This window comes from Salmo salar, chromosome 10 (genome assembly GCF_965601325.2).
Source record: "Salmo salar chromosome 10, fSalSal1, whole genome shotgun sequence".
NCBI classification, from domain to species: domain Eukaryota; kingdom Metazoa; phylum Chordata; class Actinopteri; order Salmoniformes; family Salmonidae; genus Salmo; species Salmo salar.
This window is the reverse complement of record NC_138300.1, coordinates 66,195,646-66,484,003: the sequence shown is the minus strand read 5'-3', so window position 1 is coordinate 66,484,003 and position 288,358 is coordinate 66,195,646. Positions and strand designations below refer to the sequence as shown.

At 42.1% G+C, this 288,358-nt stretch overlaps 2 protein-coding genes and 1 long non-coding RNA gene across 6 annotated transcripts in view; 1 reads left to right on the top strand and 2 right to left on the bottom strand.

Moving 5' to 3' along the window:
• mrpl23 (mitochondrial ribosomal protein L23) overlaps nt 1-14,695 on the bottom strand; it is a 127,855-nt gene extending 113,160 nt beyond the window's left edge. The window contains exons 1-2 of the mRNA XM_045688025.2: nt 14,575-14,695; nt 222-344 (exon numbers count right to left, since the gene is read on the bottom strand). Of these exons, the coding sequence (XP_045543981.1) occupies nt 222-344; nt 14,575-14,591 (140 nt within the window). The 5' untranslated portion in view covers nt 14,592-14,695. The remainder of the gene's footprint in view (nt 1-221; nt 345-14,574) is intronic.
• A 37,451-nt stretch (nt 14,696-52,146) lies between these two features.
• Nucleotides 52,147-217,757, top strand: osbpl5 (oxysterol binding protein-like 5). Of its 4 annotated transcripts, XM_082957121.1 has the most exons (24): nt 52,167-52,413; nt 71,050-71,267; nt 76,105-76,166; nt 110,814-110,978; nt 111,707-111,780; nt 123,250-123,330; nt 123,940-124,041; nt 124,180-124,383; nt 125,476-125,560; nt 125,783-125,945; nt 151,416-151,611; nt 151,953-152,137; nt 152,375-152,456; nt 154,948-155,046; nt 203,236-203,332; nt 203,521-203,619; nt 208,637-208,734; nt 211,262-211,351; nt 211,869-212,005; nt 212,105-212,284; nt 212,637-212,772; nt 213,023-213,137; nt 213,572-213,674; nt 215,509-217,757. In XM_082957121.1, the coding sequence occupies exons 4-24, from the start codon at nt 110,837-110,839 to the stop codon at nt 215,642-215,644; spliced, it is 2,604 nt and encodes an 867-aa protein (XP_082813247.1). In that variant the 5' UTR covers nt 52,167-52,413; nt 71,050-71,267; nt 76,105-76,166; nt 110,814-110,836; the 3' UTR covers nt 215,645-217,757. The 4 variants fall into 4 exon arrangements, with proteins under 4 accessions (XP_013979334.3, XP_082813247.1, XP_013979332.3 ...); XM_014123857.3 differs by lacking the exon at nt 71,050-71,267; XM_082957122.1 differs by lacking the exon at nt 76,105-76,166.
• A 404-nt stretch (nt 217,758-218,161) lies between these two features.
• LOC106560705 (uncharacterized) lies at nt 218,162-219,071 on the bottom strand. The gene is made up of 2 exons (XR_001318651.3): nt 218,957-219,071; nt 218,162-218,766 (listed from the first exon to the last, which is right to left on the bottom strand). It is a non-coding gene; the product is annotated as an uncharacterized LOC106560705 (long non-coding RNA).
• Between the last annotated feature and the right edge of the window lie 69,287 nt (nt 219,072-288,358).

Genomic DNA, 288,358 nt, shown 5'->3' with positions numbered 1-288,358 from the left:
AGAAATACAGTGAAGATTCTTACACACCCATCTAATGCTTTTAAATCTATGAGGGGACGGGGAACATGTACACTAAGTAAAAGGAGGGGAAATGGAATTGGGTTCTGAGCTGGGGTCCGATTATCAACCATTCTCCCCCTCAGTGTGCCCTCATTCATTTGGACACAAATTTAATTTACAACTCACAGTGCTGTTACAGGTCATTAAAAAAACAGACTTACTCCATGGGGATTCTGAACTGCACTGTGTCCTGAGGCTGCTCCTTCCCTGGTCGGACCAGAGTCAGGGAGAATGGCGGCCGGAAGATCCTCAGTTGGGGGTTCCCGATCTGGTACAGTGGGTATCTGTATGGAAAACAGGAGAGTGGGTTGAAGGAGAGCCCAAGCACACTTTCCAGGGTCAGTTTCCCAGACCCCTACTCCTGGACTAAAAGGTATGCCCAATATAGATAATCAATGGAAAGTGTTTTTAGTCTAAGAACAGTTTTAATAATCTGGCTCCAGGAAACTGGTCCATACAATCAATGCTTATTTTACCCTTTTTTTGTGGCTATAGCAATGCTTTTGGCCAACACAGTCTTCTTCTGAACATAACAGATTAACAGTGAGAGTAGAAAGTGAGCAGGTGCAGTCAGTACAATATAGGGAAGGGGACTAATGTCATTGGACCCATGTCATTGGGGTGCATTTCAATAGTCCTGGGCCTCCCCTCTTCTCCAGTCCTAGGTGCTGGACCGGTTGGAAATGTGTCAAGGAGTCTCTAGCTTTCGAGTTAAAGAAAGTCTGTTCAATCAATTTGCTAATATCAAATATTTTTTACCACAAGTAATTTTAACTAGTCAACTGTCCCTTAGCCCGACTACCCATCTAAATTAAACTAGCTTTTCTTCTCCACAGTTAATCTGGGTTTGCTGCTCGAAGCACGTCTCTGAAGCCTCTGAGCTGGAGGAGCATGTATCAAGCCTGCTATAGGACTCATTGCGGCTAGCCTAAAGATTCCGACCTTACAGTCGACGTAAATACACGTTGTGCCATCTGCTGATGTAAGTAAAAAGGGCTTTATAAACACATTTGATTGATTGATTTTCCCTCATGATATCAGCAGGTTACAGGAAGTTGAATTTAAGACTTTAAGACCTTTTATTGCACTCACAATAGCACCTTTGGCAGCGATTACAACCTCAAGTCTTATTTGGCATGATGCTACAAGCTTGGCACCCCTGTATCTGGGGAGTTTCTCCCATTCTTCTCTGCAGATCCTCTCAAGCACTGTCAGGTTGGATGGGGGGTGTCACAGCACAGCTATTTTCAGGTCTCTCCAGAGATGTTCGATCTGGTTCAAGTCCGGGATCTGGCTGGGCCACTCAAGGACATTCAGAGACTTGTCCCAAAGCCACTCGTACATTGTCTTGGCTGTGTGCTTAGGTGAACCTTCGCCCCAGTCTGAGGTCATGAGTGCTCTGGAGCAGGTTTTCATCAAGGATAACTCAGTATTTTGCGCCGTTCATCTTTCTAGATCCTGACTAGTCTCCCAGTCCCTTCTGCTGAAAAACATCCCGACAGCATGATGCTGCCACCACCAGCCACGGGAGTGTCTTCTGTCTGGCCACTACCACCAATGCCTGATTGGTGGAGTGCTGCAGAGATGGTTGTCCTTCTGGAAAGTTCTCCCATCTCCACAGAGGAACTCCAGAGCTCTGTCAGAGTGACAATCGGGTTCTGGGTCACCTCACTGACCAAGGCCCTTCTCCCCCGTTTGCTCAGTTTGGTCGGGCGGCCAGCTTTAGAAAGAGCCTTGGTCGTTCCAAATTTCTTCCATTTAAGAATGATATAGGTCTCTGCGTTCTTGGGGACCTTCAATGATGCAGAATTTTTTTTGTACCATTCACCAGATCTGTCCCACAGAGCTCTACGGACATTTCCTTCAACCACATGGCTTGGGTTTTGCTCTGACATGCACTGTCAACTGTGGGACCTTATATAGACAGGTGTGTGCCTTTCCAAATCATGTCCAATCAATTGAATTTACCCTAGGTGGACTCAAGAATGATCAATGGAAACAGGATGCACCTGAGCTCAATTTTGAGTCTCATAGCAAAGGGTGCATTCAAATTGCTATCAATAAAATACAATTGTGTTCTTTGTCCGTAGCTCATGCCTGCCCATAGCATAACCCCACCACCAATATTCACAACATTGACATCAGTAAACCGCTCGCCCACACGACGCCATACATGCCTTCTGCCATCTTCCCGGTACAGTTGAAACCAGAATTCATCCATGAAAATCCCGCTTCTCCAGCATGCCAGTGGCCATATAAGGTGAACATTTTCCCACTGAAAGCGATTATGACGTCGAACTGCAGTCAGGTCAAAACCCTGGTGAGGATGACAAGCATGCAGATGAGCTTCCCTGAGACAGGTTCTGACAGTTTGGGCAGAAATTCTTTGGTTGTGCAAACCAGTTTCATCAGCTGTCCGGGTGACTGGTCTCAAACAATCCTGCAGGTGAAGAAGCCGGATGTGGAGGTCTTGGGTTGGCATGGTTACATGTGTTCTGAGACCGATTGGAAGTACTGCCAAATTCTCTAAAACGATGTTGGAGGCGGCTTATTGTAAAGAAATAAACATTCAATTCTCTGGCAACAGCTCTGGAGGACAGTCCTGCAGTAAGCATTCCAATTACACACGCCCTCAAAACCTGAGACATCTGTAGTATTGTGTTGTGTGAAAAAAGTGCACATTTTAGAGTGGCATTTTATTGTCCCCAACACAAGCTGCACCTGTGTAATGATCATGCTGTTTAAAATCAGCTTACTGGTATGCCACTAGGGTTGCAAAGGGTCGGAAATTTTCCATGGGAGGTTAAGCCTGGGAATTTGGGGAATTTCGCTTAAAATTCATTTTTTTTTTAAAACAGTGAAGCTTTTTTGTGGGATACACATAAGGCCATTCTAGGTCTTGTGGCATATTTTGGTTAAACTATCCCCAATTCAATGGAATTGCAACCCTCAGCATGCACAGTGCATTCTTCTATCACATGTGCAGTGCACTCTTCCATCAAATGTACAGATGATTCTCAAGATCTTGCACACTAATGAGTTATTGAGCCCACACTACTACACTGTCTGAGCCAAGGACTACATGCTTTCTGGTAAGTTGTGATTACCTTACAGTGAAATGCTTACTTACAAGCCCTTAACCAACAATGCCGTTTTAAGAAAATACCAATACTAGTTGGGGTGAATACATTTTCTAGGACATACATGATTTTTTTTAAACTAGTAAATATTAGCCTACAGAAAAGTGTGGTCAAAACATTTCTAACTTGTTAAAAATTTCTGCTAGTTGGGTTTTAGCTTGTGGGTTTAGCTTGCTTGAGCCTGCTAACTGAGGAGTGTTAATTCACCTGTTTCCATACGTTTCATTTTAAAACATTTCTCACAAAGGAGTTGTTTAATCTAACTGCTTAACGATTTATTTGTACATGGAATTGTATTTGGGTTTTTTTTTTACTCATTTTTTCCCTAATCTTTACAGGAAAATGCCACGAGCACTATCTGATGTGTGGAGACATTTCACTGCAGCTAATGTAGAAGGAAAAGCTGTGTACATTTGCAAATACTGTGCCAAATCATATGTGAAGAATGCAACAAAGATGCAGAATCATCTGGCCAAGTGCATAAAGTACCCTCAGAACAAGCAACCCCTGACAAAAGTCCCTCTACTTCTATTTGAGGTGAAAATTATGAATCAGACACCTTATCGATAGCAACAGCTCATGGTCCTCCTGGAATCAGAAGTTTGTTTGACTCAATGGAGGAATGTAGTCAGAGAAATGCTAATGAATGTCTGCTTGAGCTGTGTATGCAACTGGTTCACCTCTGATGCTCACCCGCAATGTGTATTGGAAGAGATTTCTGAATGTTCTTCGCCCAGCATACACCCCTCCAACCAGACATGCATCATCTACTAATTTGCTGGATGCAGAGTTCAACAGAGTTCAAGTGAAAGTCAAGTAAATCATAGAGAAAGCAGACTGTATTGCAATCATCTCTGATGGGTGGTCGAATGTTCGTGGGCAAGGAATAATTAACTACATCATCTACACCCCTCAACCAGTATTCTACAAGAGCACAGACAAGGGACAACAGACACACCGGTCTCTACATTGCAGATGAGCTGAAGGCAGTCATCAATTACCTTGGACCACAGAAGGTATTTTGCACTGGTGACAGAATATGATGCAAACATGAAGGCTGCTTGGTCTAAAGTTGAGTCCTACCCTTACGTCACACCCATTGGCTGTGCTGCTCATGCATTGAATCTGCTCCTCAAGGACATCATGGCACTGAAAACAATGGATACACTCTACAAGAGAGCCAAGGAAATGGTTAGGTATGTGAAGGGTCATCAAGTTATAGCAGCAATCTACCTCACCAAGCAAAGTGAGAAGAATAAGACCACCACATTAAAGCTGCCCAGCAACACCCATTGGGGTCGTGTTGTCATCATGTTTGACAGTCTCCTGGAGGGGAAGGAGTCTCCTCAAGAAATGGCCATATCAGTCTGCCAATATGGACAGCCCCATCAAGAGGTTCCTCCTGGATGATGTATTTTGGGAGATTTTATTATGATTTTATCCAGTAAGCCTCCCTTTGTAGTAGTAGGATCTCGATGTTAACTCCTCTCCTAGGTAGAGCAACATGCTCAATGCCTGTGTATTTGAGGGAGGAGTTGGAACGGTTAAATTCTACAACATTGAAGTCAACCATTCAATCTCCTCCCTCAAATATGAAATTATGTGAAATTGAATGAAACAAATGTATGTTGATGCTAATATGATGTACAATATACCATTATGTTTGTATATGATAACAATAGCATAATATATTTCATATGCAATATACTAACAGTTTCACTAATACACTTTAATTAACTTAATCATTATGATACACCTCAGTATTGTCATTGGTTGCACTAATTGCTCTGTTTGTCTCCATAACCTGGTTCTAGTATTCATGACATTACCCTGAGGAAGGCACAGTGATGCCGAAACGTTGGTAAATACACATTCAATTGCTGGGAGTTTATAAATGGTGTGTGCGACATTCTTTATTTTGATAGTTTTTAGCCCATATGATATGGTAAAAAAACACAGCAAACAAAGAAACAACCCTTTTTCAGGACCCTGTCCTTCAAAGATAATTTGTAAAAATACAAATAGCTTCACAGATCGTCATTATAAAGGGTTTAAACACCGTTTCCCATGCTTGTTCAATGAACCATAAGCAATTAATGAACATGCACCTGTGAAACGGTCGTTAAAACTAACAGCTTACAGACAGCAGGCAATTAAGGTCACAGTTATGAAAAATTAGGACACTAAAGAGGCCTTTCTACTGACTCTGAAAAAAAAAAAAAAAAGCCCAGGGTCCCTGCTCATCTGTGTGAACGTGCCTTAGGCATGCTGCAAGGAGGCATGAGGACTGCAGATGTGACCAGGGCAATACATTGCCATGTCCGTACTGTGAGAGGCCTAAGACAGCACTACAGGGAGACAGGACGGACAGCTTATCGTCCTTGCAGTGGCAGACCACGTGTAACAACACCTGCACAGGATCGGTACATCCGAACATCACACCTGCGAGACAGGTACAGGATGGCAACAACTGCCTGAGTTACACCAGGAACGCACAATCCCTCCATCAGTGCTCAGACTGTCCGCAATAGGCTGAGAGAGGCTGGACTGAGGGCTTGTTGGCCTGTTGTAAGGCAGGTCCTCACCAGACATCACCGGCAACAACGTCGCCTATGGGCACAAACCCACCGTCGCTGGACCAGACAGGACTGGCAAAAAGTACTCTTCACTGACGAGTCGCGGTTTTGCCTCACCAAGGGTGATTCGTGTTTATCGTCGAAGGAATGAGCGTTACACCGAGGCCTGTACTCTGGAGCGGGATGGATTTGGAGGAACAGGGTCAGTCATGGTCTGGGGCGGTGTGTCACAGCATCATCAGACTGCGCTTGTTGTCATTGCAGGCAATCTCAACGCTGTGCGTTACAGGGAAGACATCATCCTCCCTCATGTGGCACCCTTCCTGCAGGCTCATCCTGACATGACCCTCCAGCATGACAATGCCACCATCCATACCGCTCATCCTGTGCTGGATTTCCTGCAAGACAGGAATGTCAGTGTTCTGCCATGGCCAGCGAAGAGCCCGGATCTCAATCCCATTGAACACGTCTGGGACCTGTTGGATCAGAGGGTGAGGGCTAGGGCCATTCCCCCCAGAAATGTCCGGGAACTTGCAGGTGCCTTGGTGGAAGAGTGGGGTAACATCTCACAGCAAGAACTAGCAAATCTGATGCAGTCCATGAGGAGGAGATGCACTGCAGTACTTAATGCAGCTGGTGGCCACACCAGATACTGACTGTTACTTTTGATTTTGACCCCCCCTTTGTTTAGGGACACATTATTCCATTTCTGTTAGTCTGTGGATCTTGTTCAGTTTATGTCTCAGTTGTTGAATCTTATGTTCATACAAATATTTACACATGTTAAGTTTGCTTAAAATAAACACAGTTGACAGTGAGAGGACGTTTATTTTTTTGATGAGTTTATATCCAGTGCAAAAAACATCTACATTTAAATGGTATTAATATTAATTCCCATATATTCCCACTGAAGGTTTCTACCTCTGAATATTCCCTAAAATGTGCAACCCTATATGCCACACCTGTCAGGTGGATGGATTACCTTGGAAAAGAAGAAATGCTCACTAACAGCGATGTAAACCAATTTGTGCACAACATTTGAAAGAAATACAGTTTTAGTACACATTGAAAAAATTGGGGATCATTTATTTCAGCTCATGAAACATGGTACCAACACTTTACATGTTGCGTTTATATTTTTGTTCAGTGTAGCCAACTAGCCATTTAATTTGCGCTCGCACTCAAAACACAATTTCAACAGCAGAATTATAGTCCGTGTACAAAACATTAGGAAAACATTCCTAATATTGAGTTGCAGCCCCTTTCGCCCTCAAAACAGCCTCAATTCGTCGAGGCATGAACTCTACAAGGTGTCGAAAGTGTTCCACAGGGATGCTGGCCCATGTTGACTCAAGTTGGCTGGATGTCCTTTGGGTGGTGGACCATTCTTGATAGACATGGGAAACGGTTTATCGTTGCAGTTCTTGATACACTAACTGGTGCACCTGGCACTTAATACCACACTCAGTTCAAAGGCACTTAGATCTTTTGTCATGCCCATTCACCCTCTGAATGGCACACACACACAATCCATGTCTCAATTGTCTCAAGGCTTAAAAATCTTTATTTAACCTGTCTCCCCCTATTCATCTACACTGATTGAAGTGGATTTAACAAGTGAGATCAATAAGGGATCATATCTTTCACCTGGTCAGGCTGTCATGAAAAGAGCAGGTGTTCCTTATGTTTTAAATACTCAGGGTATCTGAGAAATACTTAATTACCAACGTAGCTGCACCCAATAATAACAAAGTCAATATCAGCATGTGAAGTAGATGGTTAGAATAAAATCACCTAAACAAAACGGCACTATCAATTTAGGAGTCTACAATCTCACCATGGTCAACCTGCAGATCGATGTGCCTCGCAGAGTGGAGTCTGACATTCGCAACGGCACCATGTAATGCACCCTGGACTGAAGAGGCAGACACAAAGGAGAAATGTGGTGGGCCCTCTTAAATTACACATTTCTAGAGGTAGGAATATCACAAAAATATGATCAACGGTTTATCTGAGAGAAGAAAATCTCTCGCATTAGGACATCGCCAGTATTGAAATCTGACATGTATGATGGACGTTGTCGCAATCTCCTCGAGCGTGGTTTTGATGACAAGCTATATTGAATACATTTCGCTGGTCAAAGGGTCGTGAAGCGTTCATATAGACGTTAACCTGTTGGGTCTAGGGGGCAGCATTTGCACGTCTGGATAAAAAAAATGTACCCGATTTAATCTGGTTACTAATCCTACCCAGTAACTAGAATATGCATATACTTATTATATATGGATAGAAAACACTCTAAAGTTTCCAAAACTGTTTGAATGGTGTCTGTGAGTATAACAGAACTCATTTGGCAGGCAAAACCCTGAGACATTTTCTGACAGGAAGTGGATACCTGATGTGTTGTATTGACTTTAAACCTATCCCATTGAAAAACACAGGGGTTTAGGAATATTTTGGCACTTCCTATTGCTTCCACTAGATGTCACCAGCCTTTACAAAGTGTTTTGAGTCTTCTGGAGGGAGATCTGACCGAACAAGAGCCATGGAACGGTGATGTCCCATTAGACACCTGGCGCGCTACTTCATGTTGGGTACCCTCGTTCCAATACGTTATAAAAGGCTATGCATTCGTCCACCTTGAATATTATTCATGTTCTGGTTAAAAAAGGCCCTAATGATTTATGCTATACAACGTTTGACATGTTTGAACGAACGGAAATATATTTTTTCCCCTCGTTCATGACGAGAAGTCCGGCTGGCTTACATCATGTGCTAACGAGACGGAGATTTTTGGACATAAATGATGAGCTTTTTTGAACAAAACTACATTCGTTATGGACCTGTGATACCTGGAAGTGACATCTGATGAAGAGAATCAAAGGTAATGGATTATTTACATAGTATTTTCGATTTTAGATCTCCCCAACATGACGTCTAGTCTGTATCGCAACGCGTATTTTTCTGGGCACAGTGCTCAGATTATTGCAAAGTGTGATTTCCCAGTAAGGTTATTTTTAAATCTGGCAAGTTGATTGCGTTCAAAAGATGTAAATCTATAATTCTTTAAATGACAATATAATATTTTACCAATGTTTTCTAATTTTAATTATTTAATTTGTGACGCTGACTTGACTGCCGGTTATTGGAGGGAAACGATTTCCTCAACATCAATGCCATAGTAAAACGCTGTTTTTGTATATAAATATGAACTTGATAGAACTAAAAATGCATGCATTGTCTAACATAATGTCCTAGGAGTGTCATCTGATGGAGATTGTAAAAGGTTAGTGTATCATTTTAGCTGGTTTTATGGTTTTGGTGACCCTGTCTTTGACTTGACAAAACATTACACACAACTCTTGTAAATGTACTGTCCTAACATACTCTAAATTTATGCTTTCGCCGTAAAACCTTTTTGAAATCGTAAAACGTGGTTAGATTAAGGAGATGTTTATCTTTCAAATGGTGTAACATAGTTGTATTTTTGAAAAATTTGAATTTTGACATTTATTTGGATTCAAATTTGCCGCTCTTGAAATGCACCTGCTGTTGATGGAGTGCACCACAGGTGGCACGCTAGCGTCCCACCTAGCCCCAAGAGGTTAAGTGGAACCAATAATATTGATTCAGGTAGGAAAAAGAATAATAATAAAAATTAAAATAATAATACAATTTGGAGTTGCAAGGTTTTCATCCAACAGCGACAGTATAATAATATAAATCTATGTAACTGAAGTGATTTGGTAAAATGTAAGTTACTTTCTTCAGAAATTACTTGAGTAAGAATACAGCCCACAGTAGCGCATTAATACCCACCTATGGGGAGCGGGAGTGAGAGTCAGACGCGAAACAGGGAAGATACTTTCATTGCAGGAAGCAGGTTAATGCACATTACTTTTAACCAAATAATGGTTTTTGGAACAAAAACATCTGCAGAAACATTGTGTACCCTAATCACCAAAATTATCGACATTAGCAAAATTGCTTCGGTATGAGGGCAATGTCGGTAATTGTCAGTATCATTCCAGCTAAAGTTATTGTTTATCAAATTGTATAGGCTTATTAGGCTACTTTACTCTCTATCTTCAACGGCCCATGTATTGTATAACATAATGTCCTAGGGTTGTCATCTGATGAAGATCATCAAAGGTTAGTGCTACATTTAGCTGTGGTTTGGGTTTATGTGACATTATATGCTAGCTTAAAAAATGGGTGTCTGATTATTTCTGGCTGGGTACTCTGCTGACATAATCTAATGTTTTGCTTTCGTTGTAAAGCCTTTTTGAAATCGGACAGTGTGGTTAGATTAACGAGAGTCTTATCTTTAAAATGGTGTAAAATAGTCATATTTTTGAAAAATTGAAGGTTTTGCATTTCTAAGGTATTTGAAAAACGCGCCACGGGATTACACTGGCTGTTGACTAGCCCATAGAGGTTAAAGAAGCAATAAAACTGGCCTTCTTTAGACTAGTTGAGTATATGGAGCATCAGCATTTGTGGGTTCGATTGCAGGCTCAAAATGGACAGAAACAAATAACTTTCTTCTGAAACTCGTCAGTCTTTTCTTGTTCTGAGAAATGAAGGCTATTCCATGGTAGAAAATGCCAAGAAACGGAAGATCTCGTAGAACACTGTGCACTACTCCCTTCACAGAACAGTGCAAACTGTCTCTAACCAGAATAGAATGAGGAGTGGGAGGCCCCGGTGCACAACTTAGCAAGAGGACAAGTACATTAGTGTCTAGTTTGAGAAACAGACGCCTCACAAGTCCTCAACTGGCAGCCTCATTAAATAGTACCCGCAAAAACACCAGTCTCAACATCAACAGCGAAGAGGCGACTCCGGGATGCTGGCCTTCTAGGCAGAGTTCCTCTGTCCAGTGTCTGTGTTCTTTTTCCCATCTTAATCTTTTATTTTTATTGGCCAGTCTGAGATATGGCTTTTTCTTTGCAACTCTGCCTAGAAGGCCAGCATCCCGGAATTGCCCCTACACTGTTGACGTTGACACTGGTATTTTGTGGGTACAATTTAATGAAGCTGCCAGTTGAGGACTTGTGAGCCATCTGTTTCTCATTATTCATTTTGAACTGGACTGTGTGTTTACAGGCAGGAGCAACAGCTCGACGTTAGATCATTAGAACACATTCGCCAAAAGCCAAAAAATACACCTGAATTGATTTCTGCAAATATGTAAATACCACTTGAGTCCTCCTATATTTGGGAACTTCATGGTCCTATTTATCAAACAACCATGAAAAAGCTAGGCTCTCTCTCCCTCAGTCGCCTATGCACATCAACAAGATCAACAACTAATGCTAGCCAGAAACGAGATGCGCTAAAATCTAACGAGGGAACATTATTAGATTAACACAATCAAACTTTTTCAGCTATTTGGACGTGAAAATTGCACTGAAGAATTATGGGGAATAGTAGCCTGCTGGTCTTAGTTGCCTGCTGCCTGCCCATTTGATCGATGTCAAATACATTTGATTGACAACTAAGACATACACTCAATATGGACTACAGCCATTCAAGTTCAGAATAGCTAGCAAGCAAAGTGATTCACATTTCTTGCTAGCTAAACAAATGTTGCCTGCAGCTCTAGCTGTAGCCACCAAAAACAATGACATGACATCCTCCCAGCAACTAGCTAGCAAATGCTTGTTTTCAGCTTGCTAAAAAAAAGAGCTACATAAATAGGATACGCTAGCCCAGAGTTGTCAAACTCAATCAGTGCACAGGGGCCACATTGAAAAAATTACAAATTTGCAGGCCAAACATAGATGCATGCTTTTTTTGTAAAAAGGCATAGGCTGCGACACAAACTGCCATTGTATTATTTGAAAAAGATGACCCTTTATAATATCCACTTATGTACATAGGATGCTCTATATAAAATGTTAAAACAAAAGAGATACAGTGCATTTGGAAAATATTCAGACCCCTTGACTATTACAACTAAACAGAAATACCATATTTACACAGTATTCAGACCCTTTGCGATGAGACTCGAAACTGAGATCAGGTGCATCCTGTTTCCATTCATCATCCTTGAGATGTTTCTACAACTTGATTGGAGTCTACCCGTGGTAAGTTAAATTGATTGGATATGATTTGGAAAGGCACACACCTGTCTATATAAGGTCCCACAGTTGACAGTGTATGTCAGAGCAAAAAACCATGCCATAAGGTCGAAGGAATTGTCCGTAGAGCTCCGAGGCAGGATTGTGTCGAGGCACAGATCTGGGAAAGGGTAGAAAAAAATGTCTGCAGCATTGAAGGTCAACAAAAACACAGTGGCCACCGTCATTCTTAAATGGAAGAAGTTTGGAACCACCAAGACTCTTCATAGAATTGGCCGCCCAGCCAAACTTGAGCAATTGGGGGAGAAGCGCCTGGTCAGGAAGGTGACTAAGAACCCGATGATCACTCTGACAGAGCTCCAGAGTTCCTCTGTGGAGATGGGAGAATCTTCCAGAAGGACAACCATCTCTGCAGCACTCCACCAATCAGGCCTTTATGATAGAGTGGCCAGTAAAAGGCACATGACAGCCCACTTGGAGTTTGCTTGAGACCAAGATTGAACTCTTTGGCCTGAATGCCAAGCGTCACATCTGGAGGAAACCCAGCACCATCCCTACGGTGAAGCACTAGAGTGGCAGCATCATGCTGTGGGGATGTTTTTCAGCGGCAGAAACTGGGATCGAAGGAAAGATGAACGGAGCAAAGCACAGAGAGAACCTTGATGAAAACCTGCTCCAGAGTGCTCACGACCTCACACTGAGGCGAAGGTTCACCTTCCAACAGGACAACGCGGGAGTGGATTCGGGACAAGTCTCTGAATGTCCTTGAGTGGCCCAGCCAGAGCCCGGACTTGAACCTGATTGAACATCTCTGAAGAGACCTGAAAATAGCTGTGCAGCAACGCCCCCCATCAAACCTGACAGAGATTGAAAGGATCTGCAGAGAACCTCCTCAAATACAGGTGTGCCAAGCTTGTAGCATCATAGCCAAGAAGACTCAAGGCTGTAATCGCTGCCAATGAAGCTTCAACAAAGCACAGAGTAAAAAGTCTGAATACTTGTGTAAATGTTATTTCAGTTAGTTATTTCTAAAACCTGTTTTTGCTTTGTCATTATGGGTAGATTGAGGGGGAAAAACTATTTAATTCAATTTTAGAATAAGGCTGTAACATAATAAAATGTGGAAAAACTCATGAGGTCTGAATACTTTCCCAATGCACTGTATACTTGCTTGTGACTTGTAGTGCAGCACATCATGGGCGATATGGTAGCTGGCCAAAATGAATTGACAACACAAATCATTGCACGGGCCAAATAGAAAAGTACGGCATCATGCCCTGAGCACAGACAGAACAATGAGACAGACATTTCACCGGATATATAAATGTGAAGCACTCGCTTAGCGTTTCCACTCACTATCAAACATGGTACCGAGAAGAAGCCCACTGGCAGGCAGCATGAGAAGATGGAACAAGATGGATTTTGCTGACATTTTCTCAACAATGAAACTTTTGATCTCAATACAGTTTACTGTTCCCAAAACTAGAATCTGTTATGAACAGAGTGGACTAAGTTTTGTAGACTTTACCTTTTGCAAAAGTGTATTTGTATATATATTTGTTTTATTGTGTTGTTTATGCGTGCAAAGGCAAATTGAGTCATTGCACACGAGCACTTCTGAAGAGGCGTTCCCTAAAGGAAATATGCAGAAGTGCTAGAACGGGCCAATAGGATCTCGCTAGCACGTGCTTGGCTCTGCCCACCTCCTTACTTGTTCTGCCCACTTTGACTAATTTCTTCCCATTGGAAACGAGGGGCTGTGATCTATCTTGGTTTAGTGACACAAATCTTTGCCTTGAGTTTAACACGTGCGCTAGCCACGTTATGACAGACTTGTGATCATTGCACTTGCTAGTTTGATTGTATTGACATTCCCAGCCTTAGTTACAGTCGTCCGTTTTTGAAACAGTGCATCCCGAATGGGTGGTGCTGCAAACAATGTACCAGGCCATCTCTGATACAACCTGAGAACAATATTTTTTGGACTGCCAAGAAATGTATTGGTGAAATATGAATCATGCATTGAACAGCATCCATCTATTCTGCCAACAACGCCTTACTGTACATTTCTATTTAAAATGTAAACTTTCTTTAACTAGGTAAGTCAGTTAAGAACAAATTCGTATTTACAATGACGCCTTACCGGGGAACAGTGGGTTAACTGCCTTGTTCAGGGGCAGAACAACACATGTTTACCGTGTCAGCTCGGGGATTCAAACCAGGAACACTTCGGATACTGGCCCAACGCTTTAATCTCTAGACTACCTGCCGCACATCATGGATTTTTTTGTCAAACATTATTTATTTTTTAAAACCTCTTAAAGTTGGTTTTGTAGCATAAACTGGGAATTTGATACTATTGACTGACATGATTGTCTTAATATACGCAAAGCAGTTAACGCTGTCAGTTCCACATTAACTCGTGGAGTTGAGGTTAATCAGGTAAGCAACTAACTAGCTAAATAATATAGTTAGCTGGAAAGATGGCTTTCTTGATCTACAGAAAACTAAACTAACGTTACTTGCCTCTGTCTATGGTCTTTTTACAACAATAACTGGCGATTTGGCTAGCTATGGTATTAGATACCTTTACAGTTACGGCAGCTAACTAACTAGCCTACATCAAAAGATAACGTTTGCTACGTGAGCAGACTGATTTTTCTGAAGGCGACTTGAAGCACAGTGGCATTATATGTAATAACTGCAACTTACATTAATCTTCTTGCCATGGTTGTAGCCCCGTGTTTTGATAAATAAACTGGCTGTGTGTGTTATATTTTCAAGGACTTCCAACCAGCTTCTCCACAGCGACAATAAAACAAGTACTTCCGGGTCACGGAATATCGAAAACGTTCAGAGTAAAAGTCCCCCACTTAAAAGTAGAATAGTGTAATTAACCTGTATTTATTCATGATCTATACAGTACCAGTCAAAAGTTTGGACACACCTACTCATTCAAGAGTTTTTCTTTATTTTACTATTTTCTACATTTAAGATTAATAGTGAAGACGTAAGCACTATAGCCTGCAGAGTTCTGTCCTGCTATCCAGGTCTGTACCCAAACAATTTGAACTTCTACTTTTAAAAATCCACCTCTCTAAAAACAAGTCTCTCACTATTGCAACCTGCTATAGACCCCCCTCGGCCCCTAGCTGTGCTCTGGACACCATATGTGAACTGATTGCCCCCCATCTATCTTCAGAGCTCGTGCTACTAGGTGACCTAAACTGGGACATGCTTAACACCCCAGCCATCCTACAATCCAACTTGATGCCCTCAATCTCACACAAATTATTAATGAACCCACCAGGTACAACCCCAAAGCCGCAAACACTGGCACCCTCATAGATATCATCCTAACCAACGTGCCCTCTAAATACACCTCTGCTGTTTTCAACCAAGATCTCAGCGATCACTGCCTCATTGCCTGCACCCGTAATGGGCCAGCGGTCAAACGACCTCCACTCATCACTGTCAAACGCTCCCTGAAACATTTCAACGAGCAAGCCTTTCTAATCGACCTGGCCCTGGTATCCTGGAAGGATATTGACCTCATCCCGTCAGTAGAGGATGCCTGGTTATTTTTTTTTAAATGCCTTCCTCACCATCTTAAATAAGCATGCCCCTTTCAAGAAATTTAGAACCAGGAACAGATATAGCCCTTGGTTCTCCCCAGACCTGACTGCCCTAAACCAACACAAAAATATCCTGTGGCGTTCTGCATTAGCAACGAACTGCCCCCGCGATATGCAACTTTTCAGGGAAGTTAGAAACCAATACACACAGGCAGTTAGAAACGCCAAGGCTAGCTTTTTCAAACAGACATTTTCTTCCTGCAACTCAAACTCTAAAATGTTCTGGGACATTGTAAAGTCCATGGAGAATAAGAACACCTCCTCCCAACTGCCCACTGCACTGAGGATAGGAAACTCTGTCACCACCGATAAGCCCACTATAATTGAGAATTTCAATAAGCATTTTTCTACGGCTGGCCATGCTTTCCACCTGGCTACCCCTACTGTATTCAACAGCACTGCACCCCCCACAGCTACTCGCCCAAGCCTCCCCCATTTCTCCTTCTCCCAAATCCATTCAGCTGATGTTCTGAAAGAGCTGCAAAATCTGGACCCCTACAAATCAGCTGGGCTTGACAATCTGGACCCTTTCTTTCTAAAATTATCTGCCGAAATTATTGCAACCCATATTACTAGCCTGTTCAACCTCTCTTTCGTGTCGTCTGAGATTCCCATAGATTGGAAAGCAGCTGCTGTCATCCCCCTCTTCAAAGGAGGTGACACTCTTGACCCAAATTGCTTCAGACCTATATCCATCCTACCCTGCCTTTCTAAGGTCTTCGAAAGCCAAGTCAACAAACAGATTACCGACCATTTCGAATCCCACCGCACCCTCTCCCCTATGCAATCTGGTTTCAGAGCTGGTCATGGGTGCACCTCAGCCACGCTCAAGGTCCTAAACGACATCGTAACTGCCATCGATAAGAAACAATACTGTGCTGCCGTATTCATTGACCTGGCCAAAGCTTTTGACTCTGTTAATCACCACATCCTCATCGGCAGACTCAGTAGCCTTGGTTTCTCAAACGATTGCATCGCCTGGTTCACCAACTACTTCTCTGATAGAGTTCAGTGTGTCAAATCGGAGGGCCTGCTGTCCGGACCTCTGGCAGTCTCTATGGGGGTACCACAGGGTTCAATTCTTGGGCCAACTCTTTTATCTGTATACATCAATGATGTCGCTCTTGCTGCTGGTGAATCTCTGATTCACCTCTACGCAGACGACACCATTCTGTATACTTCTGGCCCTTCTTTGGACACTGTGTTAACAACCCTCCAGACGAGCTTCAATGCCATACAACTCTCCTTCTGTGGTCTCAAACTGCTCCTAAATACAAAACTAAATGCATGCTCTTCAACCGATCGCTGCCTGCACCTGCCCGCCTGTCCAGCATCACTTCTCTGGACGGTTCTGACTTAGAATTTGTGGACAACTACAAATACCTAGGTGTCTGGTTAGACTGTAAAGTCTCCTTCCAGACTCACATCAAACATCTCCAATCCAAAGTTAAATCTAGAATTGGCTTCCTATTTCGCAACAAAGCATCCTTCACAAATGCTGCCAAACATACCCTCGTAAAACTGACCATCCTACCAATCCTCGACTTCGGCGATGTCATTTACAAAATAGCCTCCAATACCCTACTCAACAAGCTGGATGCAGTCTATCACAGTGCCATCCGTTTTGTCACCAAAGCCCCATATACTACCCACCACTGCGACCTGTACACTCTCGTTGGCTGGCCTTCGCTTCATAATCGTCGCCAAACACATTGGCTTCAGGTCATCTACAAGACCCTGCTAGGTAAAGTCCCACCTTATCTCCGCTCACTGGTCACCATAGCAGCACCCACCTGTAGCACGCGCTCCAGCAGGTATATCTCTCTGGACACCCCTAAAGCCAATTCCTCCTTTGGTCGTCTCTCCTTCCAGTTCTCTGCTGCCAATGACTGGAACGAACTACAAAAATCTCTGAAACTGGAAACACTTATCTCCCTCACTAGCTTTAAGCACCAGCTGTCAGAGCAGCTCACAGATCACTGCACCTGTACATAGCCCATCTATAATTTTGCCCAAACTACTACCTCTTCCCCTACTGTATTTATTTATTTTATTTATTTTGCTCCTTTGCACCATATTATTTATATTTTAACTTTGAACTTTCTTCAAATAACAAATCAACCACTCCAGTGTTTTACTTGCTATACTGTATTTACTCTGCCACCATGGCCTTTTTTGCCTTTACCTCCCTTATCTCACATCATTTGCTCACATTGTATATAGTCTTATTTTTCTACTGTGTCATTGATTGTATGTTGTTTTACTCCATGTGTAACTCTGTGTTTTTGTATGTTGTCGAACTGCTTTGCTTTATCTTGGCCAGGTCGCAATTGTAAATGAGAACTTGTTCTCAACTTGCCTACCTGGTTAAATAAAGGTGAAATAAAATAAATAAATAAATAAATAAACTATGAAATAACACATATGGAATCATGTAGAAACCAAAAAAATGCAAAACAAATCAAAATATACACTGCTCAAAAAAATAAAGGGAACACCTAAACAACACATCCTAGATCTGAATGAAATAAATAATCTTATTAACTACTTTTTTCTTTACATAGTTGAATGTGCTGACAACAAAATCACACAAAAATAATCTATGGAAATCCAATTTATCAACCCATGGAGGTCTGGATTTGGAGTCACACTCAAAATTAAAGTGGAAAACCACACTACAGGCTGATCCAACTTTGATGTAATGTCCTTAAAACAAGTCAAAATGAGGCTCAGTAGTGTGTGTGGCCTCCACGTGCCTGTATGACCTCCCTACAACGCCTGGGCATGCTCCTGATGAGGTGGCGGATGGTCTCCTGAGGGATCTCCTCCCAGACCTGGACTAAAGCATCCGCCAACTCCTGGACAGTCTGTGGTGCAACGTGGCGTTGGTGGATGGAGCGAGACATGATGTCCCAGATGTGCTCAATTGGATTCAGGTCTGGGGAACGGGCGGGCCAGTCCATAGCATCAATGCCTTCCTCTTGCAGGAACTGCTGACACACTCCAGCCAAATGAGGTCTAGCATTGTCTTGCATTAGGAGGAATCCAGGGCCAACCGCACCAGCATATGGTCTCACAAGGGGTCTGAGGATCTCATCTCGGTACCCAATGGCAGTCAGGCTACCTCTGGCGAGCACATGGAGGGCGGTCCTGCTGCTGGGTTGTTGCCCTCCTACGGGCCTCCTCCACGTCTCTTGATGTACTGGCCTGTCTCCTGGTAGCGCCTCCATGCTCTGGACACTACGCTGACAGACACAGCAAACCTTCTTGCCACAGCTCGCATTGATGTGCCATCCTGGATGAGCTGCACTACCTGAGCCACTTGTGTGGGTTGTAGACTCCGTCTCATGCTACCACTAGAGTGAAAGCACCGCCAGCATTCAAAAGTGACCAAAACATCAGCCAGGAAGCATAGGAACTGAGAAGTGGTCTGTGGTCATCCACCTGCAGAACCACTCCTTTATTGGGGGTGTCTTGCTTATTGCCAATAATTTCCACCTCTTGTCTATTCCATTTGCACAACAGCATGTGAAATTTATTCTCAATCAGTGTTGCTTCCTAAGTGGACAGTTTGATTTCACAGAAGTGTGATTGACTTGGAGTTACATTGTGTTGTTTAAGTGTTCCCTTTATTTTTTTTAGCAGTATATTTTATATTTGAGATTCTTCAAAGTAGCCACTCTTATATTGATGATAGCTTTGCATACGCATGGCAGTCTATCAACCAGCTTCATGAGGTGGTAACCTGGAATGCATTTCAGTTAACAGGTGTGCCATGTTAACCTGTTAGGGATAGGGGGCAGTATTTTCACGGCCGGATAGAAAACGTACCCGATTTAATCTGGTTACTACTCCTGCCCAGAAACTAGAATATTTATATAATTAGTAGATTTGGATAGAAAACACTCTAAAGTTTCTAAAACTGTTTGAAAGGTGTCTGTGAGTATAACAGAACTCATATGGCAGGCCAAAACCTGAGAAGATTCTATACAGGAAGTGCCCTGTCTGACCATTTCTTGTCCTTCTGTAGCCTCTCTATCAAAAATACAGCATCTCTGCTGTAACGTGACATTTTCTAAGGCTTCCATTGGCTCTAGGAAGGCGCTAGAAAGTGGAATGATAGCTCTGCAGTCTCTGGGCGAAAAACAGAAGGGGTTTTTGTGAGTGGTCCTTCTGAGGACAATGACACTGGTGCGCGCATGCACGAGACGACTCCATTTTTTACTTTCACTGTTTGAACGAATACAACGTCTCCCGGTTGGAATATTATCGCTATTTTACGAGAAAAATCGCATAAAAATGTATTTTAAACAGCGTTTGACATGCTTCGAAGTACGGTAATGGAATATTTTGATTTTTTTTTGTCACGAAACACGCCGGCGCGTCACCCTTCGGATTGTTACCTGAACGCACGAACAAAACGGAGCTATTTCAATATAGCTATGGATTATTTCGAACCAAAATAACATTTGTTGTTGAAGTAGAAGTCCTGGGAGTGCATTCTGACGAAGAACAGCAAAGGTAATCCAATTTTTCTTATACTAATTCTGAGGGCCAAACTTGGTGGGTGTCAAAGTAGCTAGCCGTGAAGGCCGGGCTATGTACTCAGAATATTGCAAAATGTGCATTCACCGAAAAGCTATTTTAAAATCGGACACCGCGATTGCATAAAGGAGTTCTGTATCTATAATTCTTAAAATAATTGTTATGTTTTTTGTCAACGTTTATCGTGAGTAATTTAGTAAATTCACCGGAAGTTTGCGGTGGGTTTGCTAGTTCTGAGCATCACATGCTAATGTAAAAAGCTGTTTTTTGATATAAATATGAACTTGATTGAACAAAACATGCATGTATTGTATAACATAATGTCCTAGGGTTGTCATCTGATGAAGATCATCAAAGGTTAGTGCTGCATTTAGCTGTGGTTTTGGTTTTTGTGACATATATGCTTGCTTTGAAAATGGCTGTGTGATTATTTTTGGAGGGTACTCTCCTGACATAATCTAATGTTTTGCTTTCGCTGTGAAGCCTTTTTGAAATCGGACAGTGTGGCTAGATTAACGAGAGTCTTATCTTTAAAATGGTGTAAAATAGTCATATGTTTTAGGTGTTTGTATTTCGCGCCATGCTATACTATTGGATATTGGTGAGGCGTTCCCTAACAGGTTTAAGACATGAAGGTCAGTCAATGGCAGAAAATGTCTAAAACTTTGAAAGTTTCTTCAAGTGCTGTCACAAAAACCATCAAGCGCTATGATGAAACTGGGTCTCATGAGGACCACCACAGGAAAGGAAGACCCAGAATTACCTCTGCTGCAGAGGACAAGTTCATTAGAGTTACCAGCCTCAGAAATTGCAGCCCAAATAAATGCTTCACAGAGTTCAAGTAATAGACACATCTCAGAATCAACTGTTGAGAGGAGACTGCATGAATCTGGTCTTCATGGTCGAATTGCTGCAAAGAAACCACTACTAAAGGACACCAAAAAGAAGAAGATACTTTCTTGGGCCAAGAAACACAAGCAATGGACATTAGACTGGTGTTAATCTGCCCTTTGGTCTGATTTGAGATTTTTGGTTCCAACCACCGTGTCTTTGTGAGACGCAGAGTAGGTGAACGGATGATCTCCGCATGTGTGGTTCCCACCGTGAAGCATGGAGGAGGAGGTATGATGGTGTGGGAGTGTTTTGCTGGTGACACTGTCTGTGATTAATTTAGAATTCAAGACACACTTAACCAGAATGGCTACCACAGCATTCTGCAGCGATACGCCATCCCATCTGGTTTGCACTTAGTGGGACTATCATTTGTTTTTCAACAAGACAATGACCCAACACACCTCCAGGCTGTGTAAGGGCTATTTGACGAAGAAGCAGTGATGAAGTGCTGCATCAGACGACCTGGCCTCCACAATCACCCGACCTCAACCCAGTAGAGATGGTTTGGGATGAGTTGGACCACAGATTCCTTCAAGACTGTTGGAAAAGCATTCCAGGTGAAGCTGGTTGAGTGAATGCCAAGTGTGTGCAAAGCTGTCATCAAAGCAAAGGGTGTTTACTTTGAAGAATGTCAAATATAAAATATATTTTGATTTGTTGAACAGTTTTTTGGGCTACTACATGATTCCATGTGTTATTTAATAGTTTTAATGTCTTCACTAGAAAATAGTAAAAATAAAGAAAAACCCTTGAATGAGTAAGTGTTATTTATACACACATTCACCACCATTCCAAAAGTTTGGGGAAACGTACAACTGTCCTTATTTTTGAAAGAAAAACAGACTAGAAGGCCAGCATCCCGGAGTCGCCTATTCACTGTAGATGTTGAGACTGGTGTTTTGCGGGTACTATTTAATGAAGCTGCCAGTTGAGGACTAGACACTCTAATGTACTTGTCCTCTTGCTCAGTTGTGCATCTGGGCCTCCCACTCCTCTTTCTATTCTGGTTAGAGACAGTTTGCGCTGTTCTGTGAAGGGAGTAGTACACAGCATTGTACAAGATCTTCAGTTTCTTGGCAATTTCTCACTTGGAATAGTATTCATGTCTCAGAACAAGAATAGACTGACGAGTTTCAGAAGAAAGGTTTTTGTTTCTGGCCTTTTGAGCCTGTAATCGAACCCACAAATGCTGATCCCCTTTTTCCTACAAACATAACGATGGCTATTATGGCCAAACAGTTATATTTTTGTTTCATCAGACCAGAGGACATTTCGCCAAAAAGTACAATCTTTGTCCCCATGGAGTCGTCTCGTGCATGCGCGCACCAGTGTCATTGTCCTCAGAAGGACCACTCACAAAATCCCCTTCTGTTTTTCGCCCAGAGACTGCAGAGCTATCATTCCACTTTCTGGCGCCTTCCTAGAGCCAATGGAAGCCTTGGTGGTTTTGGAGCAGTGGTTTCTTCCTTGCTGAGCGGCCTTTCAGGTTATGTTGATATAGGACTCGTTTTACTGTGGATATAGATACTTTTGTACCTGTTTCCTCCAGCATCTTCACAAGGTCCTTTGCTGTTGTTCTGGGATTGATTTGCACTTTTCACACCAAAGTACGTTCATCTCTAGGAGACAGAACGCATCTCCTTCCTGAGCGGTATGATGGCTGCGTGGTCCCATGGTGTTTATACTTGCATACTATTGTTTGTAAAGATGAACGTGGTACCTTCAGGCGTTTGGAAATTGCTCCCAAGGATGAACCAGACTTGTGAAGGTCAACCATTTTTTTTCTGAGGTGTTGGCTGATTTCTTTTGATTTTCTCATGATGTCAGGCAAAGAGGCACTGAGTAACGCACGCCAAGGATAGGGGGCACTACAGCGAATTTTGAAAAAAATATGTGCCCATTTTAAATGGCCTCCTACTCAAACTCAGAAGCTAGGATATGCATATAATTAGTAGATGTGGATAGAAAACACCCTAAAGTTTCTAAAACTGTTTGAATGGTGTCTGTGAGTATAACAGAACTCATATGGCAGTCAAAACCCCGAGACAGATCCTAACAGGAAGTGGAAATCTGATTTGTGGACTCACCTTCAACACTTTGCCTATAAAACACACCGTGAGTTAGGATTCATTGAGCACTTCCTAAGGCTTCCACTAGATGTTACCAGTCTTTACAAAGTGGTTTGAGTCTTCTATGGTACAAACTGATCCAAAGAGAGGCTTTGGAACTTGGTCACAGGGGGAAGGCCATTACCAATATGACGTGGGTGCCCCTGGCTGCCCTCCCCTTTCGAAACGTTTAGTAAGACAATGCAATCGTCCCCCTTGTATATTATTGAAGCTCTGGTTGAAAAAGGCCCTAAAGATTTATGTTATACAACGTTTGAACGAACTTAAATATATATTTTTTTGCACATTCGTGACGACAAGTCCCGCGCGAACATAGCATCCCCTTTTATTGCAAAGTGTGATTTCCCAGTAAAGTTATTTTTAAATCTGGCAATGCGGGTGCATTCACGAGATGTTAATCTATAATTCTTAAAATGACAATATTACATTTTAAAAATGTTTTCGAATAGTAATTTAGTAAATTGTAGCGCTGAACCACCGGATGCATTTGAGGGAAAATATTTTCTCAACGTCACGCGCCGATGTAAAATGCTGTTTTTATATATAAATATGAACTTTATCGAACAAAAGAATGCATGTATTGTGTAACATGATGTCCTAGGAGTGTCATCTGATGAAGATTGTCAAAGGTTAGTGCTGCATTTAGCTGTGTTTTGGTTATTTGTGACGCATGTGGTTGGTCGGAACATGGCGATGTGGCTACTTTGACGATGTACTCCTCTAACATAATGTAATGTTTTGCTTTTGCTGTAAAGCTTTTTTGAAATCGGACAACGTGGTTCGATTCAGGAGAGGTGTATCTATAAAACGATATAAAATAGTCCTATATTTGAGAAGAAAAAAAATATTACATTTTGTTATGGTTCGGTTATGAATATGGCGATATGATTTTTCGCTGGATGTTGATCCCGCATGCGGGACGAGCGCTTTAAGAGGTTTTAAGGTAGGCCTTAGTAATACATCCACAAGTAGACTCAAATGATGTCAATTAGCTACCAGAAGCTTCTAAAGCCATGACATCATTTTCTGGAAATTTCCAAGCTGTTTAAAGGCACAGTCAACTTAGTGTATGTAAACTTCTGACCCACTGGAATTGTGATACATTGAATTATAAGTGAAATAATCTGTCTGTAAACAATTGTTGGAAAAGTACTTGTGTCATGCACAAAGTAGATGTCCTAACCAACTTGCCAAAACTATAGTTTGTTAACAAGAAATTTGTGGAGTGGTTGAACAACGAGTTTTAATGACTCCAACCTAAGTGTATGTAAACTTCTGACTTCAACTGTAAGTAGACATTCCAGCTACAATAGTAATTTACAATGTCTACACTGTATTTAGATAAATTTGATGTTATTTTAATGGACAAAAAAAAGGCTTTTCTTTCAAAAACAAGGACATTTGTAGGTGACCCCAAACTTTTAAACGGTTGTGTGTATATATATTGTGGTATCCCAGGAGGTCTACCCTGGGGGATGGTAATAGAGGGGAGGTACGTGAGGCGACGTTGGCTCCCTCTTCAGGGAATACGGTAGCTGGGCACCCCGACACGGACAGCTCTAAGTGGAGGTAATTAGAGGAAAGTGCCAACCAGCTGTGGAGGTCAAATAAAAGGAGCATGGTGGCACTCTGCAAAATCACCACCTTCCGGAGACACCTGAAACCCCACCTCTTTAAGGAATACCTAGCATAGGATAAAGTAATCCTTCTAACCCCCCCCCCCCCCCCCCTTAAAACATTTAGATGCACTATTGTAAAGTGGTTGTTCCACTGGATATCATAAGGTGAATGCACCAATTTGTAAGTCGCTCTGGATAAGAGCGTCTGCCAAATGACTTAAATGTAAATGAGAACGGAGAGAGACCGACACCCAGCCAAAGTAGAGAAGGACCGAGCCAAACCTAAGTGATTTTCTTTGTTATGTTTATTTTCTGTCTTAGTAAAGTTGTTTTTGCGGACTAAAGCCTCCCTGTCTCTGTGTCAATCTCTGCACGCTCAACCCAACACCCCATGGTTTACCACATATGGTGGAGAATTCGGGCAGCTCAGTAGCTTTGGGTGCCGTGGGGTCGAGCGTACGGAGATTACCACGGAGGAGCTGGTGGCTCAGTTCATCCTCAGCCAGCGGAAGCAACAGGCTCTCCAGGAGCAACCAGTGGAGGAGCAGCACCAACAAAACTGCAGACTGGTAGCAGAGGTAGCCCAGTTGATGGTTGGGAGGGCTCAGGAGTCTGGCCTGAATTAGTTCCTGGTTCAGTTAAGGGAGGAAGATGACGTGGAGTCATATTTGTGCACTTTCGAGAGGACGGCCCAGAGGGAAGGATGGCCCAAGCCCAAGTGGGCCAGCCTGTTGGCACCCTACCTCTCTGGGAAGGCCCACTTTGATTTGAACACTGACCAGGCCGCAAATTATGAGAGACTCAAACAAGAGATACTGAGCCGTTATGGGTTCAATCTCGCACGCCGTGCACAACTGGTCCATGACTGGGCCTTTGACCCCACCCTCTCCCCCCGTGCTCAGATGAGCGACCTGGTGCGCCTGACCAAGGGCTGGCTACTGATGGAAGTACCGTCCCGCCCGATGCTCGACAAGCTCGTCCTGGATAAATACCTTCAGGCCCGGCCATACGAGATGAAGACGGTGAGCATGCAGAACCCCCAGAGCCTGGAGGAATTGCTGACCGTGGTGGATATTCACCAGAACACGCAGGACCTGCTGAGAGGGGCCCGAGCGGAGAGAGGAGACCCGGTGAGGGGGACGAACAACACAGAGAGGCGAGGAGCTGATGGGGGCCCGGACGGAACCAGCCGAGGCTGTGACGTTGGAGGGTGACCCAAACTGACGACATCGGCAGCTGCGGGACCCAGATCAGAGACGCTGCTATGGGTGAGGTGAGCCAGGGCATCTCGTATGGAGCTGTCCCAGCCGGGAAGAGACCATGCCCACCGCATACCCCAGCTCTGGGGTAACCCGGATGGTGAGTTACGTCACCTGTTGGGCGCATACCGAGACGGCCCCTCCGATAGTTCTTGTACGAATCGATGGCATCGACACCAGTGCGCTGCTGGACTCTGGCAGCATGGTGACCCTGGCCCACCCGCAGTGGCTCACACGAGAGGGGAAGGAGGAACCGGGGGACGAGGAGGTGACAGTGTCCTGTGTACACCGGGACACAAAGAGGTACCCAACGGTGCCAGTGAGGATAACCACCCCCAAGGGAGAGTGCCAGATGCGCATGGGAGCTGTTCCTAACCTACCCGTGTCTAGTCTCCTTGGTCGAGACTGCCCTCTCTTCCAGGCCCTGTGGAGGAGGGACCTGGGGAGACGAGCACGGGAGGTAGGAAGAAAAGGAAAAAGGACGGTGGCCTGTGCAACCCAACCTCGACACGAGAGGTGTCCACTGGGCCCGAGTCGGACCTGGAGGACGGAGACGACCCCGCTTCGGCAAATGAGCCACCATGCGAGGAAGACCTCAGGCTCCCCTTTATGGAGGTGGAGGCCCTAGATGGACCTCCCGACATGGGAATCCTCACGGGTCAGTTCGGGATGGCCCAGTTAGAAGACCCCAATCTCCAGAACGCTAGGGGCCAGGTGATTGCGGTGGATGCGATGACCATTTATTGTATCAGGTAGTAAAGCATAATGGGGAGACAAAATACTTGTTACTCATACCCAGCCAGTATGTTAGGACTGTGTTGCAGCTTGCCCACTGCCACCTGCTTGGGGCGCACCTGGGGATGGAGAAAACCAGGGAGCGGATCGGGAACCGGTTCCACTGGCTCAGAGTCCGGGGGGGGGGGGGGTTGACCAGGTAGAAATCATTGCCCACTGTTAAGTTATTTTATAACACTGCACTCATCCATCAAAATGTCTCACAGTAAAGTGTAACTTGTGTGTTTGCTTGTTTACGTCTCTGTCTCCTACCCTGTTCCCTGTTCTCCAGGACCTAGGAATTCTGCCCAACACCCAGACGTGGATCCACCTGATGTCCTCCATTACCAACCACCCTACAATTTTTCATTACATCATCTACAGCTACTGTTGTCATTATCTGCCAAGGAAGTTTTCTTGCTCTATCATACTGGGCACATGATATATGAAATAAACAGATGAACTAAAAACACTAGCACTGCAAACACTCAGAGAAAAGAGAACAGCAGTGCCTGGACTTTGCAGTCTCCCTCTTCAAGTCCCCGTTCTGAGACTGGCTGCCTGTTGAGAACAAGTGACAGGCAGAATTCCACACACCAGAATTCAGTATTTTAGTCTATGACTGCCATGTGCGTGCACAAAAATGATCAAAGTTTATGTATTAAAATCTTAAATATTGCCAGGTTGGTTTTCACAGCTGTTTCACAAGGTGTTAATTATTGTAAGTTGTAAGGTATCCTTTGATGGTATTTATTTGTTCCACATTATTCATTGTTGTATACTAGGACCTACATGTACAATAGATACATATATGAGCTATGCGAGATATAATTTTTTTTATCATAATAGAGGACTAGTGAAATGATATTATTTCAGTGTAGGGAAGGGCAGTTTGAAATAAAAACATGACAGCCAGACAAGCCAGTGTACGAGTCAAAGGGATTTGCATATGAATGGAGTTGATATTAGCTGACTTTGTGATCTGTAAGGTAAGTAACTTTAATGTGTCAAGCAGATTACATGTTTTCTTTGCCATTTCCGAAACGTAGCAACTTTTAAGACATGGACTTCATGTTGTAATGTTAACAAGGTACCCAAAAGTAATCTGAATTAATATTTTCATTTTATTAGCTAAACAAAACGTATTTAAACAGCAAAATTGTCACGGAAATCAGCCTTGTTTGCATAGCGATGATGAAAAGAAAGTAACTTAGGCTGTAATGATCACCAAAATTCAAATCATTAGGTCATCACACCTTTGACATAGCAACGGACGCTAATAGTTTATCGAATCCTGTTGTGACGTAGAGTGGGACACTATTTGGCCGAGGGACATTATTTGGCATGACAGGTCGGCCCATGCCAAATCTTTTCAGCCTCCTGAGGGGGAAGAGGCGTTGTTGTGCCCTCTTCACAACTGGGTTGGTGTGTGTGAAATATAGATGATAGATCTTTAGTGATGTGGACACTGAGGAACTTGAAGCTCTCGACCCGCTCCGCTACAGCCCTGTCGAAGTGAATGCGGCCGTGCTCTGCTCTCTGTTTCCTGTAGTCCACGATTAGCTTGTTTGTCTTGTTGAGGGAGAGGTTGTTGTTCTGGCCCCCACTGCCAGGTCTCTGACCTCCTCCTCATAGGCTGTCTCATCGTCGTCGATGATCATGCCTACCATGTCATGTTGTCTGACAACTTAATGATGGTGTTGGAGTCGTGTGCGGCCACACAGTTGTGAGTGAACAGGGTGTACAGGAGCGGATTAAGAAGGCAACCCTGAGGGGCCACCGTGTTGAGGGTCAGAGTGGCGGATGTGTTGTTGCCTACCCTCACCAACTGGCGGTGACAGATCAAGAAGTCCAGGATCCAATTGCACAGGCCACACAAACGCTTCACACCGCGTGGCCGCTGCCACTCTAACCTGGTGGTCCCAGTGAGCACGACCCACGTGGAGTTCCAGGTCTCCGGCAGCCTCTGGAACTGCCGGTCTGCAGCCAACAAGGCAGAGTTCATCTCAGCCTATGCTACCCTCCAGTCCCTCGACTTCTTGGCGCTGACGGAAACATGGATTACTACAGATAACACTGCTACTCCTACTGCTCTCTCCTCGTCTGACCACGTGTTCTCGCATACCCCGAGAGCATCTGGTCAGCGGGGTGGTGGCACTGGAATCCTCATCTCTCCCAAATGTACATTCTCTCTTTCTCCCCTGACCCATCTGTCTATCTCCTCATTTCAATTCCATGCTGTCACAGTCAGTAGCCCATTCAAGCTTAACATCCTTATCATTTATCGCCCTCCAGGTTCCCTTGGAGAGTTCATCAATGAGCTTGACGCCTTGATAAGTTCCTTTCCTGAGGATGGCTCACCCCTACGTCTACCTTTGACTAATTTCTCTCTGCCTCCTTCTTTCCACGACTCTCCTCTTTGGCCTCACCCTCTCACCGTCCCCCCTACTCACAAGGCAGGCAATACGCTTGACCTCATCTTTACGAGATGCTGTTCTTCTACTAATCTCACTGCAACTCCCCTCCAAGTCTCCGACCACTACCTTGTATCCTTTTCCCTCTCGCTCTCCTCCAACACTACTCACTCTGCCCCTAAAGTGGTTGTTCCACTGGATATCATAAGGTGAATGCACCAATTTGTAAGTCGCTCTGGATAAGAGCGTCTGCTAAATGACTTAAATGTAAATGTAAATGTATTGCACCGTTGCAACCTTCGCTCTCTCTCTCCTGCTACTCTCTGCTCTTCCATCCTATCATCTCTTCCCTCTGCTCAACCCTTCTCCAACCAATCTCCTGATTCTGCTTCCTCAACCCTCCTCTCCTCCCTTTCTGCATCCTTTGACTCTCTATGTCCCCTATCCTCCCGGCCGGCTCGGTCCTCCCCTCCTGCTCCGTGGCTTGACGACTCATTGCGAGCTCACAGAACAGGGCTCCGGGCAGCCGAGCGGAAATGGAGGAAAACTAGCCTCCCTGTGGACCTGGCATCTTTTCACTCCCTCCTCTCTACATTTTCTTCCTTTGTTTCTGCTGCTAAAGCCACTTTCTACCACTCTAAATTCCAAGCATCTGCCTCTAACCCTAGGAAGCTCTTTGCCACCTTCTCCTCCCTCCTGAATCCTCCTCCCACTCCCCCCTCCTACCATTCTGAGGATGACTTCGTCAACCATTTTGAAAAGAAGGTTGACGACATTCGATCCTGTTTGTTAAGTCAAACGACACCGATGGTCCTGCTCATGTTGCCCTACCCTATGCTTTAACCTCTTTCTCGCCTCTCTCTCCATATTAAATCTTGCGACTTGTGATGGCCGGCCGCCCAACAACCTGCCCGCTTGACCCTATCCCCTCCTCTCTTCTCCAGACCATTTCCGGAGACCTTGTCACCTCGCTCATCAACTCATCCTTGGCCGCCGGCGACGTCCCTTCCATCTTCAAGAGAGCGATAGTTGCACCCCTTCTCAAAAAACCTACACTCGATCCCTCCGATGTCAACAACTACAGACCAGTATCCCTTCTTTCTTTTCTCTTCAAAACTCTTGAGGGTGCCGTCCTTGGCCAGCTCTCTTGCTATCTCTCTCAGAATGACCTTCTTGATCCAAATCAGTCAGGTTTCAAGACTGGCCATTCAACTGAGACCGCTCTTCTCTATGTCACGGAGGCTCTCCACACTGCTAAAGCTAACTCTCTCTCCTCTGTTCTCATCCTTCTAGACCTATCTGCTGCCTTTGATACTGTGAACCATCAGATCCTCCTCTCCACCCTCTCCGAGTTGGGCATCTCCGGCGAGGCTCACTCTTGAATTGCGTCCTACCTGACAGGTCGCCCCTACCAGGTAGCGTGGCGAGAATCCGTCTCCGCACCATGTGCTCTCACCACTGGTGTCCCCCAGGGCTCAGTTCGAGGCCCTCTCCTATTCTCGTTATACACCAAGTCACTTGGCTCTGTCATATCCTCACATGGTCTCTCCTATCATTGCTACGCAGACGACACACAATTCATCTTCTCCTTTCCCCCTTCTGATAACCAGGTGGCGAATCGCATCTCTGCATGTCTGGCAGACATATCAGTGTGGATGACGGATCACCACCTGAAGCTGAACCTCGGCAAGACGGAGCTGCTCTTCCTCCCAGGGAAGGACTGCCCGTTCCATGATCTCGCCATCACGGTTGACAACTCCATTGTGTCCTCCTCCCAGAGTGCTAAGAGCCTTGGCGTGACCCTGGACAATACCCTGTCGTTCTCAGCTAACATCAAGGCGGTGACCCGATCCTGTAGGTTCATGCTCTACAACATTCGCAGAGTACGACCCTGCCTCACACAGGAAGCGGCGCAGGTCCTAATCCAGGCACTTGTCATCTCCCGTCTGGATTACTGCAACTCGCTGCTGGCGGGGCTCCCTGCCTGTGCCATTAAACCCTTACAACTCATCCAGAACGCCGCAGCCCGTCTGGTGTTCAACCTTCCCAAGTTCTCGCACGTCACCCCGCTCCTCCGCACACTCCACTGGCTTCCAGTTGAAGCTCGCATCTGCTACAAGACCATGGTGCTTGCCTACGGAGCTGTGAGGGGAATGGCACCTCCGTACCTTCAGGCTCTGATCAGTCCCTACACCCAAAGAAGGGCACTGTATTCATCCACCTCTGGCCTGCTCGCCTCCCTACCTCTGCGGAAGCACAGTTCCCGCTCAGCCCAGTCAAAACTGTTCGCTGCTCTGGCACCCCAATGGTGGAACAAGCTCCCTCACGACGCCAGGACAGCGGAGTCAATCACCACCTTCCGGAGACACCTGAAACCCCACCTCTTTAAGGAATACCTGGGATAGGATAAAGTAATCCTTCTCGCCCCTAGTTGAACACATGACATGCTGGTAGAAATTAGGTAAAACAGATTTCAGTTTTCCTGCATTAGAATCATCGGCCAAAAGGAGCCCTGCCTCTGGATGACTATTTTCTTGTTTGCTCATGGCCCTATACAGCTCCTTGAGTGTGGTCTTTGTGCCAGCATCGGTTTTTGGTGGTAAATAGACAGCTATGAAAAATATAGATGAAAAGTCTCTCGGTAAATAGTATGGTCTACAGCTTATCATTAAGTATTCTAACTCAGGTGAGCAGAACCTCGAGACTTCCTTAATATTAGAGGTTGCGCACCAGCGGTTGTTAACAAAGAGATACGCACCTCCTCCCTTGATCTTACCCGACGCTGTCCCGTTGACAGGATAGTCTCGAACGGAGTTCATCCAGTTTATTATCCAGTGATTGTACGTTCTCCAATAGAATGGAGGGTAGAGGCGGTGTATGTCCTCGTCAACGTAGATTAGTGTTATAGGTGCAACAGTGTGTGAGGATGGCCTGAAAATCTCAGATTAAAACCCCATCAAAATATGTTGATGTATGTCAATTTTGTGTATACAGCACACTTCTGGCAAAACTGAATTCAGTTTATCCTACAGGTTTTCTTTCATTTTCTGCAATGTTGCAAACTAGCATAAGGAACAACTCTCTGAAAAATGTGTCCTACCCAGTCAAAAACAGTGACAACCATAACACGTAGCACCAACGTGCATGTGGAGGGAGGGTTGTTGAAATGTAACATCCCATCAAAATCTTGCCGCTGGGACCCAGTAGACCATTCAAACTGTTTTTGCACTACAAAATTCTGCAAACCTCCAAGGAGGTGTGACAGCGATGTGATTTTAGAGGTATGGCAACCCAAGATTACATATTGTCTTATAGAGCGAGAACTATTCTAGGTGCCAAAGTAAAAGTGGGGGGGGTTGTAGAATATGTATGGTGTTATTTCATGGGGGACTGAGGTCTATATACCCAGCAACACTTTCTATTCAATCCACTTCTTTGGTCCACATGCAATACATCAGGGGTACTCCAGTACTATTTGAGAAGGTCTGGTCACACAAATTTCCTAGGTGGCAAAGGTCCGGATGGAGAATGTAATTTATCGACGTAGTAACAAACCCCGCATCGCAACCCATGCGACCTCAAACTGTTCACACCTCTCTTGTTGGCAGAGAGAAAATGTGCAGTTTTAAAGCTAATTTCCTGCAATTCTACACATTTTGCATGGGGCAGAGATTTGTTTTGCTGTTTTAAAGCTAATTTCCTGCAATTATATGCATTCTTCAATGTATTGTGTGTTTATATGATACCAGGAGTCGAAGCCTGACTGCTATTGACCCCGTTCTGGGTCCGGATCCAGTCCGCGGTCCACCAGTTAAGTATGTAGGCAATACACTATAGGCCCATGAATTACATATTGGCTTATAGAGAGAAAAAATGGGGGGGAAATGAAATAAATGTTTGAATTATCATGCTATTTCAATGGCAATACATTACGTTATGCAGCATAATGAAAATGTGATTTCCAATTTTGGGAGGAAGTTGCCAAAACTTTGCAATGGCCAATTGGAAAACACATTGTCACTAAACGTAGTGTCAAAAATCTTAGGAATATGTGGGACAAGAATTCAAAGGAAACATTCAAGGTCTTAATTAGATTGAGGAACAGGTTGAGTTGACCAACCCTTTGAGCCCGTCAACCATATGTAATAAGATAGGAGATGACGACCAAAGCAAATCAAACTTTATTAGTCACATGCACCAAATACAACAAGTGTAGACTTTACCGTGAAATGTAAATTGTCCGGTGGCGATTTTTATGAATTGTTCAGCAGTCTAATGAGTTGGGGTTAGAAGCTGTTTAGGAGCCTTTTGGTCCTAGACTTGGCGATCCGGTACCGGACATCATAAACTTAAGTCAGTGCAACAAAGTCAAAAACAATAAACTAATTGATACATCAATCAAACAGAGTGGGGAGGAGAAATGCAGTGAATCTTAAATATGGTGAAGAATGGGTAACACAGCACAAGAAACCCAAAGCACTCTTTTGTTTCTGTAAATCATCAAATAACAGTAAATGAGCAATGCTAGCATGTGATATCTGTGCAAAGAGGTGTCAGTTTGATTGTGTTGGCCTATCTCCAGATAGTCAAACGGATGAAGAATCTGCTACATTTCTATGCAACTCAGAATCATGTCGAGTTCAAGTACAGCCATTGCATAATGTATTTAGTCTTAAAGGGGACTGTGATACATTCTATTGCTAGTGACAACATGGTGAAATTGAACAAAATGGTAGAGGAAATATGTAAATGAGCACAAAACCTATTGCCTGTGGAGAGTTTAAAGGAGGGAATGTCAACTGCTCAAAGTCCCTCATATTGCCAACTTAATATGCAAAATATACATACTTTTGGGGATAAAGAACCTGCTTCTTATCTTCATCCTGACGTAGCCAATAGTTGATATGATGCAGTGTCAGGGGTGCAGCCCCATCAAGTCGTAGACACCCATGATATTGGGAATGAATACTACCAGTTAGAGACAGATAGTTGTGGTAGACGTTTATCAGATGAGGAAATTGTAAGCTCTATGAAAACTGAATCAGCAGCATGTAACTGGAGAGGTTGACATCGAAATAAGCCAGGATACACTGAAGTGTGTTTTGTAAGGTTGAGGCAAATTTTGGAGGGTTCAGGTTTACCACTAAACCAGGTCTACAGACCCTAATGAGTAATTCCCAGTGGTGTAAAGTACTTAAGTTAAAATACTTTAAAGTATTTAAGTCATTTTTGGGGTATCTGTACTTTACATTACTATTTATATTTTTTACAACTTTTACTTTTACTTCACTACATTTCTAAAGAAAAGCATGCACTGTTTCCTCCATACATTTTCCCTGACACCCAAAAGTACTCATTACCTTTAGAATGCTTAGCAGGACAGGAAAATGTTCCAATTCACACACTTATCAAGAGAACATCCCTGGTCATCCCGTATACTGCCCCTGATCTGGCGGACTCACGAAACACTAATGCTTTGTTTGTAAATTATGAGTGTTGGAGTGTGCCCCTGGCTATCCATGAATAAAAAAATAAAATGGGGCCATCTGGTTTGCTTAATATAAGGAATTTAAAATTATTTATACTTTTACTCTTGATACTTAAGTATATTTTAGTAATTACATTTACTTTGATACTTAAGTACAGTATATTTAAAACCAAATACTTTTAGACTTTTACTCAAGTAGTATTTTACTAGGTGACTTTCACTTTTACTTTAGTCATTTTCTATGAAGGTATCTTTACTTTTACTAAAGTATGACAATTGGGTACTATTTCCACCACTGCTAATCCCAACTCCGCTTTTACTTCGACACATAGAAAATGGTTTTCTCTATAAACCAATATATAATTTATAGGCCAATATTGTATTGCATTGCAGTCAATGGAGTTGGTGGAGTACAAAGTGCTGCTGGGTATTTAGACCACAGTACCCCATGAAATAACACCACATATAGACTCTGTATAATATATGGTGGAGCACATTGAGAAATGGTTGGAGCTTAAGTAAATTAATGTTAAAAAAACATACCATATTCTACAGCCCCTACTGATCTACCACTAAAGTAGTACTTTTCTTTAGTTACGTAATTTTTACATTATGCACTATGCTAAGCTGCAAAAATGTTTTATTTATTTTCATACACATAGCGTTTTACCGCAGACTTTTATTTTGAAGGCAAACTCGGAAAACCGAAAGTCTTAATGCTGCTACCATGACGCAATTGTTTTTGCCGTGACGCTAATCGACACATGCTTTTGCTCCCGTCAGTGCTAGACAGACTCTTTGGGACAGTTCCTAACCTAAACTTAACCCTTACATAACCCATTTTTACGTTTCAACTTCAATGGAGTAGGACGTCTAAACTTAACCCTTAAATAACCCATTTTTACATTTCAACTTCAATGAAGTGGGGACGTCCCAAGGATTCAGAATAGCACAGACCCTCCTTCATCTAGCACACGTGTGGAACACTTCCAGGGATACAGCTGCGCAATGCGCATGTGCTTAACCTTAAACCTAACCTTAACCACACTGCTAACCTTATTCTTAACCTTGAATTAAAATCAAAAAGCTCATTTTTGTTTTCATGAATTTTTACAATATAGCCAATGGTGACTTTGTGGTTGTGCTATCTAGTGGAAACCTTGTAGAAGTCTGTGGTCAGAGAGGAAAAGGCAAAGTGCGAGGTTTTACTCCACCCACAACCTGTCCACAAAAATCCTACTTGAGACTTATTTGATTGAATAGAAGTTTCGTAATGGTTAGATTGTTAAGAACATACTGATATAAGTGGACGCACGTGACATTTCAGCGTTGTGCCTGTTGTCAAAGAGATAGATAGGACTCATCATGGATATAGAAAGAGTAGTAATCGATCACATTTTATTTAAATAGCCCTTCTTACATCAGCTGATATATCGAAGTGCTGTACAGAAACCCAGCCTAAAACCCCAAACAGCAAGCAATGCAGGTGTAGACGCACGTTGGCTAGGAAAAACTCCCTAGAAAGGCCAAAACCTAGGAAGAAACCTAGAGAGGAACCAGGCTATGAGGGGTGGCCAGTCCTCTTTTGGCTGTGCCGGGAGGAGGTGATGTAATTAAGTATTTTTGCAGGCACTAACTCCGCCATGGTTCGTTGCAGGGCTGGTGTTATGTGGGGGCCTTAGGGGGCCCACCTTACCGTACCTCTTTGCCCGTCCAAATAAAATATAGAAATATTGATTATTTATTTGACCAAGACGCTCGCCCACAGAAAGATGCACCAATCTCAGATAAAGCATCCGAGTCTCAGTATGTGTAGACCATGTATCTGATGCTGTCTGGACCAAAATAGTATGGCATGTCATACCACTGTATTTCTGGCCAGACAGCATCAGATACATTGGGTACATATAGTTTCGCTCACTCAGATGCTATCTCAGGTGAGAGAGTTTCAGCTGAGAGGAAGGGGCAAAGCGAGAGGGCTCACTCTCGCCAAAATCTGTCTATAATAAGTCCAATTCGTTTCTATGTGCATATATGTAGACCTAACCTTGTCACCTGCCTTCCCGCCTTTGGGACGACGCCTATTTACATTTACATTTAAGTCATTTAGCAGACGCTCTTATCCAGAGCGACTTACCTATTGTTAGGATGGAAACATGCTCACCTCGTCATTATATACAGGATCTCTGGTTTCAGCCTCTTGTGAATTGGAAAGGAAAGTTGGCGCTGATTTACATGGCATTTACATTTTAGTCTTTTATCAGACGCTCTTATACAGAGCGACTTGCAGTATTGAGTGCATGCATTTTCATACTTTTTTTAACGTACAGTGCACTGTTAGGATGCTGGCTTCCCCTAAAGTAAATTTATGTTTTGCCCAAATTATATAATTACTCCTGTCTAAATAAAACATTCAAAATACTTCACCAGAGAGCATGACTTTCCACAGAGAAAGATAGGGCGTGTTTCTCTCCAGAATGCATGCACTCAGCCTTCCAGAATGCACTCAGCTGTTTCATTCTATGAATTGCTTGCCCTTTGATAGTTTATTTTTGATCAATTCCTCATTATATATGTCACCAGTAGGCCTAGTAAAGGTGCTTGCAATCCCCCGTCATTTGGTTACATCAATATCTGTTAATGCATGTATTAATTACAGTCATTTACCTGGCCTGCTGCGTGCAAATGCTCACTCGGATACTGAGCCCTCTCATCCTTGAAGCATCCTCTGAAGCCTCCTCCTGCTGTTCAAAGACCATTCACTGGCATTTTCTACAAGAACTTTGCCTCCAGAAATAAAAGCTTCTCCAAAGTGGGTGTGACACCTACTCCCATTGCATGCTGCACTACTGCTTGGATTCCACCAGGCGATCTGTTCACCGACTGCCCTGGCATGTCTCCCCTGTCTGGTACAGGTACCTCCACCACACTCACCCCTCTCTCCCGAGCTTTCGCTAGTCTCCAGCACTCACGAACTGTTGGGACTAGGGACTCTGAACTTACAATGCCTAGCCTCAAATCGTTATATATTTTCTTGTTTTCTTGTGCATTTTGCTATTTGCCTCATGACTCCTACATACTTTGTTGACTATAAACTTTCTTTACCCATCCGTGGGACAGACTATGTTTGTTCCCACACTCGGGACTCTGACTCTCTATTGGTTACACAGATTTTTGGCCTCCCATCCTATTCTAACAACTTTTGCCGGCTTTGTATTCATGTTACCTGATGAAATTACTGTGCAATATGATGTTGTTGCCATCTGTTGCACATTCAGATGTCATAAATCAGCACTGCAGAGCTCTCCCTGTCCTGTGCCGTGCCTTGATTGTATTACCGTTGATGATATCTGGAAATGTGCATGTTCACCCTGGCCCATCTACTGTTGCTAGCCCCAATTCTGACTTGTGCTCTGATATCTGCTTCACTGATTTCTGCTCTCGTAAAAGCCTGGGTTTTCTGCACGTTAACACTAGAAGCTTATTAAGTAAAATGGATCAAATGAAAGTGTGGGTTCACAGCTCCAATCCAGATGTGTTGGTCATTACTGAGATGTGGTAAAGAAAGAATGTTTTGAATACTGATGTTAACCTTTCTGGTTATAGCCTTTTTCGGCAAGACAGATCTTCCAAAGGTGGGGGAGTGGAAATCTTTACCAAGGATCACCTTCAGTGCTCGATTGTCTCCACCAAGTCTGTCCCCAAACAATTTAATTTTCTGGTTTTAAGCATTAAACTTTCAAATAGTTATTTGTTGACTGTTTCTGGGTGCTATCGTCCTCCAACAGCACAGGCCTGTACCCTACCTGCCCTAAGCTCTCTCCTGGCCCCTTACACTAAGTGTGCATTTGTCCTGCTAGGTGACCTAAACTGGGACATGCTTAAACCACCTGTCCAAGTCCTAAAGCAATGGGACTCCCTAAATCTTTCTCAGATTATCACCAATCCCACAAGGAATGACTCCAAACACCCAGAAAAGGCTACTCTCCTCGATGTTATCCTCACAAATAATCCTGATAGGTATCAGTCTGGTGTTTTCTGTAATGACCTTAGTGATCACTGTTTTACAGCCTGTGTTCATAATGGCTGCTCAGTGAAACGACCTGTCCTGATTTGTCATAGACGCTTGCTAAAAAACTTTAATGAGCAAGCCTTCCTTCATGAACTGGCCTCTGTGAAATGGTATAGAATCAGCTCGATCCCCTCTGTCGAAGACGCTTGGACCTTATTTTTTGATATTTTCTGTGGTATTGCTAACAAACACGCCCCCGTAAAGATGATTCAGATACCATCCTACCATGCTAGATTACGGAGATGTAATTTATAGATCGGCAGGTAAGGGTGCTCTCGAGCGACTAGATGTTCTTTACCATTTGGCCATTAGATTTGCCACCAATCCTCCTAAAAGGACACATCACTGCACTCTATACTCCTCTGTAAACTGGTCATCTCCGTATACCTGTCGCAAGACCCATTGGTTGATGCTTATTTATAAAGCCCTCTTAGGCCTCACTCCACCCTATCTGAGATATCTACTGCAGCCCTCATCCTCCACATACAACACCTGTTCTGCCAGTCACATTCTGTTAAAGGTCCCCAAAGCACACACATCCCTGGGTCGCTCCTCTTTTCAGTTCGTTGCAGCCAGCGACTGGAACGAGCTTCAACAAACAATCAAACTGGACAGTTTTATCTCTTTATTCAAAGACTCCATCATGGACACTCTTACTGACAGTTGTGGATGCTTTGCGTGATGTATTGTTGTCTTTACCTTCTTGACCTTTGTGCTGTTGTCTGTGCCCAATAATGTTTGTACCATGTTTTGTGCTGCTACCATGTTGTGTCGCTACCATGCTATGTTGTCATGTTGTGTTGCTACCATGCTGTGTTTTCATGTGTTGCTGCCTTGCTATGTTGTTGTCTTAGGTCTCTCTTTATGTACTGTTGTGTTGTGTTGTCTCTTGTTGTGATGTGTGTTTTGTCCTATTTATATTGTATTTATTTATTTTAATCCCAGGCCCCCGTCCCCGCAGGAGGCCTTTTGACTTTTGTAGGCCATCATTGTAAATAAGAATTTGTTCTTAACTGACTTGCCTAGTTAAATAAAGGTTACATTAAAAATAAAAAAATGTAGGAAAGTGCCCATTTGGCAATGTCTGATTGTCTTAATTTCACATGTCAACCACTAACAAGCTGAGCTTCTCAGTATTGTTTTCTTCAACTCACACATTGTTCACAAAGTCTGTTTTTTTAACATCCATTGCGAATGATAGTTTCTCAATATTTGAAAAATCTTTCCAGCACTCCCCGGCTCGATAATTACCAAGCCTCGGTGTGAAAGAGCAAAGTATCATGATCTGATTATCCCATATATCCAGTGGAAACTTAAAAACAGCTGTCTGAATAGTCTAGTTGATACAATATTGCAAGTTCACTAGCTACAGTTTCTGGCCAGACACAGTTGATGATTTGATCAAATGTTGCACTTCACCAGCAATATCTCTAGTCAAAGGGATTAATATGATTAAAATAACCAACATTTTCTTCAGGATATTTTCTACTGTTTTTATTTGTTGGCTTTAGGCATATGTATTTTACTTAGTTGATGATGGAAGTTATAGCTTTACTGCTGCATTGGCCTATAGGCCAAGCTTCCTGCCATCCAGGACCTCTATACCAGGCGGTGTCAGAGGAAGGCCCTAAAAATTGTCAGACTCCAGCCACCCTAGTCATAGACTGTTCTCTCTGCTACCACACGGCAAGTAGTACCGGAGCGCCAAGTCTAGGTACAAAACGCTTCTTAACAGCTTCTACCCCCAAGCCATAAAACTCCTGAACAGCTAATCAAACGGCTACCCAGACCCCTATTTTATGCTGCTGCTACTCTTTGTTTATTATCTATGCATGGTCACTTTAACTCTACCTACATATAGATATTACCTCAATTACGTCGACTAACCAGTGCCCCCACACATTGACTCTGTACTTGTACCCCTGTATATACATTAGACTCGTTATTGTTATTTTACTGCTGCTGTTTAATTATTTGTAACTTTTTTTTAAAATGTTCTACTTATCTATTTTTTACTTCACACATTTTTCTTCTTAACTCCTTCAAGCATTGTTGGTTAAACCTCTTAGGGATCCCTTAACGCTCCAATTCCGTTAGAGGGATAGATTTGACAACATCCGGTGAAATTGCAGAGCGCTAAATTCAAACTACAGAAATATAAACATTAAACATTCACGAAAATATAAGTGTAATACATCAAAATAAAGCTTAACTTCTTGTTAATCCAGCCGCTGTGTCAGATTTCAAAAAGGCTTTACGGTGAAAGCACACCATACAAAAACATGAAAATCATTTTTCAACCAGGCAGGTGCGACACAAAAGTCAGAAATAACAATATAATAAATGCCTTACCTTTGAAGATCTTCATCTTTTTGCAATCCCAAATGTCTCAGTGACACAATGAATGGTCGTTTTGTTTGATAAATTCCTTTATATCCCCAAAATGTCAATTTATTTGGCGCGTTTGATTCAGAAATACACTTGCCCAACATGACTATAAAAGTATCTGATAAGTTACCTGTAAACTTGGTCCAAACATTTCAAACAATGTTTCTAATCCAACCTCAGCTACCCTAAAATGTAAATAATTGATAAAATTTAAGACGGGATAAACAGTTTCCAATACCGAAGAAAAACAACACGGAGTGCGCTCTTGTTCACACGCACCAAAAGACTAGAGACCTTCTGAGTGACATAGAAAGAATAGGACTACTTCTTAATTTCTCAAAAAAAACATCAAACAATTTCTAAAGACTGTTGACATCTAGTGGAAGCCATAGGAACTGCAATCTGGGCCCTAATAAATCAGGTTTTCCATAGAAAACCATTGGAAAACACAATGACCTCAAAATAAAATTCCCTGGATGGATTGTGCTCGGGGTTTCGCCTGCCAAATCAGTTCTGTTATACTCACAGACATTATTTTAAATGTTTTAGAAACTTTAGAGTGTTTTATATCCAATACTACCATGCATATGCATATCCTAGCTCCTGGGCCTGAGTAACAGGCAGTTTACTTTGGGCATGCTTTTCATCCGGACGTCAAAATACTGCCCCCTATCCCGAAGAAGTTTTAGTTAAGGGCTTAATCTGCCTTCCAAATTAAAACAAATAAAATGTTTTGAATATATATATATTTTATGGAAGAGAGATGTTGTATGTTTCTGGACAATGCACCATGCTGCCTTGTTGACAACATGACCGAGCAGTGCAGATTACAGTTCGATTTATGAAGGGCGCTCCTCCCTTACAGATTTTGCCCATTTATGTCATACATAAAAATAAAAATATAATATGAATAAAATAAAGAAGATGACAGATCACATATCATCATACATAAAAAATGGGATTATACTGTTGTTGGATTCGACATTTTGAACATTGAGATATTAAAGACATGATAGATCAAATGCATAGTATATTAAGGAGTGAGATCTGTAGAAAGACAGAGTGGCTTTGGAATGTGTTGGTGGACGGGAGAAGAGCACCGTGTTGATACAGGAAAGACAGATGGACATCTGTGGATTAGGTAAGGTCAGGAGGTGAGGTCAGATCCCCTTAAGGGAGTAATAAGGGTTTGGTATCCTGTTACCCTTTTTCTGATGAACCATAAGATGTAAGGATTGGAGAGAAGGAGGAGTGTCTTAAGTGGGATGTATATAACTGTGATGTTGAGAAATGTTTTGCTGTCTGAATACAGCTGTACAGAACCTTTGGGAAGAATTAAACTTGGTTAAAGCTTATCTAGTGTCCGTGAGTTATTTACTTTGAAACATAAGAAACTAACACTGTATAGTACATATACTTTTCTGTTACTAAAACTTTAACAGCACTATAAATTCATGTGTAGGCTTGAAATCTTAAAAAAATACATTTATGTACATACAGTGCCTTCGGACAGTATTCAGACCCCTTGACTTTTTCTGTTTTGTTATTTATAGCCTTATTCTAAAATGGATTAAACAAAGAAAAAACCACAGCAATCTAGACACAATACCCAATAATGACAAAGCAAAACAGGTTTTTCAATTTTTACAAAAAATAGATACGTTATTTACATACAGTTGAAGTCGGAAGTTTACATACACCTTAGCCAAATACATTTCAGCTCAGTTTTTCACAATTCCTGACATTTAATCCTAGTAAAAAATCAATGTCTTAGGTCAGTTAGGATCAACACTTTATTTTAAGAATGTGAAATTTCAGAATAAAAGTAGAGAGAAGGATTTATTTCAGATTTTATTTCTTTCATCACATTCCCAGTGGGTCAGAAGTTTACATGCACTCAATTTAGTATTTGGTAGCATTGCCTTTAAATTGTTTAACTTGGGTCGAATGTTTCTGTCACGGGTGTCGTAGGAAGGAGCGGACCAAAGTGCAGCGTGTGTGTCGTTCCACATTTTTTATTGAACTGTGAAACTATGCAATACATACACAATAAACTGAATGAACAAAAACAACAAACCGCGACGCAGAGTAGAAACATACACTAACTCAAAACCAATCAACCAGGTGGAAAAAACACCTACTTAAGTATGATCTCCAATTAGAGACAACGAGGACCTCTAATTGGAGATCATCCAAAACAAACCCAACATAGAAATACAAAACTAGAACATAACAACATACAAAAACTAAACTAGAAAATCCCCCTGTCACGCCCTGACCTACTCTACCATAGAAAATAACAGCTTTCCATGGTCAGGACGTGACAGTTTCGGGTAGCCTTCCACAAGCTTCCCACAATAAGTTGGGTGAATTTTGGCCCATTCCTCCTGACAGAGCTGGTGTAACTGAGTCAGGTTGGTAGGCCTCCTTGCTCGCACACGCTTTTTCAGTTCTGCCCACAAATTGTCTATAGGATTGAGGTCAGGGCTTTGTGATGGCCACTCCAATACCTTAACTTTGTTGTCCTTAAGCCATTTTCCCACAACTTTGGAAGTATGCTTGGGGTCATTGTCCATTTGGAAGACCCATTTGTGACCAAGATTTAACTTCCTGACTGATGTCTTGAGATGTTGCTTCAATATATCCACATAATTTTCCTGCCTCGTGAAGTGAAGTGCACCAGTCCCTCCTACAGTAAAGCACCCCCACAACATGATGCTGCCACCCCCATGCTTCACGGTTGGGATGGTGTTCTTCGGTTTGCAAGCCTCCCCCTTTTACCTCCAAACATAATGATGGTCATTATGGCCAAACAGTTCTAGTTTTGTTTCATCAGACCAGAGGACATTTCTCCAAAAAGTACAAACTTTGTCCCCATGTGCTGTTGCAAAACGTAGTCTGGCTATTTTATGGCGGTTTTGGAGCAGTGGCTTTTTCCTTGCTGAGCGGCCTTTCAGGTAATGTCGACATAGGACTCGTTTTACTGTGGATATAGATACTTTTGAACCTGTTTCCTCCAGCATCTTCACAAGGTCCTTTGCTGTTGTTCTGGGATTGATTTGCACTTTTCACACCAAAGTACGTTCATCTCTAGGAGACAGAATGTGTCTCCTTCCTGAGCGGTATGACGGCTATGTGGTCCATTGGTGTTTGTACTTGCGTACTATTGTTTGTAAAGATGAACGTGGTACCTTCAGGCGTTTGGAAATTGCTCCCAAGGATGAACCAGACTTGTGGAGGTCTTCAACGTTTTATTCTGAGGTGTTGGCTGATTTTTTTTTATTTTCCCATGATGTCAAGCAAAGAGGCACTGAGTTGTAAGGTAGGCCATGAAATACATCCACAGGTACACCTCCAATTGACTCAAATGATGTCAATTAGCCTATCAGAAGCTTCTAAAGCCATGACATAAGTTTCTGGAATTTTCCAAGCTGTTTAAAGCACAGTCAACTTAGTGTATGTAAACTTCTGACCCACTGGAATTGTGATACAGTGAATTATAAGTGAAATAATCTGTCTGTAAACAATTTTACTTTACTTGTGTCACGCATAAAGTAGATGTCCTAACTGACTTTCCAAAACTACAGTTTGTTAATAAGAAATTTGTAGTGTTTGAAAAACGAGTTTTAATGACTCCAACCTATGTAAACTTCCGACTTCAACTGTACATCTCTCTAGGACACGTTGAACCATTTCCCGGTTTAACCGCTAGAATTTATGATTTTATGGGTCATGACACATACTGTGGTACTCTATCTAACAACGCACTGTGACATTGGTCAGCCAAAAGTGTGTTAGATACCACCCATAGACATTAGATTGACACCCACTCATTACAATATTGGAGAAAGAAATACAGAAAGAAAGAAATTAAGAAATATATAAATGAATTAAAGTTGGAATAATTAGATAATACATACAATAGCAGTCAAAAGTTTGGACACACCTACTCATTCAAGAGTTGTTCTTTATTTGTACTATTTTCTACATTGTAGAACAGTACTGAAGACATTAAAACAATGAAATAACACATGGAATCATGTAGTAACCAAAAAGGTGTTGAACAAATCAAAATATATTTTATGCCTTGATGACAGCTTTGCACACACTTGGCATTCTCTCAACCAGCTTCAACAGGAATGCTTTTCCAAGAGTCTTGAAGGAGTTCCTACATATACTGAGCACTTGTTGGCTGCTTTTCCTTCACTCTGTGGTCCAACTCATCCCAAACCATCTCAATTGGGTTGAGGTCGGGTGACTGTGGAGGCCAGGTCATCTGATGCAGCACTCCATCACTCTGCTTCTTCATCAAATAGCCCTTACACAGCCTGGAGGTGTGTTGGATAATTGTCCTTTTGGGAAAAAAACGATAGGTTCACTAAGCGCAAACCAGATGGGATGGCGTATTGCTGCAGACTGCTGTCGTAGTCATGCTGGTTAAGTGTGCCTTGAATTCTAAATAAATCAGTGTCACCAGCAAAGCACCCCCACACCATCACACCTCCTCCTCCTCCATGCTTCATGGTGGGAACTACACATGCAGAGATCATACGTTCATCTACACTGCGTCTCACAAAGACACAGCAGCTGGAACCAAAAATCTCCAAAATCAGACCGAAGGACATATTTCCACCAGTCTAATGTCCATTGCCCGTGTTTCTTGGCCCAAGCAAGGCTCTTCTTATTGGTGTCCTTCAGTAGTGGTTTCTTTGCAGCAATTCGACCATGAAGACCTGATTCATGCAGTCTCCTCTGAACAGTTGATGTTGAGATGTGTCTGTTCCTTGAACTCTGTGAAGCATTTATTTGGGCTGCAATTTCTGAGGCTTGTAAGTCTAATGAACTTATCCTCTGCAGCAGAGATAACTCTTGGTCTTACTTTCATGTGGCGGTCTTCATGAAAGCCAGTTTCATCATAGCCCTTGATGTTTTTTGCAACTGCACTTGAAAAAACTTTCAAAGTTCTTGAAAGGTTTCACATTGACTGACCTTCATGTCTTAAAGTAATGATGGACTGTCATTTTTCTTTGCTTATTTGAGCTATTCTTGCCATAATATTGGCTTGGTCTTTCACCAAATAGGGCTATCTTCTGCATACCACCCATACCTTGTCACAACACAACTGATTGGCTCAAACGAACCTCTTCAGGATCGGTGGGTCCCCCACAGGACGGTTGAGCTAACATAGGCAAATGTGATTAGCATGAGGTTGTAGGTACAATAACATTTCCCAGGACATAGACATATCTGATATTGGCAGAAAGCTTAAATTCTTGTTAACTTAACTGCACTGTCCAATTTACAGTAGCTATTACAGTGTAAGAAGACCATGCTACTGTTTGAGGAGCGTGCACAGTTAAGAACTTGAAAATGTATTAATAAACCAATTAGGCAACCAACTTGGGCAGTCTTGATACAACATTTTTAACAAAAATGCAATAGTTCATTGGATCAGTCTAAAACTTTGCACATACACTGCTGCCATCTAGTGGCAAATCTAAATTGCACCTGGGCTGGAATAATACATTGTGGCCTTTCTCTTGCATTTCAAAGATGATGGTACGTTATCTTTTACCATATCTAATGTGTTGTATTCTTCTCCATTAATTTCACATTTCCACAATCTTCAAAGTTGTTCCTTTCAAATGGTATGAATAATATGCAATTCCTTGCTTCAGGTCCTGAGCTACAGGCAGTTAGATTTGGGTATGTCATTTTAGGCGAAAATTGAATAAAGGGGCGGATCCTTAATAAAGAAGGAAAGAAATTCCACAAATTAACTTTTAAGGCGGCACACCTGTTAATTGAAATGCATTCCAGGTGACTACCTCATGAAGCTGGCTGAGAGAATGCCAAGAGTGTGCAAAGATGTAATCAAGTCGAAGGGTGGCTACTTTGAAAATATATTTTGATTTGTGTAACACTTTTTTGGTTACTACATTTTTTTTTCTCCCACCTTTATTTAACCAGGTAGGCAAGTTGAGAACAAGTTCTCATTTACAATTGCGACCTGGCCAAGATAAAGCAAATCAGTTTGACACATACAACAACACAGAGTTACACATGGAGTAAAACAAACCTACAGTCAATAATATAGTAGAAAAATAAGTCTATATACAAAGTGAGCAAATGAGGTGAGATAAGGGAGGTAAAGGCAAAAAAGGACATGGTGGCAAAGTAAAACACTGGAATGGTAGATTTGCAGTGGAAGAAAATGCAAAGTAGAAATAATGGGGTGCAAAGGAGAAAAATAAATAAATACAGTAGGGGAAGAGGTAGTTGTTTGGGCTAAATTATAGATGGGCTATGTACAGGTGCAGTAATCTGTGAGCTGCTCTGACAGCTGGTGCTTAAAGCTAGTGAGGGAGATAAGTGTTTCCAGTTTTAGAGATTTTTGTAGTTCATTCCAGTCATTGGCAGCAGACAACTGGAAGGAGAGGCGGCCGAAGGAGGAATTGGCTTTGGGGGTGACCAGAGAGATATACCTGCTGGAGCGCGTGCTACAGGTGGGTGCTGCTATGGTGACCAGCGAGCTGAGATAAGGGGGAACTTTACCTAGCAGGGTCTTGTAGATGACCTGGAGCCAGTGGGTTTGGCGACGAGTATGAAGCGAGGGCCAGCCAACGAGAGCATACAGGTCGCAGTGGTGGGTAGTATATGGGAGTTTGGTGACAAAACGGATGGCACTGTGATAGACTGCATCCAATTTATTGAGTAGGGTATTGGAGGCTATTGTGTAAATGACGTCGCCGAAGTCGAGGATCGGTAGGATGGTCAGTTTTACGAGGGTATGTTTGGCAGCATGAGTGAAAGATGCTTTGTTGCAAAATAGGAAGCCAATTCTAGATTTAATTTTGGATTGGAGATGTTTGATGTGAGTCTGGAAGGAGAGTTTACAGTCTAACCAGACACCTAGGTATTTGTAGTTGTCCACATATTCTAAGTCAGAACCGTCCAGAGTAGTGATGCTGGACGGGCGGGCAGGTGCAGGCAGCGATCGATTGAAGAGCATGCATTTAGTTTTACTTGCATTTAAGAGCAGTTGGAGGCCACGGAAGGAGAGTTGTATGGCATTGAAGCTCGTCTGGAGGGTAGTTAACACACTGTCCAAAGAAGGGCCAGAAGTATACAGAACGGTGTCGTCTGCGTAGAGGTGGATCAGAGACTCACCAGCAGCACGAGCGACATCATTGATAAATACAGAGAAAAGAGTAGGCCCAAGAATTGAACAATGTGGCACCCCCATAGAGACTGCCAGAGACCCGGACAACAGGCCCTCAGATTTGACACACTGAACTCTATCAGAGAAGTAGTTGGTGAACCAGGTGAGGCAATCATTTGAGAAACCAAGGCTATTGAGTCTGCCGATGAGGATGTGATGATTGACAGAGTCGAAAGCCTTGGCCAGGTCAATGAATACGGCTGCACAGTATTTTTTCTTATCGATGGCGGTTAAGATATCGTTTAGGACTTTGAGTGTGGCTGAGGTGCACCCATGACCAGCTCTGAAACCAGATTGCATAGTGGAGAAGGTGCGGTGGGATTCGAAATGGTTGGTAATCTGTTTGTTGACTTGGCTTTCGAAGACTTTAGAAAGGCAGGGTAGGATAGATATAGGTCTGTAGCAGTTTGGGTCAAGAGTGTCCCCCCCTTTGAAGAGGGGGATGACCGCAGCTGCTTTCCAATCTTTGGGAATCTCAGACAACACGAAAGAGAGGTTGAGCAGGCTAGTAATAGGGGTTGCAACAATTTTGGCAGATCATTTGATAAAGGGTCCAGATTGTCTAGCCCGGCTGATTTGTAGGGGTCCAGATTTTGCAGCTCTTTCAGAACATCAGCTGACTGGATTTGGGAGAAGGAGAAATGGGGAAGGCTTGGGCGAGTTGCTGTCAGGGGTGCATTGCTGTTGACCGGGGTAGGGGTAGCCAGGTGGAAAGCATGGCCAGCCGTCGAAAAATGCTTATTGAAATTCTCAATTATAGTGGATTTATCGGTGATGACAGAGTTTCCTATCCTCAGTGCAGTGGGCAGCTGGGAGGAGGTGTTCTTATTTTCCAAGGACTGTACAGTGTCCCAGAACTTTTTTGAGTTTGTGTTGCAGGAAGTAAATTTCTGCTTGAAAAAGCTAGCCTTTGCTTTTCTAACTGCCTGTGTATATTGGTTTCTAACTTCCCTGAAAAGTTGCATTTCACGGGGGCTGTTCGATGCTAATGCAGAACGCCACAGGATGTTTTTGTGTTGGTTAAGGGCAGTCAGGTCTGGAGAGAACCCAGGGCTATATCTGTTCCTGGTTCTAAATTTCTTGAATGGGGCATGCTTATTTAAGATGGTGAGGAAGGCATTTTTTTAAATAACCAGGCATCCTCTACTGCTCTAGAGCACCGGATGCTGGAGTGAGTAGTCGTGCTGTACTTCGCTCCGTGGGTAGTATTACATTTCATTACATTACATGACAACGGAACGATTTGATTAGTGTAATGTTAGCTAGCTAGCTACATATTTGTCTTTGCATCAAAGATAAAGGTGTAGCTAAAGGTGTAGGTGTAGCTTTGAGAAACTAACTTTGAGAAACTAACAAGGTTAGCTAGCCAGCTGTATTCGCAGTACTGTGGAAACTAAATACATTACAACGGAACGATTTGATTATTGTAATGTTAGCTAGCTTCATAGTTGTCTCTGTATCAAAGATAAAAGATAAAGGTAAACGCAGCCACTGCTAGCTAGCCAAGTCTACCAGTACTGTATCATTTTTATTCAATAAGATTTTTGCAACGTAAGCTTAACTTTCTGAACTTTCAAGTTGTGTAGTCCACTTGTGTAGCTAGCAGGACTGACTGTGTTAGCTAGCCAACGTTTAATTACTTCTGCGTTACGAAAGGAACTAGAAACAGACACGAATGATCCATTGGTAGTTTGTTGTAACCAAGTATTGGTGCTAACCGTGTGTTATTGGATGCTAGCATGCTAGTTAGCTATAGCATCATAGGACACGGTGCACTGGGTGGGTTTCACAGAAGAATACTGTACCACGTTATCTAGCTGAATAAACTAAGTTTGAGCCTATTCCTGGAAACATTGAACCACTGTGGTTTACATCAATTATAATTTCTAAAGTGGAAGTTGGAAAAGTTATATTTGAGTGTTTCAGTGAATGGTTAGTGAGGGAGGCCCTGCTCTCTCGCTTCCCCAGTTGTTTAGTTAATTTTCATTCCAATCTCCTTTGCATTAGCGTAGCCTCTCCTGTAGCCTGTCAACCATGTGTCTGTCTATCCCTGTTCTCTCCTCTCTGCACAGGCCACACAAACGCTTCACACTGCATGGCCGCTGCCACTCTAACCCGGTGGTCCCAGTGCGCACGACCCACGTGGAATTCCAGGTCTCCGGCAGCCTCTGGAACTGCCGGTCTGCGGCCAACAAGGCAGAGTTAATCTCAGCCTATGCTACCCTCCAGTCACTCGACTTCTTGGCGCTCACGGAAACATGGATTACCACAGAAAATACTGCTACTCCTACTGCTCTCTCCTCGTCTGACCACGTGTTCTCGCATATCCCGAGAGCATCTGGCCACCATGTGGTCCCCCCTACCACATGGTACCCCACTAATCTACAGACGGAAACGCACAAGGTGGCTAAAAACAGACCTCCCATCTTCTGCCAGCTTGCTACCTATGGCCCGGCTAGCTGTCTGAATTTCACTGGGCCCTTATGATCACTCAGCTAAGCATGCCTCTCCTTAATGGGTAGCAAGTTGGCAGAAGATGGTCTGTTTTTAGCCACCTCGTGCATTTCCGTTGGTAGATTAGTGGGGTTCCGTGTGGTAGAGGGGACCAATCTAATTGGCAAAAATAGTTATAGTGGCCCAAGAAAATTGTCCGATAGACCGATTCAGACAGCAGCCGATAAGACAGCTAACGATTAGCGGGCTGCAGATGGGCGTTCAGGTTACGTCGCGACGGAGGGGCTAGTTGGCTAACTCCCTCGGGCAGATAACGTCGGTAGTCCAGTCATGAAGGCCAGATGGGGCTCCGCATCGACTGTAAAACAGGTCCGGATAGGTGATTGTAGCCCAGGAGTGGCTGATGGAACTCTTCAGCTGGCTAGCTCCGGAATAATTGATGTTAGGTCCAGGACCGACGTTAGTCAATAGTTACTCGGATAGCAGCTAGCTAGCTGCAAGATCCAGGTGTAAATGTCCAGAGCTTGCGGTAGAAATCTGGGTATATGGAGAGAAAATAGGCCCGGTATGCTCTGGTCTGAATCGCCTTGTACAAAACTGGCGATAGCTTTTCGAGCTAAGAGATAGCTGATGACCGCCAACCATGGTTAGCTGAATTCTAACATTAGCTAGTAAACTGGCTAACTTCTGGCTAGCTTCTGTTGTGGATTTCAGATTTGAGGTAAATAAGCCTTTTTTTTCTTTAATTGGTGAGGCGGGTTGCAGGAGAGTGTTTTGAAGTTGTGTTTTGAAGTTGTGTTTTTAGATATATATATATCCATATGTGTATAAAATATCCATATGTGTATTTCATCATTTTGATGTCTTCACTATTAGAGAAAATAGTAAAAATGAAGAAAAACCCTTGAATGAGTAGGTGTGTCCAAACTTTTGACTGTTACTGCAGATAACGAAATACATACAGATATGTAGAGAACACATCCATTTTAGTCAGTATTTTTGTATTTCCTTGTTCATTTATTTAATTATGCATGGATTTATTTATTTTTTAATCTATTTATGTATGTATTTATTGATTTCAAATAATGGCAGGTTTGGTCCTCCATAAAGGGGACGTATCGTTCAATGCAAGTCGTCACGCAACGTAGCAAACGTTGAACTGAACAGGGTTGCGTTCAGGACGACAAAACAGTGTGCAACTTTTAACTCAACGGAAGCGGTATTGTTCCTAACTGACTGGCTTAGCTAAGTAAATAATAAAAATAACAGTATGTTCAAGAACATACAATAAGAACGTTTTGGCGAAACGTGTAGTTCGGCACATCGTTCCACAACGTAACAAAAATGAAATCGAGATGAACCGGTCACACCCATATTGATGATCAGGCCACACCCACCAAACCGGAGCGAAGTAACATACCTCAAAGGTTGTTGAAGAACGGTGCGCACCTTTTTGGGAAACTTGTCGTTCAGTACAAACCGTCACGTAACGTAGCAAACGTTGAAGTGAACTGAACTAACCCATGAACCACTTCTCTCTGCCATTGCAGTCATATCAACATACAGGAAAATGCGATGAGAAGTCGTGCTGGTGTACCGGTATCCGACTTTGAATGCCAAGTGTGAGAAATCGAATTGCGTGATCGGTGGCGTAACAGGTATGGCTCGTTTCTTTACGATGTTTATTTCAGAAAAATCAACATTTGCAGCACATGTCGTTTTTCTCCCAGTAGCTAGCTGTTACATTTGCTAGCTTATCAAGCTAAGGTTACGCCACATTTTTAAGGGAGTAGCTATATATCTAAGGTCCACGGCACTTCAAAGGGTGCTGAAATAGTTTCAACATGTAACGTTAGCTAGGTAGTTAACGTTAAACTAGCTAACATCTTAGTTACGCTAACGTAGCTAGCTAAGTAGCTAGCTAACATTGTTAACAGCAGATTTACAAGTAGCTGCCAAAATAAAGGAAACACCAACATAACGTGTCTTAAATAGGGTGTTGGGCCACCACGAGCCAGAACAGCTTCAAGGCACCTTGGAATAGATTATACAAGTGTCTGAATCTCTATTGGAGGGATCCGATACATTCCTTAATTGGTGATTTGTTGATGTGATGGTGTTATAAAATGCTGTCTCAGCTCTTGTTCCAGAATCTTCACAAGTGTTCAATTGGGTTGAGATCAGGTGACCGAGACGGCCATGGTATATGGTTTACGTCGTTCATGTTCATCAAACCAGTCAGTGACCTGTGGACGGGGGCATTGTCATCCTATAGGGGCAGAACTATGGTAGCCAAAATATGGCATGCCCAGCATTTTTATACATGACCCTTAGCATGATGGAATGGTTAATTGCTTAATACACGTAGGATCCACACCTGTGTGGAAGCACCTGCTTTCAATATACTTTGTCCCCCTTATTTCCTCAGGCGTTTCCGTTATGTTTGCAGCTAACTGTATATTGAAGATATTAGCTAGTTAACTAAATTAGCTACATGGGGATTCAAGTCAAAATAAATGCTAGCTGGCTACAGGGGTTGTGTAATTTATTTTGTGAGAACTAATGTTACTGTCCCCACTACAACAAAAATACATGGAATTAAATACATGTAATTTTGTCCTTAACATTTTTTAAGTACTGTAGAATTCAATTCTATCGAAGTATTCAGACCCCCTTGACTTATCACATTTTGTTACTTTTAGAATAAGGGTCAAAATGGATATAAACAATGCATTCCTCATCAATTTACACACAATATCCAATAATGACAAAGTGAAAACAGATTAGTGGACAACGAATTAGAAACATACCTTATTTGCATAAATATTCAGACCATTTGCTATGAGACTCAAAATTGAGCTCAGGTTCATCCTGTTTCCATTGATCATCCTTGAGATGTTTCTACAACTTGATTGGAGTTCACCTGTGGTAAATTAAATTGATTGGGCATAATTTGGAAAGGCACACACCTGTCTATATAATGTCCCACAGTTGACAGTGCATGTCAGAGCAAAAACTAAGCCTTGAGGTCAAAGGAATTGTCCGTAGAGCTCCGCGACAGGATTGTGTCAAGGCACAGATCTGGGGAAGTGTACCAAAACAGTCCTCCAGCATTGAAGGTCTCCCAAGAACATATTGGCCTCCATTGTTCTTAAATTAAAGAAGTTTGGAACCACCAAGACTCTTCCTAGAGCTGTCCCCCTGGCCAAACTGAGAAGGGCCTTAGTCAGGGAGGTGACCAAGAACCCGATGTTTACTATGACAGAGCTATAGAGTTCCTCTGTGGAGATGAGAGAACCTTCCAGAAGGACAACCATCTCTGCAGCCCTCTGCCAATCAGGACTTTATGGTAGAGTGGCCAGATGGAAGTAAAAGACACTCCTCAGTAAAAGGCACATGACAGCCCGCTTGGAGTTTGCCAAAAGGCACGTAAGGCCTCTTAGACTATGAGAAACTAGATTCTCTGGTCTGATGAAACTAGGTTTGAACTCTTTGGCCTAAATGCCAAGCATCACATCTGTAGGAAATCTGGCACCATCCCTATTGTGAAACTTGGTGGCAGCGTCATGCTGTGGGGATGTTTTTCAGCTGCAGGGACTGGGAGACTAGTCAAGATCGAAGGAAAGATGAATAGAGCAAAGTACAGAGAGATGAGAGGTTGACCGATTTTATGATTTATCAACGCCGATACCGATTAATCGGACGATTTTTAGAAATGTATTTGGAATAATGACAATTACAACAATACTGAATGAACACTCATTTTAACTTAAAATAATACATCAATAAAATCAATTTAGCCTCAAATAAATAATGAAACATGTTATATTTGGTTTAAATAATGCAAAAACAAAGTGTTGGAGAAGAAAAAGTAAAAGTGCAATATGTGCCATGTAAAAAAGCTAACGTTTAAGTGCCTTGCTCAGAACATGGGAACATATGAAAGCTGGTGGTTCCTTTTCACATGAGTCTTCAATATTCCCAGGTAAGAAGTTTTAGGTTGTAGTTATTATAGGAATTATAGGACTATTTCTCTCTATACGATTTGTATTTCATATACCTTTGACTATTGGATGTTCTTATAGGCACTTTAGTATTGCCAGTGTAACAGTATAGCTTCCGTCCCTCTCCTTGCTCCTACCTGGGCTCAGACCAGGAACACATCGACAACAGCCACCCTCGAAGCAGCATTACCCATGCATTGCAAGGGAAAAAACTACTCCAAGTCTCAGAGCGAGTGACGTTTGAAACACTATTAGCGCGCACCCGCTAAGCTGCTAGCCATTTCACCTAGGTTACACCAGCCTAATCTTGGGAGTTGACAGGCTTGAAGTCATAAACAGCGCAATGCATTGCGAAAGCTGCTGGCAAAACGCAGTGAAGTGCTGTTTGAATGAATGCTTACGAACCTGCTGGTGCCTACCACCGTTCAGTCAGACTGCTCTATCAAATCATAGACGTAATTATAAAATAATAAACACACAGAAATACGAACCTTAGGCCATTAATATGGTCAAATCCGGAAACTATCATCTCGAAAACAAAACGTTTTTTTTTTCTTTCAGTGAAATACGGAACCGGTCCGTATTTTATGTAACGGGTGGCATCCCTAAGTCTAAACATTCCTGTTACGTTGCACAACCTTCAATGGTATGTCATAATTACGTAAAATTCTGGCAAATTAGTTAGCAACAAGCCAGGCAATGAACGCAAGAGCAGTGACACAATTTCATGTTAGCAGGCAATATTAACTAAATATGCAGGTTTAAAAATATATACTTGTGTATTGATTTTAAAGAAAGGCATTGATGTTTATGGTTAGATTCATTGGTGCAACAACAGTGCTTTTTTCGCAAATGCGCTTGTTAAATCACCCGTTTGTCGAAGTAGGCTGTGATTCAATGAAAATTAACAGGCACCGCATCGATTATATGCAACGCAGGACACGCTAGATAAACTAGTAATATCATCAACCATGTGTAGTTAACTTGTGATTATGTTAAGATTGATTAGTTTTTTATAAGATAAGTTTAATGCTAGCTAGCAACTTACCTTGGCTTCTTGCTGCCCTCGCGTAACAGGTAGTCAGCCTGCCATGCAGGCTCCTCGTGGAGTGCAATGTAAGGCAGGCGGTTAGAGCGTTGGACTAGTAACCAGAAGGTTGCAAAAACGAATCCCCCCTGAACAAGGCAGTTAACCCCCGTTCCTAGGCCGTCATTGAAAATAAGAATGTGTTCTTAATCTGACTTGCCTAGGTAAATAAAGCTGTAAAAAAAATGGTTTGAGAACCTGAAATCGGCCCTAATTAATCTGCCATTCCGATTAATCGGTCGACCTCTAAGAGAGATCCTTGATGAAAACCTGCTACAGAGCGATCAGGACCTCAGACTGGGGTGTACTTCCCAGTACATCACTGGGGCCAAGCTTCCTGACTCTGTTGAATGGTGTCTGTGAGTATAACAGAACTCATATGGCAGGCCAAAACCTGAGAAGATTCTAAACAGGAAGTGCCCTCTCTGACCATTTCTTGGCCTTCTATATCCTCTTTATCGAAAACAGAGGATCTCTGCTGTAACGTGACATTTTCTAAGACTCCCATAGGCTCTCAGAGAGCCCATAGGCCCATAGGCTCTCAGAAGGCGCCAGAACGTTGAATGATGACTCTGCAGTGATGACTCTGCAGTCCCTGGCTGAAAAACAGTAGCGCATTTGGATAGTGGTCGATCTGAGAACAATGAAACGGGTGTGCGCTTGCACGTGAAGAGTCCATTTTACATTTTCAGTCTTTGAACGAAAACAACGTCGCCCGGTCGGAATATTATCGCTATTTTACGAGACAAATCGCATAACAATTGATTTTAAACAGCGTTTGACATGCTTCGAAGTACAGTAATGGACTATTTTGAAATGTTTTGTCACGATACGCGCCGGCGCGTTACCCTTCGAATGGTGTCTTGAACGCAAGAACAAACGCAGCTATTTGGATACAACTATGGATTATTTGGAACCAAACCAACATTTGTTGTTGAAGTAGAAGTCCTGGGAGTGTATTCTGACGAAGAACAGCAAAGGTAATCAAATTTTTCTTATAGTAAATCTGAGTTTGGTGAGTGCCAAACTTGGTGGGTGTCAAAATAGCTAGCCATGATGGATGGGCTATCTACTCAGAATATTGCAAAATGTGCTTTCACCGAAAAGCTATTTTAAAATCGGACATAGCGATTGCATAAAGGAGTTCTGTATCTATAGTTCTTAAAATAATTGTTATGTTTTTTGTGAACGTTTATCGTGAGTAATTTAGTAAATTCACCGGAAGTTTCGGTGGGTATGCTAGTTCTGAACGTCACATGCTAATGTAAAAAGCTGGTTTTTGATATAAATATGAACTTGATTGAACAAAACATGCATGTATTGTATAACATAATGTCCTAGGGTTGTCATCTGATGAAGATCATGAAAGGTTAGTGCTACATTTAGCTGTGGTTTGGGTTTATGTGACATTATATGCTAGCTTGAAAAATGGGTGTCTGATTATTTCTGGCTGGGTACTCTGCTGACATAATCTAATGTTTTGCTTTCGTTGTAAAGCCTTTTTGAAATCGGACAGTGTGGTTATATTAACGAGAGTCTTATCTTTAAAATGGTGTAAAATAGTCATATTTTTGAAAAATTGAAGCAATAGCATATCTAAGGATTTGAATAACGCGCCACAGGATTCAACTGGCTGTTGAGTAGGTGGGACGCAAGCGTCCCACCTAGCCCATAGAAGTTAAGAAAAATGTGTTAAGGGCTTGTTAGTTAGCATTTGACTGTAAGGTGAAATACCTGTTGTATTGTGACAAATACACTTTGATTTGATTAGTGGTGGCTATTCAGCAGCCTGGTGGTCTGTGGGTAGAAGCTGCTGGCCAGTCTCAGTTTTTGCCATGATGCTCCTGTACTGCCCGAGTCTGAGTGATTGCAGCGGGGAGAACAGGGCATGGCTTGGGTGGAAGGGGGTCCCTGATGATCTTTTTGTCCTTCCTGCGACACTTGTTGTAGATGGGGTGTTCAGCTGCATGCATCTCCCTTTGAAGAGCCTTGCGGTCCGCGGGGGTGTAGTTGCCGTACCAGGCTGTGATGCAGCCCGACAGTATGCTCTCGTTGGTTCTGCTGTGGAACGCATACAAAGCTCTCCCTCGCAAATCTGATCATAACTATATCCTCATGATTTGCTTACAAGCGAAATCTCAAACAGGAAGTACCTATGACATGCTCAAAAGAGAAATGGCCCAATGAAGCAGATGCTAAGCTACATGACTGTTTTGCTATCACAGACTGGAATATGTTCTGGGATTCATCCCATGACATTGAGGAGTTTACCACATCATTCACCGGCTTCATTAATAAGTGCATTGATGAAGCAGTGACCGTACGTACATATCCCAACCAGAAGCCATGAATTACAGGCAACATCCTCACTGAGCTAAAGGCTAGAGCTGCCGCAATCAAGGAGCGGGACTCTAACCCGGAAGCTTATAAGAAATCCAGCTATGACCTCCGATGAACCATCAAACTGGCAAAGCGTCAATACAGAACTAAGATTGAGTCCTACTACAATGGCTCTGATGCTCATCGGATGTGGCAGGGCTTGCAAACTATCGCGGATTACAAAGGTAAACCCTTCTGAAATCTGCCCAGAGGCGCATGCCTACCAGACGAGATCAATGCCTTCTATGCTCGCCTTGAGGCAAGGAACACTGAACCATGCGTGAGGACACCTGCCGTTCCAGATGACTGTATGATCACGCTCTCTGTAGCCGGTGTGTCTAAGACCTTTTTTTAAATAGGTCAACATTCACAAGACTGATTACCAAGACACATACTTGGAGCATGCGCAGGCAAGTGTCTTCAACCTGTCCCTGACCGTGTGTGTAATACATGTTTCAAGCAAACCACCATGGTCCCTGTGCCCAAGAACGCCAAGGTAAACCGTCTAAATGACTACCTCCCCCTAGCACTCACATCTGTAGCCATGAAGTGCTTTGAAAGGCTGGTCATGGCTCACATCAACACCATTATCCCAGAAACTCTAGACCCACTCCAATTTGCGTACCGCCCCAACAGATCCACAGATGATGCAATCTCTATTGCACGCAACACTGCCCTTTCTAGAGGTCGACCGATTAATTGGAATGGCCGATTTTAATTAGGGCCGATTTCAAGTTGGGCCGATTTCAAGTTTTCATAACAATCGGTAATCGGTATTTTTGGCCACCGATTTGCCTATTTAAAAAAAAAAATGTATATAAAAAAAGAATACTTTTTTACACCTTTATTTAACTAGTCAAGTCAGATTAAGAACACATTCTTATGTACAATGACGGCCTAGAAACGGGGGTTAGGGTTAACCCTAACCCTAACCCTTGTTCAGGGGGGATTTGTTTTTGCAACCTTCGGTTACCAGTCCAACGCTCTAACCACCTGCCTTACATTGCACTCCACAAGGATTAACAGGCTGACTACCTGTTACGCGAGGGCAGCAAGAAGCAAAGGTAAGTTGCTAGCTAGCATTAGATTTATAAAAAAACTATCAATCTTAACATAATCACTAGTTAACTACACATGGTTGATGATATTACTAGTTTATCTAACGTGTCCTGCATTGCATATAATCGATGCGGTGCCTGTTAATTTTCATTGAATCACAGCCTACTTCGACAAACGGGTGTTGATTTTAACAAGCGCATTTGCGAAAAAAGTACTGTCGTTGCACCAATGTACCTAACCATAAACATCAATGCCTAACAGGAATATTTTGACTTAGGCACCCGTTAGATAAAATACGGAACGGTTCCGTATGTCACTGAAAAAAAAAAACTTTTATTTTCGAGATGATCGTTTCCGGATTCGACCATATTAATGACCCAAGGCTCGTATTTCTGTGTGTTTGTTATATTATAATTAAGTCTATGATTTGATAGAATAGTCTGACTGAGCGGTGGTAGGCAGCAGCAGGCTCGTAAGCATTCATTCAAACAGCCCTTCGCTGTGCTTCAAGCATTGCGCTGTTTATGACTTCGACCTGGGTGGGTATAATTTGTGGAACGTTCCAACGGGAATCTATTCCAAAAACTTCATAAATAACAAGGTTTCCAAAAAACAACGCATACAAAGTTGTATAGCGGCAGAATAAGATACCGGGTAGGGAGTGGTCTATTTCATAGCGTTTTTCACTCATCACGTTTATTCCAAAAAATGTTTGTCCTCACATGTCTGTTTGCCTATGGACAAACGTTAAGAATAAGCTACGTGGTGAGTTGATGCCTATTCGGCAGCTAGTTAGCTAAGTTTGTATGCGTTGCTACTTTGTATGCGTTGTTGGTTGGCAACCTTTTACTTTACGTTTTTTGGAACAGATTCCTGTTGGAACGTTCCACAAATTATACCCACCCCTTCAAGCCTATCAACACCCAAGATTAGTCTGGTGTAACCTATGTGAAATGGCTAGCTAGTTAGCCGGTGCACGCTAATAGCGTTTCAAACGTCACTCGCCCTGAGACTTGGAGTAGTTTTTTTCCCCTTCCTCTGCATGGGTAACGCTGCTTCGAGGGTGGCTGTTGTCGATGTGTTCCTGGTTTGAGCCCAGGTAGGAGCGAGGAGAGGGACGGAAGCTATACTGTTACACTGGCAATACTAAAGTGCCTATAAGAACATCCAATAGTCAAAGGTATATGAAATACAAATCATATATAGAGAGAAATAGTCATATAATTCCTATAATAACTACAACCTAAAACTTCTTACCTGGGAATATTGAAGACTCATGTTAAAAGGAACCACTAGCTTTCATATGTTCCCATGTTCTGAGCAAGGCACTTAAACATTAGCTTTCTTACATGGCACATATTGCACTTTTACTTTCTTCTCCAACACTTTGTTTTGCATTATTTAAACCAAATTGAACATGTTTCATTATTTATTTAAGGCTAAATAGATTTTATTGATGTATTATATTAAGTTAAAATAAGTGTTCATTCAGTATTGTTGTAATTGTCGTCATTATAAAAAAAGAAGAAAAATAATCGTCCGATGCATCTGCTTTTTTGGTCCCCCAATAATTGGTATCGGCGTTGAAAAATCATAATCGGTCTACCTCTAGCCCTTTCCCACCTGGACAAAAGGAACACCTATGTGAGAATGCCATTTATTGACCACAGCTCAGTGTTCAACACCATAGTGCCCCCAGTTGGTAAGGGTAGGTAACAACACATCCTCCACGCTGATCCCCAACACGGGGGCCCTTCAGGGGTGTGTGCTCAGTCCCCTCCTGTACTCCCTGTTCATCTTGACTGCATGGCCAGGCACGACTCCAACACCATCTAGTTTGCCGATGACACAACAGTAGTGGACCTGAACACCGACAATGAGACGGCCTATAGGGAGGAGATCAGAGACCTGGTCGTGTGGCGCCAGGACAACAACCTCTCCCTCAACGTGATCAAGACAAAGGAGATGATTGTGGACTACAGGAAAAGGACAGAGCGCGCCCCCATTCTCATCGATTGGGCTACAGTGGAGCAGGTTGAGAGCTTCAAGTTCTTTGGTGTCCACATCACCAACAAACTATCATGGTCCAAGCACACCAAGACAGTCGTGAATAGGGCACGTCAAAGCCTATTCCCCCTCAGGAGACTGAAAAGATTTGGCATGGGTCCTCAGATCCTCAAAAGGTTCTACAGCTGCACCATCGAGAGCATCCTGGCTGGTTGCATCACTGCCTGGTATGGCAACTTCTCTGCCTCCTACCGCAAGGCACTGCAGAAGGCTTCTTGTCAGCTTCTACCCCCCCAAGCCATAAGACTCCTGAACATCTAATCAAAGGGCTACCAAGACCCCTCTTTTACGCTGCTGCTGGTCTGTTCATTATCTATTCACAGTCACTTTAGTTCTACCTGAATGTACATATTACCTTGCCTAACCAGTGCCCCCACAAATTGACTTTGTATCGGTACCCCCTGTATATAGTCTTGCTATTGTTTATTTTACTGCTGCTGTTTAATTATTTCTTACTTTGATTTTAATTTTTTTTTTACTTCTTAAAGCATTGTTGGGTAAGGGCTTGTAAGTAAGTAAGCATTTGACTGTAAGGCCTACACCTGTTCGGCACATGTGACAAATACAATTTGATTTGAGTCCCTGCCGCTGAAAAACATCCCCACAGCATGATGCTGCCACCACCATGCTTCACCTTAGGGATGGTGCCAGGTTTGTTCCATATGTGATGCTTTCCATTCAGGCCGAAGAGTTCAATCTTGGTATCATCAAATCAGAGAATCTTGTTTCTCATGTTCTGAGATGCTTTCGGTGCCTTTTGGCTAACTTCAAGTGGGCTTTCATGTGCCTTTTACTGAGGAGTGGCTTCCGTCTGGCCACTCTACCATGAATGCCTGATCGGTGGAGTTCTGCAGAAATGGTTGTCCTTCTGGAAGGTTCTCCCATCTCTATAGAGGAACTCTGGAGCTCTGTCAGTGACCATTGTGTTCTTGGTTACCTCCCTGACCAAGGCCCTTCTCCCCCGATTGCTCAGTTTGGTCAGGCAGCCAGCTCTAGGAAGAGTCTTGGTGGTTCCAAACTTCTTCCATTTAAGAATGATGGAGGCCACTGTGTTCTTGGAGACCTTCAATGCTGAAGACATTTTTTTGGTACCCTTCCCCAGATTTGTACCTCGACACAATCCTGTCTCGGAGCTCTATGGATTATTCCTTCGACCTCATGGCTTGGTTTTTGCTCTGACATGCATTGTCAACTGTGGGGCCTTATATAGACATGTATGTGTCTTTCTAAATCATGTCCAATCAATTGGAGGAAAACATTTTTTGTTTTTGTCAATTTTAGAATAAGGCTGTAACGCAACAATGTGGGAAAAGTCAGTGGGTCTGAATACTTCTCGAATGCACTGGAACTCTCTTGGACAAGGTGACTTTTACCAATATATTTGGCTCTATTTACTCTGATTTGAAAATGCTACTTATCATCAAAGTAGACATCATGCAAAACTACAAATCTCTGCAAGCACCTGCACGTCATCTCTAGCTGGCACCTTTGCTAACAGGTATAGTGTCTTAAAACTTGCCCAAGACACTTCACTGAATTGTCCATTTAAATAAATGTAGACAATTTGTTAATTACTACATTTTGCTAACGTTAATTAATCCAGAGATGCTTACCTTTGCCTCGATTCATCAGTATTTTGTGGGTAAATACAGCCGACTATATTGATAATTATACCTTGTCCTAGAGAGAGTTACACGGTTATCAAAATGGCACGCCAGGGTGAGTGTACACGAAACAAGTGTTTCTAAAATCCCCTAAGGTGAAAAATGAATGGTGTAGAATGATTGGAACCATTTCCCTGTTTGACCGCTAGGTTTTATGGGTATTATGACTCATATTGTGGTGCTTTTATAGGAGGAGAGGAAAGGGGTGGAGGAGAATAACTTTCTCACGGTGGTGTTTCTGAAATCGATATCTCCCGACCTTTTCACTCAAACCTCAGAAGCTTGGCATTCCAGCTGGATTTAACCCTCAATGGCTTTCAACTTTACAAAGATAGACACCTTTTATTTTTACAATAGGTTAAATATTCATTAATTTAAATCATGTGAGAATGTTTAGCTGAAATGCCAGTACCTGGTTCACTGCAATATTTGGTTCTATTCGAGCACCTCATCCGGTGCATGTAGGCCTGTCCTTTTAGTGACCATGTCATTTCTCCAGACCATGCGTTGCCTGTTCTCTCTCTTGGCAACATGTTGTATGCTGTACTAATCTCTTGGTTTAGCAGTTTTGCCAGTTTGTGTTTGAGCGGATATATGTGGAGGGAAATGGGTCGTTGTCGTCATTTGACACACTGTCACCATTTACAGATTTTAAGCATTGGTGGGAAGTGTCAGGGAATATTATGAAAGTGATTATGAAAGAGTCAAGGTTTTAGGCCAATTCTGTCATGGTTTGTCCACTGTTTTTCCACATTGAGCAATCTGAAGGTAGCCTATTTGTATTATTTTCTGAGTAGTAGAGAGTAGTGTTGTCTCACACTACCAGCATTTGGACATCGATACCAGGTTTAATATAGTGACACTTGATACCAAAACAATAACAGGGCAGAAAAAGAAAGCGTCGAGACAGACTGGGATGTTAATTTATTAAAAACATCGCAATTTTTACAAAATAGAAACCATTCTAAATCCACAGCAATGCTTAAACCACATCAGGGGACCACTTTGGAGGTCTGAGAAAAGTCGAAGACATTTAGATTTGAGTGTAGCTGTTTAATTCAAGTGCACACGCATTGTTTTGGTTAGCAGTGTTTCTGTAGTGTACAGTTGAAGTTGGAAGTTTACATATACTTAGGCTGGAGTCATTAAAACTCATTTTTCAACCACTACACATTTCTTGTTAACAAACTATAGTTTTGGCAAGTCAGGAAAGACATCTACTTTGTGCATGACACAAGTAATTTTTCCAACAATTGTTTACAGACAGATTATTTCATTTATAATTCACTGTATCACAATTCCAGTGGGTCAGAAGTTTACATGCACTAAGTTGACTGTGCCTTGATGTTATGGCTTTAGAAGCTTCTGATAGGCTAATTGACATCATTTGAGTCAATTGGAGGTGTACCTGTGGATGTATTTCAAGGCCTACCTTCAAACTCAGTGCCTCTTTGCTTGACATCATGGGAAAATCAAACAAAATCAGCCAAGACCTCAGAAAAAATTGTAGACCTCCACAAGTCTGGTTTATCCTTGGGAACAATTTCCAAACGCCTGAAGGTACCACGTTCATCTGTACAAACAATAGTAAGCAAGTGTAAACACCATGGGACCACGCAGCCGTCATACCGCTCAGGAAGGAGACGCGTTCTGTCTCCTAGAGATGAACGTACTTTGGTGTGAAAAGTGCAAATCAATCCCAGAAAAACAGCAAAGGACCTTGTGAAGATGCTGGAGGAAACAGGTACAAAAGTATCTATAGCCACAGTAAAACGAGTCCTATATCGACATAACCTGAAAGGACGCTCAGCAAGGAAGAAGCCACTGCTCCAAAACTGCCATAAAGCCAGACTACGGTTTGCAACTGCACATGGGGACAAAGATTGTACTTTTTGGAGAAATGTCCTCTGGTCTGATGAAACAAAAATAGAACTGTTTGGCCATAATGACCATCGTTATGTTCGGAGGAAAAAGGGGGACGCTTGCAAGCCGAAGAACACCATCCCAACCGTGAAGCACGGGGGTGGCAGCATCATGTTATGGGAGTGCTTTGCTGCGGGAGGGACTGGTGCACTTCACAAAATAGATGGCATCATGAGGAAGGGAAATTGTGGATATGTTGAAGTGAAATCTATAGACATCAGTCAGGAAGTTAAAGTTTGGTTGAAAATGGGTCTTCCAAATGGACAATGACCCCAAGCATACTTCCAAAGTTGTGGGAAAATGGCTTAAGGACAACAAAGTCAAGGTATTGGAGTGGCTATCACAAGCCCTGACCTCAATCCCATAAAAAAAATTGTGGGCAGAACTGAAGAAGCGTGTGTGAGCAAGGAGGCCTACAAACCTGACTCAGTTACACCAGCTCTGTCAGGAGGAATGGGCCAAAATTCACCCAACTTATTGTGGGAAGCTTGTGGAAGGCTACCCGAAATGACGTTTGACCATTACATCTAGACGTTCCGCTAGCGGAACACCACTCCAATATCCAATGATAAGGCGTGGCGCGAAATACAAACTCCTCAAATCCGAAAACTTCAATTTTTCAAACATATGACTATTTTACACCATTTTAAAGACAAGACTCCCCTTTATCTAACCACACTGTCCGATTTCAAAAAGGCTTTACAACGAAAGCAAAACATTAGATTATGTCAGCAGAGTACCCAGCCAGAAATAATCAGACACCCATTTTTCAAGCTAGCATATAATGTCACAAAAACCAAAACCACAGCTAAATGCAGCACTAACCTTTGATCTTCATCAGATGACACTCTTATGACATTATGTTATACAATACATGCATGTTTTGTTCAATCAAGTACATATTTATATCAAAAACCAATTTTTTACATTAGCATGTGACTTTCAGAACTAGCATTCCCACCGAACACTTCCGGTGAATTTACTAAATTACTCACGATAAACGTTGATAAAAAACATAACAATTATTTTAAGAATTATAGATACAGAACTCCTTTATGCAATCGCTATGTCCGATTTTAAAATAGCTTTTCGGTGAAAGCACATTTTGCAATATTCTGAGTAGATGGCTCGCCATCACGGGCTAGCTAATTTGACACCCACCAAGTTTGGTACTCACCAAACTCAGATTTACTATAAGTAAAATTGGATTACCTTTGCTGTTCTTCGTCAGAATGCACTCCCAGGACTTCTACTTCAACAACAAATGTTGGTTTGGTTCCAAATAATCCATAGTTATATCCAAATAGCGGCGTTTTGTTCGTGCGTTCAAGACACTATCCGAAGGGTAACGAAGGGCGACGCGTGGACGCGTATCGTGACAAAAAAAATTCAAAATATTCCATTACCGTACTTCGAAGCATGTCATACGCTGTTTAAAATCAATTTTTATGCGATTTTTCTCGTAAAATGGCGATAATATTCCGACCGGGAGTCGTTGTTTTCGTTCAAAGACTGAAAAAGTAAAATGTACTCTTCACGTGCAAGCGCCCGTTTCATTGTTCTCAGATCGACCACTTACCAAATGCACTACTGTTTTTCAGACAGTAACTGCAGAGTCATCATTCAACATTCTGGCGCCTTCTGAGAGCCTATGGGAGCCTTAGAAAGTGTCACGTTACAGCAGAGATCCTTTGTTTTGGATAGAGATGACAAAGAAGGCCAAGAAATGGTCAGACAGGGTACTTCCTGTACAGAATCTTCTCAGGTTTTGGCCTGCCAAATGAGTTCTGTTATACTCAGACACCATTCAAACAGTTTTAGAAACTTTGGAGTGTTTTCTATCCAAAGCTACTAATTATATGCATATTCTAGTTTCTGGGCAGGAGTAATAACCAGATTAAATCGGGTAAGTTTTTTTTTTTAATCCGGCCGTGAAAATACTGCCCCCTATCCATAACAAGTTAAACAATTTCAAGGCAATTCTACCAAATACTAATTGAGTGCATGTAAACTTCTTACCCACTGGGAATGTGACAGTAAATAAAAGCTGAAATAAATGTTCTTTACTATTATTCTGACATTTCACGTTCTTAAAATAAAGTGGTGATCCTAACTGACCTAAAACAGGGAATTTTTACTCTGATTAAATGTCAGGAATGGTGAGAAACTGAGTTTAAATGTATTTTGCTAAGGTGTATGTAAACTTCCTGCTTCACCTGTAGATGTGATGGACTTTTTTAAAGCCAATGGCCACTGGATTGATGCAAACGCTCCTGATTCTGCAGGTGCGGTAGGCATAACTAGAAAGTAGCCTAACTTTTTAATTGAGACAGTTTTTAGGAAAGCCTTTCCGTTCATCCGAATATGGTTATAAATAGCATCGCTAACGGTGGACATGCATGCACACACCACACAGATGGAGCATTCCCATGCCATTGCCTCTTCAGAAAGTTTCAGGGAATCACTGATGCATTCTGTTCATGTCTTATGATAGACAATTAATTTGCCCAAGTTTAAGTTCAATACATTTAGTTAATTTCCAGACGTGAGACACATTTGATAGACAAACCAAAAGTTACAATTTTAATATTGAACCATTTTTCATGTTGTAGTATCGAAAAGTACTGAAGTTTCAGTCTAACGTGCAACCCTATGTGGAGAGGGTGTGTGGGTTTCAGAGGTGACACAGAACAGGAACAGCGGAAAGTGCCAGTCAGTGGTGGGTCAGATTACCTAAAGGAGAACTTGTGACACCTGCTTGCACTTTTGCCCGTATTAGGGAGACCTCTGGTTTCAGCATGTGACTGGTCCACTGGGAAGTCCCCAATCACCTGACTACAGCCATTATAGACGGGTGGAGGATGTGAACTTTAGAGGTCGACCGATTATGATTTTTCAACGCAGATACCGATTATTGAAGGACCATAAAAGCCGATACCGATTAATCGGGCAACTTTTTTTGTATTTTATTTGTAATTTTTTCAAATCTTTAAAAAAATCTTTGTTTACATTTTTTAAATATTTTTTAAATATTTGTAATAATAACAATTACAACAATACTGAATGAACAATGATCACTTTTATTTTAACTTAATATAATACATCAATAAAGTCAATTTAGTCTCAAATAAATAATAAAACATGTTCAATTTGGTTTAGATATTGCAAAAACACAGTGCTGGAGAAGAAAGTAAAAGTGCAATATGTGCCATGTAAAAAAGCTAATGTTTAAGTTCCTTGCTCAGAACATGAGAATATATGAAAGCTGGTGGTTCCTTTTAACATGAGTCTTCAATATTCCCAGGTACGAAGTTTTAGGTTGTAGTTATTATAGGATTATTTCGCTCTATACCATTTGTATTTTATATACCTTTGACTGTTGGATGTTCTAATAGGTACTTTAGTATTGCCAGCCTAATCTCGGGAGTTGGTAGGCTTGAAGTCATAAACAGTGCAATGCTTTTATGCATTGTGAAGAGCTGCTGGCAAACGCAGGAAAGTGCTGTTTGAATGAATGCTTACGAGCCTGCTGCTGCCTACCTACCACTGCTCATTCACACTGCTCTATTAAATCATAGACTTAATTATAATATAATAAAAACACAGAAATATGAGCCTTATGTCATTAATATGGTCAAATCCGTTTATCCTTTCAGTGAAATACGGAACCGTTCCGTATTTTATCTAACGGGTGGCATCCATAAGTCTAAATTACTTTGCACAACCTTCAATGCTAGGTCATAATTACGTAAAATTCTGGCAAATTAGTTCGCGAAGAGCCTTGTGGCCCAAACTGTTGCATATTCCCTGACTCTGCGTGCAATGAACGCAAGAGAAGTGACACAATTTCCCTAGTTTAATATTGCCTGCTAACATGAATTTCTTTGAACTAAATATGCAGGTTTAAAAATATATACATCTTTGTATTAATTTTAAGAAAGGCATCGATGTTTATGGATGTGTACGTTCGTGCAGCGATTGTGCTTTTTTTCGCAAATGCACTTTTGTTAAATCATCCCCCGTTTGGCGAAGTTGGCTGTCTTTGTTAGGAAGAAATAGTCTTCACACAGTTCGTAACGAGCCAGGCGGCCCAAACTGCTGCATATACCCTAACTCTGTTGCACAGAATGCAAGACAAGTGACACAATTTCCCTAGTTAAAAGAAATTCATGTTTGCAGGCAATATTAACTAAATATGCAGGTTTAAAAATACATACTTGTGTATTGATTAAGAAAGACGTTGATGTTTATGGTTAGGTACACATTGGTGCAACGACAGTGCTTTTTTTCGCGAATGTGCTTGTTAAATCACCCGTTTGGCGAAATAGCCTGTGATTTAATTATAAATTACAGGCACCCCAACGATTATATGCAACTCAGGACAAACTAGATAAAATAGTAATATCTTCAACCATGTGTAGTTAACTAATGATTATGTTAAGATAGAGTTTTTTTTATAGGATACATTTAATGCTAGCTAGCACCTTACCTTGGCTCCTTTCTGCACTCGCATAATAGGTAGTCAGCCTGCCACGCAGTCTCCTCGTGGAGTGCAATGTAATCGGCCACGATCGGTGCCCAAAAATGCAGATTACCGATTTGTTATGAAAACTTGGCCGATTAATCGGTCGACTTCTAGTGAACATTATGTCATCGATCCGTTATTTTCTATTATTATTGATCTGAACTGCAGACACAGTTCACCATGATGGACCAATTGAACCCATGACCACTGTAATACCACAAGGTGATCTCTTAAACCATAGATGCAGGCTCATATCATCAATATTGGCAAAAGATCACACGCACAGTTGATCTCAATTGACCGATTGTCCCGTCCTAGAATTGTGGGCATTTGATTGACTTGCTGACTAACCAACTTCAGCTTTCTGGAGGATGGCAACTGTTGCTAACCAAGCTTGTGTCTGTCACCAAGACAAGCTCTCATTTCAAATGCATGGGAGCCTATGACAACAATAAATGGTTAAAATGGTTCAATCATTAAACAGTGGATTTGGGGTACTTCCAAAATGAATTCCTGAAATACAAAACCTGTTAATGTAATAATATTTTCCATTTGAAGCGATACAGGTAGCCTAGTGGTTAAGAGCATTGGGCCAGTAACTGAGAGGTTGCTGGTTCGAATCCCCGAGCAGACTAGGTGAAAAATCTGTCTGTACCCTTGAGCAAGGCACTTAACCCTTATTGCTCCTGTAAGTCACTCTGGATAAGAGCATCTGCTAAATGACAAATGTAATGTACAGTACCAGTCAAAAGTTGGTTAATCAGCCAGCAAGTGCTCAGCATATGCGGGAAGTCCTTCAAGACTGTTGGAAAAGCAGGTGAAGCTGAGAGAATGCCAAGAGTGTAAAAAGCTGTCAAGGCAAAGGGTGGCTACTTTGAAGAATCTTAAATAGTGTTAAATCAAAATATATTGTACATTTTTAAGATTGTTCAAAGTAGCTACCCTTTGCCTTGATGACAGCTTTGCACACTCTTGGCATTCTCTCAATCAGCTTCATGAGGTAGTCACCTGGAATTAATTTCAATTAACAGGTGTGCCTTGTTAATTTGTGGTATACAGAAAATAGCCCTATTTGGTAAAAGACCAAGTCCACAGGAAAGGAAGACCCAGTTACCTCTGCTGTAGAGGATAAGTTCATTAGAGTTACCAGCCTCAGAAATTGCAGCCCAAATAAATGCTTCACAGAGTTCAAGTAAGACACATCGCAACATCAACTGTTCAGAGGAGACTGCGTGAATCAGGCCTTCATTGTCAAATTGCTGCAAAGAAACCACTACTAAAGGACACCAATAAGAAGAGACTTGCTTGGGCCAAGAAACTAGACTGGTGGAAATTTGTCGTTTGGTCTGGAGTCCAAATTGGAGATGTCTTTGTGAGACGCGGTGTGGGTGAACGGATGATCTCCGCATGTGTATTTCCCACCTTAAATCATGGAGGAGATGGTGTGGGGGTGCTTTGCTGGTGACACTGTTGATTTATTTACAATTCAAGGCACACTTAACCAGCATGGCTACCACAGCATTCTGCAGCAATACACCATCCCATCTGGTTTGCGTTTAGTGGGACTATCCTTTGTTTTTCAACAGGACGTTGACCCAACACACCTCTAAGCTGTTTAAGGGCTATTTGACCAAGATCGAGAGTGATGGAGTGCTGCATCAGATGACCTGGCCTCCACAATCACCCAACCTCAACCCAGTTCAGATGGTTTGGGATGAGTTGGACCACAGAGTGGAGGAAAAGCAGCCAACAAGTGCTCAGCATATATGTGAACTCCTTCAAGACTGTTGGAAAAGCATTCCAGGTGAAGTTGGTTGAGAGAGTGCCTAGTGTGCAAAGCTGTCATCAAGGCAAAGGGTGGCTACTTTGAACAATCTAAAATCTAAAATATATTTTGATTTGTTTAACACTTTTAGTTACTACATAATTCCATATGTGTTATTTCATAGTTTTGGTGTCTTCACTATAATTCTACAATGTAGAAAATAGTAAAAATTAAGAAAAACCCTTGAATGAGTATTTGTTCTAAAACTGGTAGTGTATTTTGGAGTAGGATGTCCTTTAGAAAATATGTATTCACCAGAAGTAACCTCAGTCGTTCTACCAAAAAAAAGCTATTGGAAACAATGCATTCCAACTGAAATAAAGTTGGCTATTTACAAGTTTGGCACACCTATATTTGGAAAGTACCTCCCATTTCTTCTCTGCAGATACTCTCAAGCTCTGTCATGTTGGATGGGGAGCGTCGCTGCACAGCTATTTTCAGGTCTCTCCAGAGATGTTTGATAGGGTTCAAGTCCGGGCTCTGGCTGGGCCACTCAAGGACATTCAGACTTGTCCCGAAGCCACTTCTGCGTTGTCTTGGCTGTGTGCTTCGGGTGTTTGACCTGTTGGAAGGTGACCCTTCGCCCCAGTCTTAGGTCCTGAGCACACTGGAGCAGGTTTTTTCTCTACTTTTCTCTGATCCTATCAAGGATCTCTCTGTACTTTGCTCTGCTCATCTTTCTCTCGATCCTGACTAGTCTCCCAGTCCCTGTCGCTGAAAAGTATCCCCACAGCATGATGCTGCCACCACCATGCTTCACCGTAGGGATGGTGCCAAGCTTCCTCCAGACGTGACGCTTGGCGTTCAGGCCAAAGGGTTCAATCTTGGTTTCATCAGAGCAGAGAATCTTATTTCTCATGGTGTGAGAGTCTTTAGGTGCCTTTTGGCTAACTCCAAGCTGACTGTCATGTGCCTTTTTACTGAGGAGTGGCTTCCGTCTGGCCACTCTACCATAAATGCCTGATTGGTGGAGTGCTTCAGGCCCTCTCAAAATTAGTTTAATTAAAATAACTTGTCCTTCATCAGTGAAATACCACAAGGTCAATGTTTGTTTATAATCCTTTTCAAAATTATAAGCCTTTTCAAAACTACTGATTAAAGGTCATCTCCCTTTTTAGAACCAACTTCACTTGTTTTAAAAATGACCTATGTGGCATCGATAAGAGACCGAAAACTATCATCTAGTGTCACTCTGACTACAGTGTGAATCTGATAACTTTGTTCATAAAGTCAATATTGTCCAAAACAATTTTGAGTTTTGTACAAGAGTTTGTCATGACTTACTGGTAGGTTGGGTATGGATTACGATCATGCCCAGTGCCCGCTAACACTTGAGAAGCAGCTGGGCTGATTGTGCTCTATCCAATCATCGCAGCCAGAACCTCTAGACAGTGAGACAGACCTGCCCATTACGCAGCGTCAGACTTGTTTTCATAAGAGAATACAAAAATAAAACGAACACTCAGGAAACTACAGACAATACCCCATAATGACAAAGAAAAAACAGGTTTAGAAATTCTTGTAAATGTATTAAACATGAAACGAATACCTTATTTACATAAATATTCAGGGACTCTGCTATGAGACTCAAAATTAAGCTCAGATGCATCCTGTTTCCATTGATCATCCTTGATGTTTCTACAACTTGATTGGAGTCCACCTGTGGCAAATTCAATTGATTGGACATGATTTGGAAAGGCGCACACACACACCTGTCTATATAATGTCCCACAGTTGACAGTGCATGTCAGCGCAAAAACCAAGCCATGAGGTCGAAGGAATTATCCGTAGAGCTCTGAGACAGAATTGTGTCAAGGCACAGATCTGGGAAGGGTACCAAAACATGTCTGCAACATTTAAGGTCCACAAGAACACAGTGGCCTCCATCATTCTTAAAGGGAAGAAGTTTGGAACCTCCTAGAGCTGGCCACTTGGCTAAACTGAGCAATCGGGGGAGAAGGGCCTTGGTAAGGGAGGTGACCAAAAACCTGATGGTCACTCTGACAGAGCTCCAGAGTTCCTCTGTGGAGATGGGAGAACCTTCCATAAGGACAACCATCTCTGCAGCACTCCGCCAATTAGGCCTTTATGATAGTGGCCAGACGGAAGCCACTCCTCAGTAAAAGGCACATGACATCCCTTTTGGGTTTGCCAAAAGGCATCTAAAGGACTCTGACAATCTGTGGTCTGATTAAACCAAGATTGAACTCTTTGAACTGAATGCCAACTGTCACATCTGGAGGAAATCTGGCACTATCGCTAAGGTGAAGCATGGTGGTGGCAGCATCATGCTGTGTGGATGTTTTTCAGGGCAGGGACTGGGAGACTTGTCAGGATCAAGTCAAAAATGTATAGAGCAAAGTATAGAGAGATCCTTGATGAAAACCTGCTCCAGAGCACTCAGGACCTCAGACTGGGGTCCATTCACTTTCCAACAGGCCAATGACCCTAAGCACACAGCCAAGACAACGCAGGAGTGACTTCGGGTCAAGTCTCTGAATGTCCTTGAGTGGCCTAGCCACAGTTACGGTTCCCATCCAACCTGATGGAGCTTGAGAGGATCTGCAGAGAAGAATTGGAGAAACTCCCCAAATACAGGTGTGCCAAACCTGTAGCGTCATACTGAAGAATACTCGAGGCTGTAATCGCTACCAAAGGTGCTTCAACAAAGTACTGAGTAAAGGGTCTGAATACTTATGTAAATGTGATTATTTTTTTAAATATTTTTTCTTTGCTTAAATTTCCAAAAAACTGTTTTTGCTTCGTCATTATGGGGTATTGTGTTTAGATTGATGAAAGACAGATTAATTTATGTTTTTTAGAATAAGGCTGTAATGTAACGTGGAAAAATTTAAGGGGTCTGAATACTTTCCGAATGCACTTTAACCACCAACGCTTGATAAATATTGCATAAACAATTGTAAAGCATGAATTGCATGAAGAAATAATAATGGAAATATATCCATGTAAAACATAACAACAATAGTTATTTGTTTAGTGATGCACGATATATCGGTGAACGTATCGGAATCTGCCGAAATTTGCTAAAAATGCCAACATCGGGATCGGCCCGATGTCTAGTTTAACACTGATTTCAAAGCTACCGTGCATACCTATATAACGTAGGTACATGACATAATGACGCTACGTCAAATTTTGCGCTACACGTGCAACACATCATTCCTAACCTAGCCCACAATGTCTGCTGTGTGGATCGAGTAGTCAACAAGTCGAGCAGTCATTTGAAAGAGTAAGAAAATTTAGGCGACAACTCGAGACAAGGCGAAATCCATTAATGCCAAGATAATGGAATTTATTGCCGTTGACAATCAACCGTTCTCTGTTGTGGGTGATGTTGGCTTTCGCCAACTGGTCGAGCACCAGTACACATGTTGACCTACCGGAGTTACACAGTAATAGCGTCACATGACATACTATGGAACGGCGTTTGGGTCTTTGCGTGTCAAAAAAGATACACGTCAAATAACACTATTTGACGCTTTAAATAAGCTTTTAATTTGACACGTCAAATAAGTTCTATTATAGAATGTTGTGTGTTCTGTATTTGCACGTGCAAGCCAAGCGCCACCACTACTATCAGTAGCACTGTCAAAGCTGTACAAAAAAGTCTCTGCAAACACCGACCACGAACGATGTGTTTACAATCCCGCGATGGTAATAAAGCATTATTTGTTCAACCGCAACTTCTGGGGTAGCTAGCTAGCTTTAGCGTGGTACCTAGCTAGCACCAATTCAACCAGCCTGAAAACAACGACCAGTAGAAACTGCTGTCATTTTCATTATTCTTAGCAATGATTTAGGAATCCTTGTGCGTAAGTATTAGCTAGGTAGCCACTTGTTGTTCGCCTATTGAAATTGAACTTCAGTTCATGAAAGTAAATAGTTAGCCAGCTACTTAACCCTGTTGACCAAAGCTAAAGTTATAAGCAGCCAGCTAGCTTCATCTGGCTAGTGACGCTCGCCGGACCGGGTTATGTTTTGTGAAGCTAGCCACAATAAGGATTACGCACAATAGTGGAATTTGCGGTTTTCCTTCAAAATAAAAGTACCTATTTGAAAGTGATGCAGAATGTTACAATTGGTGGAATCATGCCATATTTAGATTAGATAATGTTAAACAATATTGGAATGTGAAGCATTGGAATGTGAAGCAATGAAATGGGGTATCAGTCTACTCGGTGACACCCACAGAACACAACTGTGAAGAGTTTACCCAAATATTAGCGTTGTAGCTCTTATCGCAGGACTGTGACTGTGTGAAATCACCTCCCCGGTCAGCCTATTGTGTGTTGACATTCATATTGCACTGCATAGCTTTACCTAAGGATTGGGGATCAATGAAATGGGGGTATCATTATACTCAATACCCAATGCTTTATTATAGACAGAAATATTGATCAGTATTCCACATTTCTAGAATCCTTTTATTTCAGCTCATGAAACATGGGACCAACACTTAACAATTATTCCTGCCAAAACATGGACTAACCTATTTCAGTGGACTATTTCAAGGTTTCTTCATTCAGAATAAAAGGCTGCTGAGGCATTTGGACCAGTCAAATCAGACGTGCTGTATCTGTACTGTGGTTTTCATCACTAACAGGGTAAACGGGAAGCTTGATCTACCCAGGGAGACATACATGCTTCCTGTTTCTGCTCTTTCAGGACAACTGGGTGGGGCTTAGGAGTTGGTTTTGTGATATGGAGGGTGTGTGTCTGTGGGAGGGACGTGCAGCCTCTGCCTGTGATTCATAAGGCGCATGTGATTCAGAATTAAACTTCTCTCTCTCCCAAGGTAAGGCAGACTGTTCTTACGTAGGCTTCTGGATGTGGTATCCTGTGCAGATCAGGTGAAAGGTAAGCTGAGCTCACTGCTACAATCAGTCTGTGTGTTAGCTAGCAGTAGTGAGAATGTAGCTTTTGTGCCACACACACGTACACACCTGTTTACCTGGTATAAACTAGTGGGAGTGTGGTGTTGCATAACAGAGCTAGTTTCTGGGCCAAGCTGATGGCAGCAAAACTCTTGTTTCAGTATGGCACGCATGTTTTATGAGGGTGAGTCATGTTTGAGCGCAGGCAGAAATTGGAAGTGGGGCATGTCCCAAAAGGTGCATAGTGCATTTTATTCTCTTTAAATGCCGCAACTTTTTTAATGGTCTTTTGCCGCATTTCATATAGGCCTAAAGTGTTTTACCTATTGTCATTTGTAGCCAAAATGTAAATCATTAAACCTAAATCAGTAAACCTTCACCTAACCTATTGATTTGGCTTAGTTATTCTCTCCTGAGGAGGACATTGCCACATGAGTGAACTGACTGCAGGTCAGGTGTGTCCTCTGAAATAAAGCAGGGAACCGCTGAAGACTGAACTAGGATCCTCAGGCGAGGGTGTGTCTGAGGTTGAAGGGAGTAGATGTTTGGGAGGTTGTTCTGGGACAGATGGTTATAATGATACCCCAGGCTGCTATAGAAAGCACAGTAACACAGTTTGCCTGCAGGAAACGTTTACATTTTATACATAAGAAAAACCCTATAATGAAAAGGTGATTTAGACGTTTTTGTATTCTCTCATTAGCACAGTGGATGTTTAGGTTGTGGGCTTTCCTGGTCGTTTCCTAGTTGTCATCGTGATCCACGTTGAGTATGTGAACAAACCGCTGTGGGAATATTCAGCTGTTATTGGGATTGAGATGCGTATTTGTTCTGTTTTTTAAGTCCAACATTTATTTAGCAAGTCGCAAACTCTGAAATAGTTGATGTTAACAGATTAAAATCTCCAGCTCCGAATTATATTCACAAGGCAATGTGTGGCACTTATAAATAATGCATAGAAATAACACAACCTATTCCACAAATAGATATACAAGAGACTAATTAAGCAGTAATGGCAAGCTCTATGTCCTAACACACAAAGACAGAATGTTGGACAGGCTGAAATGGTAGGTAAGTAGTCATGTAGCAAGCGATTCGCCCTCTCTTATCAGGCAGGAGGCATGTTTACATTCTGCCTCTCCCATGTTTGTCTTGGCGAGTGAAAGTCCTGCCAACGGTTATGAGATTTAACTGTATATTTCACGTCAACTAGGCCTAGTCTACGCTTAGAACACTTATGCACAGCTGAGATTATTCTGAGACAGCTGGGTCCTGTCCAAAAACTACCGCTGCACCATCAAGAACGTCCTGACCCGTTGCATCACGGCCTGGTACGGGTATATCGCCATCCACCACCGTAAGGCCCTTCAGCGGGTGGTGAAGACGACCCAGTACATCAGTGGGACCGTGCTAACATTCATCCAGGACATATACTCAAAGCTGTGTCTGAGGATGACCTGCAGCATCATCAAGGACCCCAGCCACAAGCTGTTCACTCCCTTACCGTTGGGAAGTCTGTATCGAAGCATGAGTTCTGATACCAACAGGCTCCGAGACCACTTTTTTATCAACAAGCAATCAGACTGCTGAACACTTGAACTGGACTGATCACAAGCCCTGATTCTCTGCCCCTTAGCTTGTGCGTGCATGCACACACACACACACACACACACACACACACACACACACACACACACACACACACACACACACACACACACACACACACACCACACACACACACTCATGCTACTCACACGTCACAACTGCTGCTATCAGACTGTTATTATGATAGCTAAATTCTGCAAATCTTAACACTTGTCCCCCTTTCCCAAAACGTGTAAATATTGGACTATAAATTGTGCCTTCCTGTTTTATACTTTTGCAAAAAGGTTTATTCTACCGAGTCATTTACTTTATATTCGTATTATTTTATTATTTCTTGTTGCATTGTTTAACAAAGTGTTGATTTGTCTCTTGTGTATGTAGTGATGAGTACTCAATACTCCCTATAAGTATGTTTAAGGTCTGAGTGAACTCTCAAATCTCTAAATGATTTACCCATATGTATAACTGCTAAAAGATACCTTATTTTAAAGTGTCAATCCACTGATCATTAACAAATGCGTTACCAACATTTATAACTCCTGAAAATATACTTTTGGTAATGTAGTGTATGTGGACACCTCGTCGAACATCTCATTCCAAAGTCATGGGCATTAATATAGAGTTGATCCCCCTTTGCTGCTATAACAGCCTCCACTCTTCTGGGAAGGCTTTCCACTAGATGTTGGAACATTGCTGCAGGGACTTGCTTCCATTCAGTCACAAAGAGCATTAGTGAGGTCGGGCACTGAGGTTGGGTGATTAGGCCTGGCTCTCAGTCGGCACTCCAATTCCTCCCAAAGGTGTTTGATGGGGTTGAGGTCAGGGCTCTGTTCCGGCCAGTCAAGTTCTTCCACACCAATCTCGACAAACCATTTCTATATGGCCCTCGCTTTGTGCATGGGGCATTGTCATGCTGAAACAGCAAACGGCCTTCCCCCAAAAAGTTGAAAGCACAGAATTGTCTACAATGTCATTGTATGCTCAAGATTTCCCTTCACTGGAACTAAGGGGCCAAGCCCAAAACCATAAAAAAAGCCCCAGACTATTATTCATCCTCCAACAAACTTTACAGTTGGCACTATGCATTTGGGCAGGTAGCATTCTCCTGGGACCTGCAAAACCCAGATTTGTCCGTCGGACTGCTAGATGGTGAAGCGTGATTCATCACTCCAGAGAACGCGTTTCCGCTGCTCCAGAGTTCAGAATTCTTAACTAGCAAAATTCACCCAACTTATTGTGGGAAGCTTGTGGAAGGCTACCCGAAATGTTTGACAAGTTAAACAATTTAATGGCAATGCTACCAAATACTAATTGAGTGCATGTTAGCTTCTGACCCACTGGGAATGTGATGAAACAAAATAAAAGCTGAAATAAATAATTCTCTCCACTATTATTCTGACATTTCACATTCTTAAAATAAGGTGGTGATCCTAACTGACCTAAGACAGGGAATTTCTACTAGGATTAAATGTCAGGAATTGTGAAAAACTGAGTTTAAATGTATTTGGCTAAGGTGTATGTTAACTTCCGACTTCAACTGTACATGTAGTTATTAAAGTGACCGTGCATAGATGGTGACAACAGAGAGTAGCAGCAGTGTAAAATAGGGGGGGTGCAAATAGTCTAGGTAACCCTATGATTATATGTTCAGGAGTCTTGTGGCTTGGGGGTAGAAGCTGTTTAGAAGCCTCTTGGACATAGACTTAGCGCTCTGCTACCGCTTTCCGTGCGGTAGCAGAGAGAACAGTCTTTGAACATTTTTGGGGCCTTCCTCTGACACCGCCTGGTATAGCGGTCCTGGATGGCAGGAAGCTTGGCCCCAGTGATGTACTGGGCCATTTGCACTGCCATCTGTAGTGCCTTGCGGTTGGATCCCAGGCAGTTGCCATATCAGGCATTGATGCATCCAGTCAGGATGCTCTCGATGGTGCAGCTGTAGATCTTTTGAAGGATCTGAGGACCTATACCAAATCTTTTCAGTCTCCTGAGGGGGAATAGGTTTTGTCGTGCCCTCTTCACGACTGTCTTGGTGTGCTTGGAACAAGGAACTTGAAGATTTCATCCTGCTCCACTGTAGCCCCGTCCTGTGGTCCACAATAATTTCCATTGTCTTCATCACGTTGAGGGAGAGTTTGTTGTCCTGGCACCACACGGCCAGGTCTCTGACCCCCTCTCTATAAGCTATCTCATCATTGTCGGTGGTCAGGCCTACCACTGTTGTCAATGGCAAACTTAATGATGGTGTTGGAGTCGTGCCTGGCCGTGCAGTCAATGAACAGGGAGTACAGGAGGGGAATGAGCATGCACCCCTGAGGGGCCCCTGTGTTGAGGATCAGCGTTGTCGATGTGTTGTTACCTACCCTTACACCCTGGGGGCGGCCCGTCAGGAAGTCCAGGATCCAGTTGCAGAGGGAGGTGTTTAGTCCCAGGGTCCTTAGCTTAGTGATGTGCTTTGAGGGCACTATGGTGTTGAACGCTGAGCTGTAGTCAATGAATAGCATTAACACATAGGTGTTCCTTTTGTCCAGGTGGCAAAGGGCAGTGTGGCGTGCAATAGAGATTGCATCATCTGTGGATCTGTTGGTGGGGTATGCATATTGGCGTGGGTCTAGGGTTTCTGGGATAATGGTGTTGATGTGAGCCATGACCAGCCTTTCAAAGCAGTTCATGGCTACAGATGTGAGTGCTACGGGTTGGTAGTCATTTAGGCAGGTTACCTTAGTGTTCTTTGGCACAGGCACTATGGTGGCCTGCTTAAAACTTGTTGGTATTACAGATTCGGACAGGGAGAGGTTGAAAATGTCAGTGAAGACACTTGCCAGTTGGTCAGAGCATGCTCGCAGTACACATCCTAGTAATCCGTCTGGCCCCGTGGCCTTGTGAATGTTGACCTGTTTAAAGGTTTTCCTCACATCGACTGCAGAGAGCGTGATCACAGTCTTCCGGAACAGCTGGTGCTCTCATGCATGTTTCATCCGAGGAGCGTCAAAGTCGGGTGTAGTACGATTTGATCTTAGTCCTGTATTGATGCTTTCTTATAAACTTCTGGGTTAGAGTCCCGCTCCTTGAAAGCGGCAGCTCAAGCCTTTAGCTCAGTGCAGATGTTGCCTGTAATCCATGGCTTCTGGTTGGGGTATATACGTACTGTCAATTTGGGGACGATGTCATCGATACACTTATTGATGAATCCAATGACTGAATGTGGTGTACTCCAACGGAGGGAGGAATCCTGGAACATATTCCAGTCTGTGCTTGCAAAACTGTCCTGTAGCTTAGCATCTGCTTTGTCTAACCACTATTTTTTATTGAACTAGTCACTGGTGCTTCCTGTTTTAATTTTAGCTTGTAAGCAGGTATCAGGAGAATAGAATTATGGTCATATTTGCCAAATGGAGGGCGAGGGAGAGCTGTGTGTGTGTGTGTGTGTGGCGTAAATGTGGTCTGGAGTCTTTTAAATTTTATTCCCTCTGGTTGCACATTTAACATGTTGATGGAAGTTTGATATAACGATTTAAGTTTCCCTGCGTTAAAGTCCCTGGCTACTAGGAGTGCTGCCTCTGGGTGAGCGTTTTCTTGTTTACTTATGGCGGAATACAGCTCATTCAATGCTGTCTTAGTGCCGGCCTCTGACTGGTGGTATGTAAACAGCTACGAAAAATACAGAAACTCTCTAGGTAGTGTGGTCTACAGCTTATCATGAGATACTCTACCTCAGGTGAATAATAGCTCGAGACTTCCTTAGATATTGTGCACCAGCTGCTATTTACAAAAATACATAGTCAGCCGCCCCTTGTCTTACCAGATGCCGCTGTTCTATCATGCCGGCACAGCGTATAACCAGCCAGCTGTATGTTGATAGTGTCGTTGTCCAGCCACGACCTCATGATTCATAAGATATTACAGTTTTGAATGTCCCGTTGGTAGTTTAATCTTCCCGCATAGGTCATCTATTTTATTCTCCAAAGATTGCACGTTTGCTAGCAGAATGGAAGGAAGTGGAGGTTTATTCGATCAGCTACGAATTCTCTGAAGGCAGCCCTTCCTCTGGGCCCTTTTTCTCTGCTTCTTCTTCACGCAAATCACGGGGATCTGGGCCTATAAACATTATGTCCATTCAGAAACACATCAGTATATCATTCGTGTTGGGCTCGTCAGACTCGTTAAAGGAGAAAAAGGATTCTGCCAGTTTGTGGTGAGGAATCGCAGTCCAGAAGTTATTTTTTTTCGGTCATGGCGGCAACATTATGTACAAAGTTAAAATATTTTACAAACAACACAAATAAATGAATTAAAAAACGCAATCGGTTGGGGACATGTAGAACGTCAGCCTTCTTCTCCGACGCCATTGTTAGTCAATGCTCGCTTTGTGACTGTCCTATCAATAAATCACAAGAAGATGCATATTGTTAATTACTGTGGGGAAGGCTATACAGACCTTTTCTGACTTCCGAATTGACATTTTTAAATGAAAAGAAGCCTATTTAATATTTTAAATGAAAGAAGTAGTCTCCTGACAATGAGTTTGTTTTCTGCTATTTAGCCGACTGCTGGCGCTTATTGAAAACACGACTCCAGTCATGCAGGGTGCTCTAGAATGTTATGTTAACTTTCATTTTCTGGGGGTGACCTCCTTAGTGACTCTGGCTTCCTACTGAAATGCTCTCTGGTGGGGTGTCCCTGCTGCTCTGAGATACACACAGTCATGCTACCTCTCTCAGGGCCTCTTTCTGGCTATGAATTATGTCCGCTTCAAAGTGGTGTAGGAGGCAAGGTCTATGATATTATTGTGATCTTTAAGGAAAACAAATGTGTAAAAGTTAACGACAAGATAACACAATTATTGTCTGTAGTGACGCCTCTAGCACTGAGATGCAGTGGCTTACACCGCTGCGCCACTCGTGACCTTGTATACATTTCTATAAGTAGATAGACCCTGTATAAATGTAATGCACCAGTTAAGAATTTGGCTTAAATTATTTGACTCTGTCATAACTCCAATCCTTCTATATGGCAGCAAAATTTGGTGTCCCTTTTACAATCATGGGATAAAAGCCCCACTGAAATTTTACACCTGGAATTTTTGGGGTGTGCACAGAAATGCACCAATCCTAGCCTGTATGGCAGAATTTGGGAGATTCCCTCTAGCACTCCAAATTGGAAAAAAAGAGCCACCAAATTCAACATGCAACAATTTCAACAATTATACTGAGTTACAGTTCATATAAGGAAGTCAGTCAATTGACATGAATTCATAATGCTCTAATGTATAGATTTCACATGACTGGGCAGAGGCACAGCCATGGGTGGGCCTGGCAGGGCAACCAATCAGAATGAGTTTTTCCCCACAAAAGGGCTTTATTACAGTCAGAAATACTCCTCAGTTTCATCAGCTGTCCGAGTGGCAGGTCTCAGACCATCCCGCAGGTGAAGAAGCCAGATGTGGAGGTCCTGGGCTGGCGTGGTTACACGTGGTCTGCGGTTGTGAGGCCGGTTGGACGTACTGCCAAGTTCTCTAAAACGATGTTGGAGGCAGCTTATGGTAAAGAAATGAAGATTAAGTTCTCTGACAACCGCTTTGGTGGACATTCCTGCAGACAGCATACCAATTGCATGCTCCCTCAACTTGAGACATCTGTGGCATTGTGTTGTGACATAACTGCACATTTTAGTGGCCCTTTTCCCCCAGCACAAGGTGCACCTTTGTAATGTAATGTTCGTGCTGTTTAATCAGCTTCTTGATATGCCACACCTGTCAGGTGGATGGATTATCTTGACAAAGGAAAAATGCTCACAAGCAGGGATGTTAACAAATTTGTTCGCAAAATCTGAGAGAAATAAGCTTTTTGTTCGTTATGAACATTTGTGGGCCCTTTTTTTAAAATTTAGGCTCATGAAACATGTGACCAACACTTTACACTTTGTTTATTTTTGTTCAGTATATCAATTTTGCCATAGTGTGTAGAGAAATGTTTGCAGTTTTTAACATGATCTCTGAGTGAGGGGAAAAAATTGATGGTGGCCCCCTTGGTGGGTAATTCGACCAAGATTACTACACGTTTTTAGACAGCTGGCTGCTAGACTAATTTACAAATCTAAAAAAATGTTAGCTGATACGACTTACTGAGTGTCTGTTAGTGACTGACATAATAAGAAATAAACTACTGATGAACAACCAAATTTAGAAATAGCAATTTGTTTTCACTATTCCTAACTCTCAAATTGGTTTAGAGGGAGTCCTTTTTTTCACCTCTAAACTGCAGAGATTCACTTCCAGGCACTTTTTTTTGTTTTCATTTGAACCATTTTTCGTCAGTATCTAGGTTTCCATCCAGTTGGTGACAGATTTTCATGCTAATATTCAAAAATCTGCATAATTTAAATTAGTATTCCTACCGGTGGTGTGTTTCCACAAAACTGACTTGTTGCGGATAAAAATCAGTGCGGGATGACACAGTGCACAATATATACTTTTTTTGCTTAAGTTTTCATGTACTGAATAAAAAAAATCTGAAGTTCAATGTGTTTCCAACGCATTCAACTCTTCAGATAGTTTTGTCACAAAAAACTGTTAAGTTAAATAGCAAATGTGCCAACTCTGGTCTTGGAACATGCTCTCTAGCCAACAGCTCACAGATGCAGTACCGGTCAAAAGTTTGGACACACCTACTCATTCAAGGGTTTTTCTTTATTTTTTACTATTTTCTACATTGTAGAATAATAGTGAAGACATCAAAGCTATGAAATAACACACATGGAATCATGTAGCAACCATTTATATTTGAGAGTCTTCAAAGTAGCCACCCTTTGCCTTGATGACAGCTTTGAACACGCTTGGCATTCTCTCAAACAGCTTCATGAGGTAGTCACTTGGAATGCATTTCAATTAACAGGTGTGCCTTGTTAAAAGTTAATTTGTGGCTCAAATGGATTAAGGAAAGAAATTCCAATCAGTTGTTGTGACAAGGTAGGGGTGGTATACAAAAACCAAGTCCATAATATGGAAAGAGCAGCTCAAATAAGCAAGAGAAACGACAGTCCATTACTTTTAAGACATGAAGGTCAGTAAATCCGGAAAATGTCAAGAACTTTTAAAGTTTCTTCAAGTGCAGTCGCAAAAACCATCAAGGTCTATGATGAAACTGGCTCTCATGAGGACTGCCACAGGAAAGGAAGACCCAGAGTTACTTCTGCTTGCAGAGGTAAGTTCATTAGAGTTACCAGCCTCAGAAATTGCAGCCCAAATAAATGCTTCACAGAGTTCAAGTAACAGACACATCTCAACATCAACTGTTCAGAGGAGACTGCAGGAATCAGGCCTTCATGGTCAAATTGCTGCAAAGAAACCACTACTAAAGGACACCAATAAGAAGAAGTGACTTGCTTGGGCCAAGAAACACAAGCAATGGACATTAGACTGGTGGAAATCTGCCCTTTTGGTCTGGAGTCCAAGTTTGCGATTTTGGTTTCCAACCGCCGTGTCTCACAAAGACTGGTGACACTGTGATTTATTTAGAATTGAAGGCACACTTAACCAGCATGGCTACCACAGCATTCTGCAGATATACGCCATCCCATCTGGTTTGAGCTTAGTCCCACTATCATTTGTTTTTCAAAAGGACAGTAACTCCACACACCTCGTCTGTGTAAGGGCTATTTGACCAAGAAGGAAAGTGATGGAGTGCTGCATCAGATGACCTGGCCTCCACAATCACCTGACCTCAACCCAATTGAGATGATTTGGGATGAGTTGGACCGCAGAGTGAAGGAAAAGCAGTCAACAAGTGCTCAGCATATGTGGGAACTCCTTCAAGACTGTTTAGAAAAGCATTCCAGATGAAGCTGGTTTAGAGAATGCCAAGAGTGTGCAAAGCTGTCATCAAGGCAAAGGGTGACTATTTTATATAAAATATATTTTGATTTGTTTAACAGTATTTTTTTAAACATTTTCTCTACATGATTTCTTTTTTCTTTTTTCCTACATGATTTCATATGTTTTAGCAGCTTTGATGTCTTCACTATTATTCTACTATGTAGATCAATAAAACCCCTTGAATGAGTAGGTGTGTCGAACCTTTGACTGGTACTGTTCATGATGAGATTATTATGGTTAAGAGCGAGAGTGTTTGTTTTTCAAGCATTGATTCTCATTTCATCAGAATAAGACCATGGTTTTTTATTGGAAAGGCGCATCAAGATCACGTGCACTTTCCTTTTGACCTAGATAAGTATCACCAAATTTCAGAACTATCTTGCCTTTTTTAAGAAGTTTTTTAAACTTCAAATGACAGTATATTGTTAATGTGCAGGTCTGTTTCAGACCTGGACATGGCACCGTTTCAGCAGCTACGCTTGTCTTAAATTATGTGTTAAATTGCTTCGATCATAGGAATCACTGTGCTGCCATATTTATAGACCTATCCAAGGCCTTTGATTCTGTCAACCATGCATTTTTTTACATTTACATTATCCATATTATCCATACATTTACATTATCCATTTACATTATCCATAAGTTGCTCTTATCCAGAGCGACTTACAGTAGTGAATGCATACATTTCATTTTCATTTCATGCATTTTTTTTTTTTTTTTTTTTGTACTGCCCCCCCCGTGGGAATCGAACCCACAACCCTGGCGTTGCACACACCATGCTCTACCAACTGAGCCACAGGGAAGGCCATCCTCTACTCAATGAAAGGTTGTCTGAAATGGGTCTCGACCAGGTGTCTTGCAAGTGGTTTGGGAACTATTAGTCAGACAGGGCACTGTTATATATTACTAAAGGTGTCCCTCAGGTCAATTTTTATTCACTATTCACGCTTCACTATTTATTGGTCTATTTGCAAAAAACCTGTAACGGTCATCTGTATGCAGATGACAGCGTTATGTACGCTATGGCCCTACTGCTGACCAGGCTATGTTAACTGCTGCAATCTGATTTTGTTTCCTTGCAGCAAGCCCTTGTTTAACAATTGGTACGTCATGCGGGGGAAAAACATTAAGTATACTCTATATACAAAAGTATGTGGACACCCCTTCAAATGTAGTGGTTTCGACTATTTCAGCTACACACGTTGCTGACAGGTGTATAAAGTCGAGCACACAGCCATGCAATCTCCATAGACAAACATTGGCTTTAGAAAAATGGCCTTACTGAAGAGCTCAGTGACTTTCAACGTGGCACCATCATAGGATGCCACCTTTCCAACAAGTCAGTTTGTCCAATTTATGCCCTGCTAGAGCTGCCCCAGTCAACTGTAAGTGCAGTTAAGTGGAAACATCTAGGAGCAACAATGGCTCAGCCGCAATGTGGTAGGCCACAAGCACACAGAACAGCACTGCCGAGTGCTGAAGCACGTAGTGCGTAAAAAATTGTCTATCCTTGGTTGCAACACTCACTACTGAGTTCCAAACTGCCTCTGGAAGCAACGTCAGCACAATAACTGTTTGTTGGGAGCTTCATGAAATTGGTTTCCATGGCCGAGCAGCCACACACAAACTTAAGATCACCATGTGCAATGCCAAGTGTCGGCTGGAGTGGTGTAAAGCTCTTAACACTACAGCATACAATGACATTCTAGACTATTCTGTGCTTCCAACTTTGTGGCCCATTCCTGTTTCAGCATGACAATACCTCCGTGCACAAAGCGAGGTCCATACAGAAATGGTTTGTCAATATCGGTGTGGAAGAACTTGACTGGCATGTACAGAGCCCTGACCTCAACTCCATCAAACACCTTTGGGATGAATTGGAACGCCGACTGCAAAGCCTGGCCTAATCGCCCAACATCAGTTGCCGACCTCATTAATGCTCTTGTGGCTGAATGGCAGCAAGTCCCCGCAGCAATGTTCCAACATCTAGTGGAAAGCCTTGCCAGAAGAGTGGAGGCTGTTATAGCATCAAAGGGACCAATTCCATATTTAATGATTTTTGACTAGTAGACGTTCACATACTTTTGGTCATGTAGTGTATGTTTTTTGAAAATTCTCGTAGAAATATTTCAGATTGTTATCACATTATTATTATACATATTTGTTGTACTTTTTACCCCTTTTTCTCCCCAATTTTGTGATATCCAAATGGTAGTTAGTCTTGTCCCATCGCTGCAACTCCCGTCCTGACTCGGGAGAGGCGAAGATCGAGATCCAAAACACGACCCCGCCAAGCCACTTAACCTGGAAGCCAGCCACACCAATGTGTCGGAGGAGACACCGTACAGCTGGCGACCGAAGCCAGTGTGCATGCGCCCGGCATCCCTGCCGACATCCCTGCCGCCCTAACCCGGACGACGCTGGGCCAATTCACATCTTAGGCACTGCATTTGACCTATAACCTTGACGTCGAGTCATTTTAGACTATGCTACTTCTAGATCTGATATGGGTGTGAAATACAGTCGGTCAATGCTGGGTTCTACTTAATGTTAAATGTCTAACGTGTGGGGAGTTGAAGAGGCCTATTTACAGAGCAAAAACCGAAAGCTCTCTTTTGAAAGCGCTCTTTTAATGAGTGGAATGCTAAAATGTTAATTCAGTCAAGGGCGCATTTTTATAGTTTGGTTTGAGAGAGGGGCTTTTTGTGTGTCCGTCCATGCGTGCGTTTGTGTTTTGATCTGATATCTCTCGAACGGCTACATGAAAACCAGTCAGTCCAATTCCCTCAGTGGTCTCTAAACGGGTGACAACCGCAATTAGTGAAATGGAGACCTTCCTGGTGACAGTCCTTGTCTTGGGCATGGTAAAGAAGAACTCCCGTTAGATAATACTGGAGCACAGATCTTATGTTTGCAGCTTCCTTCTTTGTCACCCTCTTTTCCCAAGACCGCTGCCCAGTTCTAATGCGATGCCAGCATTTCATCAACAACGCTACTGCCAACCTAAATGACCCGTTATACAAAATAAGAAATGTTCTTACCAGCCTAACATCAGCATTTGATCAGGTCTTTGTGCCATACAAGGAAAGGAAAGGGGGATGCCTAGTCAGTTGTACAACAGAATGCCTTCATACTGAAATGTGTCTTCTGCATTTAATCCAACCCCTCTGAATCCGAGAGGTGCGGGGGGGCTACCTCAATCGACCTATGCGTTGATGATTCCTTGATGTTATGGAAGGTTAGGCTGGGGTTAACTACATTATCAAAAGTATGTGGACACCAGCTCGTCGAACACCTCATTCCAAAATCATGGGCATAAGAAAAATGGCGTTGTTCCCCCTTTGCTGCTATAACAGCCTCTACTCTTTTGGGAAGTCTTTCCATAAGATGTTGGAACATTGCTGTGGGGACTTCCATTCAGCCACAAGAGCATTAGTGAGGTCGGGCACTGATGTTGCGCGATCAGGCCTGGCTCGCAGTCTGCGTTCCAATTCATCACAAAGGTGTTCAATGGGGTTTAGGTCAGGGGTCTGCAGGCCAGTCAAGTTCTTCCACACCAATCTCGACAAACCATTTCTGTATGAACGGCTCTTGTGCTGACGTTGCTTCAAGAGGCAGTTTGGAACTCGGTAGTGAGTTTTGCAACCTAGGACAGGCGTGCTTCCCGTTCTTTGAGCTTGTGTGGCCTACCACTTCGCGGCTGAGCTGTTGTTACTGCTAGACATTGCCACTTCACAATAACAGCACTTAGTTGACCGTGGCAGCTCTAGCAAGGCATACATTTGATGAACTGACTTGTTTAGAAAGGTGGCATCCTATGACGGCACCAGGTTAAGTCTCTGAGCTCTTCAGTAAGGCCATTCTACTGCCAATATGTGTCTATGGAGATTGCATGGCTGTGTACTCGATTTTATACACTGGTCAGCAACAGGTGTGGTTGAAATGGCAAAATCCACTATTTTGAAGGTGTGTCCACTACCATTAAAAAGTTTGGACACACCTACTCATTCAAGGGTTTTTCTTAATTTTTACTATTTTCTACATTGTAGAATAATAGTGAAGAAATCAAAACTATGAAATAACACATGGAATTATGTAGTAACTAAAAAAAGTGTTAAACAAATGAAGATATATTTTAGATTCTTCAAAGTAGCAATCCTTTGCCTTGACATCTTTGCACACTCTTGGCACTCTCTCAACCAGCTTCACCTGGAATGCTTTTCCAACAGTCTTGAAGGAGTTCCCACATATGCTGAGCACTTGTTGGCTGCTTTTCCTTCGCTCTGCGGTCCAACTCATTCCAAACCATCTGAACTGGGTTGAGGTCGGGTGATTGTGGAGGCCAGGTCATCTGATGCAGCACTCCATCACTCTCGATCTTGGTCAAATAGCCCTTAAACAGCTTAGAGATTTGTTGGGTCAACGTCCTGTTGAAAAACAAAGGATAGTCCCACTAAACGCAAACCAGATGGGATGGTGTATTGCTGCAGAATGCTGTGGTAGACATGCTGGTTAAGTGTGCCTTGAATTCTAAATAAATCCCTGACAGTGTCACCAGCAAAGCACAATCACACTTTCTCCATGCTTCACGGTGGGAACCACACGTGCGGAGATCATCTGTTCACCTACTCTGCGTCTCACAAAGACACAGCGGTTGGAACCAAGAATCTCACATTTTGACTCATCAGACCAAAGGACAGATTTCCACTGGTCTAATGTCCATTGTTCGTGCTTCTTGGCCCAAGCAAGTCTCCTCTTCTTATTGGTGTCCTTTAGTAGTGGTTTCTTTGCAGCAATCGACCTTGAAGGCCTGATTCAAGGAGTCTCCTCTGATCAGTTGATGTTGAGATGTGCCCGTTACTTCAACTGTGAATAATTTATTTGTGCTGCAATTTCTGAGGCTGGTAACTCCAATAAACTTATCCTCTGCAGCAGAGAGAACTCTGGGTCTTCCTTTCCTGTTGCAGTCCTCATGAGAGCCAGTTTCATCATAGCGCTTGATGGTTTTTGCGACTGCTCCGTATCTTAATGCAATGACTTAAAGCAATGATGGACTGTCGTTTCTCTTTCCTTGTTTGGCTTTTTTTGCCATAATATGGACTTGGTCTTTTACCAAATAGGGCTGTCTTCTGTATACCACTCCTACCTTGTCACAACATACCTGATTGGCTCAAATGCAATAAAAAGGAAAGAAATTCCACAAATGAACTTTTAACAAGGCACACCTGTTAATTGAAATGCATTCCATGAAGTTGGTTGAGATAATGCCAAGAGTGTGCAAAGCTGTCATCAAGGCAAAGGGTGGCTACTTTGAAGAATCAAAGAATCTCAAATCTAAAACATATTTTGATTTTGTTTTAAACTTTTTTTTGTTTAATACATGATTCCATGTGCTATTTCATAGTTTTGACGTCTTCACTATTCTTCTACAATGTAGAAAATAGTAAAAATAAAGAAAAACCCTTGAATGAGTAGGCGTGTCCAAACGTTTGACTGATACTGTATATAATCGGTATCTATATATTATTTGTTGTTTGAAATTGGCAGCAGCACTACAGAACCATCGCTACACATTAGACTGCACGTTCCTCACTTGCTAGATCTGCAAATAAAAGGGAAATTACACAAAATTATCAATTTGTTAGTTTTCTTCCAGACAAGAAATTGGTGATATGATTTAAGCATTGACATCGAATTTTCTTTTTTTTGAGCAATTGTAATACAACTGAGAACACCATTTCGGAAAATATAAAACATAATTTGGGATAAAATCACATTTTATATGGCTCCCTTCAGAGTTGTTTATTAACCATCATAAAGGGAAGAGTTGCAGGGGAGAGGAGAAAATAAGAATGTGCCTATTTGAAAGCTGTAATTTTTGGGGGGATTGTTACACGTAACTTTTTAAGTAGCTCTCATGCAGAAATGGATGTTGATCTAAAATAGTATCCAGACCTATTAGTTTATAAATTAGTATCCAGACATTTATTCTATCCTTCAGCTCTAAATTTTAGTCTAGTACTAATGTAGGCCTACTACTGTGCTTAGCCTTCACCGGCCCCTTTTGAAGTGTTTAGTCCTGCTGGAGTAAGCGCATAATTTGGCATCTCTAGAATATCCCTTATGTTGCTATACTGGCAAGATAATTGTAGAATACAGGAAACTGCAGAGCATAATTCTATATTGCCTTTAAAATCAAACCTTTATGGGCTTACTGTTGGCCTTTGTCATGATGACGTGTTTGTGTGTGTGTGTGTGTGTGTGTAGTGGTGGGCAACCCCAGACAACTGATCCCAGGCCAGATTTGTCATTATGCACTGTGCAGACCAGTTTGGGTTAAATGTGGGAGTGGAGACATCTGAAAGCAGCTTTTACAAGCAGACATGATGATTCTGAAGCCATTTAATCATGGATAATGCCTTAAGAATACCCCATCTTGCGTAGTTGTGTCAAATTACAAATTGTGGGGCTGCGCAAGTACGCACAACTGCATTTTTTGTTGCGTACTTGCATTTGGCTTTAGACACATTGTAGCTGATAAACAACCCAACTTCTTTTTTCTTAGACAATAACTGTCCCGTCCCGGTGTGTCCCATGACAGTCATTGAGGTGGCTGAGTTCAGGTTGTGACAGCTTGAAGCCATCAGATGACCACCCACACAAAGGGCTGAACTTGCACTCTTCATCATCCTGACCCAATTAGGCTACTCACTCACTTTCCCCTAGCAGCAGTTTAAAACATTCATGAGTGTGTCTTGTTTTTGTTGAACAGCCGTATTTATCTGGACCTGTAAGTAGATCCTCACTATCTGCCTTAAGTGAGGTTTAGTGTGGGAGGTAGTGTTTCATGGAGGTTCTCGTGGTCACAGGTCAGTGTGTTTTTTTTTCTCTATGTAGGCTTGCTATCCTCCCTCAGCTCAAACTGCAGACGATTTTCTACTAGTGTGTGTGTGTGTGTGTGTGTGTGTGTGTGTGTGTGTGGAAAGCGCTTTCCATAGTCTCAAAATACTTCCTCTTCCGGTCTCTTTTTTTTTGGGGGGGGGGGGGGGGGGCAGTTGCCTATTAACACAGGACAGGACTATTGAAAGCCAAGCCCCTGATGGGCTTTGTGAAATGACACACTGGTTCTGCTCCTTGAAACGGAACGCAGCACTAAAGTACCCATTTCAAATAGTTAAGCTGCTACCCTTGCTGTTTTTCTATGAAATTAGCATTATTACGATGCTCTTAGAGTCCATCATGCAATTCCATTGCAGCTACATTATGTTGGCACCATAGAATTACATTGATTTTATTTCTATGGTTACCTTTTACCTCCTTGCTCAAACTCTCATTCTGTTTTGGTAGGTCTATATGGCTCTTTCAGAGAAGGCATGTGTGTCAGACGAAGAGAGGTCAGCTCTCTGAAGAGCTAGGCTATAACCTGCCATGTTCTCCCCACAGCACACCCTTCACACACAAGTCTAATCAGCCACAAGCTCAAAACTCCTCCTGCAGCTTGCCAGTGGCTGCTCCTCCACCACTCATTATTCTCTTATTTTTAGCTTGGGAGGTTTTCAGATCAGGAAAAACATTGGTTGTCATGATATAACGGTAGCTGTATAGGAATTGCGGAGTGGGAGAGATTCTCATTTACTCAGCCGTAATGCATAATTCAAACTGCCATGAAACAGCTCAAATTAGCTGACGTTCATTTTTTTCCATTTTTTTTTTTTTTATAGTTGTAACTTTTCTCCCAGGAGTGCAAGAGGTATATCGTAATGGAGGGGAATGGCATTTACAGCTAGGCTACATTCAGAGTAGGGTAAACTGACAATGCTACGGGCTATCTGTTGTGTGGACTGACTGGGGTTCATTCTTCTACCATGTGAGTACTAGTTTTAAATTCGTCTGCTTATTTTTCCCCATGAGCTCCCCATTTTCTGTTAGGATTTTTTGTTATTGGAGAATGCCATACGGTTGGGCACGTATCCCCAGCCACTGTGAAGATGATATGCAAAGCATGGCATGCATCTGTTTGAATGCACAAAACGTTCATCCAGGCCTGGGTATGTAGCCACTCCGTTTATTGGGATGATGATGATTATAATCGCTGGCTCTAGAAGGACGTGTTCACCCTCTCATTAACACTTTGAGACAATGGAGGCAGCTATAGGAACTGTCACTCATTCGTAGGGCTGTGTCATTTTCCCTCCATCACTATTGTCTGTGGAGGTTCTTATGACCTCTACAGTGTGCTTCCTTTCTCCTTCAAGCCTTAAAATGAAGCCTAAGTCACCTAGAAACTATCTTTGACACAACAGTCCCAAACAGTATTTTGGTGAATCTCCTTATCCATCATGCCCCTTGCTACACTTGAGCCGGCTCTCTGTCTGTGGCCATGTGCCCTTCATCTAGTCTCCCTGTACACTCCTTCCTCCCATCCCCCACCCATACATCAGTCCCTTTTCTTCCCAGCATTAGTAATCCCTGTGTTTATTTAGATATTTTCTTTGTGGTGTGCTTTTGTGTCAGTCTTCGGGAGACCCCAGCAGCCACTGACTAGCCTACAGGTTTGTTTCGTACCGTCTTGAATTTAGAGCGCACAAGCAGCAGACGTCTTTCACAAGGAATTGTGCACAGGCCTAGTTGTGGCCCAGTTTTATTGGTAAAGGCAGGAAAAAACACTGATAGTGCTACGTAGGAAAAGGGAGTGGGTACTTCGCCTCTCAGTCATAAAAGGAAGTTAAGCAAAGTGGAAAAAAAACATGTCATGAAATTATTGTTTGCTTATGCCTTTGCTGCATGTGCCTTTTTAATAAGGTCAGTCAAGAAACGAACTACTTGTGTGTCTACCCTGCACGGTGACTGGCGTCCAGGAGACATGGCTCACTTAGCAGTGCAAAATGAAGGAACAGACTGCATTATAGGTTAGGCCTTTCTAACCCAGGGTCACTGATGTTCCTGTGTTCGGCAGACACTCTGAATGACGTCTCTGAGGAGGAGCCTGTTTGCGTGCGTGTGCTGTAGGTTCACCGAGGCGTCGGGTTTGACGTGTCAACCACACTAGTGTAATTCTGAACGAAACTAAAGTACTGTATACTGTACTGTGACTGTCCTTGATTCTCAGAGGGGGACGGCCGGGAGCTGAAGACGGATGGAAAGGAAGTGTGAGAGAAGTAAAGCTTGCCAGTTAAATGAGCAGCAGAAGTGACACCATACACTTCAAAGTCATGGCTGCAGGCTCAAAGTGGAATAATAGCGTGACTCACATTTTAGCGAACGGGCACAGCTGTTCTGACAGCGACTGTAATAGACTCCTGGACTGAAGTCTTTCTAAAAGACCCACTGTGCTGTTTTTTTTCTTTCTCTCACAGCTTTGCTGGAGCGGCCTCTGAAAAAAGGCCTCCGTCCCGCAACCTTTCACCATTCCTGGATCCCTCCTTGGCATTGTAAAACACCCGATGCTCTATCAGTAGCTCATATTCTACATTTTCTGGTTATTGTAAACCAGATGTAAAAAAAAAAAAGATTATATCCAAGTGTTTATCAAAGCTAGCTGGCCAACTGATTGACTCTCTGTAAAGTCCCTGGCTGTGGTTCAGCATGGAACATGTTTGGCAGGGCCCAGTGCCACAGGCTCAGCCTCAGTCACTCATTACTGAGCCTGTCCCTGGCCTACACATGGACACACAGCCTCCCGGCCTAGAGCATACCTGCAGATAGATCTAGACACCCTAGACCTGCTATGCATTACTGCAGCTCTATAATGCATTACTGCAGTCTGCAGCTCTACATAACAATGCGTGCATTTGATGGCATTTCACTGCTGAAGTCGGAGTAGGCTATTGCAGTTATGCTGGTCATGTCCTACTGTTCAGTTGACTATTGGTAAGTACACAAAGGATAAGTGTAGTAGCCAATTCAAATGCATTCCTCTTTCTTGAGCTATACACTGACTTTGTTAACATTCACGACCGTCTCAAGCCATGTACGGGAGTCAATACTGCACTAAATGACAGTATTGATGATAGGATTTTACTCAGTCGAAGTTGGAGCATTTCAGTCATGCGGGTCAAAATGAAAAGTCTACATGGCATTCTTTTGTCTGTAGGTCCTTTCAGGTTTCATATTTCATGCCATGTTTACCAAAGGCAGTCAGTAATACATCAGTTTCACCACAGGTAGACAGAAAACAAGTGTATATACAGTGCATTTGGGAAGTATTCAGACCTCTTAAATTTTCTACATTTTGTTACGTTAAAGCCTTATTCTAAAATTGATAATTCTTTTTTTCTCCTCATCTACAGACATATCCCCATAAGGACAAAGCAAAAACAGGTGTATAAAAATTGTTGCTAATTTATAAATATAAATGATATCACATTTACATAAGTATTCAGACCCTTTACTCAGTACTTTGTTGAAGCACCTTTGGCAGCGATTACAGCATCGAGTCTTCTTGTGTATGATGCTACAAGCTTGGCACACTTGTATTTGGGGAGTTTCTTCCATTCTTCTCTGCAGATCTTCTCAAGCTCTGTCAGGTTGGATGGGGAGCAGTGCTGCACAGCTATTTTCAGACCTCTCCAGAGAGGCTGAGCCAATCAGGGACATTCAGAGACTCGTCCCAAAGCCACTCATGCATTGTTTTGGCTGTGTGCTTAGGGTCATTGTCATTACATTACATTTAAGTCATTTAGCAGATGCTCTTATCCAGAGCGACTTACAAATTGGCGCATTCACCTTATGATATCCAGTGGAACAACCACTTTACAATAGTGCATCTAAATCTTTTAAGGGGGGGGGGGGGGGTTAGAAGGATTACTTTATCCTATCCTAGGTATTCCTTAAAGAGGTGGGGTTTCAGGTGTCTCCGGAAGGTGGTGATTGACTCCGCTGTCCTGGCGTCGTGAGGGAGCTTGTTCCACCATTGGGGTGCCAGAGCAGCGAACAGTTTTGACTGGGCTGAGCGAGAACTGTACTTCCTCAGAGGTAGGGAGGCGAGCAGGCCAGAGGTGGATGAACGCAGTGCCCTTGTTTGGGTGTAGGGCCTGATCAGAGCCTGAAGGTACGGAGGTGCCGTTCCCCTCACAGCTTCGTAGGCAAGCACCATGGTCTTGTAGCGGATGCGAGCTTCAACTGGAAGCCAGTGGAGAGAGCGGAGGAGCGGGGTGACGTGAGAGAACTTGGGAAGGTTGAACACCAGACGGGCTGCGGCGTTCTGGATGAGTTGTAGGGGTTTAACCTGTTGGGTCTAGGGGGCAGCATTTGCACGTCTGGATAAAAAAAATGTACCCGATTTAATCTGGTTACTAATCCTACCCAGTAACTAGAATATGCATATACTTATTATATATGGATAGAAAACACTCTAAAGTTTCCAAAACTGTTTGAATGGTGTCTGTGAGTATAACAGAACTCATTTGGCAGGCAAAACCCTGAGACATTTTCTGACAGGAAGTGGATACCTGATGTGTTGTATTGAGTTTAAACCTCTCCCATTGAAAAACACAGGGGTTTAGGAATATTTTGGCACTTCCTATTGCTTCCACTAGATGTCACCAGCCTTTACAAAGTGTTTTGAGTCTTCTGGAGGGAGATCTGACCGAACAAGAGCCATGGAACGGTGATGTCCCATTAGACACCTGGCGCGCTACTTCATGTTGGGTACCCTCGTTCCAATACGTTATAAAAGGCTATGCATTCGTCCACCTTGAATATTATTCATGTTCTGGTTAAAAAAGGCCCTAATGATTTATGCTATACAACGTTTGACATGTTTGAACGAACGGAAATATATTTTTTCCCCTCGTTCATGACGAGAAGTCCGGCTGGCTTACATCATGTGCTAACGAGACGGAGATTTTTGGACATAAATGATGAGCTTTTTTGAACAAAACTACATTCGTTATGGACCTGTGATACCTGGAAGTGACATCTGATGAAGAGAATCAAAGGTAATGGATTATTTACATAGTATTTTCGATTTTAGATCTCCCCAACATGACGTCTAGTCTGTATCGCAACGCGTATTTTTCTGGGCACAGTGCTCAGATTATTGCAAAGTGTGATTTCCCAGTAAGGTTATTTTTAAATCTGGCAAGTTGATTGCGTTCAAAAGATGTAAATCTATAATTCTTTAAATGACAATATAATATTTTACCAATGTTTTCTAATTTTAATTATTTAATTTCTGACGCTGACTTGACTGCCGGTTATTGGAGGGAAACGATTTCCTCAACATCAATGCCATAGTAAAACGCTGTTTTTGTATATAAATATGAACTTGATAGAACTAAAAATGCATGCATTGTCTAACATAATGTCCTAGGAGTGTCATCTGATGGAGATTGTAAAAGGTTAGTGTATCATTTTAGCTGGTTTTATGGTTTTGGTGACCCTGTCTTTGACTTGACAAAACATTACACACAACTCTTGTAAATGTACTGTCCTAACATACTCTAAATTTATGCTTTCGCCGTAAAACCTTTTTGAAATCGTAAAACGTGGTTAGATTAAGGAGATGTTTATCTTTCAAATGGTGTAACATAGTTGTATTTTTGAAAAATTTGAATTTTGACATTTATTTGGATTCAAATTTGCCGCTCTTGAAATGCACCTGCTGTTGATGGAGTGCACCACAGGTGGCACGCTAGCGTCCCACCTAGCCCCAAGAGGTTAATGGCACAGGCAGGGAGCCCAGCCAACAGCGAGTTGCAGTAATCCAGACGGGAGATGACAAGTGCCTGGATTAGGACCTGCGCCGCTTCCTGTGTGAGGCAGGGTCGTACTCTGCGAATGTTGTAGAGCATGAACCTACAGGATCGGGTCACCGCCTTGATGTTAGTTGAGAACGACAGGGTGTTGTCCAGGGTCACGCCAAGGTTCTTAGCACTCTGGGAGGAGGACACAATGGAGTTGTCAACCGTGATGGCGAGATCATGGAACGGGCACTCCTTCCCTGGGAGGAAGAGCAGCTCCGTCTTGCCGAGGTTCAGCTTGAGGTGGTGATCCGTCATCCACACTGATATGTCTGCCAGACATGCAGAGATGCGGTTCGCCACCTGGTTATCAGAAGGGGGAAAGGAGCAGATTAATTGTGTGTCGTCTGCATAGCAATGATAGGAGAGACCATGTGACAGAGCCAAGTGACTTGGTGTATAGCGAGAATAGGAGAGGGCCTAGAACAGAGCCCTGGGGGACACCAGTGGTGAGAGCACGTGGTGCGGAGACAGATTCTCGCCACGCCACCTGGTAGGAGCGACCTGTCAGGTTGGACGCAATCCAAGCGTGGGCCGCGCCGGAGATGCCCAACTCGGAGAGGGTGGAGAGGAGGATCTGATGGTTCACAGTGTCAAAGGCAGCCGATAGGTCTAGAAGGATGAGAGCAGAGGAGAGAGAGTTAGCTTTAGCAGTGCGGAGCGCCTCCGTGACACAGAGAAGAGCAGTCTCAGTTGAATGACCAGTCTTGAAACCTGACTGATTTGGATCAAGAAGGTCATTCTGAGAGATAGCAGGAGAGCTGGCCAAGGACGGCACGTTCAAGAGTTTTGGAGAGAAAAGAAAGAAGGGATACTGGTCTGTAGTTGTTGACATCGGAGGGATCGAGTGTAGGTTTTTTCAGAAGGGGTGCAACTCTCACTCTCTTGAAGACGGAAGGGACGTAGCCAGCGGTCAAGGATGAGTTGATGAGCGAGGTGAGGTAAGGGAGAAGGTCTCCGGAAATGGTCTGGAGAAGAGAGGAGGGGATGGGGTCAAGCGGGCAGGTGGTTGGGCGGCCGGCCGTCACAAGACGCGAGATTTCATCTGGAGAGAGAGGGGAGAAAGAGGTCAAAGCACAGGGTAGGGCAGTGTGAGCAGGACCAGCGGTGTCGTTTGACTTAGCAAACGAGGATCGGATGTCGTCGACCTTCTTTTCAAAATGGTTGACGAAGTCATCCGCAGAGAGGGAGGAGGGGGGGGGGGGGAGATTCAGGAGGGAGGAGAAGGTGGCAAAAAGCTTCCTAGGGTTAGAGGCAGATGCTTGGAATTTAGAGTGGTAGAAAGTGGCTTTAGCAGCAGAGACAGAAGAGGAAAATGTAGAGAGGAGGGAGTGAAAGGATGCCAGGTCCGCAGGGAGGCGAGTTTTCCTCCATTTCCGCTCGGCTGCCCGGAGCCCTGTTCTGTGAGCTCGCAATGAGTCGTCGAGCCACGGAGCAGGAGGGGAGGACCGAGCCGGCCTGGAGGATAGGGGACATAGAGAGTCAAAGGATGCAGAAAGGGAGGAGAGGAGGGTTGAGGAGGCAGAATCAGGAGATAGGTTGGAGAAGGTTTGAGCAGAGGGAAGAGATGATAGGATGGAAGAGGAGAGAGTAGCGGGGGAGAGAGAGCGAAGGTTGGGATGGCGCAATACCATCTGAGTAGGGGCAGAGTGAGAAGTGTTGGATGAGAGCGAGAGGGAAAGGGATACAAGGTAGTGGTACGAGACTTGGAGGGGTGTTGCAATGAGATTAGTAGAAAAACAGCATCTAGTAAAGATGAGGTCAAGCGTATTGCCTGCCTTGTGAGTAGGGGGGGAAGGTGAGAGGGTGAGGTCAAAAGAGGAGAGGAGTGGAAAGAAGGAGGCAGAGAGGAATGAGTCAAAGGTAGACGTGGGGAGGTTAGTCACCCAGAACTGTGAGAGGTGAGCCATCCTCAGGAAAGGAACTTATCAAGGCGTCAAGCTCATTGATGAACTCTCCAAGGGAACCTGGAGGGCGATAAATGATAAGGATGTTAAGCTTGAAAGGGCTGGTAACTGTGACAGCATGGAATTCAAAGGAGGCGATAGACAGATGGGTCAGGGGAGAAAAAGAGAATGTCCACTTCGGAGAGATGAGGATCCCAGTGCCACCACCCCGCTGACCAGAAGCTCTCGGGGTGTGCGAGAACACGTGGGCAGACGAGGAGAGAGCAGTAGGAGTAGCAGTGTTATCTGTAGTAATCCATGTTTCCGTCAGTGCCAAGAAGTCGAGGGACTGGAGGGTAGCATAGGCTGAGATGAACTCTGCCTTGTTGGCTGCAGACCGGCAGTTCCAGAGGCTGCCGGAGACCTTTAACTCCACGTGGGTCGTGCGCGCTGGGACCACCACGTTAGAGTGGCAGCGGCCACGCGGTGTGAAGCGTTTGTATGGCCTGTGCAGAGAGGAGAGAACAGGGATAGACAGACACATAGTTGACAGGCTACATAAGAGGCTACGCTAATGCAAAGGAGATTGGAATGACAAGTGGACTACACGTCTCGAATGTTCAGAAAGTTAAGCTTACGTTGCAAAAATCTTATTGACTAAAATGATTAAAATTATACAGTACTGCTGGCTGGTGAAGTAGGCTAGCTAGCAGTGGCTGCGTTGTTGACTTTGTTTGAAAGTGTAGCTGGCTAGGTAACCTCGATAGTTTCAGTACTACACCTTATCATGATACAAAGGCAACTATGTAGCTAGCTAACATAACACTAATGAAGACGTTCCTTTGTAATGTATTTAGTTTCTGTTGGAAGGTGAGCCTTCGCCCCAGTCTGAGGTCTGGAGCAGGTTTTCATCAAGAATCTCTCTATACTTTGCTCCTTTCATCTTTCCCTCGATCCTGACTAGTCTTCCAGTCTCTGCCTCTGAAAAACATCCCCTCTACATGATGCTGCCACCACCATGCTTCACCGTAAGGATGGTGCCAGGTTTCCTCCAGACGTGACGCTTGGCATTCAGGCCAAAGAGATCAATCTTGGTTTCATCCGACCAGAGAATCTTGTTTCTCATGGTCTGAGGTCCTTTTGGTGTCTTTTTGGCAAACTCCAAGCGGGCTGTCATGTGCCTTTTGACTGAGTGGCTTTCGTCTGGCCACTCTACCATAGAGGCCTGATTGGTGGAGTGGTGCAGAGATGGTTGTCCTTCTGGAAGGCACTGTCAGAGTGACCATCGGGTTCTTGGTCACCTCCCTGACCAAGCCCCTTCTCCCCCGATTGCTCAGTTTGGCTGGGTTGGGCAGCCAGCTCTAGGAAGAGTATTGGTGGTTCCAAACTTCTTACATTTAAGGAAGGTGGAGGCCACTGTTCTTGGGGACCTTCAATGCTGCAGACATTTTTTTTGGTACCCTTCCCCAGATCTGTGCCTCGACACAATCCTGTCTTGGAGAATTCCTTCAACCTAATGGCTTGGTTTTTGCTCTGACATGCACTGTCAACTGTGGGACCTTAGATAGACATGTGTGTGCCTTTCCAAATCATGTCCAATCAATGTCATTTACCACAGGTTTACTCCAAGTTGAAGAAACATCAAGGATGATAAATGGAAACAGGATGCAACTGAGCTCAATTTCGAGTCTCCTAGCGCAGGTACTGAATACATATGTAAATAAGGTATCTGTTTTTTATTTTGATATTGTGTGTAGATTGAGATTTTTAAATTTTTTATCCATTTTAGAATAAGGCTGTAACGTAGCTGTGGAAAAAGTCAAGGGGTCTGAATACTTTCCGAGTGCACTGTAAGTATGTTTTAAAAATGCATACTTCCTCTAGCTCATTGCAAAGTGGTTTGTGAAGCGCTGATGGAGCCTTCCTTCCGTTGCCTATTGCTGCGTTCATTTGCTAGTCAGAACTAGGAATCTCTGAATTTTTCGATTCGCTAACTGGTTGTAGTTATACATGTGCCACATTCAATCAGTTGGCAAGTTGAACATTTCAGAGTTTCGTAGTTCTGACTAGCACGTGAACGTGGCATATGCGTTTACTGTTTGAGATGCTGTAGCATCAGCTCTCGTGCTGTCTGGCACGTTGACCGCTCAAAGGCTCTGTATCTATATGCTGTAAATGAGATGCATAACTAATATAATGGACATGTACCAATATGTGACAAACCATTTTTTGTAAAAAACAAACTCAAGAAAGATAGATTGGGACAGACATTCCCATTCTGCCAAATTAGTCTAGTCCAGTCCCGGGAGTCGTGTCCCTGTACGGCCTTGTCTTCATCAGGACTGAGTGGAGTCGTGTCCCTGTACGGCCTCGTCTTCATCAGGACTGAGTGGAGCTTAGAATATAGCAGCCTCTCTAGTGATTGTGATTGTTGTCCTCAGCTAGCTTGCCCACTCAGGCACTGACAGAGGGCTCTGCTCCAGTGGCCTCTTACTGTTCCCCATGAGAGCTCCCCAAAATACCCCTGATCAGTCACACACACACACACACACACACACACACACACCCCCCCCCCCCCCAACCAGCATCTAGAATAGCCCATGCACCCCACCACCCCTTTCCCAGCCAGCCAGCGTTTCAAATAGAAATGCACAGTTCGTGCTCTAGCTCCTGCTAAGCACTCTCAGTATAACATAGAGCTGTCATTCTGCAGCCGGAAGCACACGTACACATATGACATTCTCTCTTTCTTAAAATAGACCTGGCTAAACCACCCTATTGTGACTAGTTAGCTAAACCACCCTATCCCCTATAAAGTACACTGCTTTTGACCAGGGTTCATAGGCCCCTGGTAAAAACGGACTATGTAGGGAATACGGTGCAATTTGGGATGCAATCAGTAATTGATCCCATCTCCTTTTTATAGTCCTCTGAAATGCTATACAGCTGCATACATCTTTGGGAGAGGTTTATGTAGGCCAGGGGTGTCAAATATATGGCCTGCGGCTTTGACAAGAAACATTTTCAAAATTAGTGAGAAATCGATAGTTACATATCTCAATATTATGGACAATGTTATATCAATACTTTGACTCCAAATACCACATTTATTTCCCTAGGTAGCTTTAGCTAGCGCTAGTCGGCTGTACCTGCTCTAAAACTCAGGTATTTTTTTATCCTATATGTTGTTCTCCATCTTCTTTTTAAATAGTGAGCCAACATGCTTTCACCACTTACAACTAGTTTTGTAAATGAGTGAATCATGCTCTCTTGTCTCTCTGCAGCAGACATATTGTGAGCAATATCTTTTGGGACATTAAATTGCAATAAGATCGCAGTATCGAATCGCAATACATATATCATGTTGAGAATCGCAATACATGTCGTATCGGCGCCTAACTATCGTGAGGTCCCTGACAATTCCCAGTCTTAGTAGAAATGATAATGGACCTACATTCATACTGTTTCTTGACTGTGTCCAGCACACTAATAATCATTGAAATGAAAGCTAGGCAGTCAGGGAGCATCGAATATTCCCAAAACGATGGATAGAGGACAACTTTTTAGCACATTTTGACAGTGATGGAAATATGAACAATTTTCAGTGCGGCCTTCCGGACCTCCGTTGAAGACTGAATGCGGCCCCGGGGCCGAAATGAGTTTGACACCCCTGATGTAGGCCAATCTCTTCTCTGCTTCTACTACCTTCTGTTATAGGAAGAGCCAGCATCTCCTAACCCCTCTCCTGAATAGTTCCATATTCTGCAAATGTAATATGCATTTGTTTCTCTTAGCTCTCCATATCGTGTGTGTGGTGTCTTTTGAGATGGGCTATTTGTTGTGTGGGGATGCACATGCATGCATCGCATTTACATTTGAGTTGTTTAGCAGACACTTATCAAGAGTGATTTAGTTAATTCATCTGAAGATGGTTGGGTAAGGCAACTTGCATGACGACGGAAGCTGAATTCTTCTGATGTTCTATGTTCGCTGAATACTGCACTTCAGTCTGAGACTGCCATCGTTGGAAGTCGTTTGTGGTGATCTGAAAATGGGACTATCAGAACAGTTAGAATGTGTTTGCGTTCTAGAAATCGTCGGGTAGATACTCGGATCCAGACTCATTGCAGAGGAAAAAACTAACGTCCGTGGGCGTGGCGTAGCATTTGGCCGGAGCTAGGAGTTTGGGTAGCCAGGCTATGAAATGTAACCAAGATGCATGATGCAGAAAGCCACTAAAATAAAGTATCTGTCAAACCTGGGCTTTAGCCTGCCTGAATGGTAGATGGGCAGATTTTGCACCAGGCAAGCTCAATCAAGCCCAGCTAAAGTATTTGAAATCATTTCAAATAGTATTTGAACCCAGTCTGGTTTGTATGTGTGAGGATGTGACTGCAGCCCAACCAATGCAGTATGTAGGTCATCTGGCCAGCCAGAAATCCTGATGTCGGAGGAATGAGGGGAGGTGAGAGAGGGGGAGGATGGATGGAGAGGGAGAGAGAGAGAGAAAATCAAGAGGACCTTAATCTGTGCCATCATGTAGAAACAGCTGGCTCACCATTCAATCTTATCATCTCCCTCTCAAAACTCGAACACACACACACATTGCAGAGCCACATGCTTGAGCTGCTAGTCATCTGTCGTATGTCATCAGGGTGTGCCAGACGGTACTTTCCCTAACAGCGGTGTGGTGTTGTGATGGTCATAGGACTGACAGACAGCGGGGACAATATGTCAGGGGATCAGCTGCTTTTTAAATGTTTATTTAACCATTTAACTAGGCAAGTCAGTAAAGAACAAATTCTTATTTTACAATGACGGCCTACCACGGCGAAACCCTCCCCTAACCCGGACGACTCTGGGCCAATTGTGCGCCGCCCTGTGGGACTCCCGATCACGGCCGGTTGTGATACAGCCCGGGATCGAGCCAGGGTCTGTAGTGAGGCCTCTAGCACTGAGATGCAGTGCCTTAGACCGCTACGCCACTCGGGAGTTAAAGGAAGTGCCCAACATGGGGCACGAACCTACGACACTGAGATTAAGAGTCTCATGCTCTACCGACTCGCCAATCTCAACTGTTTTTGTATTTTGGGGTTTATCCTACCAGACCACTCAAAATTGTGTGGACAATAGAGCCTATTTGAAGTCATTCATAATTTCACATTTGTTGCAAAATTCCCTATATAGTGCCCTATGGGTCAAAAGTAGTGCACTATATAGGAAGTAGGGTGCCATTAGGAACATAGCCATTGCCATCATAGTCCTGCTAGTGGTGTGTGCCGTTTGGGAGCCGTTGAATAACCTAGCTGATTCATCTAGGCTACATTCACTATGATCAGGGCATGGCCCACACCAGTAGTGGTTGCTTGCTTTAGCCTATAATAATGAATCATATATTTCATTGTCACACACCGGATATGCGCAATGAAATGTGTTGTTTTACAGGGTCAGCCATAGTAGTACAGCGCCCCTGGAGCAAATTAGGGTGAAGTGCCTTGCTCAAATAAACATCAAAGATTTTTCACCTTGACCTACTACTATGTGTGATTGTAGTGTTTTTGTAGAAAAGTAAAGGGGCAATCTGCAGTTGCTACATACATTTTTGGACTTACACATTAACGATATGTACCCACTAATTATTGAGGAATATCACTTATAAATGCCTCATGAGTTTAGCTCAACTGTCGTAACCCATCAGAACCCCAAATATACGCTTGTTTACGTATACGCAGTGTTTGTGAACAATGTAAAATGGAGGCCACTGTGTTCTTGGGGACCTTCAATGCTGCAGAAATGTTTTGGTACCTTTCCCCAGATCTGCCTCGACACAATCCTGTCTCAGAGCTCTACAGACAATTCCTTCGACATCATGGCTTGTTTTTTTTGTTCTGACATGCACTGTCAACTGTGGGACCTTATATAGACAGGTGTGTGCCTTTCCAAATAATGTTCAATCAATTGAATTTACCACAGGTGTTTCTACAACTTGGAGTCCATCTCAAGGATGATCAATGGAAACAGGATGTACCTGAGCTCAATTTCGAGTCTCATAGCAAAGGGTCTGAATACTTATGTCAATAAGGTATTTCTGTAGTTTTCTTTGTAATACATTTGCAAAAATATCTACAAACCTATTTTCACTTAGTCATTGAGTGTTGCGTGTAGATTGAAAAAAATATTCCATTTAGATTAAGGCTGTAACAGAACAAAATGTGGAAAAAGTTAAGGGGTCTGAATACTTTCCAAATACAATGAAGTTGTTATTGTCTAGAAACCTACAGTCCACTTAGCTAAGGTAGTGACCTCAGACTGATGGTGGTAGCTAGCTAACTTACCTGCAGCAGTTTCAAGCTAGCTAATGTCTTTTTGTTTAATCAACTATCAATCAGATGGATAGCTTAGCAAATATAGCTTTTCCATTTCTCTTCGCATGTAAAGCTGCCTGATACATTAATAGCAACTGGCAAGCTGTATCATAAGTCAGAAGCCAGCTAGCAATTCCAAGTTCTTGACTTTTTTTTTTTTTTTTTTTTACCAACAAAAGTCATGTACACTTAGAAAAGAGACTATTACCTTCAAGCAGATCATTTTAGTTTTATTCTAGGACTCCAAGCCTAAGAGTAATAGCTACTTGTTTGTAGAACCGGTGTCTTCACCAGATGTCATCCCCATTCAGCTCCACAGTCTTCACCTGAACGAGTGTCACAGGCAAAATCATAGGCTGCGTCATGTACTTGAGGGGGCGTTGTGTGAGAAATTACAGATTTGTAAATGTTTTATTGCCATCTACAAGGGGTGTATATTCGATTTATATTGGCTAATTTAAACTTGAAACATGGCCTTTCAATGTCTGCTTTTTAAAATTTTTACCCATCTACCAATAGGTACCCTTCTTTGAGGGATTGGAAAACCTCCCTGGTCTTTGTGGGTGAATCTGTGTTAGAAATTCACTGCTCGACTGCGGGACCTTACAGATAATTGTTTCTGTGGGGTTCAGAGATGATTTAGCCATTTCAAAAATCATGTTAAACTGTTATTGCACACAGAGTGATTCCATGCAACTTATTATTTGACTTGTTCAGCAAAATTGTACTCCTGAACTTATTTAGGCTTGCCATAACAAAGGGGTTGAATACTTATTGAGTCTAAACATTTTAGCTTTTCATTTCTAATTAATTTGTAAAAATGTCTCAAAACAATTACACTTTGATATTATGGGGTATTTAAAGTCAGGCTGTAACACAACAAAATGTGGAAAAAGTCCAGGGGTGTGAATACTTTCTGAAGGCGCTGTATGTATAGATTGCATTTGGATTACTGTTACAATGCAATTTGGGTTGTTAATTGGATTCGTTATGCCATTTTTTTATTTTTTTTATTATTAATGTACGTGTTTGACATTTTACTACATTGTTTGGAGCAAGTAACATAAGCATTTCGCTGCCCCCACTATAACATCTGCTAAACTGTGTACGTGACCAGTAAACTTTGATGTGATTGGCTGATTGTTACCGTGTCGAAACAATGGATCATATGACTCGCAATGTCGAACTGTAGCTATGCATTCTAAGAATAGTTCAGTCTCTCCTCTCCCCTCCTATTTGACACTATTGATAGTTGACGACGAGCCCGTCTCCCACGTGTCCTCCTTCCTCTGTCCCTCCGATTGTGAGCAGTGTGAGTATTACTGGTACGGTTGGAACATGATGCCTAACGGTGCCTATTCCAAACTACTTGGACGTTTAATTGTCTGTTCCTTCCTGTGGCGGAGGTCCAGTTGTCTCTCCTTCGCTGCAGTCGTCTCCGTTACACACCCAGGCAGACTAGAGTTACTGCAGCAAAAGGCCAGACGCTGTCCCCTCACACTCAAGACATATACAAGCTAATACACAACCTATAACTCAGCGCACGTATAACGCAACATGGGCTAAGTGACTATGCAAGAGTGCATGTCATCGTCAGTACTCACTGCCTCCTCTCTCTCCTGTTCATCTAACGCTACTCTTGAGGGTAGAGGGTAGTCTTACTGTGGTGAAGAAACCCCTGTGATGTTATTCAAACACCTTCAGTCGTGTGTGTGTGTAAAAGGTTTTTGCAGGACCCAGGCCTTAACCAAACCGTTGCTGCACTAATCGTGGGTCTGGGATTGGGAGATGTGTGCTCATTTACTGTTTTCTGCCCCCGGAGGGGAGTGTGTGTGTGTGTGTGTGAGAGAGCTGGGATTGGTCGGTATAGTATCTCCCCCCCCCACTGTAGCATGAGCTTGTATAATCCCCCTTAGCGAGGAAAAGCAGACGGACACAGCCACGAAACACACCCAAACAATAATTCCCCTGCCCTCCAACTGTTTTTGCCTGTCGAGATTGGGTCTGCCAAAAGGTCTCGGCGTCTGGGCTGGCATGGGAAGTGGGTCTGTCCTCTCTGTCTGACGTTGGCCTGCCGCCGTGTCTGTGGGCTGTTGTGTAACAATGGAAATAGCAGGCTCTCTGCTGCGGCTCTGCAACCCACCCTACACACTCTCTCTCTTACTCTCTCTCGCTCTCTCCTCTGTCACATACACACACTGCAGCAGCAGCAGGAGACTATTTATAGACCAACCCAGCTAGGGGAAATTTGGGGAAGGCTAAATTCTCCCACTCTTTCATTTGCTCTCCCTGTCCCTCTCTCGCTGTCCCTCTCCTCTTCCTCACGTCGTTCTCTCTCTATACCTCTTCCTCATATCTTTCTCTCCTCTTCCTCACGTCTTTCTCTCTCCCCTCTGCCTCACACACACTAAAACACATTAATTTATATGCTAAGGTTTGAACAGCAAAAAAGCAGTTGTGTGATGGTCTAGCTCAAAAGCTGTGTAGTCAGGCAGTTGCACCATATCTACATTATAGATCACATTTCTACTCTGAATGTGTTGTAGCTGTGGTCTTTTGATGTATCTTTTCTCAACAACTGTGCTCTCATTCAGAGAGAGAGAGACCGGAGCGAGAGAGACCGAGAAAGTGCGGGACGTGAGGGGGCAGAGAGGAAGTGCAGATAGGGGATGGGTGTGTGAGTGGATTGAGAGATTAAGTGGTAGAGGGCACCTTTTCTTTGAGAAAGAGGAAAAAGAGAGAGCCATGACCGGCTTGAGTTGTAGGCCTCCAGCGAGCCTAGGCCTATATATATATATATATATATATATATGTATATGTGTGTGTATATATATGTGTATGTGTGTATGTATATGACTCATCGTGGAACGCCACATGGAGGAAGAAAGAAGAGCAGCAGGGAGGGGCTGGAGAGGGTGAGCTCGTGTCTGTCCCATTGTGCTCTCTATACTTCCCTTTCGATGTTCACAGCAAATCAAGGCTAAGGCGGAAGCAATACCACTACACTGCCCAAGCCTAGCTGACCTATCCAGACCTTTCAGATCTGAAAACATTGAATGTTTAGGGCCAAGGGGAAGTGGTAGGGAGTGGAGTGATAGAGGGAGTAGTACGTTGTTTCATTCATTATCAATACACGTACAGACCTCACTATCCCTAGGGATGCAACTGCTGCTCCTACATAACATCACGTTTACATTTGAGTAATTTAGCAGCCGCTCTTATCCAGAGCGAATTACAGAAGCAATTAGGGTTAAGTGCCATCGACAGATTTTTCACCTTGTTGGCTCGGTGATTCGAACCAGCAACCTTTCGCTCTTAAGTGCTAGGCTACCTGCCGCCCCTACGTCACAGTTAAAGCCAAACAAAGGAGTGAGTAGTGTCATTTATTGACCAACCCTCTTTGGGCGTTAAGGGTCAGACCCTGGGCCAGTTGACTCTGTGTGTTGTGTAGGCTGAGGTCTGCCTTTCCTCTCTAAACATGGTGAGCCTGGTGACTGTCATGCTCTGTGTGGAGTGGCGATGATGTCAGCGAATCGGTGACGGAGAGCCTGCCTGTCACAGACTGGCAATTGTATAGATGGTCGGTCGCATAGACTGGCATTGTGATACGGCCACATTGTGTGGACAGGCTGACGTAGCATAGCTGAGTCGAGCACGGTTCTCTGAAAGTCCAAAACGGCGAGGTGGGAGGAACCATCATGAGGTAGCGAGAGAAACTGTAGAAATAGATATGAAAGAGACTAAAAGACAGAAGAGCACTACATGTGAAAGCTCACTTTTTAAAATATGAAACAGGGCTGAAGGTGATGTTTTGGGTATCAGTTTGTCTGGACAGCACACAAACGCACAACTGAAAATGAGACTTACTTAACACATTTTCACCGCACTGGAACACTCGTCTTCGTGTTACCCCTGCTCAGTAGTCTAGTCGTATTTTGAAAATGTTGTACTCGTGTAGTGGTTTCAAAAATTACCAACCTTTAGTCGAGTATTTGATCGAAATCTAATGGTCTGGATTACTCTTCATGCGGTGCTTTACTATTTTTCACCATTTTAGTATTTACTACTTTTAGTATTTACAACATACTAGGCTGTTTTTGTAATCTGGATTGGGCAGAGTGAGTAACAAGTCTCTCTCCTCTCTCCACTCCCCCCCAGAGGAAGAGTAGGCAGCAGACAGGATGAAGGAGGAGAACTTGTTTCATCGGAGGATGTCTCTGTCTCCCAACGCCACCTCTCCCTCCCCTCCTAAGATCGACCACCGCTCTCTGACCCGCAACATGTCTTACGGAGGAGAAAGCGAGCTTTTCCCGCTCAGCCCAGGTAAGGCTGGTGTGTTTTCACTAGTAACCAAACTGATGCAAACTCACCAAAACGGGGAGGAACTACCTAATCTTGTTTGCCACGTTTGTACACTAATGAATACACCCCTTGATATATACTCCACCAGACGTTTCCATAACCACCTTGTGACTTCACCACGCACCGCACAGAGATTTTAATGCCTGCACTAGGTTATTTTACATTTACATTTTTAGTCATTTAGCAGACGCTCTTATCCAGAGCGACTTACAGTAGTGAATACATTTCATTAAAAAAATGTTTTCCCCGTACTGGTCCACCGTGGGAATCAAACCCACAACCCTGGCGTTGCAAACACCATGCTCTACCAACTGAGCCACACGGGACCGCGGTTATACCTTTACACTAGCGCCAGGGACGTATTGTTAAGAAGAATGTTTGGTGAAGTATAAACCCTAGGGGTCACCTTTCAGTCCCAGCAGGTTACCACTAGAAATGACTGTAAACGAGTCTATCCAGGGATTGACATTAAGCTCTTCCAGACTTTTGCCTGTCTGGCAAGCCGAGAGCATTTTTTACTTTCATAAACATTTTAAGTTACTTGCCCAGTTTTTTGGGGAATGACATTTAGAGCATGCACAAATTGCAGTTGGCTGTCCGAATGCCTGCCTGTTTACCACACATGATCTGTCTGTCTGCTCTCTCTAATCTGCTCTGTCTGTCTGATTGTGTATGTGTCCTGTTTGCAGGTATGGAGTCAGAAGGGAATGGTGTGTCCATGATGAGTGACGAGATCAGCCCCGCCCAGTCGCCTAGCAGCAAGGTAAGAAGACCGCTTCTGATTGGACCTCTGTGTAACAATATCAGGTGGGTTTCCCGATATTGATGGATCTTTAGGATGAGTGATCAGTTTCCCCAAACCACCTTGTTAATCACATCACATGCTTTCTGTTCTGGGATCAGCCTCCTCTACCCAAGTGTCAATCTTTTTTTATTTTATTTGTATTTATTTTTTCTCCCCTGCTTCGTGATATCCAATTGGTAGTTGCAGTCTTGTCCCATTGCTCCAACTCCCCTACGAATCTTAATATGACTATACAATGGAGAACCTGGACCAGTTCTGAAAAACTGCTTTGTCATATGCCAATATTGAGGCGCTCGCTTTTAATGTGTTCAAAACAAAATATAAACACAACATGCAACAATTTCCAAGATTTTACTGAGTTACAGTTCATATAAGGTAACCAGTCAATTTATATAAATTCATTAAGCCCTAATCTATGGATTTCACATGACTGGGAATACAGATATGCATTTGTTGTTCACAGATACCTTAAAAAAGGTAGGGTTGTTTAACGGAAAACCGCTCAGTATCTCGTGTGACCATTCACCTCATGCAGGGCGACACAACTCCTTTCACATAGAGTTGATCTGGCTGTTGATTGTGGCCTGTGGAATGTTGTCCCACTGCTCTTCAATGGCTGTTCCAGAGCATCCCAAATTAGTGCAATGGGTGACATTTCTGAGTACAGATCCTTGCGACATGGGACCGTGCATTATCATGCTAAAACATGAGGGGATGGCGGCAGATGAATGGAACTGCACGGTATCTCTGTACATTCAAATTGCCATCAATAAAATGCAATTGTGTTTGTTGTCCGTAGCTTATGCCTGCTCATACCATAACCCAATTGCCACCATGGGCACTCGGCTCACAACATTGACATCAACAAATTCCTCGCCCACACAACGCCATACATGTGGTACTGCCAAATTCTGTAAAACGACGTTGGAGGCGGCTTATGGTAGAGAAATTAACATTACATTTTCTGGCAACAGCTCTGGTGGACATTCCTGCAGTCAGCATGCTAATTGTATTCTCCCTCTGTGGCATTGTGTTGTCACAAAACTGCACATTTTAGAGCAGCATTCTATTGTCCCCAGGAAAAGGAGCACCTGTATAATGATCATTCTGTTTAATCAGCTTCTTGTTATGCCACAACTGTCAGGTGGATGGATTATCTTGGCAAAGGAGAAATGCTCATTTACAGGGATGTAAACAAATTTGTGCGCAACATTTTAGAGAATCAAGCGTACGGAACATTTCTGGGATCTTTTATTTCAGCTTTTCAAACATGGGACCAACACTTTACATGTTGCGTTTATATTTTTGTTCAGTGTACAGTAGATGCAAAGCTTTTCATGAACCTCAGCACACAAGTTTGTTTAGACAATTTAGAAATAGGCCTACATACAATGTTTTAAAATAAATATTATGTTATTAGAATTCCCGATTTATAATCGCCATGCTTGTCTCAGAAAGTGACTCATTTTATTAAGGGCTATTCATTGTTTAGTCTAACTAATGTAGGTGGCATTCGCTGGTTCTTGGCTATATCCATCATGCATTGCATCAGCACAAAACACAGCACTTATTCCGAGTGTTTCTTTTCTGTGATGACTCATCAATGATAGCAGTTCCCGTGGATCATTAAGCGTTTCCAGCAGCACTGTGGCCAAGTTAAGGTCATGTCCTCTCCCATTTCCCCCGACACACACACACACACACACACACACACACACACACACACACACACACACACACACACACACACACACACACACACACACACACACACACAGATCTGTGTATGGAGTGATTCTGAACTACATTGAATATCTATGGGGCTTTGACCTATCTCCCACCCAACACCCCTCGTAACGCCAGAGACAATAGCGGACTCAACACAACACAGTCACACACAGCTCTCTTCCGAACACTCTAAAACACTCCTGAGTGCCACTGTGTGAAGGCTCACTTCAGAAATGCAGTGTGGATGTGATTCATGCATAAACATCAGACATAGTCAGGTCCAATAGGGGTTAAAATGATTGCCGCTACTTTTTTCAAAACCTTGCCATAACGCTGATCCTATTTCTACAATGTTTTATGAGATTGGAGAACACATTGGGTGGGATCTTAGGCCGTTGTTCCATACAGAATCTTTCCAGATCCTTGATATCCATCGTCTGGTCTTATGGACTGCCCTCTTCCATTCAAACCACAGGTTTTCAATGGGGTTCAAGTCTGGAGACTGATATAGGCATTGTGTTAGGCAAATGTTGATTTTTGTGGTCAATTAACCATTTCTTTGTGGATTTTGATGTATGCTTGGGGTTATTGTGGTGCTGGAAGATGCACTTGCTGCCAAGTTTCCGCCACATGGCAGAGGCAACCAGGTTTTTGTCTTGAAGTAACTGGCCAGTGTTTCCAGATTTTATGAAATATGACCTACGATGAATTAAAATGAGTGAAATAGTTTAACTTCCAAAAAATGGTAATGGTAATTGTTTTAAGTAGCTTTACCATTTCCTCATAGAACAGGACGTCATGTTGGCTCACTGGCTGAGCTGGCCAATCAGCGGTCTACTCTATTTTTAATGACCGGTATACAGTGCATTAAAGTATTCAGACCCCTTGACTTTTTCCACATTTTGTTACGTTACAGCCTTACTCTAAAAATGATTACATTCTTTTTCCCCCCTCAATCTACACACAATATCCCATAATGACGAAGAAAAAACGTTTTTTTAGAAGTTTTTGCAAATGTATATACAGTACCAGTCAAACATTTTGACACACCTACTCATTCAAGGGTCTTTCTTTGTTTTACTATTTTCTACATTTGTAGAATAATAGTGAAGACATCAAAACTATGAAATAACACATATGGAATCATGTAGTAACCAAAAAAGTGAGATTCTTATAAGTAGCCACCCTTTGCCTTGATGAGCTTTGCACACTCTTGGCATTCTCTCAACCAGCTTCATGAGGAATGGCTTTCCAACAGTCTTAAAGGATTTCCCTCATACACTACCGTTCAAAAGTTTGGGTTCACTTAGAAATGTCCTTGTTTTTGAAAGAAAATGACATTTTTATCCATTAAAATAACATCAAATTGATCAGAAATAGTGTAGACATTGTTAATTTTGTACATGCCTATTGTAGCTGGAAACAGCAGATTTTTTATTTATTTTTATGGAATATCTACATGGGCGTACAGAGGCCCATTATCAGCAACCATCACTCTCGTGTTCAAATGGTGCGTTGTTAGCTAATCTAAGTTTATAATTTTAAAAGGCTAAATGATCATTAGAAAACCCTTTTGCAATTATGTTAGCACAGCTGAAAACTTATGCTGATTAAAAAAGCAATAAAACTGGCCTTCTTTAGACTAGTTGAGTATGGCCAGAAATGGCCAGAAACAAAGGACTTTCTTCTGAAACTCGTCAGTCTATTCTTGTTCTGAGAAACAAAGGCTGTTCCATGTGAGAAATTGCCAAGAAACTGAAGATCTCATACAACGCTGTGTACTACTCCCTTCACAGAACAGCGCAAACTGTCTCTAACCAGAATAGAAAGAGGAGTGGGAGGCCCTGGTGCACAACTGAGCAAAAAAACAAGGACATTTCTACGTGACCCCAAACTTTTGAACGGTAGTGAGTTGGACCACATATTGAAGGAAAAGCAGCCAACAAGTACTCGGCATATGTGGGAACTCCTTCAAGACTGTTAGAAAAGCATTCCAGGTGAAGCTGGTTAAGAGAATGCCAAGAGTGTGCAAAGCTGTCAAGGCAAAGGCTACTTTGAAGAATCTCAAAAATACAATATATTTTGATTTGTTGAACACTTTTTGCTTACTACATGATTCCATATGTGTTATTTCATAGTTTTGAAGTCTTCACTATTGTACAATTCTACCTGTATTTGGGCAATGCCAGGTTTCTTCCAGACGTGACTCTTGGCATTCGGGCCAAAGAGTTCAATCTTGGTTTCATCAGACCAGAGAATCTTCTTGATCATGGTCTGAGAGTCCTTTCGGTGCCTTTTGGCAAACTCCAAGCGGGCTGTCATGTGCCTTTTACTAAGGAGTGGCTTCTGTCTGGCCACTCTACCATAATGGTCTGATTTGGCGGATTGCTGCAGAGATGGTTGTCCTTCTGGAGTTCTGTAAGAGTGACCATCACCTCCCTGACCAAGGCCCTTCTCCCCCGATTGCTCAGTTTGGCCAGGCAGCCATTTCTAGAAAAAGTCATTTTAGAATGGAGGCCACTGTGTTCTTGGGGACCTTCAATGCTGCAGACATTTTTTTGGTACCCTTCCCCCAGATCTGTGCCTCGACACAATCCTGTCTCTGAGCTCTGTGAACAATTCCTTCGACCTCGTGGCTTGTTTTTTGCTCTGACATTTACACTCAACTGTGGGACCTTATATAAACAGGTGTGTGCCTTTCCAAATCATGTCCAATCAATGTAATTTACCACAGGTGGACTCCAATCAAGTTGTAGAAACATCTCAGGGTTGATCAATGGAAACAGGATGAATCTGAGCTCAATTTCTAGTCTCATAGCAAAGGGTCTGAATACTTATGTAAATCAGGTATTTCTGTTCTTAATTTTTATAAATTGTAAACATTTCCAATAACCTGTTTTCGCTTTGTCATGGGGTATTGTGTGTAGGTTGATGCAGAACATTTTTTTTATGTAATACATTTTCGTATAAGGCTGTAACGTAACAAAATGTGGTAAAAGTCAATGGGTCTAAAGACTTTCGAATGCACTGTATTTCAACACAGGACAGTTACTTCAAACCAAAAATCCTGGTTGCCTGGATCTTCCAGCAAGACAATAACTCCAAGGACAAAATCCACAAAGAAATGGTTCATTGATCACAAAATCAACATTTTTCAATGGTCATCTCATTCTCCAGACTTGAATCCCAGTCCATAAGCACAGACAAAGGATATCAATGATCTGGGAAATGTATGGTGGAATGATCTAAGATCGTATGTTTTCCAATCTCATAAAATCTTTTGGAAAAAGGCTCAACGTCATTATTCTTGTGAAGTTATGTATTAAAACAGGGGTGCCAATAATTCTTTGACAATCTCTTTCAACAACATTTGCTTAACAATTCACATAATAAGTTGCATGGAATCACTTTGTGTGCAATAATAGTGTTTAACATTTTTGAATTAATACCTAATCTCTGTACTTCACACATTTAATTATCTCTAAGGTCACTCAGTCGAGCAGTGAATTTCAAACACCGATTCAACCACAAAGACCAGTGAGGTTTTCCAATGCCTCACAAATGAGAGCACTTATTGGTGGATGCATAAACAAAATGTTGAATATCCCTTTGGGCATGGTGAAGTTATTTATTACACATTGATGGTGTATCAGTACACCCAGTCACTACAAACTCAGTTGCCAGAGAGGTAGGAAGCCACTCAGCGATTTCACCATAAGGCCAATGGTGACTTTAAACCAGGTACAGAGTTAATGACTGTGATAGGAAAAACTGAGGATGGATCAACAACATTCTACTTACTCCACAATACTAATCAAATTGATAGAGTTAAAAGAAGGCCTGTACAGAATAAAAAATATTCCAAAACATGCATCCTGTTTGCAGCAACTTACTAAAGTAATACTGCAAAAAATGTGGCAAAGCAATTCACTTAATTTTTTAATACAAAGTGTTGTGTTTGGGGCAAATCCAATACAACATTACTGAGTACCACTCTCCATATTTTCTAGCATGGTGGTGGCAGCATCATGTTATGGGTATGCTTGTAATTATGAAGGAATGGAGCTAATCACAGGCAAAATCCTAGAAGAAAACCTGGTTGTCTGCTTTCCATCAGACACTGCGATACGAATTCACCTTTCAGCAGGACAATAACCAAAAATGCAAGGCCAAATCTATTGAGTTGCTTACCAAGAAGACCGTGAATGTAACTGAATGGCCAAGTTAAAGTTTTGACTTAAAAAATGAAAATGGTTGTTTAGCAATGATCACCAACAAATTTGACAAAGCTTGAAGATTTTTTTTTAAGAATAATGGGAAAATCTTGGTCAATCCAGGTGTGTAAAGCTTTCAGAGACTTACCCAGAAAGACTCTGCTGTAATGACAGTTAAATCCATTTTAATCCCACGTTGTAACACAACGTAATGTTGAAAAAGTCAAGGGGCGTTAATACTTTGAAGGCACTGTATGACATCCCAAATGGCACCCTATTACCAACATGGTGCTCTACTTTTGACCAGAGCCCTATGGTTATATTGCTGTGTGGTAAAACTCAACATGCAGGCCAGTACAGTAGAGCATTTTCCTATTGATCAGTGTCAGGAGTAGATTGGTCTATGTACTCACACTACACTAAGACTACACTGCACTCCTGTTTCAGACAGAACCAAAGGTCCAGTGCCTTCCACTTATATTGGCACCCTTGGTAAATATGAGCAAAACGGGCTATAAAAGAAATGCATTTGCTGTTTATCCTCTTGGTCTTTCACTCAAAATATTCACAAAAAATCTCATCTTTAATTTAAGTAATATGATTGAAAAAAATAAATGTGAAATAAATTAAATAAAAAAAATTCTCCAAAACATGTGTGCCACAATTATTGGCACCCCTAGAAATTCTTATGAGAAAAATCTGAAGTATATTCCCATTCATATTTTACATTTTTTAAGTTCACCTGAGTGTTTAGGAATACTTAAGTGGTAAGCCATGACTTCCTGTTTCACTGGGGTATAAATATGACGTGACATACAGGCCAAGTTCCCATGGTCAACCATTACTATGGGAAAGACCTGAGAATACAGTAATGATGTGCGACAAAAGGTTGTTGAGCTGCGCAAATCAGGAAATGGCTATGAGAAAATAGCTCAACGGTTGAAAAATGCCTATTTTCACTGTCAGGACAATAATTAAAAAGTTTAAAGCAACTGGTGATGTTAACAATCGGCCTGGAAGAGGACGTGTGTCCTATGTTGACCTCACACACAGTGAGGAAGATCGTTCAAGTGGTCAAAACAACTCCAAGGATCACAGCTGGAGAATTGCAGATGTTATTTGGGTCTTGGGGTCAGAAAGTCTCCAACTATAATCAAACGCCACCTACAGTGGGGAGAACAAGTATTTGATACACTGCCGATTTTGCAGGTTTTCCTACTTACAAAGCATGTAGAGGTCTGTAATTTTTATCATGGGTACACTTCAACTGTGAGAGACGGAATCTAAAACAAAAATCCAGAAAATCACATTGTATGATTTTTAAGTAATTAATTTGCATTTTATTGCATGACATAAGTATTTGATCACCTACCAACCAGTAAGAATTCCAGCTCTCACAGACCTGTTAGTTTTTCTTTAAGAAGCCCTCCTGTTCTCTACCTGTATTAACTGCACCTGTTTTGAACTCGTTACCTGTATAAAAGACACCTGTCCACACACTCAATCAAACAGACTCCAACCTCTCCACAATGGCCAAGACCAGAGAGCTGTGTAAGGACATCAGGGATAAAATTGTAGACCTGCACAAGGCTGGGATGGGCTACAGGACAATAGGCAAGCAGCTTGGTGAGAAGGCAACAACTGTTGGCGCAATTATTAGAAAATGGAAGAAGTTCAAGATGACGTCAATCACCCTCGGTCTGGGGCTCCATGCAAGATCTCACCTCGTGGGGCATCAATGATCATGAGGAAGGTGAGGGATCAGCCCAGAACTACACGGCAGGACCTGGTCAATGACCTGAAGAGAGCTGGGACCACAGTCTCAAAGAAAACCATTAGTAACACATTACGCCGTCATGGATTAAAATCCTGCAGCGCACGCAAGGTCCCCCTGCTCAAGCCAGCGCATGTCTAGGCCCGTCTGAAGTTAGCCAATGACCATCTGGATGATCCAGAGGAGTTATGGGAGAAGGTCATGTGGTCTGATGAGACAGAAAAAGAACTTTTTGGTCTAAACTCCACTCGCTGTGTTTGGAGGAAGAAGAAGGATGAGTACAACCCCAAGAACACCATCCCAACCGTGAAGCATGGAGGTGGAAACATCATTCTTTGGGGATGCTTTTCTGCAAAGGGGACAGGATGACTGCACCGTATTGAGGGGAGGATGGATGGGGCCATGTATCGCGAGATCTTGGCCAACAACCTCCTTCCCTCAGTAAGAGCATTGAAGATGGGTTGTGGCTGGGTCTTCCAGCATGACAACGACCCGAAACAACACACAACCAGGGCAACTAAGGAGTGGCTCTGTAAGAAGCATCTCAAAGTCCTGGAGTGGCCTAGCCAGTCTCCAGACCTGAACCCAATAGAAAATATTTGGAGAGAGCTGAAAGTCCGTATTGCCCAGCGACAGCCCCGAAACCTGAAGGATCTGGAGAAGGTCTGTATGGAGGAGTGGACCGAAATCCCTGCTGCAGTGTGTGCAAACCTGGTCAAGAACTACAGGAAACGTATGATCTCTGTAATTGCAAACAAAGGTTTCTGTACCAAATATTAAGTTCTGTTTTTCTGATGTATCAAATACTTATGTCATGCAATAAAATGCAAATTAATAACTTAAAAATCATACAATGTCATTTTTCTGGATTTTTGTTTTAGATTCCGTCTCTCACAGTTGAAGTGTACCTATCATAAAAATGACAGACCTCTACATGCTTTGTAAGTAGGAAACACTGCCGATTTTGCAGGTTATCAAATACTTGTTCTCCCCACTGTACGTAACCACAAGTTGGTTGGGAGGATTGCCATAAAAAAAGCCTTTGCTGTCGTCAAACAAACTCAAGCCTACAGTTTGCAAAAGGTTACTAGAACTTTCAATAGGACCGGGTTCTATTGTCAGATGAGACCAAAATAGAGCTTTTTGGAAACAAACACCAGAGGTGGGTTTGGCGTAGACAGAAAGATCTCAATGCAGAAAAGTACCTCATCCTCACTGAGGTATGGTGGTGGATCTTTTATGTTGTGGGCCTGTTTTTCTTCCAAAGCCCCTGGACAACTTGTTAGGATACATTTGAAGTCAGAAGTTTACATACGCTTAGGTTGGAGTCATTAAAACTCGTTTTTCAACAACTCCACAAATTTCTTGTTAACAAACTATAGTTTTGGCAAGTCGGTTAGGACATCTACTTTGTGCATTACACAAGTCCTTTTTCCTACAATTGTTTACAGACAGATTATTTCACTTATAATTCACTGTATCACAATTCCAGTGGGTCAGAAGTATCCATGCACTAAGTTGGTTGTTCCTTTAAACGGCTTGGAAAATTCCAGAAAATTATGTCATGGCTTTAGAAGCTTCTGATGGGTAAATTGACATCATTTGAGTCAATTGGAGGTGTACCTGTGGATGTATTTCAAGGCCTACCTTCAAACTCAGTGCCTCTTTGCTTGACATCATGGGAAAATCAAAAGAAATCAGCCAAGACCTCAGAAAAAAAATTGTACACCTCCACAAGTCTGGTTCATCATTGGGAGCAATTTCCAAACGCCTGAAGGTACCACGTTCATCTGTACAAACAATAGTACGCAAGTATAAACACCATGGGACCATGCAACCGTCATACCGCTCAGGAAGGAGACGCGTTCTATCTCCTAGAGAGGAACGTACTTTGGTGCGAAAGTGCAAATCAATCCCAGAACAGCAGCAAAGGACCTTGTGAAGATGCTGGAGGAAATAGGTGCAGAAGTATCTATATCCACAGTAAAACGAGTCCTATATCGACATAACCTGAAAGGCCGCTCAGCAAGGAAGAAGCCAATGCTCCAAAAACGCCATAAAAAAGCCAGACTACGGGATTGCAACTGCACATGGGGACAAAGATTGTACTTTTTGGAGAAATGTCCTCTTGTCTGATGAAACAGAAATAGAACTGTTTGGCCATAATGACCATTGTTATGTTTGGAAAAAGGGGGAGGCTTGCAAGCCGAAGAACACCATCCCAACCGTGAAGCACGGGGCTGGCAGCATCATGTTGTGGGGGTGCTTTGCTGCAGGAGGGACTGGTACACTTCACAAAATAGACGGCATCATCAGGAAAGAAACTGATGTGGATATATTGAAGCAACATCTCAAGACATCAGTCAGGAAGTTAAAGCTTGTTCGCAAAGGGGTCTTCCAAATGGACAATGACCCCAAGCATACTTCCAAAGTTGTGGCAAAATGGCCTAAGGACAACAAAGTCAAGGTATTGGAGTGGCCATCACAAAGCCCTGACCTCAATCCTATAGAAGATTTATGGGCAGAACTGGAAAAAGTGTGTGCGAGCAAGGAGGCCTACAAACCTGACTCAGTTTCACCAGCTCTGTCAGGAGGAGTGGGCCAAAATTCACAACTTATTGTGGGAAGCTTGTGGAAGGCTACCTAAAACTTTTGACCCAAGTTAAACAATTTAATGGCAATGCTACCAAATACTAATTGCGTGTATGTAAACTTCTGACCCACTGGAAATGTGATGGAAAGAAATAAAAGCTGAAATTAAATCATTCTCTCTGCTATTTTTCTGACATTTCACATTCTTAAAATAAAGTGGTGATCCTAACTGACCTAAGACGGGGAATTTTTACTAGGATTAAATGTCAGGAATTGTGAAAAACTGAGTTTAAATGTATTTGGCTAAGGTATATGTAAACTTCCGACTCCAACTGTACATAATATCATGGACTCGATCAAGTACCAGCAGATATTAAATTAAAACTTTACTGCCTCTGCTAGGAAGCTTAAACTGGGCCTTGGTTGGAACTTCCAGCAGGACAATGATCCAAAGCACACATCAAAATCGACACAAAAATGGTTCACTGACCACAGAATCAAGGTTTTGCCATGGCCATGCCAGTCCCATGGCATAAACCCCATAGAAAACATGTGGGATGAGCTGAAGAGAGCCCACAAGCGTGGACCTGGGAATCTGAAGGATCTGGAGAGATTCTGTATGGAGGAATGGTCTCAGATCCCTTGCCATGTGTTCTCCAACCTCATTATAGGAGAAGACTCAGAGCTGTTATCTCGGCAAAGGGAGGTTGCACAAAGTATTGAATGAAGGGGTGCCAATAATTGTGGCACGCACATATTTGAGAAATATTTGTTTCATGTTAAGAATGTATTTTTTCTTTCAATTATTTTACTTGAATTAAAAGTTAGATTTTAGTGAATATTTAGAGAAAAATTTACAGCTTGTTTTGCTCATTTTTACCAAGGGTGCCAATATTAGTGGGCACTGTATCATGGCTGTACTCTGTTCAGGTCAGACACTGAAGAAATGTGTGTGTGTGTGTGTGTGTGTGTGTGTGTGTGTGTGTGTGTGTGTGTTATTTAAATATAATCTATGAATGGGATAGACCAGAGTGTTATGAAGCTGTTTTATAGGTGAGCTCACAAGAAGAGGAGTGTGTCCATCATTGACTCTCATCTGTCCATCTCTTCCTCCTTCAGTCTGAGTCCAGGATGTTCAATAACGGTCTGGAGGACTGCTCCTCCCCCACAGAGAAGCTGGCCCGGAAGGAGTCTCTCAAGGTAACTCATCACTCCCTGGCCGGGAAGGGGTCGCAGAGAGGGGATGTCTTGCAGGAAAAATATTGATGGGCATTTTAAGCTGGTTGGGGGAAAATATTTAGATTTGCATATATTTAGATCCGCGTTTCCCAATTGGTTTCTCTGGGACGTCTAGGTCAGCACATTTTGATTGCAGCCATGCATTAGCGCACCTTATTCAACTAATGAGAGCTGTGTGATTAGTTGAATAAGCCTAGTTTGTACAGGGCTGGAATGTGAATGTGCTGTGTCCACAAGGAATGGATTGGGAGACATGTATCTGCCGAACATACAACTACTAATGAAAAGGAATTGAGGTTGCGTCAAGAAAAGGTTTAGAAGCAAGAGCTCTGGTCCTTTGTGTAATTCACAGAATGGGATATCGCCCCCTTTTTAAAAAAATTATCATTAGTTAACATACACTGCTGCCCTAACTAGAGGCACATAATAAATACAAGTCTGCCTGTGTGTATGTATGACTTGTTTTGACTGTACCTCCCCCTAGTGAGTATCTGACTACTTGTTTTGTCTTGTTCATTTGCAAGTCACAAAACAATGAGTCATCCTAAAGATTCCGTCTGTGTGCTGCAGGTCCAGAAGAAGAATTACAGACAGGAGAAGAAGCGGGCAGCCAAAGAACTGTCAAGCGCTCTGAAGGACCCCAGTGTTGTCATCACGGCTAACTGGCTAAAGGTAATTTGGGAATATCTCCTCACCCACTGTTGCTTTCCAAGGATGTTTTTTTCCTATATTACCGTGACACATTAAAACGTGTCATACACACTCATAATGTAATAGTATTGAGGCCTCCTCCACTCTCACTCCTGGTAGATTCGTGGTTCGCTAAAGAGCTGGACCAAGCTGTGGTGTGCCCTGAAGCCGGGGGTCCTGCTGATCTATAAGACCCCTAAATCGGACCACTGGGTGGGCACCCTCCTGCTCAACGCGTGCAAGCTGATTGAGAGGCCCTCCAAGAAGGACGGCTTCTGCTTCAAGCTCTACCACCCGCTGGACAAGTCCATCTGGGCTGTCAAGGTCAGACACGGAGCTCTCATCAATGGCAGAGTTCACTGTTGCTCTATATCTGGATTACTTTGTTATTATTATCAGCTTCATAATATTCCACATTTTCTTTTGTCTGTTAGTTTGTGTCTCATGACATGAGTGCATGGAGAGGTCCGGTTGGAAGTACATGACTTCTGCTTTTGTGTTTGTGTACTTTACAAATGGCTTCTGTAGCATTTGTAATGCCATATTCTGGCTTCAGAACTCTTGGGTTGTGTTGTCTTGTTACAATTGTTGTATAATTATACTGAACAAAAATATGAAAGCAATAATCAACAATTTAAAAGATACAGTTCATATAAGGACATTTAAATAAATCAATTCATTAGGCGCTCATCTATGGATTTCACATGACTTGGTTGGGTTTCAGCCATGGGTAGGCCTGGGAGGGCATAGGCCCACCCACTGGGGAGCCGGGCCAAGCCAGTCAGAATTAGTTTTTCCCTACAGAAGGGATTTATTGCAGACAGAAATACACCCTGGGCTGGCATGGTTACACCTGGTCTGCGGTTGTGAGGCCGATTGGACGTACTACCAATTCTCTAAAAATGACGTTGGATGCAGCTTATGGTAGAGAAATGTACATAAAATACTCTGGCAACAGCTCTGGTGGACATTCCTGCAGTCAGCATGCCAATTGCACACTCCCTCAAAACTTGAGACATCTATGGCATTGTGTTGTGTGATAAAACTGCACGTTTTAGAGTGGCCATTTATTGTCCCCAGCACAAGGTGCACATGTGTAATGATTATGCTGTTTAATTAGCTTCTTGGTGTGCCACACCTGTCAGGTGGATGGATTATCTTAACAAAGGATAAAATGCTCACTAACAGGGATGTTAACAAATTTGGGCACATCATTTTAATAAGCTTTTTATGCGAATGGAACATTTCTGGGATCTTTTATTTCAGCTCATGAAACATGGTGCCAGCACTTTACATGTTGTGTTCATATTTTTGTTCACTGAACTTTATTCACAGCAGTATAAAGATTGTCCACATAGTGATACTATTAAGCATGAGGAAGTGTAATGTTAACCCCTCTGTCTTTGGTGTCCTAAGGGTCCTAAAGGGGAAAATGTTGGCTCCATCACCCAGCCTCTACCCAGCAACTACCTGATCTTCAGAGCTGCGTCAGAGTCTGACGGTGAGAAGTTATTTTGTGTGTGTGTGTGTGTGTGTGTGTGTGTGTGTGTGTGTGTGTGTGTGTGTGTGTGTGCATGCTCGCCTTCACGCTATATTCAGAACACAACGACCCTAGTGGTATTAGAGCTGTGTCTGTCTGAGTGGCTGTACAATCGGTGTATGTGTGCAAGCACCTGTTGGTGTCTGACAACCTTTGACCCCTGACCCCCTCTCTCCACCCCAGGTCGGTGTTGGATGGATGCTCTGGAGCTGGCTCTGAGCTGCTCCAGCCTCTACAAGCTGACAGCTAAAGCAGGGAGAGATGGAGACCTCAGCACCTCCTCGGAGTCCTCCCATATACTACAGCTACTGCAGTCTACTGCCCTCACTGATGCTGAGCTACTACAGTAAGTAGCACATACATACTACTACAGCTACTGCAGTCGACTGCTCTCAGTAGCTATGTTTCCATTAACTTGTCCAGTGATTTTTTTTTTGTTGTTGTTGTTGACATTTATAAAGTTTGCATAGAAAATACATGTGACAATTGCCTGCTAGGGTGCATTTCCATTTTATTATCTTGTCTATAAAAACACCTGGATGTAATGAAGTCACATAAACCAATTTTTTTTCAATGGCAAAAAACCTAGTGTTGAATAAAAATGTATTGGTTGAATTGTTTCCATTACCCATTTAGGCAAATTGCACATGAATACATTGTCTCAGGTAGCCCGTGAAAGCCAGCATGGACAGAATGCAATAATTGACTAATATTTCCCATATTCGAATAGTTCTCATGTGCCAACGTATCGCCAAGGTCCGTGCCATGTTTTTACATTTTTAAAATTTTATTTAACCTTTATTTAACTAGGCAAGTCAGTTAAGAACAAATTCTTATTTACAATGATGGCCTACCAAAAGACAAAAGGTCTCCTGTGGTGACGGGGATTAAAAATATAGGACAAAACACACATCACGACAAGAGAGACCCCACAACACTACATAAAGAGTGACCCAAGATGACAACACAGCATGGTAGCAATACAACATGACAACAACATGGTAGCAAGACAAAATGGTAGCAGCACAAAACATGGTACAAGCGTTATTGGGCACAGACAACAGCGCATAAGGCAAGACGGTAGAGACAACAATACATCACGTGAAGCAGCCAGAACTGTCACCTGTAATAATTGGATGGAGAAACTTGCCAGTCAACCAGAATAGCAAGGGGACGCAATTCAGGCATTCTTGAAAGTCAGGACAATTCTTGTCCTGCAAAGGAAAAAAAATGTATAGGTGAAAAAAAGTATTATGCAAGCAGTAGGCACTTAGAATTAAATGTGGAGTGGAGCTTATAGTTACATAATATCATGCCCCGCGTACCTTCAAAAGTATTCGGCGAGCATCATTTATTTGAAAAACACAGTTTACATCATCAGTTGTCGCACTTAAGAAAGTTCGCCAAAAGAAAAATCTACCCCTGTCGAATGGATAACAATGTTGTTGATCTTGAGAAAATGTACCCTATATCTGTCAATGAAAACCTGCATAGTGACACTGAGCTACTACAATGAGTAGCACACACACATGCACAGACGTAGGCAATGGTGGCTAGTGTTGCATGTTATACTGGCACTTAGGTACTTTTTCGATACTTAAAAACAAGTGGTTTGGTACTTCTGTCAGATGTGTTTCACGTGATTGGATCAAGTCTATCAGCACAGCCCCTTTATAGCACGAAGAGCAGTGCCTGCTCCACTTAATCATTTGTTGCTAGTGCTGTCTGGTCTGCATTGTTAGCTTCCTAGTCAGGCTGCGCAGAAGAGTTAACACACTTGAATAATGCAACACGGCATGTAGAAATGTCAAAACTTTTCATTACTGTTTGCAAAACAATGTCTATACAGACTAGAACACTTACAATGCAAGACGATACCGGTAGCTTCCAGCTTTAATTGAAGGCTAACGTTCTTTGCTGGCTTACAGCTGAGTTCACTACCATAGTACTTTGTTTGTCATAATATGCAAAGCATAACGCAAAATATGCTGAATGTCACCAAAAACGTTAATTCACTTAATCTCCCTCGCCACCAAAAACTAAATTTTGTCTCCCTTCCTCCCGTCTTGTTTCCACTAGATTCCACAGCCATATTCTGCCTTGCTAATGGCAGTATTACTTTCTTAAAGAGACAGCACACTCTTTTATAAAATAAGAGATTGCTTCTTCTATGCAAATGTTGTTGATCAGTACAATAATCTACAAACTCAGCATGCTACAATTTTGAAGATTTTACTGAGTTACAGTTCATGTAAGTAAATCAGTCAATTGAAATCATTTCATTAGACCCTAATCTATGGATTTCACATAACCGCGTAAACAGATATGCATCTGTTGGTCAAAGATACCTTAATAAAAAGGTAGGGGTGAGGATCAGAAAACCAGTCAGTATCCAGTGTGACCACCATTTTGCCTCATGCAGCACGACACATCTCCTTCGCATAGAATTGATCAAGCTGTTGGTTGTGGACTGTGGAATGTTGTGACCATGCTCAATGGGTGACATGTCTGGTGACAATGCAGACCATGGAAGAACTGTGACATTTTCAGCTTCCAGGAGTTGTGTACAGGTCCTTGTGACATGGAGCTGTGCATTATCATGCTGAGACATGAGGTGATGGCGGCAGATTGGCACGACAATAGGTCTCAGGATCTCATCACGGTCCATTCAAATTGCCATCGATAAAATGCAATTGTGTTCATTGTCCGTAGCTTATGCCTGCCCATACCATAACTCCACTGCCATGGGGAACTTTGTTTACAATGTTGACATAAGCAAACTGCTCGCCCACACAAAGCCATACACACTGTCTGCCATCTGCCTGGTACAGTTGAAACCGGGATTCAACCGTGATGAGCACAGTTCTCCAGCGTGCCAATCGCCATCAAAGTTGGATTCGACTCCAACTGCAGTCAGACCCTGGTGAGGAGGATGAGCATGCAGATGAGCTTTCCTGAGACGATTTCTGACCGTTTGTGCAGAAATTCCTCAGTTGTGCAAACCCACAGTTTGATCAGCTGTCTGGGTGGCTGGTCTCAGGAGATCCCGTAGGTGAAGAAGCCGGATGTGGAGGTCCTGGGCTTGCATGGTTATACGTGGTCTGCGGTTGTGAGGCTGGTTGAATGTACTGCCAAATTCTCTAAAACTATGTTTGAAGCGGCTTACGGTAGAGAAATTAACGTTCAATCCACTGGCAACAGCTCGGGTGGACATTCCTGCAGTCAATGTAATTTGCACGCTCCCTCAACTTGAGACATCTCTGGCATTGTGTGTGACTAAACTTCACAAGTGGCCTTTTATTTTCCCCAGCACAAGGTGCACCTGTGTAATGATCATGCTGTTTGATTAACTTCTTGATATTATCTTGGCAAAGGAGAAATGCTCACTAACAGGGATGTAAACAAATTGATGCACAACATTTGAGAGAGAAGCTTTTTGTGCATATGGAACATTCCTTGATCTTTTTATTTCAGCTCATGAAACATGGGACCAACACTTTGCATGTTGTGTTTATATTTTTGTTCAGTGTAGTATGTTCTCTGAGCAGTTGCCATTAAAATAAGTCCTAAATGGAAGAGATTGTTTGTCATCTGTATCCCCATGAAATCAGCTAAAACAAACTCAATAACTTAATGCATGCATTCACCTGTATTGTGAATAGACTTAGGCTACATCTTGATTTCCAGTTTATCAATAGAGATGTACCATTCAAATAAATAATTACCATTGTTTTGTAGTTAGATTGGTCAAAACAAAGTCAAATTGATTGTATAATTGATTCATTACTGCATTATTGGGATCTCTAAAAAATGTACATGCACGTGTTCAAATCTAATTATATTGAGCTCAAAAGATGCCCAACGATTGAACACCGCGCTGAGAGCAGTAGCTGAGTTTCTATCTGGATCAAGTGCCATTCTGTGTCTAATACGCCTTTTTTTTGTGATATAGTTTTGGTATTGTGATAGTAAACCTGGTATCCAAGTCCAAATTCTGGTATCGTGAAAACACAGCTGGTGGCGCAGTCAACATCTGCTTTTTATTTCAACACAGATGTCTTATGTGATTTTGGCATGAACATAATTACCGTAATTTCTGGACTATAAGCCGCTACTTTTTTCCCAGGCTTTGAACCTCGCGGCTTAAACAATGACACGGCTAATATATGGATTTTTCCCGCTTTCAGTTTATTTCAGTTTTTTGGCGGCATGAAGCTTTCATTAGACCAATGAAATTGCCGAACGGGTTAAGGTCAAACATATATTTTTTGTTTACTGTTTAGATTAACTCGAGCGCTCTCAAACTTCCCATCATTCTGATTACGGTAGTCATTTTGTCACCCTGATTTCTGGGGGTACAACAAAGTATTTGCAGCCACTCGACATCAGTGTAAATCGTGCATTTTAAGGTGGCGCTCCGTGTTCAGTGGGAGGCTTGGTTGACAAGTGGGGAGAAATCCTTCACTAAAACGGGCCGCATGCGAAGAGCAACTTATGGTCAAGTCTGCCAGTGGGTCCTGACAGCGTGGAGCATTGTCAAAAAATCCACTATCATCAACGGGTTTCGAAAGGCTGGACTGCTGCGTGTTGAAGAGGGCTCAGCGGGGGATTTGCCTCCGGATGAAAGTGACGAGAGCGACAATGAAAACGATCCAATATCGGATGAAGCAATTCTGAGGCTATTCAACTCCGACACCGAAGGAGATGGTTTCAGTGCACAGGAGGAGGAAGATGGTGACCAATGACTTTCTTGGTAGGCTACTGTTTACTGCTAATTTTTAATTTTTTGTTTCAAGCCGTGCTTCGTTAAAGCCTATTTATTTTTGTTACAAGCCGTGCTTCGTTAAAGCCTATTTATTTTTGTTACAAGCCGTGTTTCGTTAAAGCCTGTGTAAAGTTAATTTGTTTCAATGTACCGGTAGGCACCTGCGGCTTATAGACATGTGCGGCTTATTTATGTTCAAAATAATAATTAAAAAAAAATTCTGTGGGTGCGGCTTATATTCAGGTGCGCTTAATAGTCCGGAAATTATGGTATATAATATAGGATCCACATAAAGTGTATCAGCCTATGGAGTTGCTTATAAATTGCTTTTAACATGTTAGCCCCAAGTTTTACACAGTATTTACTGAAATGTACAGTTGATACGCATGTCACAACACTACTGCATGTCAGGGCCTAACTGTTTCTTATGTGGGGAATCCTAAGAGAGAGAACTAATTGTGACTGCAGGATCTGGTGCATGGTCCTTGCTCAATGACCAACGTTTCTGGGTTTGTCCTTTCCAGGAGTCCCCTCTGATCATTGGGTGATTATCAGTATAGTCTTCCCAGGTGTTGAAAGCCGGAATCATAAGGATGTTGGAAAAATAACATCTCTGGGTTTCTGATCACCTTTGAGGAAATTAACTGCTGTTGTTGCAATAGCATCGTAAGGAGTCTTAGTGCCCCCCTGCTATCTTGGTCATTTATTAAGGATAATCACTATATGTGTAATAAATCACTGCTTATTTAATGAAAACCAATCCAAAATATATTTTGTATCATTTAATTCTATGAGCCTCTGTTTGCCCATTTAAAATACTTAGTCTGATTGTTGGACGTTACGAAACACATTTGAATATATTTACATACACAGCCCTGATTTGCTGATAGGATGGTCTATAGTCCACCCCCTTACCCAGATGAACAGTCATTTGGTCTATTTTAATCAGGTCATGATGTGGGCCAACGGTCCCATCCCAACTGAACAGGCTGAAATTCCAGCCATTTTTTTCAAACCGCTCTTACACAAAAATGGCATTATCGTTTTCACAATTTCAAATCAACATCAAATTTTATTTGTCACATGCGCCAAATACAGCAGGTGTACACCTTACAGTGAAACGCTTACTTACAAGCCCTTAACCAACAATGTTTTAAGAAGTTAAGAAAAAAAGTTAAGTACAAAATAGAAAAATAAAAGTAACAAATAATTAAACAACAGCAGTAAAATAGCAATAGCGAGGCGATATACAGGGGGTTGTGGTACAGAGTCAATGTGTGGGGCACCGGTTAATTGAGGTAATATGTACATGAAGGTAGATTTAAAGTGACTATGCATAGAGAGTAGCAGCAGCGTAATAGAGGGGTCTGGGTAGCCCTTTGATTAGCTGTTCAGAAGTTTTATGGCTTGGGGGTAGAAGCTGTTAAGAAGCCTTTTGAACCTAGACTTGGTGCTCCGGTACCGCTTGTCGTGTGGTAGCAGAGAGAACAGTCTATGACTAGGGTGGCTGGAGTCTTTGACAATTTTTAGGGCCTTCCTCTGACACCGCCTGGTATAGAGGTCCTGGATGGCAGGAAGCTTGGCCATACAAGGCAGTGATAAAACCAGTCAGGATGCTCTCAATGGTGCAGCTGTAGAACCTTTTGAGGATCTGAGGACCCATGCCAAATCTTTTCAGTCTCCTGATGGGGGAATAGGCTTTGCCGTACCCTATTCACGACTGTCTTGGTGTGTTTGGACCATGACAGTTTGTTGGTGATGTGAACACCAAGGAACGTGAAGCTCTCATCCTGCTCCTCTGCAGCCCCGTCAATGAGAAAGGGGGCGTGCTCCGTCCTCCTTTTCCTGTAGTCCACAGTCATCTCCTTTGTCTGGATCACATTGAGGGAGAGGTTGTTGTCCTGGCACCACATGGCCAGGTCTCTGACCTCCTCCCTATAGGCTGTCTCGTTGTTGGTGATCAGGCCTACCACTGTTGTGTCATCGGCAAACTTGATGATGGTGTTGAAGTCGTGACTGGCCATGCAGTCATGAGTGAACAGGGAGTACAGGAGGGGACTGAGCACGCACCCCTGGGGGTACCCCGTGTTGAGGATCAGTGTGGTGATGTGTTGTTGCCTACCCTTACCACCTGTGGGCGGCCTGTCAGGAAGTCCAGGATCCAGTTGCAGAGGGAGGTGTTTAGTCCCAGGATCCTTAGCTTAGTGATGAGCTTTGAGGCCACTCTGGTGTTGAAAACTGAGCTGTACTCAATAAATAGCATTGTCAAATAGGTGTTCCTTTTGTCCAGGTGGGAAAGGGCAGTGTTGAGTGCAGTAGAGATTGCATCATCTGTGAATCTGTTGGGGCGGTATGCAAATTGGACTTGGTCTAGGGTTTCTGGGATAATGGTGTTGATGTGAGCCATGACCAGCATTTCAAAGCACTTCATGGCTACAGATGTGACTGCTATGGGTCGATAGTCATTTACGCAGGTTACCTTAGTGTTCTTTGGCACAGGGACCATGGTGGTCTGCTTGAAACAACATGTTGGTGTTACAGACTCGGACAGGGACAGGTTGACAATGTCAGTGAAGACACTTGCCAGTTGGTCAGTGCATGCTCGGAGTATCGGCTGCGGAGAGTGTGGTCACAGTCTTCCGGAACAGCTGGTGCTCTCATGCATCTTTGTGTTACTTGCCTCGATGCGACCATAGAGTAATTAACCTCCTCTGGTAGGCTCGTGTCACTGGGCAGCTCGCGGCTGTGCTTCCCTTTGTAGTCTGTAATAGTTTCGTCCGCCACATTGGACGAGCGTCAGAGCCGGTGTTGCAGGATTCAATCTTAGTCCTGTATTGATGGTTCGTTGGAGGGCATAGCGGGATTTCTTGTAACCTTCCAGGTTACAGTCCCACTCCCGCATTTTCAGTTATTTTGACCTCCTAGTGTGGATTTTTTTAATTTTTAATTGCACTCCCCTATAACATAATCTGACACTTCATTATGATTCCCTTTGATTACATGCCAAAGCGTCTTTGAGCATTTCTTTAAAAAAAAAAATGTTCCATTGCTGCTGAAATGATCATAAAAACCATAGCTCTCGTGAACATAAAGATCTTCAGGTTAGTTTCAAGCTTCTGATAGTGGCACTGTATATATTGTCAGGCAACAGCTCTATAAGGTAATTGCCATCAATGAAATGAAGTGGCTCTGTGCCAAAGCCTTTGCTTGTATCACTCCATCTCCTAATTAGACCTGAGATGGTCTTATCATAGTTTGCTTTTATAGTTTGACCACTGATTTTAAGTCTCTGCCATTGTCTCCAGGAATGTTGACTATGTTCTCAGTTTTAACTGTAAAGCCATTATATGCCTAATAGATTTATATGCTGAAATCTCTGTTGTTGTGAATATTTTCAATGACTGTCTTGTCACATTTGCATTCACAGTCAGTGACACCATCTTTGGGAACTGTCTGTCCACTTTCATCTTGTGATTATTGTGAACTTGTTGTGTACATCTCCTTCCATTTTCCTTTTGGCCTATATGGATAGGGTTAAATTAAAATGTTTCTTACAGAAGAAATATGAAAAGCATAGCAATTGAAAGGCAACAGTTTGGAGATCATGGGAAACATATTAGACCATAGGTGAGGACACAAGTTATTTAATCCAAACATTACACTGTTGATTTTATGTGCATTTTACATTTACTGTACATTTTGCTGCATTTGTTGATTACAAAATCTGAAAATACATTCATTAACATGATAAGATTATTCCTGGAAAATGTGGCGCAACATAAGACAAACAAATTACAAGGGTGTGAGGAGTAACTGGTGTCTTCACGCTTTGGAGAGGTGTGTCGCCTCTTGAACAGTTCCTAAGTAATTTCAATGCACTTCTCTGATACAAAGAAGTCTTCAACTATAAGGTCATTTTTTTGGAGCTCTCTTTGCTATGCCATTGGGGAACTAGAGCAAGCAACTTGTAGTTGTTTTGTTTAAAACACAACCCTGCATCCCTGCTGTCACACAATATCTGTTGTTTACGCAATCCAAAAACAGTCTATTATAAATCACAATCTGAGTCAAGTGTGCATCATTTGAAAGCTTGTTCTATTGCCAACATGACCAGCTAATAAAAACATGAAATTAGTGTTAGGCTTTCACAATGCAATTTAGAGAAACAGATCATAACATACACCATTTGTATGCTGTATTCATTTGAAATACAATTCAACTTCTGAATTGCCAAAAATATTGATCATGGTATAAATAGATCCAATGTATGACTCATAAGATATTGCACAAGAGAGGAAAAGATGGAATCAGGAATCCGTAGGTTGTGGGCGACCCTATGCCACCCTACGTCTTGTGTAGTGTTTTCAATTTGAATGAAAACAAGGGCGTTGAGCTCTGAGCCACCTTGGGCTGGCATTCTGGGCTAGGTGCATCTTTGTGCTAAGCTGAGAGGAATGAAAGTCAGAAACAAAAACAGAGCCAACAAGCATAATTCTATGTTCTTGGATCTGAATCAAGCTGACCGCAAAAGAGAGAAAGAAGCAAGAAAGACTGCTCGTGACCCATCCAGAAACCAGATAAACATTGGAATTAATTTTGAAAGTTGGAAGAGGGACACCATAATGACCACTGTTCTCATGGACTGGTAAGTGTTGGTTGCGTTTTTAGCCTGATAGCTACATTAGTAGCTAACCTTAGTGTTCAATGTTTAAGCTAGCTAACATGGCTAGACGTGAGGGGAAAACAAATATATTTATATTATCTTTTAAAGATTATGATAAGGCCATTAGCCAGCAAGCCAGCTAGCTAGCTTAAATGCAGTAGGATCAGGGTCTGGCTCTCTTTTCTATTTCAATGCAGCTTAGACCTGTTGGATGAGCTAGCTAGATAGCTCTTCCCCAGCTGTTTCAACCTAACTCCCACCATCAGCTGAGTTTATCAAGGTAGCTAGCTAATGATTTTATAAAATAAAAATAATATTTGCTAGCTATATTTTAAAGACTTGCTACTGACCTTTGAACCATGTTTACCAAACAAGTAAGCTAGTTCCCCTGACTGTTTGTTTATTAATAGGTAACTGAAAAAGTAGCAGAGGCTGTTGGCTGATAAAGAATATGCTTGTACATGTACACGTTAGTGTTTCATTAGTAAGCTAAGTTACTGAGTAGACACATTGTTATTCATGTTTTTGTTGTTGCATTTCAGGTAGAGAGGGAGTAAGATCACTAGAAAGGAGCATGCTGACAGACCAGGAAGAAAGTTGTTGTTGCACAGCAGCAGTATTACAGTCAATGCTTATGAACTTAATATTGTGTATCATTGTCACTTACAAAAGGGTTGGATTGTTCAGCAACATGTGCAGTAAATGCTAACACTGCTTTGGTGATGAAAGAAAGATATGTCACGGAGGTGACTGTGTCTATTAGAAGCTGCCTTCATACATTGCATTATATGCCCGGAACTTAATCGACCTGGTATGGGTTTCACCCAGACAAATATAAGGTGTGCACCTCTTTTGCCCCTGTTAACTCTTCCCCCTGTTGATCACGGGAATAATTCATTGACGAGTCACTGATTTGGACCTGTGAGTTTCTTGCACCTGTTCTTTATTTAAGGTGAAAGCCAGAAGCAGCACGCTGTCGTGTTGAGATGGGATCGGCGTGGTTGCAGAGCTGGAGCCAAGACGACTGAGGAGAGCGCATGCTGTTGCTGGAGCAGACCAATCAGTTTCCATTTCAAAAAGTCCTTAATGTGAATTGGTAGGGTGAACACGTCACCCTTCCCTAAGCTAAATATACCTCTCTACATCCAACTCTTAACTTCATGCCCGATAGAGCTGTATGCCGACATTCTCTGTGATGCTTGCTATGTACTCATTAATGCCAGCGTGCCTGTGCATTGAGCCTTCAGCTGACGTGTGACCTGGGAGGACGAACTACGGATCAACGAGCCACTGTGGACCGGGTTGATGGCTGCCGGCGAACTAGAGGAACGGAGAGGGGGCCTTTTGGGAAATTGGGAGGGTGAACACGTCACCTTTCCTAAAGCTAAGTAACTTTCCATAGTTTCCAAAATTTCGCCTGCTGACATTCTCTACTGCTTTGTGTGCTACACACTTGTTAATGCCATTGCACCTACTGTGAATTGTATCAAACCAGAGAGGAGGCCTTAAGTAGCCTACCCCTCTCGTTCCATCCGGACTAGTATAGACTCACAGATAATGTAATGTTACTTGAGCCACTATCCCCTGCCTCCATTTATTTTGGTTTAAATTAATGTATCAAGCCTTTTTGATTTTCCCATCACGTTTATTTAGATCTATTGACTATTTTCCTGGGGTGAAAGTAGATTTCATTTCTTCCTGGTGCGGGACCTCCTGTGTGTGCATGCGCGTGCACCAAAAAGATTTATGGGTGGCAGAACGTCCCTGTATGTAATAACATATCCTAATATTTTCGATCTGATTACACTGATAAAATCACCAATGTGTCTATTACATTTGTTTTTCATATTTCTTTGTGCGTTAATTGGTGAAAATCAAGAGAAATGTCGCTCTGAAAAAGTCTAAAGAGAAAGGTGGATAATGAAAATAGAAGTTTCAGGGAAGAATGGACAGAGAAATAGGCATTCTTACCATATTTCTCCAATGTCAAACCAGAGTGTCTTGTTTTCAGCGAAACGGTTGCTGTTTGCAAATAATTATATATTAGACATCCTTTTGAATCTAAGCATGGCACTTTCAAAAGTTACCTTTCCACCCAGACAGAGGCTCGACTAACGCAGAAAAATGTGAGCTTCAACTGCTGGATACTCGTCTGTTGCTTAACCCAACAACAGAAGTGCTTCCCCAAAAGCTGCGTGAGTGTAAACATCTTCCCTTTTCAGAAAATATCATTTAATAGGGATGGAATTAGCGGTTAATTTTTTTTTGGCTCCTCCAATATTGAAGGCCGCAGTTCAGCTTCAGAATGTCAGAGACTAATCAATATATCCCCATATGAATCAGTCACATCTTTGGTGGTCATTTTAAAGCTTTTTTCTAGCATATCAGAGTTAAGAACTCTTTATCTTATCTGGATTCTTTTTATGTATTTATTTCAAACTATAAAGCTAACAATTGATTTCCTTGTTGCCCTTTTCTTTAAGAAACGGTGTCTGTCAAACAAGTAGGCCTACCTCTTATTTTTTTTTTTTAATAGGAAGAAATGGGCTCCAACAAACCCTGTTGTTAGTGAAGTCAAATTAAAATCTAGACAATTGTTGAAATGAGTTACTTTCAGCACCATTTGCTTTCCAACTCTGTTTGATTCACGCCGCAGCCGCTCAAAAGCTGATGTCTGCTCGCTTGCCTTTTTTAGTTGACTTTCTCCTGCACTCTCTCTCCACATTAGCAAGTTAATGATTTAAAAAGTGTCTGTTTCATGACATTGCAATCCATTTGGTCTCCAGTCTATGAGCTACAGAAAACCCACATATGGTACTACTCTTTCTATCGTAGGCTACATCATTTCTGTTCAATTCATTTGATGGAGCGACGCAGCACTGCGTTTCTCCAACAGCACTCTGGAGAGGCGCGCTGGGCATGGACAAGCTAATTATTTTGTACCCCCATCTTTGGCTAAGTGGTCACTGCTTATCATGGGTTGGCATCAGCGCTCACCTAAATAGCCGTCATGCCACTGAGTGAGAGAAATTGTCTTTGTTTTTGGGCAGAATCATTTGAGGTGTTTATATGTTGGTGAGTCTAGGCGGCTGCATAATCCTGCCTAATGAATGGGTCGGCTGTGTTGGGGCCTAACCATAGAATTATATTTAGAATTTATTGAATTTACTATTTATTGTGGCATAAATGCAACTATGTTTTAATCTGATTGTCAAACAATCACTTCAAAAGGCTCCTATACTAGGCTACCCGCACACGTTTACCCATTCAAAACACTTTTCCAGCCTCCAACCAGTGGTGAATGGAAAGAGACGTCTGTCCAACAAAGCACCTAAAGTGTAATGACATTTGGTGATTTGTCATTAGACCAGAATGAATGCATCCACTGCTGTCCTTGCGCGTCTCAGTGTAGGCCACTCATCTCTGCCTTGGCAAAATGTCAGTGTTCTTGTCGAACTGCATCGCATTTTGGAGCTTAGGCTGTACCACCCATTTTCAAGTCCATTCGCATATTTTTCATGCCTCTGACATGCGGTAATGATAATGTTTTAATAGCCTACAGTTTTCTTGACATTTTGTTTTCATTATTGTGAGAAGCTCACATTTTACCGGTATGGCGTACCCACACTTTATTTTGCCGGGACACCATACCGGACCATACCGCCTTACTTTCACCCCACCTATTTTCCCATTATCGTTTGTTTTTGCTTTGATATTAATATACTCCTTTCCTTAGTTTTATTGTGGCTTTGTGATTTAGTTTAGTACTCTTTGGAGAGGTGTTGTGGTTTATTGTACTTGGCCCAACGGTGCCCCAGCGTGATCTGACAGTTATTTTTTTTGTCTTTCACTCAGTACAACACCACCCAGGAGAGGCCTGCTGCGAACACTGGAGTGGATCCCTCAGTGTGCCTGCCGTAGGGGGACCACGGAACGTTCCTCAATATTCCTCAATATTTTGGGATTTTTAGCTATTGTTAAATAAAGATTGTCGAACACCCTTCTGTCTGTGTGTATGGGAAGTCTACATATCTTGTAACCACTCATTGATACAAATGGAAGAACTGACTTATATTCACTTGTCTATTGTCCCATTCTTCAATCTGGTCTTTGTATTTTAGTTGACACGTTAGTAAAAATGTATTCACCCTGGACTTGATTTTTAGAACTTTTTAATCATAAGCTCTAAGTGTTGTCTTTATTGATAGTCTGCATTAGTAAAAATGGGAAGACCAACAGCCTATGAAAAAGTTATTAGTTATTATTTTGTAACCTATCTATTTGTAAAGAACTACATGCATAGTTTATGCACAGCTTTTATGACAGTCTTGACTGTTGCGTCCTTGCTCAGGGAACTGTCTGCTGATAGCTGACAACAGGGTGGAAGGTTTTGTTGATGTGCTGCTCTAGAGTTCGATAGCCCAGCAGACTCACCTGGGGACTTTGGGAAGGACCCATGTTAGTTTGTATTAAAGTCTGGGAGACTTTTAGAGGGGGAGAGCATGAGTTTTGAAATACAGTAGATCCAACCAGTGACCCTTGATTATATACACACAGACAGCAATAGTGAAGGTGCATAAGTATACTATTACGAACAGAGCCTACTTCTCTGTGCTCTTGCGCGATCGCAGGTAGTTGGTCAGAAGGCTCTGGAGGTCCTTGGAATTTTCTATTGCTGTAGCACCTGTTGAGAGATGGATAGAAGTACTGAATATACTTGAATGAAAGAGCAAGAATCAACATGTAACAAGCATTAAATAGTTGATTATTGAGGACTATAAAGGGGCCTTCAAATCAGACAAATGGATGTGTATAAGACACAGCAGCTCAATGGGAGGAGTTTGTTGGGGGAGGCCCCTAGCATTGTGTTGCACCGTCCGTTAGAAAAGTTGCGAAGACGTATGTCTCCATTGTAAACAGCAGTGTTTCTCACTCCGTTGGACATGCGTTATACTGTATGCATTTTTTATTTGAAGACAGCCTTACTCTGTAGTTCAAGTTGTATGTTCATGTCTGTAACTACACTTTAACTGGGCAAGTTCGTTTTGCATGGCCCGCAGCCCGGGTGGGTGGAGATTTCTCTTAAGGACCATTGGAATGGTCCAAAATGTGCAAACTCCACCCACCTGAGGCACCGGCCATGACCTCCCAGTGACCTCCCATTGGCCCAGGGCCTCCTGTGTAACCCTCTAATCAGTCTCTCTGACAGGAAGTAACTCCAGTAGACATGTTTATGATGCATAGGGCTTTTCCACTCCTCATATGAGTGGAGTATTAGTTATTCAAATGGTATCAGTAGGGAGCCCAGCCCATAATAAGTTGGACCTAATAACCGAAAGGTAGCTGCTTTGAATCTTGGGCCAGGAGCTGGAAAAAAATAGGGAATTGATCTGGCAACTGGAGGGCTGCTGGTTTAAAATCCTAAAGAAATTCCCCTACTGTTGGGCCCTTGAGCAAGGCCATTAACATCACAACATGCTCTCCATCCAGGGTCACTGCACTGCAGCTTGACCCTGTGCTCGTCTCAACTGTGAGTGACTGACATGAGGTGCTCCATGTTCCTACTGGTAGCAGATCTGAATACAGATCTTGGCTTGCTAGCTAAGTAGCCGTGTTAGCTTGAACACTGAACACACTAGCTAAGGTTAGTAGCTAGCAGGCTAAAAACGCTGGTCCAACTCAATGTACTGTAAAAATGTACTCTACTGTAACAAAAATTGCACACCCTCCCACCTCAAAGAATTAACTCTAAATAATGTTTGCGACCACAAATAACTGTAGCGGCCCTGTGTTTATAAACATGGATATCGACTTTTCCACTTCAGCATGCTTTTTTTAGGCACAGTCGATGCCACGCAGGGCTACGGGCCAGAAGGTTGAAGGTCCAAAAATGTTTCCAAAAATATACATATACACACAGTACAAATACTTTTTAAAGTGACAGGGATTGCACAATAAAGTTGGGGACTTATTTCCATTGTGGTCCCTATTTTTTACAGAAAAACATACACTGAATGTACAAAACATTAGGAACACCTTGCTAATATAGAGTTGCACCTACTTTTGTCCTCAGAGTAGCCTCAATTTGTCGGGCATGGACTCTACAAGGTTTTGAAAGCATTCCACAGGGATGCTGGCCCATTCTGACGCCAATGCTTCCCACAGGTGTGTCAAGTTGGCTTGTAGTGGATCTCTACTCTGAATAGCTCGTTCCATCTCATCCCACAGATGCTCAATTGGATTTCGATCTGGTGACTGGGCAGGCCACTGCAGTAAGCTGAATTCACTGTCATTTTCATGGAACCATTCCTGGACAATCCTAGCCTTATTGCATGGTCTATTTGCAGATGGATACACTGCTGCTATGAAGGGATACACCTCATTGGCAATGATCTTAAGATATCTTGTTGGCATTCAAACGTTGCTCCACTTTTATCAAGGGGCCCAATATGTGCCATGTGTGCCATACCGTAGTTCTCCCATCAGCGTGAAACTTCAGGAACCGGGATTCATCAGACCAGCCAATGTTTTTCACATTCTCCAGTGTCCAGTGTTTTTGTTCATTAGCCCACTGCAACCATAGTTTGTTTTTTGCTGAAAGTGGAACTCTGCAAGGTCATTGGCAGCCATACCCCATTCGTGTCAAGGTACGATGAGTTGTGCATTCTTTAATGGGTCTTTAGGCCTCAATGTTGTACTGGACTGTCAGTTGACTAACTGTAGCCTGTCTGTTGCTCTGCACAATTAGTGTCATCCTCCTTTTGTTTTCTTTCATCAATGACCTGTTTTCGACCACTGGCTTGCCGTTGGCTGGATGGACCATTCTTGATATACACAGGAAACTGTTGAGTGTGAAAAACCCAGCAGCGTTGCAGTTCTTGACATGCTCAAAACGGTGCGCCTTGCACCTGCTACCATACCCACGTTCAAAGGCACTTAAATATTTTGTCTTGCCCATTCACCCTCTGAATGGCACACGTACACAATCCATGTCTTAAGGCTTAAAAGTCCTTCTTTAACCTGTCTCCTCCCCGACATCTACACTAATTGGAAGTGGATTTAACAGGTTACATTAATAAGGGATCATAGCTTTCACCTGGATTCACCTAGTCAGTCTTTCATGGAAAGAGCAGGTGTTCCTAATGTTTTGTACACTGTATCAATATTTACATAGAGGCAAAAAAAAGTTTATTCTATTCACACATTAGCCAGCTTTTGACATTATTTTAAAAAGTGGTTATGGTTGGTATGGCTTTGAATTGCTGTGGTAGTTTGTTTCACTCAACAGCGCTGGTATATAAAAATGTGTTCTTACCAGATAGACTCTTATATTTAAAAGTGAAATATTAGAGTCTCTGGCTCTGGTATTATGCTTGATAGGTACCTGGGGGCTGAGTCAGTGATAATTCTGTGGACCAGACCAAGTTGAATACATTTTTCCAAAGTTAGCAAGCCTAGCTGCTTAAAATGCTCAATCTCCAGATGAGAATGAGGGGGGAGTTTAAGTACAATTCTTACAAGCTTGTTTTGGTTGGTTTGTAGCTTATTCTTTAGATGTTTGGTGAACCATGATGTGTAGGCAAAATCAAAGTGACGCTGGACTATCACAGTTGCCAGGGTCTTCAGGACAGGGTTCCCCAACTGGCAGCCCACAGGCAGAATTTGGCACGCAGGTGGTTTTATTGGGCCCCCTATGTTTTCTGAGCAAATGTAAATATGTTTTACAAAAAGGAAAATATTTATTTATTTTCCTTGTTGGACATAAAAGACTAAAAACACCAAGAAATCCGCTCCAATTTATTTTAATCTGTTCCCAAGTATTCCCGCTTATAATAGAGACACGTGTGATCGCATACAAATGTAATCAGGGTTTGAAATGATGCTCTAGTCAAGTATTATACAGTGTATTCGGAAAGTATTTAGACCCCTTTACTTTTTCCACATTTTGTTACGTTACAGCCTTATTCTAAAATTGATTAAATTGTTTTTTCCCCCTCATCAATTGACACACAATACCCCATAATGACAAAGCAAAAACAATTTTAGGAATTTTTGCAAATTAAAAATAAATAAAAAAGATCACATTTACATACGTTTTCAGACCCTTTACTCAGTACTTAGTTGAAGCACCTTTGGCAGTGATTTCACAGCCTCGGGTCATCTTGGGAATGGAGCTAAAAGCTTGGCACACCCGTATTTGGAGTTTCTCCAAAAATCTCTGCAGATCCTCTCAAGCTCTGTCAGGTTGGATGGGGAGTGTCGCTGCACAGCTTTTTTTTTAGGTCTCTCCAGAGATGTTTGATTTGGTTCAAGTCTTGGCTCTGGCTGGGCCAGGACATTCATAGACTTGTGCCGAAGCCACTCCTGCGTTGTCTTGGCTGTGCGCTTAGGGCAGTTGTCCTGTTAGGTGAAACTTCGCCCCAGTCTGAGGTCCTGAGCACTCTGGAGCAGGTTTTCATCAAGGATCTCTCTGTACTTTGCTCCATTCATCTTTCCCTCGATCCTGTCTAGTCTCCCAGTCCCTGCCGTTGAAAAACATCAACGAACATGATGCTGCCACCATGCTTCACCGTAGGGATGGTGCCAGGTTTCCTCCAGACGTGACGCTTGGCATTCAGGCCAAAGAGTTCAATCTTGGTTTCATCAGACCAGAGAATCTTCTTTTGGTGCCTTTCGGCAAACTCCAAGCGGTCTGTCCTGTGCCTTTTACTGAGGAGTGGCTTCCGTCTGGCAGCTCTACCATAAAGGCCTGATTGGTGGAGTGCTGCAGAGATGGATGTTACTTCTGGAAGGTTCTTCCATCTCCACAGAGGAACTCTGGAGCTCTGTCAGAGTGACCATCAGGTTCTTGGTCACCTCCCTGACCAAGGCCCTTCTCCCCCGATTGCTCAGTTTGGCTGGGAGGCCAGCTCTAGGAAGAGTGGTTCCAAACTTCTTCCATTTTAGATTTTATGGAGGCCACTGTTCTTGGGGACCTTCAATGCTGCAGAAATGTTTTGGTACCCTTCCCCAGATATGTGCCTCGACAAAATCCTGTCTTGGAGCGCTACAGACAGTTCCTTCGACCTCATGGCTTGGTTTTTGCTCTGACATGCACTGTCAACTGTGGGACCTTATATAGACAGGTGTGTGTGCTTTTCCAAGTCATGTTCATTTAAATTGAATTTACCACAGGTGGATTCCAATCAAGTTAGGTCTGAATACTTATGTAAATAAGATCAGTTTTTTATTTTTAATACATTTGCAAAAATTAAACATAAAAATAATATGTTTTTGCTTTGTCATTATGGGGTATTGTTTGTCAATTGATGAGTAAAACATGTATTTAATACATTTTAGAATAGGGCTGTAATGTAAGAAAATGTGTCAAAAGTCAAGGTGGTCTGAATACTTTCCGAAGGCACTGTATTTTATTAGGATCCCCATTAGCTGTTGCAAAAGCAGCAGCTACTCTTCCTGGGGTCCACACAAAACATGAAACATAATACATAATGCAGAACATCGATAGACAAGAACAGCTGAAGGACAGAACTACATAATTGTTTTTTTAAAGGCACACAGTTTGTGTGTATGCATTGATATGTAACCTATCTAGTTCAAATAGGGGAGAGGCGTGCCGCAAGGTGTTGCTTTTTCTGTTTTTTGAAACCAGGTTTGCTGTTTATTTGAGCAATATGAGATGGAAGGAAGTTCCACGCAATAAGGACTCTATGTAATACTGTACACTTTCTTGAATTTGTTCTGGATTTGGGTACTGTGAAAAGACCCCTGGTGGCATGTTTGGTGGGATACATGTGTGTGTGTGTGTCAGAGCTCTGTGTAAGTTGACTATGCAAACAATTTGGGATTTTCAACACATTACTGTTTCTTATAAAAAGTGATGTAGTCAGTCTCTCCTCGACTATTAGCCAAGAGAGACTGGCATGCATAGTATTTATATCAGCCCTCTGATTACAATTAAGAGCAGAACATGTCACTCTGTTCTGGGCCAGCTGCAGCTTAACTAGGTCATTCCTTGCATCACTGGACCACATGACTGGACAATAATCAAGATTAGACAAAACTAGAGCTTGCAGAACTTGCTTTTTGGAGTGTGGTGTCAAAAAAGCAGAGCATCTCTTTATTACGGCTAGACCTCTCCCCATCTTGACAACCATTGACTCTATATATTTTGACCATGACAGTTTACAATCTAAGGTAATGCCAAGTAATTTAGTCTCCTCAACTTGTTCAACAGAAACACCATTCATTACCAGATTCATCTGAGGTCTAGCACTTAAGGAATGATTTGTACCAAATACAATGCTCTTAGTTTTAGAGATGTTCAGGACCAGTTTATTACTGGCCACCCGTTCCAAAACAGACTGCAACTCTTTCAGTGATTTCATTAGCTGTGGTTGCTGATGCGTATATGGTTGAATCATCAGGATACATGGACACACATGCTTTGTTTAATGCCAGTGGCAGATCATTGGTAAAAATAGAAAAGAGTAGAGGGCCTAGATAGCTGCCCTGCGGTACACCACACTTCACATTTTTGACATTAGAGAAGCTTTTGCGGTCAATTTGCAGTCTACGAATGATTTGTAATTATGTTCCGACCATCTGCTCAATAAAACAAATGGCCCGCGCTTGAATCTAGTTGATGATCCCTGCTTTAGTGTGTATAGCTTGGTTTCCATGCAATTAGCGACAGATTTTCATGAAAATTAAATTCATGTACCAAATAAAAAAAAAATCAAGTTAAATGGGTCTCCATCGCATTTAAACTCTGGGCCTACTGATGGGTTTGGTACAAAAACAAAGTGTAGGTATAGCTAATGTGCCCACTCTGGTATACAGTGCGGGTATAGCCTACATGATGAAATTATCAACAAAAGTGCGAGATTATTTTTGTCAAACAGCAGCCAAGCGTCGATCATCATGTCACCAGAATAAGACCCTCAATATTTATTGAAAGGAGCATCAAGCTCATCACCATGCACATTCACCACCTGGTGAAGTTCATCATTATTTCGTCTGTAGCCTAATAAACTGCATGCTTTCCCATGATGTCATTATATTTTTTATCCAACATCTACTTTACATGCATTAAAAGGTTGGATGGGAACCTGATTGATGTCAAGCCATTTTGAAGATGCCTGAATTATATTTTGGACGAACGTGCACATGCTACAGGAGACTTTTGAAGTAGCCTAATCAGATTAAAACATTGATAAATACATGTGATAAATACTTTTTAAAGGTTAAATGACAAATACAGTATTTAAGCTATATTGAAGCATTAGGTTCTAGGTGTGTGAGGAATAGCTGGTCAGATTGGAGAAGAGGCAGAGGGCCTGTTAAGTTTTCCTGAATAGCTAGGCCTACCAGAAGCATATGTGGCCACATTATTATATACGTAACAAAAATATAAACGCAACATGTAAAGTGTTGGTCCCATGTTTCATGAGCTGAAATAAAAGATCCCAGAAATGTTCCATACGAATAAAAAGCTTATTTCTCTCAAATGTTGTACACAGATTTGTTTACATCCCTGTTAGTGAGCATTTCTCCTTTGCCAAGATAATCCATCCACCTGACCGGTGTGGCGTATCAAGAAGCTGATTAAACAGCATGATCATTACACATGTGCACCTTGTGCTGGGGACAATAAAATGCCACTAAAATCTGCAGCTTTGTCACACAGCACAATGTCACAGATGTCTCAAGTGTTGAGGGAGTGTGCAATTGGCATGCTGACTTCAGGAATGTCCGCCAGAGAATTGAATGTTAATTTCTTTACCATAAGCTCCGCCAACGTCGTTTTAGAGAATTTGGCGGTACGTTCAACCAGCCTCACGACCGCAGACCACTTGTAACCACGCCAGCGCAGGACTTCTACATCCGGCTTCTTCACCTGCGGGATCATCTGAGACCAGCCACTCCGCCAGCTGATGAAACTGAAGAGTATTTCTGTCTGTATTAAAGCCCTTTTGTGGGGAAAAACTAATCCTGATTGGCTAGGCTTGGCTCCCAGTGGGTGGTCCTGGCTCCCAAGTAGGTGGGCCTATACCCTCCCAGGCTCACCCATGGCTGTGCCCCTGCCCATTCACATGAAATCCATAGATTAGGGCCTTCCTAAGTAAAATCGCTGAAATTGTTGCATGTTGCGTTTATATTTTTGTTATGTATAGGATGACTTGGGAGAATCATGATCCGCAACAGACGTTGCATCTCACTATCAGAAGTTAAAATACAGCCAGACTGGCCTGTTACTGTGCCTTTCTAGACCTTATAAACTGTAGAGAGTTGACAGACCCACAACTGATCCATATGGAATGAAACATTCAAGTCACAGGGCTTTTGTGCCGTTATTCATATTACATTTTCGCTGCAGCCAGGAGTAGCATTTGAAAACAATAATGCAATTATTCATTGCATGGTGGTGTTGTAGGCTTGTTAGAGACAAATGGCCAATTTGTATTTGTATACCATAGCCAGAGCATTTTTAGTTTAATTATTAGTGTGAAGCCATTATTGGAGATGAATACCCCCCTTGCAGCCAGTGCGGTGGCTACAGGAGGAGGAAAGGTTATTTGAGGGAGGAAGTCGGACCTACGAGGAGTCTTGGTTAGACGGGGGAGCGGTATAGTTTTTTGACCGCACTTGCTCGCACTTACTCACATGATATCTTGAATTTACTGCAGACAATAGCCTTCATTTATTGCACTTATAAGTTATTAGAATTAGAGGAATTATAAGGATCATTTTCACATCTTTTTTATTAGAAAGTCTAAGTTTTATATGCTTGAACGAAGAAGCATCCTTTTGTTTGTAACTTGCAATCCGAAGTGCCACACTGCCATCGTCTCTATGTGCAGTAAAGCCTGCGGTGTGTGTCCGAAATAGACCCTCTCTCGCCAGAGCAGTGGTCATATTTATTGGATGGAATAGAGAAAATATGCCACGACAAGGCTAGTCTAGGAAGGATACTTGTATTGTCCCTAAACAATATCACAGGGGATCTTTTTGAGCTGCGTGTGTTCACTGTTCCTTCATGTGCAGTGATGCACCTGGCCTCTCCACTGCCTATCAGCTATTCCTATTTGTTCTTGTGGATTCATATAGAAAATGTAAAAAAAAAAAAAGCTTTGAATGCGTTTGTGTGTGGTATGATTAAGCAATATGGCACGAGGGGTGTGGTATATGGCCAATATAACATGGCTAAGGGCTGTTCTTAAGCACGACGCAACGCAGAGTTATATTGACCTGTGGTATAGTTAAACAATAAGGCACGAGGGGCCAATATACCACAGCTAAGGGCTGTTCTGAGGCGCAACGCGGAGTGCCTTGATACAGCCCTTAGTCGTGGTATATTGGCCAAATACCACAAACCCCCGATGTGCCTTATTGCTATTATAAACTGGTTACCAATGTAATTAGAACAATAAATACCCTGGTATACAGTCTGATATACCATGGTTTTCAGCCAATCAGCATTCAGGGCTTGAACCACCAGGTTAATAATAAAGGTTAGCGCATGGAAAAGCATAGTGCACAAAGGAAATAGCACCTTGATATAGGGGAGGCGCATGCAAGCAGTGAAGAAATGTGGCTTGAATTCAAAGTTGAAACAGATCTTCTCTGATTTTGTCGCATCATTGTCTAAATTAGATTGAAGTATATAATTACATGTTATAACTCGTAATTTAATACGATCTCTGTGGATTGAAGTATGTATAGGCTATTTTGGGAAGCTATTTTGGGAAGTTGACAATCATTTGGTGACCTCAAAGAGAAGTTAAGATTGGGGGAATACTATCCCTTAGTCAGCTCGCAGTACAATACACAATATCATTTAGCATAAAACTCAGAGTATAAAAATCGACTTGAATTTCTTTGTCAGGGGTTATAACAGAGGGCACACCTGCTGATTCAAAGATAAGTAGGGTGGGTCATTAAATAGGGCACCTGAACAGTGACATATTCAATAAGGTGTGCCTAAATAGTGGTCACAATTTCATTGGGTTTCATTGGAGTTGTCATGCCAAATAATGTCAGGGCAACATTTTCATTGATTTCTCTAAGTAATTGAGAGTCATGGTGTATGTTTGTGTGCGTTTGCGTTTGCTAGTATCCTCTATTTAGACTGCACTCTCTAGCCCATCTCTGTTTGTGCCCCTCTCTCCTTTCAGCCAATCACAACAGCCCCCGTGGGTCATGTGACAGGAGGCAGATACTCAGGAAGAAATATTTTACCAACCAGTGAAGCAGACCCCCACACACACTGTTACACACCAGAGATCTGTATATAATGACCAGATACTCATGTTTCCGCCCTAACAATGGGAGTCGTTGTTCCAAAGGGGAGGCAGGCAGGCGACAAGCTTAGGTCCAAAATAAGCCCATATAAACGCATTGGGCTTATTGTGGTGAGAGTGAATCCTCTTGCTTCGCCTCTTCTTTTCTGTACACACACACACACACACACACACACACACACACACACACACACACACACACATACATTCTGACACACATCCAGGAAGCAGGCGTGGCAGAGAAGACAGGAAAACAAATCCCTACGCTTTAGTCGCTGATTTGTGAAAATAACAGACACGTGCCTTTTTATTTAGAGAAGAGAAGAGAGGAGAGGGGCTTTTTGTGCCTGTGGATGCATGTTATATAAATCGCTTGTTGTTGTGCTTAAGTGGAATCTGGTGGATAATTGCCGTTTGCTTACAAGGTAAGAAAGGCCATGCGTCCCAAGTTTATGGCCTACGGTGTAATGTATTTGTGTTTGTGTAATATTTCCAACTGCCTGGTGAGGTAGAACATATGACAGGCAACACATGACTTTTGACATGCGTGGCCTTTATGGCCCTGCAGGTTGTGTGTACTGTGTGGAAAACCGGCGTGTGCATCTGTGAGAAGGCAGCTGTGTGTGTTTCCGTCCATCTATCCACTGGAGAGCCACACACAAAGGTCTGCTGTTAATGGTTCCAATCTAACAGCCATTAAGGTCCTCTTTAGCCGTCTGCCTTTTTCTCTCTTTTATTTCACTGATGCTTTTCTACTCACTGGCTGTCTTAAGGTTAAGTCTGGTAGTTGTTCACAAAATGTGTTCTTTTGAATGGCAGGATGTACTATATGATGTGAATATGGTTCTCATTCAGTACCACACATAGCTGGGGCACGCTGTGAATATTGTAGGATATGTATTTCTTATATCCAGGGCTGTATCGTTCTTGGGCTCTGTGTCCTGTGTGTGTGCGCAACTGTGCATGTGCGTCATCCTCTGAGGGACATCATTATTGACAGTGACATTCAGGCCACTGAAAGTGAGGGGTGCGGTGGGGGATGTGGTTGCTTAGGCAGCCATGTTGTACAAATGAAATCAAATGTTATTTGTCACATGTGCCGAATACAACAGGTGTAGACCTTACAGTGAAATGCTTACAGATGTTGGACATGCATCCTGTCCTTTGACATTAGGCCCTACCCCTCTATCTAGTACACAGGAGGCTGGTGAGGAGAAGGTGGCTCATAATGATGACTGGTATCAAACACAAAGAAACCATGTTTGATGTGTCAATACCATTCCATTCCAGCCATTAGTATGAGCCCGTCCTCCACAGTTAAGGTGGCACCAGCCTGTGATCTAGTCTCTGTCTGCTGGTCTTTGTGTAATCATATCCAGCTCTCTCACAATATGGAGAAGGGAAAACACTTTAGGAGTGAGAAATTCAATTATTCAGGCCTTTCAATATGTGATGATTCTTCAATAGTTTTGAGGCGGTTTGTCGGTGAGTTGTGTCATAGCTGTGACATCATTATGTGCAGATGCTGTTAATGAGATGCGGTAGCTATTAGGATCTCGTCATTATGATTAATTTCATATCGGGGTGACGAGGGATGACTTAGTACCGTCACTTATATGTGAATTACAGTTCAGAGCAGGATGACCGCATACAATGCCTTTCCATCCAATTCTCCCAGAGAATCATGTCACTTGGCCTGCTTTCAAGCTAAGCTTGTGTGTGCTGCGAGTGACCATTAATTGCACAGGCATAAAAACTGAGGTGTCGGGAGCTGAGGCTGTTGTTTTCGACACCGGTGCAAAATTCAGCTTTATTCATCTTTCTTGACTTTGTTCTGAGGCAGAATTTCCTGTACGCCCCTGAAACTGGTAATATAATATACGTGCGGAAGTTATTCCGTTTAAATCAAATTCTGCTACAGTTTTATTAATGAAATATGCAAACCCAATAGCTTACCAATGTGCAGATGGACATGAAGTTAAATAAATACCAGCGTTGTACCGTCACGTTTCTGTAACAGACACCAACTTTATTAATGCGTGCTCCTGCTAATTAAACCCTATCTGTGTGTTTCTCCTCTTTAAGGTTGGCCAACCAACAGATGGAGAATGACGGCTACTCTGAGAAATCAGAGCACGATGCCCAGGAGGATTGGGACAACGGGGCCAATGAGAACGGAGGTCGGCTGACGGAGGAGAGCGACATGGACCAATCGGACGAGCTGTCTCCGGGGCTGCAGGCCACATCCTACGTCGAGCAGAGCCAGGAGGAGATGGCCGAGGTGAAACACGACAGGACATCACTCACAGACGGCTAACATACACTGACAGGTTATTAGGGGTTCGGCACGTTACAAAGCCTGTAGCTAGCCAGTGATCATTTATTCTAAATCTATCAAATGTATTGGTGAACATCAGGAGCCACATGAAATGTGACGTGGGGCCGGCTTTGACCACCGGGCAGCTACGTGGTTATCAGGACTGTAGGGTAAAGACAAAAAGAGACATGATGACTATTTATTGTAGGAATGGGAAATACGTTTTTCTCTACTGAAAGGAGTCTATTCGATTGAATCAAAACTTTAATTTTCCAACCCTGCTTCTGTGTGTCCCTTTCTCCCAGGCTGGTGAGGCGTCCCAGGTGGAGACGGTGTCTGAGGAGAACAAGGGTCTGATCTGGACCCTGCTAAAGCAGCTGCGGCCTGGCATGGACCTGTCTAAAGTGGTCTTGCCCACCTTCATCCTGGAGCCACGCTCTTTCCTGGACAAACTATCGGACTACTACTACCACGCTAATCTGCTGTCGGAGTATGACAATACTAGACTAGTAGTACACTTGTAGCTCAACTATTACCATTACCTTATCTCTACTATGTCACTAGCACTACACCAATCTACTGTATGAGTTAGTAGATACACTCAAACTGAACAAAGCTCTGTGTCCATCTCTCCCTTTCCCTCCCTCCCTCTCTCTCTCTCTCTCTCTCGCACTTTCCGTTTTTTCTTCTATGTCCTCTCTCGCTCTTGCTCTCTCTCTGGTCCCAGGGCTGCGAGGGAGGAGAGTCCATATGGCAGAATAAAGCAGGTCGTGCGCTGGTACCTGTCTGGCTTCTACAAGAAGCCCAAGGTAAACTCACCTGTTCAATAAGGGTAATAATACAAAGTGACACTCCCCTAGTTCTGGGGTTGGCTGGAGGAGTCATTGTAGTTCTGAGTGACTGGTCTGACTTCCATTCTACGATTGTACCACTGTATGAACATACAACCAATATTCAAGCCAAAATTTGAAAAACAAAAATTCCATAGTGTTAACTGTGTGGGTTGTGGAATTGGAGATTGCGGAGTTAGGTTAGTTATTTCATTTCTGCAGGGTCTTGGTAAAGAATTTATACCACAGATGGTAAAATAAAAAAAATCTACTTCACTCCCATATAGGCTAGATTTGAGTCATTGTTCTTTCAGGCTTATATACTCTATCGTATATACGCTAGCCTGGGGACAAGGTTAGAGTGTCTCTGAGGTAACTGCCACAGGGCCTCCCAGCATTACAGGTTCAGCTGGTTTCCAAGCCAGGTATACCTGATACACACAGGAACACAGACAGGTGATAGGGTGTGGCAAACAGAGGGGGTAGAACGCTGCTTTAATTTTAGTTTAATGTGTCACTCTTTTATTCTTTCATTTTGTATTTGCCTGTTAATCTATTTTGTAGTGCTGACCCCAATTAGTTGACTGGTCGATTGTTTGGTCATTAGGCTAATTGATCATTAGAAAACCTTTTTGCAATTATGTTAGCACAGCTGAAAACTGTTGTTCTGATTAAAGAAGGAATAGAACTAGCCTTCTTTAGACTAGTTGAGTATCTAGAGCATCAGCATTTGTGGGTTCGATTACAGGCTCAAAATGACCAGAAACAAATAACTTTCTTCTGAAATTCATCGGTCTATTCTTGTTCTAAGAAATGAAGGTTATTCTATGTGAGAAATTGCCAAGAAACTGAAGATCTCGTACAACGCTGTGTACTATTCCCTTCATAGAACAGCACAAACTGGCTCTAACCAGAATAGAATGAGGAGTGGGAGGCCCTGGTGCACAACTGAGCAAGGGGACAAGTACATTAGAGTGTCTAGTTTGAGAAACAGACACCTCACAAGTCCTCAACTGGCATCTTCATTATATAGTACCCGCAAAACACCAGTCTCAACGTCAACAGTGAAGAGGTGACTCCGGGACGCTGACCTTCTACACACACACATAGTAAATGTGCCCATTTGGGGATCTGATAGTATTTTTGATTGGCTTAATGCACATCCACTAATGACCTGTAGAGCTTCTCAAAGTAGTTTTCTTAACCTCAAACAGCAAGCAAACAAAGTCTGTGTTTACATCCATCGAGAATTACAATAGTTCCTCAATGTATTTCAAAAATATTTACTTTCGATAACCACTCAGCATGAAAGGGAAAAATGTCATGCTCTGATCCAGTGGAAACGTCATAAAATAGGCCTACCTGATTACAACTTATCAGTGCTGGACTTGTACTGAAATAGATTCTGGTACTCATTTTGGGTGCTGGTACTGTTTATATTTAGGTGCAGGAGCGCTACAATACTTTTGAGCTATTATTCTATAGGAGGAACAGCAAGTTCGCTAGCTTCGGGCCAGACCCAAGTTAATACAATGTTTCAAGTTCGTTGCAAACAGGCCAATGTGATTTATAGAATATTTATTTTTATCAGGATATTTTCTACCTGCAGGTAGTTTATTTGTTGGCTATTTTTACATAGTTGGCAATGGAAGTTACTTTTTAGGTTGATCATTTAGATTTTGATATTATTTTGATTAACCACATGACAATGATTTTGAGATATGAAGACGTTATTATAAATGAAACTGTTTCATGAAAATGTGCATATGAAAACCATAACTGGCACTCAGATCAATAGGAATGGTAGGATAAATTGGTATTCAACATGAGACTCCTCGTGTAATCTATTACCGGCAACTTCAGGAGAGTAATGGCAGAATCTGCTGAAGCCAACAGGAGCGGGAGGAGAATAGTTGGGTCAGGTTAAGTAATTTTTTTCTTCTGGAGCCCTCTTGAGGCATTTGTCATAAGCTTAAAGCATCAGACAAGCTCAATGCATGTAGTTGATTTTATTAAAACACATAGTATGTCTATATATGGAAAAATACACATTTAAAAATGTTGATCAATCGATTGGTCGAAAGAACAGGCAACTTTCTGTCGACCAATATTGTTTGTTTAGTCGGGAACAGCCCTACTATTTTGTATGATACACAGTTTGAAATGTGTGCATTCATGTGCTAGATATTAACAGTGTGTATGTGTGTCTGTATCCATCATTGTGTCCATGCAGCTATGATTTTTTGAATGTTTGAATCCTTTGATTTGATGATTTAAATGAAGTATGGCTGTGTGCATGCATGTGATAGATTTTAACAGTAGTGGGTGGGTGTCTGTATCCATCATTGTGTCCATGCAGCTATGATTTTTTGATTGTTTGAATCCTTTGATTTGATGATTTAAATGAAGTATGGCTGTGTGCATGCATGTGATAGATTTTAACAGTAGTGGATGGGTGTGCGTGTTACAGGGTCTGAAGAAGCCCTATAACCCCATCCTAGGAGAGACGTTTCGCTGTTGCTGGCTCCACCCTCAGACAGACAGCTGCACCTTTTACATCGCAGAGCAGGTGAGACAACCCATATACTTCTTACACACACACACAGCAAGTGTGTACCGCTGTCTCTGTCATACCTCTGCAGGTCTTTTGTCCAGAAGCCAGCTAAACCCTAGCTATTGTGCAAATGGCTGCCTCAGACCTGAGGCCATGTTAGTGGCAGATCTACATGCTTCGTCCCCAGACTTCAGCTCCCTCCTAACCAAACTGATTGACAGCCCTACTGCTTAATATTACTGTTGTGTATCTGAAATACCAGTATTGGACAAGTCCAAGTAGTAGCCTACGTCCCCGTGTCACACTGTTTTCTATTGTTTTGTGCCTAATGAACACGACCCAGATGACGGTACCTTTAATGACCTCACATCTGACCCAACACACTCAATCATTCAGTTTCCCCTAAATCAGTGGTTCTCAACTGGTTTTGCCTGGGGACCCAAATTTGACAATGACAATTGAGTCATGACCCAATATTATAGACTATTGATGATTACATTTTGTAATGTTGTATTGCAGCTGCCTTCTTGGGCAGGCTTCACTTGCAAAATAGATTCTGTCTCAATGGGATACTATTATGATATTAAAACAAGTCATTACACAGCCATATTAAATTAGAAAACATTTATCAATTTTAGTAATTTGCAACTTAATTAACGACCAGTTCAGAAGTGGGGTGTAATAAATGATCAGACTCGAACATGACATCAACAACAGTCCAATAATGTTAATGAGCAGGAACACACACCAGACCAATAATGTTAACAGGAACACACACCAGTCCAATAATGTTAACAGGAACACACACCAGACCAATAATGTTAACAGGAACACACACCAGTCCTATAATGTTAAGAGGAACACACACCAGTCCAATAATGTTAATGAACAGGAACACACACCAGTCCAATAATGTTAATGAACAGGAACACACACCAGTCCAATAATGTTAATGAACAGGAACACACACCAGTCCAATAATGTTAATGAACAGGAACACACACCAGACCAATAATGTTAAGCAGGAACACACACCAGTCCTATAATGTTAATGAACAGGAACACACACCAGTCCTATAATGTTAATGAACAGGAACACACACCAGTCCTATAATGTTAATGAACAGGAACACACACCAGTCCTATAATGTTAATGAACAGGAACACACAGCAGTCCTATAATGTTAACAGGAACACACACCAGTCCTATAATGTTAATGAACAGGAACACCACCAGTCCAATAATGTTAACAGGAATGCACACCAGTCCTATAATGTTAACAGGAACACACACCAGTCCTATAATGTTAACAGGAACACACACCAGTCCTATAATGTTAACAGGAACACACACCAGACCAATAATGTTAACAGGAACACACACCAGACCAATAATGTTAATGAACAGGAACTCACACCAGTCCTATAATGTTAATGAACAGGAACTCACACCAGTCCTATAATGTTAATGAACAGGAACACACACCAGTCCTATAATGTTAATGAACAGGAACACACACCAGTCCTATAATGTTAACAGGAACACACACCAGTCCAATAATGTTAACAGGAACACACACCAGTCCTATAATGTTAATGAACAGGAACACACAGCAGTCCTATAATGTTAACAGGAACACATACCAGTCCTATAATGTTAATGAACAGGAACACCACCAGTCCAATAATGTTAACAGGAACACACACCAGTCCTATAATGTTAATGAACAGGAACACCACCAGTCCAATAATGTTAACAGGAACACACACCAGACCAATAATGTTAATGAACAGGAACTCACACCAGTCCAATAATGTTAATGAACAGGAACACACACCAGTCCAATAATGTTAACAGGAACACACACCAGTCCAATAATGTTAACAGGAACACACACCAGTCCAATAATGTTAATGAACAGGAACACACACCAGTCCAATAATGTTAATGAACAGGAACACACACCAGACCAATAATGTTAACAGGAACACACACCAGTCCTATAATGTTAACAGGAACACACACCAGGCCTATAATGTTAATGAACAGGAACACACACCAGTCCAGTAATGTTAATGAACAGGAATACACACCAGTCCAATAATGTTAATAAACAGGAACACACACCAGTCCAATAATGTTAATAAACAGGAACACACACCAGTCCAATAATGTTAACAGGAACACACACCAGTCCAATAATGTTAATAAACAGGAATACACACCAGTCCTATAATGTTAATGAACAGGAACACACACCAGTCCTATAATGTAAAATGAACAGGAACACACACCAGACAAATAATGTTAACAGGAACACACACCAGTCCAATAATGTTAACAGGAACACACACCAGTCCAATAATGTTAATGAACAGGAACACACACCAGTCCAATAATGTTAATGAACAGGAACACACACCAGACCAATAATGTTAACAGGAACACACACCAGTCCTATAATGTTAATGAACAGGAACACACACCAGTCCTATAATGTTAATGAACAGGAACACACAGCAGTCCTATAATGTTAACAGGAACACACACCAGTCCTATAATGTTAATGAACAGGAACACCACCAGTCCAATAATGTTAACAGGAATGCACACCAGTCCTATAATGTTAACAGGAACACACACCAGTCCTATAATGTTAACAGGAACACACACCAGTCCTATAATGTTAACAGGAACACACACCAGTCCTATAATGTTAACAGGAACACACACCAGACCAATAATGTTAACAGGAACACACACCAGACCAATAATGTTAACAGGAACACACACCAGACCAATAATGTTAATGAACAGGAACTCACACCAGTCCTATAATGTTAACAGGACCTCACACCAGTCCTATAATGTTAATGAACAGGAACTCACACCAGTCCTATAATGTTAATGAACAGGAACACACACCAGTCCTATAATGTTAATGAACAGGAACACACACCAGTCCTATAATGTTAACAGGAACACACACCAGTCCAATAATGTTAACAGGAACACACACCAGTCCTATAATGTTAATGAACAGGAACACACAGCAGTCCTATAATGTTAACAGGAACACATACCAGTCCTATAATGTTAATGAACAGGAACACCACCAGTCCAATAATGTTAACAGGAACACACACCAGTCCTATAATGTTAATGAACAGGAACACCACCAGTCCAATAATGTTAACAGGAACACACACCAGACCAATAATGTTAATGAACAGGAACTCACACCAGTCCAATAATGTTAATGAACAGGAACACACACCAGTCCAATAATGTTAACAGGAACACACACCAGTCCAATAATGTTAACAGGAACACACACCAGTCCAATAATGTTAATGAACAGGAACACACACCAGTCCAATAATGTTAATGAACAGGAACACACACCAGACCAATAATGTTAACAGGAACACACACCAGTCCTATAATGTTAACAGGAACACACACCAGGCCTATAATGTTAATGAACAGGAACACACACCAGTCCAGTAATGTTAATGAACAGGAATACACACCAGTCCAATAATGTTAATAAACAGGAACACACACCAGTCCAATAATGTTAATAAACAGGAACACACACCAGTCCAATAATGTTAACAGGAACACACACCAGTCCAATAATGTTAATAAACAGGAATACACACCAGTCCTATAATGTTAATGAACAGGAACACACACCAGTCCTATAATGTAAAATGAACAGGAACACACACCAGACAAATAATGTTAACAGGAACACACACCAGTCCAATAATGTTAACAGGAACACACACCAGTCCAATAATGTTAATGAACAGGAACACACACCAGTCCAATAATGTTAATGAACAGGAACACACACCAGACCAATAATGTTAACAGGAACACACACCAGTCCTATAATGTTAATGAACAGGAACACACACCAGTCCTATAATGTTAATGAACAGGAACACACAGCAGTCCTATAATGTTAACAGGAACACACACCAGTCCTATAATGTTAATGAACAGGAACACCACCAGTCCAATAATGTTAACAGGAATGCACACCAGTCCTATAATGTTAACAGGAACACACACCAGTCCTATAATGTTAACAGGAACACACACCAGTCCTATAATGTTAACAGGAACACACACCAGACCAATAATGTTAACAGGAACACACACCAGACCAATAATGTTAATGAACAGGAACTCACACCAGTCCTATAATGTTAACAGGACCTCACACCAGTCCTATAATGTTAATGAACAGGAACTCACACCAGTCCTATAATGTTAATGAACAGGAACACACACCAGTCCTATAATGTTAATGAACAGGAACACACACCAGTCCTATAATGTTAACAGGAACACACACCAGTCCAATAATGTTAACAGGAACACACACCAGTCCTATAATGTTAATGAACAGGAACACACACCAGTCCTATAATGTTAATAAACAGGAACACACACCGGTCCTATAATGTGATGAACAGGAACACACACCAGTCCTATAATGTTAATGAACAGGAACACACAGCAGTCCTATAATGTTAACAGGAACACATACCAGTCCTATAATGTTAATGAACAGGAACACCACCAGTCCAATAATGTTAACAGGAACACACACCAGTCCTATAATGTTAATGAACAGGAACACCACCAGTCCAATAATGTTAACAGGAACACACACCAGACCAATAATGTTAATGAACAGGAACTCACACCAGTCCAATAATGTTAATGAACAGGAACACACACCAGTCCAATAATGTTAACAGGAACACACACCAGTCCAATAATGTTAACAGGAACACACACCAGTCCAATAATGTTAATGAACAGGAACACACACCAGTCCAATAATGTTAATGAACAGGAACACACACCAGACCAATAATGTTAACAGGAACACACACCAGGCCTATAATGTTAATGAACAGGAACACACACCAGTCCAGTAATGTTAATGAACAGGAATACACACCAGTCCAATAATGTTAATAAACAGGAACACACACCAGTCCAATAATGTTAACAGGAACACACACCAGTCCAATAATGTTAATAAACAGGAATACACACCAGTCCTATAATGTTAATGAACAGGAACACACACCAGTCCTATAATGTAAAATGAACAGGAACACACACCAGACAAATAATGTTAACAGGAACACACACCAGGCCTATAATGTTAATGAACAGGAACACACACCAGTCCAGTAATGTTAATGAACAGGAATACACACCAGTCCAATAATGTTAATAAACAGGAACACACACCAGTCCAATAATGTTAACAGGAACACACACCAGTCCAATAATGTTAATAAACAGGAATACACACCAGTCCTATAATGTTAATGAACAGGAACACACACCAGTCCTATAATGTAAAATGAACAGGAACACACACCAGACAAATAATGTTAACAGGAACACACACCAGTCCAATAATGTTAACAGGAACACACACCAGTCCAATAATGTTAATGAACAGGAACACACACCAGTCCAATAATGTTAATGAACAGGAACACACACCAGACCAATAATGTTAACAGGAACACACACCAGTCCTATAATGTTAATGAACAGGAACACACACCAGTCCTATAATGTTAATGAACAGGAACACACACCAGTCCTATAATGTTAATGAACAGGAACACACAGCAGTCCTATAATGTTAATGAACAGGAACACACACCAGTCCTATAATGTTAATGAACAGGAACACCACCAGTCCAATAATGTTAACAGGAATGCACACCAGTCCTATAATGTTAACAGGAACACACACCAGTCCTATAATGTTAACAGGAACACACACCAGTCCTATAATGTTAACAGGAACACACACCAGACCAATAATGTTAACAGGAACACACACCAGACCAATAATGTTAATGAACAGGAACTCACACCAGTCCAATAATGTTAATGAACAGGAACTCACACCAGTCCTATAATGTTAATGAACAGGAACTCACACCAGTCCTATAATGTTAATGAACAGGAACACACACCAGTCCTATAATGTTAATGAACAGGAACACACACCAGTCCTATAATGTTAAAGGAACGTTAGGGAACACACACCAGTCCTATAATGTTAATGAACAGGAACACACACCAGTCCTAATGAATGGGTTAGGATGAACAGGAACACACACCAGTCCTATAATGTTAATGAACAGGAACACACAGCAGTCCTATAATGTTAACAGGAACACATACCAGTCCTATAATGTTAACAGGAACACACACCAGTCCTATAATGTTAATGAACAGGAACACCACCAGTCCAATAATGTTAACAGGAACACACACCAGACCAATAATGTTAATGAACAGGAACTCACACCAGTCCAATAATGTTAATGAACAGGAACACACACCAGTCCAATAATGTTAACAGGAACACACACCAGTCCAATAATGTTAACAGGAACACACACCAGTCCAATAATGTTAATGAACAGGAACACACACCAGTCCAATAATGTTAATGAACAGGAACACACACCAGACCAATAATGTTAACAGGAACACACACCAGTCCTATAATGTTAACAGGAACACACACCAGGCCTATAATGTTAATGAACAGGAACACACACCAGTCCAGTAATGTTAATGAACAGGAATACACACCAGTCCAATAATGTTAATAAACAGGAACACACACCAGTCCAATAATGTTAACAGGAACACACACCAGTCCAATAATGTTAATAAACAGGAATACACACCAGTCCTATAATGTTAATGAACAGGAACACACACCAGTCCTATAATGTTAATGAACAGGAACACACACCAGACAAATAATGTTAACAGGAACACACACCAGTCCAATAATGTTAACAGGAACACACACCAGTCCAATAATGTTAACAGGAACACACACCAGTCCTATAATGTTAACAGGAACACACACCAGTCCTATAATGTGAACAGGAACACACACCAGTCCTATAATGTGAACAGGAACACACACCAGTCCTATAATGTGAACAGGAACACACACCAGTCCTATAATGTGAACAGGAACACACACAAGTCCTATAATGTGAACAGGAACACATACCAGTCCTATAATGTGAACAGGAACACACACCAGTCCTATAATGTGAACAGGAACACACACCAGTCCATTAATGTTAATGAACCGGAACACACACCAGTCCAATAATGTTAATAAACAGGAACACACACCAGTCCAATAATGTTAATAAACAGGAACACACACCAGTCCAATAATGTTAACAGGAACACACACCAGTCCAATAATGTTAATGAACAGGAACACACACCAGTCCAATAATGTTAATGAACAGGAACACACACCAGACCAATAATGTTAACAGGAACACACACCAGTCCTATAATGTTAACAGGAACACACACCAGGCCTATAATGTTAACAGGAACACATACCAGTCCAATAATGTTAACAGGAACACACACCAGTCCTATAATGTTAAAGAACAGGAACACACACCAGTCCAATAATATTAACAGGAACACACACCAGTCCAACAATGTTAATGAACAGGAACACACACCAATCCTATAATGTTAATGAACAGGAACACACACCCGTCCTATAATGTTAACAGGAACACACACCAGTCCTATAATGTGAACAGGAACACACAGCAGTCCAATAATGTTAATGAACAGGAACACACACCAGTCCAATAATGTTAATGAACAGGAACACACACCAGTCCAATAATGTTAACAGGAACACACACCAGTCCAATAATGTTAATGAACAGGAACACACACCAGTCCAATAATGTTAATGAACAGGAACACACACCAGACCAATAATGTTAACAGGAACACACACCAGTCCTATAATGTTAACAGGAACACACACCAGGCCTATAATGTTAATGAACAGGAACACACACCAGTCCAATAATGTTAATGAACAGGAATACACACCAGTCCAATAATGTTAATAAACAGGAACACACACCAGTCCAATAATGTTAACAGGAACACACACCAGTCCAATAATGTTAATGAACAGGAATACACACCAGTCCTATAATGTTAATGAACAGGAACACACACCAGTCCTATAATGTTAATGAACAGGAACACACACCAGACAAATAATGTTAACAGGAACACACACCAGTCCAATAATGTTAACAGGAACACACACCAGTCCAATAATGTTAACAGGAACACACACCAGTCCTATAATGTTAACAGGAACACACACCAGTCCTACAATGTGAACAGGAACACACACCAGTCCTATAATGTGAACAGGAACACACACCAGTCCTATAATGTGAACAGGAACACACACAAGTCCTATAATGTGAACAGGAACACATACCAGTCCTATAATGTGAACAGGAACACACACCAGTCCTATAATGTGAACAGGAACACACACCAGTCCATTAATGTTAATGAACCGGAACACACACCAGTCCAATACTGTTAATGAACAGGAATTTCACACCAGACCAATAATGTTAATGAACAGGAACACACACCAGTCCAATAATGTTAATGAACAGGAACACACACCAGACCAATAATGTTAACAGGAACACACACCAGTCGTATAATGTTAACAGGAACACACACCAGACCAATAATGTTAACAGGAACACACACCAGACCAATAATGTTAATGAACAGGAACTCACACCAGTCCAATAATGTTAATGAACAGGAACTCACACCAGTCCTATAATGTGATGAACAGGAACACACACCAGTCCTATAATGTTAATGAACAGGAACACACACCAGTCCTATAATGTTAATGAACAGGAACACACAGCAGTCCTATAATGTTAACAGGAACACACACCCGTCCTATAATGTTAACAGGAACACACACCAGTCCTATAATGTGAACAGGAACACACAGCAGTCCATTAATGTTAATGAACAGGAACACACACCAGTCCAATAATGTTAATTAACAGGAACACACACCAGTCCAATAATGTTAATAAAGAGGAACACACACCAGTCCAATAATGTTAACAGGAACACACACCAGTCCTATAATGTTAACAGGAACACACACCCGTCCTATAATGTTAACAGGAACACACACCAGTCCTATAATGTGAACAGGAACACACACCAGTCCTATAATGTTAATGAACCGGAACACACACCAGTACAATAATGTTAACAGGAACACACACCAGTCCAATACTGTTAATGAAAAGGAATTTCACACCAGTCCAATAATGTTAATGAACAGGAACACACACCAGTCCAATAATGTTAATGAACAGGAACACACACCAGACCAATAATGTTAACAGGAACACACACCAGACCAATAATGTTAACAGGAACACACACCAGTCGTATAATGTTAACAGGAACACACACCAGACCAATAATGTTAATGAACAGGAACTCACACCAGTCCAATAATGTTAATGAACAGGAACTCACACCAGTCCAATAATGTTAATGAACAGGAACTCACACCAGTCCTATAATGTTAATGAACAGGAACTCACACCAGTCCTATAATGTTAATGAACAGGAACACACACCAGTCCTATAATGTTAATAAACAGGAACACACACCAGTCCTATAATGTGATGAACAGGAACACACACCAGTCCTATAATGTTAATGAACAGGAACACCACCAGTCCTATAATGTTAACAGGAACACATACCAGTCCTATAATGTTAATGAACAGGAACACCACCAGTCCAATAATGTTAACAGGAACACACACCAGTCCTATAATGTTAACAGGAACACACACCAGATCAATAATGTTAACAGGAACACACACCAGACCAACAATGTTAATGAACAGGAACTTACACCAGTCCAATAATGTTAATGAACAGGAACTTACACCAGTCCTATAATGTTAATGAACAGGAACACACACCAGTCCTATAATGTTAACAGGAACACACACCAGTCCAATAATGTTAACAGGAACACACACCAGTCCAGTAATGTTAATGAAGAGGAACACACACCAGTCCTATAATGTTAATGAACAGGAACACACACCAGTCCAATAATGTTAATGAACAGGAACACACACCAGTCCTATAATGTTAAAGAACAGGAACACACACCAGTCCACTAATATTAACAGGAACACACACCAGTCCAACAATGTTAATGAACAGGAACACACACCAATCCTATAATGTTAATGAACAGGAACCCACACCAGACCAATAATGTTAACACGAACACACACCCGTCCTATAATGTTAACAGGAACACACACCAGTCCTATAATGTGAACACGAACACACAGCAGTCCAATAATGTTAATGAACAGGAATTTCACACCAGTCCAATAATGTTAATGAACAGGAACACACACCAGTCGTATAATGTTAACAGGAACACACACCAGACCAATAATGTTAACAGGAACACACACCAGTCCTATAATGTTAACAGGAACACACACCAGGCCTATAATGTTAATGAACAGGAACACACACCAGTCCAATAATGTTAATGAACAGGAATACACACCAGTCCAATAATGTTAATAAACAGGAACACACACCAGTCCAATAATGTTAACAGGAACACACACCAGTCCAATAATGTTAATGAACAGGAATACACACCAGTCCTATAATGTTAATGAACAGGAACACACACCAGTCCTATAATGTTAATGAACAGGAACACACACCAGACAAATAATGTTAACAGGAACACACACCAGTCCAATAATGTTAACAGGAACACACACCAGTCCAATAATGTTAACAGGAACACACACCAGTCCTATAATGTTAACAGGAACACACACCAGTCCTACAATGTTAACAGGAACACACACCAGTCCTATAATGTGAACAGGAACACACACCAGTCCTATAATGTGAACAGGAACACACACCCGTCCTATAATGTTAACAGGAACACACACCAGTCCTATAATGTGAACAGGAACACACACCAGTCCTATAATGTTAATGAACCGGAACACACACCAGTACAATAATGTTAACAGGAACACACACCAGTCCAATACTGTTAATGAAAAGGAATTTCACACCAGTCCAATAATGTTAATGAACAGGAACACACACCAGTCCAATAATGTTAATGAACAGGAACACACACCAGACCAATAATGTTAACAGGAACACACACCAGACCAATAATGTTAACAGGAACACACACCAGTCCAATAATGTTAACAGGAACACACACCAGTCCAACAATGTTAATGAACAGGAACACACACCAATCCTATAATGTTAATTAACAGTAACACACACCAGACCAATAATGTTAACAGGAACACACACCCGTCCTATAATGTTAACAGGAACACACACCAGTCCTATAATGTGAACACGAACACACAGCAGTCCAATAATATTAATGAACAGGAACACACACCAGTCCAATAATGTTAATAAACAGGAACACACACCAGTCCAATAATGTTAACAGGAACACACACCAGTCCAATAATGTTAATGAACAGGAACACACACCAGTCCAATAATGTTAATGAACAGGAACACACCAGTCCAATAATGTTAATGAACAGGAATACACACCAGTCCAATAATGTTAATAAACAGGAACACACACCAGTCAAATAATGTTAACAGGAACACACACCAGTCCAATAATGTTAACAGGAACACACACCAGACCAATAATGTTAACAGGAACACACACCAGTCCTATAATGTTAACAGGAACACACACCAGTCCTATAATGTTAACAGGAACACACACCAGTCCTATAATGTGAACAGGAACACATACCAGTCCTATAATGTGAACAGGAACACACACCAGTCCTATAATGTGAACAGGAACACACACCAGTCCATTAATGTTAATGAACAGGAACACACACCAGTCCAATAATGTTAATAAACAGGAACACACACCAGTCCAATAATGTTAATAAACAGGAACACACACCAGTCCAATAATGTTAACAGGAACACACACCAGTCCAATAATGTTAATGAACAGGAACACACACCAGTCCAATAATGTTAATGAACAGGAACACACACCAGACCAATAATGTTAACAGGAACACACACCAGTCCTATAATGTTAACAGGAACACACACCAGGCCTATAATGTTAACAGGAACACATACCAGTCCAATAATGTTAACAGGAACACACACCAGTCCTATAATGTTAAAGAACAGGAACACACACCAGTCCAATAATATTAACAGGAACACACACCAGTCCAACAATGTTAATGAACAGGAACACACACCAATCCTATAATGTTAATGAACAGGAACACACACCAGACCAATAATGTTAACAGGAACACACACCCGTCCTATAATGTTAACAGGAACACACACCAGTCCTATAATGTGAACAGGAACACACAGCAGTCCAATAATGTTAATGAACAGGAACACACACCAGTCCAATAATGTTAATGAACAGGAACACACACCAGTCCAATAATGTTAACAGGAACACACACCAGTCCAATAATGTTAATGAACAGGAACACACACCAGTCCAATAATGTTAATGAACAGGAACACACACCAGACCAATAATGTTAACAGGAACACACACCAGTCCTATAATGTTAACAGGAACACACACCAGGCTTATAATGTTAATGAACAGGAACACACACCAGTCCAATAATGTTAATGAACAGGAATACACACCAGTCCAATAATGTTAATAAACAGGAACACACACCAGTCCAATAATGTTAACAGGAACACACACCAGTCCAATAATGTTAATGAACAGGAATACACACCAGTCCTATAATGTTAATGAACAGGAACACACACCAGTCCTATAATGTTAATGAACAGGAACACACACCAGACAAATAATGTTAACAGGAACACACACCAGTCCAATAATGTTAACAGGAACACACACCAGTCCAATAATGTTAACAGGAACACACACCAGTCCTATAATGTTAACAGGAACACACACCAGTCCTACAATGTTAACAGGAACACACACCAGTCCTATAATGTGAACAGGAACACACACCAGTCCTATAATGTGAACAGGAACACACACAAGTCCTATAATGTGAACAGGAACACATACCAGTCCTATAATGTGAACAGGAACACACACCAGTCCTATAATGTGAACAGGAACACACACCAGTCCATTAATGTTAATGAACCGGAACACACACCAGTCCAATACTGTTAATGAACAGGAATTTCACACCAGACCAATAATGTTAATGAACAGGAACACACACCAGTCCAATAATGTTAATGAACAGGAACACACACCAGACCAATAATGTTAACAGGAACACACACCAGTCGTATAATGTTAACAGGAACACACACCAGACCAATAATGTTAACAGGAACACACACCAGACCAATAATGTTAATGAACAGGAACTCACACCAGTCCAATAATGTTAATGAACAGGAACTCACACCAGTCCTATAATGTGATGAACAGGAACACACACCAGTCCTATAATGTTAATGAACAGGAACACACACCAGTCCTATAATGTTAATGAACAGGAACACACAGCAGTCCTATAATGTTAACAGGAACACACACCCGTCCTATAATGTTAACAGGAACACACACCAGTCCTATAATGTGAACAGGAACACACAGCAGTCCATTAATGTTAATGAACAGGAACACACACCAGTCCAATAATGTTAATTAACAGGAACACACACCAGTCCAATAATGTTAATAAAGAGGAACACACACCAGTCCAATAATGTTAACAGGAACACACACCAGTCCTATAATGTTAACAGGAACACACACCCGTCCTATAATGTTAACAGGAACACACACCAGTCCTATAATGTGAACAGGAACACACACCAGTCCTATAATGTTAATGAACCGGAACACACACCAGTACAATAATGTTAACAGGAACACACACCAGTCCAATACTGTTAATGAAAAGGAATTTCACACCAGTCCAATAATGTTAATGAACAGGAACACACACCAGTCCAATAATGTTAATGAACAGGAACACACACCAGACCAATAATGTTAACAGGAACACACACCAGACCAATAATGTTAACAGGAACACACACCAGTCGTATAATGTTAACAGGAACACACACCAGACCAATAATGTTAATGAACAGGAACTCACACCAGTCCAATAATGTTAATGAACAGGAACTCACACCAGTCCAATAATGTTAATGAACAGGAACTCACACCAGTCCTATAATGTTAATGAACAGGAACTCACACCAGTCCTATAATGTTAATGAACAGGAACACACACCAGTCCTATAATGTTAATAAACAGGAACACACACCAGTCCTATAATGTGATGAACAGGAACACACACCAGTCCTATAATGTTAATGAACAGGAACACCACCAGTCCTATAATGTTAACAGGAACACATACCAGTCCTATAATGTTAATGAACAGGAACACCACCAGTCCAATAATGTTAACAGGAACACACACCAGTCCTATAATGTTAACAGGAACACACACCAGATCAATAATGTTAACAGGAACACACACCAGACCAACAATGTTAATGAACAGGAACTTACACCAGTCCAATAATGTTAATGAACAGGAACTTACACCAGTCCTATAATGTTAATGAACAGGAACACACACCAGTCCTATAATGTTAACAGGAACACACACCAGTCCAATAATGTTAACAGGAACACACACCAGTCCAGTAATGTTAATGAAGAGGAACACACACCAGTCCTATAATGTTAATGAACAGGAACACACACCAGTCCAATAATGTTAATGAACAGGAACACACACCAGTCCTATAATGTTAAAGAACAGGAACACACACCAGTCCACTAATATTAACAGGAACACACACCAGTCCAACAATGTTAATGAACAGGAACACACACCAATCCTATAATGTTAATGAACAGGAACCCACACCAGACCAATAATGTTAACACGAACACACACCCGTCCTATAATGTTAACAGGAACACACACCAGTCCTATAATGTGAACACGAACACACAGCAGTCCAATAATGTTAATGAACAGGAATTTCACACCAGTCCAATAATGTTAATGAACAGGAACACACACCAGTCGTATAATGTTAACAGGAACACACACCAGACCAATAATGTTAACAGGAACACACACCAGTCCTATAATGTTAACAGGAACACACACCAGGCCTATAATGTTAATGAACAGGAACACACACCAGTCCAATAATGTTAATGAACAGGAATACACACCAGTCCAATAATGTTAATAAACAGGAACACACACCAGTCCAATAATGTTAACAGGAACACACACCAGTCCAATAATGTTAATGAACAGGAATACACACCAGTCCTATAATGTTAATGAACAGGAACACACACCAGTCCTATAATGTTAATGAACAGGAACACACACCAGACAAATAATGTTAACAGGAACACACACCAGTCCAATAATGTTAACAGGAACACACACCAGTCCAATAATGTTAACAGGAACACACACCAGTCCTATAATGTTAACAGGAACACACACCAGTCCTACAATGTTAACAGGAACACACACCAGTCCTATAATGTGAACAGGAACACACACCAGTCCTATAATGTGAACAGGAACACACACCCGTCCTATAATGTTAACAGGAACACACACCAGTCCTATAATGTGAACAGGAACACACACCAGTCCTATAATGTTAATGAACCGGAACACACACCAGTACAATAATGTTAACAGGAACACACACCAGTCCAATACTGTTAATGAAAAGGAATTTCACACCAGTCCAATAATGTTAATGAACAGGAACACACACCAGTCCAATAATGTTAATGAACAGGAACACACACCAGACCAATAATGTTAACAGGAACACACACCAGACCAATAATGTTAACAGGAACACACACCAGTCGTATAATGTTAACAGGAACACACACCAGACCAATAATGTTAATGAACAGGAACTCACACCAGTCCAATAATGTTAATGAACAGGAATACACACCAGTCCTATAATGTTAATGAACAGGAACACACACCAGTCCTATAATGTTAATGAACAGGAACACACACCAGACAAATAATGTTAACAGGAACACACACCAGTCCAATAATGTTAACAGGAACACACACCAGTCCAATAATGTTAACAGGAACACACACCAGTCCTATAATGTTAACAGGAACACACACCAGTCCTACAATGTTAACAGGAACACACACCAGTCCTATAATGTGAACAGGAACACACACCAGTCCTATAATGTGAACAGGAACACACACCCGTCCTATAATGTTAACAGGAACACACACCAGTCCTATAATGTGAACAGGAACACACACCAGTCCTATAATGTTAATGAACCGGAACACACACCAGTACAATAATGTTAACAGGAACACACACCAGTCCAATACTGTTAATGAAAAGGAATTTCACACCAGTCGAATAATGTTAATGAACAGGAACACACACCAGTCCAATAATGTTAATGAACAGGAACACACACCAGACCAATAATGTTAACAGGAACACACACCAGACCAATAATGTTAACAGGAACACACACCAGTCGTATAATGTTAACAGGAACACACACCAGTCCTATAATGTTAATGAACAGGAACTCACACCAGTCCTATAATGTTAATGAACAGGAACACACACCAGTCCTATAATGTTAATAAACAGGAACACACACCAGTCCTATAATGTGATGAACAGGAACACACACCAGTCCTATAATGTTAATGAACAGGAACACCACCAGTCCTATAATGTTAACAGGAACACATACCAGTCCTATAATGTTAATGAACAGGAACACCACCAGTCCAATAATGTTAACAGGAACACACACCAGTCCTATAATGTTAACAGGAACACACACCAGATCAATAATGTTAACAGGAACACACACCAGACCAACAATGTTAATGAACAGGAACTTACACCAGTCCAATAATGTTAATGAACAGGAACTTACACCAGTCCTATAATGTTAATGAACAGGAACACACACCAGTCCTATAATGTTAACAGGAACACACACCAGTCCAATAATGTTAACAGGAACACACACCAGTCCAGTAATGTTAATGAAGAGGAACACACACCAGTCCTATAATGTTAATGAACAGGAACACACACCAGTCCAATAATGTTAATGAACAGGAACACACACCAGTCCTATAATGTTAAAGAACAGGAACACACACCAGTCCACTAATATTAACAGGAACACACACCAGTCCAACAATGTTAATGAACAGGAACACACACCAATCCTATAATGTTAATGAACAGGAACCCACACCAGACCAATAATGTTAACACGAACACACACCCGTCCTATAATGTTAACAGGAACACACACCAGTCCTATAATGTGAACACGAACACACAGCAGTCCAATAATGTTAATGAACAGGAATTTCACACCAGTCCAATAATGTTAATGAACAGGAACACACACCAGTCGTATAATGTTAACAGGAACACACACCAGACCAATAATGTTAACAGGAACACACACCAGTCCTATAATGTTAACAGGAACACACACCAGGCCTATAATGTTAATGAACAGGAACACACACCAGTCCAATAATGTTAATGAACAGGAATACACACCAGTCCAATAATGTTAATAAACAGGAACACACACCAGTCCAATAATGTTAACAGGAACACACACCAGTCCAATAATGTTAATGAACAGGAATACACACCAGTCCTATAATGTTAATGAACAGGAACACACACCAGTCCTATAATGTTAATGAACAGGAACACACACCAGACAAATAATGTTAACAGGAACACACACCAGTCCAATAATGTTAACAGGAACACACACCAGTCCAATAATGTTAACAGGAACACACACCAGTCCTATAATGTTAACAGGAACACACACCAGTCCTACAATGTTAACAGGAACACACACCAGTCCTATAATGTGAACAGGAACACACACCAGTCCTATAATGTGAACAGGAACACACACAAGTCCTATAATGTGAACAGGAACACATACCAGTCCTATAATGTGAACAGGAACACACACCAGTCCTATAATGTGAACAGGAACACACACCAGTCCATTAATGTTAATGAACCGGAACACACACCAGTCCAATACTGTTAATGAACAGGAATTTCACACCAGACCAATAATGTTAATGAACAGGAACACACACCAGTCCAATAATGTTAATGAACAGGGACACACACCAGACCAATAATGTTAACAGGAACACACACCAGTCGTATAATGTTAACAGGAACACACACCAGACCAATAATGTTAACAGGAACACACACCAGACCAATAATGTTAATGAACAGGAACTCACACCAGTCCAATAATGTTAATGAACAGGAACTCACACCAGTCCTATAATGTGATGAACAGGAACACACACCAGTCCTATAATGTTAATGAACAGGAACACACACCAGTCCTATAATGTTAATGAACAGGAACACACAGCAGTCCTATAATGTTAACAGGAACACACACCCGTCCTATAATGTTAACAGGAACACACACCAGTCCTATAATGTGAACAGGAACACACAGCAGTCCATTAATGTTAATGAACAGGAACACACACCAGTCCAATAATGTTAATTAACAGGAACACACACCAGTCCAATAATGTTAATAAACAGGAACACACACCAGTCCAATAATGTTAACAGGAACACACACCAGTCCTATAATGTTAACAGGAACACACACCCGTCCTATAATGTTAACAGGAACACACACCAGTCCTATAATGTGAACAGGAACACACACCAGTCCTATAATGTTAATGAACCGGAACACACACCAGTACAATAATGTTAACAGGAACACACACCAGTCCAATACTGTTAATGAACAGGAATTTCACACCAGTCCAATAATGTTAATGAACAGGAACACACACCAGTCCAATAATGTTAATGAACAGGAACACACACCAGACCAATAATGTTAACAGGAACACACACCAGTCGTATAATGTTAACAGGAACACACACCAGTCGTATAATGTTAACAGGAACACACACCAGACCAATAATGTTAATGAACAGGAACTCACACCAGTCCAATAATGTTAATGAACAGGAACTCACACCAGTCCAATAATGTTAATGAACAGGAACTCGCACCAGTCCTATAATGTTAATGAACAGGAACTCACACCAGTCCTATAATGTTAATGAACAGGAACACACACCAGTCCTATAATGTTAATAAACAGGAACACACACCAGTCCTATAATGTGATGAACAGGAACACACACCAGTCCTATAATGTTAATGAACAGGAACACCACCAGTCCTATAATGTTAACAGGAACACATACCAGTCCTATAATGTTAATGAACAGGAACACCACCAGTCCAATAATGTTAACAGGAACACACACCAGTCCTATAATGTTAACAGGAACACACACCAGATCAATAATGTTAACAGGAACACACACCAGACCAACAATGTTAATGAACAGGAACTCACACCAGTCCAATAATGTTAATGAACAGGAACTTACACCAGTCCTATAATGTTAATGAACAGGAACACACACCAGTCCAATAATGTTAACAGGAACACACACCAGTCCAGTAATGTTAATGAAGAGGAACACACACCAGTCCTATAATGTTAATGAACAGGAACACACACCAGTCCAATAATGTTAATGAACAGGAACACACACCAGTCCTATAATGTTAAAGAACAGGAACACACACCAGTCCACTAATATTAACAGGAACACACACCAGTCCAACAATGTTAATGAACAGGAACACACACCAATCCTATAATGTTAATGAACAGGAACCCACACCAGACCAATAATGTTAACACGAACACACACCCGTCCTATAATGTTAACAGGAACACACACCAGTCCTATAATGTGAACACGAACACACAGCAGTCCAATAATGTTAATGAACAGGAATTTCACACCAGTCCAATAATGTTAATGAACAGGAACACACACCAGTCGTATAATGTTAACAGGAACACACACCAGACCAATAATGTTAACAGGAACACACACCAGTCCTATAATGTTAACAGGAACACACACCAGGCCTATAATGTTAATGACCAGGAACACACACCAGTCCAATAATGTTAATGAACAGGAATACACACCAGTCCAATAATGTTAATAAACAGGAACACACACCAGTCCAATAATGTTAACAGGAACACACACCAGTCCAATAATGTTAATGAACAGGAATACACACCAGTCCTATAATGTTAATGAACAGGAACACACACCAGTCCTATAATGTTAATGAACAGGAACTCACACCAGTCCTATAATGTTAATGAACAGGAACTCACACCAGTCCTATAATGTAAATGAACAGGAACTCACACCAGTCCTATAATGTTAATGAACAGGAACACACACCAGTCCAATAATGTTAATAAACAGGAACACACACCAGTCCAATAATGTTAACAGGAACACACACCAGTCCTATAATGTTAACAGGAACACACACCAGTCCTATAATGTTAATGAACCGGAACACACACCAGTACAATAATGTTAACAGGAACACACACCAGTCCAATACTGTTAATGAACAAGAATTTCACACCAGTCCAATAATGTTAATGAACAGGAACACACACCAGTCCAATACTGTTAATGAACAGGAATTTCACACCAGTCCAATAATGTTAATGAACAGGAACACACACCAGTCGTATAATGTTAACAGGAACACACACCAGACCAATAATGTTAACAGGAACACACACCAGACCAATAATGTTAATGAACATGAACTCACACCAGTCCAATAATGTTAATGAACAGGAACTCACACCAGTCCAATAATGTTAATGAACAGGAACTCACACCAGTCCTATAATGTTAATGAACAGGAACTCACACCATTCCTATAATGTTAATGAACTTGAACACACAGCAGTCCTATAATGTTAATAAACAGGAACACACACCAGTCCTATAATGTGATGAACAGGAACACACACCAGTCCTATAATGTTAATGAACAGGAACACACACCAGTCCTATAATGTTAATGAACAGGAACACACACCAGTCCTATAATGTTAATGAACAGGAACACACAGCAGTCCTATAATGTTAACAGGAACACACAGCAGTCCTATAATGTTAACAGGAACACATACCAGTCCTATAATGTTAATGAACAGGAACACCACCAGTCCAATAATGTTAACAGGAACACACACCAGTCCTATAATGTTAACAGGAACACACACCAGATCAATAATGTCAACAGGAACACACACCAGACCAATAATGTTAATGAACAGGAACTCACACCAGTCCAATAATGTTAATGAACAGGAACTTACACCAGTCCTATAATGTTAATGAACAGGAACACACACCAGTCCTATAATGTTAACAGGAACACACACCAGTCCAATAATGTTAACAGGAACACACACCAGTCCTATAATGTTAAAGAACAGGAACACACACCAGTCCAATAATATTAACAGGAACACACACCAGTCCAACAATGTTAATGAACAGGAACACACACCAATCCTATAATGTTAATGAACAGGAACACACACCAGACCAATAATGTTAATGAACAGGAACACACACCAGTCCAATAATGTTAATGAACAAGAACACACACCAGTCCAATAATGTTAATGAACAGGAACACACACCAGACCAATAATGTTAACAGGAACACACACCAGTCCTATAATGTTAATGAACAGGAACACACAGCAGTCCTATAATGTTAACAGGAACACACACCAGTCCTATAATGTTAATGAACAGGAACACCACCAGTCCAATAATGTTAACAGGAATGCACACCAGTCCTATAATGTTAACAGGAACACACACCAGTCCTATAATGTTAACAGGAACACACACCAGTCCTATAATGTTAACAGGAACACACACCAGACCAATAATGTTAACAGGAACACACACCAGACCAATAATGTTAATGAACAGGAACTCACACCAGTCCTATAATGTTAACAGGAACTCACACCAGTCCTATAATGTTAATGAACAGGAACTCACACCAGTCCTATAATGTTAATGAACAGGAACACACACCAGTCCTATAATGTTAATGAACAGGAACACACACCAGTCCTATAATGTTAACAGGAACACACACCAGTCCAATAATGTTAACAGGAACACACACCAGTCCTATAATGTTAATGAACAGGAACACACACCAGTCCTATAATGTTAATAAACAGGAACACACACCAGTCCTATAATGTTAACAGGAACACACACCAGTCCAATAATGTTAACAGGAACACACACCAGTCCTATAATGTTAAAGAACAGGAACACACACCAGTCCAATAATATTAACAGGAACACACACCAGTCCAACAATGTTAATGAACAGGAACACACACCAATCCTATAATGTTAATGAACAGGAACACACACCAGACCAATAATGTTAATGAACAGGAACACACACCAGTCCAATAATGTTAATGAACAAGAACACACACCAGTCCAATAATGTTAATGAACAGGAACACACACCAGACCAATAATGTTAACAGGAACACACACCAGTCCTATAATGTTAATGAACAGGAACACACACCAGTCCTATAATGTTAATGAACAGGAACACACAGCAGTCCTATAATGTTAACAGGAACACACACCAGTCCTATAATGTTAATGAACAGGAACACCACCAGTCCAATAATGTTAACAGGAATGCACACCAGTCCTATAATGTTAACAGGAACACACACCAGTCCTATAATGTTAACAGGAACACACACCAGACCAATAATGTTAATGAACAGGAACTCACACCAGTCCTATAATGTTAACAGGAACTCACACCAGTCCTATAATGTTAATGAACAGGAACTCACACCAGTCCTATAATGTTAATGAACAGGAACACACACCAGTCCTATAATGTTAATGAACAGGAACACACACCAGTCCTATAATGTTAACAGGAACACACACCAGTCCAATAATGTTAACAGGAACACACACCAGTCCTATAATGTTAATGAACAGCAACACACACCAGTCCTATAATGTTAATAAACAGGAACACACACCAGTCCTATAATGTGATGAACAGGAACACACACCAGTCCTATAATGTTAATGAACAGGAACACACAGCAGTCCTATAATGTTAACAGGAACACATACCAGTCCTATAATGTTAATGAACAGGAACACCACCAGTCCAATAATGTTAACAGGAACACACACCAGTCCTATAATGTTAATGAACAGGAACACCACCAGTCCAATAATGTTAACAGGAACACACACCAGACCAATAATGTTAATGAACAGGAACTCACACCAGTCCAATAATGTTAATGAACAGGAACACACACCAGTCCAATAATGTTAACAGGAACACACACCAGTCCAATAATGTTAACAGGAACACACACCAGTCCAATAATGTTAATGAACAGGAACACACACCAGTCCAATAATGTTAATGAACAGGAACACACACCAGACCAATAATGTTAACAGGAACACACACCAGTCCTATAATGTTAACAGGAACACACACCAGGCCTATAATGTTAATGAACAGGAACACACACCAGTCCAGTAATGTTAATGAACAGGAATACACACCAGTCCAATAATGTTAATAAACAGGAACACACACCAGTCCAATAATGTTAACAGGAACACACACCAGTCCAATAATGTTAATAAACAGGAATACACACCAGTCCTATAATGTTAATGAACAGGAACACACACCAGTCCTATAATGTAAAATGAACAGGAACACACACCAGACAAATAATGTTAACAGGAACACACACCAGTCCAATAATGTTAACAGGAACACACACCAGTCCAATAATGTTAATGAACAGGAACACACACCAGTCCAATAATGTTAATGAACAGGAACACACACCAGACCAATAATGTTAATGAACAGGAACACACACCAGTCCTATAATGTTAATGAACAGGAACACACACCAGTCCTATAATGTTAACAGGAACACACACCAGTCCTATAATGTTAATGAACAGGATCACCACCAGTCCAATAATGTTAACAGGAATGCACACCAGTCCTATAATGTTAACAGGAACACACACCAGTCCTATAATGTTAACAGGAACACACACCAGTCCTATAATGTTAACAGGAACACACACCAGACCAATAATGTTAACAGGAACACACACCAGACCAATAATGTTAATGAACAGGAACTCACACCAGTCCTATAATGTTAACAGGAACTCACACCAGTCCTATAATGTTAATGAACAGGAACTCACACCAGTCCTATAATGTTAATGAACAGGAACACACACCAGTCCTATAATGTTAATGAACAGGAACACACACCAGTCCTATAATGTTAACAGGAACACACACCAGTCCTATAATGTTAATGAACAGGAACACACACCAGTCCTATAATGTTAATAAACAGGAACACACACCAGTCCTATAATGTGATGAACAGGAACACACACCAGTCCTATAATGTTAATGAACAGGAACACACAGCAGTCCTATAATGTTAACAGGAACACATACCAGTCCTATAATGTTAATGAACAGGAACACCACCAGTCCAATAATGTTAACAGGAACACACACCAGTCCTATAATGTTAATGAACAGGAACACCACCAGTCCAATAATGTTAACAGGAACACACACCAGACCAATAATGTTAATGAACAGGAACTCACACCAGTCCAATAATGTTAATGAACAGGAACACACACCAGTCCAATAATGTTAACAGGAACACACACCAGTCCAATAATGTTAACAGGAACACACACCAGTCCAATAATGTTAATGAACAGGAACACACACCAGTCCAATAATGTTAACAGGAACACACACCAGTCCAATAATGTTAATAAACAGGAATACACACCAGTCCTATAATGTTAATGAACAGGAACACACACCAGTCCTATAATGTAAAATGAACAGGAACACACACCAGACAAATAATGTTAACAGGAACACACACCAGTCCAATAATGTTAACAGGAACACACACCAGTCCAATAATGTTAACAGGAACACACACCAGTCCAACAATGTTAATGAACAGGAACACACACCAATCCTATAATGTTAATTAACAGTAACACACACCAGACCAATAATGTTAACAGGAACACACACCCGTCCTATAATGTTAACAGGAACACACACCAGTCCTATAATGTGAACACGAACACACAGCAGTCCAATAATATTAATGAACAGGAACACACACCAGTCCAATAATGTTAATAAACAGGAACACACATCAGTCCAATAATGTTAACAGGAACACACACCAGTCCAATAATGTTAATGAACAGGAACACACACCAGTCCAATAATGTTAATGAACAGGAACACACACCAGACCAATAATGTTAACAGGAACACACACCAGTCCTATAATGTTAACAGGAACACACACCAGGCCTATAATGTTAATGAACAGGAACACACCAGTCCAATAATGTTAATAAACAGGAACACACACCAGTCAAATAATGTTAACAGGAACACACACCAGTCCAATAATGTTAACAGGAACACACACCAGACCAATAATGTTAACAGGAACACACACCAGTCCTATAATGTTAACAGGAACACACACCAGTCCTATAATGTTAACAGGAACACACACCAGTCCTATAATGTGAACAGGAACACATACCAGTCCTATAATGTGAACAGGAACACACACCAGTCCTATAATGTGAACAGGAACACACACCAGTCCATTAATGTTAATGAACAGGAACACACACCAGTCCAATAATGTTAATAAACAGGAACACACACCAGTCCAATAATGTTAATAAACAGGAACACACACCAGTCCAATAATGTTAACAGGAACACACACCAGTCCAATAATGTTAATGAACAGGAACACACACCAGTCCAATAATGTTAATGAACAGGAACACACACCAGACCAATAATGTTAACAGGAACACACACCAGTCCTATAATGTTAACAGGAACACACACCAGGCCTATAATGTTAATGAACAGGAACACACACATTCCAATAATGTTAATGAACAGGAATTTCACACCAGTCCAATAATGTTAATGAACAGGAACACACACCAGTCCAATACTGTTAATGAACAGGAATTTCACACCAGTCCAATAATGTTAATGAACAGGAACACACACCAGTCGTATAATGTTAACAGGAACACACACCAGACCAATAATGTTAACAGGAACACAAACCAGACCAATAATGTTAATGAACAGGAACTCACACCAGTCCAATAATGTTAATGAACAGGAACTCACACCAGTCCTATAATGTTAATGAACAGGAACTGACACCAGTCCTATAATGTTAATGAACTTGAACACACACCAGTCCTATAATGTTAATAAACAGGAACACACACCAGTCCTATAATGTGATGAACAGGAACACACACCAGTCCTATAATGTTAATGAACAGGAACACACACCAGTCCTATAATGTTAATGAACAGGAACACACAGCAGTCCTATAATGTTAAAAGGAACACACAGCAGTCCTATAATGTTAACAGGAACACATACCAGTCCTATAATGTTAATGAACAGGAACACCACCAGTCCAATAATGTTAACAGGAACACACACCTGTCCTATAATGTTAATGAACAGGAACTCACACCAGTCCAATAATGTTAATGAACAGGAACTTACACCTGTCCTATAATGTTAATGAACAGGAACACACACCAGTCCTATAATGTTAACAGGAACACATACCAGTCCAATAATGTTAACAGGAACACACACCAGTCCTATAATGTTAAAGAACAGGAACACACACCAGTCCAATAATATTAACAGGAACAAACACCAGTCCAACAATGTTAATGAACAGGAACACACACCAATCCTATAATGTTAATGAACAGGAACACACACCAGACCAATAATGTTAACAGGAACACACACCCGTCCTATAATGTTAACAGGAACACACACCAGTCCTATAATGTGAACAGGAACACACAGCAGTCCAATAATGTTAATGAACAGGAACACACACCAGTCCAATAATGTTAATGAACAGGAACACACACCAGTCCAATAATGTTAACAGGAACACACACCAGTCCAATAATGTTAATGAACAGGAACACACACCAGTCCAATAATGTTAATGAACAGGAACACACACCAGACCAATAATGTTAACAGGAACACACACCAGTCCTATAATGTTAACAGGAACACACACCAGGCCTATAATGTTAATGAACAGGAACACACACATTCCAATAATGTTAATGAACAGGAATTTCACACCAGTCCAATAATGTTAATGAACAGGAACACACACCAGTCCAATACTGTTAATGAACAGGAATTTCACACCAGTCCAATAATGTTAATGAACAGGAACACACACCAGTCGTATAATGTTAACAGGAACACACACCAGACCAATAATGTTAACAGGAACACAAACCAGACCAATAATGTTAATGAACAGGAACTCACACCAGTCCAATAATGTTAATGAACAGGAACTCACACCAGTCCTATAATGTTAATGAACAGGAACTCACACCAGTCCTATAATGTTAATGAACTTGAACACACACCAGTCCTATAATGTTAATAAACAGGAACACACACCAGTCCTATAATGTGATGAACAGGAACACACACCAGTCCTATAATGTTAATGAACAGGAACACACACCAGTCCTATAATGTTAATGAACAGGAACACACAGCAGTCCTATAATGTTAACAGGAACACACAGCAGTCCTATAATGTTAACAGGAACACATACCAGTCCTATAATGTTAATGAACAGGAACACCACCAGTCCAATAATGTTAACAGGAACACACACCTGTCCTATAATGTTAATGAACAGGAACTCACACCAGTCCAATAATGTTAATGAACAGGAACTTACACCTGTCCTATAATGTTAATGAACAGGAACACACACCAGTCCTATAATGTTAACAGGAACACATACCAGTCCAATAATGTTAACAGGAACACACACCAGTCCTATAATGTTAAAGAACAGGAACACACACCAGTCCAATAATATTAACAGGAACAAACACCAGTCCAACAATGTTAATGAACAGGAACACACACCAATCCTATAATGTTAATGAACAGGAACACACACCAGACCAATAATGTTAACAGGAACACACACCCGTCCTATAATGTTAACAGGAACACACACCAGTCCTATAATGTGAACAGGAACACACAGCAGTCCAATAATGTTAATGAACAGGAACACACACCAGTCCAATAATGTTAATGAACAGGAACACACACCAGTCCAATAATGTTAACAGGAACACACACCAGTCCAATAATGTTAATGAACAGGAACACACACCAGTCCAATAATGTTAATGAACAGGAACACACACCAGACCAATAATGTTAACAGGAACACACACCAGTCCTATAATGTTAACAGGAACACACACCAGGCCTATAATGTTAATGAACAGGAACACACACCAGTCCAATAATGTTAATGAACAGGAATACACACCAGTCCAATAATGTTAATAAACAGGAACACACACCAGTCCAATAATGTTAACAGGAACACACACCAGTCCAATAATGTTAATGAACAGGAATACACACCAGTCCTATAATGTTAATGAACAGGAACACACACCAGTCCTATAATGTTAATGAACAGGAACACACACCAGACAAATAATGTTAACAGGAACACACACCAGTCCAATAATGTTAACAGGAACACACACCAGTCCAATAATGTTAACAGGAACACACACCAGTCCTGTAATGTTAACAGGAACACACACCAGTCCTATAATGTTAACAGGAACACACACCAGTCCTATAATGTGAACAGGAACACACACCAGTCCTATAATGTGAACAGGAACACACACAAGTCCTATAATGTGAACAGGAACACATACCAGTCCTATAATGTGAACAGGAACACACACCAGTCCTATAATGTGAACAGGAACACACACCAGTCCATTAATGTTAATGAACCGGAACACACACCAGTCCAATACTGTTAATGAACAGGAATTTCACACCAGACCAATAATGTTAATGAACAGGAACACACACAGTCCAATAATGTTAATGAACAGGAACACACACCAGACCAATAATGTTAACAGGAACACACACCAGTCGTATAATGTTAACAGGAACACACACCAGACCAATAATGTTAACAGGAACACACACCAGACCAATAATGTTAATGAACAGGAACTCACACCAGTCCAATAATGTTAATGAACAGGAACTCACACCAGTCCTATAATGTGATGAACAGGAACACACACCAGTCCTATAATGTTAATGAACAGGAACACACACCAGTCCTATAATGTTAATGAACAGGAACACACAGCAGTCCTATAATGTTAACAGGAACACACACCCGTCCTATAATGTTAACAGGAACACACACCAGTCCTATAATGTGAACAGGAACACACAGCAGTCCATTAATGTTAATGAACAGGAACACACACCAGTCCAATAATGTTAATTAACAGGAACACACACCAGTCCAATAATGTTAATAAACAGGAACACACACCAGTCCAATAATGTTAACAGGAACACACACCAGTCCTATAATGTTAACAGGAACACACACCCGTCCTATAATGTTAACAGGAACACACACCAGTCCTATAATGTTAACAGGAACACACACCAGTCCAATACTGTTAATGAACAGGAATTTCACACCAGTCCAATAATGTTAATGAACAGGAACACACACCAGTCCAATAATGTTAATGAACAGGAACACACACCAGACCAATAATGTTAACAGGAACACACACCAGTCGTATAATGTTAACAGGAACACACACCAGTCGTATAATGTTAACAGGAACACACACCAGACCAATAATGTTAATGAACAGGAACTCACACCAGTCCAATAATGTTAATGAACAGGAACTCACACCAGTCCAATAATGTTAATGAACAGGAACTCACACCAGTCCTATAATGTTAATGAACAGGAACTCACACCAGTCCAATAATGTTAATGAACAGGAACACACACCAGTCCAATAATGTTAATGAACAGGAATTACACACCAGACCAATAATGTTAACAGGAACACACACCAGTCCTATAATGTTAACAGGAACACACACCAGGCCTATAATGTTAATGAACAGGAACACACACATTCCAATAATGTTAATGAACAGGAATTTCACACCAGTCCAATAATGTTAATGAACAGGAACACACACCAGTCCAATACTGTTAATGAACAGGAATTTCACACCAGTCCAATAATGTTAATGAACAGGAACACACACCAGTCGTATAATGTTAACAGGAACACACACCAGACCAATAATGTTAACAGGAACACAAACCAGACCAATAATGTTAATGAACAGGAACTCACACCAGTCCAATAATGTTAATGAACAGGAACTCACACCAGTCCAATAATGTTAATGAACAGGAACTCACACCAGTCCTATAATGTTGATGAACAGCAACTCACACCAGTCCTATAATGTTAATGAACTTGAACACACACCAGTCCTATAATGTTAATAAACAGGAACACACACCAGTCCTATAATGTGATGAACAGGAACACACACCAGTCCTATAATGTTAATGAACAGGAACACACACCAGTCCTATAATGTTAATGAACAGGAACACACAGCAGTCCTATAATGTTAACAGGAACACACAGCAGTCCTATAATGTTAACAGGAACACATACCAGTCCTATAATGTTAATGAACAGGAACACCACCAGTCCAATAATGTTAACAGGAACACACACCTGTCCTATAATGTTAACAGGAACACACACCAGATCAATAATGTCAACAGGAACACACACCAGACCAATAATGTTAATGAACAGGAACTCACACCAGTCCAATAATGTTAATGAACAGGAACTTACACCTGTCCTATAATGTTAATGAACAGGAACACACACCAGTCCTATAATGTTAACAGGAACACATACCAGTCCAATAATGTTAACAGGAACACACACCAGTCCTATAATGTTAAAGAACAGGAACACACACCAGTCCAATAATATTAACAGGAACACACACCAGTCCAACAATGTTAATGAACAGGAACACACACCAATCCTATAATGTTAATGAACAGGAACACACACCAGACCAATAATGTTAACAGGAACACACACCCGTCCTATAATGTTAACAGGAACACACACCAGTCCTATAATGTGAACAGGAACACACAGCAGTCCAATAATGTTAATGAACAGGAACACACACCAGTCCAATAATGTTAATGAACAGGAACACACACCAGTCCAATAATGTTAACAGGAACACACACCAGTCCAATAATGTTAATGAACAGGAACACACACCAGTCCAATAATGTTAATGAACAGGAACACACACCAGACCAATAATGTTAACAGGAACACACACCAGTCCTATAATGTTAACAGGAACACACACCAGGCCTATAATGTTAATGAACAGGAACACACACCAGTCCAATAATGTTAATGAACAGGAATACACACCAGTCCAATAATGTTAATAAACAGGAACACACACCAGTCCAATAATGTTAACAGGAACACACACCAGTCCAATAATGTTAATGAACAGGAATACACACCAGTCCTATAATGTTAATGAACAGGAACACACACCAGTCCTATAATGTTAATGAACAGGAACACACACCAGACAAATAATGTTAACAGGAACACACACCAGTCCAATAATGTTAACAGGAACACACACCAGTCCAATAATGTTAACAGGAACACACACCAGTCCTGTAATGTTAACAGGAACACACACCAGTCCTATAATGTTAACAGGAACACACACCAGTCCTATAATGTGAACAGGAACACACACCAGTCCTATAATGTGAACAGGAACACACACAAGTCCTATAATGTGAACAGGAACACATACCAGTCCTATAATGTGAACAGGAACACACACCAGTCCTATAATGTGAACAGGAACACACACCAGTCCATTAATGTTAATGAACCGGAACACACACCAGTCCAATACTGTTAATGAACAGGAATTTCACACCAGACCAATAATGTTAATGAACAGGAACACACACAGTCCAATAATGTTAATGAACAGGAACACACACCAGACCAATAATGTTAACAGGAACACACACCAGTCGTATAATGTTAACAGGAACACACACCAGACCAATAATGTTAACAGGAACACACACCAGACCAATAATGTTAATGAACAGGAACTCACACCAGTCCAATAATGTTAATGAACAGGAACTCACACCAGTCCTATAATGTGATGAACAGGAACACACACCAGTCCTATAATGTTAATGAACAGGAACACACACCAGTCCTATAATGTTAATGAACAGGAACACACAGCAGTCCTATAATGTTAACAGGAACACACACCCGTCCTATAATGTTAACAGGAACACACACCAGTCCTATAATGTGAACAGGAACACACAGCAGTCCATTAATGTTAATGAACAGGAACACACACCAGTCCAATAATGTTAATTAACAGGAACACACACCAGTCCAATAATGTTAATAAACAGGAACACACACCAGTCCAATAATGTTAACAGGAACACACACCAGTCCTATAATGTTAACAGGAACACACACCCGTCCTATAATGTTAACAGGAACACACACCAGTCCTATAATGTTAACAGGAACACACACCAGTCCAATACTGTTAATGAACAGGAATTTCACACCAGTCCAATAATGTTAATGAACAGGAACACACACCAGTCCAATAATGTTAATGAACAGGAACACACACCAGACCAATAATGTTAACAGGAACACACACCAGTCGTATAATGTTAACAGGAACACACACCAGTCGTATAATGTTAACAGGAACACACACCAGACCAATAATGTTAATGAACAGGAACTCACACCAGTCCAATAATGTTAATGAACAGGAACTCACACCAGTCCAATAATGTTAATGAACAGGAACTCACACCAGTCCTATAATGTTAATGAACAGGAACTCACACCAGTCCAATAATGTTAATGAACAGGAACACACACCAGTCCAATAATGTTAATGAACAGGAATTACACACCAGACCAATAATGTTAACAGGAACACACACCAGTCCTATAATGTTAACAGGAACACACACCAGGCCTATAATGTTAATGAACAGGAACACACACATTCCAATAATGTTAATGAACAGGAATTTCACACCAGTCCAATAATGTTAATGAACAGGAACACACACCAGTCCAATACTGTTAATGAACAGGAATTTCACACCAGTCCAATAATGTTAATGAACAGGAACACACACCAGTCGTATAATGTTAACAGGAACACACACCAGACCAATAATGTTAACAGGAACACAAACCAGACCAATAATGTTAATGAACAGGAACTCACACCAGTCCAATAATGTTAATGAACAGGAACTCACACCAGTCCAATAATGTTAATGAACAGGAACTCACACCAGTCCTATAATGTTGATGAACAGCAACTCACACCAGTCCTATAATGTTAATGAACTTGAACACACACCAGTCCTATAATGTTAATAAACAGGAACACACACCAGTCCTATAATGTGATGAACAGGAACACACACCAGTCCTATAATGTTAATGAACAGGAACACACACCAGTCCTATAATGTTAATGAACAGGAACACACAGCAGTCCTATAATGTTAACAGGAACACACAGCAGTCCTATAATGTTAACAGGAACACATACCAGTCCTATAATGTTAATGAACAGGAACACCACCAGTCCAATAATGTTAACAGGAACACACACCTGTCCTATAATGTTAACAGGAACACACACCAGATCAATAATGTCAACAGGAACACACACCAGACCAATAATGTTAATGAACAGGAACTCACACCAGTCCAATAATGTTAATGAACAGGAACTTACACCTGTCCTATAATGTTAATGAACAGGAACACACACCAGTCCTATAATGTTAACAGGAACACATACCAGTCCAATAATGTTAACAGGAACACACACCAGTCCTATAATGTTAAAGAACAGGAACACACACCAGTCCAATAATATTAACAGGAACACACACCAGTCCAACAATGTTAATGAACAGGAACACACACCAATCCTATAATGTTAATGAACAGGAACACACACCAGACCAATAATGTTAACAGGAACACACACCCGTCCTATAATGTTAACAGGAACACACACCAGTCCTATAATGTGAACAGGAACACACAGCAGTCCAATAATGTTAATGAACAGGAACACACACCAGTCCAATAATGTTAATGAACAGGAACACACACCAGTCCAATAATGTTAACAGGAACACACACCAGTCCAATAATGTTAATGAACAGGAACACACACCAGTCCAATAATGTTAATGAACAGGAACACACACCAGACCAATAATGTTAACAGGAACACACACCAGTCCTATAATGTTAACAGGAACACACACCAGGCCTATAATGTTAATGAACAGGAACACACACCAGTCCAATAATGTTAATGAACAGGAATACACACCAGTCCAATAATGTTAACAGGAACACACACCAGTCCAATAATGTTAATGAACAGGAATACACACCAGTCCTATAATGTTAATGAACAGGAACACACACCAGTCCTATAATGTTAACAGGAACACACACCAGTCCAATAATGTTAACAGGAACACACACCAGTCCTGTAATGTTAACAGGAACACACACCAGTCCTATAATGTTAACAGGAACACACACCAGTCCTATAATGTGAACAGGAACACACACCAGTCCTATAATGTGAACAGGAACACACACAAGTCCTATAATGTGAACAGGAACACATACCAGTCCTATAATGTGAACAGGAACACACACCAGTCCTATAATGTGAACAGGAACACACACCAGTCCATTAATGTTAATGAACCGGAACACACACCAGTCCAATACTGTTAATGAACAGGAATTTCACACCAGACCAATAATGTTAATGAACAGGAACACACACCAGTCCAATAATGTTAATGAACAGGAACACACACCAGACCAATAATGTTAACAGGAACACACACCAGTCGTATAATGTTAACAGGAACACACACCAGACCAATAATGTTAACAGGAACACACACCAGACCAATAATGTTAATGAACAGGAACTCACACCAGTCCAATAATGTTAATGAACAGGAACTCACACCAGTCCTATAATGTGATGAACAGGAACACACACCAGTCCTATAATGTTAATGAACAGGAACACACACCAGTCCTATAATGTTAATGAACAGGAACACACAGCAGTCCTATAATGTTAACAGGAACACACACCCGTCCTATAATGTTAACAGGAACACACACCAGTCCTATAATGTGAACAGGAACACACAGCAGTCCATTAATGTTAATGAACAGGAACACACACCAGTCCAATAATGTTAATTAACAGGAACACACACCAGTCCAATAATGTTAATAAACAGGAACACACACCAGTCCAATAATGTTAACAGGAACACACACCAGTCCTATAATGTTAACAGGAACACACACCCGTCCTATAATGTTAACAGGAACACACACCAGTCCTATAATGTGAACAGGAACACACACCAGTCCTTTAATGTTAATGAACCGGAACACACACCAGTACAATAATGTTAACAGGAACACACACCAGTCCAATACTGTTAATGAACAGGAATTTCACACCAGTCCAATAATGTTAATGAACAGGAACACACACCAGTCCAATAATGTTAATGAACAGGAACACACACCAGACCAATAATGTTAACAGGAACACACACCAGTCGTATAATGTTAACAGGAACACACACCAGTCGTATAATGTTAACAGGAACACACACCAGACCAATAATGTTAATGAACAGGAACTCACACCAGTCCAATAATGTTAATGAACAGGAACTCACACCAGTCCAATAATGTTAATGAACAGGAACTCACACCAGTCCTATAATGTTAATGAACAGGAACTCACACCAGTCCTATAATGTTAATGAACAGGAACACACACCAGTCCTATAATGTTAATAAACAGGAACACACACCAGTCCTATAATGTGATGAACAGGAACACACACCAGTCCTATAATGTTAATGAACAGGAACACACACCAGTCCTATAATGTTAACAGGAACACATACCAGTCCTATAATGTTAATGAACAGGAACACAGGAACACACACCAGTCCAATAATGTTAACAGGAACACACACCAGTCCTATAATGTTAACAGGAACACACACCAGTCCTATAATGTTAACAGGAACACACACCAGTCCTATAATGTGAACAGGAACACACACCAGTCCTATAATGTGAACAGGAACACACACCAGTCCTATAATGTGAACAGGAACACACACCAGTCCTATAATGTGAACAGGAACACACACCAGTCCTATAATGTGAACAGGAACACACACCAGTCCATTAATGTTAATGAACGGAACACACACCAGTCCAATACTGTTAATGAACAGGAATTTCACACCAGACCAATAATGTTAATGAACAGGAACACACACCAGTCCAATAATGTTAATGAACAGGAACACACACCAGACCAATAATGTTAAGCAGGAACACACACCAGTCGTATAATGTTAACAGGAACACACACCAGACCAATAATGTTAACAGGAACACACACCAGACCAATAATGTTAATGAACAGGAACTCACACCAGTCCAATAATGTTAATGAACAGGAACTCACACCAGTCCTATAATGTGATGAACAGGAACACACACCAGTCCTATAATGTTAATGAACAGGAACACACACCAGTCCTATAATGTTAATGAACAGGAACACACAGCAGTCCTATAATGTTAACAGGAACACACACCCGTCCTATAATGTTAACAGGAACACACACCAGTCCTATAATGTGAACAGGAACACACAGCAGTCCATTAATGTTAATGAACAGGAACACACACCAGTCCAATAATGTTAATTAACAGGAACACACACCAGTCCAATAATGTTAATAAACAGGAACACACACCAGTCCAATAATGTTAATAACAGGAACACACACCAGTCCTATAATGTTAATAAACAGGAACACACACCAGTCCTATAATGTGAACAGGAACACACACCAGTCCTATAATGTTAATGAACCGGAACACACACCAGTACAATAATGTTAACAGGAACACACACCAGTCCAATACTGTTAATGAACAGGAATTTCACACCAGTCCAATAATGTTAATGAACAGGAACACACACCAGTCCAATAATGTTAATGAACAGGAACACACACCAGACCAATAATGTTAACAGGAACACACACCAGTCGTATAATGTTAACAGGAACACACACCAGACCAATAATGTTAACAGGAACACACACCAGACCAATAATGTTAATGAACAGGAACTCACACCAGTCCAATAATGTTAATGAACAGGAACTCACACCAGTCCAATAATGTTAATGAACAGGAACTCACACCAGTCCTATAATGTTAATGAACAGGAACTCACACCAGTCCTATAATGTTAATGAACAGGAACACACACCAGTCCTATAATGTTAATAAACAGGAACACACACCAGTCCTATAATGTGATGAACAGGAACACACACCAGTCCTATAATGTTAATGAACAGGAACACACACCAGTCCTATAATGTTAACAGGAACACATACCAGTCCTATAATCACCAGTCCAATAATGTTAACAGGAACACACACCAGTCCTATAATGTTAACAGGAACACACACCAGATCAATAATGTTAACAGGAACACACACCAGACCAACAATGTTAATGAACAGGAACTCACACCAGTCCAATAATGTTAATGAACAGGAACTTACACCAGTCCTATAATGTTAATGAACAGGAACACACACCAGTCCTATAATGTTAACAGGAACACACACCAGTCCAATAATGTTAACAGGAACACACACCAGTCCAGTAATGTTAATGAAGAGGAACACACACCAGTCCTATAATGTTAATGAACAGGAACACACACCAGTCCAATAATGTTAATGAACAGGAACACACACCAGTCCTATAATGTTAAAGAACAGGAACACACACCAGTCCACTAATATTAACAGGAACACACACCAGTCCAACAATGTTAATGAACAGGAACACACACCAGTCCTATAATGTTAATGAACAGGAACACACACCAGTCCAATAATGTTAACAGGAACACACACCCGTCCTATAATGTTAACAGGAACACACACCAGTCCTATAATGTGAACAGGAACACACAGCAGTCCAATAATGTTAATGAACAGGAACACACACCAGTCCAATAATGTTAATGAACAGGAACACACACCAGTCCAATAATGTTAATGAACAGGAACACACACCAGACCAATAATGTTAACAGGAACACACACCAGTCCTATAATGTTAACAGGAACACACACCAGGCCTATAATGTTAATGAACAGGAACACACACCAGTCCAATAATGTTAATGAACAGGAATACACACCAGTCCAATAATGTTAATAACAGGAACACACACCAGTCCAATAATGTTAACAGGAACACACACCAGTCCAATAATGTTAATGAACAGGAATACACACCAGTCCTATAATGTTAATGAACAGGAACACACACCAGTCCTATAATGTTAATGAACAGGAACACACACCAGTCCAATAATGTTAACAGGAACACACACCAGTCCTATAATGTTAACAGGAACACACACCAGTCCTATAATGTTAATGAACAGGAACACACACCAGTCCTATAATGTTAACAGGAACACACACCAGTCCTATAATGTTAACAGGAACACACACCAGTCCTATAATGTGAACAGGAACACATACCAGTCCTATAATGTGAACAGGAACACACACCAGTCCTATAATGTGAACAGGAACACACACCAGTCCATTAATGTTAATGAACCGGAACACACACCAGTACAATAATGTTAACAGGAACACACACCAGTCCATTAATGTTAATGAACCGGAACACACACCAGTACAATAATGTTAACAGGAACACACACCAGTCCAATACTGTTAATGAACAGGAATTTCACACCAGTCCAATAATGTTAATGAACAGGAACTCACACCAGTCCAATAATGTTAATGAACAGGAACTTACGCCAGTCCTATAATGTTAATGAACAGGAACACACACCAGTCCTATAATGTTAACAGGAACACACACCAGTCCAATAATGTTAACAGGAACACACACCAGTCCAGTAATGTTAATGAAGAGGAACACACACTAGTCCTATAATGTTAATGAACAGGAACACACACCAGTCCAATAATGTTAATGAACAGGAACACACACCAGTCCTATAATGTTAAAGAACAGGAACACACACCAGTCCACTAATATTAACAGGAACACACACCAGTCCAACAATGTTAATGAACAGGAACACACACCAATCCTATAATGTTAATGAACAGGAACCCACACCAGACCAATAATGTTAACACGAACACACACCCGTCCTATAATGTTAACAGGAACACACACCAGTCCTATAATGTGAACACGAACACACAGCAGTCCAATAATGTTAATGAACAGGAATTTCACACCAGTCCAATAATGTTAATGAACAGGAACACACACCAGTCGTATAATGTTAACAGGAACACACACCAGACCAATAATGTTAACAGGAACACACACCAGTCCTATAATGTTAACAGGAACACACACCAGGCCTATAATGTTAATGACCAGGAACACACACCAGTCCAATAATGTTAATAAACAGGAACACACACCAGTCCAATAATGTTAACAGGAACACACACCAGTCCAATAATGTTAATGAACAGGAATACACACCAGTCCTATAATGTTACTGAACAGGAACACACACCAGTCCTATAATGTTAATGAACAGGAACTCACACCAGTCCTATAATGTTAATGAACAGGAACTCACACCAGTCCTATAATGTAAATGAACAGGAACTCACACCAGTCCTATAATGTTAATGAACAGGAACACACACCAGTCCAATAATGTTAATAAACAGGAACACACACCAGTCCAATAATGTTAACAGGAACACACACCAGTCCTATAATGTTAACAGGAACACACACCAGTCCTATAATGTTAATGAACCGGAACACACACCAGTACAATAATGTTAACAGGAACACACACCAGTCCAATACTGTTAATGAACAGGAACACACACCAGTCGTATAATGTTAACAGGAACACACACCAGACCAATAATGTTAACAGGAACACACACCAGACCAATAATGTTAATGAACAGGAACTCACACCAGTCCAATAATGTTAATGAACAGGAACTCACACCAGTCCAATAATGTTAATGAACAGGAACTCACACCAGTCCTATAATGTTAATGAACAGGAACTCACACCATTCCTATAATGTTAATGAACTTGAACACACAGCAGTCCTATAATGTTAATAAACAGGAACACACACCAGTCCTATAATGTGATGAACAGGAACACACACCAGTCCTATAATGTTAATGAACAGGAACACACACCAGTCCTATAATGTTAATGAACAGGAACACACACCAGTCCTATAATGTTAACAGGAACACACAGCAGTCCTATAATGTTAACAGGAACACATACCAGTCCTATAATGTTAATGAACAGGAACACCACCAGTCCAATAATGTTAACAGGAACACACACCAGTCCTATAATGTTAACAGGAACACACACCAGATCAATAATGTCAACAGGAACACACACCAGACCAATAATGTTAATGAACAGGAACTCACACCAGTCCAATAATGTTAATGAACAGGAACTTACACCAGTCCTATAATGTTAATGAACAGGAACACACACCAGTCCTATAATGTTAACAGGAACACACACCAGTCCAATAATGTTAACAGGAACACACACCAGTCCTATAATGTTAAAGAACAGGAACACACACCAGTCCAATAATATTAACAGGAACACACACCAGTCCAACAATGTTAATGAACAGGAACACACACCAGTCCAACAATGTTAATGAACAGGAACACACACCAATCCTATAATGTTAATGAACAGGAACACACACCAGACCAATAATGTTAACAGGAACACACACCCGTCCTATAATGTTAACACGAACACACAGCAGTCCAATAATGTTAATGAACAGGAACACACACCAGTCCAATAATGTTAATGAACAGGAACACACACCAGTCCAATAATGTTAATGAACAGGAACACACACCAGTCCAATAATGTTAATAAACAGGAACACACACCAGTCCAATAATGTTAATGAACAGGAACACACACCAGTCCAATAATGTTAATGAACAGGAACACACACCAGACCAATAATGTTAACAGGAACACACACCAGTCCTATAATGTGAACAGGAACACACACCAGTCCATTAATGTTAATGAACAGGAACACACACCAGTCCAATAATGTTAATAAACAGGAACACACGCCAGTCCAATAATGTTAATAAACAGTAACACACACCAGTCCAATAATGTTAACAGGAACACACACCAGTCCTATAATGTTAACAGGAACACACACCAGTCCTATAATGTTAATGAACCGGAACACACACCAGTACAATAATGTTAACAGGAACACACACCAGTCCAATACTGTTAATGAACAGGAATTTCACACTTGTCCAATAATGTTAATGAACAGGAACACACACCAGTCCAATAATGCTAATGAACAGGAACACACACCAATCATATAATGTTAATGAACAGGAACACACACCAGTCCAGTAATGTTAACAAGAACACACACCAATCCAATAATGTTAATGAACAGGAACACACACCAGTCCAATAATGTTAATGAACAGGAATACACACTAGTCCAATAATGTTAATAAACAGGAACACACACCAGTCCAATAATGTTAATGAACAGGAATACACACCAGTCCTATAATGTTAATGAACAGGAACACACACCAGTCCTATAATGTTAATGAACAGGAACACACACCAGTCCAATAATGTTAACAGGAACACACACCAGAACAATAATGTTAACAGGAACACACACCAGTCCTATAATGTGAACAGGAACACACACCAGTCCTATAATGTGAACAGGAACACACACCAGTCCATTAATGTTAATGAACAGGAACACACACCAGTCCAATAATGTTAATAAACAGGAACACACGCCAGTCCAATAATGTTAATAAACAGGAACACACACCAGTCCAATAATGTTAATAAACAGGAACACACACCAGTCCAATAATGTTAACAGGAACACACACCAGTCCTATAATGTGAACAGGAACACACACCAGTCCTATAATGTGAACAGGAACACACACCAGTCCATTAATGTTAATGAACAGGAACACACACCAGTCCAATAATGTTAATAAACAGGAACACACGCCAGTCCAATAATGTTAATAAACAGGAACACACACCAGTCCAATAATGTTAACAGGAACACACACCAGTCCTATAATGTTAATGAACAGGAACACACACCAGTCCTATAATGTTAATAAACAGGAACACACACCAGTCCTATAATGTGATGAACAGGAACACACACCAGTCCTATAATGTTAATGAACAGGAACACACAGCAGTCCTATAATGTTAACAGGAACACACACCAGTCCTATAATGTTAATGAACAGGAACACCACCAGTCCAATAATCTTAACAGGAACACACACCAGTCCTATAATGTTAACAGGAACACACACCAGTCCAATAGTGTTAACAGGAACACACACCAGTCCAGTAATGTTAATGAAGAGGAACACACACCAGTCCTATAATTTTAACAGGAACTCACACCAGTCCTTTAATGTTAATGAACAGGAACACACACCAGTCCTATAATGTTAATGAACAGGAACACACACCAGTCCAATAATGTTAACAGGAACACACACCAGTCCAATAATGTTAACAGGAACACACACCAGTCCAGTAATGTTAATGAAGAGGAACACACACCAGTCCTATAATTTTAACAGGAACACACACCAGTACTATAATGTTAATGAACAGGAACACACACCAGTCCTATAATGTTAATAAACAAGAACACGCACCAGTCCTATAATGTTAATGAACAGGAACACACACCAGTCCTATAATGTTAATGAACAGGAACACATCACCAAGTCCTGTAATGTTAATGAACAGGAACACACACCAGACCAATAATGTTAACAGGAACACACACCAGTCCTATAATGTGATGAACAGGAACACACACCAGTCCTGTAATGTTAATGAACAGGAACACACACCAGTCCTATAATGTTAATGAACAGGAACACACACCAGTCCTATAATGTTAATAAACAGGAACACGCACCAGTCCTATAATGTTAATGAACAGGAACACTCACAAGTCCTATAATGTTAATGAACAGGAACACACACCAGTCCTGTAATGTTAACCTGTTAGGGCTAGGGGGCAGCATTTGCACGTCTGGATAAAAAAAATGTACCCGATTTAATCTGGTTACTAATCCTACCCAGTAACTAGAATATGCATATACTTATTATATATGGATAGAAAACACTCTAAAGTTTCTAAAACTGTTTGAATGGTGTCTGTGAGTATAACAGAACTCATTTGGCAGGCAAAACCCTGAGACATTTTCTGACAGGAAGTGGATACCTGATGTGTTGTATTACCTTTAAACCTATCCCATTGAAAAGCACAGGGGCTGAGGAATATTTTTGGCACTTCCTATTGCTTCCACTAGATGTCACCAGCCTTTACAAAGTGTTTTGAGTCTTCTGGAGGGAGATCTGACCGAACAAGAGCCATGGAACGATGATGTCCCATTAGACACCTGGCGCGCGAGTTCATGTTGGGTACCCTCGTTCCAATACGTTATAAAAGAGTATGCATTCGTCCACCTTGAATATTATTCATGTTCTGGTTAAAAAAGGCCCTAATGATTTATGCTATACAACGTTTGACATGTTTGAACGAACGTAAATATATTTTTTCCCCTCGTTCATGACGAGAAGTCCGGCTGGCTTAGATCATGTGCTAACAAGACGGAGATTTTTGGACATAAATGATGAGCTTTTTTGAACAAAACTACATTCGTTATGGACCTGTGATACCTGGAAGTGACATCTGATGAAGAGAATCAAAGGTAATGGATTATTTACATAGTATTTTCGATTTTAGATCTCCCCAACATGACGTCTAGTCTGTATCGCAACGCGTATTTTTCTGGGCGCAGTGCTCAGATTATTGCAAAGTGTGATTTCCCAGTAAGGTTATTTTTAAATCTGGCAAGTTGATTGCGTTCAAGAGATGTAAATCTATAATTCTTTAAATGACAATATAATATTTTACCAATGTTTTCTAATTTTAATTATTTAATTTGTGACGCTGACTTGACTGCCGGTTATTGGAGGGAAACGATTTCCTCAACATCAATGCCATAGTAAAACGCTGTTTTTGGATATAAATATGAACTTGATAGAACTAAAAATGCATGCATTGTCTAACATAATGTCCTAGGAGTGTCATCTGATGGAGATTGTAAAAGGTTAGTGCATCATTTTAGCTGGTTTTATGGTTTTGGTGACCCTGTCTTTGAATCGACAAAACATTACACACAACTCTTGTAAATGTACTGTCCTAACATACTCTAAATTTATGCTTTCGCCGTAAAACCTTTTTGAAATCGTAAAACGTGGTTAGATTAAGGAGATGTTTATCTTTCAAAGGGTGTAAAATAGTTGTATGTTTGAATTTTGACATTTATTTGGATTCAAATTTGCCGCTCTTGAAATGCACCTGCTGTTGATGGAGTGCACCACGGGTGGCACGCTAGCGTCCCACCTAGCCCATAGAGGTTAATGAACAGGAACACACACCAGACCAATAATGTTAACAGGAACACACACCAGACCAATAATGTTAACAGGAACACACACCGGTCCTTTAATGTTAATGAACAGGAACACACACCAGTCCTATAATTTTATTGAACAGGAACACACACCAGTCCTATAATGTTAATGAACAGTAACACACACCTGTCCAATGATGTTAACAGGAACACACACCAGTCCTACAATGTTAACAGGAACACACACCAGACACCAGGGTTTGCTGCACGCATTCTGGTAGATACTTCACATTCACGCACATGCATGGTTTTCTGGTGGTGAAACAGTTTGCTGGTGTTTCCACGTTTGACTAACACAATGCGTCGACACAACTTACACAGTACTGTTTGTTGGTTGAGGTGGGATATCTTAAAGCCAGACCAATGCAAAATCCATATCACGGCACAACGTCATAGCGGTATTCACGTTCATACCGGCACACCGCCCACCCCCACTCACTATTGTAAGTCACTCAATATAAGAGTGACTGCTAAATGACTAAAATGTAAATGGTTCCACATCGCACTCGGTGCTCTCTCCAGGATCTGCTTTACTACACCGGAGTGCGTTCCCGTCATGGCAGCTGCCCCATCAGTGGTCACACCGATGCACCCATCTCAGGCCAATCCCACGGAGCCCAGGCACTTATCCATTGTGTTAAAGACATACTCTGTGGTGGCGGTGGGCAAATCAGCTCCTCAATGTTATTTTCCCAGACGTGTGTGTGACATAGACATGGTTAGCCACATCTGTGGATTCATCAAGCTGCAGTGCGTAATGGCCATTTGCACTGATGCGCTCTGCCTGGCGCGTTATGTCCTCAGACATGTCCTGGATTCTCCTCCTAATGGTGTCATTGGATAGGGGTTAAATTTGTTGGCGGCTTACTCTCCCAAGATTTCAGTGCACATATCAATCACAGCAGGGAGAATGAGATCCTCGGCTCTGGTGTGGGCTTTTTTGCACTTAGCAATGCGCTGGGCCAGAAGGCGATGTGCGAAGTGCCTTTTCTTGTACCGTGCATACGTTCTTCAGTGAATCTTGTGAGGCCTCCAGATATTGACATTTTCTTAATAAAAAATAAAAAAAAGTCAGCTGTCTTTGTGGCTTGGATGCTTGGTGTCCAGGTGCCTTTTCATTTTGGAGGGTCTACACCCACCCTGCCTTTTCTATATATGTAAAACCATATTTGATGAAGTCGGGGTCGTATTTTCTCTTCTTGACAGGGACCAGGGAGCTGCACGTTTTATAAATGTGTCCATGATTTTACTCTGACAGCTAGCCTACATGACTTAAGTGAAAGCTAACTATCCACATGTGCAATGACTGCAGAACACATCTGCATAGTTAGCTGTCAATCAAGCTACAGTTACATGAAAAAGTTTGTGAACCCTTTGGAATTACCTGGATTTCTGCATTGATTACTCATAAATTGTGGTCTGATCTTCATCTAAGTCATAATAATAGACAAACACAATCTGACTAAACTAATAACACACAAACAGTTGTACTTTTCAAATTTTTATTGACGACATTGACTGACATTTATTGAAGACATTCACAGTCCAGGCTGGGAAATGTAAGTGATCCTCTGTTAACGACTTCTCCAAAATCTATTTGGAGTCAAGTGTTTCAATTAAGGAGATGAGATTGGAGGTGTGGGTTGCACAGGTGCCCTGCCCTTTAAATAAAGGCACACAAAGCCTGGTTACTGACAAATCTGTTCTTCTCCAGAAAGATTGGTTAGTTTGAACCATACCTCGATCCCAACAACTTTCACAGGACCTTAGAAGACGCATTATAGAGATGCACGAAGCTGGAAAATGTTACAAAAGCATTGCTAAAGACCTTGCTATTCATCAGTCCATGGTAAGACAAATTGTCTACAAATGGAGAAGATTCAGGACTGTTGCTACTCTCCCTCAGAGTGGGCGTCCTGCGAAGATCACTCCAAGAGCACAAAGGGCAAAGAAAGTCTGTGTTCATGTGTCCACTATCAGAAAAACACTGAACAACAATGGTGTTCATGGAAGGACACCACGAAGGAAACCACTGCTGTCTTTAAAAAAAAAAACATTGCGGCACGTCTCAAGTTTTCCCAAGACCACCAGGATGTTCCACAATGCTTCTGGGAAAATGTGCTGTGGACAGATGAGACAAAAGTTAAACCTTTTGGGAAAAATCCACAACGATATGTGTGGAGGAAAAAACGAACAAAGATTTGTGTTTTAGAATGGCCAAGTCATAGTCCTGACCTTAACCCAATTGTGATGCTGTGGCATGTCCTGAAGAGGGCTGTGCAATCAAGACAACCCAGAAATATTGATGAACTTAAACAGATTTGTAGGGAGGAATGGTTAAAAATGTTGTGCAAGTTTTATTAGCAGCTACAGGAAACGTTTGGAGGAGGTTGTTGCTGCTAAAGGAGGATCTACAAGTTACTAAATTCAAGGGTTCACTTACTTTTTCCAGCCTGCACTGTGAATGATTACTCAATATCTTCAATAAAAATGTGGAAACTGTTTGTGTGTTATTAGTTTAGTCAGATTGTGTTTGTCTGTTATTGTGACTTAGATGAAGATCAGACCATATTTTATGAGTAATCAATGCAGAAATCCAGGTAATTCTAAAGGGTTCACAAACCTTTTTCATGCACCTGTAGCTGTCAGAAAAATATCTGTATTATCTGATTGGACGTGTCACATTTAAAACAAAAGAATGTTGCAGAATTACATTTTTATTGGATCAGTGTGTATGTCGAGAAATGTCATTTCATTGGATCAGTGTGTGTGTGTGTGTTGGGTGAGAATGTTATTGTATTGGTCATTGAGTGTGTGCAGCGCAAGAACCCTCAGAGTCCGAACATAACTAGCCATTTTACTACTGCGGACTCGCTGCACGTGTGAAGTGAACAACAATAAGCGGTGCACAGTGCATACACACAAGCAGTGCGGCGGTATCCTTTCAAAATCAACATTTTGGTATGGCGCTTACCTTAAAAAAAAATATATGTTTTATTTATTATTTTATACAAGTCGTGTGACCCCTTAAACTCCTCCAGCGGCCCCCATGGGGGTCGTGACTTCCCCAGTTGAGAATCACTGCCCTAAATAGCACACTCCCTATCTTTCTATCTCAGATCTCCCACCACCCACCGATCTCTGCCTTCTACGTCTGCAACAAGAAGGACGGCTTCTATATCAGCGGCAGCATCTTGGCCAAGTCCAAGTTTTACGGTACGCTGGCTTATTTGCACACCACAATCTTTGTTCTTGTGCAGTCAATCTGTTATGTCGGGAATTAAATTGAGCTTCATGGTGTTTTTATCTACTCTATGCCTAAAGGTGTCTATGAAACAGATCTTTACAGCATGAACAGATCTGGGACCAGGTTGATGGGTGTAAATTCTAATGTCCTGTTCTAGGTAACTCTCTGTCTGCCATACTGGATGGCAGGGCCAGATTGATGCTGCTGGGCAGGGATGAGGAGTACGTCATCACTATGCCTTACGCCCACTGTAAAGGTACTACTTTTTAAAAATCCATCAACGGTCTTTCTGGAATCTAAATATCTCTGGTTTTCTGAGCAACTCTTAACATTGAATCCTTAATTGCTGCATCCATTTTTGGGCTTATGTATATTCATATCGTTAATAAAAACAATGAACATGAGCTTAGTTCAACAGTCGTACCCCATCAGAACCCAATATAAGTAATTCTAAACAAATACTGTATAGCAGTGTCAAACAAATTTTTCCCCGGGGGGCTAATTCAGTCTACAACATTTCCTCGGCGTAAACATTTGCAAAGGATAGTCCTCTATTCATCGTTTTTGGAATTGTCAATACTCCCTGACTGTCTAGCTTTACATTTCTGTGATTTATTAGCGAGCTGGACACATTTAAGAAACTGTAAGACTGTATGTCCGTTATCATTTCTACACAGTGTCGATTTGGTTTCAGTCATTTGAAAAATACAGTGCATTCGGAAAGTATTCAGACCCCTTAGCCTCTTGAGCATCTGATCCCGTTAGCGGGATCAAAATCCAGCGAAAAATCATATCGCCAATTAGCATTAAAAAATTATCATAATTTTTTACAAAAATTAAAAATATTTTTTTTTTTTTTTTATAGATACACCTCTCCTGAATCGACCCACGTCGTCCGATTTCAAAAAGGTTTTACAGGAAAAGCAAATCATTAGATTATATTAGATGAGTCCATCGTAAAAAGCAGCTTCATAGCCATTTTCCGACCAACCACTTCCATCACATATTATCAATAAACAGCTAAATGTAGCACTAACCTTTTACAAACTTCATCAGATGGCACCCCTAGGACATCATGTTATACAATGCATGCATTCTTTTGTTCAATAAAGGTCATATTTATATATAAAAACAGCATTTTACATCTCTGTCTGACGTTGACTACCTAATTTCCCCTCAAAAGCGTCCCGGTAAACAATGCTACGTTTCAATAAATTGCTATACTATAACGATTTTTTAAATGTATATTGTCAATCTAACATTTATAGATGAATATCTCTTGAGAACACCCGTCATACCAGATTTTAAATTAACTTTACTGGGTAATCACACTTTGCGATAAAAGGAGATGCGATACTCAGAAAATCAGCTAATATACAGTGCTCGGCGCCATCTTGGATGCAACAGTATGAACCATCTCATCTTCAATAATATTGTCAATAATCGCCTACCTTTAGTTGTCTTCATCAGAAAGCATCCCAGGTCCACAACAGATGTATTTTCGGTCAAAAAGTCCATACTTCACGTTCCATTAGCCTGATGTTGGTAGCGCGTCCTATGGCTCTCTCCAAACGCAGCTCTGCACTTCATACTGAAAGCAATCCTCGCGCATGTAGGTTCGTTCAAACATGTCAAACGTTGTATAAAATAAATGTTCAGGGCCACTAACACCAAGAGAGCCAATAAGATTCGAGGGGGATGATTTCATTGCCTTTAAAACCGTTTCCAAAGGTGGGGGCAGACATGGCCGCCGGCGTCATAATGGTGATGGCCCATCCCCTGTGACCAATTTCAAACTCCTGTCATTCACTGAGTTTTGACTCTATAAGGCTCAAACCACTGTGAAAGGACTGGCGACATCTAGTGGAAGCAATAGGAAGTGCCAAAATATTCCTAAACCCCTGTGTTTTTCAATGGGATAGGTTAGAACTCAATACAACACATCAGGTATCCACTTCCTGTCAGAAAATGTCTCAGGGTTTTGCCTGCCAAATGAGTTCTGTTATACTCACAGACACCATTCAAACAGTTTTAGAAACTTTAGAGTGTTTTCTATCCATATATAATAAGTATATGCATGCCCTATCTTCTGAGTTTGATTAGTAGGCCGTTGAAAATGGGAACGATTTTTTTTCAAAATGCGCTGTGGCGCCCCCTATCCTAGGGTATCCTCAAGAGGTTAACTTTTTCCACATTTTGTTACATTACAGCCCTATTCTAAAATTGATGAAAAAACATATTTTATTTAATCAATCTACACATAATAACCAATAATGAAAAAGCAAAAACACATTTTTAGAAATGTTTGCAAATGTATTACAATTAAAAAACAAATACCTTATTTACATAAGTATTCAGACCCTTTGCTATGAGACTAGAAATTGAGCTCAGGTGCATCCTGTTTCCATTGATCATCCTTCAGATGTTTCTATAACTTGATTGGAGTCTACCTGTGGTAAATTAAATTGATTGGACATGATTTGGAAAGGCACACACCTGTCTATATAAGGTCCCACAGTTGACAGTGCATGTCAGAGCAAAAAACCACGCCATGAGGTCGAAGGAATTGTCCTTAGAGCTCTGAGACAGGATTGTGTCAAGGCACAGATTTGGGGAAGGGTACCAAAACATTTCTGCAGCATTGAAGGTCCCCAAGAACACAGTGGCCTCCATTCTTAAATGGAAGACTTTTGGAACCATCAAGTCTTCTTAGAGCTGGCCACGCGGCCAAACTGAGCAATCAGGAGAGAAAGGCCTTGGTCAGGGAGGTAACCTAGAACCCGATGGTCACTCTGACAGAGCTCCAGAGGTCCTCTGTGGAGATGGGAGAAACTTCCATAAGGAGAACCATCTCTGTGGCACTCCACCAATCGGCAGGAGGGGCCGCGTGCCCTCCTCGTGGCCGGACGCCCGCTGGGTTCCGGCCTGGCTCGACCGCGGGCGCCGGCGGCGAGCCGGCCGGCCAGCGTCCGCGGGGACCGCACCTCCCGGGAGCTGGGGGGCAGCGCGGGGATGCAGCGGCGGGCTGGGGCTGCAGGCGGCCGCTTTGCTATTGTTTCAACAAGGATTGTAGTTTTAACACTAGAACTGCTGTGCCTCGATGGACTCCTCTTCAAGTCATTCTGACTGCAGCATTCTAACAGTGTAATTAATATATTTCATATATGCTATTGTAAAAATGATTTGTGTTTATGAAGGCCTTGGGTGACAGAATAAGATTTTTATTTTATTTCAAATAACAGTAGCATTTATTAGTTTGTTACTGTAGGCTATATATAAAAACTGAAAAACACATACGCAAACATTGGTTTTAAAAACAAAATATTAGTGGAGGGCCTTTGTTACAACTATGAAACAGAAAGCATATGTGTTGGAACAAGGTAACAGCTGCTTTTTATAATAAAAAAATGGAAATACCTCAACCACCAAGACGTACGGTCAATTGATGAAAGCACCAGTAGCCTAAACATCATTATAAGCACCAAGTGGACTTGCTAAATAGTGAAACTGCACAAAAGAAATAATGGCATTATAATGAAAGTGTTGATTTGATTCAGCATGATAATGCACGACCCCATGTCGCAACGATCTGTACACAATTTCTGGAAACTGAAAATGTCCCAGTTCTTCCATGGCCTGCATACTCAGACATGCCACCCATTGAGCATGTTTGGGATGCTCTGAATCGACGTGTTCAACAGCGTGTTCCAGTTCCCGCCAATATCCAGCCACTTTGCACACCCATTGAAGAGGAATGGGACAACATTACACAGGCCAAAATCAACAGCCTGATCAACTCCATGCGAAGGAGATGTGTTGCGCTGCATGATGCAAATGGTGGTCACACCAGATACTGACTGGTTTTCTGATCCACTCCCATACCTTTTTTAAGGTATCTGTGACCAACAGATGCGTATCTGTATTCCCAGTCGTGAAATCCATTGGTTAGGGCCTAATTAATTTTTCAATTGACTGATTTCCTTATGAAGTGTAACTCAGTAAAATCTTTGAAATTGTTGTATGTTGCGTTTATATTTTCGTTCAGTATATTAAATCATTATTTATTGAAGTTCTTGTCTCTTATCAGCATTGAAGATCTGCTAGCTAGCTACAAGCCAGTGATTTGTTTAGCAAAGCAATGTCAAATTAATATATTTATTTGAATTAACACCTGGGTCAAAACATGAGAAAATAACGACCAGCCTGCTTGGGTAGCAACTTAAGAATGCAAAAGTTGTCCGATGTGGGCCTGGAGGCAAGGGGAAATAATGGCAGTGAGTGGCCAGTTTGAGAGCTCACTCAAGTTATTGGCAGCCCCTAACATGGAGAACCGAAAGTGCTAGAGTGCCATTTTAGCTGGCTACGATGTGAGTGGGATGTATTCTCAGCCAAAGATGCAAGCACTGGCTGTCACCAACCAGCACCAGACCATGGACAGTTCTTCCCATCGTGTGCCATCAACAGAAACATCACTATTAACATCACAAACTATCTTTGTTAGCTTGGACTCGCCAACCATAATAGTTGTTGCCTATGTAGGCCTATTAGATATTTATTAAATCATTACTTATGGAAGTTCTTGTCTCATCATTATTAAATCTCTGCTAGCTAGATTCCAGTGATTTGTTTAGCATAGCAACGTCGAATTAATCGAATTAACAAATGACCAACCCGCTTGACTTGCACATTCAGAATGCAAAAACAATTTTACTCGTTAAAATGTTAATGAGAATTTTTTTTTTTGTAATATTTGTATATCTATGTTGGCAACCATTTACTAAAAGCAATATTGCTTGAGTACCCGGGGATTATCGTGTGATAATTCCCTCCGAAGGGCTGTTCCCAGGCCTCGGCTTTGCCTTGGGCCTAAGAACAGCCCTTAGTCAGGAGTTATAGCATGATAACCTTATTGCTTAAACACCCAGTCCCCTTATCTGATTATCAGCTGGGTCTGAAAAATAAGATTCTCTTCCTCAATGTGCAGCGAATTCAAAATAGATGAAAAGCCGCAATTATCAAGCATTCTTATTTTGCATAACCAAAAGGCCTACTATTTAGATGGGTAATCGAGCATGGCCCATTTACTGACTGCTTACTTTCTAAAGTGTATACTTCTTTCTAATTGCTTTCTGTCTGAAGTGGCTTGCCTTGTAGCTCCTGTATTCACACTGTTGTTCTGACTCTGTTGCATTCACTGACCTTTTATATGGTTCATGATAGGAGTGTTTCTATGTGTGTGTGTGTGTAAATGTTGCTCCTTGTTTCTATATTAGGTATTCTGTATGGCACCATGACACTGGAGCTGGGAGGGAAGATCACTATTGAGTGTGAGAAAACCAAATATGTGGCAGAACTGGAGTTCAAGTTGAAGGTATGTGTGTGTTTGTTGGTGTACTTCCTAAGTTCGCATCTTTTCCATGTTGTACAGAAACATAAATACAAAATAAATAAAAACATACTTTGGTGAAACAACTGTGCAGTGAGAGGGAAAAGAAAACTAGAGGCAGACCATATACAGTTGAAGTCGGAAGTTTACATACACATAGGTTGGAGTCATTAAAACTAGTTTTTCAACCACTCCACAAATTTCTTGTTAACGCTAGGTTTGGCAAGTCGGTTAGAACATCTACTTTGTGCATGACACAAGTAATTTTTCCAACAATTGTTTACAGACAGATTATTTCACTTATAATTAACTGTATCACAATTCTAGTGGGTCAGAAGTTTACATACACTAAGTTGACTGTGCTTTTAAACAGATTGGAAAATTCCAGAAAATGATGTCATGCCTTTAGAAGCTTCTGATAGGGTAATTGACATAATTTGAGTCAATTGGAGGTGTACCTGTGGATGTATTTCAAGGCCTACCTTCAAACTCAGTGCCTCTGCTTGACATCATGGGAAAACCAAAAGAAAACATGCGCTTGACCCCAGAAGAAAATATGTGACCTCCACAAGTGTGGTTCATCCTTGGGAGCAATTTCCAAACACCTGAAGGTACCACGTTCATCTGTACAAACAATAGTACGCAAGTATATGGGACCACGCAGCCATCATACCGCTCAGGAAGGAGACGTGTTCTGTCTCCTAGAGATTAACATACTTTGGTGCGAAAAGTGCAAATCAATCCCAGAACAACAGCAAAGGACCTTGTGAAGATGCTGGAGGAAACGGGTACAAAAGTATCTATATCCACAGTAAAACGAGTCCTATATCGACATAACCTGAAAGGCCGCTCAGCAAGGAAGAAGCCACTGCTCCAAAACCGCCATTAAAAAAGACAGACTACGGTTTGCAACTGCACACAGTGACAAATATCATACTTTTTGGAGAAATGTCCTCTGGTCTGATGAAACAAAAATAGAACTGTTTGGCCATAATGACCATCGCTATGTTTGGAGGAAAAGGGGGAGGCTTGCAAGCCGAAGAACACCATCCCAACCGTGAAGCATGGGGCTGGCAGCATCATGTTGTGGGGGTGCTTTGCTGCAGGAGGGAATGGTGCAATTCACAAAATAGATGGCATCATGAGGTAGGAAAATTATGTGGATATATTGAAGCAACATCTCAAGACATCAGTCAAGAAGTTAAAGCTTGGACGCAAATGGGTCTTCCAAATGGACAATGACCCCAAGCATACTTCCAAAGTTGTGGCAAAATGGCTTAAGGACAACAAAGTCAAGGTATTGGAATGGCCATCACAAAGCCCTGTCCTCAATCCTATAGAACATTTGTAGGCAGAACTGAAATAGCGTGTGCGAGCAAGGAGGCCTACAAACCTGACTCAGTTACACCAGCTCAGTCAGGAGGAATGGGCCAAAATTCACCCAACTTATTGTGGGAAGCTTGTGGAAGGCTACACGAAACAACGTTTGACTCAAGTTAAACAATTTAAAGGCAATGCTACCAAATACTAATTGAGTGTATGTAAACTTCTGACCCACTGGGAATGTGATGAAAGAAAATAAAGCTGAAATAAATCATTCTCTCTACTATTATTCTGACATTTCACATTCTTAAAATAAAGTGGTGATCCTAACTGACCTAAGACAGGGAATATTTACTCGGTTTGTAATGTATGTAAACTTCTGACTTCAACTGTATCGTTTCACCGACTTTATAGGCTGATATTGTCCTTTTAACGATATATCGATATCATCCGATAATTCCACCGATAACCTTTTATTTATTTTTTAATATTGGTTATCTGAACACTTGTGGCCATGATGTCATTATTGTCACAATGTAAGAAATCAACATTTGAAGCATATTTCTTGGACAATTGCTTTTTTGGATAGCAATTTTTGTGGGAAAATTTTACTTTTTAATTTCCCCGCTATAAAACAGTACATCAGCAGATAACAGTTTGTCCCCAAAAATTCGTAATCGGTATCAGACCCAAGAAAACCCATATCGGCCGGGCTCCAAAAAAACAACTGAATCGATTGTAGGCAGCTTCTCTACCAAACAAAAGTTATTATTTTATGAATTATATTTTATGAATTAAATGAACTAGCCATTGCATGAAAAGCAAATAGAAAGACAACCGGTAAAGGGGCAAGAAAAAAACTGGGGTGAGTGCTGTGACAGTTGGTTATTATAACTGAGATTGATGGGGTTCGTCCAAAAGGTACTGTTTACAATGTTTTATTATATTTAAATGTACTGTTAAAGGATGTGTAATATATAAAATGACCCGGTAGGATTCCATCCATGCATGGAGACAATGCTGCTTGTAAAGGCAATCAAATGAAATCCCGGTCTAACTGTGACACATGGCACTATATCATTACATGCGGTAGATTCAGATCAAGTTGGCTCATAAGGTCTAGGATCAGGGTTGTTCTGTTCTTGCTCTAGTCACCTGTAGGGGACTGTCTTCTCTCTCTGTATTGTAGCCCTTCCTGGGAGGCTCCAGCAGTGTGAACGTGATCTCGGGAAAGATCCGGCAGGGAGACGAGCTGCTGGCCACTGTGGACGGACACTGGGTAAGAGTACATGCATGCATCTCTCTCTCCCCTCCCTCCCTCACTCTCTCTTATGTGCATGTGCTATCACAATATCCCTCTCTTTCTTTCTCTCTCTCTCTCTCTCTCTCTCCACACACACACACACTATATCCTCATCTCTCCCCTGTTTGTTATTGAAAGTGCCTGTGTGTTGTTGTTGTCAGGAATGAAAGGTGTTTCTCCAGGAGGAGAGGTCAGCAAGAGGTGTTCTGATTGGATGGATGGATGGATGGATGGATGGATGGATGGATGGATGGATGGATGGATGGATGGATGGATGGGTGGATGGATGGATGGATGGATGGATGGACGGACGACATACAATAGCATTGGCAATGTACAGAAATAAGGCATATGTGTAAATAGCACAAAACATATTAAAGGTGTGTGTGTGTGTGTGTGTGTGTGTGTGTGTGTGTGTGTGTGTGTGTGTGTGTGTGTGTGTGGTGTGTGTGTGTGTGTGTGTGTGTGTGTGTGTGTGTGTGTGTGTGATCAGGATGGTGAGGTGTTCCTACAGGAGAAGAAGTCAGGGCAGCAGGAGCACCTGTGGAACCCCACTCCAGAGGTCCGCAGCACCAGACTGAAGAGGCAGGTGGTACAGCTGGATCAGCAAGGGCAGTTTGAGTCGGAGAGGTAAGGACACACACCACCACAGTGTTCTGTCTGCAGGCTTTTACATACATTGGATGGAAGCTTTGTTAAGACCTTTGTCTGTCTATGTGTGCCTTGCAGGCTGTGGCAGCATGTGACCAGTGCTATAGTGGACCGTGACCAGAACCAGGCAACCCAGGAGAAGTTCGTACTGGAGGAGGCTCAGAGGAATCAGGCCAAAGACCGTGGAGACCAACCGTGGCGCCCCAGACTCTTCAACCTGGACTCTGTCACCAACGAATGGACATACATACACATAGAGTATGTACACAGCACACCACCAAGTGGACACTCACACACACACACACACACACACACACACACACACACACACACACACACACACACACACACAGAGTATGTTCACAGCACACCACCAAGTGGACATACACACACACAGAGTATGTACACAGCACACCACCAAGTGGACATACACACACACACACAGATAGAGTGCGTACACACACACACACACACACCAAATGGCATTACAAATATAACAGAACTAATACAGACATTGCATCCACACTGGCACACAAACCCCAGAATACATTTCCCCACCTGAAGAAGCTGTGGTATGTATGTGAACTTTCCCTCCCTCCCTCCTCTCCAGCACGCGGCCGTGGGACCCTGAGCGCTGTCTGGTGCAGTTTGAGAAGCACGGGGTGATCCAGACCAAGGAAAAATCACAGAGACGACATAAAGGACTGGCGTACAGCCGCGCCTCAGCCTGGGCTTGCCAGCAGAAGGTAACAGAGAGAGACACACAGATGTTCCCTCTTTCCATCTTAGTTTCTTTGCCAAACTGACTAGTTCTAACCATAGAATTGCAATTAGACTGGACACTCACCGCAGTCTTCTGGTGTTTGTGGACCAGTTGCCAAATTGGGTATACGCTTTACAATAGTCTGGCTTCAATGTGTAGTTTTGTGAAAATTGGACATTACAGGTGTGTGTGTGTGTGTGTTTGGCGTGGTCGTGCGTGCCCGTCTCTCTCAGGCCCAGGTGAATGGGAAACACAGGAAAGGCAGCAGCCAGCCGTCTAGCTGCAGCCAGAACACTGAGAGCAGCAGCACTACACCTGAACCTACACACGAGTCCTCTGATAATGAAGGTAAGACGCACACATTCACCACGTCAGAACCTACACACAAGTCCTCTGATAATGAAGGTAAGACGCACACATTCACCACGTCAGAACCTACACACGAGTCCTCTGATAATGAAGGTAAGACGCACACATTCACCACGTCAGAACCTACACACGAGTCCTCTGATAATGAAGGTAAGACGCACACATTCACCACGTCAGAATCTACACACGAGTCCTCTGATAATGAAGGTAAGACGCACACATTCACCACGTCAGAACCTACACACGAGTCCTCTGATAACAAGGGTAAGTCAAAAACACTCCCACTTGCTCACAGGCATGCATGTACACACACACACACACACAACCCATGATGCCCATACATCTCACCTTGTCTTATCCTCAGACTATCAGTAAACCAAACATAGATTTTCTCTCCCTTGTCACATTACTAGGGTACCTGAGCCAGTGTGCACGGTGCAACAAGGAAGTGAAGGACATCGCCCTCATAGAGGCCTCCATCGCATCCATACAGAAGACACAGCAAGACATCCAGAGGTAAGAGAGCACACACATATTTTAAACTTAAAAGATAATTTAGCAGACGCTCTTATCCAGAGGGACTTACAGGAGCAATTAGGGAAAGTGCCTTGCTCAAGGGCACAACGACACACATACCGTGTCTTCGGAAAGTATTCAGACCCCTTGACTTTTGACATTTTGTTACGTTACAGCCTTAATCTGAAATGGATTAAATAAAAAAACATATTCAGCAATCTACACAATACCCCACAGATTTTTAGAAAATGTTTACAAATAAAAAATAAAAACAGAAATACCATATTTACATAAGTATTCAGACCCTTTGCGATGAGACTTGAAATTGAGCTCCGGTGCATCCTGTTTCCATTGATCATCCTTGAGATGTTTCTACAACTTGATTGGAGTCTACCAGTGGTAAATGACATTGATTGGACATGATTTGGAAAGGAACACGCCTGTCAATATAAGGTCCCACAGTTGATAGTGCATGTCAGAGCAAAAACCAAGCCATGAGGTCGAAGGAACTGTCCATGGAGCTCCGAGACAGGATTGTGTCGAGGCACAGATCTGGGAAGGGTACCAAAACATTTCTGCAGCATTGAAGGTCCCTAAGAACACACGGCCAAACTGAGCAATCGGAGGAGAAGGGCCTTGGTCAGGGAGGTAACCAAGAACCCAATGGTCACTCTGACAGAGCTCCAGAGTTCCTCTGTCGAGATGGGAGAACCTTCCATAAGGACAACCATCTCTGCAGCACTACACCAATCAGGCATTGGTGGTAGTGGCCAGACGTAAGCCACTCCTCAGTAAAAGGCACATGACAGCTCTCAAACCATGAGAAACAAGATTCTCTGGTCTGATGAAAGATTGAACTCTTTGGCCTGAATGCCAAGCGTTACATCTGGAGGAAACCTGGAACCATCACTACGGTGAAGCATGGTGGTGGCACCATAATGCTATGGGGATGTGTTTCAGCGGCAGGGGCTGGGAGACTATTCAGGATCAAGGCAAAGATGAACAGAGCAAAGTACAGAGAGATCCTTGATGAAAACCTGCTCCAGAGCCCTGAGTGCTCTGGAGCAGGTTTTCATCAAGGATCTCTCTGTACTTTGCTCTGTTCATCTTTGCCTTGATCCTGAATAGTCTCCTTCACCTCAGACAAGGGGCGAAGGTTCACCTTCCAACAGGACAACGACCCTGAGCACACACCCAAGGCAATGCAAAAGTGGCTTCGGGACAAGTCTCTGAATGTCCTTGAGTGGCCCAGCCAGAGCCTTGACTTGAACCCGATCAAATATCTCTGGAGAGACCTGAAAATAGCTGTGCAGCGACACTCCCCATCCAAGCTGACAGAGCTTGAAAGGATATGCAGAGAAGAATGGGAGAAACTCCCCAAATTAAGGTGTGGCAAGTTTGTAGTGTCATACCCAAGAAGGCTGTAATTGCTGCCAAAGGTTCTTCAACAAAGTACTGAGTGAAGGGTCTGAATACTTATGTAAATGTGATATTTCAAATGTTCTAAAAACCAGTTTTTGCTTTGTCATTATGGGGAATTGTGTGTGTAGATTGATGAGGGGAAAAAACTATTAAATCAATTAGAATAAGGCTGTAACCTAACAAAATGTGGAAAAAGTCATGGGGTCTGAATTCTTTCCAAAGGCACTGTGCACACAATAAACAGGACGCTGCAAGATGGAAATGATAGAGCAACTCTGCCTCCTCCTGGTCTACTTGGGCACCTTCAGTTTTAGCAGGTTTTCAAGTTGTTGTCGTTCATACCGATGCTGGGATAGGAAAGATTTTAGAACTTTGATAGATGACTGAAACTATCCCGCCTGTCCTTCCGTAGGAACCTGATAGCGTTGGGTCGTCAACTCGGCCGTCGCCGGGAGACTGAGGACAATGTGACACTAACTGGACGCCACTGTTTCATCCTGTGTGTCCTCCTGCTTTCCCAACTCTTCCTTAACTACATTTTCAACTGAAATAGCCTGCGACAGGAGAACTTACACCCCCCCCCCCCCCCCCCCCCTCAGGCACGGATCTAGGTTCAGCTCAACACTCCCTATTAACCCTGACCTTAACTATTAGATGGAGAAGAAGCAACACTGACCTTTGATCAGCGTCTAGGGGCAGCTTCGTCCTGTTCTCCTGATACGGGAGGGCCACAGGTGCCATAGCAATAAACACAGCCACCCACAGCCACCACTCACCTGCCAACCAGAGCGGAGCAGAGCGCCCTCCAGTGTAGCCAGACAGCACGGCACCCAAGCACTTTGGACTGAGAAGACGACGATAGAAAGAGAAGATCAAAAAAAGAAAGAGTGGACTGACTGAGGGTGTTTTTAAAAAGATGAGTGAGAGAATAGGGACTGAATTAGCTTTTTTTTATAGGAATGAGAAGGAATTATGGTTTTACAGAAGAGGATGTTCCACCTGTCTTTTATTAATGGATGTGTACTTTTTATACTCCCCCCTGCAATACTATTGTGTGTGTGTGTGTGTGTGTGTGTGTGTGTTGTGTGTACGTACAGTAGGCCCTATGGGCATTGATGGACTACGGCTTGGAGACCTTAATAGTCCACCTTCACTACAGACTTTGGGCCTTAACGCTAAAGCCAAAAAAGAAGAGAAAACAATGTGACATCGACAAAACAAAGTGAACTCGAGATAAGAAAAAGAAACTTCCAATAATGCAATTGTCTTTTTGTGTAGATCTATAATATGTAACTTTTTGGGCGATCTGACCAAATTCATATAGAAATATGTGCTATAGATCTGTCACTGATTGAAAGCAAGTCTATGAAGCCGTAGATATGTTCTATGTGCTCTATTTCTATGCGTACCATTAAGTTTTGTTTTTGTGTCTTTTGCTTTCGGTTTTGTACACCAGCTTCTAACAGCTGAAAATACTAAATATATTTCCCAGCGGTTTAGATGGTACTCTACACTATACTTGCTTGTTTTGTCACATAAACTGAAATTTGGCGAATTAGAATTTTTGCAACCAGGAAATGATTTCTGCGTAGTGCATCTTTAATAATGATGATGATGATTTTACCAAAACAGTGTTTATAACCTGAAAGGTAAAGAGTACTTGTTTACAGGTTTGTGTGTGTGTGTGTGTGTTTATATTGACATATATAAACGACGGGTAGGCAGAGAGAGGCAGGTTAGAAAGCCAGATCTGTGTATGCCTGTAGCGCCATCAGGGAATGGATTTATAGCACTGCTCTGGTGTAGACCATGACACTAGTGTAGACAATCAGTCATAGAGGACAGATGGTTGGAGGTGTAGAGAGAATGAACAGGGGAAGAGAAAAAGGGAAACAACGAAAGACTGTTAAAGGTATAGGATAATGGGGTTGTTGATGGGTCGGATGTGTAATGTACTTCAGACGGCACTGTTTGGAAGAACTGTTCTAGATGTAATTACAATTTCTTGGAGTCAATATACCCATATGTATATATTTGTCTGGAGCACACACACACACAAGCACTGTGTTACCAATGAGATTCAGAATGTATTTATTGTGTGATTTACCTTGATTTACGGATCATACTCCGCTTGGAAGATGGATGCAAGCGGTGACAATCGCGAGTAAGTTTGTTCTCCCAGGTGTGTAAGTTTGCCTCCCGTGTTCATTAGGCACCAAATAAGGAAAATGGACTGAAACAGTAAGGGACACTGGACTTTACACTAATTTCCATTCTGTTTTAAAATGGGTTGTACTCTATTGAACATGACCCAGGGGAACCAGGTCTGTGATCTAGCCTTGGGATGGTACTCATACGTACGGACAGTCAGGCAAGTAGGAGTCAAACATTAGGGTCAAAATTGAAAAACCAACCTCATTGGTTGGTGTAAACTTGCCCTTGTCCAGGCACCCAATGGGGAAGAGGAGATGAAGGAAGTAGGAATTCGACTTTGAATGCTTTGATTCACGGTTTGTTCTTTTGTTTTGCACTCTACTGTCATGTACACAGATATTTTTGTCATATGCGAATGAAAGAACATGATTTTGCTATAAAAAAAAAAAATGGTTCATGCCTGTTGCATACTGTAGCACTACAGTAAACATTTACATTTTGACTGGACACCCATTCTTGCTCTTTTGATTGAGTTTCTCCACAAAATGGTCAGTGCTGAAAGTCACGTCTGGTTATAAAGTGTTCCAAGGAAAGTCAGACAGCATAGCTAGTAGACACTAAGCAGGTTTCCATAGACCCAGGTTTATCTGACAAATGAGGATGGAAACTGTTTTTGGAATAAATTATTGGCGAATAATTGAAGGTACGCAGGTCCCTTGATGTCATCACTTAACTATAAAACTCCACTTCATTTAATTATAAATTCCTACTGCTTGCTAAATAAAAAATGTCAACTATAAAAACAATGTGTCTGCAAAACAAGGATTGTCCTGACTTTCAAGAATGCAGAAGTTGTGTCGCCTTGCTTCTCTGGATGCAAGTTTCACCATCAAATTATTTCAAATTAACACTTTAACCACTTCATTTTTATTTGACACCTTTTTGGTATTTCGTACCAGTTTCCATCTCTACAAGGGCATGGTCTGGACAATGGCAAAACATGTAATAATAATAATTGATTGAAGTTACATTTCTAGACACCCAAAGCTCTTTAAAGTGTAAGGGGAAACTCACCACCCTAACCCCACTTACATACTCTTTATTTATATTTGTTTTATTGGCCTATCCTACACCAAAGTAACTTTGTTTGACATTTTTACAGTTTGATAAACATATACAGTTAAAACAGAACAATAAGCACCCCGCCCCATGGGATCTTTATTGACCACCGAGTTGGGACACCCATTTAAAGTCCCATCTTCTTCCATTTTATTGAGGAACATTCCATTGTAAGTTAGTACTTCAACATTATTAAAATGAAAATAATGTCAAATTGTATGGTATAAATGACAGTGATCTGTCTTTGAACTTACTGCCTTGTTCATTTCAGCAGCATATTTCTCTTTGGCTTTCCTCTGGTGGGATTCATATGTCTTTGTCTTAAAAATGGAACACAATTTAAATGGGAGACTTTTTCTGTCCCAACTGAATGTTTTTCCTGCCAAAGGCTGTGCATCTGTTGAAGGTCAAGAATAGTATATGTTACTATTAGAGTGAAAGGCTTGTAGGGAAACTAACAATGTTGCTCTATCGAATAGAATAACTCTTCTGTGCTTGGAATAGAATCCCTTATGCTTGCTAGCTCATTTTAGATAAGAGTAGCAAAAGTTAGCTACTAGTTATCTAAAAAAGAAAACACAACTTACCCTTTTGCCCAAAACTTTTGTCCTTTCTCAATGTTCTGAATTTTAGTGACATTGCCCATTATTTTTCCCGAATGTATTTAGTTATCTGGACCTCAAACTTGAACTTGAGATATGCCATTTTGAAAGTTAAGTGTTTCCTGCAGACCGGAATACAAGTCATCACACTCCCTCATCTGATTGGTCGGGTAGGCAGGCCTTCTGAGCTGGCATATGCGTCATCACACTCTCTCTTCTGATTGGTCGAGTAGGCAGGCCTTCTGACTTTGTGGCACGGGTAACTAGTGAAGCCCATACAGACAACTGCAGAACTGTCCCCCTGTGTTAGTCCTCTGATCTCCACTAGAGAGCGGTGTTGGCTTGAGTTACCAGAAGTGACTCAAGGAAGCCCAATGACTAAAAGCACAGTGACAAGAGCATAGAGAGTGGTCTAGGGCAGAGTCATCAAAATCCATCAACATTTAGCTGTTGCTATATGGTACAAAAAAAGATAATCAATCTATAGGGCAAGTTAGATAATACATAGACAATGTATTTACTAGGACAAGTTCTGTAGCCATAAGGTAACTTATGGATCATGGATGCATAGGGAAAGTACTTTAGCTCAGGGAGCCCTTCCACGATGTACCAGGGCTGATCTGAGGCCTGCTAAGAGGGGCGTGTCAGGACAGCTGTGTGTGTGTGTGTGTGTGTGTGTGTGTGTGTGTGTGTGTGTGTGTGTGTGTGTGTGTGTGTGTGTGTGTGTGGAGGAAAGGAATGGCTAAAGGATTACGAGGAAGCTTCTTCAGCTAAACACACTGGCTTCAACACATGCCTGTTATTCAAAGGAGATAAGCTTTGCCTGCAACTCCTGCTGACCACACACCCTGAGGATGCTCCCTAAAATCAGTGGTACATTTTACACACACACACACACACACACTGATGTGACGAGTCTCCCTCTGTTATCTTACACGCACACACTCAGGGACACCGTGACTCTGTCATTGGGATATGAAAATAACTCATGGATGTGGGGCGGCAGGTAGCCTAGTGGTTAGAGCGTTGGGCCAGTAACCGAAAGGTTGCTAGATCAAATCCCCGAGCTGACAAGGTAAAAATCTGTCGTTCTGCCCCTGACCAAGACAGTTAATCCACTGTTCCTAGGCCGTCATTGTAAATAAGAATTTGTTCTTAACTGACTTGCCTAGTTAAATAATATATATATATATTGGGTCATGTCACTATGATTCAAGGGTTTCTAACCATGTCCACATTGCTATCAACATCATCACTCAAGAAATAAGCATTTGTTTTAAAGCCTTTGGCTTTCTTTTATTATCCATGTAAACTGTATTTGATCAAATCTATGCAAAAGATAATGTAAACCCTCAACTGTGTAATATGGCAGAGTGATTTCATTTGAAACGCTTCTTCAACAATGTGCAGTATAAAGCCTGTCAATGTTTTAGCATGCAACTAGAAAAACAAAGTAGGCTAACTTACTGTTTTCAAGTGGTATGTCATATTCATTGTCAAACTAAGGTAAGCAAACCGCTGTTTCCAGAGTTTGCATTCCACTTTTTTGGCGTCATCCTTTACTACAGTGAAATGCTGCTATACAGGTAGCCTAGTGGTTAGCGTGACTTTTCCCACATTTTGTCTTAAATAGGCCTATTAAATGTAGCTACCGTATGTACTGGTTGGTAAGTCTTAGGCTGCAATTAGGCTAAATAACAACCACTAAATAAGTCATCTGCTCATGAATAATACAAAACTTAATTAGGCTAACATTTTTAGAGTCTTTTCCACCTCCTTTCTTGACTTTTCCTAAATAAATCATTGTAACAAACTGTCTTTGTAAAAATCTTAATATCACAAACAGAACTGGAATTATAACCAGTTTTAGGAGGTATTTGTTTGGAACGGTTTTCCCCGTTGCCGCTCCTCCAGACAATAGGGCCTGCTCAACTCTCTCTTGACAGTTGAAGGTGCCTGACAGTATGATGGGGGAGAAAGGGTGAGTTGATGAGCGAGTGGATGCGAACAATGCACAATTATGTAATTACCAGAACAGGGCAGGCCATTCTATTGTATTGATCTATTCCAATTACAATCTCAAAATGGTATGTACCCTACATTATATCAGTCATTCACCACCTTCCGGAGACACCTGAAACCCCACCTCTTTAAGGAATACCTAGGATAGGATAAAGTAATCCTTCTAACCCCCCCCCCCCCTTAAAAGATTTAGATGCACTATTGTAAAGTGGTTGTTCCACTGGATATCATAAGGTGAATGCACCATTTTGTAAGTCGCTCTGGATAAGAGCGTCTGCTAAATGACTTAAATGTAAATGTAAATGTACCTATTGCAGATTCAGTCTTCCCAGCCTGGTGCAGGTCTACAATTCTGTTTCTGGTGTCCTTTGACAGCTCTTTGGTCTTGGCCATAGTGGAGTTTGGAGTGTCTGTTTGAGGTTGTGGACAGGTGTCTTTTATACTGATAACAAGTTCAAACAGGTGCCATTAATACAGGTAATGAGTGGAGGACAGAGGAGCCTCTTAAAGAAGAAGTTACAGGTCTGTGAGAGCCAGAAATCTTGCTTGTTTGTAGGTGACCAAATACTTATTTTCCACCATCATTTGCAAATAAATTCATTAAAAATCCTACAATGTGATTTTCTGGATTTTTTTCTCTCTCATTTTGTCTGTCATAGTTGACGTGTACCTATGATGAAAATTACAGGCGGAGGTCTGGATTTGGAGTCACACTCAAAATTAAAGTGGAAAACCACACTACAGGCTGATCCAACTTTGATGTAATGTCCTTAAAACAAGTCAAAATGAGGCTCAGTAGTGTGTGTGGCCTCCATGTGCCTGTATGACCTCCCTACAATGCCTGGGCATGCTCCTGATGAGGTGGCGGATGGTCTCCTGAGGGATCTCCTCCCAGACCTGGACTAAAGCATCCGCCAACTCCTGGACAGTCTGTGGTGCAACGTGGCGTTGGTGGATGGAGCGAGACATGATGTCCCAGATGTGCTCAATTGGATTCAGGTCTGCGGAACGGGCGGGCCAGTCCATAGCATCAATGCCTTCCTCTTGCAGGAACTGCTGACACACTCCAGCCACATGAGGCCTAGCATTGTCTTGCATTAGGAGGAACCCAGGGCCAACCGCACCAGCATATGGTCTCACAAGGGGTCTGAGGATCTCATCTCGGTACCTAATGGCAGACAGGCTACCTCTGGCGAGCACATGGAGGGCTGTGCGGCCCCCCAAAGAAATGCCACCCCACACCATGACTGACCCACCGCCAAACCGGTCATGCTGGAGGATGTTGCAGGCAGCAGAACGTTCTCCACGGCGTCTCCAGACTCTGTCACGTCTGTCACGTGCTCAGTGTGAACCTGCTTTCATCTGTGAAGAGCACAGGGCGCCAGTGGCGAATTTGCCAATCTTGGTGTTCTCTGGCAAATGCCAAACGTCCTGCACGGTGTTGGGCTGTAAGCACAACCCCCACCTGTGGACGTCGGGCCCTCATACCACCCTCATGGAGTCTGTTTCTGACCGTTTGAGCAGACACATGCACATTTGTGGCCTGCTGGAGGTCATTTTGCAGGGCTCTGGCAGTGCTTCTCCTGCTCCTCCTTGCACAAAGGCGGAGGTAGCGGTCCTGCTGCTGGGTTGTTGCCCTCCTACGGCCTCCTCCACGTCTCCTGATGTACTGGCCTGTCTCCTGGTAGTGCCTCCATACTCTGGACACTACGATGACAGAAACAGCAAACCTTCTTGCCACAACTCGCATTGATGTGCCATCCTGGATGAGCTGCACTACCTGAGCCACTTGTGTGGGTTGTAGACTCTGTCTCATGCTACCACTAGAGTGAAAGCACAGCCAGCATTCAAAAGTGACCAAAACATCAGCCAGGAAGCATAGGAACTGAGAAGTGGTCTGTGGTCCCCACCTGCAGAACCACTCCTTTATTGGGGGTGTCTTGCTAATTGCCTATAATTTCCACCTGTTGTCTATTCCATTTGCACAACAGCATGTGAAATGTATTGTCAATCAGTGTTGCTTCCTAAGTGGACAGTTTGATTTCACAGAAGTGTGATTGACTTGGAGTTACATTGTGTTGTTTAAGTGTTCCCTTTATTTTTTTGACCAGTGTATATACCACTCAAATCCTGTTTCAGTAATAATGAAATCAGACCTTCTTGTTGAGTGTCCGATACTCTACCGTTTATATAGGAGTGCTTAAAACATGCTAATAATGGTCCTCTGAGTATATCAAAAAAAGTTTGTTGTACTTCCACTGGTATGCCATCCAGCCCTGGAGTTTTCCCTGACTTAAAGGCTTTAATTGCATCAAGAAGTTGCTCTGTAATTTGGCCTTCACATGGGTCTTTCTGTACAGATGTTAATTTTACATTATTAATAGGTAGAAAATCCATACAATTAGCTTTGGTTAATGGAGATGGAAACTGAAATGAAAACATATTTTTTAAAGTACTTTTACTTCCTCTTACAAAATATAGTTCGGTGAATCCTGAGTGACTCCATCATTTGTAACAAGTTTCAGTAAAACTATGTTGAAGATTGAAAAAGAATTTGATGCATTTTTCCACATATTCCATCCAGTTCGCTTTATTTTTATAATATATTACACTGGATCTTTCTTGAACAAGTTCCTCCATTTCTTTTTGTTTTTCTAACTTACTCTGAGTATCTATGGTAGTTTTTATTGCTACCTATCTGTACTGTTAGTCCTTCAATTTCTTTTGTTAATATGGTGTCACGACTTCCACCGAGGTCGGTCCCTCTCCTTGTTCGGGCGGCGTTCGGCGGTCGAAGTCACCGGTCTTCTAGCCATCGCCGATCCACCTTTCATTTTCCATTTGTTTTGTCTTGTTTTCCCACACACCTGGTTTGCATTCCCTCATCACTCGTCTTGCATATAACCCTCTGTTTCCCCCCATGTCCTTGTGTGGAATTATGTGTAAATGTATGTGTACTCCAGGCTGGTTTGCGGTGGGTTATTGTAACCCGTGTGTGGTTAGTTTTCTGTGTGTCGTGTTTTTGTTCGCCTCAATAAAGGGCTCCGTTTGCTACGCATTTCTGCTCTCCTGCGCCTGACTTCCCTGCAGCCAGTTACGCACTCCATTACATATGGACTCTTGACCTAAATTGCTTTGGTTTTAGAAATGAATACTGAATTGCATAGTCTCTGAAGGCACATTTAAAAGTGTCCCATACAATAAGGGGATCTGCTGTACCTATGTTATGTCAGAAAAAGTTAGTTATAAATTCTTGTGTCCTAGTTAAAAATAAGTTATCACCCAGTAGGCTTTGATTAAATTTGCAATATCCTCGCCTACGTGGAAATTCTGTAAGAGTAATATAAATGCCAATTATGTGATGGTCCAACCGCATTCTGTCCCCTATCAACACTTGTTTAACTTTTGGTGCCAGAGAGAATGACATAAGAATGTAATAAAGACAACTCTTATGTCATTCTCAGCTGATTTCATGATGCGTGTGTAACGTTCAAGGCCCCCAGTAGTAGCAAAGCAACCCCAAAGCATTATTATTATTATTATTTTATTTATTTTTTGTAATTTAGCAGACGCTCTTATCCAGAGCGACTTACAGTAGTGAATGCATACATTTCATACATTTTATTTTATTTATTTATTTTTGATTTTTTTATCGAACCTCCCCCATGTTTGATTGTACAGAGGGTGTTATTTTCTTTGAATGGTTCATTTGATGGTCAAAGTAATCTGATTACATAACTCATTACTTTTGTATCACGCTACGCTTAACACTAATAACGATGCATATCTCTGCAGAGCTTTAGGCTAGAAATTAACTGTAAAATAGGCTACACAAGAAAGACTCAACTCTTAAAAACAAAGGTGTCATTGTACTCTGACGACTCAAGTTTCCTTTTAAATCTAAATCCCGGCACGGCTCAGAGGATCTAGATAGTTTTTCTAACCTCTCTGGATTACAACCCAACTATGATAAGTGTACCATAGTACATGTTAGATCACAAAAAATGTAACTGTTGTTTTCCAATAAAATGATTTGATGGTGAAGTGGACATGCTCGGCATTCATATCCATAAAGAAATAAAGGAACTTACTACAACACATTTTAATAGCAAGTTAGCAAAAATAGATAAGATCTTGCTACCATAGAAAGATAAATACTAGTCCATTTCTTGAAAAATCACCCTTTAGTTATAGCCCAGTTTACCTATTTACTTATGGCCCTGTCTACGCTGAACGATATATATTTTAACTTCTTAGGGCTAGGCCCCTTTTTTCTCAATTTACGCCTGAATGACGTAGCCAAAGTAATCTGCCTGTTGCTCAGGCCCTGAAGACAGGATATGCATATAATTGGTACCATTGGATAGAAACCACTTTGAAGTTTGTAGAAATGTTAAAATAATGTAGGAGAATATAACACAATAGATATGGTAGGAGAAAATCCAAAGAAAACCATTCTATGGCTTCCACAGGTTGTTAGCAGTCTATGTTAAAGGTTTCAGGTTTGTAACTTCAAAAACGAATAAGAAATATCAGTTTTAGTACAGGGACACAGTCTTGGAAATTCGTGTTTGTGCGCGCCATGAAGACAGGACGCACCTGCTAAAATTGGTTTCCTATTGAACATACTTCTTTCTGTAAGAAATATTATAGTTTGATTACATTTTAGGGTATCTGAGTAGTAAATAGAAACGTATTTTGACTTGTTGAAACAAAGTTTAGGGGTAGATTTTCGGATTCCTTTCGCTGCATGTTGAAAGAGTGGATTACTCAAATCGATGGCGCCAACTAATCAGACTTTTTGGGATATAAAGAAGGATTTAATCTAACAAAACGACACTACATGTTATAGCTGCGATCCTTTGGATGACAAATCAGAGGAAGATTTTAAAGAGTAAGTGAATATTTAACCGCTATTTGGGAATTTATGAAACCTGTCCCGGTGGAAAAATATTTTGATGTGGGGCGCTGTCCTCAAACAATCGCATGGCATGTTTTCGCTGTAATAGCTACTGTAAATTGGATTGGATTAACAAGAATTTAAGCTATCAACCGATATAAGACACTTCTAAGACATATGTACCTAAATATAAGACATATGTACCTAAATGTTTAATATCCATAATTTTATGATTATTTATTTGAATTGCGCGTCCTCCAGTTTCACTGGAAGTTGTCGCGCTAGCGGGACGCCTATTTGAGCAAAAAATATTTCACTTTATTTGGAACAGCAAGCCAGACAAAATTAAACATGCTTATTTATATAATGAATATGAGTTTGGGGTTCTAAAATTATTCATATTCAAGCATTAAACCTCTCACTAAAAGCATCAGTCATACAAAAGTTATATAAAAAAAATTTTTAGATTACAACCTATCACTTTCAGTTAATTTAACATTTTACCATATTTAAATGATCGCCCTTTCTAAAACAAGCCATACAAAGCTGGTTGCATTTCCAGTTTCATTCTCCAGAAAAGACAGAACAAATATTACAAGAAATATTAGGGTTAAATTCAAACATACTAATTGATTTTAAAAAAATCATTATTTATGGGAATTTATTTTACCAAAGGAATTTTTTGTTAATGATATTTTGATTAGACAAGGTGGAGTTACGTCAGTTATCAAAAATATATGAAAATGTTTGCTCTATCCAAAATTACAACCAAACGATTGCAGCAATCCCACAAAAGTGGAAGGGGGAGAAGGTAAGGAAGTTGTTTGTCTGCCCTTTATTAAAGACCAAATTTGGCAAAAAGAATGTGTCATGAATAAAAATAAAAAATCTGTTTTACTGAGGACCAAAAATGTTGATAGTTGTGCCACAAACGTTGCAAAATAGTTGGGAAGAGATTTTTGAGCTGTCGATTCCGTGGCATAAGGTTTATGAATTGATACGCAAAGCAACGCTCGATTCAAAGCTTCGAGGTTTTCTATTTAAATGATTATACACAATTCTTGCCACAAACAGAATGTTATGTACAGTACTAGTCAAAAGTTTGGACACATCTACTCATTCAAGGGTTTTCTTTATTTTTTACTATTTTCTACATTTTAGAATAATAGTGAAGACATCAACACTATGAAATAACACATATGGAATTATGTAGTAACTAAAAGTGTTAAACAAGTCAAATATATTTGAGATTTGAGATTGTTCAAAGTAGCTACCCTTTGCCTTGATTACAGCTTTGCACACTCTTGGCATTCTCTCAACCAGCTTCAAGAGGAATGTTTTTCCAACAGTCTTGAAGGAATTCCCACATATGCTGAGCCCTTGTTGGCTGCTTTTCCTTAACTCTGCAGTCCAACTCATCCGAAATCATCTCAATTGGGTTGAGGTCGGGTGATTGTGGAGGCCAGGTCATCTGATGCAGCACTCCATCACTCTCCTTCTTGGTCAAATAGCCCATACACAGCCTGGAGGTGTGTTTTGGGTCATTATCCTGTTGAAAAACAAATGATAGTCCGACTAATTGCAAACCAGATGGGATGGCGTATCGCTGCAGAATGCTGTGGTAGCCATGCTGGTTAAGTATGCCTTGAATTCTAAATAAATCACAGACAGTGTCACCAGCAAAGCACCAGCACAGCCCCTCCTCCATGCTTCACGGTGGGAGCACATGTAGAGAGAATCTATTCACCTACTCTGCGTCTCACGAAGACACAGTGGGTGGAAGCAAAAATCTCTAATTTGGACTCATCAGAGCAAAGGACAGATTTCTACCAGTCTAATGTCCATTGCTTGTGTTTCTTGGCCCAAGCAAGTCTCTTATTATTATTATTGGTCCTTTAGTTGTGTTTTTTTTTACAGCAATTCGACCATGAAGGCCTGATTCAAGGAGTCTCCTCTGAACAGTTGATGTTGAGATGTGTCTGTTACTTGAACTCTGTGAAGGATTTATTTGGGCTGCAATTTCTGAGGGTGGTAACTCTAATGAACTTATCCTCTGCAGCAGAGGTAACTCTGGGTCTTCCTTACCTGTTCATGTCTTAAAATAATGATGAACTGTTGTTTCTCTTTGCTTATTTGAGCTGCTCTTGCCATAACATGGACTTGGTCTTTTACCAAATAGGGCTATCTACTGTAATACACCCCTACCTTGTCACAACACAACTGATTGGCTCAAACCCATTAAGAAGGAAAGTTTTAACAAGGCACACCTGTTAATTTAAATGAATTCCAGGTGACTACCTCATGAAGCTGGTTGAGAGAATGCCAAGAGTGTGCAAAGCTGTCATCATGGCAAAGGGTGGCTATTTTGAAGAATCTCAAATATAAAATATATTTTGATTTGGTTAACACTTACATGATTCCATATGTGATATTTCATAGTTTTGATGTCTTCACTATTATTCTACAATGTAGAAAAGTAAAAATATTGAAAAACCCTTGAATGAGTAGGTGTGTCAACTTTGGACTGGTACTGTATATGGGGCAAACAACCATCTCAGCTCTGCAGATTTTTCTATGAAGAGACAGAATCACTAGATCACTTAATTTGGCATGTAGCTTGTTTCTGGTCACAATTTCAAGAATCGCTGAAAAATCACAACATTTTATTGAAATGAATCCTACACATTACGCTGTTGTGAGATTTGGAAAGCCATAGTCAATCAATCAACAAAATAATAATACTTTTAGTGAAAATATTTATCTTTAACTCGCAATCTGTAGTTACTATGCGTTTAGACAGGTTCAGAATTCATGTGAAACATCACACCACAGTTGAAAAAGAGATGGCACATGGAAATCATAAGAGGGCAGTTTCCAGAGATAGGTGGGATGGACTGAGAGTAGCTGAGGGGTGAATCTAAAAGCTCAGCTTCTGTGGTAGTTACTGTAATAGTTACTGTAATAGTCACTGCTTAGTTCTGTAATGTATTACTGAAAAAATGATGTTAAATGCATATGAAATTACTTTATTCTTGCTGTTGTAGATTTATTTATTTTTTAAATAAAGTGCCATGTACGTAAAATGTATGTAGAAATATCCGCAACAAAAGAAAAAGCTGTAAAAAATGTTTGTCATCCAGAGAGGGGGATGGTGGATGGGCTTCTCTGAAAATATTGGTTTGTCACTATGACATTCAGAAGCTGAGCTAGATGTTGCCCTTACTGTTCAAAAGTCATTGAGTTACAAATCGTTTTTGTTGTTGCACTGAACAGGAATTTTAAGTAATCTCATACAATGTGGCTCTGCCGCCATCAATTGAGCTATTCACTTGAAAACTGCACAAAAGCATAAAGCATTACTTTTTGTAGTGATAGCCACAAGTGTTCTGAATAAGGTGATATGTAACAATTTCATTTAAATATTTGTTAGGGAAATAATGTCAAATTGATCATCATGAAAAAGCTAAAAGATGTTAAACTACATAGAATTGCAGGGAATTAGCTTCAAAATAGCTACAATTTCCTTGGGCCTCCAAATAACCAAAATCAACCTTTGCGTGGTGCATTTAACCCATATCCATAAACTATATTCAAAATATTAAAATAAATACATTCATCTTATTTATTCTGTGGGGAGCTAGCCTTCCAACTTTTCCATTAATACCCTCCTCAAAATGATTAGCAGAATTTTGCTTTTGGGTAAAGCGTTAGAGGGGTGAGAGTGTCGAGGGGTGGGAAAGGCAGCCTCTATTCTCCTGTTGATATGGTCCAGAGCTGGCCAGATCTCCCAGAGTGCATCTGAGTGGGCGGTCACAGACACACTGGACCTTTGTGTTATGTGAAACGTGGGGAGCGACGGAAGTTCCACACCAGCAGACCAAATCAGGCTGTATGAGTGAGACAGTGTGTTGATGTCTCTCTTTAATATGCCTCTTATGTCACACAGTATGACTTGTTTTCTGTTTATTTACAAAACAAACCAAAAATCTGATGAACCCTGTGGGCAGCCCCGGCCTCTCTAGCTTCAGTTTAGCAGTAGAACCTAAGGGCATTTTAACATATGTAATTCGGTTCCCTGGAGTGTTTGTAAGAATTGTACAAAATACGTGTATCTATCTCAAGACCTGAAAATAACAGTTTCAGGAGTCGATTTGCGAGATGCACATTCTACGTGACGTTAGCAAGCAAGCTTGTTTACAATGGGCAAAAAGTGCTATGCGACTCGTGCTGCCATGTCACAATACCTGGTACTCTGGTCCTGGATTTTGACACATGCTTTATAGCGTGGATCGGTGTACTAAACGCTCCAGATCATACAGGGATATTTTAAAGTGCCTTAAGTGGTTGTTATCAGGTGTCATGCATGCATTTACGCACACAGACTCAATCAATCAAATGTATGTATAAAGCCCTTTTTACATCAGCCGATGTCACAAAGTGCTGTACATAAACCCATCCTAAAACCCCAAACAGCAAGCAATGCAGGTGTAGAAGCACAGTGGCTAGGAAAAACTCCCTAGAAAGGCCAGAACCTAGGAAGAAACCTAGAGAGGAACCAGGCTATGAGGGGTGGCCAGTCCTCTTCTGGCTGTGCCGGGTAGAAATTATAACAGCACATGGCCAAGATGTTCAAACGTTCATAGATGACCAGCAGGGTCAGATAACAATAATCACAGTGGTTGTAGATGGTGCAACAGGACAGCACCTCAGGAGTAAATGTCAGTTGGCTTTTCTTAGCCGATCATTCAGAGTTAGAGACAGCATGTGCGGTAGAGAGAGAGTCCAAAACAGCAGGTCCGGGACAAGGTAGCACGTCCAGTGAACAGGTCAGGGTTCCATAGCCGCAGGCAGAACATTTGAAACTGGAGCAGCAGCATGACCAGGTGGAGTAGGGACAGCAAGAAGTCATCAGGCCAAGTTGTCCTGAGGCATGGTCCTAGGGCTCAGGTCCTCCGAGAGAAGAGAGAGAGAAAGAGGGAGAATTAGCAACCCAGGGTCCATCATGTTGGAGCTCAGGGTTCAGGGGTTATGGGTTAGCCTCCAGTCTCTGAATTCTCAGTAACACACATGTATGAAGGGTGATATGGGGACTAAATCGAGGCTAACTAAGCTGCTGAGACATCTCACGAAGTCACCTAATGTGTAACTGAGCATCTAAGAAATCCTCTTGAATTAACTTGGACAGTCAATGGAGTTTTTTAGACTACGGCCTCTCCAACGTTTTTGACCACCAAGTTGCGTCTGTTAAAGATGCTGGAGGAAACTGCTGGAGGTTATGCAGGCAACCAAAGAGCTCATTATAATGTTGGGCCTTGAGAGCGGAGCCGGAGCTGTAGGTCACCCAACTGATGAATAGCCAGGACCCTCACAGCCAAAGAGAGTTTTCCGACTTGGAGGGTGGGTGCAGATATCATTAAGCCTGAGTCAAGACCACTGGAAAACAAAATAAAAGACTATGTGGCAGTCAAACTCCACCCCAGTCTAACAAGCAGACCCGGTGCCGTTCTGTTGTTGTGGCAGGCACCGAGATTTCAGTTCCCTGTGCTCAGCAAACTTCCCCGCCATGTCCTCAGCATCCCGGCTTCCAGTGCCCCCTCTGAGCGGGCATTCAGTGTGTGTGGATGAATATTGGAGGAGAGACGCTCCATGCTCAAGCCCTCTGCAAGCAACGTCCTCTTTCTCCATGGGCATTTAAAGTGATGGATTTAAGGCCTATGGCATATTGTTTAATTTAGAAAAGTGCCCTTGTGTTTTAGCTAGGTTAGGCTATATGTTGCATGAGATGTTTTGTTCTGTTTTAACGAAATTGTTTTGATATAACATTGAAAGAAAGCATATTGCTTCATTAAACAAGGGCTGTTGTGTTCTTACCCAGCCATGTTGTTTATTTGAGATTTGAGATGTTTTGTAAAGAAAAAAACTATGATATATGTTTTGATAAAATGTTAATCTCATTGAAACTAAACTGTTTAAATAAAGGTGAAATACCTGGTTAAATAAGTTTAAATGAAATTATATGAATGCGCTTTCATTGTTATTGCTTTCAATTATATTATTTGTTGTTTTACTTTAGTGTGAAATTAAAGGTAACACTTGACACCCAGCATCATAACACGTTATGACACGGTCATAACCATGTCATAATATGGTCATAACACTGTTGTGACCCATATACAGTATTTTCACCTGTTATCACATATTTAAGTGATAATGCTCTAGAAGCCGATGTTTGGAGGATATATTGGCATAGGTTTTGTTAGGCCCGAGACGACAACAACCAGCTTCGAAGGCATTATCACTTTTATACAACGGGTTAGCGACTTATTCAAATAATGATTGGCATATTTGATGAATTTATTCATACTATTTCATCCTTCCACAAGATATAGTCCCGACACAAATAAAGGGTTGCTACCCAAGCTGGCTGGTCGTTCATTCTATCGGTTTGGTTGTCAGAGACGCGACCCAGTCGTTCAGTCTTTTTGTTCTTTATCTATGGACGCAACCCAGTCGTTCATTCTAAATGTTGCATTGCCATACTGGCTGGCTATGGTCTTATCCCTTGCTTGCTAGCTAGCCAACTAAGGATAACTTAAAGTTAAAAAGTGCAGACAGAATAACAGCAAAGTAGCTTCATTTTAATTTGTTTAAGCTGCTTTCTAGTGACATTTATTTGGACTCATTCATAACAATGAGCTAATGAGGCGCGATTTCGCCTGGCATAGAAAATGTGCTCACTCATCAGGACACTGTTGTTCAGAGGAGCTAGCAATCAACACAGCTAACACAATCACGTCAAACTGAAGCTGGAAAGAGAGCAAACTAGCTGTTCTAGCTGCACTAATTTTACCTTTTTTCTGTTGACATTTCTTTTTATACAGTGGTTCCTCCTTTAAAAGTTGCGTCATACTGCGGTACGCCTTGCGTCATACTGCGGCACACCTTGCGTGAGTACGTGTGTCCAAACTTTTGACTGGTACTTGCTGGAACAGAAAATATGGCGCTGTACAACGTGATGGTCGGCAGTACAGTACTGGGCTATTTAGCTAAAGAATCCCCGCAGGGCACGAGGAAAGAGTAGGCTGTCCTTGTAAATAAGACTTGCCTAGTTAAATAAAGGTTACACTAAGAGCATAACATTTCTGCAGCCTAATTTTCTAATTCTTGTCTAACCAATATCCAAATGGAGATTAAGTTATCAAGACCAGTCCGTCCCCATGCTTGCCTCAGAGCAGTGTGAAACGTGAATTAAATTGTTGTAGGCTTTTGCCTTTATTTAACTAGGCAAGTCAGTTAACAACAAATTCTTATTATAAATGATGGCCTAGGAACAGTGGGTAAACTGCCTTGTTCAGGGGCAGAACGACAGATTTCTACCTTGTCAGGTCGGGGATTTGATCTTGCAACCTTTCGGTTACTAGTCCAACGCTCTAACCACTAGACTACCTGCCGCCCCATATCAATGAGTTATTTTCATATCTCAATGACAGAGACATGGTGTCTGAGGGAGACTCAACGTATGTTGACTCTGGCTGCCGGAGGTGGAGTTCCAGAGCTCACAGGTGTGCCTGGCATGGATTGTGACTCCATCTCATTCCTCGCCTTTTTCAACGCATGAGTGAGTCAATGATTCCAATGATTCGTCTGACAAACAAAGAACTTTGCATCCTGCAGGCCCAGGCATGGATCAAATGTCACGTCCTGACCATAGTAAGAGGTTATTTTCTATGGTAGAGTAGGTCAGGGCGTGACAGGGGGTGTTTTGTGTTTTTCTATGTTTTGTATTTCTATGTTTAAGTTCTAGTTTTTCTATTTCTATGTTGTTTTTTTGGGTTGATCTCCAATTGGAGGCAGCTGGTCCTCGTTGTCTCTAATTGGAGATCATATTTAAGTAGGGGTTTTTCTAGTGTGTTTGTGGGCAGTTATTTTCTGTTTAGTCTCTTTACCTGACAGAACTGTGTGGTGTCGTTTTTTTCTCTTTGTTATTTTGCTTCAGTATTTTGAGTTATAATAAATTATCATTATGAGCACTCAACACGCTACGCTTTGGTCCCCTCTATACGACAGCCGTTACAGAGCTGCCCACCACAATTGGATCAAGCAGCGTACCCGAGAGGAGATGGATACCTGGTCTATAGAGGAGTGGCGAGAAAGGATAAACTGGACTTGGGGCCAGGTATTCGACAGATATCGAAGCCTGCTGGGGAGGAATGAGAGGCAGCCCCCCCCCCAAAAAAATGTTGGGGGGCACATGGGTAGTTTGGCGGGGTCAGGGGTGAGACCTGAGCCAACTCCCCGTGCTTATCGTGGTGAGCATGTGCCTGCCTCTCGCACTCTCCCTCCAGTGCGCCTCCATAGCCCAGTACGTCCTGTGCCTGCTCCTCGTACTCTCCCTCCAGTGCGCCACCATAGCCCAGTATGTCCTGTGCCTGCTCCTCGCACTCTCCCTCCAGTGCTCCTCCATAGCCCAGTTCGTCCTGTGCCTGCTCCTCGCACTCTCCCTCCAGTGCGCCTCCATAGCCCAGTACGTCCTGTGCCTGCTCCTCGCACTCTCCCTCCAGTGCGCCTCCAAAGCCCAGTAGGTCCTGTGCCTGCTTCTTGCACTCTCCCTCCAGTGCGCCTCCACAGCCCAGTACGTCCCGTGCCTGCTCCTCACACTCTCCCTCCAGTGCGCCTCCATGGCCCAGTATACCCTGTGCCAGTTCTGCGCACCCGGTCTCCAGTGCGTCTCCCCAGTCCGGTGAGACCTGTTCCAGCTCCCCGAAAAAAGCCTCCAGTGATGATCTATGGTCCGAAGCCTGTAGAGATGATCCATGGCACGAAGCCTCCAGTGATGATCTATGGCCCGGAGTCTGTAGGGATGATCCATGGCAAGAAGCCTGTAGGGATGATCCATGGTCCGGAGCCTGTAGGGATAATCCATGGCAAGAAGCATGTAGGGATGATCCATGGCCCGGAGCCTGTAGAGATGATCCATGGCACGAAGCCTCCAGTGATGATCCATGGCGCGGAACCTGTAGTGATGATCTATGGCACGGACCCTGCAGAGACGGCCTACAGTCTGGAACCCCCGGAGATGGCCTGCAGTCCGGAACCCACTGAGACGGCCTGCAGCCCGGAACCCACTGAGGCGGCCTGCAGCCCGGAACCCACTGAGACGGCCTGCAGCCCAGAGTCTTCAGCGACGGCCTGCAGCCCAGAGTCTTCAGCGACGTCCTGCAGCCCAGAACCTCCAGCGATGGCCTGCAGCCCAGAACCTCCAGCAATGATCTAGAGTCCGGTTCCTTCAACGACGATCCACGGTCCGGTGGTAATAAAGCAGAAGGATCAGCGGGTGGAGTGGGGATTACGCCTCGAACCTCTGCTGGAGGTTAAGGTTATGTGTCACGGAGGCTCTCCGCACTGCTAAAGCTAACTCTCATCCTTCTAGACCTATCTGCTGCCTTTGATACTGTGAACCATCAGATCCTCCTCTCCACCCTCTCCGAGCTGGGCATCTCCGGCGCGGCCCACGCTTGGATTGCGTCCTACCTGACAGGTCGCTCCTACCAGGTGGCGTGGCGAGAATCTGTCTCCGCACCACGTGCTCTCACCACTGGTGTCCCCCAGGGCTCTGTTCTAGGCCCTCTCCTATTCTCGCTATACACCAAGTCACTTGGCTCTGTCATATCCTCACATGGTCTCTCCTATCATTGCTACGCAGACGACACACAATTAATCTTCTCCTTTCCCCCTTCTGACAACCAGGTGGCGAATCGCATCTCTGCATGTCTGGCAGACATATCAGTGTGGATGACGGATCACCACCTCAAGCTGAACCTCGGCAAGACGGAGCTGCTCTTCCTCCCGGGGAAGGACTGCCCGTTCCATGATCTCGCCATCACGGTTGACAACTCCCTTGTCTCCTCCTCCCAGAGTGCTAAGAGCCTCGGCGTGACCCTGGACAATACCCTGTCGTTCTCCACTAACATCAAGGCAGTGACCCGATCCTGTAGGTTCATGCTCTACAACATTCGCAGAGTACGACCCTGCCTCACACAGGAAGCGGCGCAGGTCCTAATCCAGGCACTTGTCATCTCCCGTCTGGATTACTGCAACTCGCTGTTGGTTGGGCTCCCTGCCTGTGCCATTAAACCCCTACAACTCATCCAGAACGCCGCAGCCCATCTGGTGTTCAACGTCACCCTGCTCCTCCGCTCTCTCCACTGGCTTCCAGTTGAAGCTCGCATCCGCTACAAGACCATGGTGCTTGCCTACGGAGCTGTGAGGGGAACGGCACCTCCGTACCTTCAGGCTCTGATCAGGCCCTACACCCAAACAAGGGCACTGCGTTCATCCACCTCTGGCCTGCTCGCCTCCCTACCTCTGAGGAAGCACAGTTCCCGCTCAGCCCAGTCAAAACTGTTCGCTGCTCTGGCACCCCAATGGTGGAACAAGCTCCCTCACGACGCCAGGACAGCGGAGTCAATCACCACCTTCCGGAGACACCTGAAACCCCACCTCTTTAAGGAATACCTGGGATAGGATAAAGTAATCCTTCTAACTCCCCCCCCCCTTAAAAGATTTAGATTCACTATTGTAAAGTGGTTGTTCCACTGGATATTATAAGGTGAATGCACCAATTTGTAAGTCGCTCTGGATAAGAGCGTCTGCTAAATGACTTAAATGTAAATGTAATGTAAATGTGGACTGCATTTGAGCTGCCATAAACAGGAATTGCCCACCCTACCCTCCCTTTTGTTTTTGTTTGTTTTTGTTTAGGAGCATTCGGAGTCTGCACCTTTGGGGGTGGGTACTGTCACGTCCTGACCATAGTAAGAGGTTATTTTCTATGGTAGAGTAGGTCAGGGCATGACAGGGGGTGTTTTGTGTGTTTTTCTATGTTTTGTATTTCTATGTTTAACCTGTTGGGTCTAGGGGGCAGCATTTGCACGTCTGGATAAAAAAAATGTACCCGATTTAATCTGGTTACTAATCCTACCCAGTAACTAGAATATGCATATACTTATTATATATGGATAGAAAACACTCTAAAGTTTCCAAAACTGTTTGAATGGTGTCTGTGAGTATAACAGAACTCATTTGGCAGGCAAAACCCTGAGACATTTTCTGACAGGAAGTGGATACCTGATGTGTTGTATTGACTTTAAACCTATCCCATTGAAAAACACAGGGGTTTAGGAATATTTTGGCACTTCCTATTGCTTCCACTAGATGTCACCAGCCTTTACAAAGTGTTTTGAGTCTTCTGGAGGGAGATCTGACCGAACAAGAGCCATGGAACGGTGATGTCCCATTAGACACCTGGCGCGCTACTTCATGTTGGGTACCCTCGTTCCAATACGTTATAAAAGAGTATGCATTCGTCCACCTTGAATATTATTCATGTTCTGGTTAAAAAAGGCCCTAATGATTTATGCTATACAACGTTTGACATGTTTGAACGAACGGAAATATATTTTTTCCCCTCGTTCATGACGAGAAGTCCGGCTGGCTTACATCATGTGCTAACGAGACGGAGATTTTTGGACATAAATGATGAGCTTTTTTGAACAAAACTACATTCGTTATGGACCTGTGATACCTGGAAGTGACATCTGATGAAGAGAATCAAAGGTAATGGATTATTTACATAGTATTTTCGATTTTAGATCTCCCCAACATGACGTCTAGTCTGTATCGCAACGCGTATTTTTCTGGGCGCAGTGCTCAGATTATTGCAAAGTGTGATTTCCCAGTAAGGTTATTTTTAAATCTGGCAAGTTGATTGCGTTCAAGAGATGTAAATCTATAATTCTTTAAATGACAATATAATATTTTACCAATGTTTTCTAATTTTAATTATTTAATTTGTGACGCTGACTTGACTGCCGGTTATTGGAGGGAAACGATTTCCTCAACATCAATGCCATAGTAAAACGCTGTTTTTGTATATAAATATGAACTTGATAGAACTAAAAATGCATGCATTGTCTAACATAATGTCCTAGGAGTGTCATCTGATGGAGATTGTAAAAGGTTAGTGCATCATTTTAGCTGGTTTTATGGTTTTGGTGACCCTGTCTTTGACTTGACAAAACATTACACACAACTCTTGTAAATGTACTGTCCTAACATACTCTAAATTTATGCTTTCGCCGTAAAACCTTTTTGAAATCGTAAAACGTGGTTAGATTAAGGAGATGTTTATCTTTCAAATGGTGTAACATAGTTGTATTTTTGAAAAATTTGAATTTTGACATTTATTTGGATTCAAATTTGCCGCTCTTGAAATGCACCTGCTGTTGATGGAGTGCACCACGGGTGGCACGCTAGCGTCCCACCTAGCCCCAAGAGGTTAAGTTCTAGTTTTTCTATTTCTATGTTGGTTTTTTGGGGTTGATCTCCAATTGGAGGCAGCTGGTCCTCGTTGTCTCTAATTGGAGATCATATTTAAGTAGGGGTTTTTCTTCCTGGGTTTTGTGGGTTATTATATTTTGAGTAGTGTTTGTCTCTCTCTGCATCACGGTTTGTTGTTTTGTCATATTCAGTTATTTGTGTATTGCAAAGTTTCATGGATTTAATAAAATGTGGAACTACAACCACGCTGCACTTTGGTCCGCTCCTTTCGACAACCGTGACATCAAAGCTGGCGAAAATTCAATAACGTCATCTTCACAGACGAATCAACCGTGGCCCTTGAGCAATTTGCTAAAAATTGCTACAGAAAAAAAGGTAGAAGATCAAGAAGATTAACGAAAGCATAAAGATGTTGATGAAGAAATGCTGTTTTGAGTTAGAAATGTAACACTTTAGAGTACTTAAGCGTCGAATACATTGCAAGTTGAGGGATTTTCATAACTTTTAAAGGAGGAGCCACTGTATATTTATAAAAATTATGCCAGCTGATTTATGATTTCGACTGGCTGAGAAATGCTGCCTGTCTGTCTCGTCTTGAGTCCGACCCCTACATGTTCATTACTATGGGACAGCTGGAGATTGAATTTGAATATTGAAACAATGTTGCAAATTTCGAAGAGACAGACAGCAAGTTTTATACAAATCTCCACTGTAGAAAAGTAAATGTCAGTCTAAAAGAAATGTGAGATTGTCACGCCCTGACCTGAGAGAGATGTTTTATTTCTCTATTTTGTTAGGTCAGGGCAGTCTATGTGATATATTTCTATGTTGTCTTTTTCTTTAATTGGCCTTGTTGTCACATCTGTTGGAAGGAGCGGACCAAAACGCAGCGTGTTGAATGCTCATCTTCTTTTTATTAGAGTGAACACTTAAACAAAAAATAAATACACAACAACCGACAGTTCCGTAAGGTACACGACTATACTGTCAGGGATTTCTTCGTCTTCTGACGATATAACGAAATCATCGTCAGAAAAGGTAGACCAATACGCAGCAGGTATGTGATTGTTCATTTTGAACATTTATTCACTTCAAAACGAATACAAAAACAACAAACAAGAAAACAAAGCTCTAGCACGGCACCTGCGAGGGGCTGGAATAACGCGCACCGGACTGTGCGTGCGTATGGGTGAGATAGTGCGCTCCTCAGCGAAACATAGCGCTCTCCACCCCATACGCTCCTCCATATAACCACGGGTAGCTGGCTTCCGGCTCTTCTTACGCCTAGCCAAACTACCCGTGTGCCCCCCCAATTTTTTTTATTGGGGGTGCCTCTCGTGCTTCTCCCTCAGCGCGTCCATGGCCTCGTACCTACGCCTCTCTGCCTTGGCTGCCTCAATTTCCCACTGCGGGCGGCGATACTCCCCAGCCTGGTGCCAAGGTCCGGCCCCGTCCAGAACTTCCTCCCAGGTCCACTTCTCCCGCCAGTCCAACTCGAATTCCCTCTGCTCCTTCCTCTGCTGCTTGGTCCTTGAGTGGTGGGTGATTCTGTCAGGGATTTCTTCGTCTTCTGACGATATAACGAAATCATCGTCGGAAAAGGTAGACCAATACGCAGCAGGTATGTGATTGTTCATTTTGAACATTTATTCACTTCAAAACGAATACAAAAACAACAAACAAGAAAACAAACGATTCACTGACAGTCTGCAAGGCACAAGGCTAACACAGAACAATCACCCACCAAAATACAAGACAAACACACCCAACTAATATAGGACTTCCAATCAAAGGCAACACCAAACAGCTGCCTTCAATTGGAAGTCCAACCCCAATTAACTCAACATAGAACCAGACACACTAGACTAAACATAGAAATACCTAAACATAAACCAAAACCCGGAAATACTAAATCAAACACCCTTTTAACAAACACACCACCCCGAACCAGATAAAACGAATACCCTCTGCCACGTCCTGACCAAACTACAATACTAATTGACCCTTATACTGGCCAGGACGTGACATATACGGAAAACAACCACCCACAAACCCAAAGAAAAAACCAGGCTGCCTAAGTATGGCTTCCAATCAGAGACAACGAAAGACACCTGCCTCTGATTGGAAATCATACTCCCACGCATAGAAAATGAACATAGAAAATGAAAACTAGAACAACTCCCCATGAAACACACCAACCCCAAAACACACAAAAACAACACCCACTGCCACGCCCTGACCGTACTACAATGACAAATGACCCCTTTTACTGGTCAGGACGTGACACTAGTATGGTTTCCAGTCAGAGACTGCTGTCTATCGTAGTCTCTGATTGGGAATCATACGTAGGCAGCCCTTTTTCGCTCCTTCAGTGTGGGATCTTGTTTTTGTACAGCTCAGTAAGCCTGCAGAACATAACATTCGTTTTTCATTATTTTGATTTAGTGTTCTGAGTTACTATATAGAAATATGAACACTTACCACGCTGCACCTTGGTCTACTCCTTTTGACGATCGTCACAGAGATAATCAAATTCAATCAAACAAATGTATTTATAAAGCCCTAGATGCTTTTTATAGTGGAGATCAAGTTTACAACTTGCCTGGCTGGGCTGATGAGTCAGTGGATTGCAAAGTCAAATAGAACAGAGTAAATAGGCATTTTAACATCATAGATTTAGCCAGTGGTAACTTGTGGAATAGACACCGGCTGGAATGCACTTTTTTTCCGATGCGAATGATATACTGCCTCTCCAAGACCAGGCCCAAATCCCCGTCATTCGCGTGAGGAAAAGACGGAAATACAGGAGGCGGAGATCGGGTTGCCTTGTGACAATTCATCGGCGAGTAGGTAACCCACCTCTACCATCCGTTCTGGATGAATAAACTGGATGACCTCCATTCGAGACTATCCTACCAACGGGACATTAAAAACTGTATTATCTTATGTTTCAGAGCAGCTCACAGATCACTGCACCTGTACATAGCCCATCTGTAAACATCCCATCCAACTACCTCATCCTCATACTGTATTTATTTATTTATCTTGCTCCTTTGCACCCCAGTATTTCTACTTGCACATTACTCTTCTGCACATCTACCATTCCAGTGTCTAATTGCTATATTGTAATTACTTCGCCACCATGACCTATTTATTGCCTTACCTCCCTTATCTTACCTCATTTGCACTCACTGTATATAGATTTTTATTTTTTCTACTGTATTATTGACTGTATGTTTGTTTATTCCATGTGTAACTCTGTGTTGTTGTATGTGTCGAACTGCTGTGATTGATTCTGCCTGCGGAGCTTTCCAGTGGGGGTCTGAGAAGAAAACCGGTGGCACATTTTATGAAGCTTGAGGGAAATTCCCGTCTGACCAAAAGACGACGAGCACCACCCAGAACAGACCCTTACTGTGAGCTGCCCAGGAGGAGGCACATCATCCGTGAACAATTTAGGGACGACAACTGATTTTAGTAAGTCAATTTAAATTAATCCATATAAAAAATTTACAAAATTATAAAAAAGAAAATGAAGGTGAGTAACACATAAGTAGGTACCCATAGTCTTATAGAGAGAAGACTATTCACTAGTTTTATGAGAAAACTAGAGCGAGGGCATAACGGTACCATGGAAAGCCCAGCTGACAGCTGTCTGTGGGAATTTAGAAGAAATGTCTATGTGGTCTGCAGACACTACAAATAACACAAGGTATTTTTGAATATGGAGTGTTATTTATATGTATAGCAAAAGTAGCGGCAAGAGAACCATTGACGATACATATGGTGCATAGCAAGTAATGACAAGAGAATTGTTGACGTTGCACATGGGGTAATGAGGAGATTACTGAGTGTGTTTGGGAATAGTACTAAGTGAATGTGGATGTGAAAGTTGTGGGATTGTGAGATATGGGATGTTAAACTGATTGAAATTTGGATGATAAGAGGGTTGAAATGTAGCTATTAAGTACTGAGTGAATGAGAGCTGTCAGGGGACTAGCTCCAGAGTGAATGTGAGCAGAGTTTTCCAGTTCTGTGAGCTGAGTTTTTCGATCTGTAACACTATCTAGGGGTCTGTCCAAAATCGCCATTGGATCTACAGGTAGAGGATAACTTGTCTCAAAAATCTCATACGTAACATGTCTCAGAGGATCATTTACATTTTAGTCATTTAGCAGACGCTCTTATCCAGAGCGACTTACAGTAGTGAATGCATACATTTCATATATTTTTTTTCCTCCCACACTGGTCCCCCGTGGGAATCGAACCCACAACTCTGGCATTGCAAACACCATGCTCTACCAACTGAGCCACACTCAGGATAACACTCGTTAGTAATGAGGATAACATGATAACATGTCTCATGAGTAACGAGGATACATGTCTCTGAGGTTAACATGACTTTAGATTACATGAGGATAACATGTCTCACCAGTGGTGTTTGATGTATAACGTTATTATGAATGGAGATTTGAAAGAACAGAGAACTATTTCCGAATATGCTGTTTAGTAGAACTAGTGAATATTTAAACCCCTGTATGAATAGAACACTGTTATAGACGAGGAATTTGTAATGTAACACAAATGTAATATGGTAACATAATATTGAGTATAATGCGTTATTATGATGATCTGATGAAGTAAGAATAGAAAAATAATTATAATTTACAACTTGCACACCCACACGTAGACATATGTGTGGGTTTTATTTACAAAGCCATTTTGGGTTTACTACCATTTTATTTGGGCATTTTTATTGTTCAGAAATGTGGTGGGTACTCTCTTCGTTCACTGGACTTTATCCTGCTAACTGTTCCATATGTCCGAACTGAATTTGGTAAAAGGGCTTTTATGTACTCTGCGCCATCGTCTTGGAACGCCTTACAAAATACTTTTAAACTGGAAGAACGTGTCCCGATTGGTATTTTTAAATCACTGATGAATGATCTTGAGACTGATTCCCTGACCTGTCAATGTTTTTAATTTGCTGTTTTTATTTTGTTATACTCTTGTGAATTCTATGGTTTTTACTAGATTATTTGTAGTTTTCATGTTGTTTGTCTGTAATTTTTGTAATGACTTGGTGCTGCCTATCTTGGCCAGGACGCTCTTGAAAAAGGGATTTTAAATCTCAATGAGCCCTTCCTGGTTAAATAAAGGTTTAATAATACAAATATGTAAGTGTTGTGAGAAATAAAAGTATTCTGAGAAATGTTCAGAGTGGTTCCTTTATGGATCATTTGAGGTATGATAAGGTTAAAGCATTGTATGGGACTTGACTTACCCCTAATCAATAAAACTATAAACGCTTAGAACATTTCTTCCACCCTGATAATGCATTTTGAAATAAGCCTATACCCTGTTAAATAGAACCGATGATTTTCTGTATTCACCTACTCAAATGTTTAAAGTGTTAGGTAGAGACTTATTATGGACGGAGCATGTGACATCTACTGGGGACTGAGACAGTGCCTGTCATGTAAACTCCCTCTCCTGCCTCTAGGTCATCAGGCTGCTGATTATCCTGCACACCTGTCACCATTGTCTTGCGCACCTGCGCCTCATGACACTCACCTGGACTCCATCACCGCCCTGATAATCTTCCCTATCTGTCACTCCCCTTGGTTCTTTCTTCAGGTGTTATTGATTCTGTTTTCATGTCGGTGCATTTTTTGTGTTTCGTGTTCATTGTTTCTTTTATTTATTAAAACACTCACTCCCTGAACTTGCTTCCCGACTTTCAGCGCACTCATTACAGAATAACACCTCACCTAAGGGAAGCATCAGGGAGTGATTTTATACATTTTTGGTGTCAGAGTAATGACATCGGGTCTGGGAACTGCTACAGGCTCTAATGCCTCAACTAGATTGCCAGGCTTCCCTGCCTCAGCTGGGTCGTCAGGCTCTCAGGCCTCAGCCGGCTCGTCAGACTCTCACGCCTCAGCCGGATCGCCAGGCTCCCCTGCCTCAGCTGGCTCACCGGGCTTTCATGCCTTAGCAGGATTGCCAGGCTCCCCTGCCTCAACCGATCTGTCAGGTTCCCGCGCCCCAGCTGACTTGACACGTTCACGTGCCTCAGTTGGCGTGACAGATTCTCGCGCATAAGCAGGAGTAACATTTTCGCTCCTGATCCCCGGGTTCGTCCCCTTTGATGGCGTCCTGCGGCTGGAGCCGCGCATCGGGGAGGGGGTACTGTCATGTATACTCCCTCTCCGGCCTCTAGGTCATCAGGCTGCTGATTATCCCGCACACCTGTCACCATCGTCTCACGCACCTGCGCCTCATGACACTCACCTGGACTCCATCACCTCCTTGATTATCTTCCCTATCTGTCACTCCCCTTGGTTCTTTCTTCAGGTGTTATTGATTCTGTTTTCATGTCAGTGCGTTGTTTGTGTTTCGTGGTCATTGTTTCTTTTATTTATTAAAACACTTACTCCCTGAACTTGCTTCCTGACTCTCAGCACACTTGTTACAGTGCCAACCAAGTTAATACATATTGATCCCTCCAAAGCATTACATATGAATCTTAAAATAATAGACGTTTTAAACCTCTTAAGGATTACCCCCTTTTTTCAATTTTCACCTAAAATAACATATCCAAATCTATCTGCCTGTAGCTCATGCCCTGAAGCAAGGATATGCATATTCTTGGTACCATTTGAAAGGAAATACTTTGAAGTTTATGGAAATGTGAAAGGAATGTAGGAGAATATAACACAATAGATCTGGTAAAAGATAATATAAAGAAACAACCAATCGTTCTTTTGTATTTTTTGTACCATCATCTTTGAAATTAAGAGAAAGGTCATAATGTATTATTACAGCCCAGGTGCAATTTAGATTTTGGCCACTAGATGGCATCAGTGTATGTGCAAAGTTCTAGACTGATCCAATTAACCATATCATTTATGTTCAAAATGTTATATCATTATGTATTTTGTATGTGCCTAATTTGTTAATTAAAAACTTTTCATGTTCAAAATTGTGCACTCTCCTCAAACAATAGCATGGTATTCTTTCACTATAATAGCTACTGTAAATTGGACAGTGCAGTTCGATGAACAAGAATTTAAGCTTTCTGCCAATGTCAGATATGTCTATGTCCTAGGAAGTTTTCTTGTTACTTACAACCTCATGCTAATCGGATTAGCCTACGTTAGCTCAACCGTCCTGTGGAAGGGACACCGATCCCAAAGATGTTAAATATTGAAGCAGAAATTGAATATCCAACAGAGATAGGTAATGAAAATATAGAGTAACTTTTTGAAGGTATACTAAAATGAAAACAATGCCTTCCAATATGGAGAGTTATCATGTTTTGTTTTGTTTTAAACCTTGCAATAGGGGAAAAAGCAGAATGTTGTTTGAGAGTGATCCGTGTGTATAAGTAGTAGATTAAGAAGGTCTTCCTATTGGGATGAAGGGAGTCCTAGTTGAAGGAAACAGATTATGGAGACTAGTTAAAGTAACAAAGTAAATGGTAATTGGCTGTCAGATAGCAATCTAGTATCGCACTATTGAGCATTGTGACTTCAATTAGACTCCACTCACTCTTAAAGGCCTGGTCCACTGATCTTTTTTTAACCTGTTGGGGATAGGGGGCAGTATTTGCACGGCTGGATAAAAAACGTACCCGATTTAATCTGGTTACTACTCCTGCCCAGTAACTAGAATATGCATATAATTATTGGCTTTGGATAGAAAACACCCTAAAGTTTCTAAAACTGTTTGAATGGTGTCTGTGAGTATAACAGAACTCCTATGGCAGGCCAAAACCTGAGAAGATTTCAAGCAGGAAGTGGCCTGTCTGAGAAGTAGTGTTTCATCTTGGCTCTTTTTATTGAAGACTCAGGATCTGTGCAATAACGTGACACTTCCTACGTCTTCCATAGGGTCTCAGAGCCCGGGAAAACGTTGAACGATATCGAGGCAGGCTCTGGCTGAAACACTTTATCGCTTTGTGGCCACTCAGAGTACTATGGGCTTAGGCGCGTGCCCGCTTCGACCGAATGGTTTCTTTTCCTTTGTCTGTTTATCTAAACGCAGATTCCCGATCAGAATATTATCGCTTTTTTTATGAGAAAAATGGCATAAAAATGGATTTTAAACAGCGGTTGACATGCTTCGAAGTACGGTAATGGAATATTTAGAATTCTTTTGTCACGAATTGCGCCATGCTCGTCACCCTTATTTAGCCTTTAGGATATTGTCTAGAACGCACGAACAAAGCGCCGCTGTTTGGATATAACGATGGATTATTTTGGACCAAACCAACATCTGTTATTGAAGTAGCAGTCCTGGGAGTGCATTCTGACGAAGACAACAAAGGTAATAACATTTTTCTTATAGTAAATCTGACTTTGATGAGTGCTAAACCTGCTGGGTGTCTAAATAGCTAGCCCCGTGATGCCGGGCTATCTACTGAGAATATTGCAAAATGTGCTTTCACCGAAAAGCTATTTTAAAATCGGACATATCGAGTGCATAGAGGAGTTCTGTATCTATAATTCTTAAAATAATTGTTATGCTTTTTGTGAACGTTTATCGTGAGTAATTTAGTAAATTCACCGGAAGTGTTCGGTGGGAATGCTAGTCACATGCTAGTCACATGCTAATGTAAAAAGCTGGTTTTTGATATAAATATGAACTTGATTGAACAAAACATGCATGTATTGTATAACATAATGTCCGAGGGTTGTCATCTGATGAAGATCATGAAAGGTTAGTGCTACATTTAGCTGTGGTTTGGGTTTATGTGACATTATATGCTAGCTTGAAAAATGGGTGTCTGATTATTTCTGGCTGGGTACTCTGCTGACATAATCTAATGTTTTGCTTTCGTTGTAAAGCCTTTTTGAAATCGGACAGTGTGGTTAGATTAACGAGAGTCTTATCTTTAAAATGGTGTTAAATAGTCATATTTTTGAAAAATTGAAGTAATAGCATATCTACGGATTTGAATAACGCACCACAGGATTCAACTGGCTGTTGAGTAGGTGGCGTCCCACCTAGCCCATAGAGGTTAAGTCATCTGTTATTTTGTGATTTAAGATAAGCTTCCTGTGGAACAATAGATAGCAGCCAGTACACACCAAACTCAAACAGGCTGTGAGACACAGTGGGGAAATTAGGGACAGTTTGTACAGAATTGTATGTCCATGCAACAGGTCAAAAAGATTAAGATTGCAAGAGAATTGTTTACTTCAGAAAGTGCCCAATTCAGCTTTACAGGACATTGTATCATCTGATGTGTCTGAAGTATAAATGTCTGAAGTGTAATTATGTATACGCATGGGTTTATTATTCCTGCCCAAGATGCAATTAAACTCGATTACGTTTATTTTCGTTCTTCCAGGACTGATGGAATGTCCGCTACCAAGTTTTATTTTCATGTTTATCAATGATTCTGTATATCTCCATTTGAAAGGCTTCCTGAGGCAGGTGCCTTAGGAGAACAGTTCTCTTTGACATTTGTTTTATAAGTCTGGATTTCTTGAATCAGGTAGTAGTAATAATTTGTCATACAGTAAATAATTTATCTGGATTTGCTGAATTAGAAATGCCCTAAACTAAAGTGTCTGATCTGTCCTCTCTCGGGGTTATGGCGAAGGTGACCACAGATGGATTCTATATGCATGGAAGGTAGAGGTCGGCCGATTATGATTTTTCAACGGCGATACCGATACCGATTATTGGTGGGCCAGAAATGCCGATACCGATTAAATCGGCCGATTTAAAAAAACATTAATTTATTTATAATAATGACAATTACAACAATACTGAATGAACACTTATTTTAACTTAATATAATACATAAATACTATCAATTTAGCCTCAAATAAATAATGAAACATGATCAATTTGGTTTAAATAATGCAAAAACAAAGTGTTGGAGAAGAAAGTAAAAGTGCAATATGTGCCATGTAAAAAAGCTAACGTTTAAGTTCCTTGCTCAGAACATGAGAACATATGGAAGCTGGTGGTTCCTTTAAACATGAGTCTTCAATATTCCCAGGTAAGAAGTTTTAGGTTGTAGTTATTATAGGAATTATAGGACTATTTCTCTCTATACGATTTGTATTTCATATACCTTTGACTATTGGATGTTCTTATAGGCACTTTAGTATTGCCAGTGTAACAGTATAGCTTCCGTCCCTCTCCTCGCTCCTACCTGGGCTCGAACCAGGAACATATCGACAACAGCCACCCTCGAAGCAGCGTTACCCATGTAGAGCAAAGGGAACAACCACTCCCAAGTCTCAGAGCAAGTGACATTTGAAACGCTATTAGCGCGCACCCCGCTAACTAGCTAGCCATTTCACATCGATTACACCAGCCTAATCTCGGGGGTTGAAGTCATAAACAGCGCAATGCTTGTGTGACGATCGTCGTAAGGAGAAGACCAAGGTGCAGCGTGGTAAGTGTTCATATTTCTATTTTATTTAACTCAGAACACTAAATCAAAATAATAAACGACGAAAAACGAACGTCACGTTCTGCAGGCTTACTAAGCTGTACAAAAACAAGATCCCACAACTGAACGTGGGAAAAAGCACTGCCTAAGTATGATTCCCAATCAGAGACAACGATAGACAGCTGCCTCTGATTAGGATCCATACTCGGCCAAACAACAAAGAAATAGAAAACATAGAATGGAACATAGAACTACAAAATCTTGAATGCCCACCCAAATCACACCCTGACCTAACCAAAATAGAGAAATAAAAGGGCTCTCTATGGTCAGGGCGTGACAGTAACCCCCCAAAGGTTCGGACTCCCGGCAGCAAATCTGAACCTATAGGGGAGGGTCCGGGTGGCCATCTACCCATGGTGGCGGCTCTGGTTCGGGGCATAGCCCCCGGACAGCCCGCTGATCCATCTGCTTTTGTACCACTGGACCGTGGATCATCGGAGGAGGAACCAGACCGCGGACCATCGCCGGAGGCTCTGTGCTGCAGGCCGCCGCCGGAGGCTCTGTGCTGCAGGCCGTCGCCGGAGGCTCTGGGCTGCAGACCGTCGCCGGAGGCTCTGGGCTGCAGACCGTTGCCGGAGACTCCGGACTGGGGAACATCGCCAGAGACTCCGGTCTGGGGAACGTCGCCGGAGGTTCCGGACTGTGGATCGTCTCAGGAGGTTCCGGACTGTGGACCGTCTCAGGAGGTTCCGGACTGTGGGCCGTCTCAGGAAGTTCCGGACTGTGGACCGTCTCAGGAGGTTCCGGACTGTGGGCTGTCTCAGGAAGTTCCGGACTGTGGGCCGTCTCAGGAAGTTCTGGACTGGGGACCGTCGCTGCATGCTCCATGCCATGGATCATCACTGCAGGCTCCACGCCATGGATCACCACTGGAGGCTTTGTGCCATGGATCATCACTGGAGGCTCCGGGCCATGGATTATCACTGGAGGCTCCGTGCGATGGATCATCCCTACAGGCTCCGGGCCATGGATCATCCCTACAGGCTTCTTGCCATGGATTATCACTGGAGGCTCCGGGCCATGGATTATCACTGGAGGCTTTGTGCCATGGATCATCACTACAGGCTTCGTGCCATGAATCATCACTGGAGGCTTCTTACGTGGAGCCGGAACAAGTCTCACCGGACTAGGGAACGTCGCTGGAGGCTTCGGACTGGGGAACGTCGCTGGAGGCTCCGGACTGGGGAGGCGCACTGGAGGCCTGATGCGTGGGGCTGGCACAGGTGGCGCCAGACTGCTAACACGCCCCTCAGGGCGAGTGCGAGGAGCAGGAACTGGGCGTACCAGACTGGGCATGCGCACTGGAGGCCTGGTACGTGAAGCAGACACAGGATATACTGGGCCGTGGAGGCGCACTGGAGGTCTCAAGCGTAGAGCTGGCACAACCCGTCCTGGCTGGATGCTTACTTTCACCCGGCATATTCGAGGTGCTGGCACAGGACGCACTGGCGACACAGTGCGCAGAGCCGGCGCAGGATATCCTGGACCGAGAAGACGAACTGGAGACCAGGAGTGCTGAGCTGGCACCACCCTTCCTGGCTGAATGCTCAACCTAGCTCGGCAAATGCGGGGCACAGGCACAGATCGCACCGGGCTGTGAATGCGCACTGGCGACACAGTGCGCATCACCGTATAACACGGTGCTTGCTTAGTCACTCACTCCCCACGGTAAGCATGGGGAGTTGGCTCAGGTCTCCATCCTGACTCTGCCAATTTTGGGGGGGGCCTGCCTCTCGCACTTGCCTCGTGGTTGGTATAGTGCCTCGTAATATCGCCGCTCCGCTTTCGCTGCCTCAATCTCCTCTTTAGGACGGCGATACTCCCCAGCCTGCCTCCAGGGTCCTTTCCCGTCCAGTATCTCCTCCCAAGTCCACTGGTCCATTCCATGCTGCTTGGTCTTATTGTGGTGGGATCTTCTGTGACGATCGACATAAGGAGAAGATCAAGGTGCAGCGTGGTAAGTGTTCATATTTCTATTTTATTTAACTCAGAACACTAAATCAAAATAATAAACAACGAAAAACGAACGTCACGTTCTGCAGGCTTACTGAGCTGTACAAAAACAAGATCCCACAACTGAAAGTGGGAAAAAGGGCTGCCTAAGTATGATTCCCAATCAGAGACAACGATAGACAGCTGCCTCTGATTAGGAACCATACTCTGCCAAACAACAAAGAAATAGAAAACATAGAATGGAACATAGAACTACAAAATCTCGAATGCCCACCCAAATCACACCCTGACCTAACCAAAATAGAGAAATAAAAGGGCTCTCTATGGTCAGGGCGTGACAGCTTGAAGAATTGCGAAGAGCTGCTGGCAAACGCACGAAGGTGCTGTTTGAATGAATGCTTACGAGCCTGCTGCTGCCTACCATCGCTCAGTCAGACTGCTCTATCAAATATCAAATCATAGACTTAATTATAACATAATAACACACAGAAATACGAGCCTTTGGTGATTAATATGGTCGAATCCATTAAAGGATCATTTTGAAAACGAAACGATAATTATTTCAGTGAAATACGGAACCGTTCCATATTTTATCTAACGGGTGGCATCCCTAAGTCTAAATATTCCTGTTACATTGCACAACCTTCAATGTTATGTCATAGTTATGTACAATTCTGGCAAATTAATTACGGCCTTTGTTAGGAATAAATGGACTTTACACAGTTCGCAATGAGCAAGGCGGCCCAAACTGCTGTATATACCCTGACTGCTTGCACGGTACGCAAGAGAAGTAACACAACATCACATCCCTAGTTATAAGTAATTCATGTTAGCAGGCAATATTAACTAAATATGCAGGTTTAAAAAATATATACTTGTGTATTGAATTTAAAGAAAGGCATTGATGTTTATGGTTAGGTACATTGGTGCACCGACAGTGCTTGATAAATCATCACCCGTTTGTCGAAGTAGGCTGTGATTCGATGAGAAATTAACCTCTATGGGCTAGGTGGGACGCTAGTGTGCCACCCGTGGTGCACTCTATCAACAGCAGGTGCATTTCAAGAGCGGCAAATTTGAATCCAAATATATGTCAAAATTCAAATTTTTCAAAAATACAACTATTTTACACCATTTGAAAGATAAACATCTCCTTAATCTAACCACGTTTTACGATTTCAAAAAGGTTTTACGGCGAAAGCATAAATTTAGAGTATGTTAGGACAGTACATTTACAAGAGTTGTGTGTAATGTTTTGTCAAGTCAAAGACAGGGTCACCAAAACCATAAAACCAGCTAAAATGATGCACTAACCTTTTACAATCTCCATCAGATGACACTCCTAGGACATTATGTTAGACAATGCATGCATTTTTAGTTCTATCAAGTTCATATTTATATCCAAAAACAGCGTTTTACTATGGCATTGATGTTGAGGAAATCGTTTCCCTCCAATAACCGGCAGTCAAGTCAGCGTCACAAATTAAATAATTAAAATTAGAAAACATTGGTAAAATATTATATTGTCATTTAAAGAATTATAGATTTACATCTCTTGAACGCAATCAACTTGCCAGATTTAAAAATAACCTTACTGGGAAATCACACTTTGCAATAATCTGAGCACTGCGCCCAGAAAAATACGCGTTGCGATACAGACTAGACGTCATGTTGGGGAGATCTAAAATCGAAAATACTATGTAAATAATCCATTACCTTTGATTCTCTTCATCAGATGTCACTTCCAGGTATCACAGGTCCATAACGAATGTAGTTTTGTTCAAAAAAGCTCATCATTTATGTCCAAAAATCTCCGTCTTGTTAGCACATGATCTAAGCCAGCCGGACTTCTCGTCATGAACGAGGGGAAAAAATATATTTACGTTCGTTCAAACATGTCAAACGTTGTATAGCATAAATCATTAGGGCCTTTTTTAACCAGAACATGAATAATATTCAAGGTGGACGAATGCATACTCTTTTATAACGTATTGGAACGAGGGTACCCAACATGAACTCGCGCGCCAGGTGTCTAATGGGACATCATCGTTCCATGGCTCTTGTTCGGTCAGATCTCCCTCCAGAAGACTCAAAACACTTTGTAAAGGCTGGTGACATCTAGTGGAAGCAATAGGAAGTGCCAAAATATTCCTCAGCCCCTGTGCTTTTCAATGGGATAGGTTTAAAGGTAATACAACACATCAGGTATCCACTTCCTGTCAGAAAATGTCTCAGGGTTTTGCCTGCCAAATGAGTTCTGTTATACTCACAGACACCATTCAAACAGTTTTAGAAACTTTAGAGTGTTTTCTATCCATATATAATAAGTATATGCATATTCTAGTTACTGGGTAGGATTAGTAACCAGATTAAATCGGGTACATTTTTTTTATAGCGATAATATTCCAACCGGGCAACGTTGTATTCATTCAAAGGCTGAAAGAAAAAAATGGAGTAGTCTCGCGCATCTCCAGTCTCACTGTCCCCAGGCTGACCACTGTCCCCAGGCTGACCACTTACAAATTCTGCTGCTGTTCTTTGCCCAGAGACAGCAGACACCCCATTTCACGTTCTGGCGGCTTTAGAGAGCCAATGGAAGCCTTAGAAAATGTTACGTTACAGCACAGATGCTGTATTTTCGATAGAGATGCAACAGAAGGACATCAAATTGTCAGACAGGGCACTTCCTGTATGGAATCTTCTCAGGTTTTGGCCTGCCATATGAGTTCTGTTATACTCAGACACCAAACAGTTTTAGAAACTTTAGAGTGTTTTCTATCCAAATCTACTAATTATATGCATATTCTAGTTTCTGGGCAGGAGTAGTAACCAGATTAAATCGGGTACGTTTTTATCCGGCCGTGGAAATACTGCCACCTATCCCAAAGAAGTTAAAAATAAAATAGACTGGGTCTTTATATTTGCCATCTGGGTCTTGTTTTAATAATAGAGAAATCATACCTTCCTGCTGAGTACCTGACAGACTACCATCTCTATAGGATTAGTTAAAACGATCTAACAATGGAGCTTTTGGTATATCAAAGAATACTTGACTTACCTCTACCGGTATGCCATCAAGCCCTGGGGTTTTTCCAGACTGAAAGGATTTAATAGCCTCAAGAAGTTCTTCCGCTGTATTTTGGCCGTCGCACTGATCTTTCTGTACATTTGGTTTTTTCCATTTTTATATTGTTTGGAAATAATTCCTTACCGTAATCTTCATTCAGTGAGCGCTTCCTCTTTTAACCTCTCTAGGGTCGGCGGGACGAATTTGTCCCACCTACGTAACAGCCAGTGGAATCCTGTGGCGCGTTATTCAAATACCTTAGAAATGCTATTACTTCAATTTCTCAAACATATGACTATTTTACACAATTTTAAAGACAAGACTCTCGTTAATCTAACCACACTGTCCGATTTCAAAAAGGCTTTACAACGAAAGCAAAACATTAGATTATGTCAGCAGAGTACCCAGCCAGAAATAATCAGACACCCATTTTTCAAGCTAGCATATAATGTCACATAAACCCAAACCACAGCTAAATGCAGCACTAACCTTTGATGATCTTCATCAGATGACAACCCTAGGACATTATGTTATACAATACATGCATGTTTTGTTCAATCAAATTCATATTTATATCAAAAAACAGCTTTTTACATTAGCATGTGACGTTCAGAACTAGCATACCCCCCGCAAACGTCCGGTGAATTTACTAAATTACTCACGATAAACGTTCACAAAAAACATAACAATTATTTTAAGAATTATAGATACAGACCTCCTCTATGCCCTCGCTATGTCCGATTTTAAAATAGCTTTTCGGTGAAAGCACATTTTGCAATATTCTAAGTAGTTAGCCCGGCATCACAGGGCTAGCTATTTAGACACCCACCAAGTTTAGCCCTGACCAAAGTCAGATTTACTATAAGAATAATGTTATTACCTTTGCTGTTCTTCATCAGAATGCACTCCCAGGACTTCTACTTCAATTACAAATGTTGGTTTGGTTCAAAATAATCCATAGTTATGTTCAAATATCCTCTGTTTTGTTTGTGCGTTCAAGACACTATCCAAATGGTAAAGAAGGGTGACGCACACGACGCATTTCGTGACAAAAAAATTCTAAATATTCCATTACCGTACTTCGAAGCATGTCAACCGCTGTTTAAAATCAATTTTTATGCCATTTTTCTCGTAAAAAAGCGATAATATTCCGACCGGGAAAGCGTGTTTAGGTTCAAAGTGAGAGAAAATAAAAACATGGGGTCGACTCATGCACGCGCCTCTGTCCCATTGTCCTCTGATAGAGCACTTACCAAAAGCGCTAATGTTTTTCAGCCAGTGGCTGGAATTACATCATTCAGCTTTTTCCCGCCTTCTGAGAGCCTATGGCAGCCGTAGGAAGTGTCACGTTACAGCAAAGATCCTCAGTTTTCAATAAACAGAGCCAAGAAGAACAAGAAATTGTCAGACAGGTCACTTCCTGTAAGGAATCTTCTCAGGTTTTTGACTGCCATATGAGTTCTGTTATACTCACAGACACCATTCAAACAGTTTTAGAAACTTTAGGGTGTTTTCTATCCAAAGCCAATAATTATATGCATATTCTAGTTTCTGGGCAGTAGTAATAACCAGATTAAATCGGGTACGTTTTTTATCCGGCCGTGCAAATACTGCCCCCTACCCCCAACAGGTTAAAATATAATTTGGAGAATCATAGATGACATAATTGCAAAAGGGTTTTCTAATGATCAATTTGCCTTCTGGTTTAAGGAATTTGAAATGATTTATACTTTTACTTTTGATACTTAAGTACATTTTAGCAATTCCATTTACTTTTGATACTTAAGTATTTTTTTAAACCAAATAGTTTTAGACTTTTACTCAAGTAGCATTTTACTGGGTGACTTTTACTTTTACTTCAGTCATTTTCTATTAAGGTTGTCACGTATACTCCCTCTCCGGCCTCTAGCTCATCAGGCTGCTGATTATCCCGCACACCTGTCACCATCGTGTCGGGCACCTGCGCCTCATGACACTCACCTGGACTCCATCACCTCCTTGATTATCTTCCCTATTTCTGTCACTCCCCTTGGTTCTTTCCTCAGATGTTATTGACTCTGTTTTCATGTCGGTACGTTGTTTGTGTTTCGTGTTCATTGTTTCTTTTATTTATTAACTTCTTAGTGATCCCTTCCCGCTCGAATCCCGTTAACGGGATTGATTTGACAACATCCAGTGAAATTACAGCGCGCCAAATTCAAAAACAGAAATAGTCATAATAATAATTCAAAAAGCTTAACTTGTTAATCCAGCCACTGTGTCAGATTTCAAAAAGGCTTTATGGTGAAAGCAGACCATGCGATTATCTGAGGACAGCACCCCGCATCCAAACACATGAAAATCAGATGTCAACCAGGCAGGTGCACGACAAAAGTCAGAAATAGCGATATAATGAATGTCTTACCTTTGAAGATCTTCTTCTGTTGGCACTCCAAAATGTCCCAGAAACATCACAAATGGTCCTTTTGTTCAATAATGTCCTTCTTTATGTCCCAAAAATGTCCATTTATTTGGCGCGTTTGATTCAGAAATACACCGGTTCCAACTCGCCCAACATGCCTACATATTATCTAATACATTACCTGTAACTTGGTCCAAACATTTCAAACAATGTTCCTAATCCAACCTTAGGTATCCTAAAACATAAAAAATCTATAAAATTTAAGACGGAATATATTGTGTTCAATACCGGATAAATACAACGTGAAGCGCGTTCCAGTTCACGGGCACCCAAATAGAAGAGTCCACTTGGCTTGACACTTACAATGAACAGCCCTACTTCCTCATTTATCAAAAGAAAAACATCAACCAATTTCTAAAGACTGTTGACATCTAGTGGAAGCCATAGGAAATGCAACCAGGTTTCTATTAAATACAGCTTCCCATAGAAAACATAGGAAAACACAGTGACCTCAATTTCTTTTTTCCTGGATGGTTTGTCCTCGGGTTTCGCCTGCCAAATCAGTTCTGTTATACTCACAGACATTATTTTAACATTTTAACTTTAGAGTGTTTTCTATCCAAATCTACCAATTGTATGCATATCCTAGCTTCTGGGCCTGAGAAGCAGGCAGTTTACTTTGGGCATGCTTTTCATCCAGACGTGAAAATACTGCCCCCTATCCCTAAGAAGTTTTAAAACATTCACTCCCTGAACTTGCTTCCAGACTCTCAGTGTACTCGTTACAAAATAACACGTCACCTAAGGGAAGCATCAGGGAGTGTTTTTTTTTTTTTTCAGAGTAATGATGTCGGGTCCGGGAACTGCTACAGGCTCTCATCCCTCAACCAGATCGCCAGGCTCCCCTGCCTCAGCCGGCTCGTCAGGCTCTCATGCCTCAGCCGGCTCGTCAGGCTCTCATGCCTCAGCCGGCTCGTCAGGCTCTCATGCCTCAGCCGGCTTGTCTGGCTTTCATGCCTTAGCCGGATTGCCAGGCTCCCCTGCCTCAGCCGGCTCATCGGGCTTTCATGCCTTAGCCAGATCGCCAGGCTCCCTTGCTCCCACCGGCTCGTCAGGTTCTCATGCCTCAGCTGGATCGCCAGGCACCTCTGCCTCAACCGATCTGTCAGGTTCAAGGTACCCTTGCCTCAGCTGGCGTGACAGGTTCTCTCGCATCAGCAGGGGTGACCGGTCCGCTCCTGGTCCCCGGGTTCGTCCCCTTTGACGGCGACCTGCGGCTTGAGCCGCACGTCGGGGAGGGGGTATTGTCACGTATACTCCCTCTCAGGCCTCTAGGTCAACAGGCTGCTGATTATCCCGCACACCTGTCACTATCGTTTCGCGCACCTGCGCCTCATGACACTCACCTGGACTCCATCACCTCCTTGATTATCTTCCCTATTTCTGTACTCCCCTTGGTTCTTTCCTCAGGTGTTATTGACTCTGTTTTCATGTCAGTGCGTTGTTTGTGTTTTGTGGTCATTGTTTCTTTTATTTACTAAAATACTCACTCCCCGAACTTGCTTCCTGACTCTCAGCGCACTCGTTATAAAGGTATCTTTACATCTGGACACTTTCTGTTTACCTCAAATTTTTCCTTATTGTAGGCTACTAGCACTTTTATTCTTAATCTTTACTACATACTCACTGTTTAGCACATGACCTCACATGTGAATCCTTAACCAGATGGGTAGGGCTGGCTTAAGAGGGTGTGAACAATGCTGAATGGGTGTAGACAAAGGAAAGCTCTCCAGTAGGTACCAAAACATTCAAAGGCCCTTTTCTAAAAAGTGAGTTTACAAGTGTATTAACTTTCAAAGCAGAATTACTTTCCCATTGTTGCTAAACAAAATGCAGTGTATGATATACCATTTTGTAGCTCTGAGTCTCTACTTTTTACCAATGTAAAAAAGCCAATTACAGATTTTGTTACATAAGACCGAATCCAGGTGGTGAGTCACACATGACTAAGATGTAAATCTGGTCCCACTCCCATCAAAACCTATTTACAACTAATTTATCACTTTCAGACCCTATAGGGTCCTGATTTATACCTGGTTAGGTTACCAGATTAGGAAAAGCTCCAAGCCCCAGGGAAAACATTTTCCCCCACCACTCTAGTACCTGTGGTGCCCCCTCTGCATAAGGGCATCATCGGTCCCAAAAATGTTCGCATTCCATTTCAAACACTGTGGTAGTTGGGGGGAAAAAGGGATGCAGTTTGTAAAACATGTGGGTCCAAAATCACTGATGCATTGCAATTGCAATGAAATTGGCATTGAACACATAACCATTGACTTGAGGACTCGAAACCCAAAAATAGAGACTTGAGACTTGACTCGACCGGTGCTGTGGAACTTGGGACATTACTTGAGACTTGCCCATTATCACCTGGGTGTCACACCCTGACCATAAAGAGCCCTCTGGGTTCTCTATGGTGTTTTAGGTCAGGGCGTGACTAGGGGGGTTTCTAGGTATTATATTTCTATGTTAGTGTGTGTGTATGGTTCCCAATTAGAGGAAGCTGAATATCGTTACCTCTAATTGGGGATCATACTTAGTGTCTCCTTTTTCCCACCTGCTAGGTGGGATATTGTTTTGTATGAGTGCCTATGTGCGCTACGTATTTCACGATCATTATATCTTTGTTGTTTTGGAAGTTTCACTATCATTAAAATGTGGAACTCTACTCACGCTGCGCCTTGGTCCAATTATTCATACGACGGTCGTGACATTGGGACTCGACTCGAGACCCAAAGGTTAAGACTTGAGACTTGCTGAGGACTTGCAAAATTGTGACTTGGTCCCTTCTCTGCAAAGAATCTTTCACCAACAGGTTCTCGATCTTAGCCTCTCCCGAGTCCGTACAGGAGTTGCAGCAATGGGACAAGACTGTAACTACCAATTGAATGCCACGAAATTGGAGAGAAAAAGGGGTTAAAAAAATACAAAAAGACTAAAAGAGTAAACTTGCCTAACTTTGGGTTACTCCAAAGTCATCATCTCCAACATTGTGACGTTATACATTTTTTACAGTATAATACAGTTTTGACTAATGTATTTATGTTTTTAAGAAGGCAACTACATATTGAAAATGCATTTACTATTTTGCAAAAGGCTGTGTCTTGTGGACTCTGTTTAAAAAATTGACAACATTGTTCCAAATATTTTTTGATGCGATTGAGAAAAACTGCAATAGAACTACCAGTAGGAATGGATCTGTCTCCAGACAGGTGTTTAAGCCTTTTTTTCCCCCGAGAAACACCAGTCTCTACGTCAACAGTGAAGAGGCGACTCCGGGATGCTGGCCTTCTTGGCAGAGTTGTGAAGAAAAAGCCATATCTCAGACTGGCCAATAAAAATAAAAGATTAAGATGGGCAAAAGAACACAGACACTGGACAGAGGAACTCTGCCTAGAAGGCCAGCATCCCAGAGTCGCCTCTTCACTGTTGACGTTGAGACTGGTGTTTATCGAAAAAAAGGCTTAAACACCTGTCTGGAGACAATTCCATTCCTACTGGTAGTTCGCCTCTTCACTGTTGACATTGAGACTGGTGTTTTGCGGGTACTATTTAATGAAGCTGCCAGTTGAGGACTTGTGAGGCATCTGTTTCTCAAACTAGGCACGCTAATGTACTTGTCCTCTTGCTCAGTTGTGCACCGGGGCCTCCCACTCCTCTTTCTATTCTGGTTAGAGCCAGTTTGCGCTGCTCTGTGAAGGGAGTAGTACACAGTGTTGTACGAGATTTTCAGTTTCTTGGCAATTTCTCGCAAGGAATAACCTTAATTTCTCAGAACAAGAATAGACTGATGAGTTTCAGAAGAAAGTGCTTTGTTTCTGGCCATTTTGAGCCTGCAATTGAACCCACAAATGCTGACGCTCCAGATACTCAACTAATCTATAGAAGGCCAGTTTTATTGCTTCTTTAATTAGCACAACAGTTTTCAGCTGTGCTAACACAATTGCAAAAGGCTTTTCTAATGATCATTTAGCCTTTTAAAATTATAAACTTGGATTAGCTAACACAACGTGCCATTGGAACACAGGAGTGATGGTTGCTGATAATGGGCCTCTACACGCCTATGTAAATATTCCATAAAAAATCAGCCGTTTCCAGCTACAGTAGTCATTTACAACACTAACAACGTCTACACTGTATTTCTGATCAATTTTATGAAATTTAAATGTACAAAAAATGTGCTTTTCTTTCAAAAACAAGGTCATTTCTAAGTGACCCCAAACTTGTGAACGGTAGTGTACATAAAACAACAACTGAATGGCTCAGAGTGGGTGTCAGAGGTTACGTGATTGACTGCCGGCACACACCACTTGTATCAATATATCACTATCTGAAAATGTTTGGTGTGGAAATTAATTTATTTATTTACTGTTTAATTCACATTTTCAAGTTCTGGTGACAAATCATGCATTCCAATTCTTGCATAGATTGTAATGGGCACATATGATGTGTCTGTAAAACACTTTTTTGAAGGTTGTACTGATTATAATGAGATAATGCTAAGCTATTTGCCAGCTATGTGTGGTGCCATTTTTGTTGACCCTTTACAATGCACTCTGGGTGTCACCTAAACATCTGTCAAACCAAAGATGTTATAACAAAATGAGGTGTGGGAGGATTCACTCATCTTTTGAGTAAACTTCCGGAAGTGAATGATGGGATGTGAATGATGGTAGATGACACACACCCTCAACATGCATACTGAAAACAGACAAAACTCAACTTGTCTCCTCTTATTATCTTTGGTTAACGCGAAAAAACACATGGCAGCACGCACAAACTACCCATCGCCGCATTACTTTCGATTTCTAGAAAGTCTTTTACTCAATTATTTCGATCAACGATGAGCTCACCTGTCACGACTTCCGCCAAAGTTGGTCCCTCTCCTCGTTCGGGCGGTGTTCGGCGGTCGACGTCACCGGTTTTCAAGTCTCGGCATAGCCATAGATCGCGTGCTGCAAACAATGGAGCGATGGGAGAGAGGAGGTTGTCCAGCGCCCCCATCATCATCACAACAACACACACCACTGTCCACCCCTCCTTCACCTGGTCCCAGTGGGATTCGGCTCGTGCTCCCGAGGGAATATGATGGGACGGCTGCCGGGTGCCAGGGGTTCCTACTCCAGCTGGAGCTCTACCTGGCGATCGTCCACCCGGCTCCTTCGGGACGCAAGAGCATGTCCGTCCTCGTCTCCTGTCTATCCGGGAAGGCTCTGGAGTGGGCCAACGCCGTATGGGGAGAGGACGACGCGGCGTTGGACCACTGAGGATTTCACCCACCGCTTCCGGGTAGTTTTCGATCATCCGCCTGAGGGTAGAGCGGCAGGGGAACGCTTGTTTCACCTAAGACAGGGGACTAGGAGCGCACAGGACTTTGCTTTGGACTTCCGAACCCTGGCCGCCGGAGCGGGATGGAATGACAGGGCCCTGATCGACCATTACCGGTGCAGTCTGCGCGAGGACGTCGGTCGGGAGCTGGCCTGCAGGGACACCACCCTTACATTCGACCAGCTGGTGGACCTGTCCATCCGGCTGGATAACCTGATGGCCACCCGCAGATGTCCGGATCGGGGTCCGTCAGTTCCATCCCCCAGCACCTCTGCTCCGACACCTATGGAGCTAGGTGCTGCTGCTCTTAGGGTGACGGGAGGGGGGCCATTTCCTGCACCATCTGTGGCCGCAGAGGGCACACTGCTGGTCGGTGCTGGGGAGGTTCCTCAGGGAGTCGAGGCAGCAGGCAGGGCACTGTCGTGTCACCCCAGGTGAGTAGGCACCAGACTCACCCAGAGCTCCCTGTTGTGCACATGTTTGTGTTTATAGAATTTATAGAGTTCTCCCCGCATTCCCAGTATAAGGCACTAGTAGATTCAGGCGCAGCTGGGAACTTTATTGACTGTTCATTTGCACATAGTTTAGGGATCCCCATTCTTCCTGTTGATATGCCCTTCCCTGTGCACACCTTAGATAGTCGACCATTAGGGTCAGGGCTGATTAGGGAGGCCACCGCTCCACTATGCATGGTTACGCAGGAGGGTCATGAGGAGAGAATTAGTCCCTTCCTTATTGATTCTCCTGCATTTCCCGTGGTGCTGGGCCTACCCTGATTGGCCAATCATGACCCTACTATTTCGTGGCAACAGAGGGCTCTCAAGGGATGGTCACGTCAGTGCTCAGGGAGGTGTGTAGGTGTTTCCATTGGTGAAACTACGGTGGAGAGTCCAGACCAGGTCTCCTCAGAATATGCCGATTTGGCTCTCGCCTTCTGTAAGAAGAAGGCGACTCAACTACCACCCCATCGACGGGGGGATTGTGCGATAAATCTCCTGGTAGACGCAGCACTTCCCAGGAGTCACGTGTATCCTCTGTCACAGGGGGAGACGGCGGCTATGGAAACGTATGTCTCCGAATCTCTGGGGCAGGGATACATTCGGCCTTCCACTTCACCTGCCTCCTCGAGTTTATTTTTTGTGAAGAAAAAGGATGGAGGTCTGTGCCCGTATATTGACTATCGAGGTATCAGTCAGATCACTGTGAGGTACAGCTACCCGCTGCCTCTCATAGCCATTGCGATCGAGTCAATGCACGGGGTGCGCTTCTTCACAAAATTGGATCTCAGGAGCGCTTACAATCGGGTGCATATCCGGGAGGGGGACGAGTGGAAGACGGCATTTAGTAGCACCTCTGGGCACTATGAGTACCTCGTCATGCTGTACGGGTTGATGAATGCTCCATCAGTCTTCCAGGCATTTGTAGAAGAGATTTTCCAGGACCTGCACGGGCAGGGTGTAGTGGTGTATATCGACGACATTCTGATATACTCCGCTACACGCGCCGAGCATGTGTTCCTGGTGCTCAAGGTGCTTGGTTGACTGTTGGAGCATGACCTGTATGTCAAGGCTGAGAAATGTCTGTTCTTCCAACAGTCCGTCTCCTTCCTAGGGTACTGCCTTCCCACGTCAGGGGTGGAGATGGAAAGTGACCGCATTTCAGCCGTGCCTAATTGGCTGACTCCAACCACGGTAAAGGAGGTGTAGCGATTCTTAGGGTTTGACAACTACTACCGGAGGTTTATCCGGGGCTTTGGTCAGGTAGCGGCTCCTATTACCTCACTGTTGAAGGGGGGACTGGTGCGACTGCAGTGGTCAGCTGAGGAGGACAGGGCTTTTGGTCACCTGAGGGCTTTGTTTACCTCGGCTCCCGTGCTGGCTTATCCGGATCCCTCCTTGGCATTCATAGTGGAGGTGGACGTGTCCGAGGCTGGTATAGGAGCTGTGCTGTCTCAGCGCTCGGGTACGCCACCAAAGCTCCGCCCCTGTGCCTTCTTTTCGAAGAAGCTCAGCTCGGCGGAGCGAAACTATGAAGTGAGGGACCGGGAGCTGTTGGCTGTCGTGAAGACTCCTGAAGGCGTGGAGGCATTGGCTTGAGGGGGCTAAACACCCTTTCCTCATCTGGACTGACCACCACAATCTGGAGTACATCTGGGTGGCGAGGAGACTGAACTCACGCCAGGCAAGGTGGGCCATGTTTTTCACCCGTTTTGTTTTCACGTCTGTACGTTCCGTCTGCTGTCCGCGACCATTTGATCTATTGGGCCCACATGTCACCCTCCTCTGGTCATCCTGGCATCGGTCGGACAGTGCGCTGTCTTAGTGGGAAGTACTGGTGGTCCACCTTGGCTAAGGACATGAGTATTTATTTTTCCTCCTGCTCGGTGTGCGCCCATTGCAAGGCACCTAGAAACCTGCTCAGAGGGAACCCGTTCCACAACGGCCGTGGTCACACCTGTCGGTGGATTTCTTGACGGATCTTCCTCCGTCACAGGGAAACACCACGATCCTGGTCATTTTCTAAGTCCTGCCATCTCCTTCCTTTGCCCGGTCTCCCTACGGCCCTATGATGAATGAGTTCATGTCCCCCAGCTCCACCGAGCTGATCAGCAGCTCCATCAACACCCAAGGCATGGACTACACCCACAAGAGGAAGGGCAGCACCTCCGACTACCAAATTGATGGTTTCTGATCGGGGTCCCCAGTTCACGTCCAGGGTCTGGAGGGCATTCATGGAACGTCTGGGGGTCTCGGTCAGCCTCACCTCAGGTTTTCACCCCGAGAGTAACGGGCAGTTAGAAAGAGTTAACCAGGATGTGAGTAGGTTTCTGCTGGGGGAGTGGGCGGCTTTCATCCCCTGGGCAGAGATGGCCCAAATCTCACTCCGCCACTCCTCCACTAACCTATCTCCCTTCCAGTGTGTTCTAGGTTATCAGCCGGTTCTGGCACCGTGGCATCAGAGCCAGATCGGGGCACCTGCGGTGGATGAATGGTTTAGGCGCTCGGAGGAGACTTGGAATGCCGCCCATGTGCACCTGCAATGGGCCATAAGGCAGCAGAAGGCGAGTGCCAACCACCACCGCAGTGAGGCTACCTCTCGACCCGAAATCTGCCCGTCCGCCTGCCCTGCCGGAAGCTGGGTCCGCGGTTTGTTGGGCCATTTAAAGTCCTGAGGAGACTGAACAAGGTTTGTTATAGGTTACAGCTCCCCCCGATTACCGTATTAACCCCTCGTTCCATGTGTCTCTCGTCAGGCCGGGGGTGGCTGGTCCACTCCAGGAATTTGAGGTTCGGGAGGTTCCTCCCGGCGTATGCTGTTCGAGCCATCATGGACTCAAGGCGTCGGGCGAGAGGCCTTCAGTACCTCGTGGAGTGGGAAGGGTACGGTCCGGAGGAGAGATGCTGGGTGCCAGTGGAGGACATCCTGGACCGTTGCTGCGGGAGTTTCATCGTTTCCACCCGGATCGCCCTGCGCCTCATCCTCCGGGTCGTCCCCGAGGCCGGTGTCGGCGCGCGTCACGACTTCCGCCGAAGTTGGTCCCTCTCCTTGTTCAGGCGGCGTTCGGCTGTCGACGTCACCGGTTTTCTAGCCGCCACCGATCCACTTTTCATTTTCCATTTGTTTTGTCTTCATGTACACACCTGGTTTCCATGTTCCTTATTTAACTTCTATGGGCTAGATGGGACGCTACCAGTGAAATATCAGGGCGGAAAATTCAAAAACAACAAAATGTCATAATTCAACTTTCTCAAACATATGACTATTTTACATCATTTTAAAGATAAGACTCTCGTTAATCTAACCACATTGTCCGATTTCAAATAGGCTTTACAGCGAAAGCAAAACATTAGATTATGTTAGGAGAGTACATAGACAAAAATAATCACACAGCCATTTTCCAAGCAAGGACATGTGTCAATAAAACCCAAAACACAGCGAAATGAAGCACTAACCTTTGACGATCTTCATCAGATGTCACTCCTAGGACATTATGTTACACAATACATACACGTATGTTTTGTTCGATAAAGTTCATATTTATATCCAAAAACAGCATTTTACATTGGCGCATGATATTCAGAAAATGTATTCCCACCAAAACGTCCAGTGAATGTGCACATCAATTTACAAAAATACTCATCATATACGTTGACAAAATACATAACAATTATTTTAAGAATTATAGATAGAATACTCCTTTATGCAACCGCTGTGTCAGATTTTAAAATAGCTTTACGGAGAAAGCACATTTTTCAATATTCTGAGTACATAGCTCAGCCATCACGGCGAGCTATTCAGACACCCGCCAAATTCGGGGAAACCTAAACTCAGAATTAGTATTAGAAATATTGTATTACCTTTGCTGATCTTCGTCAGAATGCACTCCCAGGACTGCTACTTCCACAAGAAATGTTGTTTTTGTTCCAAATAATCCATATTTATGTCCAAATACCTCCATTTGTTCGTGCGTACAGATCACTTATCCAAAGGCATAACGCGCGAGCGCGGAACGAGAGACGAAAAGTCAAAATGTTCCATTACCGTACTTAGAAGCATGTCAAACGCTGTTTAAAATCAATCTTTATGGTATTTTTAACGTAAAATTGCGATAATATTCCAACCGGATAATAGCATATTCATTCAAGAAGAAAAAGAAGGAGGGGCGTGCTCGCAGGACTGAGCATATCCAATCCCTTTGTTGCCAGGCAGACCACTCAGTAACTGAGCTCCTATTATCTTTCCAGTGACAGGAAAATGCTCAAACCACTTTCTGAAGGCTTTAGACAGCCAATGGAAGCCTTAGGAAGTGCAACGTCACCCCACAGACACTGGAGCTTTGATAGAGAATCAAAAGAAGAACTACAATTCTCAGACTTTCACTTCCTGCTTGGATTTTTCTCTGGTTTTTGCCTGCCATATGAGTTATGTTATACTCAGACACCATTCAAACAGTTTTAGAAACTTCAGAGTGTTTTCTATCCAAATCTACTAATAATATGCATATTCTAGTATCTGGGCCAGAGTAGTAACCTGTTTAAATTGGGTACGTTTTTCATCCGGCCGTGAAAATACTGCCCCCTATCCCAGACAGGTTAACCCTCTGGTCCTCCCATGGTTTTGTGCGTGTTTGTTCTTTGTATGTGGGTCTGTATTTGTGAGCTTGATTATTTTCCTTCTTGGAAGTTTTGCTGTTTTGAGTAAAAGTTACATGTACTCCTCATCTCTGTGTCCTGCGCCTGACTCCGCCTTACCTGCTACACCTAGATGTCTTACATCACCTATGATGTGATGAATTATAAATAGTAATTGCTATTAGCTAATTCATATTGTGGCTTCTGTCAATCTTTCCTCAGTTAATGCTAGGACTACTGTAGCCTACATTTTCTGGTTTGGATGACTGTGTTATGCTGTTGCTACTTCTGTGAATGTCTGAACATTGCATCCAAAAATAAACTGCTCACATTCAGGACATAACTTTGTAAGGACTGTGTTTGTGCAAAATGTTTCTGTGAAAAAACAATGTGGCTAGCTCAAATGCTGACTGTATGGTCAATCGAAACTGGACGTTCTAAATAAGCGTTCTAATCACACTGAGCTTATGCTGCAGGGACCACTGTAGAATGAGCCTACCTATTTGTTGGTACATGTTAAATGGATACTAAAGTATAAAATCCCGACCTGAGAATTTGTCTTCTAATGTCATTTTAAGCATGAGTAATTGTATTATTGAGTAAAAAGACAGAAAAAAATCTAAAAGCATGGAAAAAAACACAGGAGAAAACAGAATTCCGGAAATACAAAAATATTATTTTATGGGGCCCTTCAGGGTTGTTTATTAACTATTATTTTGCTAAATATATTGACAGAGAACACATCTTGTAAACACATTTAACCTTTATTTAACTAGGGAAGTCATAAGAACAAATTCTTATATACAATAATGGCCTACCAAACCCTAACCCAGATGACACTGGGCCAATTGTGCACCGCCCTATGATACAGCCTGGAATTAAACCAGGTTCTGTAGTGACGCCTCTAGCACTGAGATGCAGTGCCTTAGACCGCTGCGCCACTCGGGCGCTCAAAAAGTTACAGGGTAGAGGAGAAGGAAAGAATGTGCCTATTTGAAAGCTATAAAAAAATGAGTAGCTCAAGAGCTAAAAGTATCTCTCATGCTAGAAAAAGTTCCCTGGTTTAGGGGACGCTTTTGTTACATACAGTACATATATGATCTTGTCGGTATTAGATTTTGTAAAAGTTATTGTACAGTAAAATCATAATAGCCATCATCATAATAGTACATAACAGTATATAATGTATCATACTTAATGTTTATACTTTACGAACATACATTTTCATTATGTAGTTCACAATCTGTAGTAGACAAAGTTTCTAATCTATAGGTTTACCAAACTGTTAAGTGATTATCAATTAAGAGCAGTTGGATTAAGTGTAATGTGTTCTAACAAATGAGAAGACAATCATATCAAAAGTAATGTGAGCATTGCATTGTGAAAAGCAATGACTTTATATGAACATGTATTGCAATGTGAAACATGTATTTCTAGATGAAACATTGACTAAGTTTGGTGAAACAGCGTATGATTTTTGTGTGTTGTACTTAGTAAATTGAAAATGTGCTTAGAGTTTTGAAACAACTGCCCTTTTGATGATTTTGTACGAAGCGTTGTGAAAATGTACGACATACTTTGGATAATTGCACCAAAGTGATTGAAATAAACTGTATTTTCATTGTTGGGAATGTCTTGTTTATAAAGCCATTTTTATATCAGCAGATGTCACACCTGTTGTATTCAGTGCATGTGAAAAATAACATTTATTTGAAAACATCATTCTCAGTTTATTTTTTCCTACAGTACCATATTTGCCTCCTTTTACTCTCTCTCCTGTTCTCTCTTGCTCTTCAACTATTCTGTTCTTTCTTTCCTGTTCTGTCTTTCTCTAGCTCTCCTCCCCTGCTCTCTCCCCAGGTGAGTGAGTGGGTGTGAGAGTTGACAGAGTACACAGTCTTTAGGTGTGTCTAATCTGTTGTACTGTGTCTTGGCTAAAAGGCGCAGACAGATCAGATGTTTGCTCAGTTCAGTGGTTACGGCCCCTGGTGCAGCTGAGGCCACTCTAAAACAATCTCAACAATGTGGAGTGATGAAAGACACGTGAGGGTGGAGAGCAGAGAGGGGGACAAGTCTGGGCATGCCTGAGCGAGCAGGAGCGAAGGAGAGGAAGAGGAGGAGAGCAGAGAGGAGCAGGGAGGAGGAAAGGAGAGTGGTGTGCTGGAAGAAGAGAGACAGACAAGTCTGGGCATGCCTGAGCAAGGGCAAATGGAGGAGAGGAGAACAGAAGAGGTTTGAAAGAGGAGAACAAAGGGGGAGTAAGGAGGAGAGGAATAGGAGTAGAAGAGCAGAGTGTTGAAAGAAAGGAAAGGACAAGTCTGTGCATCCAATAGCGAGAGTAGAAAGGGGCTAGAGGCAACCTTGAGAGGAGAGGAGGATGAAAGGAGATAATGCGAGGAAGGGGGTAGTAGAAGTAGAGGAGGAGCAGAGTGGAGGAGAAGTGAAAAGGGTGTTGAAAGACAACAGAGTTGAGGAGAGAGGGACAAGTCCAGGCATGCCTGAGCAAGAGTGGGAGCGGGTGGAGAGGAGAGACAGACTCCTGGGGCGATCTGGTATGATCTGGGTCTACCACCCTCAGGAAACATGTGTCATTATTTCTTACGTGTTCTATAATTGTTTCTGTAGCTTCCCTTAGTCAATTGTGTCTAAGTACAGATGAAAGGGAATACTTTTCTTTCCAATTACCATGTGTGAGTGACTATATAACTAGCTCCAATGTGATCAAAATATAAAAAAATATGGTGTGGAAAAAATACAATACTAAAGGTGAAACATGGCCAACATGAACTCATTGTTCTGCATTATAACAGATCTAGACAGGGTGACACTTTCAAGGGTTTATTGCAAGATCTGAGTATTTCAGTCCAATGTGAATGTCGATGGTTACCCTAGTTCAATGAAATAAACACCTGTGAACTGTTAGTAACTCTAACCTTTCATCAAAGCATATCACTACTTTAATTAAGAGTATGGTGATCTGGTACATTTGACTTACAGATTTCACTTTCTGTTTCTTATGTGGTTGATTCATTTGGGGGATCTTTGGAAGGTGACTCACAAGTACATTTTTAAAAGAAGCACATGCAGTTGAAGTGCACATAATTCCCTGTACTTTGGTTTTCCTTTCTGATTCACTTGATTACACATTGCAATGTGAGAAGTCTTTGAAAGGAGAAATGAAGGGAACTTTACGAATGAAAAGCTGTAATGATTATATGACAGCATCTGATATGGAGTGACTCATGAAAAATATGTTTATAATGAAAGTGGACATCTGGTGATTCAAACTGTATAAAGTTCATTTTTCTATAAACATGGGTCACCAGTTCATGGAATATGTTGTTTAGTCTTGTAGCTACTGTAGTGGCGAATTTCTACTGGAGATTTACCTCGGCTTTTGACCTAAAAGCCTCAGACTTTTCTATTTCCACCTCCACTGGGCTATGGTCTCGGTGGACCTGCTCTGAATTCGGGCCAGACTGAGGGGGACTGGGACTTTTCAGGATACATTAACATAAGTAGGAATACAGTAGGAATACAGACAGTACACAACGATTGCTCTCACAGACAGTACCGATTGGATACAAAGAAGTTGATGACTCTCGAGTAGATGTGAAAGGACCCATAACAACAATCTCCCCTTGTTTTGAAATGACTCCGAACATCTCACTGCACCACCCAAACACAACATGCAAGTATTCCCTTTAGAACTGTAGTATTTATTCTAAATGTGTATATTTTTATTTTACTGTATATCTGTCATACATTGCCGTTTTTGCATACTGCTGTGTAAACACACCTCGGTGTCCAGTGCAAATAAACTTTGTCTGAATACAAGCCATGTCCACTTATTTGCTATATTGACAGACTAATCTACTGTTTTATTGAAACATGTTTCTTGCCAACAAATTAAATGATACACCATCTCTGTGCATTGTGTTTGAGCAGGAATATTGAAGCTAGTTTATTCAAATACATTTCATGAATATCAAAATGAATTCATCCTGAAGTTGAAGTCAAGACTTTTATTGGTTTCTGATACAGCTGGAATCATTTAGTCACTTGTTAGTGCACTTGTAAAAAATATGATATGAAACCCCATTATATACATATCTACAACAGCTAGCATATCTATACCACAATTCAGTTGTGAGCATACTAGGCATTCTATATTATACTATAACATCACTCTAACTGAATATGGATGTTGTTGGTTGAACGTTCCAGGCAGGATCGAGAATGATCTTCATCTGGTGAACATCTTTTTGTGTTGAGTAATGGCAGCTGGTTTAGCAGGTTTTGGCACTGTGGCGATGTTCTTCTTCAACCTCTTACAGAAGATTTGTATGTACTGCAAGTCTCCTGGAAAGACATGAAAACTGATCATGAGGGTATGTAAAACATGAAGACTGATCATGATGATGTGTAACCATACAATAAACCATGTTCGTCTGCAAACAAAAAAGGGTACAATAGACTGGTACGTGTTTTGTTACACGCAGAGGCAATAACGGGAAATTGAGATTGGCTGTTAGCAAAGATGTGAAAAGTTTGAAGGGGGCTTGACTTGTAGACAGTCTTGTATTGTTGTGTATGAGCACCTACAGTTGTGCTGTTGAGTTGACAAGCACTGCCAACATAGTGATTAGGCTAGAAGAGTATACTAACAGCCCCTCTCCTCCATACCAAATAACTAATTATAAGGGTGTGAAACATTTGAGGAACACTTCAAATCAATTGTATTTATACATCAGCAGATCTCACAAAGTGCTTATACAGAAACCCAGCCTGAAACCCCAAACAGCAAGCAATACAGATGTAGAAGGACAGTGGCTAGGAAAAACTCCCTAGAAAGGCAGGAACCTAGGAAGAAATATAGAGAGGAACCAGGCTCTGAGGGGTGGCCAGTCCTCTTCTGGCTGTGCCAGGTGGTGATTATAAGACTACCTGGCCATTAAGGCCAGATTGTTCTTCATGATGTTCAAACGTTCATAGATGACCAGTAGGGTCAAATAATAATCACAATGGTTGTAGAGGGAGCAACAGGGCAGCACCTCAGGTGTAAATGTCAGTTGCTTTTTCATAGCCAAGTATTCGTCCAGTGAACAGGTCAGGGTTCCATAGCCGAAGGCAAAACAGAACGACCAGTTGGACTGGTGACAGCCAGGTGTCATCAGGCCAGGTAGTCCTGAGGCATGGGCTCAGGTTGAGAGAGAGAGAGATCGATTAAGTTCACACAGGACACCAGGTAAGACAGACTGACCCTAGCAGCCCCGGCACATACTGTAGACTATTGGACACCATAGTGCCCTCAAAGCTCATCACAAAGCTAAAGACCCTGGGACTAAACATCTCCATCTGCAACTTGATCCTGGACTTCCTGACGGGCCGCCCACAGGTGGTAAGGGTAGGTAACAACAAATCCGCCATGCTGATCCTCAACACGGGGGCCCCTCCGGGGTGCATGCTCAGTCCCCTCCTGTACTCCCTGTTCACTAATGACTGCATGGGCAGGTACGGCTCCAACACCATCATTAAGTTTGCCGATGACACAACTGTGGTAGGCCTGATCACCGACAACGGCGAGACAGCCTATAGGGAGGAGGTCAGAGACCTGGCCGTGTGGTGCCAGGATAACAACCTCTCCCTCAACGTGATCAAGACAAAGGAGATGATTGTGGACTACAGGAAAAGGAGGACCGAGCACACCCACATTCTCATCGACGGGGCTACAGTGGAGCAGGTTGAGGGTTTCAAGTTCCTTGGTGTTCATATCACCAACAAACTAACATGGTCCATGCACACCAAGACAGTCGTGAAGAGGGCACAACAAAACATATTCCCCCTCAGGAGACTGAAAAGATTTGGCATGGGACCTCAGATCCTCAAAAGGTTCTACAGCTGCACCATCGAGAGCATCGTGACTGGTTGCATCACTGCCTGGTATGGCAACTGCTCGGCCTCTGACCGCAAGGCCCTACAAAGGGTAGTGCGTACGGCCCAGTACTGTACATCAATGGGGCCAAGCTTCCAGCCATCCAGGACCTCCATAACAGGCGGTGTCAGAGGAATGTCAGTCACATTCTGTTAACCTCTCTGGGCCAGTGGGACGCTTGCGTCCCACTTACTCAACAGCCAGTGGAAACCCATTGCGCGTTATTCAAATACCTTAGAAATGCTATTACTTCAATTTCTCAAACATATGACTATTTTACAGCATTTTAAAGACAAGACTCTCGTTAATCTAACCACACTGTCCGATTTCAAAAAGGCTTTACAACGAAAGCAAAACATTAGATTATGTCAGCAGAGTACCCAGCCAGAAATAATCAGACACCCATTTTTCAAGCTAGCATATAATGTCACATAAACCCAAACCACAGCTAAATGCAGCACTAACCTTTGATGATCTTCATCAGATGACAATCCTAGGACATTATGTTATAAAATACATGCATGTTTTGTTCAATCAAGTTCATATTTATATCAAAAACCAGCTTTTTACATTAGCATGTGACTAGCATGTGACTAGCATTCCCACCGAACACCTCCGGTGAATTTATTAAATTACTCACGATAAATGTTCACAAAAACATAACAATTATTTTAAGAATTATAGATACAGAACTCCTTTATGCACTCGCTATGTCCGATTTTAAAATAGCTTTTCGGTGAAAGCACATTTTGCAATATTCTGAGTAGATAGCTCAGCCATCACAGGCTAGCTATTTTGACACCCACAAAGTGTGGTACTCACCAAACTCCGATTTACTATTAGAAAAGTTTGATTACCTTTGGTGTTCTTTGTCAGAATGCACTCCCAGGACTTCTACTTCAATAACAAATGTTGGTTTGGTCCCAAATAATCCATAGTTATATCCAAATAGCGGCGTTTTGTTCGTGCGTTCAAGACACTATCCGAAGGGTAAATAAGGGTGATGCGCCCGACGCGTTTCGTGACCAAAAAATTCTAAATATTCCATTACCCTACTTCGAAGCATGTCAACCACTGTTTAAAATACATTTTTATGCCATTTTTCTCGTAAAAAAGCGATAATATTCCGACCGGGAGTGGTTGTTTTCGTTCAAAGAGAGAGAAAGTAAACATGGTGTCAGCTCGGGCACGCGCCTCCAGTCTCATTGTCCTCAGATCGACCACTTACAAAATGCGCTAATGTTTTTCAGCCAGGGCCTGCAAAGCCACCATTCAGCTTTCTGGCGCCTTCTGAGAGCCTATGGGAGCGTTAGAAAATGTCACGTCATGCCAGAGATCCCCTGTTTTGGTTAGAGATGATCAAGAAGACCATGAAATGGTCAGAGAGAGCGCTTCCTGTTTGGAATCTTCTCAGGTTTTGGCCTGCCAAATGAGTTCTGTTATACTCACAGACACCATTCAAACAGTTTTAGAAACTTTAGGGTGTTTTCTATCCAAATCAAACAATTATATGCATATTCTAGTTACTGGGCAGGAGTAGTAACCAGATTAAATCGTGTACATTTTTTATCCGGCCGTGCAAATACTGCCCCCTATCCCCAACAGGTTAAGAGTGTGGAGACTGCAATGAGAAGGCATAATGTTATTAAGATTCTTTATTCGGCTGGAGGAGGTCTTGCAGATCTATGTCCAGAAAACGTGTGGGGTGAAAAAGTTGAATTAAAAAAGTTGTGAGTACAAAACTAAGACCTTGGTAAACTTGTTAAATACAGAGTTTGATTAAATAGTTATTAAGAGTAAAAAGCTAAAAAGTTTGTCAGGTAGCCAAGTAGCAATAAACATTGCAGCAGTACAGAGACTACGCAGAAGTGCGTTGCGTCACCAGTAACTTGTCTTGTAGACAGTTTAATGTATTGGTTATTTTGATTTCTCAAGAGGCTATTGTACTTCCATAAATACCTTTGGCTGTCCTGGCTTGTTTCAAAGTCAGATGATGTTGAGGTTATTCCAGGCTGAAAGCTTTCATCCAATGGGTCTACAGGCTCTGTACTACTGAAGCTGGTGTCAAGGTCATCATCATCAGAAGCAGGATTAGTCTGTAGGACACATAGCAGTCAGTGATAAGCCAACATTTTACTACTTTGTCCCCATCAATACGGACTCAGACAAGGTACTATATCCACTCACCCCCTTCATGTCAATAGGTCATGCATACTAACCTTCACACCCAACAGACACCAGTCAGTCACCCACACCATCCCCTCCTTACTAATACCTCATGTCCTCTGATTTAGACTTCAAGTCTTGAACAATCACCTAAGGGTCCCGCTGTAAATGACGTGCAGCTTGTAAAGGCTTCATAAAGCCTTCATAAACACCACATAAATGTGTTACAAATCTATAACCATATGTCATCCTTTATAAAGGGTTCATAAATGTGGAATAACTGTGTGACACAACCACCTATGTCAAATATGGCATAACCACTATGTGACATAAACCTGTGTTTTATAAGGGGTGGCATTAGCACCGCTTAATAAAGGCCTTAAAAATCGTATTATTTTGAGGCTTTACAAAGTATTTTTTACCCTGTCATGCATCTTGTTAGAGCATTGCAAGGCCAGGATATTGGATTCGATTCCTGGGACCATACATACGTAAAAATGGATTCACGCATGACTGTAAGTCACTTTGGATAAAAGCATCTGCTAAATTGTATATATTATTTTTCACTAAAACATTTCTAGGATGGCCAAACCTCTTTCACTCTTGGATGCATAGTCAATATTGGACCTGACTTCAACTTCCCCCCGAAAATGCTGTCCTGCAATATGACACACACACACACACACACACACACACACAGCAAAACACGTTGGTAAGGCCTTTTAAAAATCTGTTTATATTTTTTGTCTACTTGTTTTTTTCCCAAAATGTGTTTTCTTGTTTTTCCAGGTTTTGTATTTCACCCATTTTTTCTGCTTTCCCCCAGTTTTGATACTTTTTTAAATAGAAAAACAACTAACACAGTCAAAAGTAATACATGTTGCTAAACCCTGCCCATTTCCACAGTTGATCTTCTTAAAATGTGATTTGAATCCTAACCCTAATTAATGAACGGCAAGTTTGAAGTGTTGGTCCACCAGACCTTCAGCACATTTGGGCGGTAGTGTCTAGGAACGAGATTAAGTGTAATGTGACTAACATGATTTCACTTTAGAGTGTATGCCATCCTTCAGCACAACATGTCACCCTTTATACAAAGCACATGTTTATGTCATATTTGACCTAGTGGGTTATGTCACATTTGACATAGGTGATTGTCACAGTTATTCCACATTTATGAACCCTTTATAAATCAAATCAATCAAATCAAATTTATTTTTATATAGCCCTTCGTACATCAGCTGATATTCTCAAAGTGCTGTACAGAAACCCAGCCTAAAACCCCAAACAGCAAGCAAAGCATGTGAAAGAAGCACGGTGGCTAGGAAAAACTCCCTAGGAAAAACTCCCTAGAAAGGCCAAAAACCTAGGAAGAAACCTAGAGAGGAACCAGGCTATGAGGGGTGGCCAGTCCTCTTCTGGCTGTGCAGGGTGGATATTATAACAGAACATGGTCAAGATGTTAAAATGTTCATAAATGACCAGCATGGTCAAATAATAATAATCATAGTAGTTGTCGAGGGTGCAACAAGCACGTCCGGTGAACAGGTCAGGGTTCCATAGCCGCAGGCAGAACAGTTGAAACTGGAGCAGCAGCACGGCCAGGTGGACTGGGGACAGCAAGGAGTCATCATACCAGGTAGTCCTGAGGCATGGTCCTAGGGCTCAGGTCCTCCGAGAGAAAGACAGAAAGAGGGAAAGAGAGAATTAGAGAGAGCATGTTTAAATACACACAGGACACCGGATAAGACAAGAGAAATACTCCAGATGTAACAGACTGACCCTAGCCCCCCGACACATAAACTACTGCAGCATAAATACTGGAGGCTGAGACAGGAGGGATCAGAAGACACTGTGGCCCCATCCGATGATACCCCCGGACAGGGCCAAACAGGCAGGATATAACCCCACCCACTTTGCCAAAGCACAGCCCCCACACCACTAGAGGGATGTCTCCAACCACCAACTTACCGTCCTAAGACAAGGCCGAGTATAGCCCACAACGATCTCCGCCATGGCACAACCCAAGGGGAGGGCGCCAACCCAGACAGGAAGACCACGTCAGTGACTCAACCCACCCAAGTGACGCACCCCTCCCATGGACGGCATGGAAGAACACCAGTAGGCCAGTGACTCAGCCCCTGTAAAAGGGTTAGAGGCAGAGAATCCCAGTGGAAAGAGGGGAACCGGCAAGGCAGAGACAGCAAGGGCGGTTCGTTGCTCCAGCCTTTCCGTTCACCTTCACACTCCTGGGCCAGACTATACTTAATCATAGGACCTACTGAAGAGATAAGTCTTCAGTAAAGACTTAAAGGTTGAGACTGAGTCTGCGTCTCTCACATTGGTAGGCAGACCATTCCATAAAAATGGAGCTCTATAGGAGAAAGCCCTACCTCCAGCCGTTTGCTTAGAAATTCTAGGGACAATTAGGAGGCCTGCGTCTTGTGACCGTAGCGTACGTGTAGGTATGTACGGCAGGACCAAATCGGAAAGATAGGTAGGAGCAAGCCCATGTAATGCTTTGTAGGTTAGCAGTAAAACCTTGAAATCAGCCCTTGCCTTAACAGGAAGCCAGTGTAGGGAGGCTAGCACTGGAGTAATATGATCAAATTCTTTGGTTCTAGTCAGGATTCTAGCAGCCGTATTTAGCACTAACTGAAGTTTTATTAGTGCTTTATCCGGGTAGCCGGAAAGTAGAGCCTTGCAGTATTACAGCCTAGAAGTAACAAAAGCATGGATGAATTTTTCTGTCATTTTTGGACAGAAAATTTCTGATTTTTGCAATGTTACGTAGATGGAAAAAAGCTGTCCTTGAAACAGTCTTGATATGTTCTTCAAAAGAGAGATCAGGGTCCAGAGTAACGCCGAGGTCCTTCACAGTTTTATTTGAGACAACTGTACAACCATCCAGATTAATTGTCAGATTCAACAGAAGATCTCTTTGTTTCTTGGGACCTAGAACAAGCATCTCTGTTTTGTCCGAGTTTAAAAGTAGAAAGTTTGCAGCCATCCACTTCTTTATGTCTGAAACACAGGCTTCTAGCGAGGGCAATTTTGGGGCTTCACCATGTTTCATTGAAATGCACAGCTGTGTGTCGTCCGCATAGCAGTGAAATTTAACATTATGTTTTCGAATAACATCCCCAAGAGGTAAAATATATAGTGAAAACAATAGTGGTCCTAAAACGGAACCTTGAGGAACACCGAAATTTACAATTGATTTGTCAGAGGACAAACCATTCACAGAGACAAACTGATATCTTTCCGACAGATAAGATCTAAACCAGGCCAGAACTTGTCCATGTAGACCAATTTGGGTTTCCAATCTCTCCAAAAGAATGTGGTGATCGATGGTATCAAAAGCGGCACTAAGATCTAGGAGCACGAGGACAGATGCAGAGCCTCGGTCTGACGTCATTAAAAGGTCATTTACCACCTTCACAAGTGCAGTCTCAGTGCTATGATGGGGTCTAAAACCAGACTGAAGCGTTTCGTATACATTGTTTGTCTTCAGGAAGGCAGTGAGTTGCTGTGCAACAGCTTTTTCTAAAATTTTGAGAGGAATGGAAGATTCGATATAGGCCGATAGTTTTTTATAATTTCTGGATCAAGATTCGGCTTTTTCAAGAGAGGCTTTATTACTGCCACTTTTAGTGAGCTTGGTACACATCCGGTGGATAGAGAACCGTTTATTATGTTCAACATAGGAGGGCCAAGCACAGGAAGCAGCTCTTTCAGTAGTTTAGTTGGAATAGGGTCCAGTATGCAGCTTGAGGGTTTGGAGGCCATGATTATTTTCATCATTGCGTCAAGAGATATAGTACTAAAACACTTTAGTATCTCCCTTGATCCTAGGTCCTGGCAGAGTTGTGTAAACTCAGGACAATGGAGCTTTGGAGGAATACCCAGATTTAAAGAGGAGTCTGTAATTTGCTTTCTAATGATCATGATCTTTTCCTCAAAGAAGTTCATACATTTATTACTGCTGAAGTGAAAGCCATCCTCCATTTGCGAAGGCTGCTTTTTAGTTAGCTTTGCGACAGTATCAAAAATAAATTTCGGATTGTTCTTATTTTCCTCAATTAAGTTGGAAAAATAGGATGATCGAGCAGCAGTGAGGGCTCTTCGATACTGCACGGTACTGTCTTTCCAAGCTAGTCGGAAGACTTCCAGTTTGGTGTGGCGCCATTTCCGTTCCAATTTTCTGGAAGCTTGCTTCAGAGCTCGTGTATTTTCTGTATACCAGGGAGCTAGTTTCTTATGACAGATGTTTTTAGTTTTTAGGGGTGCAACTGCATCTAGGGTATTGCGCAAGGTTAAATTGAGTTCCTCGGTTAGGTGGTTAACTGATTTTTGTCCTCTGACGTCCTTGGGTAGGCAGAGGCAGTCTGGAAGGGCATCAAGGAATCTTTGGGTTGTCTGAGAATTTATAGCACGACTTTTAATGCTCCTTGGTTGGGGTCTGAGCAGATTATTTGTTGCAATTGCAAACGTAATAAAATGGTGGTCCGATAGTCCAGGATTACGAGGAAAAACATTTAGATCCACAACATTTATTCCATGGGACAAAACTAGGTCCAGAGTATGACTGTGGCAGTGAGTAGGTCCAGAGACATGTTGGACAAAACCCACTGAGTCGATGATGGCTCCGAAAGCCTTTTGGAGTGGGTCTGTGGACTTTTCCATGTGAATGTTAAAGTCACCAAAAATTTGAATATTATCTGCTATGACTACAAGATCCGATAGGAATTCAGGGAACTCAGTGAGGAACACTGCATATGGCCCAGGAGGCCTGTAAACAGTAGCTATAAAAAGTGAGTGAGTAGGCTGCATAGATTTCATGACTAGAAGCTCAAAAGACGAAAACGTCATTGTTTTGTTTTTTTGTAAATTGAAATTTGCTATCGTAAATGTTAGCAACACCTCCGCCTTTGCCGGATGCACGGGGGGTATGGTCACTAGTGTAACCAGGGGGTGAGGCCTCATTTAACACAGTAAATTCATCAGGCTTAAGCCATGTTTCAGTCAGGCCAATCACATCAAGATTATTATCAGTGATTAGTTCATTGACTATAACTGCCTTGGAAGTGAGGGATCTAACATTAAGTAACCCAATTTTGAGATGTGAGGTATCACAATCTCTTTCAATAATGGCAGGAATGGAGGAGGTCTTTATACTAGTGAGATTGCTAAAGCGAACACCGCCATTTTTAATTTTGCCCAACCTAGATCGAGGCACAGACAGGGTCTCAATGGGGAAAGCTGAGCTGACTACGCTGACTGTGCTAGTGGCAGACTCCATTAAGCTGGCAGGCTGGCTAACAGCCTGCTGCCTGGCCTGCACCCTATTTCATTGTGGAGCTAGAGGAGTTAGAGCCCTGTCTATGTTCGTAGATAAGATGAGAGCACCCCTCCAGCTAGGATGGAGTCCGTCACTCCTCAACAGGCCAGGCTTGGTCCTGTTTGTGGGTAAGTCCCAGAAAGAGGGCCAATTATTTACAAATTCTATCTTTTGGGAGGGGCAGAAAACAGTTTTCAACCAGCGATTGAGTTGTGAGACTCTGCTGTAGAGCTCATCACTCCCCCTAACTGGGAGGGGGCCAGAGACAATTAACCTGTTGGGTCTAGGGGGCAGCATTTGCACGTCTGGATAAAAAAAATGTACCCGATTTAATCTGGTTACTAATCCTACCCAGTAACTAGAATATGCATATACTTATTATATATGGATAGAAAACACTCTAAAGTTTCCAAAACTGTTTGAATGGTTGAATGAATTCGTTATGGACCTGTGATACCTGGAAGTGACATCTGATGAAGAGAATCAAAGGTAATGGATTATTTACATAGTATTTTCGATTTTAGATCTCCCCAACATGACGTCTAGTCTGTATCGCAACGCGTATTTTTCTGGGCGCAGTGCTCAGATTATTGCAAAGTGTGATTTCCCAGTAAGGTTATTTTTAAATCTGGCAAGTTGATTGCGTTCAAGAGATGTAAATCTATAATTCTTTAAATGACAATATAATATTTTACCAATGTTTTCTAATTTTAATTATTTAATTTGTGACGCTGACTTGACTGCCGGTTATTGGAGGGAAACGATTTCCTCAACATCAATGCCATAGTAAAACGCTGTTTTTGGATATAAATATGAACTTGATAGAACTAAAAATGCATGCATTGTCTAACATAATGTCCTAGGAGTGTCATCTGATGGAGATTGTAAAAGGTTAGTGCATCATTTTAGCTGGTTTTATGGTTTTGGTGACCTTGTCTTTGACTTGACAAAACATTACACACAACTCTTGTAAATGTACTGTCCTAACATACTCTAAATTTATGCTTTCGCCGTAAAACCTTTTTGAAATCGTAAAACGTGGTTAGATTAAGGAGATGTTTATCTTTCAAATGGTGTAAAATAGTTGTATTTTTGAAAAATTTGAATTTTGACATTTATTTGGATTCAAATTTGCCGCTCTTGAAATGCACCTGCTGTTGATGGAGTGCACCACGGGTGGCACGCTAGCGTCCCACCTAGCCCCAAGAGGTTAATCGATGCCGACACATCTTTCTAGCTGATTTACACGCTGAAGCTATGTTGCGCTTGGTGACCTCTGACTGTTTCATCCTAACATCGTTGGTGCCGACGTGGATAACAATATCTCTATACTCTCTACACTCGCCAGTTTTAGCTTTAGCCAGCACCGTCTTTAGATTAGCCTTAACGTCGGTAGCCCTGCCCCCTGGTAAACAGTGTATGATCGCTGGATGATTAGTTTTAAGTCTAATACTGCGGGTAATGGAGTCGCCAATGACTAGGGTTTTCAATTTGTCAGAGCTAATGGTGGGAGCCGTCGGCGTCTCAGACCCCACAACGGGAGGAGTAGAGAACAGAGAAATCTCGGCCTCCGACTCCGACTCGCTTAATGTGGAGAACCGGTTGAAAGTTTCTGTCGGCTGAATAAGCGTCACCGGTTGAGCATTCCTACAGCGTTTCCCTCCAGAAGCCATGAGAAAGATGTCCGGCTGCGGGGACCGTGCGAAGGGGTTTATACTAACGTTACTATCTGTACTTACTGGTGGCACAGACGCTGTTTCATCCTTTCCTACACTGAAATTACCCTTGCCTAACGATCGCGTCTGAAGCTGGGCTTGCAGCACAGCTATCCTTGCCGTAAGGCGATCGTTCTCCTGTATATTATAAGTACAACGACTGCAATTAGAAGGCATCATGTTAATGTTACTTAGCTTCGGCTGTTTGAAGTCCTGACGAACCATGTCCAGATAAAACCTCCGGGGTGAAAAAGTTGAATGAAAAAAGTTGAGTGAGGGAAAAAGTAAAAATATACGGTAATGAAAAAGTAAAAAACCGTCAGGTAGCAAAGTAAGATCGGCAACAAAACGCACAGCAGCGTAAACAAGTCTGCAAGTTGTGACCGGAAACAGGAAAAAGAAAAGGATGACATACGGTTATAGATGCTTTGTAACACATTTATCTAGTGCTTATGAAGAGTTTATGATGCCTTTAGAAGCTGGACGTCATTTAAAGTGGGACCCAACTACTATAAGCCTCCGTAAGAGAGAACTACAGTAGAAGTTGTAGTCTACTTGTAAACACACCAACTATGACAACAAGACATGGACCATGTTTATGCCTAGCTCCAGTATATTTATTTGCTCATCATGGAGTCATGGAAAGATTTGGTAGATTTTATAAGCTTACTTACACTAGTTCCTGGTGCTGCAGATGTTGATGGGATCGGACTCTATATAGAACACATAACGTTAGCCTCTGCGGTAGTTAGTTAGCTAGTTAACGTAAGGAAGCTAACGTTAGCTTGCTGAGTTACAAATCACATCGCCAGATAGCAGCTGGCCAATTACATTGATATGCTTTGGAATGCCTAGTCAGCGTATTATGAAAGCTAGCTAGCTGGATTAGCAAAACAGACAAAAAGATGGTCACATAAGCAGATATCCCGGGTCCGTTCAAAGTGTGTAAAGCTAAGGATCCACAAACTCCAGTGGCTCAGAAGGGAACTTCACACAACATCCAAACAAAATCCCAAGCGGGCACAATAGGTTTAGAAACCGGTCTGAGACAGTGCACACCCTTTAGGAACTGCACCAGGGTACAAGCCCTGGGGTGGCTCCACAGTTTCACCCATGACACGCTGTAATAGCCGCCATGTACACTTTCAAAATAGAGAATGAATGATCCTGTCCGAAAGGCTCCTGTAAAGGCATTAAAATGTCCCCTACATCACTCTGAAAAGGAGCAATTCCTTTATTTTGGCACCAAAGCTCCAACGCCTGCCACTTATATGCATACAGCCTTCCTGGAGAGGGGGACCTTGCGGACGAATAGTAGCAATCCCTTCCTGAGATAAACCTCTAGCCGCAAGATTGGACCTCTCAAGGGCTCCAAACCTCTGGCAGAGGGTGCCAAACCTGTCCGTGCATTTGGGATAAGTTGCCATGAGACTCCGCCCAATAGGCGGACGATCTCTGCGAACCAAGGTTGCTTGGGCCACGGGGAGACACAAAAAAGCAAGAGCATGGGTGCACTGCTCCCACACAATAGGGAGTGGGCCAAGGTTAGGATGAAGAGACACAGAGTCTGACAAGGACACCCGAGGCATCCGGTTTAGGCTATGAGATGCGTCCAGGTGATTGGTTAGCACTCAGCGCCTGAAGGGCCGCATCAACAATAGCCCCAGGGAAACGACTTCCATCACAGAAGCTATGCAGCGCCATAACCTGGACACCCTCCATGGGGATAGAAAAGTGTGATACGCTAGTGAGTCTAGCTTGAGGTCCAAAAAAGGAATGCGCTGAGATGGAGTCAGACAGCTCTTTTCTGGTTTCTTATGAAGCCTAGAGACTGAATATGAGACAATAGCATGGACGTGTGTAACACTGCTTGCCCCTTTGACTCTGCTGCCACCAGCAAATATTGAGGTGCTTGTTGAGGGCACGTAGGTCTAGAATGGGAACCCGGAAAAACCGTCTGTACCAGCCTTCATAGAGTTTTGACATAGGAGCCACTCAGATTGTTTGCTTCTGGAGACGGGGGGATATTTCCTCCCTCAAAGTGCGGGCTGAGGCATCGAGAACAGTCGACATGATGAAGCTGTGGGGGACGCTCAGCAAATTGTGGCCAGTACCCCAATGTTCGCATGATCAAGGGTGACACTCTACATGTGCGCCAATGGTCGGAGCAGACAGCAAGCCTCTGTTGAAGTGTAATCTGAAAGAGTGGGATGCCACCTGGTGGACTGGGAGAGATTGGTTATTTTTCCATTTCCACCACTCTTGACAACCGTGTGTCTGAATGTGGAGAAGGGACACTTTTCATCTAACTCACATGTAGGAGACACAACACTTTTGACACACGTGAACACTGTAGATCTTGGGATTGAAAAACCTGTGTTTATGTGCCAAGGTTTGCTTAACTTCTATGGGCTAGGTGGGACGCTTGCGTCCCACCTACTCAACAGCCAGTGTAATCCCGTGGCGCGATATTCAAATACCTCAAAAATGCAAAAACGTAAATTTTTCAAACATATGACTATTTTACACCATTTAAAAGACAAGACTCTCGTTAATCTAACCACACTGTCCGATTTCAAAAAGGCTTTACAACGAAAGCAAAACATTAGATTATGTCAGCAGAGTACCCAGCCAGAAATAATCAGACACCCATTTTTCAAGCTAGCATATAATGTCACAAAAACCCAAACCACAGCTAAATGCAGCACTAACCTTTGATGATCTTCATCAGATGACAACCCTAGGACATTATGTTATACAATACATGCATGTTTTGTTCAATCAAGTTCATATTTATATCAAAAACCAGCTTTTTACATTAGCATGTGACTAGCATGTGACTAGCATTCCCACCGAACACTGCCGGTGAATTTACTAAATTACTCACGATAAACGTTCACAAAAAACATAACAATTATTTTAAGAATTATAGATACAGAACTCCTCTATGCACTCGATATGTCCGATTTTAAAATAGCTTTTCGGTGAAAGCACATTTTGCAATATTCTCAGTAGATAGCCCGGCATCACAGGGCTAGCTATTTAGACACCCAGCAAGTTTAGCACTCACCAAAGTCAGATTTACTATAAGAAAAATGTTATTACCTTTGCTGTTCTTCGTCAGAATGCAATCCCAGGACTTCTACTTCAATAACAAATGTTGGTTTGGTCCCAAATAATCCATTGTTATATCCAAATAGAGGCGTTTTGTTCGTGCATTCAAGACACTATCCGAAAGGGTAAATAAGGGTGACGAGCATGGCGCATTTCGTGACAAAAAATGTCTAAATATTCCATTACCGTACTTCGAAGCATGTCAACCACTGTTTAAAATCAACTTTTATGCCATTTTTCTCGTAAAGAGGTGATAATATTCCGACCGGGAAAGCCTGTATACGTACAAAGAGAGAGAAAATAAATACATCTCGTGCCCTCGTGCACGAGCGTGAGTCTCAGAGTACTCTGACCAGCCACTATCCAAACGCGATAATGTGTTTCAGCCAGAGGCTGCCTCGATATCATTCAGCTTTTTCCCGGGTTCTGAGAGCCTATGGGAGCCGTAGGAAGTGTCACGTTACAGCAAAGATCCTCAGTCTTCAATAAAAAGAGCCAAGATGAACAACAACTTGTCAGAGAGGGCGCTTCCTGTTTGGAATCTTCTCAGGTTTTTGCCTGCCATATGAGTTCTGTTATACTCACAGACACCATTCAAACCGTTTTAGAAACTTTAGCGTGTTTTCTATCCAAAGCCAATAATTATATGCATATTCTAGTTACTGGGCAGGAGTAGTAACCAGATTAAATCGGGTACGTTTTTTATCCGGCCGTGTCAATACTGCCCCCTAGCCCTAACAGGTTAACATGCATGAAACCAAGGCTTTTACGGTTACAGAAGTCAACAAATGAGAGCACCTGGGGAGTATAAGTGGAGCTAGGCACTGCAGGTCCTGGATTAACCTCTACATCACCAGAGGAGCAGAGGAGTAGGATAAGGGTACGGCTAAAGGCTATAAGAACTGGCCGTCTAGCACGTTCGGAACAGAGAGTAAAAGGAGCAGGTTTCTGGGCACAATAGCATAGATTCAAGGCATAATGTACAGACAAAGGTATGGTAGGAAGAGAGTACATTGGAGGTAAACCTAGGCATTGAGTAATGATGAGAGAGATATAGTCTCTAGAGATATTTAAACCAGGTGATGTCGTCGCATATGTGGGAGGTGGAACAACATGGTTGGTTAAGGAATATTGAGCAGGGCTAGAGGCTCTACAGTGAAATAAGACAGTAATCACTAACCAGGACAGTAATGGACAAGGCATATTGATATTAGGGAGAGGCATGCATAGCCAAGTGATCGTATGGGTCCAGTGAGTGGTTGGGCTGGCTGGGGACACGGCGACTCCGACAGTTAGCATGCCGGGGATAGCAAGCTAGCAGTTAGCAAGCCGGGGCTAGCAAGCTAGCACAAGGGCCTTAGAGGGAAAGTCTGTTTTTGCCTCCTCGTGCGGTGACGTCGATAGACCAGTTGTGGATTAGAAGGGTTCCAAGTAGCAGAGGGGTCCAAGTCCAATTGGCAAAATGGGTATAGTGGTCCAAGAAACTGGCAGATTTGATCAGCTAACAGTCCAATAGGCTCTAGATAGCTAGCAGGCCTCGGTTAGCAGAATGGTCCTTCAGGGGACGTCACGCCTGAGGGGCCTGTTGGAATCCTCGGGCAGATTATGTCGGTATTCCAGACGTGAAGGATCGGTGGGGTTCCGTGCCCCGTACCAGCAGTAGAAGGGGTCCAGATATTGTAGCCCAGGAGTGGGCTTCAGGGGTAGCCCAGGAGCCCTAGCCGGGAGATGGGCCTAGCATGGACTAGCTCCAGGCTAATTGGTGCTTGCTCCGGGACGGATACGTTAACCAGGAGTAGTCAACCGGGTTGCGGTTAGCTAACTGCAATGATCCAGATGAAAAGGTTCAGAGTTTGCGGTAGGAATCCGGGGATATGGAGAGAAACATAGGTCCGGTGTGCTCTGGTTTGAAACGCGTTGTACGAACTGGCAAGAGCTTTCCGAGCTAAAGGTTAGCTGATGACCGCAAGCAGTGGTTAGCTGACTGATAGCTGTTAGCTGGTAGCTAGTTAGCTAGCTTCAGTTGAGGGATTCCAGTTCAGAGGTAAATAGAAATACTTTAGGAAAAAAAACAGATCCACACCACATTGGGTGAGGCGGGTTGCAGGAGAGTATTTTGAAGTTGAGGTTTAGGAAAAATATTTAAAAAGAATGCGAAGAAAAATATATAAAAAGATATATACATGGGACAAGACAAGTTAAAGACTTCTGACTGCTACGCCATCTTGGAATACCTGTGGAAGACTGGGCTTCCAGCGAGGCATGATTTTAGATCCTTCAACCGAAGTTGCGAGCGTGCGATTTCCCATAGTATGTTGTACCGAGGTTGACTGACTGAAAGGGAACACAATTTCCCTCAACTTCAGGGTGTATACACCAGTGTAACACCGGTGTCACAGTCGATAAAACAGCCTCTCTGAGTGCCTGACTGTCTTTCTGTAGCTGTGACAACTTCTGCTTTTCATTGAGAGTGCGAGAAGGCAAGGTGGTCTCGTTTAGAGCATATATGGATGCTCTATAGTTCTGTCTAGACAGAAAGCACCTGAGCACAGTCAGAAAGGACTACAACCCTCCGCAACATACCCCCATGTCATCCCCATCAAAGAGATCTAGGGGATGGGGGGTTTAGAGGCGCTAAGCCTATGGAGACACGCAAATTGAAATCACATGGGTGTGTGTGAGTGTGTGTGTGGGCAAGTATGCATTTAAGTGTGTCTGTGCGTATGCTTGTGTGTGTTTGTGTTAACAATCCATGTAATTGTGTTTTTTAAACTACTTAAAGCCAAACCATCAAGTAAAATGTTACCTTTCTCCATGATTCATGTTGCTCACTAAAGCTCTGCTTTGATGTGTTGTCATGACATCTTCGTGTTTGCAGGTTTGGTGTTGTGTGAAAAGTTTAATCTGACTGGAGTGGTGGTGTGCTTCTCTGGTCTTGTTGCAGAACACATACTTTCAGCTCTACGGACACAAATTCAGACAGACATAAACAAAGACAAAGGCAGCAGATACCACTTTCAACATACTTTTACACCCACACTCACACAATAACAGCACCCAACCCCTGGGTAATGTTTTATACTGAACACAAATATAAATGGAACATGTTAAGTGTTGGTCCCATGTTTCATGAGCTGAAATAAAAGATCTCAGAAATGTTCCATATGCGCAAAAAGCGTATTTCTCTTAAATTTGGTTTACATCCCTGTTAGTGAGCATTTCTCCTTTGCCAAGATAATCAATCCAAGTGACAGTTGTGGCATATGAAGAAGCTGATTAAACAGCATGATCATTACACAGGTGCACTTTGTGCTGGGGACAATAAAAGGCAACTCTAGAATGTGCGGTTTTGTCACACAACACAATGCCACAGATGTCTCAAGTTTTGAGGCGGCATGGAATTAGCATGCTGACTGCAGGAATGTCCACCAGAGCTG

Coding starts and splice junctions, on each gene's coding strand:
- osbpl5 (XM_014123859.3), top strand. CDS start 110,837: ATGAAGGAGGAGAACTTGTTTCATCGGAGGATGTCTCTGTCTCCCAAC. Junction 212,773..213,022: donor CCTGGGCTTGCCAGCAGAAG/GTAACAGAGAGA, acceptor CGTCTCTCTCAG/GCCCAGGTGAATGGGAAACA. Junction 213,675..215,508: donor ACACAGCAAGACATCCAGAG/GTAAGAGAGCAC, acceptor GTCCTTCCGTAG/GAACCTGATAGCGTTGGGTC.